Genomic DNA, 244426 nt, shown 5'->3' on the forward strand with positions numbered 1-244426 from the left:
GCCACAAAATTATTGATTTTCTGGCCCTACACGTTGCCTTTTTTTTTTTTTTTTTTTTTTTTTTTTTTACAAAATAGCCATGTGAAGATACACATATATACAAATGTGTTTTTTTTAACTACAGAGGAGCAATGAGAGGGAAAAAACGCAAAGTGGCCGAAAAAAAATGCCATATCCAGATTATGCAGCTACTGACCCAAAAATTACGAAAAAATATCACAAACAAAAAAACCTGCCATGCATCATATATCACCCACGGAATTGTTTTGTTTTTTTTCCCTTTGGGGGGGGGGGGGGTATAAAAGCATCCTAAGGGCCCTATTGACCAAATAGCTGATGTCACCCTGTGTAGTAGGCCCCGCCGGTTGCTGTAGATCACCACTCATCGGCTGCACGACTCCCCATGTAATAGTGTATGTGCCCGGCTATGGCAGCAAAGGGCCACATGTATGATAATACAATTACAAGGTAAGAGACCAAACCAATTCCTGCCATGCTTGGGTCTCACCATATGTGTGTGTGGCTTTAAGGGAAATGTTATATTTTTTCTCTATGAGTGAATAATTATAGTTGTACAGCCGGCGGTGTGCACGGTGACCATGACCGGGCTCCACAGCCCGCCTCAGCCAGGTGAGCGCTCTCCTCACAGGTGGCCCCGCCCCTCTCTCCCTCACACACTGTGCACTTCCGGGATGCTGGCAGGAGGTGAGGCACTTCCGGTTGTGAGCTCCGTGGCCGGATGACGTGGCTGAGCGGCCGCTGAGGAGGCGGCGGGTGTCTGTACAGGGGCAGTATCTGCAGCGGCGGAAGGAGGACGAGGAGTGGGAGGAGGGGACGGCCTTACCGAGGGAACCTCCGAGACATTGACCGCTGAGTGTCCCCAGCCGCCAGGACAGGATGAGAGCGCTCAGGCTGCTTGTGCTCTGCTTGTCGGCGCTGTGCGCCCGGGCGGATGAACACGAACACACGGTGAGAGGCCCCGGTGTCCGGGAGTAATGGAGGGAGGGGTGGGGCCTGCTGGCGGTGCCCGGCGCTGTGCAGTGCTGAGAGGGGGGCAGCGCCGGCTTCTTCCTTGTCGAGGCCTCAGCGCTTCCTGCTGTCAGCCGGGCCTGTGCGGCGTAATCACATAGTGCGGCCGAGCCTGCGTTCTCTGCTCACTAACCGCAGCCTAGTGTTACCTGGTTACCTCGTGTTATCAGCCTGTACGGGCCTGACGTGTGAGGAGACTGTCAGCAAGGCCATGGTCTGCCCCAGCCATCAGCATACACAGCAGCCATTGTACTCTGCTGGGAGCAGTAGTCCTCCAGGTCAGCTGTGTGATCTGCTCTGCTGGGAGCAGTAGTCCTCCAGGTCAGCTGTGTGATCTGCTCTGCTGGGAGCAGTAGTCCTCCAGGTCAGCTGTGTGATCTGCTCTGCTGGGAGCAGTAGTCCTCCAGGTCAGCTGTGTGATCTGCTCTGCTGGGAGCAGTAGTCCTCCAGGTCAGCTGTGTGATCTGCTCTGCTGGGAGCAGTAGTCCTCCAGGTCAGCTGTGTGATCTGCTCTGCTGGGAGGAGTAGTCCTCCAGGTCAGCTGTGTGATCTGCTCTGCTGGGAGGAGTAGTCCTCCAGGTCAGCTGTGTGATCTGCTCTGCTGGGAGGAGTAGTCCTCCAGGTCAACAGTGTGATCTGCTCTTCTGGGAGGAGTAGTCCTCCGGGTCAGCTGTGTGATCTGCTCTGCTGGGAGTAGTAGTCCTCCAGGTCAGCTGTGTGATCTGCTCTGCTGGGAGTAGTAGTCCTCCAGGTCAACAGTGTGATCTGCTCTTCTGGGAGCAGTAGTCCTCCGGGTCAGCTGTGTGATCTGCTCTGCTGGGAGCAGTAGTCCTCTGGGTCAGCTGTGTGATCTGCTCTGCTGGGAGTAGTAGTCCTCCAGGTCAACAGTGTGATCTGCTCTGCTGGGAGGAGTAGTCCTCCAGGTCAGCTGTGTGATCTGCTCTGCTGGGAGTAGTAGTCCTCCAGGTCAACAGTGTGATCTGCTCTGCTGGGAGGAGTAGTCCTCCAGGTATGCTGTGTGATCTGCTCTGCTGGGAGGAGTAGTCCTCTAAGTCAGCTGTGAGATCTGGTAACTAACAACAACACCCTGAGGAGGAGAGATCCATCCTGGCTACTAGTAAAAGCAGTGCTATCATATTGGTTCACTAACTTGTTGCTCTCTGGCTCCTTACATGATGGGGGTTGTAGTTCTCCAACATCCAGACAGCCACTGGTGAGGGAACGCTGATGTACATTTACCTCGAGAGAGAAGAGATGAATAATATTATGTATCTAGTGGTATCCGCATAGCATGGAGTGTATACGGAGCCAATGTGCTGCTGCAGGTGTAATACCCCCATTAGTACAGGACCCCCCTTTATTTCCCCCTGTAGGGTGTGCACTATTCTAAATCCTTGTTGAGGCCTGGTTTACATTTCAGGGCAGGATATAGAGCTTACATGATTTTTACAAGCAAAGTTGTTGTAAAAATCTGCAATTTAGGCCCAAAGTTTTACCGTGGACACGAGGCCTGTAATCTGAGGTTGGAAACACACAGGTATAATGCAGACGCTTTGCCTATATTAGGGCCTGTGTCCCAGCCTGACCATAAATCTGCTGCCCTGATTGTGACTGCTCACTATGATGGTATAAATGCCTTTTTTGAAGATGTGGTCAGTGCGTTGTGAAATCTTAAGGGCTATCTTGTCTGAAATGTGTTGACATTTTTTTGCTATCCTACTAAGCCATTTTTATACATGAATCTAATAAAGGGACCTGGTTTCACTGGATGTGGTGCTGAATCCAATTCTCGCTCAGCCTCGGCCATAACACTGGTGCAAACATACACCCATCTTATACATCTACGGCTTAATAGTCAGCTCCACCGTAGTAAGTGTTTGTCTTACACTTATTACCTATGTTACCGCTTATCTATGGGAAGTAGGATTGGATCTCTGGGCATTCTGGGAGTCATAGTTTTACAGCAGCTGTAGAGCTGCAAGTTAAGGCCCTATTCCACAGAACTTTTTCGAACGATTATCGTTCATAAAATCGTTCAAACGACCGCTCGTTAACGATATTTGTTCTGTGGAATAGCTGTAAACGAGCGAACGACAACAGCGAAATCGTCGTTGAGTTCACTATTTTTTTTCAACGTGTCGAAAAAAAAAATTGTTGGTCTTTCAACAATAATTCGCTAATCTTTTCGTTGAATAAAAAATCTTTCAGTCAATCTTTCAATGTCTACCTACATTTCCCCAGGTTTAAAATGACCATGTAACGACCGCAAAAAAATCGTTACACTACAGATATCGTTCACATTCCCACACATATTTTGTGTTATCGTTCGCTTAAAAAAATCGTTAAGTGCTCGTTAACGAGCGGTCGTTGGAGTGAGTCTATGAACGATAATCGTTCCGTGAAATAGGGCTATTAGTGAACATAGTCCTAAGGATACTCCATCAATAATAAAAACCTGGAAACCCCCTTTAATTTATATTACCGACTTGCATAGCTTGGCTGGCCATACATAAGGAGGCAGGTAGTCGGCACCGCTTTGTGTTTCCCTCTAGTGTCTGTTCTCTGCTCCTGTCTACAACTGGTCTTGTTGCTCCAGGATTCCTCTTGCTGGTCCTAAATCTTGTTTATGGATCTGTGTTTCATTCTTAAAGTGGAATAGATACTTTCAGAGAAAAGTAGGGAATCTGTAGAACACATTTTAACAAAGGTATAGTTATCAATTGTGTTTTATTTCATGCTTGGTTTCCATACAAAGGGTTTTGTTTGCTGTACATGTTATTGTTGGAAACTAAAAACAAACAGATCTCCAACCAGTCATTGTTATCTATTGTATAATCCTTAGTAGGATACAAAGACCATTTTATACATGTAGCCCACAACAATGGGTTGACCTGATGAATAATGTAAATTATGCTTAGTTAATGTATACAAGTCACATAACCTGGTTTATGATGTGTTGAGCGGTGACGCATCCTCATTAACCTGTGTCCGTGTCCCTGCCTCCCTGTACACACCTGAGCTGCTGGGTGGACACTTCCTGCTGTACAGCAAGGATCTGCCACATGCACAAGTCTCAGTCATTAGGATTTTGTTGGCAGGAGGGTAAAACACTTCTATAGATCTCCAGGAACCTGTCTCCCTGCTTAATAAATCTCTTAGCATTTCTTTTTTGTACACCAGTGGTTAGGCCGATAATTGGTGCTCTTTGATGTGTTTTTAGCTGTGTGTTTTTAACAAACAAAACCTGCAGAATCCCATAAAAAGTATAGGATCTGTCGGGGTATATTCACACTAGGCAAATCTGTTGCACATATTTTTGTGACCCTGCCTAGATTTCTGGTGAGGAATGTGCACTGGAACAGTTCTGCCACGTCTGACGACTGATGAATGTATAGTTGTGGTGCGGAAGTGACTTTGCATAAGTTTAATTCAGCCTCACATATTGAATGTCCACCTGAACTGGAAAAACAGGTAGATCTTGTTGACCTCAGTGAAAAAAGAAAGCGGGGGACCCCCCCCCCTCCCCCCCATACACACATGCAGCTTATGTGTTGATGGAGAAGTAAGGGGATAGCCGTCTAGTTAGTATAGCCAGCATTACTTTCCTTATGTTGAGGTGCCTGCTGTAAGGTAAGTCTCTGAAACACTTCTTAGGGTCCTATTCTACGGAGCGATGTTTGGCTAATCGTTTATTTAGCTTCAAACCTAAAAACATTGGGCACTGACCACGCATCGCTGCGTGTAATAGTGATGTGCGGCGATTTCACAAGCACCATGCTTTACCTAAGCATGTTGCAGGTCTTCGCTTCTTCTTCCTCCAGGTCCCGTGCGCAGCTGCGGTGCGGCCTGTCTTAGCTGACAGACCGCTCAGCCAATCACTGGCCAGGACCGCCGCGGCCAGTGATTGGCTGAGCGGTCTGTCAGCTCAGACAGGCCACACCAAAGCTGCTGCAGGGCCGGGAGGAAGAAGGAGCGAAGGAGAAGACCTGCAACATGTTTAGATAAAGTATAGTGTTTAAACAAGGGCTGCAAGGACATCAGTAACGATGTCCCTGCAGCCCTCGCTAAACTATTATTGGGCCGTGAAATAGCCCCAGTAAACAAGCGCAGATCTAGCAGATCGGTGGTCATTTACATTATCGATCGGGATCCCATCGGCCCGTGGAATAGTACCCTTAGGGGCCTATTCCACAGAGCGATAATCGGCCGATTAGGCCGATTATCGCTTGGTGGAATAGAGAAAACGATCAGCCGACGATCGTGTCATCGACTGATCGTTTATTTAGGCCCAAACCTAAAATCATTGGTCACCCACCGCGCATTGCTTCGTGGAATAGCGGTGCGCGGCGGGCGACCGACGATTTGAGAAGCAGCATACATTACCTCTAGCAGGGCTTCTCCTACGCTCCGTCTTTCTCCCCGGGTCCCGCGGCGCAGCATCAGCTTTGGTGTAGCCTGACTTAGCTGTCAGACCGCTCAGCCAATCACTGGCCGAGAGTGATGCTGCGCTGTGGGACCCGGGGAGGAAGACGGTGCAGAGGAGAAGACCTGCTAGGTAATGTACGCTGCAAGGACATCGGTAAGGATGCCCCTGCAGCCCTCGCTAACGATTGTCGTGCCATGGAATACGCCCAGTAAACAAGTGCCGACCTAACAGATTGGCGCTTCTTTACATAGTTGATCGGGCCCTGCTCGGCCCGTGGAATAGGACCCTTAGGCTTTTGTCACCTCAGGCTTTTTGTTCTACTGCGCCAGTATAGTTGCAAATCAACAAAAATTACATCATGCGAGCACCTAATGGACCCCGCTGACTGTAATGGGGACCATTGTGTTTCCAGTGTGCCGTGCACTTTTTCCTAGGATACTTGTTGGAATCTGTGACAGAGGCTCGTAGCAAAACCTCTGACACAGGTACAAACATGGTCTTAGCGCACAGCCTTGTGTATATATTTTTCTATACAATTAAAATAAAAAGCAGTGCTATAAAGTCACTTAATTTTGTCACCACAAGCACTGGACATTTGCATTTCAGGTTCTGTCTATCTAGGTGGCGTATCTGTCAGTAGCTTAGTCAGAAAATGTTGGAATCTGAAGGACCCTGTTGTAAGTTATTGTGGCACATTAGGCACGGTAGATGTCTGGCATTGCCATCAAGGTTTCTGTTGTAATGGAAGTCGTGGTGGTGCGGACAGTGCTATCTGTTATGATGTAAAAGATAGTGCTGCCTTTCAGTGGTTGCTGTTGTGGGGTAATAGCTCTGTACATGTGGTACCTGGTAGACCATGGTACACGAGCAGCACTGGACTTTGTGCTGCCATACAGCTTACTGCATGCGTCTCTGCCATTGCACACAGTTATGAAACCTTTTATATATATATATATATAATATATATATATATATATATATATATATATATATATATATATATATATATATATATATTATATATATATATATATATTATATATATATATATATATATATATATATATAATGTCTACCTCCATCCCATCAACCTTTACATTTATCCATTATTATAACACAGACCACGACACTGCTCCAGATCTTTCTCACAACGGATACCTCCGGCACCTGAAAGGGGCATTGGCCTATAATGGGGTCTGTTGTGGACTTTGTCATTCTGACAGATCTCATGTGATTGGAGATAGAGGTTTAGGCAGTAATGTGAACAGAGCCTAAGGCAGCAATTTTGGCTTGACAGGTCCAACTCTGACAGTGCCAGCAGCCTTACTTTTGAGGAATGAAGATAGCTGCTTATTATTGGAATATTTTTACACTAAGCAGTTTGTTCCAAACTGGAACTAGTAACGTGAGTTTTGTTTCTCTTTTTTTTTTTTTTTTTCTTTTTTCTTTCTTCAAACTGGACCTGTCACCTGTGTCAGTACACTAGCGCAAATTTTTAATCTGTTAAAGGGGAAGGAGCTCATGACAACATAATCAAGATGCTGTGAGCTCCCACGTACAGTCTGCAGAACACCGAACTGAATGCTACGGACGTGTGAATGACCCCTTGCAGTTTAGCCGGTCGTGGCCTGTATGCTATGACACCATAATGGGTTCAGCAGTGTAGAGATCTGGTGGTTGTACTGGAGCACATTCATCATTGCAGTGTATAGGTAGAATGTGTTTGCTTTGCCTGTGTTCTTAATCAGGACTTATTGTTAAGATGCTTGAAGAACAAACCTCATACTGCTTACAGTAATACTTGTCCTGCCCACCATTCCAATAATACAAAGATGAGAGGAAAATATTTGAACAAGGAGGGCATCTTTGATTACCCTATTTTTCAGACTAAAAGGCTGACCTCTCTAAAGAATGCACCCGGGTTTAAATGACAGAAGAGAAATAACATTTTTATTTGCCATTTTTTTTATTTTAATTGGCCGTATAGAATAGTGCAGCAGTGTAACATGTATACATTGAGCTTAAACATGAATGCAGCCCAAAGAAGGAGGTTGTTAATTCCAGAAACGAAAAGGACTGTGTTAATACTAGAAACAGGCAGCCGTACTAGCATAAATAGACATGAGTCACAGTGGCCCAGCTTTATCAAAGTATGTAAAATATAAACTTACCCACAGCAACCAATCACAGCTCAGCTTTTATTTTACAGACCCTAAAGCTGAGCTGTGATTGGTTGCAATAGGCAGTTTACACTAGTTTCTATTATATGCACTTTGTGAAATTTGGGGTGAAAGCTTGTTTGCAGGATTAATCTTCCTAAAAAGCACATCTTTGGCTCTATTCACACTACTATCACAGGTTCTGTCACGAGTTTGGTTTGGTCAGATTTGTCTAGACCTCGGATGTGGCCCTCCAACTGCTGCAAAACTATGATTCCCTTAAAGGAGAAGTCCGGTGAAAATTGTTATTAAAGTATTGTATTGCCCCCCAAAAGTTATACAAATTACCAATATACACTTATTACGGGAAATGCTTAAAAAGTGCTTTTTTCCCTGCACTTACTACTGCATCAAGGCTTCACTTCCAGGATAAAATGGTGATGTCACGACCCGACTCCCAGAGCTGTGCGGGCTGTGGCTGCTGGAGAGGATGATGGCAGAGGGATGCTCAGTGTCCCTCCAGTGCCCTGTGTCCCTCTGCCATCATCCTCTCCAGCAGCCACAGCCCGCACAGCTCTGGGAGTCGGGTCGTGACATCACTATTTTATCCAGGAAGTGAAGCCTTGATGCAGTAGTAAGTGCAGGGAAAAAGCACTTTATAAGCATTTCCCGTAATAAGTGTATATTGGTGATTTGTATGACTTTTGGGGGGCAATACAATACTTTAATAACAATTTTTGCTGGACTTCTCCTTTAATGCCTTACCACAAGTTTGACACCCCTGTTATAGAAAAAAAGTGGGACTCTATTCTGTCAATAATGACTCCACAACAGGAACCATTATACGTTAGGCCTTATAGTCTGTTTTACAGAATGAATGGTAAACATTGACAAAACATTGGTAAAAAGTGAAATCTAAGATTTGCTACAGCTGTATTTGTTCCCATCCTAGGCTGGGTTCACACTATGTTTTTGCAATCAGTTTTTATTTATAAAAAATGCAGTTGTGTTCATCCATTTTTCCACTTCCATTATAAAAGAATAAAGGATCAAAACGGATCTGTTCTTTTTTTTTTTAACTGACACAAAAATGACTACTTTTTTGCAAAAAACAGATGAATAAAAACGGTTGCAAAAACATAGTGTGAACCCAGCCTTAGATATTCCTTAGAGCTTATTAAATGGAGAGATAATCTGACGATTTGTGCAGATATCGTTCTGTGTAATAAAGACACTGGTCAGCTGTTTGTTGTGTTTCACCATGTTTAAAAATATAATCAGCCTTGCAAGTCTGTGTATTAGTGATTTGCGGCCGATGGATGATGCTAGGGTAAAGAAATAAAATTAAGATTATATGTGGCTATCCAGGCTCCCCGATGTCCTGCTGCCTTATTACTGTGTTCTGCGCTCACCATAGCACCACCAACACTACCGTACCAGTCTCTGAAGTGACAGGCCACTCAGACATTCGCTGGCCTCAGTGCTGTCCTGTTTTGGCCAGTAATTGGCTGAGCGCCCGTGGTGGCTGCAAGGAGCACAGGAACAAGGTTGGAGGACACCGGAGAAACGTAGACAGGTAAGCACGTCTCTTTATTATTTTGCACCAAAGCAAGAGCTGCATAGGCATCGCTAACAGAGCGGCAGCTGCTTACAGTGCGAGGTCGGGCTATTTGATACGGCCCTTAGATAAATCTCTTGTTTTATCCTTGTATTGTCTACACTGGCATATACGTGGAACAAAAAAAAAAAATATTTCAACCTGGCATGGACCTGCCAGCTCCTTGGACAGCATTATAGGTTTCTAACATGTTACACCTCATTTGGTTTTGGGATTAGTTTGTCTGGTTGTCTAGTTGTTAGGAATATTCAGGTATGACTCTGCAAATAAAGCTTTCATAGTTCTTGGCTATGGGACGGTCATGGCCTTGTAAGCTTAGTAATGAATTACTTCATGCTAGTTCAGATTCTCCTCTGCCTGCAGCATAAGTAAGACAGTAGTGGTTCTATCACCTTTATGCACTGTCCAGGTTAAAGAACATCTGAGAAGTAAAAATCTGAGCTGTAATTGGTTGTTGGGGGCAAAACAGACTTTTTTTGATCGATAAGTTTCAACCAATGTAGTTGGGAGTTTTCTGCAGCAAATACCACAAATTGCTGATTCTGGATTTTGACTTTCCATTGAAGTCTGTGGAGAAAATCCACACAGGGTCTTAGCAGCCTAAAGTCAACATGCTGTAGTTTTCAAATCTGAACTACTTATTAAAGGGGTACTCCGGCGGGGGGGGGGTTTATATGGCCGGGGAGGAGGCGGCTGAGGGCAGCGACGTCCACTCACCTCCCCGGTTCCAGCGGCGGGTCCCGTAGCCACCTCCTCCCTGGCCAGATGAAAAAAAAAGTACCGGAGTACCCCTTTAAATACTACCGATCGCCAAATACACAGACCCTTTGCACCCAGACTCAGTAGCTCAGTATGCTCCAGTCAACTATTGTCTACCACAGTGTATGTTGGCAAAGGATATCCATGATGGGCTGAAGAAATGCCGCGTGAAGCTATTCCTACAGATTTCACAGTTTGGGAGAGGTTTTTTGTTTGTCTATTGAGGATATTTTTACTGAATCATATCATTTTGCATGTCAAGATTGGGCGGAGTGCCAGTCCTCATTGATGAAGTAAAATTCTCAAAATAAAGCTGTCGCTTCCTCTTCATGGTATAGCGATAACGTGGGGGATTTGATACCTTTTAGTACAAGCAACAATAGCCAAAAGGTTTACTTACTCTTACTTTTCTAGGTCCTCTCTGTTGGCTTATTGAGTTACTTCTGCTCTGTTCGACACAACCTTATGAGATGTACCAATAAACTTGGGCCATGGCACGCAAATCAGACCAAAATAAAATCCTTTGGAGTACAACTTGTCAACAGTGCCCTATGCATAGGGCAATATTTGTGTACTGGGCTATTTAATGTCATTTCCACAGGATAGGTTATACATGTATGATCACCAAGACCTCCACCAGTTACAAGAACTGGGGTCCTGTTTTCCTCTCATTTTCCTTAATTCAGACTATAAAACTAACTGCAATAGCCTAGTACAATGGCTGTTCGCTTGCTTGTCTACTGTACTGTCCAACCATTTTCTCACTACAGTTCTTTGTTGAACGAGAGAGACAGGATTTTTATTTTCATGATTGTGGGATTTCCAGTCATCACACATTACATGTTCTGTGGATTGGAGATAAATGCCAGTATGATGTCTAGAAGAAGTCTTTGCTGGTGAGCTGCTGACTTGGTCATAATGTGTGGGTTGTGAATTGTAGATTTTTTTTTTTTTGCCTATGTAGTGCATGCTGACCACGGCCCAGCTTTGCAGCATCCATGCATTTCTTTACTGTAGCAGGGTGATGTGATTTTTGTGATCAGCCACATCTTGATTTTGAACTTCATTCTCTTTTTTTCTTTTTAATCTGCTGTTAATCCCTTCATGCATCTGCAAAGCATCACATAGGCAGCTGCAGTCAATACTTTCTCTGCTTATTGGGAGGACAGTGTAATAATCCTTATCTCTAAATAAGATAAGAGGCTATAAGTAAGCAGTTGGGCTGAACTATTACATCTGTTATAACTTTGTGAACGGAGCTGTTATTGTATAGGGCCTTTTAAACAGGCTAAAATGTTGTTAGAATCGCGTCTTTTGCAGATAATCGGCCTGTGTACAAGTGACAGCGATCAGCTGAACACCGGGAAAATGCCTGATTCTCGGGTGATCACGTTTAGACCATGCCTTTAAAATATATCGCTATCGGCTATCCTGTGTAAACAGGGTTATGTGTGGCCGATACCAATAAAGGGAAACTGACAGCACAAGATCACAAGCAGTGTGTATTTACTATCAGCGCTGTATGGGATTCGGCATCCCGTTTTCCCTTCCTTGGCCGCTGCTGAAACTTCAGGTGGGGCCATTGTAGATTTGATTAAAAACTGAAATTAAAAATAGAGATGTCAATTGCAGCATCCCCTTCCACAGTGTATGAAGTAGACCTTGCCTTGTCATTCTCTAAACTGTCTCTAGGCAATGATAGGATATAGATAAAAGTAAATGGTTTCCTGCATATAACTTATGGTATAGTTGTGGTCAGAATGTGTGTTGCATTAATATATTTTCTTTTTCTTTTTCACAGTATAATGATAAAGAAGAGGTGGTTTTATGGATGAACACAGTAGGACCGTACCACAATAGGCAAGAGACATACAAATATTTCTCCCTGCCATTCTGTGTTGGAAAAAAGAAGAGTATTAGTCACTATCATGAAACCTTAGGAGAAGCTCTTCAGGGAGTTGAATTAGAGTTTAGTGGCTTAGATATTAAATTTAAAGGTGCGTATCTCAGTTGGTGGGTGTGTGTGTTTTTTGTTTTTTTTTTATTTTTTTTAAACCTGTTAGCCATGTCACACTGTAGAAAATAAACTCCTTCAGTCTACACTATAAAGGTCCACATTCACTTTATACTTTTGTCAGCTATACCCTCTGCTTGTGATTGGTTTGGTCGTTGGTATAAGGTGTATGAGGCTCCCTTGACTGACCACCGACAGATAATGTTAGTGGATATTAAGCCTTAAGTGTGGTGGAAAATCACTGTCTGGGCCCCTTTGTTCTGGGAAAGATAAGCCGCAGCCAGACAGCTTAAGGGTGCGTTCACACCTACAGGATCTGCAGCAGATTTGATGCTGTGTTCAGTTATTTAAATGAAATCTGCTGCAGAAAATCAGCTGCAGATCCTGTAGGTGTGAACGCACCATAAGTCTCCCATCCCCTTAGAGAACACAGGATTCTTCAGTTGTGCAGACCATTCCTGTGTATGGGGAGAACCGAAGAGATAACTGGTGGCTGAACAATTGTTCAGCTGTCAGTTATTGAACGTGTATGACCACCTTACAGCGACTCTGTACCCACAATGTGACACCCCTCCCCCCCTTTTTGGCAGATGATGCAGTTATTGTCCTAAAAAACAAGTTTTAAACTCGCAGCCCGTGCCAAACGGGAGTATCTGTGCCCTAACTTTGCACCACCCCTCCGTCCCTCCTCCCCACCCTCTTCATCATTAGGAATGCCACTGGAACATTTTCTACATGCTGAACATTGCACTGGTGCTTAACGATCTAGGCCATGTGCCGGGCTGACACAGGTGGGGAATAGGAGGCAATCTGCCTGGAGCATTCCTAATGATGAAGAGGGTGGGGAGGAGGGACGGCGGGGTGGTGCAAAGTTGGGGCACAGATACTTCTGCATCACCTGCTGAATGGACCGCAGGACAGATCTTGGATTAAAAGCAGCTATCCGAAGGTACAAGTGGTTTGGGGGGGGGGGCAGATTGTGGGTACAGAGTCGCTTTAAGGGCCATAATACATGGCCCGATTAGTAATGTAAACAAGCGTCAGTCTGCTAGATCGGCACGTATTTACGCTCAGGCATGGTTAGCGATGTCTGTGAAGCACTTGCTTTAAAAGCATAAAATAACGTTTATACATACCTGTCCACAATCCCCGGTGTAGTCCTCGCTTCTGCCAGCTTTCCGCCGATTGAACTTCAGAGTTAGTCTCTAAACTGACAAGCCAAACACTGGCCGTGGTGGCCCTGTCTTGGCCAGTGAGTGGCTTGTCAGAGATCGGCTCTGAAGTTCCCCTGATGGCTGCAAGGAACGGGCAGAAGCGAGAAGGGCACCGAGGAGTGTGGATAGGTGCGTATAAACTTAATTTTTTCTCTTATCGCCCTATGATAGCACCCTTGGATAGGACCACCTCCTACTCCCATTGGAAAGGAAACAGGACCACTGGACCATAAAAGAAGCAAAATGCCCCACCAGCACCAGTTACTGTTTCCTGTCCCATGGGACTGTCTGCTGAACATCGCTATTACACATAGTGATGTGCGATCGGCGGCCAATGATTTTTAGGCTGTTTTTTAGATTGGTTCATCAGCTGATTGTTGCCTTTATTACAAAGAGCAATAATCTGCTGAATTGGCCTGCTTTTTATTATTACCACTGGTTTGACCTGCCTGCTGTGTTGCTTTATTTTATACAGACGATGTGATGCAGGCAACCTATTGTGAAATTGAATTGGACAAGGCAAAAAAGGATGCATTTGTTTATGCAATAAAGAACCATTACTGGTATCAGATGTACATAGATGATTTACCTATTTGGGGTAAGCATTTGGTCTGTCACTTTCATTTAACACTTTTAATGCATGTTATTTTGTGTACAAAAAATTGTATTTTACATGTCTTCTGTATATGTTATGTTATGGGTCTGGACCTCATCAAATTCCTGCCGTAGGAAAACTGATAGACAGCATATTGGCTACATTGTAGGGGCACTTAAAGGGACTTTCAGCTTAGGGAAATAAGACTTGCCATTTTTAGTAATCTGTTGCTTAGTCCAATATGTTTAGTAGGTAAGGAGCACTTACATGCCTACTTACACAACTCATGCCAAGCACTGCGCAAGAGTCACTGAACTGATATTTTCCAAATTATGCCTCTCCGCTGCAGACCCGTCCACAAAAATTTGTGCCCTTTTGCCTACCTACACCAGGCGCCGCATGTTATAATATTTTCTACAGTAGTGTTTTAAATTCAGGGGGATATTAGTCCAGTTTATTAAAGGGAACCAATCAGCCCGTTTGAGCTGATATGGTTCCCTTGAGCATTGTATAAAGCACCTGGAGCGGCCCTGGAACGTACCGTCTGCGGCCGCAGCAGGTGCTTTATAATGGAGAAAATGACTTTTATTCCCCGACTCGTGACTAGATACGAGCGGGGAAGTAGTCATGGTGGGCGGCTCCCCGCTCGTATCTAGTCACTGCGCTCTGCCTGTCAGCACGCTCGGCGGGATGATTGACAGGCAGAGAGGCAAGTAACTGACCTCTCTGCCTGTCAATCATCCCCTCTGAGCGCGCTGACAGGCAGAGTGCAGTGACTAGATACGAGCGGGGAGCCGCCCACCATGACTACTTTCCCGCTCGTATCTAGTCACGAGCCGGGGAATAAAAGTCATTTTCTCCGTTATAAAGCACCTGCTGCGGCCGCGTGCCGGGGCCGCTCCAGGTTCTTTATACAATGCTCAAGGGAACCATATCAGCCCAAACGGGCTGATTGGTTTCCTTTAAGCTCTTACTTTAGTAAAGAGAAGGCTCCTGCACTACTACTGCATCTAAGGAAAAAAATTTAAAGGGATTACCTTACACTATGAAATACTATGAAAAAGCTATGAAAAATAACAAAAATAAACAAATGTTTTCATGGCAGGCCCTAAAAAAAGAACAAGCTTCTCAACTTTGGTGTGCAAACCAGCTGCAACAACTGCAGCCCAGTGCTTTGTAAACAAGATATCACATTGTAATATTTTTTAAAATAATATCTTAAATATTTTTGTTGTGCCTTTAAATGCAGGGATTGTAGGTGAAGCTGATGAGAATGGAGAAGATTACTACCTTTGGACATATAAAAAGCTTGAAATTGGATATAATGGAAACCGAATTGTGGATGTCAACCTCACGAGTGAAGCAAAAGTCAAGCTTGTCCCAAACACCAAGGTTCCCATGTCCTACTCAGTAAGTTAAAAGAATTCTGTGTTATTTTCCTCCCATTTTTAACATCACTTATTTTGTTATCTTCAGGTAGCGTGTTTCATCAGCTGGAATGAGCGCTGCGTTGTTTCCTGAGTCTGATACTTATGCTGCTCATACACATTACAATAATGTCCACATCTGAAAGTGTATATGGGATCCTTATGATCTCTTGATAGTCACAAGAATTGAAGATCATACCTATTGAATTTTAAAGGCGTGTTCTGGCATAATAAAATAGTTTTTGAAATGGGCTCACATCCTTTTTTTTTTTTTTTTTTTCTTTTTTTTTTAGTGCACCCTTATTTCTTTTTTTAAAAAATTTTACTGCACCTTACTACTCCTTTTATTAGTCTAATCTTCATGTTCTGACAAGAGATTAGCTATTGCTCAAACTGTCCTCTGTGAAGTAAACATTTTTACTCCCAAGTGTCTATATGTAGGTTAGAGAATATGTCCGCTGAGCAGCTATGCATTGACAGCTTTTATCTGTATACTTTTATATTACATTTCTGTGTAAACAGCAGATGCTTTTTATCAGGACTAAATATAGTGTTTTTCTTATGTGACCGCAAATCAGATCTGATCCTACAGTTCTGTGACCTATGTTTGGGGACCTGGCCAAAAGACTTAAAGGAGTTGTTTGGGACTTTTTAATAAATCTAGCATTGCATTGATGTCTGTGAGTGGTGTATGTTCTACATTTTGTGTTCTCACATGACCACGCTACCTGTGATTTCTTTACTTCCTGTGATGTCACTGTAGTATCTGTTTCCTGTCCCTTCCACTGAGCATGATCACAGGTGGCCAACTAGTTAGCCTTGTTGTCTTATAGTTTGGGATTTCAACAAGGTAGCACAAGGTAGCTATCAGCCCCTGCTCTCCTCCACTTCATGCTGCCCATTCTGCTACAGCTTCTATAAGCTCCAATATTAGCTACAGGGGCAGGGCTAAACTCAATGTTGTGTTCCAGCCAGCCCATGGAAAGAGACACCTGCCCCAACCACCTGATGACTCAACCTGTTATGTTTAGTGAATGGAACAGGAAACAGATATTGAGCATGACGACATGGCAAGTAAGGAAATCACAGGCAGAGTGGTCTGAGAACACTGTTAGTTTATTGAAGTCCAAGACAACCCCCTTTAAGACATTTATGGGGGCCATACTACCGCTTGTCTTAAAGATTCGAACCACACCCAAACTGAGGGCAAGTGTATTGTTGTTTCTGGAATAAAGCTACCATGTCTTTGTAAACCTAGTCTAACTTGTGGACATCTGTGCTCAAAAAGAGATTAAAGGGGAACTATCAGCAGGTTCGTGCAAATAAACCTGCTGCTATCCCCCTGTAGCTCCATACCTGCTGAATGTGCTGTTAGGAGTACTAGGGGAATTTCTCAGCCCCATGAAGCACCCCCCATTCCCCCTGCTGCCCCCTTCCCTATGCATAATTAGGAGCTCCAGGGGGATGTCAAAATGTTCGTTTGCAAAAACCTGCTGATAGATTCCATTTAATGAGATTAAATTCTGCATATATAATTACTAATTTATACTCCATGTCTCTCTTAGGTTAAGTGGAAAAAGTCTGATGTCCGGTTTGAAGATCGATTTGACAAATACCTTGACCCCTCATTTTTCCAACACAGAGTAGGTATCTCTCAGATACATAAATCTGTTTTTCTAGCAAATTCATTTCTACTATAACATGTTCCCTTTACCTGGATAGGACTATGTTGTCTTTTTTTTAAGGGTTTGATAACAAATTTAGTTCGTTTTATCTAGAATATAAACATTTATTATGGCAGTCAAAATAAGCCCTATTTATTGAGTATTAGAGGAACCAGCAAATCAGTGGATCAGAAATATCTTTTTTTTTTTCTTCATATTAACTGCATGTCTTTCTTTCCTTAGATACACTGGTTTTCAATCTTCAATTCTTTTATGATGGTTATTTTCTTGGTGGGATTGGTGTCCATGATTCTTATGAGAACACTGAGGAAAGATTATGCCCGATACAGCAAGGAAGAAGAAATGGATGACATGGTATGAGTTGTCATATACCTTTGTAGTATTGGCGTGGTTTTACAAATTGTGACTTGTTTAAAGTGACTTTGTTCTGTTTAACCCCTTCAAGACCGAGCCTATTTGCACCTAAAAGACCAGGCTCATTTTTCAAAATCTGACCTGTCTCACTTTATGCGCTTATAGCTCAGTGATGCTTTAACGTATGCTAGCGATTCTGAGATTGTTTTTTCGTCACATATGGCACTTTATATTAGTGGCAAAATTTGGTCACTACTTTGTGTGTTTTATGTGAAAAAACATCAAAATATCATGAAAAATTGAAAAAAGTAGCATTTTATGAACTTTGAAATTCGCTGCTTCTAAAAAAACAAAGTTGTATTACATAAATTAGTTACTACGTCACATTACCGATATGTCCTCTTTATTCTGGCTTCATTTCATAAACATATTTTACTTTTTTAGGGTGTTACGGGGGTTAGAAATGTATCAGCAAATTACCACATTTTCGTGAAAGTTTCCAAAACTGATTTTTTTTGGGGCCAGTTCTTATTTTTAGTTGATTTAGGAGGTTTGTATACTGGAAACCCCCATAATTGACCCCATTTTGGAAACTAGACACCTTAAAGAATTAATCTAGGGGTATAATGAGCATTTTAACCCTACAGGGGCTGGAGGAAAGTATTCACCATTAGGCTGTAAAAAAATGAAAAATTTAAATTTTCCAATAATATATACATTTAGATTAAAGTTTCTCATTTTCAAAAGGAACATGAGAGAAAAAGCACCCCAAAATTTGTAACACATGTTCTCTTGAGTACTACGGTACCCCATATGTGGGCGTAAACCACTGCATAGGCACACAGCGGGGCTCAGAAGGGAAGGAGCGCCAATTAGCTTTTCCATTGCAGATTTTGCTGAAGAAGTTTCCGAGCGCCAGGTGCATTTGCAGTGCCCCTGTAGTGTCAGCAGAGAGAAAAAAAACCATAAGTCACCCCATTTTGGAAAGTACACCCCTCAAAGAATTCATCTTGGGGTAGGATGAGCAATTTGACCCCACAGGTGTTAGAGGAAAGTATTCAAAATTAGACAGTAAAAATGAAAAACTCAAATTTTTTCCAATAATATGTTCCTTTAGTTTGAAATTTTTCAATTTCACGAGGAACAAGAGAAAAAAAGTACCCCAAAATTTGTAACGCAGGTTCTCATGAGTACAACGGTACCTCATATGTGAGCATAAACCACTGCATGGGCACACAGCGGGGCTCAGAAGGGAAGGAGCGCCAATTAGCTTTTTCAATGCAGATTTTGCTGAAGAAGTTTCTGAGCGCCAGGTGGGTTTGCAGTGCCCCTGTAGTGCCAGCGGAGTAAAATCTCGCCATAAGTCACCCCATTTTGGAAAGTGCACCCCTCAAAGAATTCATCTTGGTGTGTGGTGAGCATTTTGACCCCACAGGTATTAGAGGAAAGTATTCAAAAGTAGACAGTAAAAATGAAAAACTCGAATTTTTCCAATAATATGTTCCTTTAGTTGGAAATTTCTCAATTTCACGAGGAACAGGAGAGAAAATTCACCCCAAAATCTGTAACGCAGGGTCTCCTGAGTAGAACGGTACCCCATATGTGGGCATAAACCACTGTATGGGCACACAGCCGGGCTTAGAGGGGAAGGAGCGCCAATTAGCATTTTCTCTGCAGATTTTTCTGAAGAAATTTCTGAGCACCAGGTGCATTTGCAGCGCCCCTGTAGTGTCTACAGAATAGAATCCCCCCAAAAGTCACCCCATTTCGGAAAGTACACCCCTCAAAGAATTCATATTGGGGTAGGATGAGCATTTTGGCCCCACAGGTATTAGAGGAAAGTATTCAAAATTGGCCAGTAAAAATGAAAAACTTGAATTTTTCCAATAATATGTTGGTTTAGTTTGAAATTTCTAAATTTCACAAGGAACAGGATGAAAAAATGTACCCCAAAATCTGTAACGCAGGTTCTCCTGAGTACAACGGTACCCCATATGTGGGCATAAACCACTGTATGGGCACACAGCAGGGCTCAGAAGGGAAGGAGCGCCAATTTGCTGGAGCAAAACCGCAGCTAGTAATGGTTATTAGAATAGCGCAGTTACTAAAATACAATAAAAAAAATTAGATTACAGGTAATGTGGGGTGGTAACGGATAAACTGGGGTGGTTCCGGGTAATCTAGAGGTGGTTACGGGCAGTCTGGGGTGGTTACGGGCAGTCTGGGGTGGATACGGTCAACATGGGGTGGTTACGGCAACCTGGTGTGGTTACAGGCAACCTGGTGTGGTTACAGGCAACCTGGTGTGGTTACAGGCAACCTGGTGTGGTTACAGGCAACCTGGTGTGGTTAGAGGCAACCTGGGGTGGTTAGAGGCAACCTGGGGTGGTTATGGGCAACGTGGGGTGAATACGGACAACCTGCTGTGGTTACAGACAATCTGGTATGGTTACAGGCAACCTGCTGTGGTTACGGACAATCTGGGGTGGTTGCGGACAATCTGGGGTGGTTACAGGCAACCTGCTGTGGTTACGGATAAACTGAAGTGCTAATAGGTAATCTGAGGTGGGTACCTGTAATCTGGCGTGGTTACGGGCAATCTGGAGGGGGTCACTGGCAATTTGGGGTGGTTAGAGGCAAGGTGCGGTGGTCAGAAGCAAGGTGCGGTGGTCATAGGCGACGTGCGGTGGTCAGAGGCGACGTGCGGTGGTCAGAGGCGACGTGCGGTGGTCAGAGGCGACGTGCGGTGGTCAGAGGCGACGTGCGGTGGTCAGAGGCGACGTGCGGTGGTCAGAGGCGACGTGCGGTGGTCAGAGGCGACGTGCGGTGGTCAGAGGCGACGTGCGGTGGTCAGAGGCGACGTGCGGTGGTCAGAGGCGACGTGCGGTGGTCAGAGGCGACGTGCGGTGGTCAGAGGCGACGTGCGGTGGTCAGAGGCGACGTGCGGTGGTTGCGTGCAATCTGGCATGATTACGGGCAATCTGGGGTGGTTATGCCCAACCTGCGGTGGTTATGCCCAACCTGCGGTGGTTATGCCCAACCTGCGGTGGTTATGCCCAACCTGCGGTGGTTATGCCCAACCTGCGGTGGTTATGCCCAACCTGCGGTGGTTATGCCCAACCTGCGGTGGTTATGCCCAACCTGCGGTGGTTATGCCCAACCTGCGGTGGTTATGCCCAACCTGCGGTGGTTATGCCCAACCTGCGGTGGTTTGGGGCAACCTGGAGGGGTTACAGACAATCTAGAATTGTTACGGATAGAGTGAAGTGCTTATAGCTAATCTGGGGTGGTTACATGTAATTTGGGGTGGTTACAGGCAATCTGGGGTGATTACGGACAATCTGGAGGGGGTCACTGGCAACGTGCGGTGGTTACGGGCAATCTGGGGGGTTACGTGCAATCTGACGTGATTACGGACAACCTGGGTTGGTTACAGGCAACGTGCGGTGGTTACGGGTAATCTGGGGGGGGTTAGGGGTAATTTGGGATTAACTGTAATTACTACTATAATAAAAAGTGTGTCTTTTATTTTTTTTTGTATGTTTGTCACTTTTTGTACTTTATACATTCATTTTCACTGTATTACTATGATTACTGTGATATTTTCTATCACAGTAATCATAGTTCAGTGACAGAGACCAAATTGGTCTCTGTCACTTTAAATTTTCAGAGCTTGGCTGGTTGTGGAGCGCATGCGCACTTCATAACCAGCCAGGACGTCGAGGAGGAAGGAGCTCCGTGGATCCGGTGAGTATATGGGGAAGGGAGGGTGACTCGGGGACGGGGGGGACGGGGGTGACAGGGGGGGGTGGGGGGCGACTTGGGGGGTGGGGGGACATCACTTCTTATCCCCTGTCACCAATCATTCATGGTGACAGGGGATAAAAAGTGCCGGCGGCACATGGTACAAGCGATCAGCGGTATATAGTATATACCGCTGATCGCTTGTACCGGGACCCCACAGGGGGGGTCCCGATGACTGCCCCATGCTCTCCGCTACCTCCGGTGGCGGAGAGCATGGGGCTTTCATTCATTTTTCTTGCTTGATCACTGTGAACAGACATTAGTCTGTTCACAGTGATCGCGGCGGCCATCTTGGATCCGATGGCCGCCGCGGGAGGGGGGGGTTAGTGACTGGGGCACTAGGGGGCTGATCTGGGGTCTGATTTTTACTTATTTTATCTCCCCCCACCGTGGATTCACGGTGGGGGGAGATGAAATACAGCGGCGGCACCGGCCCATTAGTGACCGCCGTTTCGGCGGTCACTAAGGGGTTAATGGGGGTCAGCTGCGGGATCGCAGCTGATCCTCATTATCTCCGGTGCTGTACACAGATGAGAGCGGGATCGCTGTCCCTGCAGCGATCCCGTTCTCATCACAAAGCCCCTGTCAGTCAGGAACGTATATGTACATTCCTACTGCACGGGGCATGTGCAATAGGAACGTATATATACAGATGGCTGATGTGAAGGGGTTAATAGAGGATTGGATGCACTTACTACAGCTGCAGTAGTAGTATCTGGTTTGTCAAATAAGGGAATATCTATTTGTCACCTATCTATACTACTGGTGAATGATGAGGGGTGTTCTTGGATTACAAAATCCATTTTATTTATTTTTCACAAACACCTTTGGACAACAGTCAACATCCATAGTTCATTTGATGGAGGATCCCACAGTTATTTTTTTAGTACAGCAAGACATAGTTTGAAATTGTGGTGTTGCTGTGCTAAGGAAACGTATATAGAATTACATTAGCTCCATATCACAAGTGTTTACTACATACAGCTGGTGTAATGTACAAAATACATTTTATACTTTTCACTGCTTTTGTACTTTTGGGGTTTAAAATTGAACTTCTGTTAATTTCTTTCAAATGCAGGATAGGGATCTAGGAGACGAGTATGGCTGGAAGCAGGTCCATGGAGATGTCTTCAGACCGTCAAGCCACCCGCTGATCTTTTCATCACTCATTGGATCAGGATGTCAGATTTTTGCAGTTTCTCTTATTGTAATAATTGTAGCCATGGTTGAGGACTTGTATACAGAGTAAGTATGAACATGCATGTGGAGTCTTTCTGTTTATTTTTAGTTACCTGTATTCAGTGTGTCCAGCACACATTTTAGAAGGAAACCCCTACCAAACCTTGTTTCTTATGGGGGAGAATAAGAGATGAAGAGAGATAAGTAAACGCCATCCCCCTTTACCCACCGCAGCCCAGTGAATTCTTTACCGGTCTGCGTTCTGGATTCCTACTGTGGCTCCCGACACCCTGACTTCCTGCTCAGCCAGTCAGCAAACTACTATGTAAACCTATTGAAACTGACAGTATTTGGAATTGCAACAGATTTCCCTGCGAGCTTGCAGCTTGAAATCTGGGATTCTGCTATGTGTGAACCCACCCTAAGGGTAGCTTCACACGTACCGCATCGTAGCGGATTTGATGGTGCGGCTCCGCAGCAGATTTCATCTAAACAACTGAACACAGCATCAAATCTGCACCATCAGATCTGCTGCCGATCCTTACGTGTAAACGCACCATAAGGGCGCCTTCACACACACCGGATCCGCAGCAGATTTGATGGTGCAGATTTGATGCTGTGTTCAGTTATTTAAATCAAATCAGCTTCTGATCTGCTGCAATACGGTGTGTGCGAAGCTACCCTACAACTTACTACAGTTTCTTAAAATTGCTTGTACTATTGTTTTCTGCAAAGTAACAGTTACACTTGAGGGTGCGTTCACCTACAGGATCCGCAGCAGAAAATACGCTGCAGATCCGGTAAATGTGAACGTACCCTTAAAGTATAACCCCCGATAGCCATAGGGTCCACACAGAGTCTACTTATGACATTTAGCTCGTTTTACGCTGTATACATTTTATTTATGGGATACAGGTGTGGTACACTAAGCTTTTGTGTCTTGCAAGTAAAATATATATTGATTTAAAGCAGACCACCTAATAATCCAGGAGGCTGTGTTTAGTCTATTGAAGCTTATGGCTACGCTACAGTATACGTTGGATGCTCTCACTGAAAACGGCTTAAACGTAATGTAATGTGAGCGGTCTCTTACTGCTAAGGACAGGACCGCTTCCTGTCAGATACTTATAATGAAGATAACATTTCAGCCTCCTCTGCTTTCTACTTAGTGTCTAATCTTAGACACTAATAAGGGAGGGTAATGACATTGTATTCCCAGCATGCAGATTTAATTCTGTTTTTATCTATTTGTAATGCTGAGTTTTCATGAGATTGGGGATAAATTCAAAAGTCAAAAACACACAGAATGCTGGATTGTTGAAAATAAAGTAAATTCACATTTCAACCATAATCTATAATGTATTGCTTGACATTCTAACATTATTTTACCCCTTAAGGGTTTAGGTTGCATATTATATTATTTAATTTAAAAGAAATTGTGTCTGCATGTAATATGTATTATTGAAATGTACCTCTTTTACAATAAAATTGACATAACCATTGCCTTTTCAACATACTTTACCTTTGTCTTTTCTAGGAGAGGCTCAATGTTGAGCACAGCAATATTTGTCTATGCTGCAACATCACCTGTCAACGGGTACTTCGGTGGCAGTCTCTATGCCAGACAAGGAGGTAATGCTAACATCATGGATTTCTGTGCAGCGTTCATCAATAACTACTTGCATTGGATGTAGTGTTTGAAATGGAAAATACTTAACCCCTTAATGCACTGCACCATACTTGCCCATCAGGGCTTTTGCTAGTGATAAGACATTTTTCTTTGTTTGAATACATATATGTGCTTGCACATCATTGGATAGAAACTGGGTGTTTTTATAACTGTTATCTATGCGAGTAAAGCCTAATCAGTACTTCCTAATGCTTTTAAACAAGCAAGGGAATGCAATGCTATACATCTTAATACCTTTATGCTATATATTACCTATATCACGAAAGGCCCGACCACTGTCAATCATACAGTCAAAAATATTTTATTAAATTGCTCACATAGACATCAATAAAGCGAACCACTATGAATTTGCTGCTAAAGCTACTAGAGGCACCAGATAGGTGTGCTCAAACGATGCCTTACCATGTCTTCTATGCAGTGTGTGGTAACATCTGCTGAAATTCAGTCTTTTATTCGTGACTAGTCACAGCGCTCTGCCTGTCAGCATGCTCTGCGGGCTGAATGACAGGAAAAGAGGCCTGTTAAAAGCCTCTTTTCCTGTCATTCACCCCTACAGAGCATGCTGACAGGCAGAGAGCCGTGAGCTAGTCACTGCCCGGGCCAGAATAAAAGATTGAATTTCCGCAGATTACGTTACCACAGACCACATAGACATGGTAAGGTAAGTTTTAGCACATCTGTAGAGTGCTGCTAGAAGCTTTAGCAGGAAATTCTCATTCATTGGTTCGCTTTAAAACCATAAAAAGGAGGAAGAGACAAAAATCAGCACTGATAAGGTGGCATCCAGGGGAAATACACTGATATGAGAAGGTATTCCATTCAAATGCAAAATACTTGTAAACGTGCATATAATTCATATCCAATAATAGAATTATTAAAGGGGTAGTGCGGCGCTAAACAATTATTCACTAAATAACACACATTACAAAGTTATACAACTTTGTAATGTATGTTATGTTAGTGAATGGCCCCCTTCCCCGTGTTTTCCCCCCACGCTAGACCCGGAAGCGTAGTGCTCTATACTCACCTGATCCGTGTTGACCCCCGTCCGCCAAGATTACATTATTGTCACAAGATGGCGGGGGGGGGGTCCACATTGATTAGGTGAGTATAGAGCACTACACTTCCGGGTCTAGCGTGGGTGGGGGGGAAACACTGGGAAGGGGGCCATTCACTAACATAACATACATTACAAAGTTGTATAACTTTGTAATGTGTGTTATTTGGTTGAATAATTGCTTACCACCGCACTACCCCTTTGAAAATAGATATAGTGGTATACTTATACATGATTTCTTACTTTGTAAGTGTTCTCTCCATACTTGGTATATTGTTAATTTCAGTGTAGATTGGGGCATACTCTTAAAACGTAATGTAAATGTGGCCAAACCTAGTCACCCTCTAAGCAGAAAAGTGGATACAGTTGTATTCACTTTAGGTCACAGGTGTCAAGCTGTAGCCATCCTGCATAATAACATTTCCCATCATGCCTGGACAGCTAAAGCCTTAATGATAGGAATTGTAGTTTTGCAACAGCCAAAGGGTCAAGTTTGCCATACCTGTTCTAGGCAATACTCTGAGCTAGACAGCCTAGGCTTCAGACTGAAACTACCAAAGTTATGTGCAGCGATTGTTGGCATACATGGCTCACAGAGCATCAGCTTGACAAATTTATATCAACATCTTAGCTGAGAGTAGGTCTAGGTATGAGTGGGTTCTTAGTCTCTACATGTAAAAAAGAATGTTCTCATTCACTGATAGCTGATGAATATCAAAGGTGAATATAATAGTGAGAAATTGATACAGTATATTAGAAACTGTAGAACTTTTAATAAATACTCTCCTAAAGCAATAGTTAGATAAAACTGGAAAGTCCCTGTAAAAGGTTGAATTGTATTTGGAAGAATATTTTAAAACATGGCTTTTGTTTTTCATTCCACTAAACGAGGGGCATCTTATAAGGAATATTTAAAGTGTCACTGTCGTTATTAAAAAAAAAACAAAAAACTTTTGATATATCATGGAGACGTGTCAAAAGTTTTGATCAGTCTGTGTGTGAGTGTTCAGACCCTGACCAATCATGAATAAGAGCGGGAAGAAAACTGTGCTGCTATGTGGCCCGTTTCCCGCTCTGTCAGTGAAAAGAGTCTGGCTTATAGACTTTCATTGTGAGTCTGACAGAGCCAGGAGAAGACTGGGCCGAGCACTGTTTTCTCCTGGCTCATTCTCACGATTGGTCAGTGTCGATCAAAACCTTTAACATGTCTAACATGTAAAAAGATTTTTAATATGACAGTGACTCTTTAATCATTGGTTCTATGATATATAATTTTTTTTTTTATGCTCATTTTGTTTTTCAATATCGTATAAAAGCTGAAAACCTTTCAAGTTGCCCACTTAAGGTGCATTCATATTGTTGGGTTGCAGGTCAGGATGATCTTCTAGTGTTTACAGCCCCCACCCCCACCAAAAATAACAAAACTTTTTTTTTTTCTTTTTTTTGCAAATAAAAAAGCCAGGAACATTTTTTTCCCCCCAAAATACCATACATGTAACCTTATTATGCAATATTCTAAGAAAAAAGTAGCTGCCTACATTTTTTGTTGAACTACAATTTGTATGGGAGATGGCACATGGAAACACTTTTCTGTTCATGTAGAATGGCCAATGTTTTGTTAAAGAATTGTGATTCAGCCGAAACTATCTGATTTCATCATTACCATCACCTGTAACGTTCATATTACCTAAATGAGTGAATTGCTGCTTTCTTTCATATAACAATAAGACCGATTGTTCATTCTTTGTTAGGACGAAGGTGGATAAAGCAAATGTTCATCGGAGCTTTCCTGATTCCAGCAATGGTTTGTGGGACTGCATTCTTCATCAACTTCATTGCCATCTATTATCATGCTTCCAGAGCGATCCCGTTTGGAACAATGGTAAGTCAGTAATGGCTTTGAATAATATGGGATCGGGTTTATGGAGACTATAAAAGGGGTTATCTAGGGAAAAAAAAAACTTAAACTTTTACTGAAGTGAGTAGCACCTGAGGCTACAGTTCTCTGGCACCATTGCTACACAGTATGGAGGAGCCAACTGCTTCCAGACCTGTTCTCTTGTGTAGTGTGGATGCTGGACAGCTGATTGGACGATCAACTATCAGATATTTAGTTTTTTTCGAATGGAAAACACTTTTTGAGTGCTTTGGTATAGGGACACCTCACCAAAACAAGTTGTAATCAGTTACAGCATTTCAGAGCCATTAATTTGTAGGGACAAAGGGGAGATTTATTACACCGGTGTAAAGTAGAATTCTTAGTTGCCCCTAGCAACCAATCAGATTCCACCTTTCATTTTTCAAAGAATCTGAGGAGGCAAGGGGCAAATAAGACAACTCTATTTTACACCAGCATGCTGCTTTCTTTCTTCTCTTGGTGCATAATAAGTATGACATACCTTCTTGTATTTTATATAGTAATCCTTGTAATTTCATATAGAAGCTGTGAAATGTAGAAATGTGTATATTACCAACTATGAAGCATCTTCATTCTTTTTTTCTTTTCCTTTTATGGTTTTGAAACTTACACCTTTAGTAATGGTTTTCCTTGCCCCTTGTCATTAGGTAATGTCTTACATCCCCTGCTTTATCTTTTTAGTCTGGCAGTGCATAGTACGATAAAAACTCATCTCTGTGTTTCTCTGCCTATTTCTTAAAGCATGGTAGTTCGTTGGTTAGTATTGTCACTCTGCATTGCTGGGGTCTTGGGTTCTAATCTGACCAAGGACAAACCACTACATGTGTGGCTGCGCCGGCTACACCAGTGTTCTTCCATCCTCAAAAGTGACTTAGTACTGAGTAATTGATAATGAAAAGCAGGGCTGTGGAGTCTGAGTCGAAGCTAGTTTTGGCTGGAGTCGGAAAAAATGTACCGACTCCGGCTCCAGCCTTAAAAAAATCTTTAATAAATTTTAGAATTGAGTTTTGATATGAATTTTATAAGTTTTGCTCATCAATATATTTTCTTAGCAACATTCTAATAGGACACTGGCCCTATTAGATAAGGGTGGTCGGGGAAAAGTTGTCGGTCACTATTTGGCAGTTTGTTTCTGAGCTGGAAGAGTTCATTGTGTGTGTGGGGGGAGATCTGTGCTGTTCTCTTCCTGGATGCTGGATGACTGTATATGAGCAGCAGTGTAATATGAAGATATCCTGTATAATATAGAGGAGGAGGAGTAGTGAAGCAGTAACCTTTGTCCGCAATGTGGTGTTTTCTCTCCGGGAGAAGAGTGTGTGTTTTTCTTCAGTGTTCTATGGCTGCCGCTGTGTGAGTGTTATGGCTGCAGAGCACTGTGTGTGCTATGGCTGCAGAGCACTGTGTGTGCTATGGCTGCAGAGCAGGCTGTGTGTGTGCTATGCCTGCAGCAGGCTGTGTTTGTGTGTGCGCTATGGCTACAGCAGGTGTGTGTATGTGCTATGGCTGCAGCAGGCTGTGTGCTGTGGCTGCAGCAGGCTGTGTGCTGTGGCTGCAGCAGGCTGTGTGCTGTGGCTGCAGCAGGCTGTGTGCTATGGCTGCAGCAGGCTGTGTGCTATGGCTGCAGCAGGCTGTGTGCTATGGCTGCAGCAGGCTGTGTGCTATGGCTGCAGCAGGCTGTGTGCTATGGCTGCAGCAGGCTGTGTGCTATGGCTGCAGCAGGCTGTGTGCTATGAAGGAGCAGGAGTCTTGAGTCGGAGCTGCGGCTTACCAACTCTACAGCCCTGATTAAAACTGAGATAGCTGATGTGAATGGTGAAAATCTTTGTACAGAGCTGCAGAATATTGGCACAGTGCAAGTTACAGAAAAAAAACATTTGACAAAAAATGCTATCATTAACAGTGCAGCAATGTTTTAGCCTCTAAAACAGTCAAATTGAAATGTTTTTGTATTGTTTAATAAGTTTTGCACTGCAAAGTGTATGCCACCTGTAATTAGTTTACCACTCACTAGATGGGCCTTCTGAGGCCAGCTGGTGTTTGTTTTAGCCATTAGGTGGCACTGTGTCCATTATGCACGCGTTGCCACCTCAAGTCTATGTGATCTGGAATTTAGAAGTACGGTATTCTTTCTAATCACCAAGTATACCTGTCATTCTAAAGGTAGGAAATTAAACTTTTTTTAAACTGTCAAGTAGGATGAGATTTGTTAGGATCGTGTTTAGAAGAAAGTCGTCAAGTTTCTTCCCTGATTCTATTGTCTCATTTTGATGATGGCTATTCATTGCAGTAAAGCTGACTTGTGATATGTGCTGAATATAAGCTTCACCAATGCCCCATTCATTGTTAGTACAGTAATCTGATTCACAGTTCAGGAATGCTCGTAGCACGGCATTCCCCTGCATTAAAGGTTGCTTTTTGGTTTTGTGACTCTGCTTAATCCTGCTCTTCTTTTAAGTATACCAACTTATGTTTGACCTGGAGCTCCATTCTTCGTTTTGCATGTTAATCAGGGTCACCCAAGGATTTTTCTTTCCTAAGAAAAGCATAATTTAAGCTTTGCATCTTCCGTGCCTGGATGCTGTCCAAAGCAATTGTAAGCAGGCACTTTGCTTCGGAGTAAGTTTTCTCTGACTTGTGAGCTGCAGTTAACTTTCCTTAAGTGTGGTGTATGAATTTATTTTTACAGCCGCTGTCACAACTCCATGTTTCTTTTTCCATTATAAATTTGAAGGATGTAGGCGCTTGCTTTAACAAGACTTTGTGCAGTCTAGCAAGTATACCAAGAGGGTGTTAATACTATAAACCCTATGCACACAGGCATCTTTAATAGCAGTAGACCATGTGGCAATTTGGATAAACTGTCAGAAAATATAGCAGATGATCCAGGTTTTAACGGAAACTGACAGCTAGAACCTGGCAGACGTTTATCACTGTACTGAAGCAGATTACTGGCGGAGCTGTGTACTTAAGCTGCTGCTGGACTGCTTCAGTGTCTCACTGATACACAGTGCCACCGCACGTAATGTGTACTAGAGACACTTAGGGCCCTATTACATGGAGCGATAATCTGCCGAATCAGGGCGTTTTAGCAGATTATCGCTCCGTGTCATAAAGACAATGATAAGCTGATGACAACTAACATCTGCTGATCAGGTCTTATCGTCCTGACCTAAAATCATTGGCTGCCAACTGCACATTGCTATGTGTAATTATGCATGGCTGCCGACTGTGTAAAGAAAACAATTACATATGTGCATTACCTCTCCACTCTTCCCGGTGTCTTCCTGGCTTCTTTCTGCCAGTGCAACTTCAGAGTCGGTCTCTAAAGTGACAGGCTGCTCAACCAATCTCTGGCTGGGACAGGACTGCTGTGGCCAGTCATTGGCTCAGTGGTCTCTCACTTCAGAGACTGTCTCTGAAGTTGCACCGGTGGCTCAGGGAGAAGCCAGGAAGACGCTGGGAGCTGTGGAGAGGTAATGTATATACTTAAAGTGAAACTAGGATTTTAAAAAAACTTCTGACATGTCATAGCAACATGTCAGAACATAAATGTATATTGATCTGGATCCGGCTGCTGAGAACCCTGCCAATAGTTAGAACAAGGTGGCTGCTGCATGGGAGGGCAAGCTCTGCCCCTTCATCTCTGCTACAGGGAGCTGAATTCCATAGACTGCTAATATGTACAGTGTAAGCAATTCAGCTCCCTGTAGCAGAGATGAAGGGGCAGAGCGCGTCCTACCACAGGCAGCAGCCCCTTCGTTCTAACTATCGGTGGGATTCTTAGCAGCCACACCCAACCAATATACACTTTCACATATAGCTATGACATGTCAGAAGTTTTTTTTAAATGGTAGTAAAATTTTAATTATTTTACACTTTTTTTTTTTTTTTTTTTTAAAGCAAGGGCTGCACGGACATAGTGAACCCCTCCTACTTTTTGTTTACAGTGCTGTACAGCGATGTCCAATCCCCCCCTTACTCCCAGTGCTGTACATCGACGTCCAATCCCCTCCTTACTCTCAGTGCTGTACAGCGATGTCCAATCCCCTCCTTACTCTCTCTCAGTGCTATACAACGATGTCCAATCCCCTCCTTACTTCCAGTGCTGTAGATCGACGTCCAATCCCCTCCTTACTCTCAGTGCTGTACAGCGACGTCCAATCCCCTCCTTACTCTCAGTGCTGTACAGCGACGTCCAATCCCCTCCTTACTCCCAGTGCTGTACAGCGACGTCCAATCCCCTCCTTACTCTCTCTGTGCTATACAACGATGTCCAATCCCCTCCTTACTTTCAGTGCTTTACAGCGACGTCCAATCCCCTCCTTACTCTCAGTGCTGTACAGCGACGTCCAATCCCCTCCTTACTCTCTCTCAGTGCTATACAACGATGTCCAATCTCCTCCTTACTTCTAGTGCTGTACAGCGATGTCCAATCCCCTCCTTACTCTCTCTGTGCTATACAACGATGTCCAATCTCCTCCTTCTAGTGCTGTACAGCGATGTCCAATCCCCTCCTTACTCTCTCAGTGCTGTACAACGATGTCCAATCTCCTCCTTACTTCTAGTGCTGTACAGCGACGTCCAATCCCCTCCTTACTTCCAGTGCTGTACAGCGATGTCCAATCCCCCCTTACTCCCAGTGCTGTACAGCGACGTCCAATCCCCTCCTTACTCTCAGTGCTGTACAGCGATGTCCAATCCCCCCTTACTCCCAGTGCTGTACAGCGACGTCCAATCCCCTCCCTACTCTCAGTGCTGTACAGCGATGTCCAATCCCCCCTTACTCCCAGTGCTGTACAGCGACGTCCAATCCCCTCCTTACTCTCTCTCAGTGCTATACAACGATGTCCAATCTCCTCCTTACTTCCAGTGCTGTACAGCGATGTCCAATCCCCTCCTTACTTCCAGTGCTGTACAGCGATGTCCAATCCGCTCCTTCCAGTGCTGTACAGCGATGTCCAATCCCCCCTTACTCCCAGTGCTGTACAGCGATGTCCAATCCCCTCCTTACTGTCAGTGCTGTACAGTGATGTCCAATCCCCTCCTTACTCTCTCTGTGCTATACAGTGATGTCCAATCCGCTCCTTACTTCCAGTGCTGTACAGCGATGTCCAATCCCCTCCTTACTTCTAGTGCTGTACAGCGATGTCCAATCTCCTCCTTACTTCCAGTGCTGTACAGCGATGTCCAATCCCCTCCTTTTTAATGATAAACGATCTTGAACGACTGGTATGGCGAACGATCTAAAACGTTCACCCAATTACACGGAACGATGATTGTTACTTATGATCATTTTTGTTGTCGTCTTATCTTCGCTATTGGGTTCCGACTGAACGGGAAACGATCAACGATAAAAATAGCTCCAAATTGGATTTCTCGTTAGTCGTTTAATCATTGTCTATTACACTAAATGATGATCGTTAAAATCTGAACGATGTAACAATTTTTTAAATAATTGTCCCTTTTAATAAGGCCCTTATTCACAATGCTGTACAGCAATGTCTAATCCCAATTCCCTCCTTACTCCCAGTGCTGTACAGCGATGTCCAATCCCCTCCCCTTCCTCCTCACTCTCTAATAAGCTTGCGGCTTCTCTACTCTTCCCCATTCTAAAGAAATATAAATCCCAGCATGGCAGTTCTTCTAGACCTGCTGGGACTTTTTTTTTTTTTCCTGCTCAGCCACGTTCAATAAAATTTTATGACCAGTCTCATCCTCAATAGCCCTTTTTCAAGTTCTATTTATCTGTTTCATAGCATTATAGACTTAACATACTATGGTCCTCCCAGAACCATTTATTATGTTGAGGGGCCATTGTATTGTATAGAGCAACTCCCTGATGTAGATTTGGTATTACAGTTTTCCTCTCCTTATGATAGCAGTGTAATCTAGTGATTAATCCACAGGAAATATACTAAAACCCAATGCCTGCAGTAAATGAGCGTTTACTAATCCACTTTATTCTGCTGTCTTAGGTTGCTGTGTGCTGCATTTGTTTCTTTGTGATTCTTCCATTGAACCTGGTGGGCACAATTCTTGGTAGGAATCTGGCCGGACAGCCAAACTTCCCCTGTCGTGTCAATGCAGTTCCCCGGCCTATTCCAGAGAAGAAATGGTAAGGTTTTCTTGGGCAGTTCACAGCACAGAAATTGTTCCTACATGTTATAAGGTTTTTCTTTTGTAGCTTATTTTACTTGCATTGTCTACATAGCCTTGCAGAAATTAATTTACTAAATGTTTTGCTTAATATAAATATTGTACCCTTCTGTGTTATGCAATTGCTCACCACAGCTGAAAGAGTATGCACAGGATTAGACTGGAGAATTTGGCTTGTTTAATTATATTTCTAATCAGGTGTAAAAGACCTTAACTGTTTTTGTCTTCACAGGTTTATGGAGCCAGCAGTCATTGTATGCTTGGGTGGAATACTACCATTTGGATCAATTTTTATTGAAATGTAAGTGTTAGCATATTTCAGTATCACTGTTTCATGCTCCATGTTTTCCTGCAATGCTACTATGAAAGGGAAGAATATCTTTCACATTCTGCAATGATGTGGATATTACAGGTTTCCTCATCCTCAAGAATAGGGCAGTCAAAGGTGACACCAGTATAAAGTGAAAAAAAGGATCAGACGATTCATAATAGATGATGGTCACAGCTCACCCCTCTTCTTTGTATAATGACCTCTACACAGGTCAAAGACCATAACTGGAAAGTCATTTTAGACTGTTGTAAAGCAAATCTCCATGTGCTGACAGAGCAGAAGCTGGGACCATATAGCTCCCCCCATGATGATGATGATGATCACGAAAAAAGTAAATTACAATTGCAATCAGAATATTCAAACAGATATTAGAAAAGATTTCATTACTTTGCTGTGATCTGTCAATCATTACAATGATTATCAGATGATGTAAGACTTACAGACATTTACACCAGTCCCTTTACATTAATACCAGACTTAAGCACTATACTTTAAAGAATTGCAAAACTTCTACACAAATATTGATGAAGTATGTATCAAGCTACTGTTTAGTTAACCCCTTCAACCAACAAAACACAGTAATCTCTGAACTCAAGCGTGCTCGCGGTGACTAGATACGGGCGGGGAGCCGCCCAGATGACTACTTCCCCGCCCGTGTCTGTTCCGCGCCTGGAGAATAAAACACTTTTTTTTCCCTCCGGTATAAAGCTCCTGCTGGTACGTGCCACGGCTGCTGCAGGAGCTTTATACAGCACTCCTGGGAACCATATTAGCCCAATTGGGCTCAGCGGGTTTGTGATTTTTAATGGGCTAATGATTGACTCAATCACTGCTTACCTTCTTTGTACCGGCTCCTGGCCCTTTAAAGGGAAACTGTCAGCAGGTTTATGCAAAGGTACCTGCTGACAGCTCCCTGCAGCCGTGTACCTCATCTTTCTGGCACCTGTCTTTAGTCAAACAGAAAATTATTGTGTTAGGAGCACTGGGGGTTTTCTTTGGTCCCTCAGAGTACTGTTCGGCCAGCCGCCTCCTTCTGCCACACCTACCTAAACACCGGCCTGCTTATGCATAATAGAATGTCTAGGTTTGGGAGGAAATGACAGGCGGGCCGAACAGTGCTCTGGGGCCAACGACTGCCAGCACTGATTTACATATTTGATTGATTAAAGTAATTGAAAACTGTGGGATCGACTTGGGTAAGAAGGCTGGTACCGTGGTGGACAGCATTTATCGTGTCTGTTCGTCCGTAACCCCTTAAACGCCATGATCTATGCCACTCACGGTATGTTTGGGTTTCTGTCACTGACTGATTGCAACCAATCGGATTGATTTCCCTGACTTTCCTCTGAAGTCCGATTGGTAACGTGCATTTAGAGTCTGACGGTAGTACAGGTCAATGATATGAAATAGCAATCTAATGTTTGCTTGTAATAGTCCCCTAGGGGGACTTAAAGTGTAAATAATGTTCTTAAAAATTACAAAGCCCCTCCCCCTCTCCCATTTTAGGGTTAAGGTTATATTTTTTTCAATGGCACGTATTAGTTTTTTTTGTGTGTGTGTGTGTATTTATTTTTTTACATTTTTTTTTTCCTTTCTTTTTTATTCCTTGCAGGTATTTCATCTTTACCTCCTTCTGGGCATATAAGATCTATTATGTGTATGGATTTATGATGTTGGTGCTAGTCATCCTCTGCATTGTGACTGTCTGTGTAACTATTGTATGTACATACTTCCTTCTAAACGCCGAGGACTATAGGTGGTAAGTTTTTAAATCAATAAAACACAAATCTATGGCCTAACAGGTTACACTGCTACTACTTTGTGGTATAGTTAAGTGGCTGCATGCATTAAATCAACTCTACCCCCTCCTCCCAAACCGCTTGTACTGTCAGATAGCTGCTTTTAATCCAAGATCTGTCCTGGGGTCCGTTCGGCAGGTGATGCAGTTATTAGAAGGCATGGAGGAGCTACGGAGAGGCAGTGCAGGCCTAGGGCAGGGGTACTGTAGGCCATGCCAATTTGAGTCAGTATATTCCAATTTAACCATACAATAGTACTATTTTCCTTTTTCCCCACAGTAGTCACTGCAGTGCCATGTGTCTTCCCCTTACCTACACACACACACACACACACACACGTTTATTGCCCTCTTATTCCCATATGCATACCTCCCAGTAGCTCTGGCCTTTCTATCTGCTCTCATGTAGTTTCCTGCTAGCAGTCCATTACAATTTGATGCATGTAGTGCCCTAAGTCTGCATCAATCTGTATGTACATAGTGCTGCCATTATGTGACAAGCTTTGTGTGCAATCCTGTTCAGAAGTAAAATCTCATACAGGTTATTATATATAGATATTTTTGTTCTTTATATCTGTGGGACGGTATTGTTTGTACATTGTTACTGCACAGGTCTGTGAATTAATTTTTTCCTCCTTTTATTTTCAGGCAATGGACAAGTTTTCTTTCTGCTGCCTCCACTGCAATTTATGTTTACATGTACTCCTTTTACTATTACTTTTTCAAAACAAAGTAAGTATTGCTGGTTTGTGCATTTTCTTCTTCCGTAAGACTTTGTCACTTTATCATGATTATTGGCCTATGAGAAAAGGGCCAGCGATCAGCCAATGAAGGAAAAATCTATCATTGGCTGATTGCATTTTTTAAAAAAATTTTTTTTTTTTTTTTTTTTTTGTGGAGCCATTAAAATCCATCTCTACTCTGCTGCACATCATCTCTTGTAAATGGAAATTTGTGGCCAGTTATGAGATGGATAATAGGCCGCACGAGCGATACAGTAATCTCGTGTGTGGCTCTGCAAACAAGAGCTGATCAGCGCACTTTTCGCACTAGTCGGGCAATAGAAAATGACCCTGCATCACCTACTAATGCTTTTTCTTTTATGCCCTCAAGATTGCAGTAGCAGTCTAGTTTAAGGAAAAAAAATTGAGGTTTCTTAACATTTTTCTTATTTCCACCCTCTAGAATGTATGGATTGTTTCAAACATCATTTTACTTTGGATATATGGCAGTATTTAGCACAGCCTTGGGAATCATGTGCGGTGAGTGTTTAGTAGTTTGTCATATCTTGTAGTTTATATTGATTTGAATATTAAGAATAAAAAATATATCTATTGACCCTTAATTATTAATCTGTTTGAAACCAGGACTGCCGGGCTTTGCCGACACCAAACAGTCAGAGCTCAGCTTTCTTTTTTTCTTCCAGAGTTCAGTACAGTATGAAAGCTGAGCTGTGGTGGTTTGATGTGGGCAAAAGCAGTTGTGGTTTCAGACCGATTGATAAATCTGCACCATTGTGGAATATAGGGCAGAGTATAAAAGTCATAAATAGGGCATTATGTATCAAAACGTTCCAACAATAAAAATGGTAAGTACATAGCAAGCAATTGGATCTTCGCTTCCTATGTGAAAGCTGCACTGGGGTGGCTATGGACCGATTCAGTTTATTTCTGTTCAGAGATTGTGATACTTTTATTTTTGCCCCAAACAGGGCCCTACCCCCCTTCTTTAATTTCAAAAGTTAGTTATACTACATACACTATGTACACAATAAAATGCAGTAAACAATTGCAGAATTAGTGCTTTTCTTCCTTCCCACTGTAATAACATTAACGTTTACGCCGGAAATGGTGCTAACAACTTCAACCCAATACAGCTTTTTTGACAGAGAAAAAAGTTTTAGCTCTTATTACTGAAGAACCAAAATTGGCAATAATTAATCTGTCAGCTGCAAATTAGGTTCCAAACTGTTGACACTGTTAGGACAAGGAGACACATTGTACCTTTCATATATCTGTCTGTGCTTCCATAATGTTAAAAACGCTTTTATTCTATGGTGCAAAGTGTCAGAGGTGTTCCCAAGCTCTAGAGCCATTAGCACTTCAGGAGTTTGTGAAAGCCTTTTTGGCTGTTTGCACTGGAGAATAAAAGCATGTTTCTACATTCTGTAAGCAAAGCTGGGTATATGAAACGTACCATGTGTCTTCATGTTATAACTGCTATGTAACTGTCAGCAGTTTGGAACCGGAATTCCAGCTGAAAGATTTAATTTGAATGTGTTATCCGGCCTTCTAAAATTCATTGCCTGTCTTCAGGATTGGCCATCAATATTAGATTAGCAGGAGTACGACTCCCAGCACTCTTGCTGATCTGAAGGGTCCAGACAAGCACTGCAGCCTCTTCAAACAGCTGATTGGTTATGGTGCTGGGTGCTAGACTGCTGTTGGTCTCCATTAATGTTATAAGGCTGGGTAACCCAGCTTATTGTTGTTCAAGGTCACACCATAGTCAGTCAGATGTGGGCAATTATTTAGTTATGCAGTTCTCACTAGGGTCAGTTGACTGGATGTGACATTTGACTGTATGTGTTTTATTTTTCTCTTCTAGGAGCAATTGGTTACATGGGAACAAGTGCCTTTGTTCGGAAAATTTACACTAATGTGAAAATTGACTGAGGGATCCAATGGAAATGGGAACTGTGGATCAGTTACTACTTTTTTTCTGGGGCTGGGGGTGAAACATGCACATTAGTGCCAGAAGAGATTGGGTTTTAACACTGGGTACTGTGTTGGTCTCCGTTCTGTGGATGGCTTAAAATGGCATCTATTTCATTGATCCTAGTTTTCTTACAGACTGCTCTTTCCAACAAGTCACAGCAAATGCTTGGATTATATGCAGTAAGCAATTACTACAGTACATGGCTAATCTTCCCAAAAAAAAAAAAAAAAAATCAACTAGCTCATAAAAGATGAATAGACTAGCTCTCTTCAGTGAAGAGGACACACGGTTTATTTAATGCATTTGTTCCATTCAATAAATAAGAGGGAATCTTGGCTGCTTTAACTAGTTGATTAGTAGTCTTCTTGGTACCTTCTAAACTCTAATATCGTTGTTCCGGGAAATTTCCTTTTCTCTTCTTTCTGTTGCCACTTTAGAAATGTATGTTGATATTTTGCCTGTGGGTGTCTTAATGGCTTTCTGTGTCCAATGACATCTGCACCACAGAAAATAAAGAAATCTGCATGTAATATGGGTTTCTCATGCACTTGGACCAATCTCCCACGTATTTATCTCTGCAAGAACACAATGAAACTGCATTTTAAGAATCCATACAAGGACTAAAAGCAAATGTTCTCCGCCCTGCAGTTTACTGTAAATTGTAAAATCATTTAAAGGAATAGAATTTGTTTTTATGGCCATTTTGTGGTCTGCATAAGATGTTTTAACTCCACTCTAGTAACCCTCTTCCTTCCATTGTTGATTTTGGTTTGTTCCATGTCTTGAAATGTTTTCTAATTATAATTTTTTTTATTTTATTTTTTTATTTTGTTGGGGACTCAATGAAGGCTTTACTCAAAATGAGAGGGGAAATACATGTATATAACATTAAATAATGTAACTTAGGATTAGATCCCAATTGTATTTGGATGTACAGGTTTATTACAGATTTTTCTTTCTTTTTTTTTTTTTTTTTCTGAAATTGATTTGATGTACAAAACTCTGTGGCGTCAGGTGGCTTTTCACATCTTGCCTGCCATTGCATGAGAATTTTTGTTTTTCCCATTAAGTGTGTGTCAGGTTTGTTTTTTTTTTCTGTTCTCTCTGAAAATCTTACACAGGAAAGGTTTGTAATTTAGAACATTTAATTTTTTGTTAATCCTGTCTGGACACCTGTGTAACATCTGAAGCATTGTGGCTTTAGAGTGTTCAGAAAACTGAAATAAAATTTTCAGACAAAATCATTCTGAATATGGAATCTTTGTTTCATTTTTTTTTTTTTGGACATCATCTCTGCCTTGGAAATAGCAGATTGTATTGCATTTGCCCTCCCCATACAACGGCTGTTTTACAGTACAGCGCTTAATGTTTCGGGGAACAAAAGGTGGCGTTCTGATAACAAGTTTTATATTGTTTGCACTGATAATTTCCAAACAATAGCTTTGCTAAAGCCTCTACTGTGTGTGTATATACATATATTCCTCACCTACTGTATCATAGGAGCAGGCTGGGAAATAAAGTAATATTAATCTGGTGATATACAATTGGAACTAATGTGGAAACATTTTGTAAAATTTCGATGTTTTAATTCAATTTTTTTATCATAAGGTAATGTTTATTTGTTCAAATGGACACTGAACCTAAATGCTTGCTCTGTGAAGCTTAAAGGGGTTGTATGTTAAGTTTACTAATGTATAATGAAGTGAAACAGCTGTTGTATGTTATGTTGTAATTTTTCAACATTTACATGATTTCTGCAGTTGCAGCTGGGATTTGGCTACAGTTGCATCCTACTCTGGACACAATTGTATCAAACCTTCTGCTACCAGGTCTTTGGGGTCTTAACCCCTAGACGACCCTGGACGTAGGATTACGTCATGGAAGTCTGTCCCCAGACGACCCATGACGTAACCTTACGTCCTGGGTGTTTCTCCCGCTATGAAGCGTGCTCCGGAGCGGAGCGCACTTCATAGCAGGTGGGGGCCGGCTGCAAGCAGCAGCCGGGACCTCACCGGTAATGACACGCTGCAGCGATCGCGCTGCCGCGTGTCATTAACCCCTTAAACGCCACGATCGCGGCACGGCCGCGGCGTTTAAGTGTAAGTGACAGCGGGAGTCCCCTATCACTTACCGATCGTTGAAACGGACCGCTGGAGGTCTCTTACCTGCCTCCGTGCGGTCCGATCGGCGATCTGCTGCACTAAGCCTGCACAGGCAGGCTCAATGAGCAGATCGCCGATAACACTGATCAATGCTATGCCTATGGCATAGCAATGATCAGTGTATAAATCAAAGTACTGTATGTAAAAGTCCCCCAAAGGGACTTCAAAAGTGTAAAAAAAAAAAAAAAAAAAAGTTCAAAACACTATTACACTACCCCAAAGCCCCTCCCCCAATAAAAGTCTAAATCACCCCCCTTTCCCATTATATAAATAAAACATAAAAATAAATAGATAAACATATAATATACCGTAGCGTGCGTAATTGTCCAATCTATTAAAATATAACAAGCGTCATTGTGATCGGTAAACGGCGTACATGAAAAGAGGGGAAAAAGTGCACAGATTACCGATTTTATGTTACATATATTTAAAAAAATCAATAAAAAGTGATCAGAACGTCCGATCTTCACAAATATGGTATTAATTAAAACTAGAGATCATGGCGGAAAAAATGACACCCCATACAGCCCCGTAGGTGAAAAAATAAAACCGTTATAAGCGTCACAATAGGCCCATTTTATTAATATTTAATTGCCAAAAAAAAGGATTTCATAAAAAAATACATATATAACATTAGAGAATCTGTGTAACCTGCATATGGTTATGTTCGGACTGACCTATAGAATAATAGTGTCATGTCGCTGTTACCATATAGTGTATTACGTAGACACAGAAACCCCTCAGACGTTACCATATTGCATTCTTTTTTACGATTTCACCAATTTATACTTCATAAATAATATATTTGGAATTCCATCATACATGTTATGGTAAAATGAATGACGCCATTACACAGTACAACTATTCCTGTAAAAAACAAGCACTTACATGGCTTGTAGATAGAAAACTGAGAGTGCTTGAGCTCTTAGAAGGGGAGGAGGTAAAAACAAAAACACTAAGATCAAAATTTGCGCGGTCCACTGGGTCATTTTGGGTCTGGTCCTCAAAGGGTTAAAGAGTCACTGTCGTGAATTTTTTTTTTGCAGAAATCAATAGTAATAGTAATAGTAATTGGGTTTATTGGCTGAAAAATGAATTTTTATCATAAAAAAGCAGTTTGAAGCTCTCCCCCTGTCTTCATTGTTCTATGGAGAGAGGGAAAAGAGACACCAAAGCAGGACAACAAAGAGTTAATTAAAAGCTACATTACCCTCTCTCCTCTGATGTCACCACTGACCTCTGAATAGAAGTCTGAATAGATCCCCGCTGAGTAATCCTTTGTTCTGTTTTCTGCTGCTGACATTTCTCCTCCGTCTCTTATCCCCCCCCCCCCCCCCCCCCCCCCCTTCATAGAACAGACAGGACGTGTCTGATTGAGATTTCCTGATTCTGAGCAGTGGATGACAGAAAGGAGAGGGGGGACCTGGGAAAAGGCTTTTTAAATGCAGGTAATGGCATATTTGCCTAATAAACCCAATTACAAAGCTTCCTAAAATTGCCTGGACTATTGATTTCTGCAAAAAAAAAAAAAAGAAGAACCGTGAAAAGGCCACACATGTTCTCAACAATTCTGTGTGTTGGTGTCATATTCTTGTCGAGGCAACTGTCCCATGGTCAGCAAGTTTCATGCAGGAGCACGATTTTGATGGAGAACTTGCGGGATGGTTGCCTTAACAACCCAATCCCCCAGCGTGAGCTCTGTCTTTATACATCAGACTGTGGAGAGCATGTTTATCCACATCATGGCATCATTCTTTGCTGGCAGTAGGAAATGCTGTTAAAATTCTGTGGCCGTGCTTCCAGTTTGGGGGTGCATTAGAGACGGAATTCTTCCACCGTTGGCTGTATTGTATACAACAGTGCTGCAGGAAGATTTCTGTCTCCAGCATGAGCCTGGTCATGAATTGCTGCTTCAGGATTTTTACAGCGTATTCTGCCCCCTATGAAGAATGATATTTACACTTTAAAGAGGGTATCTTGGAAGTGAAAATGTAACATTTTCACTCCCAAAACTCCACTTCCATCCAAGAGTGGTTGCTCACAAGTGATGATCAAGTTGACCCCCTCGCCATGTTGTAAGCTATAATTCACAGACTGAACTAAGGCAGAAGTGGAGTGCTTGAAACTTTTCCTGGAAAATTCCTTTAAAATGCTTTAGTTGTGAATTGAAGTACATTAGAAAGTTGACTAACTTTTTATCAAATAGTTGTCCAGAATTTTTAATAACAGAGCTGCGCTTGAACACAGGTTGACTTGGATATTCCAGTTCAGCTTCTTTCACTTAATTGGAGAACTTCAGTATGAGACATAACCTATGGACTTTATGGTGCTGTATTTAAAAAAATAAATAAATCCAGCTTTAGTAAGCAAATGCATAATCCAGAAGTGTACAAAATAGGGAGATAGATCTAAGTAAACACCATAGAAAGGCAAAGTCGGCTTCTACAAGGTATAATACACTATGCTTACGTGATAGAATGGAGGATCAACGGAGCTGAGAATTTGTAAAAAAGAGCCTAAAATTATTATTAGGTATGTGATAGCCATGCAGAAAATAATGGGAAGGGACAATAAAGTCAGTGTGTTCAGCCTTTTATAACTTTTTTTTTCTCTTAAGAAAACCAGAAAGGCCTTTTGTAAAGCCATAGAAATATCCGGCTTTAGTCATTTCTGTCCTGTTTTGATAATTTTTCTTCACTTCTCATTGTAATCCCATTACTCATCAATAGTACAAATAATAGGTTAATCTACAGTATGTACATTATAAGGCAGAGCTTTATGATCAGGAAGTCAGTTTGCTATATTGGATCTTAGAGACCACAGCTAAAGTCACTGATGTGACACAGATGTTTCTGTTAATTTACATACAGCAAATATATTAAATAGTAAGTACAGTATGCCTACCCTCTTCAAATCCCAAAGACCACATTGGCAGACTATGTCTGTGTCATATATATCCAGCACATAGCATCTTTATCATACACCTGTCAAACTTACCATGCAGTCTGATCTCCAAGTAACAAGTTATAGAGCCCATCATGAAGAGATTCAGTAGAACATGTTCTAAATCCCTTCTAATTCGGGCCATAAAAGTCCAATGAGTGGTACTACTTCTGTATGTACATGGTTTAGTGATTGACCTGATCAAGTGAATCAGCTGCAACTCACTTTACAAAGTGTTGATGTAGTTAGGGCAAGGAGATACATTACATTACCTTTCATACATTTTGCTGTGCTTCCAGACTGTTCCAGTGCAAAGTGTCAAAGGGTCATTACTCTGAAGTTTTGAGGGCTGGAGTGCTCTTTGCTCCCCCTCCCATCCTTATCCCTACAAGTTTGATTGAATCCATCCCCACAATACCTACATCAGCTCCTCCTGCCCCGTAACATGCTGCCTGCAAGTAGAACAGAATATGCAACATGACAGGTTCCCTTTAAGAGGACTATCTTAAATTAATAATCTGTAATCTTTGAGGCCTTGAATGTAGGAAAAAATAGCACAATTTACATAAGGTCCTCATATATTTAATTCTACACAGGAAAATCTGCTGCTTAGTCATTTGCAGTACTGAAGAAATGGTGCCACAGTACTACAGCACTCAATTTATTTATTTTTTTTAATGGTTTCTGTAACTCACCTCTGAGTGAACTTTCCTTGTGGTTGCAACTTATTTTCAGAGTTATGTAACAGTTTTGTACTGTTAGGTTTGAACTGCACTTAGAAGGGAATTGGTACATTAATATTTACTCAAGTTCAATGTTTTCAGTTTGTAAGAAACCAGCAATCCTGGTCTGTAAAGGCACTGAATCGTTCATAACTTTCTTTTCTGATAAATAAGTGATTGTCTGAGATACTTTGTTAAAAATCACATTTTAATAAAGGCAACAAACTATTGTACCACCCTTGTTAAAATTTTACCACAAGGTTAGTGTTTCTCACATACTGTTAATGGGTATTTTTTCTGCCTACGGTCTATGATATTAAGGGGAGGTTAATTTTAACAGTGAGAGAATATCAAGAATAAAATGCAGAAAATCACATTGTATAAATTTATTTGTATTTTGCATAGAGAAATACGTATTTGATTCCTCTGGCAAACAAGCCCTAATACTTGGTGGCAAAACCCTTGTAGATAAGCCCAGCAGGTTTTTTGTAGTTGATGAGGTTTGTTTACATAGTTACATAGTTAATACGGTTGAAAAAAGACACATGTCCATCAAGTTCAACCAAGGAGGGGATGGATACAGGAAAGGGGGAGGGGTGATAGGTTCTATACATATGCATTTATATTATTTTGCTCTAAGAACTTGTCTAGGCCGGTTTTGAAGCCCTCTACTGTTTTTGCTGTGACCAGATCCTGTGGTAGACTGTTCCACAGATTCACAGTTCTCATTGTAAAGAAGGCTTGTCTCCTCTGGAGGTTGAACCTTTTTTTCTCCAGGCGGAGGCAGTGCCCCCTTGTCCTTTAAGGGGGTTTTACCTGGAACATCTTTTCCCCATATTTCTTGTAGGGGCCATTTATATATTTAAATAAATTTAATCATATCTCCCCTTAAATGTCTCTTCTCCAGACTAAACAAATTTAATTCTTTTAATCTCTCCTCGTAACTAAGATGCTCCATTCCCCTTATTAGTTTAGTTGCCCGTCTTTGTACCCTCTCCAGCTCTAGAACATCCTTTTCATGAATCTGGTTCCAAAACTGGACAGCATACTCCAGATGAGGCCGCACCAAAGCTTTATAAAGTGGTAATATTATATCCCTGTCCCGTGAGTCCATGCCTGTTTTAATGCATGACAATATCCTGCTGGCTTTAGAAGCAGCTGACTGACATTGTGTGCTGTTCTGTAGTCTATTATCTACAAGTACACCCAGATCCTTCTCAATCAGCGACTCTCCCAGAGTAACTCCCCCTAGGACTTATGATGCATGCGGGTTATTAGTACCCAGGTGCATAACTTTACATTTATCCACATTGAACCTCATTTGCCAAGTGGACGCCCAAACACTCAGTGTGTCTAAGTCATCCTGTAACATCTGCACATCCTCCATAGACTGTACTGTACTACAAAGCTTGGTGTCATCTGCAAAGATAGAAACATTGCTGTTAATTCCATTCTCAATATCATTAATAAACAAATTAAACAGAAGAGGGCCTAGTACTGACCCTTGGGGTACACCACTTATTACCGGGGACCATTCTGAGTAGGAATCATTGACCACCACTCTGGGTACGATTATTAAGCCAGTTTTCAATCCAGTTACACATTAAACTTTCCAAACCGATAGACTTTAACTTACCCATCAGACGTCCATGAGGAACTGTGTCAAACGCTTTAGCAAAATCCAGGTACACGATATCCACAGCTGCGCCCCCATCCAGGCTTCTACTCACCTCTTTGTAGAAACATATCAGGTTGGTTTGACAGCTTCTGCCCTTAGTAAAACCATGCTGGTTATCACTTATAATACTATTAGCCACTACATATTCCTGGATGTAGTCCCTTATAAGCCCCTCAAATAGTTTCCCCACAATGGACGTTAAGCTTACGGGTCTATAGTTACCTGGGGAAGTTCGAGAGCCCTTTTTGAAGATCGGCATTACATTTGCCTTACGCCAGTCCCTCGGCACAATACCAGTAAGCAAAGAATCACTGAATATTTCATACAAGGGTAGAGAAATTACAGAACTGAGTTCCCTAAGAACTCTGGGGTGTAATCCATCAGGCCCTGGAGCTTTGGTTACATTGAGTTTGTTTAATTTATCTTGGACCATATCTATAGTAATCCAGTTCAGTACATTACATGTGTTAGCAGCACTGGCCCCACCCACCACAGCTCCATCCTCATTTGTATATACAGAACTGAAGAACCCATTAAGTAACTCAGCTTTATCCTGATCCCCAGTTATTAACTCCCCGTCACCATTATTTAGGGGTCCTACATGCTCTGACCTTGGGTTTTTTGCATTAATATATTTGAAGAATTTTTGGGGGTTTCTTTTGCTATCTATAGCTACCTGCCTTTCATTGTGAATTTTTGCTGCTTTTATTAAATTTTTACAGGTTTTGTTGACTTCTTTGTAATGTTTAAAGGCTACAGCTGACCCCTCTGAATTGTATTTTTTGAATGCCCCTTTTTTCTCATTTATAGCCCTTCTAACCTCGGTTGTAAGCCATGTGGGATTGGATTTTAACCGTTTATATTTGTTACCCATAGGAATATATTTGGCAGTACAGTTATTTAATGTGGATTTGAAGATTTCCCATTTATTATCAGTATCAGTATGTGACAGCAGCCGCTCCCAGTCTATGCCCCGAAGTTCAGCCCTTAACCCCGGAAAATTGGCCCTTTTAAAATTAAGAGTTTTTGCCCTCCCAACATGTTTTTCTTTTCTACACTTTAAGCTAAAAGTCACTATATTGTGGTCACTATTACCCAGGTGTTCATGGACAGTGACATCCCCAACCAGCTCAGCGTTGTTAGAAATAACCAGATCCAACAAGGCATCACTTCTAGTTGGCTCCTCCACAAACTGGCCCAGAAAATTATCCTGCAGGAGGTTAACAAATTCCCTCCCCTTTGTGGTTTTAGCTGAACCGTGACCCCAATCTATATCTGGGTAGTTGAGGTCCCCCATTACCACTACTGTCCCCTCCCGGTCAGCCCGCTCTATTTGTCTATTCAACTGGCCATCTACCTCCTCAGTAAAATTGGGGGGTCTATAGATTACACCAAGAATAATTTTATCACTCTTTACCTCCTTCTGTAGTTCTACCCACAATGCTTCTACATCATCAGTCATCTCCCACTATTGCATCTTTTACACTCACTTTAATATCACTTCTGACATACAGACATACTCCTCCTCCCCTTCTGCCCACCCGATCCCTTCTGAACAATGCAAATCCCTGAATATTAACAGCCCAGTCATGTGAGGAGTCCAGCCATGTCTCAGTCACACCAACCACATCAATGGACTCCACCAGAACCAAGGCCTCTAGTTCCCCATCTTGCTGGCTAGACTTCTGGCATTAGTAACCATACATTTTATATTACCATTGAGTTTAACCGCTACATTATAAGAAATAGGATTTATTACAGTGCTGTGGCTACAATCATCCTCACCGTTCATCCGCAACATATGGATCTCCCTATCCACTGGTCTTATCCTCCCCCACAGGACCCTTCTCCTCCCACCTCAATGTTCTGTCCCCTCTCTAACCTATCCGCCACTATATTACACACTACATTGTTCTCCCTCCACATCCCTAGTTTAAAAACCCCTCCACCCCTTCTAGGATTCTCTCCCCCAGCACAGCGGACCCCCTTCCATTAAGGTGCAAATTATCTGCGGAAAACAGTTTGTACCCCAATGAAAATTCAGCCCAGTGCTCTAAAAACCCAAACCCTTCTTCTCTACACCACGACTTGAGCCATGCATTTAACTCCCTAAGCTCCCACTGTCTTTCCTGCAATGCGCATGGCACAGGCAGTATTCCAGAGAATACCACCTTGGAGGTCCTTCCCTTCAACTTAGCACCTAGTTTTCTAAAATTATTTTGTCAGGAGGAATTTTGACCCACTCCTCTTTGCAGAACATTTCTATATTAAGATTTTAAGGCTGTCACTTGGGAACTCAATGCTTCCAGTCCCTCCATAAGTTGTCTATGGGATTAAGGTCTTTTCTCCATGACCTTAATGTGCTTCTTTTTGAGCCATTCCTTTATTGCCTTGGCTGGATGTTTTTGGGTCATTGCCGTGGTGGAAGACCCAGCCACGACCCATTTTTAATGCCCTGATGGAGTGAAGGAGTTTATCACTCAGAATTTTATGGTACATGGCTCCATTCATTGTCCTATTGATGCCCCCCCCCCCCCAATGTTTCCACCTCCATGCTTGACAAAATTGGGACGGTGTTATTTGGGTAATAGGCAGCATTTCTGGTTCTCCAAACACGGCGTGTATAGTTAATGCCAAAGAACTCAATTTTTGTTGCATCTGACCACAGTACCTTTTCCCAGTCACTCAGTCATCCAGGTGTTTAATGGCAAAGTTCAGATGGCCTGCACATGTGCCTTTATGAGCAGTGGGGCTTTGCGGGCACTGCAAGATTTTAATCCATTATTGCGTAATGTGTTACCAATGGTTTTCTTGGTGACAGTAATCCCAGCTGCCTTTAGATCATTAACAAGTTTCCCTTGTATAGTTTTAGGCTAATCTCTCACCTTCCCCATTTTCTTACTATTACACCAATAGTCTCCTCCTCATCCAATGTCTTACTTATGGTTTTGTAGCCTATTCCAGCCTTGTGCAGGGTTTATGATCTTGCACCCTGACATCCTTAGAAAGCGTTTTTGTCTTGCCTGTGTTGTAGAGGTTAGAGTCTGACTGAGTCTGTGGACAGGAGTCTTTTATACAGGGTACAGTTTAATGCAGGTAACAAGTTGATTAGGAGCGTCTAACTGGTCTGTAGGAGCTAGTACTCTTAAAGGGGTTATCCAGCGCTACAAAAACATGGCCATTTGCTTTCAGAGACAACACGACTCTTGTCTCCAGGTCAGGTGTGGTTTGCTATTAAGCTCCATTCACTTCAATGCAACTAAGTGGCAAACCCCACCCAAACTGGAGACAAGAGTGGTGCTGTCTTTGGAAGAAATTGGCCATGTTTTTGTAGCGCTGGATAACCCCTTTAATAGTTGGTAGGGGATTATGTACTTATTTCTCTGTGCAAAATGCAAATAAATTTATATAATTTATACAATGTGATTTTCAGAAAAAAAAAAATTTTTATATTCTCACTCTCTCACTGTTAAAATCTACCTACCCTAAAGTTATAAACTGCTTATGTCTGTCAGTGGCAAACTTACAAAATCAAATACACACTAAAGACACTATGGGCATAGCTAATATAAAATGTTTTTTTTTATTCACATGATTTGCTTAAAAACACGATACAGATAAAATATAGTATACTATTTAAAAATGTAAAAAAAATGCCCACATTACAAAACAATGATCTCTCAGTTTATGCAAACAAAAAATACCTAGGGGTGCTTTAAGAATAATATAAAAATCTTGTAGTGTGTCTACTACTCCATACTATACTTGCTCCTTCAGAAGAGTCAAATCATCTATACACTCATTATACCTATCCTCAATAGCGAATCCACATGCCCATATTGCTTCACAACCTAGAGCTGTCCCAACGCATCTTTTGCTAATAATTCTTTAGGAAGCCCTGTTAAAATGCTGGTCATGATTAGAGAACGAATCTATAATATCTGCAATAAGTATAAAAATGTTAAAATATTAAAAAAAGACATAACTGCACTCAATGACAAACTTTCTTTCAAGCCATCAGTTTGTTTATTTTTGGTTTCCTAATACAAGATTTTTATATTTTTTTTTAATACACAAGAAATCTGGTGCACAGATTTTTGCTTATTGTCTGTAAACCATTATGGACATTTCGGTTAATGGACCCTTCTTTACCAGGTCCCCCCCCCCCCCCCCGACCCCCCCCCCCTCCCATAGATGAAGGACAATAGACTCGTACCGATAAGCAGATAACCACCCTATTTGGCTAGTTTTGCTATAATTTTAGTAGATAGAATCCACTTGCATATGGCAGGCAATATACAAAGTACCATGGCTAGGCAATATGGCTGTGTAAAGGCTCCAGTCCTTTGATCCAAACCCACTCTTTACCATTCCTATTGTTCTTTCTGAAAGGAAGGATTTTTCTAAGATTGATGGAAATTCCAAAGGAATGTGGAATGTTAGGCTAAAGGGGCAGTCTCAAAGGAAAATGCATATACAATCAAAATCCTAAGGAGTCTCTGCAGATTTTCTCAGGAAAAATCCCCTTTTATTTTCAACACCATATCAATCTCTACTGGGGGCTTTCACCTCTTTCCATGTAATGGGAATAAGTCAGTGATGAAAGACAGAGCAAAATCTCCATAGACCTAAATATTCTAATGGCGACAAAAAGTTTAATTTTGGCTACCGTTTGGGTGGTTTATATAGCAGGATCAAAATTACAATGCAGTATTTTTAACAGGGAAATCTGCATTTGACAGATATGGCATGTGCTATAGAAGTATACATCATAATATAATATAGAAGTATACATCAGAGTGCCCTAATGAAGTGAGAAGAGTCTTCCACATGCACATTTGCAGTGGATTTTTCAGCTGTGTGTGAATTTGGCTTGAGCACTGTGAAATAAATGCTACCACTGCATATGTCAAACAGGTCCATGCATTCCTAAGTGACTGATTTAGCTGTTAAAGGATTGCCCCTGTGGCACCAGCCAAGGATGTACACAGTTGATATCCTTGTGTTTTTTTTTTTTTTTTTTGTTTAAATCACTGCATAGGAAAAGCATACAGTCAGGGCCGGCCTTTGGGGTGTGCGACCTGTGCGCTTGCACAGGGCGCATCACTCCCGGCCAGCTGGGGGGCGTTCAGGCAGAGCGCTCCCCTAGCTGTCCGCCCGGCGCCCTCCTCCAGTGCCTGTTCCTCCCGGGCTCCCCTCTGCCTTCTCATGGGCGCCGTGTACTGTCCTATCAATCTTGTGACCGTAAGCAGAGCAGTGCTTGCGGTCACAAGACTGATCAAACAGTACGCCTACAGCTGACGCGCTCCCTGGGGATTCCCCAGCAGAGCACGCTTCAGTGACCTCAGCGTCAGCCAGCGTCCTTGTACTTCCGGCACAGGCGCACGCTGAGGTCACTGGTGTGTGCGGTGCCGGGGACATGCCCAGAGAGCGCGCATCGGCTGGGGGCGATGCAGAAGACGAGAGCCGCGGCGTGGGAGCGAGATGTTAGGTGAGTTATGTGTTTTTGTTTTTTCAATCTGCACAAAGGAGGCAGACAACATAAAGGGGCAATCTATATGGGGCAGACAACATAAAGGGGCAATCTATATGGGGCAGACAACATAAAGGGGCAATCTATATGGAAGCAGACAACATAAAGGGGCAATGTATATGGGGCAGACAACATAAAGGGGCAATCTATAAGGGGGCAGACAACAAAGGGGCAATCTATAAGGGGGGGACAACATAAGGGGGAGACAACATAATGGGGCAATCTATAAGGGAGACAACATAAGGGGGCCATCTGTAAGGGGGATGGACAACACAGGGGGGCCATCTACAAGGGAATGGACAACACAGGTGCCATTTATAAGGGGGTCAACACGGGGGCTATCTGTAAGGGGGACTACAAAGAGGGGGCCATCTATAAGGGAGGGCTACAAAGAGGGGGCCATCTATAAGGGAGGGCTACAAAGAGGGGTACCATATACTATAGGGGGGACTACACAGAGGGGGGTTCTCAAGGAGATGCACATGGGGTCATATATAGGGAAGACTGAACAAGGGGCCATCTATAAGGAGGCTGAATAGAGGGGGGGCCATATACTAGAGGGGGATCACATAGTGTCAGCCTACTCGCTAAATGAGGGTGTAAAGGGGCCGATACAGATGTGCAGTGTGTAGAGAGATGAGGATGGTGCCAGAGTGAGGAGCCTAATATATTTGTCTAGCAGATTCTGTGGATTCGTGGCACGGAGAATGGCCCAGGGCAGAAGAAGAAGAAAATTAAAGGGGAACAACTCTGATCAGAGAAGACGTCCCCTGTGAGTCACTTGATATAACTGCACTCTAATGTATATGGTGTACAGAACCTGTGTAGAGCTGTGTCCACCTCTATATGACTGGATGAGGTGATAGTGATCTATGTACAGTGGATTATTCAGTAGTGGCGGTAGTGTTAGTCAGTATGCGGTGTTATTAGTCAGTATGTGGTGGTGTTAATCAGTATGTGGTGGTAATATGGATTTAGTATACCCGATTGGGTCAGCAACAATATAGTGGTGATGGTAGTGGTTGTGGTGTGGTGGTAATATTTCCCCCTTGTATACTAGTATTATTGGTAATATTGGTCTCAGTATACAGGATTTGGGCAGTAACAGTATAGCAGTAATATGTATGGTGATAATATTTCCTTCTTTATACTGGTATTATTGTTAATACTGGATATATATACCCCCCCCCCCCCCTAATAGCATCGCTTGTTCGAGAAAGGGGCCCAGTCATCAGCTGTTGCATTATCCACAACCAGCTGCCAGCTAGATGTATGTAAGTGCAAGTATATGTATATAGATAATGTATTTTCAATGTATAGGTGTGCATGTGTGTGTACTGGAGGTTTATATATGCATAATGTGTGTTTAAATATGTGTGACATTGTATATGTGTGTACAATATAATGTGTATGGGGGGTGTACTGTTATATAATGTGTTTGTAGTGTGTGTTCTGTTATATAATGTATTTTCAATGTGTAGGTGTGCTTGTGTGTGTACTGGATACTACTTCCCCCTCCAGCCATACACACAACTACTACATGGCTGGGAGAGGTAGTAGTTGTGTGTATGGATGGAGAGGGAAGTAGTAGTTGTGTGTATGGCTGGAGGGGGAAGTTGTGTGTGACTGGGTGAGTAGTATTTGTGTGTATGGCTGGGGGAGATATTAGTAGTTGTGTGTATGGCTGGGGGAGATAGTAGTAGTTGTGTGTATGGCTGGGGGGGGGGGGGTAGTATTTGTGTGTATGGTTGGTGGGGGTAGTAGTTGTGTGTATGGATAGATAAGTAGTAGTTGTGTGTATGGCTGGAGGGGGTAGTAGTTGTGTGTATGGCTCGGGTGATAGGTGTTGGATGTCGTCTGGAGGAGTGGGAAGCTGTAGGAGCTTTATGTCACCTTGAGGAGGTCTCAGCAGATCCCCTGGGGGGGGGGGGCGCGAAAAAAGTTTCGCACAGGGCGCCATCTACCTTAAGGCCGGCCCTGCATACAGTAAATTCGGAAAGTGTTCATACCCTTCCATGTTTGTCACATTGTGTTGCAGACTTGCACTAAAATTTTTTAAAAATCAAGTTTTCAAAGAGAAAACTAAGATAATTGTGTTGTCATAAGTACTCATAAGTCATAAGTATTTATACAGGTTTTTCTTTTAATTTTTTTTTCTTGCAAACTCCAGGAGGGCTTTTATGTGTCTTTTATTAAGGAGAGACTTCTTTCTGGACACTCTACCATAAAGCCCAAATTGGTGGAGTTCCGCAGTGGTGGTTGACCTAGATATTTCTTCAATCTACAGTACACATGAAATCTTTGGAGCTCATCTAGAGAGACCATTGGATATTTGGTCACCTCTTACCAAGGTCCTTATCCCCCAAACTTTAGCCAGCCCTAGAAAGAGTCCTGTTTCTTCCAAGCTAATTCAATTTAAGAATTAGGCAGGCTATTGTGCTCTTGGGGACAATCAAGTCTCTGAGCTCTGAGCTATATAACAATGGTTCTTTATAACAATGGAGTACAGTTGCATACATTGATATATTCATGGCCAATGTAAATCCAAAGTGATTAAGGATGTCCACAATATGTCTCTCCCAGCCGTACCATTGATGAGAAGTGTTTGCCTTCAGCTGTTTGTTTTCAAGAGATACGTAAAATGTAAGTTCAGACACAACAAATTTTTACTTTAAAAAAAAAAAAAAAAAACACGAAGAGGGCAATAAAAGTGCAGTAAGAATAATTACAAGTAGGTGACTTTGTACTGTTCATGGTAATGGAGTGGACCCAAGTAGTTTGAATATTTTACTGCTGTAGTAATAATGATTCAGTTAAGACCATTACAACAGGAAACTGCATTGAAAACAAGATAATAAATGTTTTATGGGACCATGGTTAGTCTTACCTTGTTAAATTCCAGGGCCAATTGAGTATTCACCTGAAGAATGTTAAACCTCTTCAATAAAACATGCCCCAAAATGTTTTATAGTAGATACAGAGGCTATAGCTTCCTTTTTTACAGATTTTTTGGGGGATATATTTCTTGTTGTTACTGGAAAAACATTTCACTGTCAAAGACAGGAACACTTTATCCTTCCTAAAAATGGAAACATATAGCATAAAACATTCATAGCTATCCAAATGTAATATATGTTCTTTTCAGAACTGCCGCTGTCTGATTTTATTGGTGGTAGGGGGGAACAGCCACAACTGCACTCTGGTATCTACTAAATGTCTGTTCTTTACCTTTAATTAAAAATAAAAAGTTGACTATAATCTGCATCCGAGTGACCAAATCAAGGGCCTGTCTTCTATTTTGCGATAATTTTTCCAACGGACAAAGCTCTAGTGACGTAACTATCCATCTATGGACAATTATCACAGAAGTTTTTCCAGGCAGATATAAACTTTAATAAATGGGTTGTTTGGTGCATCTTAGGTTTTCTTTAGAGGTACTGAACATCTGTGGGTAACCTTCAGTACCACCAACAATCCAGATCAAGTATGAAAAGGAGTCTGCACACCAAGAAGAAATTTGTGAGATTTTATTATTCTACTTCAATAACATCTGGGCTGTAGACTTATTTTTAATCCTTTCACTTGTTGTTCTGCTTACTTTTCATAGAATACAAATGTTCATTTTGAACTTCATAAGTCCAACATTATTAACATGATTATTCAATATTTTGGGAGAAGTGATATTTATTACAATGATACCAAATTTACGTAACATATATTTTTTTTACTACTACTTTTAACTCTTTAATGACCGAGCCAATTTTCGCTTTTGTTTTTTCCTTCTCGTGTTTAAAAGGCCATACCGCTTGCATTTTTTCACCTATATGGCTATACCATCGTTCATAATATTATTTTTTCTGTTTATTTCTTTAAAAAGTAGAAAAAGGGGGGAGATTTTATTTTTTACACTTTTTTGTTGTCCCTCTGTGGGACCATGATTGCTCATAGATATAAATTCAAAACCTATACTGTCTCTACTCTGCCGAAGGCAGCCTGTAGCAATCGCTGTGCCAGGACAGCATTGTAGCGTCGCAGAGGTACAGGGCTGTAAGTGTAATGGATCCACACTGGACCACCAATAAAAGCATTTTAAATGCTGCCCTCAGTTTTGACCCTTTTCTGGGTGCCGTGGGGGGCATACCAAGTATGTCATGGGTCTTTAACCATAAGCCAATTTTCGTTTTTGCGCTTTTGCTTTTTCCACTTTATGTTTAAAAGGCCATAGCACTTGCATTTTTCACCTAGAGACCCATATAAGCACTTATTTTTTGCGACACCAATTGTACTTTGCAATGACAGACTTTATTTTCCCATAAAATATGCTGAGAAACCGGAAAAAAAATTATTTTTTCGTATCAGATACGTCAGAGACGCTAAGGGGTTAATGTGTGTGGTGCTGCTCACACTGAAGCAAATGTGGCATTTACAGGTGTCTATAGCAAATGTGGCATTTACAGGTGTCAGTGACAGCTGCACAACCAGTCAGTGACTGATCAGAACCACTGCGGCGTGACTGTGAAGGGTCCCGATCAGTTTCCATGCTAGAAGAAGGAATAATACCTTGGTTCTATTGCATTGCCGATCTGCATCTAGAGTCTGCCCTAGGCAGACTCTACATGCAAAGAGTCAATCTCACTAATCAATGTAGAAACTTATGTAATGGTGGGAACAATAGTAATTACTTATGGAGGTGCACTATAATATGTCCAAACATAGACTATACAACAAAAAGCGACTATGTTGTAAAGGAAGATGCACACTTATGTGTCAAAGAAAAATGAAAAATAATCTTTATTATATATACAGCACACAAGTTAAAAACACTTAAAAACTGTGGCCAGTATTGGTCCACAATTGAGTTTGTTGGTCCCCGTAATGACTGGGACCACACTATACACCAGGAACATAGAAAAATAAGAGTAAATGCTCACATAATCAAATGATTAATGGATTAAAAAAATATATAATTCTTATTCAACCTATACTCAGAAAATGATGACAAAGAATAAAGCATACAGCACTGAACAAATAATCAGAGCAAACCGTCTGGTGTATGTGACAGTGCTAACCCAGGTGTTCCACTATGTATCCATAGTAGAGATGAGTGAATTGCTAATCTAAATGAAGCAAACTGCACCATTTGATCAGCATGAGGCTTACCAGCCACCTGCCGCTCCACCCAAGGTGCCAGAAAAAGCTGGATCAGTCCTGGAAAACTTCTCCCAGTTTTTCCCGACTGGTGGAGTAGCAGGGAGCTGAACACAGTTCCTGAGAAAGCTATGAATACATAGTGAAATGTGTGGGATTGGCACCCTCACATTCAGCACTCTAATCATTTGTTCATTATTGTTTGCTTTATTCTTCATCATCTGTCATCATTTTCTGAGTATAGGTTGAATAAGCATTATATATTTTTTTAATCCATTGGTCATTTGATTATGTGAGCATTTACTCTTACTTTTCTATGTTCCTGGTGTAACATGTGGTCCCAGTGATTTGGGGGACCCACAAGCTCAGTTGTGGACCAATATTGGCCACAGTTTTTACATGTTTTTAACTTGTGTGTTGTATATATTATAAAGAATTATTATTATTTTTTTTTTACCCAAGTTTGCATCTTCATTTATATATTGGTCGTTTTTTGTTGTATAAGCAATGGCATAGCATTGACCTTTATAAGCAATCTAATGATTGCTTATATAAGTCTTATATAAGTATGGGAAAACTTGAGATTTTTAAATAGAAATAAATTACAAAAGATTTTTGCTAGATAGCCCCTTTAATGGCTGTGTGGGTGGAATTGAAAGAAAAGTATCAGTTTTTGCTGATTATACAAAACTCAGCTCGATTGTAAAATATTACAGACTAAGATAAGCTGTCATCAATAGCCAAAAACGTGACAGGTGATAAATTTAAAGTAATGTACCTAGGCTGTATAGTATGGTATTACTGCACATTTTTTAAATTGAATAAACGGAATAATGGAACAAGAGAAGGGCCTGGATTTTCTGGTTACAAGTAAGCTAAGTAGCAGTAATCCATATCAAGCAGCAGCTGCAAAAGTGATTTGAGGTTAACGTACAAAAAGAGAGATAAGAACCCAAGATCCTGAAGTAAAATTACTATATTAAATCCCTTGTAACACTATATATCAAATGTGTGTTACATTTTAGATTCCACAATGTTAAATGATGGGCAACTACATTAACTATTAAATAGGAGGAGTAAACAGGAAAAACTGAGCCCTATTTACTTTGGTAAAAATATGTTTAGGTGGCATTCACATGTTCTGTAATTGCAGTCCATGCACGGACTATGTGCTATGGAATGGAGCTTGGAACTTGCAGCATCATAAGTTATAATGATGCAAGGATTTCCGAAAATGTTCTCTTTACTGTACGACATGAAGAGAGAGGAGCTATTGCACATCACACCTATATCTGACACTAATGCCACTCGGCTATATTTAAAAACCAACGCCAGGATGTTGGTATATAATTTGATCAAACCATATTGCCCCATGTGCCATGTGCCGGTCTCCTGGTTCACATGGGTCCCTACACTAACTCCACACTGTGTTGGTCAGCGACCGCTAACGGAAGGGAGGCCATGGAATGGCCCTGCAACCCCAATGTCACAGGACCAAACCTAAAGTGCCCCCCCCCAATACCCATTTGGCACCACCGGCTGAGAAAGCTGCCACCAAACAACACAAGTCTAAATATTATCTTGTACTCACCATTACTTCTGCAGATAGAATGGGAAAGATAGGAGGTACTGACATGTGAGCACAAGTGTATCCTGCTAATTTGGGTCATGTGGGTCTTACGAAGGGGAATGCCAACTGCTAAGAAAAGGGAGAAAAATTAAATACGACATGGAGAGAGAGGAGCTGTTGCACATCACCCTTGTGGTGTTCGGCGGCAGCTTTCTCCGCCGGTGGTGCCAACTGGTTTTTTTTTGAGGGGGGGCACTTTGGGTTTTGTCCTGTGACATTGGGGTTGCAGGGTCATTCAATGGCCTCCCTTCCCTGTTTGTGCACGCTTTGCAGGGTTGGCGGTCGCTGACCGACACAGTGTGGAGTTAGTGTAGGAACCCATGTGAACCAGGAGACTGGCACGTGGTACATGGGGCAATATGGTTTGATTAAATTATATACCAACATCCTGGCGTTGGTTTTTAAATATAGCCTAGTGGCATTAGTGTCAGCCATAGGTGTGATGTGCAACAGCTCCTTTCTCTCCATGTCGTATTTTATTGTTATCTTTACTGTACTGACACACTCTGTCAGTACATTAGCACAAAGATTTAAAGTGTCATTTGGGAAAACTTTTGTCATAGAGACATGTCCAAAGTCCGTGCAGCAGTGCATCCTCCCCCACTTCATGTAAAAAAAAGAGTCGGTCTCTATAGACTAACATTATAAAGCAGATTCTTTTTTTTTTTTTTTTTTTAACACAAAAGCAGGAATTTTCCCAAACGACAGTGACACTTTAGACAGTTTCAGAGCCTCCGGCATCATAATGAATGAGGATGCCAGGCGGTCTGCTACCGCCGCTCCTATTCCGCGAAGCAACGGCAGCAGATTGTTGATATATTAGTCGTTTGTCTTTGAACATGTTGAAAGACAAGCGACTGCAGCGATCAGCCAACATGGTTCATGTCGGCTGATCGTTGTTTTCTATTACACAAGATGATTATCGTCCGTAACGGCTGATATCGGCTGAATACGGCAGATAATCATTTTGTCTGCAGCTAATCTAGTGTCCACTGTACGGTTCAGGGAAGAAAAAGAGTGCTGCACCTCACACCTATGGCTGATACTAGTACCTCTCGGCTGCATAAAAAACATCAGAATTCTGTATGTGAATTGATCAAGCCACATTGCCCCATGTACCGCGTGCAGGTATCTGATACACATGGGTCCCTACACTAAGTCCACACTGTGCCAGTCAGCGACCACCACCCCCGCAGGCGTGCACAGTCAGGGAAGGAAGGCCATGGAACAGCCCTGCAACCCCCATGCCACGGGACCAGACCCAAAAATGCCACACCAAAACCCAGCCAGCACCACCGGTGGAGGAAGCTGCCCCCAAACAGCACAAGTCTGGATAAGGTATTGCACTTACCATAGCTATCAAAGATAGAATGGGACAGACAGGGGGGGTTAAAACCATGAGCACTCAGGTGTCTCCTGCTAATTGCGGTCATGTGGGTCTCACCAGGAGGAGTGCAAAACACAGAGAAAAAAAAGAGAAACAAAATACGGTTCAGGGAAGAAATAGATTGCTGCACCTCACACCTATTGCTGATACTAGTACCTCTCAGCTGCATAAAAAACATCAGAATTCTGTATGTGAATTGATCAAGCCACACTGCCCCATGTACCGCGTGCAGGTATCTGATACACATGGGTCACTACACTAAGTCCACACTGTGCCAGTCAGCGACCACCACCCCCGCAGGCGTGCACAGTCAGGGAAGGGAGGCCATGGAACAGCCCTGCAACCCACATGCCACAGGACCAGACCCAAAAATGCCACACCAAAACCCAGCCAGCACCACCGGCGGAGGAAGCTGCCCCCAAACAGCACAAGTCTAGATAAGGTATTGCACTCACCATAGCTATCAAAGATAGAATGGGACAGACAGGAGGGATTAAAACCATGAGCACTCAGGTGTCTCCTGCTAATTGTGGTCATGTGGGTCTCACCCGGAGGAGTGCAAAACACGGAGAAAAGAGAGAAACAAAATACGGTTCAGGGAAGAAAAAGAGTGCTGCACCTCACACCTATGGCTGATACTAGTACCTCTCGGCTGCATAAAAAACATCAGAATTCTGTATGTGAATTGATCAAGCCACACTGCCCCATGTACCGCGTGCAGGTATCTGATACACATGGGTCCCTACATTTTCCCAAACGACAGTGACACTTTAGACAGTTTCAGAGTCTCCGGCATCATAATGAATGAGGATGCCAGGCGGTCTGCTGCAGCCGCTCCTATTCCGCGAAGCGATGGCAGCAGATTGTTGCTATATTAGTCGTTTGTCTTTGAACATGTTGAAAGACAAGCGACTGCAACGATCAGCCAACATGGTTCATGTCGGCTGATCGTTGTCTTCTATTACACAAGATGATTATCGTCCATAACGGCTGATATCGGCTGGATACGGCAGATAATGATTTTGTCTGCAGCTAATCTAGTGTCCACTGTTGAGTGGCTGGTAGATAGTCACTACATCTAATATTATAGAGCTATTTAGTGTTTTTAATTTCACACTTTTTTAACCTATCATTTGATTAAAAGTTATGTTTTATTACAATAGGGCTAACCTAGGTTCTGTTGGGCTCAGTGGCCCTATGTGCCTATCAAGTGTTTGTTCTGGTAGCCCCATATTAGTGAGCACCTTTCTGTGTTAGTACTTAACATAAAGACCTGGCACATGATTTGTCCATCTCAAAAATTGCAAAAAGGACCAGAAGTTTTTCTTACCTGTGGAGGAAAGGCATTTTAGACTTCAATATCGGAAGATCTTCTTAACAGTTAAGGCAGATTAGAGGTCGCCAACGGGTAGTAATGGCAAATATATCAGAATTCTAAAAGTGCTAGATGCCTATCTGATGCTAAACCACACTGAGAGTTATAAATAATTTAGCAATGAATGATGTATAATTCAAAGTTTGGATATAGTGGTTATGTGTCGTTTTTTGACCTAAGTACTTATGTAACTTTTTATGTGCATAACTTAACAGGGAAAAGACCTCCAAACTTCAGCTCAGCTATAAGCTTCCGCAACACATAGCTGAATAAGACGAAAAGAATAGCTGTGCTCCTCTTGAAAACTCAAGTCAACTATTCATACCCATAAGCAGTTTCCATGGTAATCACTATGTAATAATGGCAGCCATAGTTAGAGTAAAGAATGCCTCCTTTGGTTGGAACAGCAAGTGTCCTTGACTCCAGGCTCTTTGTCTGTGGGCTTATGTTCACACCAACGTGCTAAGTGGTGTCCTTATAAACACTGCAGTGAAATGCATTGCAAAACTTATTGGTCATATCATGGGACATATGCTGCAGCTTCATAGGTATACAATCTTCCCTTATATATACTGTACTAGATACATGTATGATGTGGTATCTTGGTAAAGCCATAGTGGGGTTGATACTATATAATGTATATACTTCTTTATTCATGCATCTGTGTCTATATACCAATTTTACCAGCTATAAAACGGAGCAGAGTTTACAAATCTCATCCACATGCTGAGAAATATTTTGGCACAGAAACTACATAGTTCAGCTTTTTAAAAAAACAAACAAAAAAAACACTGTCATAAAAAAAAAAAAAAAAAAAACTTTTGACATGTCACAGGAACATATCAAAAGTTTTGATCAGTCGGGAGCTTTGCCGGTGAGGAGAAGAAGCTGGGAAAAGCACATGGTAGCATATTTCACTCTTTAGTCCGTAGTGATTTCTGTCCAGGTAGCTCCATTATATATCAATGAAGTCATTGGAAGGAGACATGAAGAGTGTGTCTCCCCGCTCTTTCTCCTGAGAACCTAACCATTCAAAACTTTTGACAAGTCAACTGTACTGTGGATTTTACTACCAATAACTTTTTTAAACATCTTTTAATTTAAAAAAATAACTTCCATTTACTATAGAAAAAAAATAATATAAATCCTAAAATTCTTATATTTTGTAAATGTCGAATAATGAAACATCATTTTACTTATCCCACACAGTGAATTCAATAAAAAAAAATGAAATAAAAGTGATCAAAAGTTCTCTAAATTTTCATGGTAGGAATAAAAGCTACAGCTCACCCTTCAAAAAACAAGCCCTCGCTTAGTTCCATTAAACTGAATAAAGTCATGTATTTTATACCACACAATGAACTCCATAAAGCTGAAACCCCAAAAACTAAAATTAAAATGTTCACAAATATTTCTTTGAAAAGTTTTTTAGTACATTAAATGGTACATTAAAAAAAAATTAGCCTGCAAAAACAAGCCATCATTAGAAAAAATGAAAAAGTTATTGCTTTCAAAGGCAGAAAAAAAAAAATATGGGGTCACTGAAATCAGTGTGGCAGGAAGGGGTATCAGTTGCACAAAAAGCCTCAGTGTAAACCAGGGATTATTCATAGATAGTGATGAGCGAACTTGCTAAAAGTTCGCATTCGTCTAAACTTGAACATTCAGTATTTGACTCCCAATGGCTGGAGAAGTTGGATGCAGCCCTAGGGAGTTCTGGAAAACATAGATGCAGCCATAGGCCATGACAACACAATGGAGGAGATTTATCAAACTGGTGTAAAGTAGAATTATCTTAGTTGCCCCTAGAAACCAATCAGATTCCACTTTTCTGTTTCCAAAGAGTCTGTGAGGAATGAAAAATAAAATCTGATTGGTTGCTAGGGGCATTTGACAGGCATTGTTTTGGACAGCTGTCATTTTGCAGGGAAATGACGTGTGCTATATGTAAAATACTGGCCGTTGGTTTTAAATAACGTTTGTTCAAGTGCATGGTGATAGGAAGGAAACTCTTAATTAGCAACAGTAGGATAGGGAAGCCTGCATTTCATGAATACATCAGGCTCTTGCCTCACAGCATTGATTTCATGTCGCCACAAATAACCTGTAAGGTCTACAAGACTTAAAGGGGTTGTCCGGCGAAAAAAATTATTCACAGAATAACACACATTACAAAGTTATACAACTTTGTAATGTATGTTATGTCTGTGAATGGCCCCCTTCCCCGTGTCCCACCACCCCCACCCGTGTACCCGGAAGTGTGGTGCGCTATACATTACCTGTCACGTGCCGACCACGGTCTCCGATCTTCAGTAGTGACGTCTTCTTCGGGAGGCCAGCGGATCTTCCCGAGTGCTGGCCGCCCTCTGCAGCGTCATCCGAAGCTCAGCCGCGATTGGCTGAGCATAACTGTGCTCAGCCAATCGCGGCTGAGCAGCTGATGACGTGGCCGCGTCATCAGCCGCTCAGCCGCGATTGGCTGAGCATCACTGTGCTCAGCCAATCGCGGCTGAGCGGCTGATGACGCGGCCACGTCATCAGCTGCTCAGCCGCGATTGGCTGAGCACAGTTATGCTCAGCCAATCGCGGCTGAGCTTCGGATGACGCTGCAGAGGGCGGCCGGCACTCGGGAAGATCCGCCGAACTTACGAAGAAGACGTCACTGCTGACGATCGGAGACCGTGGACGACACGACATGCGGTGAGTATAATGCACCACACTTCCGGGTCTAGCGTGGGTGGGGGGAAACACGGGGAAGGGGGCCATTCACAGACATAACATACATTACAAAGTTGTATAACTTTTTAATGTGTGTTATTCTGTGAATAATTTTTTTCGCCGGACAACCCCTTTAAACATCTTCACACATATGTGCTATACCTTAGAAGTCACGGTGTCTGACAGTAGTTTATGCTGTCCTCAGAGACGGCATTGTACACAGCCTGACTGGTTACCTGGAGGCTAATATGTGCAACCAATAGGCTCTTGTCACTTTTTATGTTATCTCTGTCTTTTATTGAATACAACTCAATAAAAATACATCTAAGGTCACTTAGGGCCCTATTACACCAACAGATGATCTGACAGATTTTAGAAATAATGTAAGTCAAAACTAGGAATGGATTTGAAAAGAGGAGAAATCTCAGTCTTTCCTTTATTACCTGTTTTCTGTTTATAGTCTGTCCCTGGCTTTGGCTAAAAAAAATCAGTCAGATTATAATCTGTTGGTGTAATAGGGCCCTTAGTTTCATAGAGGAAACAATAATACTATACTATATTAGGACAGCCCTTATTCATTGTCCTTATTCATGGCTAAACTAGTGGACTCTGTAGTGGGGCTAAATATCCCATTATCTAAGGCAAACCCTGAATCCTGTGACACATAAGAGGAAACACACATTACATAAAATAGTATTACATAAAGTATTATTAGTACTAAATTTAGGGTGCCATTACACAGAGAGATTTATCTGACAGATTTTTGAAGCCAAAGCAAGGAACAGACTATAAACAGAGAAACTGAGATTTCTCCTCTTTTTAACCCCTTAAGGAGGCATGAAGGGTATACCCTCTCTGCAGCCTGCGGTCCCCAATGTGCAGCTGGGGACAGCTGGTATAAGCCAGCGCGGCCGATCGCCACTGCCGGCTAATTAACTATTTTAATGCAGCTGTCAAAGCTAACAGCTGCATTTAAATAGTAGCTGTGCCCCTCTCCCTGGTGTCTAGTAGGGGGATCTCCTCCCGCAATGCGATCGCCAGGGGGAGATCCCTTGTACTGAGCCGGCCGGGGCTCAGCGTCGCAATGACGCTGATCCCGGCTCGGCAATCAGTGCATCTGGTCTGCTTTAGACCAGTATAATAGAGCAATGATCTGATGGATCATTGCTTGATTATATACAAAGCATATGGTTTCCAACTGCATCTCATAGACCTAGGACGCAGCTCACCTAGCACACGAGCAGCGTCCAGGGGTATCTTAATATCATGGAAAAAAGTGTTTAAACACAAGAGGAGAGGGGCGGCAACCAGTCATCTGGGCGGAGAGCTGCCTGTGACTAGTCAGCGCGCTCCACGGGATGATTGACAGGCAGAGAGCCACTAACGGGTCTCTCTGTGTGAACCTAGCCTAGACTGAGATTTCTCCTCTTTTCAAATCCATTCCTGGCTTTGGCTTCAATAATCTGCCAAATAAACCTGTCTGTGTAAACACACCATAAAGAAAGGGACATCTCTTATGGAGCGTTTACACAGATTTATCTGACAGATTTTTGAAGCCAAAGCCAGGAAAGGATTTAAAAAGAGGAGAAATCTCAGTCTTCCCTTTATGACCAGGTTTCTCTTTATAGTCTGTTCCTGGTTTTGGCTTCAAAGGTCTGTCAGATAAATCTCTCTGTGTAAACGCTCCATTATTAGGCAAAATCAGTAATATAAATGACCAGTAATGAACCAGGAAATATGTGCAGTAGCAATGAATAGGGGTCACTTTGATCTACTTGCTGTCGGTGTGGTGATTCATTAGTGAGTCATTACCTCCATGTCTTGTACATTGACAAGCCTGTAATTTATCCCGCTGTACCACTATGGCTGGAGAGTTAAAGGCATCAGTCTGGTCAGTACTCTGTTATTAGCAGGGCAGGTGGTATTGCCAAAGTGAAAAAAGGTGTTCAAATGTGAGGAGAGCATTGAAGATAAACTATAGCCTACAACTGTACAATTACTATGTATAGTAGAAACCACAGGAATCTAGTAGATAACTGAGAAAATGTGGAGTGTAAAAGCTATTATTGCTGAATATATACGGCAGCTTTACTGCTGAGCTGCCTCTGTACATTTGGTTTAGATAAGCCATGTCAGGCTCAGGGCTCTTGAACACAGTCATACCATGTGCACTGACTCTTTACGGCAGCATAGAGAAATACTTTATTATTAGTTTTTTATTAACACAATGAATTTAAAGGAGTCAGAATTGCCAAGATGTAGTACTACATTTTATCTGCAGGGGTCGGAGAAGGGAAGGATGATTGTCTTCAGAGAAGACAAACCTTTTAAAAGCTTAGTGAGTATGGACTGTAAAATGAATTATGAATAAAGCTCCCCCTAGTGGTGTCTAAAAGCAGCCAGGAAGTTACCATTTAACTGAATAGCTCTACAGATTTACATCTCTGTATCAGAAAGAGTTCTGATCCTAATAGGGGTATATTAAAATTATTAAGGGCATTCACTTTAAAGTGTCACTGTCGTTAAACTTTTTATTGCAGAAATCAATAGTACAGGCGATTTTAAGAAACTTTGTAATTGGGTTTATTAGCCGAAAAAGGAATTTTTATGATGAAAAAGCATTTTGAAGCTCTCCCCTGTCTTTATGGTTTTCCTATGGAGAGAGAAAGTAAAAGCAGCAAAACAGGACAACAAAGAGTTAATTTACATTCACATTGCGGGCTATCTCCTCTGACAGTCACCACTGACCTCTCTGACCTCTGAATAGGGCTCTGAATAGCTCCCCCACTGAGTAATCCTTTGTTCTTGGCTCTCAGCTGCCTGCTAATCTTGCTCCTTCCCCCTCCCCCCTCTCCTCTTCATAGCTCAGACAGGATTGACTGATGACAGTCGAGATTTCCTGATTCTGAGCAGTGGATGACAGAAAGGAGAGGAGGGGGGGACCTGGGAAAAGGCTTTTTACATGCAGATATTGGCATATTTGGCTAATAAACTCGATTACAAAGTTTCTTAAAATTGCCTGGATTATTGATTTCTGCAAAAAAAAATTTAACGACAGTGACTCTTTAAGGCTGGGTTCACACACAGTATATTTCAGGCAGTATTTGGTCCTCATGTCAGGTCCTCATAGCAACCAAAACCAGGAGTGGATTAAAAACCCAGAAAGGATCTGTTCACATAATGTTGTAATTGAGTGGATGGCCGACATTTAATGGCAAATATTTGCTGTTATTTTAAAACAATGGCTGTTATATTGAAATAATGGCAGTAATTTACTGTTATATGGCGGCCATCCACTCAATTTCAACATTGTGTGAACAGAGCCGTTTTGTGCTTTCAATCCACTCCTGGTTTTGGTTGCAATGAGGACCTAACATGAGGACCAAATACTGCCTGAAATATACTGTGTGTGAACCCAGCCTAAGGGTTTACATGTACAGGAACTGCAGCAGATTTGAAGCTGCAGATTTGCTTTGAATCTGCAACTTCAAATCAGCGACATCAAATCTGCTGCAGATCTTGTATGTGTGAACATACCCTAAAGTGCATTTGTTATTTTGTTACATTAAAGGGGTAGTGCGGCGCTAAAATATTTTTCACAGAATAACACACATTACAAAGTTATACAACTTTGTAATGTATGTTATGTCTGTGAATCACCCCCTTTCCCGTGTCCCACCACCCCCGCCCGTGTACCTGTAAGTGTGTGGTGCATTATACATTACCTGATCCGTGTCGAGCCCGTCCGCCATCTTGTGCCAAACGTCATCTTTGGACGGACGGCCGAATCGCTGCCGTCGTCCCCCCTCCGCCGCATCACAACTGTGCTCAGCCGCGATTGGCTGAGCACAGTGATGCTCAGCCAATCGCGGCTGAGCGGCTGATGACGCGGCGGAGGGGGGGCGACGGCAGCGATTCGGCCGTCCGTCCAAAGATGACGTTTGGCACAAGATGGCGGACGGCCTCGACACGGATCAGGTAATGTATAATGCACCACACACTTCCGGGTACACGGGCGGGGGTGGTGGGACACGGGGAAGGGGGCGATTCACAGACATAAAATACATTACAAAGTTGTATAACTTTGTAATGTGTGTTATTCTGTGAATAATTTTTTAGCGCCGCACTACCTCTTTAATCTTTTAGAGTCATTTTAGTGCTATCACTGCTGTGTTGAGCCTTTTAGAGTCCCCTACATGGTGCAAAGCTATTTCTCATTGTCTCAGATTCATGACACTGAACCAGAGCAGAGAAGTACCAGTGGTACACACAGGAAGTTCCTCCCCTACTTCTAGCTAAGCAAAGCACTACATATCACATACTACTCTGCTATGTCATAACATAGTGTGAATAAGTGTACTGAACTACACAGGCAAGCATTTTGCGGGGCTGATAATTTACACAGTACAGTAGTAGATAACATATGGAGTAATAAGGTGTTACTGCTGCATTAGTATTGCAAGGTGCATGTGATAGAAAGCAGGTGCAGCAGCACAGCAAGAAAATAGTCACTGAGCTGGTACTGTGATACTGCTGAATGGCTAAAGGGGGGGGGGGGGGTTCACTGCAGAACTATGGACATACAGCAGAAGGTACACTGGTTTTTAAACAAGGGACAGTTGCCCAGAGAGCGTTCAGAGATGAAAGTGAATCCTTGATTTACTTTTGAGGAACAGTGTAAATAACCTTCTGGAGGCAGAAAGGCTCTACTTTCAGGTACCTAGTCCAGCCTTTCTCAGGCTCTCTCCCCTCTAATGCAAAGAGCAGGTGTTAAGTCCCACTGCCATTCCTTTGTTTTGCCCTGAATCTTTCTGTTATTAGAGACAAATTTCTCCTGACAACAGGCAGTTAACATCGAATTGCAGAACAATGCAATGCCTAGTGACAGACACTTAAGAGTTTTTTCTTGGGGATAAGAAATCATTTTTGGTCAGAGAAGTGGTTTACAAATATTATAGAAATCACACAAAGGTAAGTTGTTTCAAATTACATTTATGTTGCGATCCTTACCGTCATATACCTGCCCCCAGATAGAGCTCCACAAGCTATGAGCAATGCACCTAGCATTTCACTGCATTGAGCGCTTTTACTAGCAGGGCAGTGTTATCTTTGACTGGTCTCCCTGAGAACAATGATCTGTTTCCCGTATGGCTCTACTAGGCATTGCTCCCACCCAGCCAGAATCCTGCTCCTCACTGATGAGGGGCAACACCCCAAAACAACTCTCTGTGGATGGATACCTGGCCTTGGTTTTTCCCTTGTCATTACATTGACTTATAGGGCCTCTTAATATGGTGGTTGTGTGGTTTCCCAACAGGAGCCACCCCCTGAACGGGCCCTTCCCGGAGGGAAGAGACTCTTAAATGTGTTTCGAGACTTAAATGAGGCTCCACTGGCTCTTTTTTTTTGCATATCCATGTTTCCCACGGAGCAATGCACATAGGATTTCACTGCATTGAGCGCTTTAACTAGCAGCCGGCAGTGTTATCTTTGGCTGGTCTCCCTGAGATCAGTGATCTGTTTCTCTTATAGATAGATCTTGGCTTGATACATTTTGGTATAATTACGTAATCATGTTTTTGTATCTTGCTTTACCCCATGTGTAGAGATAAATTAAAAGCCTTTCTTTTATACATAATAACATAGAAGCGATAACCTTTCTACATTCCTTAACCCCTTAACGACATCGGGCATACCTATACGCCTCCGCAGGGTGGGCTTTAACGCAAACGGGCGTATAGGTACGCCCGATGTTTCCCCGATCGCTGTGTGTTCACACACAGCGGTCGGGGAAGATGGCCTGCTATAATGTATAGCAGGCCATCTCTGCTCGTCGGCACGGGGGGTGATTAACCCCTCCCGTGCCGACGATCGCTGCTATATGCTGATCAATACAGATCAGCATATAGCAGCTGAAAACAGCTTTCCGGGTCATCGGTGACCCGGTGGCCTGGAAAGCAATGGCGATTGGTGCTGTCCGAGATAGCACAAATCGCCATAAGTGTCCCCAACAAAGATGGCCGCGGTGCCACCCCCACGATCGCCGTGATAGGCCGGCCAGTACCGGCCGGCCCATCACGGCGATCATACTGTAAAAAACAGTATTGCCGAGTTCTGCACCCCCCAGCTAGGTAGCTGAGAGGTGCAGAACAGGTGTGTGTGGTGCAGGTGTACCATACTCACCTGATCTGGCCGTCCGGAGCGAAGATCTGCGGTCCGCGCCGTCCTCGCGTCTTCTTCGCGTTGCTTCCAGGTTCGTTCGTCCAGCGTCGGAAATCTTCGGAAACACTCGGGTCTTCGTTTTCGGCGGGTCTCAGTAATCTCCAACAATCTTCTCTCTACTGCCCCCTAGCGGCTGATCAGTGAATATCATTCACTGATCAGTTGCTTTGGGTTAAAAAGATATATATTTTTTTTTTCCCCAATTTTTTTTTTTCCTTTTTTTGCGCCCTAACGCCGCTGAGTACTGATCAGCATCGCACGTAAGTGCGCCACTGATCAGCAACTCCTCCTTTTTGGCGTAGGAGCGTTTTTTTCCCCCCTATATCCTACCGCCACTGTCTGCTGATAAGTGCCGCACGTAAGTGCGGCATTTATCAGCAGCTCCTTTCTTGGCGTAGGGATATTATTTTCTTACTGTCAAAAAAACTTAAAAAACACTACATTACACTACACGAAATAAAGTTTTACACTAAAACATTTACATACCCCATATACTAGTCCCCGTATAAAGATGGCCCCCAGGGTGTTTTCGGCGTCGGACGCATATGCTATTATTGCCTCCAACACCGAAACAGCCAGTGAGAATGAATGGGGGGGTCCTTCTTTCCTCCATTCATCCTCATCATCATCATCATCATCAAGTGACGTGTCTGGGGGTAGCGTAGCGTACGCTGCCCCCCAGACACGTCTTTTCCGCCAGTACCGTCCCAATAAGAGATGACGGTATGGCGTGAAATTCTACAAACTCTGTGAGTGTACCTCAGGGTACACTTACAGATTTAGAGTACGTGCACACTGCGGAATGGCGAAGGATAACCCTTTGTGCATTCCGCAGCTGGCACCCGCCGGCGGACTGATGCAGGCGCGCGTCTCCGCCCGTGTCATAGACTCTATTCTATGCACGGGCGGATTCCGTTGTCCGTCCAAAGAATGAACACGTTCATTCTTTGGACAGAGGGCGGAATCCGCCCGTGCATAGAATGGAGTGTGACACGAGCGGAGACGCACGCCTGCATCAGTCCGCCGGCGGGTGCCAGCTGCGGAATGCACAAAGAGTTATCCTTCGCCCATTCCGCAGTGTACATGTACCATTACAGTGTATGAAGGAAGGGACACCCGAATCCTGCCCCCAGATGCCCCCGCCCCCCCCATCCTCGGAGTTAGTGGGGAGATCGTCCAGGAACTGATCTTCCCACTGCTGGATAAAGGTCACCACCTGTACGGGGATAACATTTATACCAGCGCCCCCCTCTTCTGGTCCCTCGCTGCCCGAGCTACTGTAGCTTGCGGCACAATCCAAAAATATCAGAAGCCGTAATAAAGCCCTAATATTTAGCAGCCATGGAGCGGCCCCAGCGCTTCTGGATATGAAGGACCCCGTATCGCACCAGGACAACATTTTCCAGGTGACGTCCCCCACACTGGAAAACTGGAGACCCCAGAAGAAGTGCAGAGTGTGGCGTAACAGGGGGATCAGGAAGGACACCATTTTCCAGTGTGACACCTGTCCTGATCACCCCGGCCTCTGCATACTGGATCGCTCCAAGGCGCACCACACGTCACTGGGGTTCTACATTATCTAAATTCTGTCCCCTATTCTTATTTCAGGGGTCACGTTGATCCAGGGATTATTCTGATCGCCATTATGGAGTCAGGAAGGAATTTTTCCCCAGTGATGAGGCTACTGTCGTCTGCCTCACGAGGGTTTTTTGCCTTCCTCTGGATCAACACAGGTTGAATTTGATGGACACCTGTCATTTCCAACCTTATAAACTAATAATTGGCCTAATACCCCCAAATAAATTAGAATTGTCCCTTTTCCCCAGCTAAGTAGGTATGGCTGCCATTCCCATTAGAGGATGCCATGATGCAATTACAAAGCCTCTGTGCGGCCAGGACAGTAGAAACCCCCCACAAGTGACCCCATTCTGGAAACTACACCCCATAAGGAATCTAACAAGGGGGGCAGCGGGGATATGGCCCCCTGGTGACGGCCACATTTGGGACGTGAAAATGAAAAAAATGGTATTTTTTATTTTCTCGGCACATGTTCTACGTAAGTGCCCATCACCAGTGGGGTCCATATGCTCACTGCACCCCTTGTTGGATTCCTTATGGGGTGTAGTTTCCATAATGGGGTCACTTGTGGGGGGTTTCTACTGTTCTGGCAGCACAGGAGCTTTGTAAATGCGACATGGCCTCCATCCTCCATTCCAGCCTCTAAATGGCGCTCTGTCCCTTTGGTGGCTTGCCCTGTGCCAATATGGCACATTATGTCCACATGTGGGGTATTTTCGTACTCAGGGGAAATTACCCTACACGTTTTGTGTTCACTTTCTTTTTTAACCCCTTGTGGAAAAGGAAAAAAATCAAGGCTAGACCAACATTTAGTGTAAAAAATGTTTAATTTTTACACTAAATCATTGATCTTGTCTTGATTTTTTCATTTTCACAAGGGGTTAAAAGATAAAAAAAAAACACTAAATGTGTAGCGCAATTTCCCCTGAGTATGGAAATACCCGACATGTGGACATAAAGCACCATGTGGGTGCAGGGTAAGCCTCCAAAGGGAAGGAGCGCCATTTGGTTTTTGAAGGCTGGATTTGGCTGGAATGGATTCCAAGGGCCTTGTTGCATTTAAAAGGCCCCTGTGTTGCCAAGACAGTTGAACCCCCCCACAATTGACTCCATTATGGAAACTACACCCCTCAGGGAATGTAACAAGGGGTGTAGTGAGCATATGGACCCCACTGGTGACGGGCACAAATGTGGAACAATATGGCGTGAAAATTAAATATTACATTTTTTACACTATAATGTTGGTTTAGCCTTAAATTTTTCATTTTCACAAGGGGTTAAAAGAGAAAAAAACACACAAAATGTGTAGAGCAATTCCCCCTGAGTCCGTAAATACCCCACATGTGGACATAAAGCGCCGTGTGGGTGCAGGGCAAGCCTCCGAAGGGAAGGAGCGCCATTTTGATTTTGGAGGCTGGATTTGGCCAGAATGGATGATGAACGCCATGTCGCATTTACAGAGCCCTCGTGCTGCCAAAACACTGGAAACCCCCCACATTCTAGAAACTACACCCCTCAAGGAATCTATCAAGGGGTGCAGTGAGGATATGGACCCCTTGATAACGGCCACATTTGTGCCGAGAAAGTAAAAAAATGAAAATTTTCCCTTTCACGTCACATTGTTCCACATTTGTGCCCGTCACCAGTGGGGTCCATATGCTCACTGCACCCCTTGTTAGATTCCTTGAGGGGTGTAGTTTCCAAAATGGGGTCACTTGTGGGGGGTTTCCAGTGTCTTGGCAGCACGAGGGGTCTATAAATGCGACATGACCCTTGAAATCCATTCCAGTAAAATCCAGCTTGCAAAGGACAATTGGCGCTCCTTCCCTTTGGAGGCTCATCCTGCGCCCGCTTGGCATTTTATGTCCACATGTGGGGTATTTCTGTACTCGGGAGAAACTGCGCTACACATTTGCTGTTTTTTTTTTTCTTTTATCCCCTTGTAAAAATGAAAAATGAAGGCTAGAACAACATTTTAGTGTAAAAAATAGAATTTTTCCTTTTTTACACCACATTGTTCTGAAAATCTGTGAAGCCCCTTTGGGGTCCAAATGCTCACCGCACCCCTTGTTACATTCCTTGAGGGGTGTAGTTTTCTAAATGGTGTCCCTTTAGGGGTGTTTTTAATGTTTTGGCACCCCAGAGCCTCTGCCAACCTGAAGTGGTACGGTCAAAAATAACCAAATATAACGGAGGCGTTGAAATTCACTGGGCGCTCCTTTATATCTGAGGCTTGTGGTTGCGTCAAATAGCGCAATACGGCCACATATGGGGTATTTCTATAAACTGCAGAAACGGGGCAATCAATATTGGGGTGCATTTCTCTGGTAATAGGTTTATCATTATGAAAGATATTGGATTACAATAAAATCTCTGCACAGAAAATAAAAATTTTCAAATTTCTTACACACTTGGCTTTTATTTCTGTGACTCCCCTAAAGGGTTAAAACACTTTCTGGATGTGCTTTTGCAGAGTTTGGGGGGTGCAGTTTCTGAAATGGGGTGCTTTGTGGGGCTTTCTAACATACAGGCCCCTCAAATACACTTTCAACCTGAACAGGTCCCTGAAAATATCTGATTTTGAAATTTTACAGAAAATTTGGAAAATTGCTGCTAATGATTTAAGCTTTCTATTGTCTAAAAAAAATGAAATATAGTTTAATAAATGCTGCCACCATAAAGTAGACATGTTGCTAATGCTATTTAATATATAATTTATGTGGCATAACCATTTTCTGTATAAGCAGGAAGGTTTAAAAGTTGGAAAAATGCATTTTTTCACAATTTTTCACGTTATTTTGGTGTTTTTCATAAAGATTCGTTATGAGTATCGACTCCATTTTACCAGAAATGTGAAGTACAATATGTCACGAGAAAACAATCTCAGAATCAGCTGGATAGGTAAAAGCATCCCGAAGTTATTAATGACTAAAGTGACACAGGTCATATTCATAAAATTTGTCTCTGTCCTTAAGGCCATTTCAGGCTCTGTCCTTAAGGGGTTAATTATTTTATCAAACTTTCATCAAGCTATGCATAAGACAATGAATAGTCAGCCAAAAGTTTGTTACAGTTAATACCTATTATTTTGTTAGGACACCTATAGGTATGGTGAGTCATGCATGCTTATATTTACCAGTAGGACACACCCCATCTGAAACAATGTACAGCTTATTTTTCAGGGGCAAACAAATAATATGTTCTGTAAGAATGTATATGTTCTGTATATCCCCCACTATAAATGCAGCCACATTTTGTAACTGTATATTCTTGTAATATGTCATCATGCTACAGGTGTATTTCTATTAGAACCATATTAAAGATGAAAAACTTCCATTTTTTATGATAACAGCAACAAAACTAACTTTCTACCATAGAAATAGTGAGTTCAGCAATAGATGGTTAATGAGAAAATCTCCATATTCTATGTGCCTGCATAGTGTAGACATTCCACATGTAGTATATACTTTATGTCCGGCTCTGAAAGGTAAATAACTCGCACTGGCCTGCAAAAAGGAGCCAATAAAAATTCTTGTGGACTACAATACACCTTTATATTTTCTACTGGAATCATCGGCATCCATTTTTATTTAGTTTTTTTCAAATAACTTCAATTTATTTTCTTATGAAAAGAAAATAGATGACCCTTGAAGCTGATGATAGCTAAATGCATGTAAAAGAGGAAGAAGACATAGTATGAATACATCCCAATACTGGTTTATATATGTTTTATATTACTAATTGTGAATTTAAAGCGAACCTATAAGCTGCCCCCATTACTTGTGGTAGTGCACAGCGCTGAAACAATAAGTTTCTGTGATGCTGTGATTTACTTTTAGTAGAATCAACTTTAATTGTCAGTCCAAGTGCCTGGTAAGTAGGCATGGATGTGAAGCCGCAGCGGGATCTAGTCCTGTACCCTCCTCCTGCCCATTCAGGCTTGATTTACCCCTTTAATTTAAGGTGCTGGGCTTTGCTTGAAGGTGCTGGCACTCATAGTGTCAATCAAGCTAAGTGGGATGGAGAAGAGCATGGGCTGCGACTACGCCTCCACACCTATTAACCAAGCACTGGGGCCAAAGCAGAAAACGTATAGCCACCATATTAGAACACTGTGTGCAACCATTGTCGGATAATAGTGGAAGCTTATAGGCCATCAGGGAGCTGACAGTTTTCCTTTGATAGACATCCTTTTTAAGACTGCTCACAGTTCCCTGTGGTGATTTAATTCTGGTTGAGTGGAACAATGATAAAGCAACCTAAATGGCCTTTTACACAGGTTGGTTATTAGCCAAGCAGGCTGATTATTGCCCAGAGTAAAAGATCCTGTAAGCAGCCAATGAACAAGCAATCACTTTTTCTTTGGCCGATCACTAGGATTGCTTGGCTCTACGAATTATAATTGGTCAGCTGCACATCTTCCTGTACAGGTTTTGTTCTCAGGGCTCTGCTGTGTGCAAAAATCTTTTATCTACAAAATTGACAATCATATAAACGCTATTAAACAATGTCCAATCACAGAAAATATATTACAGATAAAAGTTTATGTTAATCTCCTCATATAAAATATAAGTGTTCGTTGTCATAGTAATTTTTTGGTATTTGTTTTGGGAGCTATCCCCTTGATTACTCATAGACTAGACATTGTCTAAAGTAAATATTATATTTATTTGTATTTACATATTGTCCTCCATGATAGTATCGTCCGATGTAGTCATTCGTAAACTAATAGGTCCCTCTGTGCTTTAAAGAAAGTATGTCCACATTATTTTTCTTGTTGTTTTTATGATTTTTTTAAAGGACATATCTGGGAGACAAACTCAATCAAAATACAGAGAATTTAAGTGAAGTGGAGAGAAAAGGAGAGTAGGGCTATCACCTTATTTGAACCAAGTCTTGGCTGGGAGAATTGCAGCTTTTGAGGGTTTTCCACTGTTCAAACAAATAGCCCTTTGTACTTTTATGGTCCATTACTTGAGCCTAAATGGAGGAAATACAACATGAAATGCATGTCCTGGATGCTAGCCAGGATTAGGGTGGGGTATGCTGCTTTGCCTATGGAGAAGGGATTATCAACTTACCTTTTCAGTTTGAGCCTACCTAATATATAAAGGGCACTAAGTATAAAATAATCAACCGTAACATTAAAACCACCTGCCTAATATTGTGTGGGTCCCCAGTGTGCCGCCTAAGCAGCATTGATTTTTCAAGACTCCATAAGACCTTTCAAGGTCTCTTTCAGTATCTGACACCAGGACCAAGATTCTTCATGTCCTGTAAATTGTGATGTTGGGTCTCCATAGATATCATAGAAATGACTTGTTTTTCCACAGCAAACCATTAATGCTTGATCAGATTAAGATCTGAAGAAATTAGAGTAAACACTCTTTAGGTGCTATTACATGGAGTGATAATCTGGCCAATTTGGGTGATTCAGCAGATTATTGCTCCATGTAATAAAGACAATGATCAGCCAGAGAAATGATCATCGGCTGATCATTGTCTTTCAACATTGAAAAATCATTGGCCACTGACCATGCACCACTATGTGTAATAACGGTGTGTTGCCAACGGCTGCTAAATGTGTAAAAAAAATATATACTTACCTGTCCACAATCCCCGATATTCTTCCAACTTCTGCCTGCAGCCACCGCTGGAACTTCTGAGCTGGTCACTGAAGTGACAGGCCTTTCAGCCAATCACTGGCAGTGGTGCTGTCATGTCTGGCCTGTCAGCGCAGTGATTGGTTGACCGGCCTGTCACTGCAGAGACAGGTTTAGAAGCCTCCGCGACGGCTCCGTACAGCGGGGAAAAGCAAAAAGGTCACCAGGGAGTGTGGAGAGGTAAGTAAATCACAGATGTCTGCGACACCCTTTCTGCATGATAGTCGAGCGGTGTAATAGGCTCAGTAAACGAGCACCTAGCAGATTGGCACTCACCTATCCAGAAAATCAGGCCCTTTGTCATGTTCCTAAAACCATTCCTGAACAATACGTGCAGTGCAGCAGGGCACATTATGTTTCTAAAATTATTCTTCTATCAGAAAGCCACTGCCATTAGGATGTGGTGCTGCCACAAAGGGATGTGCTTGTTATGCAACAATGTTTAGAAAGGCGGAACTTTTCAAACTTACATCCATGGGAATGCCAGGACTCAAGGTTTCCCAGCAGAACATTGCCCACGGTATCACATTGCCCCTGCATGCTTGCCTTTATCCCATAGTACATCCTGGTTCCATTTCTTCCCCAAGTAGGAGCTATTTCTTTTTATCCACATGATATGACTGCAAACTTGATTCATCAGACTAAGCCAACTTCTTTTACTGGTCCATGGTCCATTAGACTATATAATACACAGTGATTTGTCCCAGTAGTCTGACTCCCTCTCTCAGATAGTTATCCACTATCCCAAAGATAGGGGATAACTGTACAACCTCTTTAGGAGTGCTACTGTATGTGAAAAATGTTAAATTAAGTAAAATTGTTCTGTTTGATTTACATTGGTCTTTGGTATGGAAACAAATCTTGCGGCCACAGCCTTTTTTTTATTTTTTTTATTAAAATGTGTTATTTATCATCTATGTACTAAGAAAGTGACAGAAACATATGTTGTACGTGTGCTGTTTACTGAATTTACTGTTACCTTTTTTAAAGAACAGCTACTGCAAACATTCTTAGAAAATAATGGAACAGCATATGCAAAAAGTCCTCCTCCGCAGAAGTCAACAGGGAAAAAACACCACGAAATGACTCATTTAGAGGAACGTGTGGTTTAAAAAAATGCAGCATGTTCTAAAACTGGCTTAAGAAATCTATTTCATTCTTGCCAAAAATATCCATATTTGTAAATAAGTTTTCCTAGAAAACATGTTTGTGGGACTCTATGATAGTAAAAAATAATTTTGTTATTCTTTCTCTGCAAAATATTTTTGGATGATGTAATTTTTGCGTGCATGTTTCCCAAGAACCACTGCAAGAAATGTATTGCATTATTAATGCTATGCATGTCTACATTACATAATAATCCCAGGAAAATTCAAAATTATTAGAGAACATTTGACTAAAAACACAGATTTGTATATGTAGCCACCTGACTAAAACTCCTTAGACAGTCAATTTTTATAGCAATAGGAATAAAAATGTCAGCTCACCCTTCCTTGGCCGTAATAATTGCAGGTGTGTGTGGACCTCTTTAGTGTGAAGCTCGTGATGGCAGTATTGCGGGCCGCAACCCGAAGATTCCAATCACATTAATAGGTTCCATCCACGGCTTGGTTAAAACGTAGAAAATGTATTTAAACATCACAAAAAACAAAACAAAACAAATAAAAAAATACTGTATATATATATATATATATATATATATATTATTTATTTGTTTTTTTTTAATTATTTTCTACGTTTTAACCAAGCCGTGGATGGAACCTATTCATGTGAGTCAATTTTTATGACTGTTCAAACAGGCTGCACTGGAACCAGACGTCATCCTGAGGTTATGTCTTCTGGCTATTACACCACATTTTGAGGACAGGAGGATTATAAATTAATTATTATTAACATTAATTTAGGTCATTAGACAAAAGTAAACTAGTGAACCTCTTGGACCCTCCAGTATATTCTACCTGTCATTTCCCTCAATCTAGAGTTCTATATGTCATCTAAAATTACAGTAATGTACATAATCAATTATGGCTAAAGGGGCTTCTATGCTAAGTTGACTTTAATTGAGTTTCTATTGGTGTCTTACAATGGCTCGTTTGCAATGAGTCATCACAATATATATATATATATATATATATATATATATATATATACCAGGTAAAAGATTCGCCCATTCTCCTTGGCATACGAGATGCAGATTTGATACACAGAGACTAAGCCAAGCTGGACAGGTTTACTAAGAGGCGTGCGTCTCTTAGTAAGTCTGGCTGGGAAAAGGGGATGGGGCTATATTTAAAGGGGTTGTCCGGCGAAAAAAAATTATTCACAGAATAACACACATTACAAAGTTATACAACTTTGTAATGTATGTTATGTCTGTGAATGGCCCCCTTCCCCGTGTCCCACCACCCCCACCCGTGTACCCGGAAGTGTGGTGCGCTATACATTACCTGTCGCGTGCCGACCACGGTCTCCGATCGTCAGCAGTGACGTCTTCTTCGGGAGCTTGGCGGATCTTCCCGAGTGCCGGCCGCCCTCTGCAGCGTCATCCGAAGCTCAGCCGCGATTGGCTGAGCATAACTGTGCTCAGCCAATCGCGGCTGAGCAGCTGATGACGTGGCCGCGTCATCAGCCGCTCAGCCGCGATTGGCTGAGCACAGTTATGCTCAGCCAATCGCGGCTGAGCTTCGGATGACGCTGCAGAGGGCGGCCGGCACTCGGGAAGATCCGCCAAGCTCCCGAAGAAGACGTCACTGCTGACGATCGGAGACCGTGGACGACACGACATGCGGTGAGTATAATGCACCACACTTCCGGGTCTAGCGTGGGTGGGGGGAAACACGGGGAAGGGGGCCATTCACAGACATAACATACATTACAAAGTTGTATAACTTTGTAATGTGTGTTATTCTGTGAATAATTTTTTTTTGCCGGACAACCTCTTTAATACTCGTACGTGGGTCTTCATGAATGTCCTCCATAGTGCCTAAATGCCACAATGCAGTTGTTATAGACTGTAGCACAATTTTTTAAATAGGGTTCTTCAGTTTAGAAACGTACTTAATAGAAAGGTTCCTGTGTTTAGGATCCTCAACACCTGCTAAGGGTGCCTTCACACGTACCGGATCCACAGCAGATATCATGCTGCGAGTTTGCAGGGAAATTCGCTGTGAATCCATGTACTGTGAAGTTGAATGGGTCACTTACCGAAGCGGAATTTTCATTCCGCTGCCAGTATGTGACCTGGCCCCTTTAACCCCGCACAGCCCGAGCCCGGAGCATACATTACCTGCTCGGCGCCGCGGCTGTATGTGAGGTTCCCGGCTCCCCTCGGTCTCCATCAGCCAATTGTTGCACAGCAGCACTGATTGGCTGATGGGGACCTACGGGAGCCTCACATGCAGCTGCGGCGTCCAGCAGGTAAGGTGTGCTCGGGGCTGCAGGCGGCAGGGGGTTTAAAGGGCCGGCTTACATATCCGCAGCAGAATGAAAAATCCACCTTGGGGCTGGGTTCACACTATGTATATTTGAGGCTGTATTTGGTCCTCATTTCAGGTCCTCATAGCAACCAAAACCAGGAGTGGATTGAAAACACAGAAAGGCTCTGTTCACATAATGGTGAAATTGCCATATAACGGTAAATAACTTCCATTATTTCAATACAACAGCCGTTGTTTTAAAATAACAGCACATATTTGCCATTAAATGACGGCCATCCACTCAATTACAACATTATGTGAACAGAGCCTTTCTGTGTTTTCAATTCACTCAAACATAGCCTCAAATATACGTAGTGTGAACCTAGCCTAAATATGTAACCCAATAGAACTTCATAGTAAGATGTGTATAACATACGAGAAATACCTTAATGTTGCAGCTCTTCAGTGCTCGCTCCAAGTAGTAGCAAGAACGTGTACTCACACAGATGCAGGCTTTACTTTCACTTATATTTCTTTAATCGGTATCTCGTACAGGACAAAATCAAATGCTCACTGGCTGGCGTGTTCTCCTCTCAGTCCAAACCATCCAACCTCGCGGCGGACGTTTCGGAGGACAGGCTCCTCCTTCCTCATGCGCGAGGACGTACAGGTAAGGAACGCCTTAAGACTCTGACAAAGATCACATGATCCAACATTACCAGGATCATACAAGGTGAAATACCCAATATCTATATACAATCATTATATTGCACATAGTACAGACGCATGATGCACAATGGAAGAGAATACTCCACTATGTTAAAGTGGAGTATTCTCTTCCATTGTGCATCATGTGTCTGTACTATGTGCAATATAATGTTTGTATATAGATATTGGGTATTTCACCTTGTATGATCCTGGTAATGTTGGATCATGTGATCTTTGTCAGAGTCTTAAGGCGTTCCTTACCTGTACGTCCTCGCGCATGAGGAAGGAGGAGCCTGTCCTCCGAAACGTCCGCCGCGAGGTTGGATGGTTTGGACTGAGAGGAGAACACGCCAGCCAGTGAGCATTTGATTTTGTCCTGTACGAGATACCGATTAAAGAAATATAAGTGAAAGTAAAGCCTGCATCTGTGTGAGTACACGTCCTTGCTACTACTTGGAGCGAGCACTGAAGAGCTGCAACATTAAGGTATTTCTCGTATGTTATACACATCTTACTATGAAGTATTGTTGGAATATTACGGATTGAGTGGGATCCGTTGTGATGTGCACGGACTGATATACTGCCTAGAGAGTGCGGTGTTGGTTATTTATTGTTAGACCCAATAGAACTTCACATTTCTAGAATTCCGCTGAATGAAGAATGAAATCCGCTGCAAATCCAGTACGTGTGATCCTGTAGAGTGTAGATTGGCAACAAAGGACCTGTTTTTTCTTTCATGACATTCACAGCCTATTATTTTCAATTGGGATAGTGTAACGCTCATATAAATCTATAATTCATGGTGAATGGAATATCCTTATCCCAGTGTTATCTTCAGCAATCTCAGAGTTGCATCTACTAGAATAAAGGTGGCCATACACCCGTAATAACTGACGGACAAATGATTGTCCGGTCATCATTTATCTCTCCTGTCCGACCCCTGTCCTCCCACTACAGAGCAATGTTTGATCCTTTGTTCTGTAGAGAGCTCTGGCTGCAGCTTATCTCTCCCAGAACAAAGGGGTAAGGCAGTGATTTTCCATCACACCCAATCTCTATCTCCACCAACATCATCTGTCAGTGATACGTCAGGGACTCCATACACCTCATACCGACGACTGAACCCGCCATAAGCAGCGGGTACAGAAAACAAAAGTATAAGGTATATGGGGACCTTAAGACACATGTGGAAGGATTCAAACAGAGGTATAGGTACAGTAATTTTTGTAAGGAATACAGTACAATGTGTTCCAAAATAAGGGCTGAAGCTGACCAAAGACATGAAATTTCTGTTCCTATGATTATAGTGGGATACAACAAGAAAAATTAGGCTGTGGTAGCCAACGTAACCAGCATAAAAGCTGACCTGTATTTGCTTTTTTCGCCTAAACACATGGGTGGATTGGGTTGTCCTTGCCTGCTTTCATATTACAGGGCAGCAATGATGGACCAAATCAGGAGGTGGTGGTTGCATAATGATGGATCCACCCAGTGGGTGGGGATGAAAGCACAGACGTTCAAAACATCCTCGATGTCACATTGGCTTTGGTCCTTTGATAATACTCCCCAAAAACAAGCAACAATCCCCTACAATCACTGTGAACTATGGTGAACCCTACTGATCTGTTGTTCCCCCTGAACCTTAAAAATCTTCCAATTGTAGCCGTACAGCTAGCTTTGGTGGATATACATTCTAGCTCATGGGTTAAGGCAGGTAGATCCATAATGGAAGACGTATGTCAAGTTGGGAAGCTACTACCATTTGCTGCCATTGTATCTAAATATGCCTTGTAGTGATGAGCGAGTACTAAAATGCTCGGGTGCTCGTTACTCGAAACGAATATCTCCCGATACTCGAGTGCTTGTTTACAGTAACAAACCCCATTGAAGTCATTTTTGCAGGGGACTCAGGTTCGGTAGAGGGAAGGTCGTGTGAAAACCTGTCAACCTCAGAAATTTATGGAAACACAACGGAAATGGACAGGAAAAAGCAGGGGCAGCATGTATGCATGCCTCTGAGGCTGCCTAATGGCACCATTATGCCTAATTCTGTGCAACAGCCTGGTTAAAACAGAGGTAGGCATATGGACCACCCAAAAACTCAGCCTGACACAGCATGGCAGTGAGAACACAGGGAACCATTAAAACAGAGGTAGCATATCATGAACCAGCCAAAAATTCTGCCTGACACAGCATGGTGGTGAGGACAAAGTAAACAAGGTAGAAGCGGTAGCCAGTGAGCCTTACCAAACTTATACCAGACCTAGCATGGCAGTGAACACACAGAGAACCATTAAAAGTGAGTGAGGAAGCAAGTGAGCCTTCCAAAAATTATACCAGACACAGCATGGCAGTGAGCACACAGAGAACAATTAAGAAAAATTAATAAAAAAATTAAGTTAAGAAAAAAGTACAATATATCTATACATGGTGTCTTAGTAAGGGGTGGTGTGGTACATCATAGTGCAAATGTTTGGGGGGGGAAGCACACATCCTTCTAAACTATCAAAGTGGTAAAAGTGAACTCAAACTGTGCAATCAAACAACAACAACCAATAAAAAGTGAGATAAGTGCAGAACTTTAAACTTTTACAATGTGCACTATGAACTGAAAACAGTCACCCAACAATAGTGACATCCCATTCCCTAGTTGACTAATTTTACAATTCTAAGTGCTAACTGGTTTAGGTGCTAACAAACACAGCTAGATAGATTTCTCTCTCATACTGTGCAAACTTACAATATGTATATATCTCAACAAGTTAAACTGAAGGGTAACCATCATTTCCAAATTTCTGACATGTCACCAAACTTGTTAGGGTCCAAGTGCTGACCCTAACCCTACTTGCTTAAAGGAAGGGGCAGAGGGCCCTCAGCAGAGTGCGGCATCTGTTCCTTCCTGATGATCACTTCCCGGATAGACAAACAGAAACAAAAAGGTGACAACCTGACCACCTCTGCCCTATTTTGGCAACTGTTGGGGATAAGGAGGCTGACATGTCAATATGAAAGTTATAGTCACGTCAATCGTTCTATGAAGTGATGGTAACCCTCCCCTTTAAGTCCCTGGGGGAGGGGCCTCCACCCTGCAGAAGCTTACAGTGATGAGAAGATGAGAGGAGGATTGCAACAGCGCGGATCCACTCAAGTTCCTCAGAGGTGAGGTGCTGACTGTAGGGACGCAGTGGTGTAAACAGGATCCTGCAGAGCTGAGGGGTATGGGGATCCGAGCAGGGGGAGGAGCCTCAGCCCTGCAGGATCCTGCTTATACCATGGAGGAGAGGAGTGCAGCATCACTGGAGTAAGTGGGGGATATGGAAAGATACCACTACATATATATGTATACACACACACACACACACAGAGGGGGCACATGGAGGGATACTGGTCTGCTATATACAGGGGGCACATGGAGGGATACTGGTCTGCTATATACAGGGGGACATGGAGAGATACTGGTCTGCTATATACAGGGCGACAAAGGGAGGAGTACTGGTCTGCTATATACAGGGGGACACAGGGAGGAGTACTGGTCTGCTATATACAGGGGCACAGGGAGGGATACTGGTCTGCTATACACAGGGGGGCATGGAGGGATACTGGCAGTGGCGGAACTACCGCCATAGCAACCGTAGCGGTTGCTATGGGGCCCGCCGCATCAAGGGGCCCGGGCCTGGCCAGCTAGTTTGTGTCCTCTCTCCTCTTAGAGTGCAGACAGTTTCTCCCTGGTTAGGCTACCCAGGGAGAAACTGTCTGCACTCTGTATCTGAACTCCGTGCCCGTGCGCTCCCCCTCCCTGTCACTGTGAGGAGAGGACTGCCTGGGTGATGTGCAGTGGCGTAGCTACAGCCACGTAGGGGGGCCCGCGGGGCCCCCCCGATCAATCACTCCTGTGACCGCAAGCTTTGTTTTGCTTGCGGTCACAAGAGTCCGGCTCCGTCTTCCCCTGGCTGCTGCGCGGCTGCCGGGGGTGTCGCGTCTTATCCCCGGCAGCCGCGCATCCCAGAGCTCCCTGCGCGCCTTGGGCCCTGACTTCCGGTTCCGGCGCGCAGGGAGCTCTGGGATGCGCACGCTGCCGGGGATAAGACGCGACACCCCCGGCAGCCGCGCAGCAGCCGGGGACAGACCGAACGAGTGAGGATCAACGTGGGAGCGCGTTGTCAGGTGAGTTAAGTTTTGTTTTTGTTTTTTATCAGCCTGCACGCAGGGTTCGGGGGGATGTGGGAGGGGTCATCTATGAGGGTGGGGGGGAAAGAGGGGAGCATCTATGAGGGTGGGGGGGGGGCATCTATGAGGGTGGGGGGGAAAGAGGGGGGGGGCATCTATGAGGGTGGGGGGGAGAGGGGGGGGATCTATGAGGGTGGGGGGGGAAGAGGGGGCCATCTATGAGGGTGGGGGGGAAGAGGGGAGCATCTATGAGGGTGGGGGGGAAGAGGGGGCATCTATGAGGGTGGGGGGGAAGAAGGGAGCATCTATGAGGGTGTGGGGGAAAGAGGGGGGCATCTATGAGGGTGGGGGGGAAAGAGGGGAGCATCTATGAGGGTGGGGGGGGGGGAAGAGGGGAGCATCTATGAGGGTGGGGGGAAAGAGGGGGCCATCTATGAGGGTGGGGGGAAAGAGGGGGCCATCTATAAGGGAGAGGGGGAGGGGACCATCTATAAGGGAGGGGGAGAAGGGGACCATCTATAAGGGAGGGAGGGGAGGGGACCATCTATGGGGGAGGGGACCATCTATAAGGGGGAGGGGGCCATCCATAAGGGAGGGTGAGGAGAGAGGAGGCCATCTATAAGGGAGGGGGTAGAGGGGTCCATCTATAAGGAGGGGGGAGAGGAGGCCATCTATAAGGGAGGGGGTAGAGGGGGCCATCTATATGGAGGGGGGGAGAGGAGGCCATCTATAAGGGAGGGTGGGGGGAGAGGAGGCCATCTATAAGGGAGGGTGGGGGGAGAGGGGGCCATCTATAAGGAGGGCAACATGGGGGGAGAGGGGCCATCTATTTGGGGGGGCAACATAGGGGGAGAGGGGATACACAGAGGGGGGCATATATTATTAGGGGGTCACATAGAGTCAGGGATACCCACTAAATGAGGGTGTAAAGGGGACAGTACAGATGTGCAGCGTGTATAAAGATGAGGATGGTGCCAGAGTGAGGAGACTAATATGTCTGTCTGGCAGATTCTGTGGATTCGTGGCTCGGAGAAGTTCTCATAACGGCCCAGGACGGATGGAGAAGAAGATGAAAAGGAAAGAACTCAGAGAAGACGTCTCCTGTGAGTTACCTGATATAACTGCACTGTAATGTATATGGTGTATAGAACCTGTGTAGAGCTGGGGCCACCTCTATATGACTGGATGAGGTGATTTAGTGTACTGGATTTGGTCAGTAACAATATGGTGGTGATGGTTGTGGTGTGGCAGTAATGTTTCCTTCCTATATACTGGTATTACTGGTAATATTGGTCTCAGTATACAGGATTTGGTCGGTAACAGTATGGCGGTAATATGTACGGTGATAATACTTTCTCTTCTAATATGCTGGTGTTATTGGTAATATCTGTCTTGGTGTGTGTGTATATATATATATATATATATATATATATATATATATATATATATCCATCCAGCCTGCTACTGCACGTACTGTGTGTGTGTATATATATATATAGTATGTGCAGTAGCAGGCTGGATAGATATATATCTATACCTAAGAAATTCAGAATGAATGCAGCACTCGTGTAGGGATGAATGTGGTGCCAGGCGGTATATACCAGCGACCATCCGGTATAGGTAATGTAAATCAGAAGAATACCGCAGCACTCATGGGATAGAATTCAACACAACGTGTTTGGTGAAATAAACATGTTGTGTTGAATTCTATCCCATGAGTGCTGCGGTATTCTTCTGATATATATATATATAGTATGTGCAGTAGCAGGCTACAGTCACAGTATGGCGGTATTGGTCAGGTATGCTATGTTGGTGTTATCCAGTCACAGTGTGTCGGTATTGGTCAGGTCTGGTATGGCAGTGTTATCCAGTCACAGTATGGTGGTATTGGTCAGGTCTGGTATGGCAGTGTTATCCAGTCACAGTATAGCGGTATTGGTCAAGTCTGGTATGGCAGTGTTATCCAGTCACAGTATGGCGGTATTGGTCAGGTCTGGTATGGCAGTGTTATCCAGTCACAGTATGGTGGTATTGGTCAGGTCTTGGATGGTGGTGTTATCCAGTCACAGTATGGCGGTATTAGTCAGGTCTGGTATGCAGACCTATGGTATGATATTTAATGTGCAACCTTGTTTATATTTTAAGCAGTTAAAAACCACATCGAAAAAAAGTCAGACAATGCATGTGCTGAAACCATGCGTCCATTTCCTCCCCAGCAGCCAGGAGGGGGGGGGCCCATTGGAAAGTTTGCTATGGGGCCCAGCCATTTCTAGTTACGCCCCTGGATACTGGTCTGCTATATACAGGGGGACACAGGGAGGAGTACTGGTCTGCTATATACAGGGGGACACAGGGAGGAGTACTGGTCTGCTATATACTGGGGGCACATGGAGAAGTACTGGTCTGCTATATACAGGGGCACAGGGAGGGATACTGGTCTGCTATATACAGGGGGACACAGGGAGGAGTACTGGTCTGCTATATACAGGGGCACAGGGAGGGATACTGGTCTGCTATACACAGGGGGACATGGAGGGATACTGGTCTGCTATATACAGGGGGACACAGGGAGGAGTACTGGTCTGCTATATACAGGGGACACAGGGAGGAGTACTGGTCTGCTATATACAGGGGGACATGATGGAGTACTGGTCTGCTATATACTGGGGGCACATGGAGGAGTACTGTTTTGCTATATACAGGGGGACATGGAGGGATACTGGTCTGCTATATATAGGGGGCACAGGGAGGGATACTGGTCTGCTATTTACAGGGGGACATGGAGGAGTACTGGTCTGCTATATACAGGGGGACATGGAGGGATACTGGTCTGCTATATACAGGGGGGCACATGGAGGAGTACTGGTCTGCTATATACAGGGGGACATGGAGGGATACTGGTCTGCTATATACAGGGGGCACAGGGAGGAGTACTGGTCTGCTAAATACAAGGGGACATGGAGGAGTACTGGTCTGCTATATACAGGGGGCACAAGAAGGGATACTGATCTGCTATATACAGGGGGACATGGAGGGATACTGGTCTGCTATATACAGGGGGACATGGAGGGATACTGGTCTGCTATATACAGGGGGCACAGGGAGGGATACTGGTCTGCTATATACAGGGGGACATGGAGGGATACTGATCTGCTATATACAGGGGGACATGGAGGGATACTGGTCTGCTATATACAGGGGGACATGGAGGAGTACTGGTCTGCTATATACAGGGGGACATGGAGGGATACTGGTCTGCTATATACAGGGGGACATAGAGGGATACTGGTCTGCTATATACAGGGGGGCACAGGGAGGAGTACTGGTCTGCTATATACAGGGGGACATGGAGGAGTACTGGTCTGCTATATACAGGGGGAACAGGAAGGGATACAGATCTGCTATATACAGGGGGACATGGAGGGATACTGGTCTGCTATATACAGGGGCACATGGAGGAGTACTGGTCTGCTATATACAGGGGGACATGGAGGGATACTGGTGTGCTATATACTGGGGGCACATGGAGGAGTACTGGTCTGCTATATACAGGGGACACATGGAGGGATACTGGTCTGCTATATACAGGGGGACATGGAGGGATACTGGTCTGCTATATACAGGGGGACATGGAGGGATACTGGTCTGCTATATACGGGGGCACATGGAGGGATACTGGTCTGCTATATACATGGGGCACAGGGAGGAGTACTGGTCTGCTATATATGGGGACACAGGGAGGGATACTGGTCTGCTATATATGGGGACACAGGGAGGGATACTGGTCTGCTATATACGGGGACACAGGGACGGATACTGGTCTGCTATATACAGGGGGACATGGAGGGATACTGGTCTGCTATATACAGGGGGACATGGATGGATACTGGTCTGCTATATACAGGGGACATGGAGGGATACTGGTCTGCTATATACGGGGACACATGGAGGGATACTGGTCTGCTATATACAGGGGGACATGGAGGGATACAGCTGTTGAGTCAAAGGTTAGAAAACAATTAGAGAATGACACAGTACAGTCCATTAATAATAAGGGGCAGTAGTACAGTACATGAGGGGACACAATGCCACATTAGGGGGCGTCACCTTAGAGTGACTATAAGGGGGGGGGGGGGCCCAAACTAAAATTTTGCACCAGGGCCCATCAGCCCTTAGCTACGCCTCTGGACTCAGGGAAGGGTCCAGAAAAGAGTTCCTGGGAGCATGGTGGTGGATCTGAATCCCTTCTTTCCCTGGAGGGGTCAGGCTGTGGGGAAGGAGGCTGAGCTAATGGAGCAAGGGTTCCACTCCCTTGGGTATCGTGGTTGGACCGCGTGGAAGACTGGGTGGTGGATAAGTTACTGGACACATTATCCACTATCCACGTGATCACCTGTTCACACTGCTGCAGTTTCAATATCGGTCTGCCGTGAGACCCCGTAAGTTGGGCAAAGAAGCTAGGGAGTGGACGTCTGCGGTGTACCACTGCTACCTCCTCAACAGGTGCTGCTGTGTCACCCTGCCCTCAACCACGGCCTCCAGCAACGACACAACTTGGAACCCCTTGTCCTCGACCCTTACCCCTGGGGTTCACCATTTTATGGACACTGCACAGTATGGAACTTAGATAGGCCTTGCGTATGAAATACAGAAATCAGGAAAAATACTTGTACTCCCACAAGTTTTGGGGGGGCTGTACGGTACAATCTGGTAGTGGCTGGACCTATACACACTTTGTGACACCCCATTACAATGAGCAGTGAAGTACTATGCCGGTGTACTACAAATCCCAGCAATAGAGTGTAGTACCCACGAGTTTTGCGGGGGCTGTACTGGACAATCTGGCTAGGCCAGCTGTAAGTCAACATCAAGGGTACACCTGATGCCTCTCGACCGGAGGTGGTGAGGCCACGGCTAGACAAAAAAAAAACAAAAAAAACAGCTGGCTGGTTGGCGGGGGCGCGATCGGTGGAAATCAGTCCCGCTCCTCCGCAGACGTAGTGTGATGTCAGAGCATGGCAGTGAGGACACAGAAGCATTAGATGTGAGTGAGGAAGCAATTGAGCCTCCCAATAATTAGGCCAGACACTGCATGGCGGAAAAAGACTTGGCTGTTGGCTGAGAATTGAAGGAAAAGGAGGAGGAGGAGGAGGAGAGGAGATAACAAGAATATTCATGTTGAGCTGCTTTTCCCGGGTGGACAGTTGAATTCAGGTGAAATCCAGGGTTTGTTCATTTTTATAAACGTCAGCCTGTCAGCGCTGTCAGTTGACAGGCGGGTGCGCTTATCAGGGATGATGGCACCAGCTGCACTGAAGACACGCTCTGACAACACGTTAGCGGCAGGGCAGCCCAGAACCTCAAAGGCGTAAAGCGCCAGTTCGGGCCACGTATCCAGCTTTGCAACCCAGTAGTTGTAGGTAGAGTGATTGGGAAGGACGTTGCTATGGTCACCAAGGTACTCCCTCACCATCTTTCCAAAGGCTTCCCCCCTACTCTGTCTAGACTGGGGACAGTTGACATAGTCTTGCTGAGGTGCCATGAAACTGTTAAAAGGCCTTGGAGAGTGTTCCCCTACCACCGCTCCTCTCCCCCGCGCTTTGGACCACAGAACTACGTACTCTTGCGCTAGTGGTGTCAGATGGGAAGTAGAGATGAGCGAACCGGGTTCGAGTCGATCCGAACGTTCAGTATTTGATTAGCTGGGGCTGCTGAACTTGGATAAAGCTCTAAGGTTGTCTGGAAAACATGGATACAGCCAATGACTATATTCATGTTTTCCACATAGCCTTAGGGCTTTATCCAAGTTCAGCAGCCACCGCTAATCAAATGCCGAAAGTTGGGGTTCAGATCGACTCGAGCATGCTCGAGGTTCGCTCATCGCTAATTGGAAGTACATTTTCAGCTTCTGCACCAGGGCCTGTTGATATTGATTCACTCTCATACTGCGTTCCTCGGCAGGAATGACAGTGGAAAAGTTCGGTTTGTACCGAGGGTCCAGGAGGGTGAACACCCAGTAATCTGTGTTGTCCAAAACCAGAAGTCAACATGGATGCCAGTTAGGCCCAGCAACAAGGAGTCAAGGGCAGGCACACCAGTAGTCAACATGGATGCCAGTTAAGGCCCAGCAGTAGCCAACAAGGAGGCAAGGGCAGGCACACCAGTAGTCAACATGGATGCCAGTTAAGGACCAGCAACAAGGAGGCAAGGGCAGGCACACCAGTAGTCAACATGGATGCCAGTTAAGGCCCAGCAACAAGGAGTCAAAGGCAGGCATACCAGTAGTCAACATGGATGCCACTTAACGCCCAGCAACAAAGAGGCAAGGGCAGGCACACCAGTAGTCAACATGGATGCCAGTTAAGGCCCAGCAACAAGGAGGCAAGGGCAGGCACACCAGTAGTCAACATGGATGCCAGTTAAGGCCCAGCAGTAGCCAACAAGTAGCCTTCTACCCCCAGCACCCTTTCGATTTTCAATTTGACTGTAGCAGTTGGGGTAACATTTCCTGCATAATGTAAATACTCACTTCTACCCCCACCACCCTTTTGATTTTCAATTTGACTGCAGCAGTTGGGGTAACATTCCCTTCATAATGTGACTCACCACCTCTCCCCCACTGCTGTTTTAATTTTGAATTTTACTTTGATCTTTGAGGATCTGGCAATTGTCTCATGCAAAGGGATTATCACTTGAGGGGTAGTGTACTACAAATCCCAGCAATACAGTGTAGTACCCACTAGTTTAGGGGGGGCTGTACGGTACAATGTGGTAGTGGCTGGACCTAGATACACACTCTGTGATACCCCCTTACAATGAGCAGTGAAGTTTTATGCAGGTGTACTACAAATCCCAGCAATACAGTGTAGTACCCACTAGTTTAGGGGGGGCTGTACGGTACAATGTGGCAGTGGCTGGACCTAGATACACACTCTGTGATACCCCCGTACAATGAGCAGTGAAGTTTTATGCAGGTGTACTACAAATCCCAGCAATAAAGTGTAGTACCCACTAGTTTAGGGGGGCTGTACGGTACAATGTGGTAGTGGCTGGACCTAGACACACTCTCTCCAATGAGCAGTGAGGTTCTATGCAGGTGTACTACAAATCCCAGCAATCCAATGTAGTACAGCAGCACCACCAGCCACAAAATCAAAAAGGAGTACACTGAGCACTTCTTAGGGGTCTGTATGCATCACCTAATGTCCCCTTTCTGCCAGCAGCCGATTACCACAGTGTGCTGCTGAAATCGTGGTAGCAGCACTGCAAGTCCCAGCCAGCAGTCTGTAGTAATACTATTAAAAAACGCTTTTAAGCCCTGAAAAGGGCTGTTTGTATTGCTAGTATTCCCTGCTTACTGGAACGCTAAATCCTACACTGACGCTCTCCCTGAAAAGCAGCAGCTCTGTCCCTAATCTCTCACAGCATGCGTCTAAAGCGAGCACTGCCGGCTGCGCGTTTTATATGGCTGGGTCATCTGATCTGGCCAACCAATCGATGCTTTCGACATGTATGGGTCCCACGTGATCGCAGGATGTACCAAAGAGTCTCCTGCATGTTTATTGGCTGAGAAATAGCGCCCAAACTTACAGGAAACGGATCATGAGATTTTCTCGAGTATTGCGAGATGCTCGTCCGAGTAACGAGTACCATCGAGTACCCTAATACTCGATCGAGTACCAAGCTCGGACGAGCATGCTCGCTCATCACTAATGCCTTGTCCAACAGGGAATTCTTTAAAGTGACACTGTCACCCCCTTTGTGCATTCTGACATCTTTACACAGGTGTAAAGGGTAAATTTAGCGTTTTTTAATACCTTATTTCATATCATACGTCATGGTGTTTGTTCAAGTAAAAAGTGTCCTTTTATCAACTGCAGATTGTATTAAGTGGGTGTGGCCTCGCGGCATTAGCGCCACTTAGCCCCGCCTACAACGGTACCATTGGCCGCCCCCTCGACGCCCATTGGTTGTCCGACATAAAGGGGGTGGGGTCTAGACCTTTCGGCCAGCCTGTTCCAATGGCCGGCGAGGGGGTGGGGCCAACTGTGGCATTGTGGGCGGGTCTTAGTGGCCCACTTAACACAATCTGCAGTTAAATTTACCCTTTATACCAGTGTAGAGATGTCAGAATGCACAAAGGGGGTGACAGTGTCACTTTAAGTACTTGCGGTTGTGCCACCTCCTGTCCAGCTTGGGGTGGGATCCGCCTCAGACAGTTTATGAACGTTACTTTTACAACTCTAAATTGGTTAACAAAGGTATCTCCCAAGCCTTTTCTAGCATAATATTACTGATGGCGCCCACTCAGTTGCCATTTCAGTTAAAGTAGGAATCAGATCTGGGAAAATCATTCTCGGCAGCGCAGTGGAACTTTGTGTTTTAGCTCCCATGTACGGTTTCTAAGTGCGCTAATCACCTGGAAGCGCCCCGTAAGATCTTATATAGGTGGTATTATACCCCGTACTGAGTTTCTAAATTATAGCCTCATGAGGAACCTCATTAGGATTTGCTCTGTTCAGTACTATATTTGATTTCCCAATGCAGGACATGTCTCGAATTCTGTGATTTGTTTGTTGACCTGTTTTGTTTTATAACCTACATCCTGTTACCCTTCTTCCCCTCCCTGTCCTCTCCCCAGTCAATCTCCTGTCCCCCTTTCCATACCAGATTCCCTTTCTATCCCCCTTTTCCGGAAGGGTGTCCGTTCCGGAAAATAGGACCGGATTTTTAAGAACCGGTCCTATTTTCGGCCTGGACGAAGGAGTAGGAGTCTATGCACATCAGGAAAGCGTCCGGAGTTCCACTCACCCGGACCACCTTCCGCCTCTGCCCCGGCCTCCTGCTGCCTCTTCATCCGCCGCCTTGTCTGCAGGTACCCCCCGTGGCCACTCGTGGCACCCCGGCAACCCCCCCCCCCCCCCGCGGCCTCTCGCGGCACCCCGGCAAGCCCCCCCCCGCGGCCACTCGCAGCACCCCCGCGGCCACTCGCGGCACCCCCGCACCCCCCCGCGGCACCACCGGTCCCCCCCCCCACCTGGCGGCCAGTAGACCAGGCCAGGTGAGATTAAAACTCCCATAATGCCCTGCTGACAGGTCATGATGGGAGTTGTACTTCTGCAGCCTGTGGCCATCCAGGTTGCAGAAGTACAACTCCCACCATGTCCTGCTGACAAGTCATGATGGGAGTTGTACTTCTGCAGCCTGTGGCCATCCAGGTTGCAGAAGTACAACTCCCACCATGCCTTGCTGACAGGCCATGATGGGAGTTGTACTTCTGCAGCCTGTGGCCATCCAGGTTGCAGAAGTACAACTCCCACCATGTCCTGCTGACAAGTCATGATGGTAGGTTGTACTTCTGCAGCCTGTGGCCATCAAGGTTGCAGAAGTACAACTCCCATCATGTCCTGTAACCTGGGTGACCACAGACTGCAGAAGTACAACTTCCATCATGACCTGTCAGCCAAGCATGATGGGAGTTGTAATTCTGCAAGCTGTGACCATCAGACCACCAGTTTGCAGAAATACATGTCCTATTTTTCTTCTCATCAGGAAATCCTGAAGGTCATTCCTGATGGTTTCCTGAAGGTAAAAACGGATTACTGTCAGGAAATCCTGATACTTTCCTGATGACATTTGAGGTCTCCTGATCAGGATTTCCTGACAGTAAAAACTGACACGGACGTGTGAATGGGGCCTTATATTGCACATGTGACCTGTATTATAGCATATAGTACCATTGCAAAACATGGTGTGTTTATGGGGGTGGGGGGTGGTGGCTAGCTGTAGATGGATGTCTAAATAACATTACACAAAAAATAATGAATATCTAGCTGGGCTGTTGAAGGGGAATTCTCCTTTCATAAAATGATGACATATGATAATTATAATATGACAATTAGGGTGCTGACGGAGACTCGGTGCGGGTGTACTGAATGAGGCCAGCTGTAGTTTCCCGCACAGCCAGGTGGCTGGGAATGCTGCTGTTTGGAGGAAACTTTAGAAGGGGACGTAACTTTCACAGCAGCCCAAATATGTTCACTCTTGGGGAAAATCCAGCATTCTGCACTAGGCGTGTATTGTGAGACTAATACATGCTCCAAGCATTTCCAGTCCAAGCTCCAAGATATATAACACAGTGGCCAGGACCCAGTTGTGGCTCTTGGGGTACATATTTAATATTTCTTTTGACTTATGTCTGACTACCGGAGATCTACATTTTGTTGTCTTCTTTGACATTGACTTTAATCTTTTTCCAATCACACCAACTGATAGTCATCCACACCTATTTCTTGTTCTGTCATCTCTCTTCAGATCACACAGAGAATGTGAAAAGGTTAAGGCGAGAGGCGATAATTGGATTTGTTCCTTAGATTCATCACTATGGCCCCTGTTTGCAGTAGCTTATTACATGACAGATGATGTGATACATCTATACAATAAAAATGAATGTCTGTCTGTCCGTCTGTCCGTCTATCTGTCTGTCCTCTATAGACTTCCAAAAGCCTGAACTGTGTGTCCCCAAATTGGTGACTTCCAAATGGCCAGCGGGCATAGCAATGACAGCAGCCGCGGCCTCTAGCAGGGCTCTATGGCCTGGCCCGCACCATCTACCGCCTGTCCTTTGTAGCGCCTGGCACTCATTGATTGGATGCAATCAATGAGTGAGGTTAGAGCAAAGGTCCCATCCATGCCAAATGTACAGGAGAGGAGGGGGATGGGGAAGACTACCGCATAGAAATGAATGGGAGACTGTCCTCACAGTGTCTGACCACACACCCCTCCACACACACACAACAATGGTAGTTGGGAAGGTATACTGAAGCATTAGCAACCAATAGGATTACTACCACCAATATGATTACTACCACTTCTTTCTTTTTCAAAGGGAGCTGGAATCTGATTGGTTGCTAGGGGCGACTGCATCATTTTTCTTTTACAATGGTTCAGTGAAAACATCTCCCATTCTATCTCCTGCTGTTTGGGCACCTAACAGAGAGGGGTGGCAACCTGCAGCTGATCTTACTGACTTCAGTGGCATGTTTTGGCACACGCATCCAATCAATGAGTGCCAGGCGCTACAAAGGACAGGCGGTAGATGGTGCGGGCCAGGCCATAGAGCCCTGCTAGAGGCCGCGGCTGTTGTCATTGCTATGCCCGCTGGCCACAGGAGGCAGGGGCAGAAAAACTTTAGAGGTAGGCTGAATTAATTTGGGGCTTGGGCAACACATGAGGGCCCTGTAAATGGCTGTCATGTGACTTCAAGCAAGTGAGCCTGGTGCAAATGCACCATCTGCCCTATAGTTAAAGCAACCCTGATTGTGCTGTGCAAGGTTATGCCATCATACTGTGGTATTTGCCGATGTTACACAGGGTGCTGTGCACGGTCATATGCTTATGCTTGGTTATGTGCTGGTGTTATACAGGAACTATACACGGTTACTCATACTGTGTGGTGTGCCGTAGTTATATAGGGTGCTGGGCACATTTTGGTGCTCATGCTCAGTTATGTGCCAGTCTTATACAGGGAACTGTGTACAGTTACTCGCTCATACTGTGTGGTGTGTCAGTGTTATACAAGACCCCGGGCACAGTTATGCGTTCATACTGTATAGTGTTCCGGTGGTATACAGGGTGTTGTGCACTGTTAGGTGCTCATACTGTGTGGTGTGCCAGTGTTATACAGGGCACTGTGCACGGTTTGGTGCTCATACCAGGTAGTGTGCCAGTGTTACACCCGGTTAGGCACTTATTCTGTGTGGTGTGCCGGTGTTATATAGGGCGATGTGCATGGTTAGGCGCTCATGCTTGGTTATTTGCTGGTATTGTACAGCGTGCTGTGCTCTGTCACCCCAACATATCAGCCCACCTGCAGCCCCAGCCTTTCCCCCATTACACAAAGCAGACGGCTGGTACCCAGCACTAACCCAGGGGCTGGATGAATTAATCCTAATAACACTCATGAAAACATAAATTAATAAAGACTGCCACCAAATAACCTTTTAAAGCATAGGGGTAGACCACAGCTTTATTTATTTAAACATATCTAAAGCAAAAGGAAGACTTTTGGAACATTTTCTGGAAAGCACCTGCACAAAACATCACCCTAAATGCCTAGTCACTGCTCCAACGGTGTTGATTTGTCAGGTTCCTTTAGCGAATTTTCTTGATTTTCACTCTTTCCTGCAAGGTCCTCCCCTGCGCCAGCTGTGACAAACAAAAACATATTACAAACCATATAATACAATGATAAAGTGCTATTTAAAGAAGAAGTCTGGTGAATTTTTTTTTTGAGTATTGTATTGCCCCCCAAAAGTTATACAAATCACCAATATACACTTATTACGGGAAATGCTTATAAAGTGCTTTTTCCCTGCACTTACTACTGCATCAAGGCTTCACTTCCTGGATAACATGGTGATGTCACGACCCGACTCCCAGAGCTGTGCGGCTGTGGCTGGAGAGGATGATGGCAGGGTCCCTCCAGTGCCCTGTGTCCCTCAGTGTCCCCCCCCCCCCCCTGCCATCATCCTCTCCAGCAGCCACAGCCCGCACAGCTCTGGAAGTCAAGTCGTGACATCACCATGTTATCCAGAAGTGAAGCCTTGATGCAGTAGTAAGTGCAGGGAAAAAGCACTTTATAAGCATTTCCCGTAATAAGTGTTTATTGGTGATTTGTATAACTTTTGGGGGGCAATACAAAACTTTAACAAAAACTTTTGCTTGACTTCTCCTTTAACAGGAAGGGAGGCAAACAAAACACAGCTCTGTAGCCTAAGTGGTGGGGTGGCTGAAGAGACTGACTTCCTGGTTACTTCTAACTATGTAGTGCAGCTTGAAGGGGTAGTGCGGCGTTTAACTTTTATTCACTAAATAACACACATTACAAAGTTATACCCCCTGACCCCCCACCCATAGTTTTAATTATCTTGGTTCCTTCCTCGGCTAGTTCATAGCATGTGACTGCTAAGGGGGCAGGTTAAAGGGGTAGTGCGGCGTTTAAGTTTTATTCACTAAATAACACACAATACAAAGTTATACAACTTTGTAATGTGTGTTATTTAGGTGAATGGCCCCCTTCCCCGTGTTTCCCCCACCCCGGAAGTGTTGGTGCATTATACTTACGTGTTCACTGTTGACTCCGGCCGCCATCTTGTGTGGACGACGTCATCTTCGGGAGTTCAGCCGAACCGCTCTGGCCGTCCCTCATGCCGGCCCCCCTCTGAGCACAGTTATGCTCAGCCAATCGCGGCAGAGCAGCTGATGACGCGGCAGAGGTGTGGCGGCATGAGGGACGGCGGGAGCGGTTCGGCCGGCCTCCCGAAGATGACGTTGTCGACACAAGATGGCGGCCGGGGTCGACAGTGAACGCGTAAGTATAATGCACCAACACTTCCGGGGTGGGGGAAACATGGGGAAGAGGGCCATTCACCTAAATAACACACATTACAAAGTTGTATAACTTTGTATTGTGTGTTATTTAGTGAATAAAAGTTAGGGCAAAGATATTCTAAGCCACTAACTGCATCACCTGCCAAACGGACCGCAGGACAGATCTTGGGTTAAAAGCAGCTATCTGAAGGTAAAAGTGGTTTGGGGGGGGTCAGATTGTGGGTACAAAGTCGCTTTAAGCGATCATGCCCTGATGCACACTCCAGCCATTCAGACCACGCCTTACCATGATTTGCTCAGGTCGTCGTTGTAAGAGAAGACTGGATTAAAGGCCAAAGTTGTTCACCACCAACTCCTACAGGACACGGGCATGGCTCTCCCTCCGCTTCCACTCCCGGTTGCAGGTCCCTGAAATAAGGCCAGTGGATACAGGAGTAACATACACAATTATAATCTTCAGGTAGATGTTTTGCCCTGAAAACAATGTTAAATTTCAAACACTTAAAAACCAATTGTCTCAATAACACTAGTACAGGTAATAATGAAGATGTCAAGTTGTTCACTGCATACACCACAATCATATTATCTGACCAAAAATGAACCCTATTGTTTGACATCTGCTTGTCCCACAAGTCTACTGCCACCACTGTTGGGTAGAGTTCAAGCTATTTCATGTACTTAGTAAGATCTGATTTGTGCCATGCTTGTGACCAGGCCTCTGTGGACCACTGAACCCTGAAGACAGACGCAAAACCATGACTGCCAGCTGCATCCGTGTTGAAATAGTTGAAAATCTCTATTATTCAACTCAGTTTCTCTAAAGCAGGATGTACCATTGTGCTCCTACAAAAAGGAATGCCATGTTATTAAACAAATATAATGAGATTTCTGTCTTATTCCTACCGTTGCCAAAGACAAACGACGTAAGAAGACCCGGCCCATAGGCATAATTCTGAGAGAATGTGAGAAGACCTAACAATGATTGACGCCAACTTAATTTTACTTTTTTGACCAAGAGAAACTTGTCAATGGTAGATAATAACAAGGCCAGTTTTTAAGGCAGCAAACTAACTACCATACGAGATGTATCTATCTGAATACCCAGAAATGATAAACATGTAGTCGGACCTTCTGTTTTGTCTTGTCCCACCGGGATCTCGAACTTGGCCATGAAAAAATTAAACACGTCCTTGACCCTGGCACGTTCATTTGATCCAGGCAGACCAACAAACAGAAAATTGTCAAGATAGTGGAAGAATGCCCTATTTGAAACGAATACCCATTCCAAGAAATCGATTATGGGTAAGCACATGGCAACGTATATATCTGACCGTCCAGCTGGCAACCCAACAAATGAAAACAAGCAGCATTAATCAGGAGGAGGTGGAAAGCAGATTCAATATCAGACTTGCCGAGCAGGGCCCCATGCCCCCGTCACTCAATAAGTCGCAGAGCCCTATCGAATGACACATATGTCATCACCGCCTCCTCTGGAGAAATATTGTCATTTACCCAATTCCCCTGTGGAAAGAACAAATGATGGATCATTCTAAACTTCTACTGCTCACCTCCTTCTTTGGGACTAAACCCAAAGAAGAGAGATGAAGATTCTACACTGGCGGGACTTCAAAAGGACCAGCCATGTTGTCCATATTGTCCTGTGCCACCTGAGGGTTTACCATGCAAAATCAAAAATGTAATAATTTAATAGTTTGGGCGATTACACATGCGTCAATAGCAAATATGTTTATTTATTTATTTATAAAATGGGAAAAGTGGGGTGATTTAAACTTTTATTAGGGGAGGGGACTTCTATATACACAGCACTGATCTCCCATTGAGATCAATGCTGTGTATATAATAGAGTACTGATCCATCAGATCAGTGCTCTATTATTCTGGTCTGCAGCAGACCAGATACACTGATTGCAGAGCCAAGATCAGCGCCATTTCGACGCTGAGCCCTAGCCGGCTCAGTAGAAGGATCTCCCCTCCGCGATCTCATCGCAGGGGGAGATCCCCCCATTAGGCACCATTATTTAAATATTTAATTAGCATGGAGCAGCAATTGGCCATATTAGCTAATACTAGAGATGAGCAAACTTACCAGATTTCTGGTTCGTATGAACCAGAAATCTTGGCGTCTGATTCCCGCTGTCTGCTCGCTCCGTGCAGTGGGTGGATACAGCGTAAGGAACGCCTAGAAAACTGGGATACAGCCAATGGCTGTATCTCAGTTTTCCAGGCGTTCCTTGCGCTGTGTCCACTTGCTGCACAGAGCGAGCAGACAGCGGGAACGAACCAGAAACGAACCAGAAATCCGGCAAGTTCGCTCATCACTAGCTAATACATGCAGTCCCCAGCTGCACATAGTAACCGGGGACTGCAGGCTGCAGAGAGGGCTCACATTGGGAGCCCTCTCTGTTTACCCTTAAAGGCTGCAGGGCAAGTATACTTGTCCTGCGTCGTTAAGAGGTTAAAGGAGAAGTCCGGTAAAAATTTTTTATTAAAGTATTGTCCCTCAAAAGTTAGACAAATTACCAATACACACTTATTATGGGAAATGCACATAAAGTGCTTTTTTCCCTGCACTTACTACTGCATCAAGGCTTCACTTACTGGATAACACCGTGATGTCACGACCCGACTCCCAGAGCTGTGCTGGCTGTGGCTGCTGGAGAGGATGATAGCAGGGGACACTGAGGGACACAGGGCACTGGAGGGATACTAAGCATCCCTCTGCCATCATCCTCTCCAGCAGCCACAGCCCGCACAGCTCTGGGAGTCGGGTCGTGACATCACCATGTTATCCAGGAAGTGAAGCCTTGATGCAGTAGTAAGTGCAGGGAAAAAAAAGCACTTTATAAACATTTCCCGTAATAAGCGTATATTGGTAATTTGTATAACTTTTGGGGGGCAATACAATACTTTATTAAAATTTTTCCCCCCAACTTCAATGAGGAGCTCTGCCTTCTGCCTTTTTATCATCTCTTCTCTCAAATTTCTTCTCTTTATCAACTGATACATAATCAGGGGATATCAATGACCATAAGTCTATTTATTCTTGTGCAATAGTCTTTTATCTAATTTCCATAGAAAGATGGGTGCCCAAAGGAGCCAAACCACAAAGATAAGCATCCTTAAACATGCCTAAATGGATACTGGTGCAGCCGTTGCATTTACCACCCCTGGGGGAACCTCTGACACTTGACCTGATACCTCCTGATCATAACTTTACTCAATACATTCCTTAAAATAGACATATCCCCATCTGTTTGTTAACTAGACCAGAAGAATTAGTCCATGCTCCCAGGCTTGACAACTCACCATCTGAGAGTCAAAGAGGAGTGGGGCCACTAACATCTTGTGAAGGCAACAGAACTGGTTGAACAATGCCGGCAAGTCCGGACCTTCCAGCAGAAGGGGACTCAAGTCTAACATCGCCACTGCTGCGCCTTGTACGTCCCTGGCTGTTGTCCCTCCTACTCGATCTGCGATGATGATCCCCTGAAGACAAACACGATGAGGACGATCGCCTAGATCTGTGCAATCTGTGGGAACGCTTGTCGCTGCGTCTGAGTTGGCATGAATGCCTACATGACCTAGAAATAGAGCGGTGGGTGGAGGGCATCAGAAGTAGAACTAGAAGAAGGAGAGTAGAAGTGCCTTCGGGATACTGAAGTAACTACTCTACAGGTACACCTGCTCCTTCTATAAGGGAGCATGTTATGAGATACAGGAGGCTGGGAACTAGGTATGTAATTTGCATCATAAAACTCTCCTGAACTTCCTTCAGCAGTGGAGTCTGCCACATTCTCACGGTTAGCAGGAGCTACATGCAGAGGGGGAGGTGGGGGTTGGACAGCAGCACTGGAAGAAACAGCCTGCCTTCCAAATCAGTGCGCAAAACGGAGACTGTTGGCTGACAGGGGGAGGAGAGGGGAGAGAAGCAGGAGACCGAGGGACAATCAGGGGGAAAACTACAGGCCACAGCAGTAGTGCTGGTGGAGGCTATATTTGAATTAGGCGCCACACTAGCAGGTGTGCTTCCCACAGTAGCAGGGGGGATCCCAGCACCACGTGTGTCTCTGGAAGCAGAGGCCCGCACAGCAGCAGACAGGATGAGAGCTGGCAGCCGGCATAGAAGACGGGGATTACCAGCCCCAGCAGGACGTTTACCACGTAACCTTCTCCGAGAGGCAGGTGGAGAGAGACTCAGCCAGGTCGAAGCTCGGAATGCCGGAGCATCAAGACCAGTGGGTCAGGCAGCAGGGGGACCGCTTCCACCAGCAGGGCCAACCACGCAGTGCCTCCAGACAAATCCTCTCCTGCAGGCGGGCTAGCAGAGTGTCGCTGTCCACCATGCTGCACATGAGGTAAGGAAAACACAACACAACTCTGTAGCCTAAGGGGAGTGGGCGGCTGAGGAGACTGACTTCCTGGTTACCTCTAACTATGTAGTGCAGCTCAACCTGCCCCCTCAGCAGTCACATGCTATAACCCAGCCCAGGGAGGAACCAAGATAACTAGAACCATGGGGGGGGGACCACCAGTCAATGGTTCAGCCGCCTGAACAGCCTCTATACCAGCACTCCCGTGTCCTCCCTCCAAACTTGTCCTGTGACTCCTCCAGCAATGAGTGGCTGTGGATCCCATGTGAGGAGGCTGTGCACACTGACATCTATAGCCCTGACCGTCCTGTGGGGCATCTGCCTGGCCATGGGGCAGGATTATCAATTTGGCTTTGACTACTTAATGGAAGATAGCGCAGAGGAGACGGAGTACAAGGATCCCTGTAAAGCTGGTAGGTGCATGCACTTCTCTTCACAACGTGACTCCGTTCTGTACAATCTTCCTACTAGATACTAATAGATGATGTATGTATAAAGTCAGCCGCAAACTTATCAATTTATTTTGAATCATATAGTTTTCAATCTGCTTCTAAGTAACTGTTGCAATGAGACCACTTCTGTCCCGAGAAGCTCTGACCGTTGCGTCTTCAAGGAGATGATCATGAACCACTTGTCCAAGTCACATACAGATTACCCAAAAATTACTTTCCACACTATTAGCTGATCATTTCCAGTCCCTTAGCAGCTTGTCATCGTCACTGTCAATATTGTATGAAAGATCATGTCACCAATGGGAATTAAGGGTAGGAATTGTTCTATACACAATTGCCATTGAAATGCAAATGGATGACAGCAGAGTTTTCATCTTTATTAATCTTTGTCCCCGGTTGTCTCGCTGCCTCCTGGCAGAACATTATTTAGCAGCCCTGTGATCTGCTATGAGTTGGGAATTCTTTCAACTCCATCAGATTTCAGGATGATGATGACACATTGACCAATCTGTTCACTTTTTGTAGTAATCTGGTGTGAGACACTGAGGATGTGACTGACTATCCTAGGGCTCAATATTTGGAGTGAAATGTTTGTGATATTTGTTTTATTTTTTTCCTGTTTTAGTAGCACTTCTTAGAATTGTTGCCTTTTAACATTTATAACCTGGAGTTTAAGCTTTTAATAGTTTGTGGAGCATTGTTTAGCTATGGTTAAGGGGAAGAAGGGTTACAACCAATATGGAGGTCACTACAGCTCCCACAGGTGTCTGAATGGCTGTCGTCATTCTATGTAGACCCTGTGCTCGCATAGGCAGATTTGTCTGGGAAAGATGGCACCATAACTAGGCTGTAATTCTTATCCAGGGGGGCAAAAAATGCAAATCAACTTACTGGAAATTGTTTGATTTATAAGAGATTTTAATGGTTTTAGTAAAACTCTCAATAAGCCCAATTTTTTTTTAAATTAACTTTTCTATGCATTTTCATTTTAGTTTCTGCTGCATTCCATCATCACTGTAATCTAGGTTCCCGCATTACTGCTGTGTAATGTTGCGTCTTCATCACATGGACAATTAATGCCGTCAGCCAATAAAATGGACAACAAAGCTGGGATTGGCTGTTACATAGAGTAAAAGCTAGGGATCTAGATAGTGGTGGTGGGAAAACTCCACATCTTGAGAACCTGTTCTGTTAACAAGAAATAAGCTGATTGCCACAGGTCGGGTAGGTGATATGTGTTATTATATGGGGTATTACATGGACCACCAGAGCTACTTTTTGCAGATTATTTCCGCTCTGAATAATAAAGAAGTCTCTTGTAGGACCCTGTTATATCAAGCCAACATGCCTTTATGTTGTTGGATGTTGCCAGGGGCTATGACACTCCCTTTTAATTATTTAACATATTGTATTAAGTTGGCTATGAATGGTGCAAATGGTCAGGATTCATCCCTCTAAGTATATCTTTGTTTTAAGGAGAGCCTATCTTTCTAGCTTGGTTCTAGGAGAAATCTTTGTGTGCTGGTTGCTTAATCCCATTTCCACCTTCTCCATAGATGTCTGTATATATTGGACTGTTGAAAAAGTGTTAAGGTGTGCAAGCAATGCCTGTGGGGACTTTTCCTGATTCTACTACACTCTGTGTAACCAACCGTAGTCTTAGGCTAAAAGGACTACCCCTGTCACACTACTAAAATTGCCTGGAATGTGCCTTGTATATGTCATTGGCCTTGCATGCTAAGGCTGGGTTCACACACTGTATACTTCAGGCAGTATTTGGTCCTCAAGTCAGGTCCTCATAGCAACCAAAACCAGGAGTGGATTGAAAACACAGAAAGGCTCTGTTCACACAATGTTGAAATTGAGTGGATGGCCGTCATATAACGGTAAATAACTGCCATCATTTCAATATAACAGCCGTTGTTTTAAAATAACAGCAAAAATTTGCCATTAAATGACGGCCATCCACTCAATTACAACATTATGTGAACATAGCCTTTCTGTGTTTTCAATCCACTCCTGGTTTTGGTTGCTATACAGCCTCACAAATACAGCCTCAAATATACATAGTGTGAACCCAGCCTCATATAGTACATACACTATGTATATTTGAGGCTGTATTTGTGAGGCTGTATAGCAACCAAAACCAGGAGTGGATTGAAAACACAGAAAGGCTCTGTTCACATAATGTTGTAATTGAGTGGATGGCCATCATTTAATGGCAAATATTTGCTGTTATTTTAAAACAACGGCTGTGGTATTGAAATAATGGCCGTTATTTACTGTTATATGGCGGCCATCCACTCAATTTCAACATTGTGTGAACAGATCCTTTCTGTGTTTTCAATCCACTCCTGGTTTTGGTTGCTATGAGGACCTGACATGAGGACCAAATACTGCCTGAAATATACATAGTGTGAACCCAGCTTAAGGATGTAAACTGATATTTACAAAGTCCCTTTTGTGCACACAAGTATATAATAGATGGTAAACATAGTTCAGCCACTAATTGGGGCTAACTGCTGACAAATAGCCGTAATCTGTCAATAATTAACCACCTTGCCCTTACTAGATGTGTCCGCCATGTAATTATCGAACAAAACGTAGCTCATAAGCAAGTGTTATATTGATGATTCCATTTTCTTGTGTTTATTTTTATTTATAATTTTTTTTCTCTATATAAATTGTCAAGTACAAAAATGTAGGTTTGTTGCAGAGATATGTGACTGTCCATTTCAGCTGTACTGGAATTTATTGCCAGATAGATGGAACAATTTTTTTTCTGCTATGTAAAGTCTGCTGCATATCTTTAGGGTAGCTTCACACGTACCGGATCCGCAGCGGATTTCATGCTGCGAGTTTGCAGCGAAATCCGCTGTGGATCCTGTAATGTGAAGCTGAATGGGTCCCATACACACAGCGGATCTGCTGCGTGTATGGGACCCGGCCCCTGTAACCCCCTGCCACCGGCCGGCCGCCCACCCACAGTCCCGACCCCGAGCATACATTACCTGCTCACCGCCGCGGCTGTGTGTGACTCTCCTGGTTCCCCTCACTCCTCATCCGCTGCCTAGATCCGCTGTGTGTATGGGACCCATTCAGTTTCACAGTACAGGATCCGCAGCGGATTTCGCTGCAAACTCGCAGCATGAAATTAGCTGCGGATCCGGTACGTGTGAAGCTACCCTAAAGTGTTAAGGCCCTTTTACACAGAGCCGTTATCTGTGAAGTCAGGCAGATATCTCCCTATGTAATTTTTGATTGATCAGGGCCTGAGACCCCACCGATCACTAGATATAGTCAGGAGAAGCACAGTTAAAGGTATCTTAAAGGGGTACTCCAGCGGGGGGGGGGGGCACTTTTTCGCTGGGACCAGGGACAAGGTGGCTGAGGGAAAAGACGTCCACTCACCTTCCTGGTTCCAGCGGCGGGTCCCGCATCACGGCGCTCCGATGCCCAGTTCCTGGCCGCTTCCTGGTGTCTGACGCGTGCCCGATACGTGACGTCTCACGTCCACTCAGCCACTAAGTGAAGGAGGCGGGATCCGTTTTAAGTCAGCTCAGATCTTGCCTCCTTCACTGACTGGCTGAGCGGACCTGAGACGTCACGTCTCGGGCACGCGTCAGACACCAGGAAGCGTCCGGGAACCGGGCACCGGAGCGCCGTGATGCGGGACCCACCGCTGGAACCGGGGAGGTGAGTGGACGTCTTTTCCCTCAGCCCCCTCGTCCCTGGTCCCAGCGAAAAAGTGCTCCCCTGCTGGAGTACCCCTTTAACTCTTGCTGTCAGATAGACTAAGCTAAAGAGTGAAATATGGTATATCTAACAATCGGAGAGAGTTTCTGGACTGAGATCTTTGCCCATGGGATAGGGGATAAATGTGAGATTTGTGGTGGTCTGATCACTAGAATCTCCCTCCTGGCGATCTCCCAAATAGGACCCCAGCTATTTTCTTTTGAATGGTGCGGTGGGTCAGCACGTGGACCATCGCGCTACTTGTTGTCTATGGAACTATTGGAGATGTCCTAAAGCGGCACTATCAGCCCAATGAACCTGCTGATATGCTGCAGAAGATCTTTACCTAAAGACAGCACAGCTGGTACTGAAGCTTTTCTTCTCCCTCGCATTCTTAACATAGCCCCTTACTGCCCCTATGCTAATGAGGGGCTTGGGAGCATTTGGGGCACTACCCTAAGCCCGGAGCACCAGTCCACCCCCTCCTATGCCACTCACTATGCATGTATGAATATGCATAGTGGGCGGCCTGGAGCAACCCCCTCGGCCCACCCAGCATGCCCTCTCCCGTGCTTCCCAGCCAATCCCCTCCCATGATGCCTGTGAGCGGCACAGGAGGGGGCGGGCTAGGCAGCATGGGAGGGGGTTGCTTCGGGCTGCCCACTACATATATTCATATATGCATAATGAGTGGCATGGAAGGGGGCAGTACGGTAGGAGGTGGACTGGGCAGGCCGAGCTGGTGCTCCGGGCTTTGGATTGTGCCCTAAATGCTCCTAAGCCCCTTATTAGCATAGGGGCAATTAGGGGCTATCGTAAGAATGCGCGGGAGAAGAGAAGATTCAGTACCAGCTGTGCTGTCTTTAGATAAAGATCTTCTACGGCATATCAGCAGGTTCATTGGGCTGAACCTGCTGATAGTGCCGCTTTAAGAGCTAGCTTTGGCAGCTCCTATGAATGAATGAATGGAATAATGGTGAGTGTGCTGGCTTGTCTCCTTATTAAACAGAAAGGAATTAGGGCCCCGTTCTGGAGATCACTTTGGAGGGGGGCAGGGGTCAGACTACCTGTGATTTTACACTTATCCCCTGTGCTTTAAATAGAAAATTAGCTAATGTATGTCAGAATACCCCATTTAAGGTCCTTGTACTGTGAGGGTTTATTGACCAAACAGGCTGGTAAGGAATGAACTGTCTGCCTTGTCGGCTACTCATAACTATACATTAGGAGACAGAGCAGGATGCTATAGCAAGGGCAAGACCTAATGGCTGAGAATGTTGCCAGTATTGGGTCATTATACGATTAATCAGTCCAGGACCTGCAGCCATAATATAAATGCAAAGATGCAACAAATTTCCCATAGCAAGTGCTGCACCTTCCCAAGGATTCTCTGCACATGTCCAATGAGCCAGCACTTCACACGTCATAGGAGGACACCTATAATATATCACTTTTCCTGGTTCATTTCCACTACTTATATAGGGGATGGGGAATTTACTATGTTGGGCTTTTATTGCAGCCTCAGGCACAGTTCTCTATGTGGAGATAATGTTGCTCTAAAACCTTCCATCAATGAGATCTGAGATGTAGAGGATAATTCGTAAAGGAAATCCTTCTGTTTAGAGGTATTTCTAATGGTTGACGGCCATTTATTAATTTCCTTCTTTGCTACACTGCTAGATCACAGTGACTTCCTAATGAAATTCTAACGATTCTAAGTGGGTTATTTGATGGGGTGCGCTGATAATTCTTTAGTTAGTGCATGATACATATACTGTATATGAGTGACTCATATATATGGGATATATGACTTTAAAGAGTCACTGTTGTATTTTTTTTTTTTTTTGCACAAATCAATAGTCCAGGCGATTTTAAGAAACTTTGTAATTGGGTTTATTAGCCAAATCTGCCATTATCTGCATGTAAAAAGCCTTTTCCCAGGTCCCCCCCTCCTTCCTCTTTTTCATCCACTCTGAAAAATCTGAAAATTGTGACTTGTTGCAGGAGACGTACCCTGTCTGCTCTAGGGAGAGGGGAGGGGGGAGGAGGAAGGAGGGAGTTAGCCGGCAGCAGAAAGCAGATAACAGAGGATTACAGGCAGGGAGCTGGGTGACAGCTGTAATCCGAGCTCAGACAGGTCACTGGTGACTGTCACAGGAGATATCCCGTGAGGGATTTGTAGATTAACTCTTTGTTGTCCTGTTTTGGTCTTTTCTTTAGCTCTCTCCATAGGAGAACAATGAAGACAGGGGGGAGAGCTTCAAACTGCTTTTTCATGATAAAAATGCATTTTTCGGATAATAAACCCAATTACAAAGTTTCTTAAAATGGCCTGGACTATTGATTTCTGCAAAAAAAAAATTCACGACAGTGACACTTTAAGTGGTGCAACCAAGGCTCATAAGTACAGTTAAAGTCATTAAAACCCTTGTTTCTCCTCTCCACAGATTCCATGTCAAGAAACGATAGTTTTAGCAAGTTGTTTTAGATATCTACCTTGTACATGACACAGGCATTTTTTTGCAAAAAAATGTTTACAGAGTGATCAATTCATCTATAAGTCACAATAGTTAACTGTGCCTTTAAATAGTTTGGAAAGTTCCAGAAATAAAGCAAAGTATGGAAAACTCCAGAAAATAATGTCACAGCCTTAAAAGCTTACAATAGGCTAATTGACATTGTAGGCGTACCTACACTACCGTTCAAAAGTTTGGGGTCACATTGAAATGTCCTTATTTTTTAAGGAAAAGCACTGTACTTTTCAATGAAGATAACTTTAAACTAGTCCTAACTTGAAACAATACACTCTATACATTGCTAATGTGGTAAATGACTATTCTAGCTGCAAATGTCTGGTTTTTGGTGCAACATCTACATAGGTGTATAGAGGACCATTTCCAGGAACTATCACTCCAGTGTTCTAATGGTACAATGTGTTTGCTCATTGGCTCAGAAGGCTAATTGATGATTAGAAAACCCTTGTGCAATCATGTTCACACATCTGAAAACAGTCTAACTCGTTACAGAAGCTACAAAACATTTGTGGGGTCAATTAAACGCTCAAAATGGCCAGAAAAAAGAGAACTTTCATCTGAAACTTGACAGTCTATTCTTGTTCTTAGAAATGAAGGCTATTCCATGCGAGAAATTGCTAAGAAATTAAAGATTTCCTACAACGGTGTGTACTACTCCCTTCAGAGGACAGCACAAACAGGCTCTAACCAGAGTAGAAAAAGAAGTGGGAGGCCACGTTGCGCAACTAAGCAAGAAAATAAGCACATTAGAGTCTCTAGTTTGAGAAACAGACACAGGTCCCCAACTGGCATCTTCATTAAATAGTACCCGCAAAACACCAGTGTCAACATCTACAGTGAAGAGGCGGCTGCGGGTTTTTGGGCTTCAGGGCAGAGTGGCAAAGAAAAAGCCATATCTGAGACTGGCCAATAAAAGAAAAAGATTAAGATGGGCAAAAGAACACAGACATTGGAAGACTGGAAAAAGTGTTGTGGACGGATGAATCCAAGTTTGAGGTGTTTGGATCACAAAGAAGAACGTTTGTGAGACGCAGAACAAATGAAAAGATGCTGGAAGAATGCCTGACGCCATCTGTTAAGCATGGTGGAGGTAATGTGATGGTCTGGGGTTGCTTTGGTGCTGGTAAGGTGGGAGATTTGTACAGGGTAAAAGGGATTCTGAATAAGGAAGGCTATCATTCAATTTTGCAACGCCATGCCATACCCAGTGGACAGCGCTTGATTGGAGCCAATTTCATCCTACAACAGGACAATGACCCTAAACACACCTCCAAATTGTGCAAGAACTATTTACAGCAGAAGCAGGCAGCTGGTATTCTATCGGTAATGGTAGCTACATTCCTTGGCTACTTTGCCAGAAAAAAAGATCTTGCTTAATGGATCCCAGGACAGGGCATGGATTGAGGAAGGTTACGCAATGGTACCTGTAATGCTCTCTAAATTGTACTGTGTCAAACCATACAAAATGGGTCGCTCGCTTGATTTGTGACCAAAGGGTTGCCATGGGGCATGGGGATAACAAATATATACAAAGGGTAACAACAGAGTGATGATAAAACCAAATATCAAATATACAACATTAAAACCACAAACCATAATATACAAAGCCAGTGCTCAAAACACTAAGCTAAAAAGACCCTCAGGGCTAGAAGAAGAGTTGTTTCTGCCCCCACTTTGTTCACACCTGCCCAGTCACTATACCCATTTCACTGCAGGGATTGTCGGAGGTGATGTCATGTACATGCTGGAGTCTGGAGGCAGTACTGCATGCTTCTGGTCCCAATAGTGATGGTGTCCGTGGTGATCTGCTCATGCTAGACATGAGCTGTGCATCGCAGGAAGCATATTGCAGTAACCTGGGGTTGGTAGATGTTGTAATTAGCAGTGGGCTAGGTGTTAGGTGTTAGGTGCACCAACTAGCCACTTGTTACGGCCAGGAGGTATACTGACACACAACTTTGAAGGATAGAACAGGTGTAGGTGTGAGGACGGAGTAATCACAGAGTTCCTAAACAAGCTGAATCTTGAAGCTTCGGTGTAATCCCCAGAAAGTACTTGGCAATAAGGTGCAATAGGTCAACAATAGTCCTAGTGGGCAACACAGAATCCTTAAAGTGACTGTACCACCAGGCCCAGGCTGAAGCACTGGAGGTGGGCCGACCCACCCTTAATGGGAGGAAACCCCCGCCCCTCTATGATAGGGTTCCATTGATTCTAATGGAGTCACATCATGGAGGGGCTGGGGTTTCCTCCCACTAAGGGTGGGTCGGCCCGTCTCCAGTGCTTCAGCCTGGGCCTGGTGGAACAGTCACTTTAAGCTGGATACTTGAGGTATATAGGCAGGTTAAGGTTTTGTTTGGTCTTAAGTTGGAGAAGGCTAGGAGGCTACCAAGGGGCCTTGCCTTATTAGTAGCAGAACTCTGTTAGGGTGACTTGTTTTTGTAGAAATCTTGATAGAAGGTTCTGTTATCTCTGATTTAGAACAAGTTACCACCTCCTGCCAGACAGATCACATAGTGCCAGTTCGTAGCTAACCAATCAAGGTCCCCCGAGATAGCTGAGGGAAGATCAATGGAGTACTTTGGCTTTATCTGCTGTTTGCTCTTATCGTTTGCTAAAAAAAAAATCGTTTTGTGATTGTTTTGCATCTTTATGAACGATAATCGTTCCGTGGAATAGGGCCTTTAGGAATAGTCACCCTAAATGTAGGTAAGGTGTACCTATATAGCAGTTACCCCACCTTTTGGCTTTAGCACTGCATAATACTTTGTTAGGAATACTTGAGATGAATCACTGTAGCATAGAGTTCCTGTCAGAAGGAACAACTCTTTATACACTTTCTCTGACATAAACTAACTCTGGACTTGAACTCAGAACTCCCACCTAAACACCTTCAGGGAGCTTTATAGTAAAGAAAGGGACATGTCTCCCATTGGTGGGGAAGCTTCTGGAACAAACTAACCCTGAGGGTGTGATAGGCTGTTGTGTTGTGTGATACCCAGCTCATGGAACAATAAACATAATACGTGTATGTTTATTACTTCACCTGTGCAATAAGTAAGAAAGTGAGACACCAAGTGGCAAACGAGTAGAAAGCAACCTTCAGTCCAGAGCATAGATACACACACAAGAATAAGTGATGACAGGTCATGCTAAGAAGTAGTGGCACACCTGCTCTGGGACACTACAATATGACCTGCCTCAAGATGTTATCTGCAGTGCAATACAGGTAATGCATTCCTATTGCACAATAGAAATCCAAAATACAATAGTCCTGGAAAACCCCAACAAAGGGAAATTAATGAACTGGCCTGGACAAAGCCCTGACCTCAATCCCATAAAAAATGTATGGGTGGAACTGAAGCAACTAGGCCTGCACACCTGACTTGGTTATACTTATTTATATTTTCTTTCAGGAGGAATGGGCCAAAATCCATCCAGCAACCTATTGTGGAAGGTGTGTGACCCAAGTCAAGTGACTCCAGAGGAAGAAAAATCATTTTTTTTTTTGCTGGTGTGAAAAAGTGATATAGATTTGTAGATTACGTCTATTTAAAGTGACTCTGTAACCACAATCTTCCCCCTCCCAAACCACTTGTACCATCAGATAGCTGTTTTTAATCCAAGATCTGTCCTGGGGTCTGTTCAGCAGGTGATGCAGTTATTGTCCTAAAAAATCAACTTTTAAACATGCAGAGTCAAACAGCCGTGGCCTAGAATATTTGTGCCTTAACTTTGCACCACCCCTCCGTCCCTCCTCCCCACCCTCTTCATCATTAGGAATGCCACTGGAACATTTTCTCCTGTCTGAACATTGCACAGGTGCCTTAACGATCCAGTCCATGTGCTGTGCTGACACAGGTGAGGAATAGTAGAAATTCTGCCTGGAGCATTCCTAATGATGAGGAGGGCAGGGAGGAGGGACAGAAAGGTTGTGTCAGCCTAATGCATACACAATCTAGGCCACGGCCAATAGGCACAGGGTTGTCAGTTTAAAAGTGTTTTTCTGAGAACGTCTCCAGAATTTCCTTTTTGAGGCATCATGAGTCCAGGCAGCACAACCCAGTGGATCCTGGTCGCACAACCAGACCAAGCCATATAGTGTGATGGGGAGTGGGTTGATCTTATTTCCAGTAAGTGGAAATGTCTTTTTGGACACTTTGGAGCAGTAAGGGGGCAGGTATGTTGGAATGTTGGAATATTGTATCTTTTGTCTTTTTGCTGTCACTAATGATGGTATTTTATCAGTTGTCCAGCTGTGAAAGGACTGAATAGCGAAGGAATAGCGCAGGCTGCTCTCAAAGTGTTTACAGCCTGCATCTCAAATGCTTTTTACCTTTTATGACCACAATGCAAGAATGATGAATTCTCCATGATCTCATGTAGTTAGATGAAAGAAACCTCAGAGACTGAGCATTGATGATAATGGACATTGTTAATCAGTTCCCTTTAATGGTACTTTTATTAAGTGGGTTTATCAAGCGTTACAAAAACATGGCCACTTTCTTCCAGAGACAGCCTCACTCTTGTCTCCAGCTTGGGTGGAGTTTTGCTGCTCAGTTCCATTGAAGTAAATGGAGCTTAATTGCAAACAGCACCTAAACTGGAGACAAGAGTCGTGTTGTCTCTGAAAGAAAGTGATCATGTTTTTGTAGCGCTGGATAACCCCTTTAAAGCGATTCTGTACCCACAACCTGACCCCCCCCCCCCCCCCCCCCCAAACCACTTGTACCGTCAGATAGCTGCTTTTAATCCAAGATCTGTCCTGCGGTCCGTTCGGCAGGTGATGCAGTTATTGTCCTAAAAAAAAAATACTTTTAAACTGCCAGCCCTGTGCCAAACGAGTATCTGTGCCCTAACTTTGCACCACCCCTCCGTCCCTCCTCCCCACTCTCTTCATCATTAGGAATGCCACTGTAACATTTTCTCCATGCTGAACATTGCACAGCTGCTTAATGATCCAGCCCATGTGCCGGGCTGCCACAGGTGGGGAATAGAAGGCAATCTTCCTGGAGCATTCCTAATGATGAGGAGGGTGGGGAGGAGGGACAGAGAGGGTGTTCAAAGTTTGGGCACAGATACTCCCGTTTGTCACGGGCTGCCAGTTTAAAAGTATTTTTTTAGGACAATAACTGCATCACCTGCCGAACAGACCGCAGGACAGATCTTGGATTAAAAGCAGCTATCCGGAGGTACAAGTGGTTTGGGGGGTCAGATTGTGGGTACAGAGTCGCTTTAACCTTAGTCTTTTCTTTGCTTCAAAATGTTAGGTGATTTTATTGATGGATATGATCTTTTTCTTTTTAATTTCCTATAGCATTAGGTTGTTTTTTAGGTATTGTTTTTATGTCTCCTTCACCTATCTAAGATGAATTGTTTTGGGGGAATACCCCTTTAAGGCAGTATGGTGCTTCATACTGCCCTAAGGGTATAAACCCACACACCGTATACACAGCGTATTTACTGCTGCGATACGCAGCGAATACGCAGCAAAAACGCAACAAATACGCAACAAAAACGCAGCAGATTAGATCTAAATAACTGAACTCAGCATTAAATCTTCACCATCAAACTGCTGCGTATTTGCTGCGTATTTGTTGCGTATACGGTGTGTGGGTTTGTACCCTAAAGGGGTATTCCCATATCAACTAACATAGTTAAACTTGTATGGCTCACCATGTCAAAGTGGTACTGTGGAGACAAAAATAATTTTTAATACAGTGCTTTAATTTAAAGTAAGTTATTATTCCTTTGTTATATAACTATATTTAAAAAATGTTTTTAATTTACCTACACATCTTTGTTCAGTGGCAGCAGTATTATATCATGAACATAGGGCATTTAAAGGGGGTTGTGCAGTGTTTAAAAAGTTTTTATATATTGCTGCACTCTTGTAAACATAATGAACATGTTATACTTACCCTGATACTTAATATACTTGTGGCTTCTCTGGTGTCCCCCACTAACTAAGGCTCTGCTACTTCTGAGATAAACTCATCTCGGGAGTGACAGCCTGCTCAGCCATTCACTGACAGCAGCGCTGTCCATCTCAGCCAGTGATTGGCTGAGCGGACTGTCACTCTTGAGACAAGTTTGTCTCGCAAGTAGCAGAGCTGCAGTCAGCAGGGGACACTGAAGAGGCCACATTGGGACACTAGGGGAGCACGGGGAGATAATCATAACATGTTTATCATGTTAACCAACAGGGCAGCGATAAATAAAGAAATTTTACACACTTAATAACCCCTTCAAGTAGAAGCATGGTGATTTCTCTCCTCACCTTCATGAAGGCACCACAGGAGTTAGCACATGCCCTATAAGAAAAGGTACACAGAAGGTTAAAAGCCCCTCCCCTTCCCACTGTCACCAGTGCTTTTTCCTGTCCCTTATGGGCAGACACGAAAGGTGGGGATCTATTGGAAGGTAAAGAGAGAACCCCAGAAGCAAGAAGATAATATACTCATCAGCTGGATAGATGGTCTGCAGGGCCCCCTTCTTTCCTGGAGGTGGTTGGTCGTGCCTTTGGGTACGACTGTGGTGTGAGTAATTTCTATGGTGGCTTGCTTGTGTATATGCACTTTTTGATCACTTTATATTACAATTTTACCGGATGTAATGTGACCAAAAATCATAAATTTTGTGCTTTGGTGGTTTTTTTTTTTTGTTCTTATGCTGTTTACCATGGGAAATCAGGAATGTGATAATAATCGTTTGGGTGATTCCACGCACATCGATAGCAAATATGTTTTTTTATTTCTAAAATGGGAAAAGGGGGTGATTTAAACTTCTAATAGAGGATGGGACCTTTTTTTTTTTTTTTTATCCAAAAACTTTTTTTTACAGTAATATGAAGTCCCCATAGGGAACTTCTATGAATAATGTACTGCGCTGCATATGTACTGCATTGATCTAAGCGATCAGTGATCCATTACTAAAGGTTGCTGGAGCCCATAGTAAAGGATTGACAAGCCAGGTTTAGAGTAAATACCACGCCCCGGCCCAGAAAGTAGGAAGGATTGCCCCTCTGTGAATGCATTGCGCCCTGTGAGGGGGGGGAACCATTCCGCCACTATGCACCAACGAGTGCTGTTTTAATTCCATTTAATTGCTGCTGTCAGTTTTGGCTAATAGTGGCTTTCCCGGGCTATGTAGAGAGGGCTTGTGTTGTGGGCCCTCTCTATATACCCCTTAACCCATATGACGTAACCCAATGTCAAAAGGGGTCGTTTAGGGGTTAATGACATTATAGATGAAGACGTATCAACCTTTCTAGTAGAAATTAGACAAATGGTGAAAGATGAGATTGCAGCTTTCTTACCGAGTACTGCCATAGTACCTACCCAAGGCGTGGCTTCTGCAAGGGTCTCCATTATCGTAAGGTCTAAGAAACGTAAATTTCTGTCAAATTTCTGGTCAAATCTCTGACTGCAATGTAAAGTTCTGATGAGTCAGACACCCCACATGAATCTAAAAAATACTTTTTCCCTCTGATCATACAACTCTCTCCTAAAAGTCGTTAGGCACACTTTGGGTATGAAGGAAGTTCAAAGGGAGCTCTCTATTAAAGACAAGCTTTTTCAGGGTTCAAGTCTATGAAGAAATTAGTCTTCCCCATTGACAAGACCCTTCAATTCTTAATAATTGACGAGTGTGAGAAGCCTGACAAGAGACGGGTAGTATCTGGTGATATAAACACTTGCCCTTCAAAGAAGAGTACAGTATGTAGATAAGTGAGATAAGGTATCAAAAACTGATGCCCAGGTGGCTAAATTGACCAAAAAGACTATCCTGCCCCTTGAAGACTTCTCTCAGCTCAAAGATCCAATAGATCGAAAGGCAGAGTCTGTTAAAGAAGTAATTGGAGACGAATTCTTCTCCTTTTTAAGAGAATGTGTCACCCAAAGTTTCTTAGTTTCTTTTACTAATTAGAGTCAGGTACTATAATTAGTTCTTTTATTCTAACCTGTTTCTACTGTTTTCTGACTGTAATATTTTTATATCACTTTTTGTTATATTGGCTGCCATATTGCCTGGGCTGTTTTTAACAGCGTTTAGTGACATGGTTTACAGCAAGCCTCATGGACTTAGACGACAATGGACAGGGTGTGTCCTCTTGAGATGAATGTGAAATATTACTGAGCACGCTCTGTGACCTGTGAAGAGGTCATTCTAGCTGCGATTGTCTCCTCTAACTACTGGTGTCACATGTCACTGTAATGCTGCACAGACCACTTTACAGCAGCGTTCTCTGCTGATAAAAAGTTGCTTTTTATTTTCAATTTCACAAAACAAAATTTCTTCCGGTTTTGCAGTCTATTTTTTGGAAAAATTAAGCCTGCCTTTGCAAAGTACAATTGGTTTCACAAAAATTAAAGACTCATGTTGGTCTGTAAGTAAAAAAAAAATGCAAGCGCTATGGCCTTGCATGAAGAGGAAACAGTCCAAAAACTAAATTGGATATGTCATTAGAGGGGTATTCCATCAAATCATTTTTACATTAATAAATAGCCCACCCATAGCTTTCTATCTTTGTAAAATGAAGTAATTATGAGTTATGTGGTGTTTTTATGCTTTTTACATAGACTCACCACTCTAGATGCAGAAAAGCTGCTAAATGGAGTCCTCCCTTTCTCACTCCCTGCTCCTGGTCACCACCTTCTGAGACGAGGAGCACATGTCCTCCTCCCTTCAATGGGCTGGGTTAGTGATTATAACCCTGTCCACTGAAGACTCCGAGACCCACTGAAATCACCTTCAGTGCCTAAGCCTCCCCCTAAAATATGTTATACAGACCATGTCTCCTCAGCCACCAGCCCCTGCAACCGCCCTACCTCAGACAACATCCTGCAACACCAAAAAATCCCCCTCCCCCAGCCACCGGTAGGTGGCAACCCCTCTTTCCCCGCAACTCACTGGCTGCCGCTGCACCCCCCTGCACCTTGGTCGGTGTCACACCCCCCTTGCACCTCAGCCAATGAGCACCCCCCCCCCTTGGACCTCAGCCACTGGCCACCCCCCAACCTCAGCCACTAGCTGCAATCGCGCTGCGCCACCCATGCACCTTAGCCTCTGCTACATCATCGGATCTGCTACATCATGAACTCTGCTGGATCATGTGGGTTTTAGCTCTGGTACATGATGGGCTCTGCTACATCATGGGTTCTGCTACATCATGTGGGTGTCAGCTCTGCTACTTTATCAGCTTTGCTAGGAAAGCTGATAGGAAATGTAGTTTCCTGGACGGCGTTATCTTGGATATAGACCAGCCTTTGGAATAACTTGTAACTCAGGAATGACAGCAGTTAGAAAGATGGGAGATGGCTCAAAATAATCAGGGGGGCTTGGTGAGTAAGATCAGCTAGGTTGGGCAGCATTTCATTTTTTTACCTCTTAGGTCAAATACCCCTTTAAGGGGTTAATGATCTTGGACTTGGCTTCTTAGTACATGTAGTTGACTTTCTGATCTTATTGACTTAGAACAGGCAATTTATGGAATAGAATGTGAGTGGAAGAAAGAGAAAGGAGAATGTTAGAGATACGTTATCTGACTGGAGATGGATCAAAAGGAATAGATGACGTCATAGCTTATACTTGATATTCTTTATCTGTGTAGTATTAGAACCAGACTTTACAAAGTATTTCCACATTTATCTGTATAAATTAGATGTGAAAGTTCTATTGTGTATGAGATATGGCCTTTTTTCCAGTTAAAGGGGTGTCTACCACAATAATGAGTTGTGAATAAGGCTCACTACTCGTTGGCATTTGATGCCACAGTTATTAGCGAATACAGTTATTGAAAAATACATTTTTTAGTTATATTAGACCACTTTTAAATAAACTTAGGGCTCTATTACACAGCCCAATGACTTTCTGTAAGTGATCGGCCCTTGCTTACTGAGCCCATACACTGCCCAATAATCCTTAGAGATGTTCGTGCAGCCCTTGTGAAAAAAAACAAAAAAAAAACTTCTACATACCTCCCACGCTCCCTGACATCCTGCTAGCTTTGCCCCGCTCTTGGCACATAATTGATTGAAGGATCTCTCCCTGTTGGGGTAAACAGAGACCCCAATCAGGGGCAGGAAGAAGCCACTAGGGACTACCAGTAGTTTAGGGACCTCGAAAGTTGTAATGGATTCCCTTTTACTGTAAGTCGCTTTTCAAAAGAACTTCTGCAGAAGTGGGCTGCTAGTGGTACCATACTAGAGTGTTGAATTATTATGCCATTAGGTTTCTAGTTACAGAATACCCCCTTTAAGTATGTAATGTTTAAAAATTTAGACTTTTGTTATGAGATTCGGAGTTGTCCCCTTTAATAGTGACCTGTCAATGGGGCCCATGCCTCCTGACATGTTTAGCTAGAAACCACTTTGATAAAGCTAGAGTATTCTGACAAAACATGTCAGAAGGCATTGACCACACTTTTTATATGTATCCACCTGGTTGGGGTTTAACTTCAGTGACCCTTAACCACAGTATCAGGAGGCTATCTGCCATGGCCCGAGGTGCTGAAACTGTTATGCAGCAGGTGGGCGTTTGGTGATTTGTGGCTGGTTCACATGTCATGGTGGCCAGGAGTGGTAAAACCCACCCCCAGACACATAGGCACTGGCACTTGTAAGGGTAGCACAGTTGTGAGGGTGCAGGTGCGACAAGCACATAAGAGTCTAGTACTTATCCAAACTGAGACTTTACTATAAAGTTTTAGTGCAATACAATCAAAGAATAGGGAAGCTCACTAGGTGCTGGTGTAAGTGACTGTAGCCGTTAAGCAAGGTTAAGCTTGAGAAAGGTGTAGCTTGACTGAGCTCTGGTGTAAGGAACCGTCTTGGGGGCCTTGTCTAGTGTAAAAAATATTCTGCAGGGATTGTGCTGAGAGAATAACTTTGTGTGCAGAAAATAATACTTGTACTCACGTATATAGAAGACCGCCTTTCCCCCAACCAGTTTAGGGCATCTTAACCCTCTGTCGCCGCTGCACAGTAAATTAACGTCGCTGCAGCCTATGCCTGTGACATTCATGGCATAGGATATGGCAAAAATGACTGATAAATACGCATACTACCTACCTCAAAAATTTATCTTGTTCATAAAGAGTATTCTGTTAACTTTATTTTACTTCCAAATCCTCTAAGTTAATTAGTTGGTTCCTTTAGGGCCTTGATGTCAGTCAATTGCAATTCTATACATTTTCTTTATGTGAGGTTTGTGAATTAATGGATGATTTTCTTGACTTCCATATTAATTACAATGTCACACCATGTTTTACTGGTATGTAAAATGGAGAATATTTGCTGTTAATCTCCACAGTAGGAGTAGTTGCTGACTCCTACTCTAGGCAATATGTGCTTGTGTTGGGTGCTTAAAATTCTATCCAGTGTAGGACTCGGATTACAATATATAGATTTAGTTTATACCCCTTTTGTACAGAACCAGCAGCTGTGAACAATCTAGTAGCAGCTGCTAACATTCTACTGGCTCACTTAAAAAGCCTGGAGACCAGGAAACCCTGATTTTCAACCGTGCTGAGTACATTCCAGGGGTTTCAGCATTTAACTCTAGAAATCACTGTGGAAATAACGTTATACCTTTTTTCTTATACCTACTTTTTTCTATGCTATTTACTAACTAAGCCGCAGTTTATTAGAAACCTCCAATAAAAATAAAACAATACAATATATTTTAAATATTTGCCAATAACGAGTAACTGGCTTAGTAAACATGAGCAGTCAAAACTCTCATAAACTATGTCATGCCATTTTAGAATGCTTAAAAGTACAGCTATTTTACCAGTCTTTCCTAAAATATGTTCTAGAGTCCTCGGTTGCACTTTGCACAGTACATAATTGTGAAGTATATGAAAGTATATGAAATCAAGAAGAGCTGTGCTTAGGTTCTAGGTAATAAATTGTTGCTGAAAACTAGTATGAAAAGAACACACGCATAATTTGTACTATTATAACAAATATTAAAGAATAAATACTTGTTAAAGGCAAGTTTTGCCCATTGAAGTGGCTCCCCTATAACACATTCAGTTTGATTCTGACTAAACTGGGGTTAAGAGTTCATTATTTATGTATTTTTTACTTTGGACCCCTCCAAGGATGTTTGAACTTTGGGCACTGTAATAGGAAAGCCCCCTGCAACAAAGTAGTCTGTAATTTTTAGCAGCTGTTTAAAACTGGATTAAGAGCAGGAACTGGTGCATACTGTAGTCGTAGTCTGGATGGAGCCAAATCAGAAAAGTACAGAAGAAAGAGAGAATGAAAATACAATTGTGTGTATCAGGAAGTCATGGACCAGAATTGTAAACTAGATACAAAAGCAAGGTGATCTCCAGACAGAGCTTTTTTTATTTTCTTTTTTTCCCCTTGATTGTCTTGATAATAACTGAACCAACAGGAGGTTGCCTTTACCTCTCTCTTTTAAAGCAAGTGTACCCCGGTTGCATGGTCCTTTTTTTCCAAAATACCACCCAGTTCCCCTGCTTGGAGCCATTTGTTTGTGCACTGACCTGGCTATATGCGGTGGAGGTGGGCTCGGTGCCCCCAGTGTGATGATATTCCCTCCCCTTGGTGACGCCTCTCCTTTAGTATCAAGCAGGGCCACTGCGACAAGGGGAAGGGATATGGTCACACTGGGGGTGTCGGGCCCGCTTCTGGTGCATATAGCCATGCCAGTGCACAAGAAGAAAATGTTGCCAAGTGCTGGTACCAGGTTCTGAATAAAACTGAACAAAACTCTTTTCAGTCTTGATAGTGCATTTGCTGTCTGAATGAACCTGAAACTACAAGTTTATAATTCACTTTAACATACCAAGATTTTTTCAGCTGAAATATTTGCTGAGGCCACAATTTCTGATTATTGAAAAAATACACAAATAATGTCTGTACACCTATTTTCTATCTAGGGTCATGTCTGAGCAGGTGTGGTATTTGTGATTTTTTTTTATCAGTCCTGCTGCTGTTACATTCTTAATATTTTTCAGGTTTATTTGATATGTCTTTTTTATCAAGGATAGAAGGAGGTTCCAGCAGCTCAGTTGGGTCCACAATATCTTTATTAAGCTTCACATAAAATAGTGAGCCCATAGTGAGTCAAACTTACACATTTTGATTGCGAATGATCTTAATCATAGCATCACACAAGGTTATATAGACTGGGTCCGCCCCAATGTGACATCATAGTCCAAATTGGATACGCTGCTATGGGCTTCTCCACCTCTAACAATCACCATTGACATAAAAAACATATATATAATGCTATGTAAAAAAGAAGTGGGAACATATATACTAGAGATATATCCACAGGCTATACAGAATATGTATTGAAACATTAAAGCGACTCTGTACCCACAATCTGACCCCCCCCCCCCCCAACCGCTTGTACCTTCGGATAGCTGCTTTTATTCCAAGATCTGTCCTGGGGTCCAATCGGCAGGTGATGCAGTTATTGTCCTAAAAACAACTTTTAAACTGGCAGCCTTGTGCCCAACGAGCGTGGCCTAGATTGTGTATGCATTAGGCTGGCACAACCCCCCCGTCCCTCCTCCCCGCCCTCTTCATTATTAGGAATGCTTCAGACAGATTGTCTCCTATTCCCCACCTGTGTCAGCCTGACACATGGGCTGGATCGTTAAGACACCCGTGCAATGTTCATACAGGAGAAAATGTTTCAGTTGCATTCCTAATGATGGAGAGGGTGGGGAGGAGGGACGGAGGGGTGGTGCAAAGTTAGGGCACAGATACTCCTGTTGGGCACGGGGCTGCAAGTTTAAAAGTTGTTTTTTAGGACAATAACTGCATCACCTGCCGAACGGACCCCAGGACAGATATTGGATTAAAAGCAGCTATCCAAAGGTACAAGTGGTTTGGTGAGGGGTCAGATTGTGGGTACAGAGGTGCTTTAAATGATATCTATGGTGTAAACCTATAGGGTACCTTGTACCTAATGTAAATGTCCAGAAAGCCTCATGGCTGAGCAACATGCTCTTCCTGCTACTGCCCCTGGTTGTATGGCCAATGTGTTATACACCTGTACAAGAGAAATAACATAAGAAGCAGTTTAGAAACGGCAGAAATATTCACATCATTTGTGTTGGTACCATTTGTGTTTGGTACCAACACAAATGCTGTGAATACTTCCGCCGTTTAAAAACAGTTTCTCACATGTCTTGCTGGTAACAGTGACGCCTCTGTTAAAGTACTTAGCTACAAAATTCAAAATGGAAGTGATTTAGAAAATGAAAAGTGAGCATAGTTTATTTTATAAAACTTTACAGGTGTGCTGTTCCACTGGGGGTGTTGCAGTTATATACACCCTTCGCAAAAGTCTGTACTTATTGTATTCTTATTGTGATGAAAGTAGTACTAGTTCACCACTAGATGTCGCTATATTATGTATACGTATATGGAAGATGCACAGCTGAAGAATTGCAAAGGGTTATTGTTTTTGTGTGTGACCAGAATCTGTAAACCAGTAGGAGTTCTGCTTTCTTCCTTTCTATCATCTCCCTCCTTTCTTCTTCTGTTGCACTCTTTCACCCACTCACAGCGCACCATACACAATGGGGAGGAAGTGAGTCACACAGGAGACAGGAAGAGAAGAGTCTTTCGTTATGAACATTGTGGAGGAAGGACACGAGCCAGATAGCTCCCCACAGTGGTCCTATCTGGGCCCTGGCCCTCTGCCAGGTCCCCGTACCCCAAAATGGTCAGTCTTAGCTAGAACCCAGCATGGGAAGGATGCAAGAAAGCACGCCTCTCACAACTTCTTCACTAGTTACACTTCAAAGCACTATGCATTGTTAAACTCCTCTAAAGAGAGGACAAGCCAGAAACAACCTCAACCCACGCCTAGGACAAGGAAAGTTACAGAGTAAGACAGTATCCGCAATAGAGCCACAGAGCCAGGAACTGATCTGGACAGAGCAAAGCTGCAGTAAGCCTAGGAACTCCTCACTACATTTACAAGTAGTAAACCAACTCAACTTTATTCTCAGCCTCTGTGATTATTCACCACCACCGATACAGCACACACCGCAACCTTGGGACATTCTCCCCTTTCTGTGGGTGGCGGGTCCTACTATCCGGGAGGGTCACTATACCACTCTGGCCATCCGTGACTACATAACCCCAAGGAATCCTGTAGCAACCCGGCAGGACACTGACCACAGGGAAAAAGGGTACAGCAGACCTGATAAAATAAAAGCAGGCGTGCCATCACACCTGGCGTCACGTGACAACATCCCAAGATCCCGCTGTATATCGGCCATCCACCATAAAAGTGGTGTCACACTACAACACCTAGAAAGTGGCCATCCGCTCCTCCGATATAACATCACACCAGAGGTAAACCACACAGGTACATGGTAAATATGACATTATCTATCCTGTACTGTGAACACCACGCTAGTGTTACCATAGTTACAGTGAGGTGGGGCAGGCTTGGTGAACAGCCTGGGGCCTAAGGTAAAGTTAATCCACCCCTGGTTGCATTCAGTGCATACGGGTGAATCCACACATGCCCACAATATTCAGTAGTTGCCTGATTTCCCCTCAACATTGGTAACATCAGTGTTTTTACTAGTTGGCTGTCTGGAGCCTGTTCTTGGTGTGTGCATGCCTCCACATAATGTTGTCCAAATAATAAACCTGTAGTCCAATGATGCCACTGCTCTCAAAGACTGGGTAAAATGTTTTTAAGTGTGTCATAGAAGCATGCCCAGCAGTTGAAGAGGTCTGACCATAAGAAATGCAACTTAAGGGTAGCTTCACACGTACCGGATCTGCAGCGGATTTCACACTGCGAGTTTGCAGCGAAATCCGCTGCGGATCCTGGTATGGGGAAGTTCTATGGGGTCACATACCGCCAACGGAATTTTCATTCCGCTGCAGATATGTGACCCGGCCCCTTTAACCCCCTGCCGCCCGCAGCCTTGGCCCGGAGCATACATTACCTGCTCCGCGCCGCGGCTGTGTGAAGCTCCCGTGTCCCCTCGCTCCCCATCAGCCAATCAGTGCTGCCATGCACTGATTGGCTGATGGGGAGTGAGGGGAAACGGGAGCCTCCCACACAGCCACGGCGCCAAGCAGATAATGTATGCCCGGGGGCTGCGGGTGGCGGGATGAGGGGGGTTAAAGGGGCTGGGTCACATACAGGAATGAAAATTCCACTGCGGGTATGTGACCCATTCACTTCACAATACCAGGATCCCAGTGGATTTTGCTGCAAACTCGCAGCGTGAAATCCGCTGCGGATCCAGTACATGTGACGCTACCCTAAAAGTAGCCCCTGGAAGCCTTTTTATAGGACAGCAGGGGAGACACATCTATGTTTTTATGTGGTAAGACCCAGCAGCATCTCATCGGACTACACCTGTAACCATTCATATGATAATAGACACAACTAAATGCCAAATTTTGCATATATGTATATATATATATATATATATATATATATATATACAATGCCAGTGGCTGCTAAAGGATTTTTCTGGTGATTAAAGCTAATTGGAGGGGGGGTGAGAAACTGTGGCTTTTTTTTTTGTGTGTGCTTTATGGGAAGTGTAACAACTTACACTTGGTACTGCTGAAGGATTTTTGGTGGCTGTAATCCAAGAATGTTTACCATCATTTCATCTATATAATCTTCTGTTTTAAATTGGTGCAAGGAATTATTTCATCATATGGTCTTGGATTTACTATTGCACAAACCTGGCCTCTTTTCATTCTTTTTCTATAATGCCCATGTGTGCGATTTTTCTCTTTTATTTGGTGCACAATTGACCTGCTTTGCAAAGCCCTGCCTGGCTAAAACCACTGAGCTTTCCTTGACAAACTGCGTGATATGAATTTGCATAGGACTTTGGAAAGGGCTGGCCCTGGGGGTGAATGAGCTTGGCAATGAACTCAATGGATTAGAGTAGAGACAGGAAAATAAAAGAATCCAGCAGGATGGTCACTAAAGTAATCAAAACAAAGTGGCGTAAAGAAGAAAATTAGTAAAACTAGAACATGTTCAACATAGCAAACGGTCCTATGTAGAGTTGATCTGTATTTGAAGTCTAAATAACCAGTGACTCTTCTAAACTGTTCTTGTTTGATTAGGTAATGTATTGGCTCTAGTCTCAAAGAAAACCATGTTGCCTACTTTTTTATTTTTAAAGCTTTGAACTTTTATATCCAAAAGATTGGATCTAATATGGAAAAGTTGAAGGGTTGCCCGTAGAAAATGAGAACATCACTTTAATTACTTTTCTGTAATATGACCAGTCACAGTGGACCTGGAAAATATGTCTAGTAGTTTTAAAACTGAAATTATCCATTTTTCAGCCAGTTTCACTCATAGCGGAATCAGGCTGAGGGTTCGCGGCGAAATCCACTGCAATTTCCGGCAATGTCCGTTTCGATTAGGGTTAAGGGGGACGGTGGAATGAAAATGATTTAATCCTATAGAAACTGGCAGTGTAGGGAATCACAGCGGATTTCACTGCAAACTTGTTGCTTAAAATCCGCTGCGATTGCGTGTTGTGCGAAACTGGCCTTTGTAAGGCTTAGTTTCTGTATGCATTAGTACATAGTCTCTGCCACAGTCATAGCCAAAAGTTTTGAGAATGATACAAATATTAATTTTTACAAAGTCTACTGCCTCAGTTTTTAAAATGGCAATTTGTATATACTCCAGAATGTTATAAAGAGTGATCAGCTTAACAGCAATAACTTGCAAAGTCAATATTTGCCTAGAAAATGAACTTTATCCCCCAAAACACATTCCAACATCATTGCAGCCCTGCCTTAAAAGGACCAGCTAACATTGTTTCAGTGATTGCTCAATTAACACAGGTGTGGGAGTTGATGAGGACAGGGCTGGAGATCAATCTGTCATGATTAAGTAAGAATGACACCACTGGACACTTTAAAAGGAGGCTGGTGCTTGGCATCATTGTTTCGCTTCTGTTAACCATGGTTATCTCTAAAGAAACACGTGCAGTCATCATTGCACTGAACAAAAATGGCCTAACAGGGAAGAGTATCGTAGCTAGAAAGATTGCACCTCAGTCAACAATCTATCGCGTCATCAAGAACTTCAAGGAGAGAGGTTCCATTGTTGCCAAAAAGGCTCCAGGGCGCCCAAGAAAGACCAGCAAGCGCCAGGACCATCTCTGAAAAGTGTTTCAGCTGTGGGATAGGGCAACCAGCAGTGCAGAGCTTGCTCAGGAATGGCAGCAGGCAGGTGTGAGTGCATCTGCACGCACTGTGAGGCGGAGACTCAAGGAGGGCAGCAAAGAAGCCACTTCTCTCCAGAAAAAACATCAGGGACAGACTGATATTCTGCAAAAGGTACAGGGAGTGGACTGCTGAGGACTGGGGTAAAGTCATTTTCTCTGATGAATCCCCTTTCCGATTGTTTGGGACATCTGGAAAACAACTTATTCGGAGAAGACGAGGTGAGCGCTACCACCAGTCTTGTCTCATGCCAACTGTAAAGCATCCTGAAAGCATTCATGTGTGGGGTTGCTTCTCAGCCAAGGAAATCAGCTCTCTCACAGTCTTGCCTAAAAACAAAGCCATGAATAAAGAATGGTACCAGAATGTCCTCTAAGTTGAACTTCTCCCAAACGTCCAAGAGCACTTTGGCGATCAACAATGCCTTTTCCAGCATGATGGAGCACCTTGTCATAAAGCAAAGGTGATAACTAAATGTCTCAAGGTGATAACTAAATGTCTCAGGGAACAAGACAGAGAGATTCTGGGTCCATGGCCTGAAAACTCCCCAGATCTTAATCCCATTGAGAACTTGTGGTCAATCATCAAGAGACGGGTGGACAAAATGCAAGCATTGATTGTGCAAAAATCGACTGCTATTAGTCAGGATTTGGTCCAGAAGTTGATTGAGAGCATGCCAGGGAGAATTGCAGAGGTCCTGAAGAAGAAGGATCAACACTGCAAATGTTGACTTGCTGCATTAACTCATTCTAACTGTCAATATAAGCTTTTGTTACTCATAATATGATTGCAATTATATTCCTGTATGTGATAAAAAACATCTGACAAACACACATAAAAACCAGAGGGCAGCAGATCATGTGAAAATATAATATTTGTGTCATTCTTAAAACTTTTGGCCATGACTGTAGATGGCTAGCCTTGCCAGTGTTGAGTGAAAATTGAGGATATCTTCACAAGTAAGAGTGACTTCAATGAAAAAGCTTTTTGAAGACAGGTCACTGTGGTTTTTGTTGGGGTATTGTTTTTTTCGAGCCAAAAAAAAAGTGGATTTAAGGGCTTCCGGTTCCGGCGCGCTCATGGCTAGACGCGAGTGAGAGCTGCTCCGGACCTGACAGGCAAGAAACTGCGTCCCCCTCCACTAACCTTTGCCAGAATCGGGCTGGGGACCACCCAAGTACTAGCCCATACACCTACTACATGGACAGGTTTGTCCAGAAGACGGGGGACCGAGTATCCACACCAGCGCAGAGCCTAAAATCCGGCGGGAAGGGAAGCCAGCAGACCAAGATGGCGGCGGCAGCTTCCATACCCCCTGACACACAGGAGACGGCCATCTCTATGTCGCAGCAAGCCAGCCAAGACATGTTTGCAGTAGAGTCGGGAACGGAGCCGGTCATCCCGGGACTACAGGTATCGTCCAAGTCTATAGATTTGGAAATAGCCCGGATACTTGCCCCTGATCTCATAGCATCCCTGTGTTCCACGGTCACTGCGGCCCTAACTCAGATACAGCAGGAGGTGAAACAGCACGCGGCTCAAATCTCCCTGTTAGAGCAAAGAGTGGTCACCCTTGAGGAGGAACTTTTTGAGACACAAGCCCAGCTAGGGGACTTGGCTAAATTATCCAAGGACCTGAGAGAAAAAACGGAAGATCTCGAGAACCGCTCCCGTAGGAGCAATTTAAGAATTGTCGGGCTCCCCGAGTCTATACCACAAGCCCAGCTTGTTCAAATATGCGCCACTGAACTTCCACAAGCACTGGGCTTATAGCAACCCTGCCCAGTAGAAAGGGCGCATCGCCTAGGTCCGCCATTATCTCGCCCTGTGGGAACAGACCCGCAAAACCCGCGGAATAAAAGTGATCGCCCGAGACAGGTCATAGCCAAGTTCCTAAATTACGCAGACAAGGCGACTATCTTGTTCCATTTCAAGAGAACCACTACGGAGGTCCAGATCAGAAACCATAAGGTCCTCCTGTTCAGTGATTATTCAGCAGATGTCTCCAAGCGCCGTAGAGCCTTTTCTTCACTATGCTCCGAGCTGTTTAAGCAAAAAAGGAGATTTTACCTACAGTTCCCAGCGACCTTGGTCATATATAAGGAGGATGGTTCCTCCGCCTCATTCAAGTCCCCGGAGGAGGCCAGGCATTTTCTGGAACTCATGTCCAAAAATCCAACACAACTCCCGGACTCCGCCAAAAGAAGGCGTACAGTTAGTCCCAAGACGTCCGCAGACTCCATGGACTGATTTGTGATACACGGCTGTGCCTGGAGGAAAAACTTTTATTATTGCACCTTGAGAGGGTACCCTCTATTACTGTTTGCCCAGGATGGGCTAGTTAATGTTTACTTCATCTCACTAATTGAAGGATAACAAGGATATGCTAAATGCTAGTACATATGATGTAACGGATCAGTAGAATCAGCTGCATGTTTGTGTGTTATTCCTCCCTATTAGTTTGGCTCCTACAGCTAAAAGGAGTCGCCGAATTCTCATAGTACCTAGCACTTTTCCTTCCCCTTCTCCTTCCGCCCTCCTTCCCTCGTGTTCCCCCCCCCCCCCCCTCTTTGTTTGTTTGTCCTTTCCTCTTCCCTCCCCGGCCTTGTCTTCCCTAGCACTCCTCCTCCTCCCCTTCTCCTCCCCCTTCCCCCTCCATTTGTATAGGTCTTAGTGGTTATGGTGGATTTAACCGGGCCACATATGTTGGAACGCTGTGCGGTCATACAACAGCGTCGGCCTGATCGTCTCTCTCACGGGTTGGTTAGTTGGGGCTATGCGAAGGCCCCTTAGTGAGCAAAAATAGAGAGGCTCATTCACTGATTTGCTTGCAGGTTTCCTCTGTTTTTTTTTCTTTTCTTATGCTTGTAAGGTGCAGGTTATTTCATACTTGTAACACTGTTTGTTATATGTGTGTGGCCAATGGATCTATGTGTGTCTTTGTCCATTTCTTTTCTGTTACCGGGAGGGTCAGCCGAGCTTCTACTTTTTGGTACCCTGATGATCATGCAATGCACCCTACTTCTTTGCTGGTGTATCTATGAAAGTTACCACATGGAACGTAAAAGGGCTTAAAGCTCCCACTAAACGCCTTATGGTGCTTAGACACCTCAAGAAACTTAGAACGGATATTGCACTTATACAGGAATCTCATCTTGAGGAGAAAGATTTCTTTAGGATGAGACGCCTTTGGGTGGGAGCCGTGGTAGGTTCACCAGCAAAGGAAGGTAAGGGAGGAGTACTGATATTAATTCATAAACGCCTATCACATATGTTTCTTGATTCTTGGCATGATGAAGAAGGGAGGGTTTGCAGGGTTACACTGGACACTCCAGGACTGAGCACTTACTCTGTGTATGGCCCAAACTCTACTAATGCCCCTTTTTTTTCCTCCCTCGAGCAGAAACTACTAACTGATGGGGAACGTTTCAAGGTGGTTGATGGGGATTTAAACGTAGTCCTTTCAGAGGAGGAGGATAGGAAACGCACGGTGCCACGTACTAAGCAACCCAGACCTTTTCGCCCTCTTCTTTCTCAGTTCCTGGAACATACTGCCCTCACAGATTCCTGGAGGTACTACCACCCAGCAGACCGTGAGTACAGCCATTTCTCGCACCCTCAGCAATCATGGTCGAGATTGGACTATATCCTCACATCTAGCCCCCTCTTAGCTAGGGTAGAGGCCTCCGTTATCCATGACATGTTGACCTCAGACCATGCCCCGGTTAGTATCTCCCTTGTAGATGCATACCCTAAGGGCTCTGACATTTTATGGCGGTTCCCGGCTTGCCTGATGAAGGATGAAGTATTTTGCTCCCAATTATCTATATGGTGGAAGGATTTTTTGAACAACAACGCATGTCATGCGGGGGAACCAATACTCTTATGGGAGACGGCTAAAGCAGTGATGCGAGGCAAGATTATATCTTACTGGCTGGGAAAGAGGAGGGCGAACCAGAAGACGTTTCAGGAGACCACGTCCCGACTGCGTACCGCATACACTACTTTCCTAAACAACCCAACAGACCAACACAGGCAATTATGGGTGACAGCTAAAAGGGACATGGACAGGGTGGTGGAGGCGACAGAAACTTTCTTTTGGGATCAGAAAAAAACTGACTTATTCAAATATGGGAATAAATCTGGCAAACTATTGGCCAACTTAGCCAAGGGATATAGGGACCCCAATAATATCTTGGAGCTGAGGGACAAGAGGGAGAAGGGGACACTTACTAGGGACCCTAGGCAGATTAACCGTATTCTGCAAGAATACTATGTACAGTTATACAAACAGGGGGAACAGAACTTAGAGGAGGGGAGGAGGTTCCTGGAAGGAATAAACCTTCCAACGGTAGATCAAGATGACCTAGAAGTGCTGAATGCTCCCATCACCCCCAAGGAGATAGTCAAGACTATTAGGGCTCTGAAGCCTCACAAGGCCCCTGGCCCTGACGGCTACACGTCGGAATTTTATAAACACCTCCAGGAGGATATAACACCAACTCTCTGCTCTGTTTATACTACCATCTTACGGGGAGAGGGGACCATTTCCTCTAGTGACACAGCTTATATCAAAGTCCTTAATAAACCGGGGAAGGACCCTACTCAACCCTCATCCTATCGCCCTATCTCTTTAATTAATCTAGATTTAAAAATCCTTTCCAAGCTCTTCTCTAATGGACTGATGGGTATCATGCCAAAACTTCTAGGACCACACCAGGTGGGGTTTACCCAGGGGAGGTCTGCGGTTACAAATATTAGATCCATTCTTGCCATCCAGGATGCGGTTCAGTCCAGGCGCCATGTTGGCCACCCTCCAGCTCTTCTGTCAGTAGATGCCGAAAAGGCTTTTGATAATGTCAGCTGGGGGTGGCTCGACATGGTCCTGGACAGATTCGGATTCATTGGTCTGTTTAGACAGTACCTGGAGGCCATATACGCGAACCCTAAGGCCAAAGTCTCCACACCAGGTTTCCTGTCAGATGCTATATGCCTAGAAAAGGGCACACGACAGGGGTGCCCGTTATCGCCCCTGCTATTCAATTTATCTTTGGAGCCCTTGGCGAGACACCTGATGTCGAGCTCCCTGTATAAAGGGATTCTAGTGGGGAAGGAGGAGACAAAGCTACTGAGCTTTGCCGACGACCTATTGCTCTGCCTAGGGTCCCCAGAGGACCAACTCGCCCCCGTACTCCAAACATTAGAGTATCTGGGATCTTTCTCAGGCTATAAAATAAATCCTACAAAAAGCCAACTCCTGCTCTTAGGTCCCTCTCGGCAGGATGCATCACGGTTAACAAAGGTAGAAGTAATACGTACCTCCATCACATACTTAGGTATCAGAATAGGCCCTACTTCTCACTCCCTATATAGGCTCAACTACCCTCCCCTCTTCCTAAAGTTCATAAAGGAGTTAGAAAAGTGGAAGGATCTCCCACTTTCACTCACAGGTCGTGCGCACTTTGTCAAAATGATAAGTTTCGCAAGGCTACTATACCCTTTGCAGACCCTCCCACTGTTGATTAAGCATGTTGATGTTTGCCGCCTTCAATCAGCCTTTATACGTTTCCTATGGAGGGGCAAACGCCCAAGGATCGCATATGATAAATTGTGTTCCCCTAAACCCCAGGGAGGTCTGAATTTGCCCAACATCAGGCTCTATAACCTGGCATCCCTGCTCCGCCACATAAGGGACTGGATCCATGGGACCAGTCATTTTTCGAACCATCAGCTGGAAACTGACTTGGCCTACCCATGGGCACTGCCCACGCTGCTGCATGTGAAAATAAAAGACCTGCCTAATTATCTTAAGTCCCATGTAGTACTCAGGGACACCATGGCGGCCTGGAAGGCAGCAAGGAAAATGTTTAAGCTCCCATTTTGCCTTTCCAGATATCTCCCGTTATGGGGTAATCCAACCTTTAAAGGGGATATTCCAGTCCAGATTGAATCTATGTGGCGGAGCAGGGGATAAGGGTGGTGGACCAGCTTTTGAAACCGGGAGGAGGAGCCTTGCTCCCATGGGACCAATTTAAGACGACATTCCAATTGCCAGTAGGCCACTTCATTTATTATAATCAGCTTATATCTTTTTTGGGGGGCCTGGTATCTAATTTTGCTAAAACTGAGGTAGCCGGTAATTTTGATGAGATTATAGGTTCCCCCTCGAACCCCGAGTCTTTGGCGGGTATATATCTAGCCTTGAAGACCCAATACCTAGCATCACTGCTCCAGACTATGTTTAGCCATTGGGAGTCCTCCCTGCGGGTGGAGGATCCCTCGCTCCAACTGTCAAAAGGAATACAGTATGTTAGGGCAGCAATGGTCAATGAAGTGTGGAGGGAAATGCACATGAAAATGCTCCATAAAGCCATTTATGCATTCCAGTTTTCGTATAAAGAAGCCCCTGTACATTACTTGAGAGCTTGCCCCAAGTGCTCTCTGGCTAAAGCAGACCTGTTCCATTGTATGTGGTCGTGCCCTTCAGTACAACAACTGTGGAGGGAGTCTTTGCAACTGATCGACAAAGTCTGGTCGATTCAAATATCATTCCAACCTATTGGCTGCTTATTTCATTATGTAACTAGAATGTCTGGAGAGGATTCTCAAGACCCAGTGGCAGTCAAGGGAATCCATATGGCGCTGTTGGCGGTTAAAAAATGTTTACTTAAACGCTGGCTGGATCCCTCAATACCATCTATCTCAGACGTGACGGATCAGTTGAGATCGCTCCTTCACATACATAGACTAGACACGTTACGATCTATGGGGAGGATCACTAAACAATTCTTCCATAAATGGAGACCGTTTTTAGAAAAGGTTTCTTCTCCAGACGAAAGGAAGGAGATTATGTTGCAGTTTAGGTGCTCAGAAAGGTACTGTACTGAAGATCTTAAAGGCACGTTGGGGGTGCTAAAAATCTCTTAAGCGTTTTATGTTTGCCTGGCTGATTTTCCTTTCCTTTGTCTTTGTCTTCTGTGTGCGTTGTATTGTCTGTGTGCTGTGTGTCTGGTGTGGATCCATTGGTCACAAGTTGGGGTATTGTACAAGGTCCCAGGTTTACTGGGGACATAGTTCTAGTTCTGAGTTATGTTTCCCTTTTTTGTAATGTTCCCATACGGAAGACAGACCGGTTTGGAGAGCCATGTTCATGTATACATCTGAGTTTGGTGAGGCCTTCATGAACCACCATCGAGAAAAGGCGGTCATGATAACCGCGGTGGAAATGCCTTTCCTCTTATTGCCCTGTATATGAAGGCGTCTCTGTTTGTATCTATGTCATTCGCATGTACAATACTTTGTCGTTTTCTCTTCTGTATGGCATGGTCTGTCTCATTTTCAAAAAATCCAATAAAAACTATTGTTTAAAAAAAAAAAGAAAAAGTGGATTTATTTAATAGGAGATATAGAAGTTATTTTCTTATTTGGCTTCAAAGCACATTATTCCGTTTAAGTATTTTTTTGTATTTTAGTGTAGACTCTTTCCTTTACAGCATCCAGAATTATTTGGGCATGTACTTGTTTCCCCTATGGCATCACACACTATGGTGGTTTATTGCTTGCATTCATCTATTTAACTGAGGTCTGGGGATTGTGTGGGCATTGGACTAATTTTTTTTCCAGTGTAAGCCTGGGCATAAAGATTTTGTATGTTCTTGGTGGAACCAATGATGTCTTCTGCTGCATTTACTTCAAGGTTCAAAAAGCTTTTGTATTAATGTGTTTCTTCTTCTATGGTTACCTTTTTATTAGGTTAAATAATAAGTGTAACCTTTAATCATACATCCTCAATATATTATACTGGCACTTTACAGTTCAGGGAGTAGTAAGCAAAAAGCTTCATGAAGCAGTCACCCAGCCACAGGTGTAAAGTGCATGGGCTAGCTTACTATATACCTCACAAAACCACATACAGTATGCTATTGCAAAAACTGTGACTACTGGTTGTATAAATAAAATTTGACTCATTTCATTTCTATATTGTCCAGATCCCAAAAAGAGTTTTTGCAATCTTTTGTTAGGTTGTGTAGATTTGTGTATGTATAACCTATTGTATACTGTAGTTGACCGGTTGGTCTGGCTGCACAGTGCTGGCCATGCTAAAGTCTAATCTTTCACAGAAAGGCTTTTATTTCCTCTTACATGTCTTTGTGCTTTGGCTCCTTTTTTTCTATAATCAATATGTAATAAAGTAGAAATCTTTGTATAGTCTGTATTGAAACATAGCTGTGTAGTTTTGCAAGTTACAATGGGAGACCGTATGTGTTCTTTTTTCCCCCTCTTCCTTTAAAACTTGATTCAGATGCTTACATTGTGCCCCCATACAATGTCCTTTCTGGTACACTGGTGTTCCCATGGCTACTGGCTATTAGCTTGCATGCCTCTATGCAGAACTGAACCAAATTTTACCATTTGTTGGATTACTGGCAAGAAGAATATGCAGCAATGGTCTGTATCTCTCCATACCTCTTTATGACGAACTCTCCTTAATGAGAGTTAGTACCCCTTTGACCCTTGGATTACTGGCATAATGCGTTATGTGGACATGTACAGTACATCTGCACAGGCCAAGGTGTGAAGGGCCACGGGGATAATATATCACATGGCGGGTGGCCGTTCTAGTGATTTCTCAAAATGTAAAGGATTGCTTTCTCTACTCTTAATGGGGCAGAAAAAGTTTAAAAACAGGGCAATGGTTTGTTGGGCTACAAAGTCTTTGGCGTGTAACCTCCTGAAAAGTACAGTCCTTTACAAAGGAGAGAGGTAGAGGAGCGACATAACTCCAGTGGGTGCAGACCTAGTGCCTGGGGCTGTGAACAGCCTTCTGCATAAGTATCGAGATTAGCGTTGGCTGCTGAACTTGGATAAAGCTCTAAGGTTGTCTGGAAAACATGGATACAGCCAATGACTATATCCATGTTTTCCACATAGCCTTAGGGCTTTATCCAACTTCAGCAGCCACTGCTAATCAAATGTTTGTTGGGCTATTACACATACAAGACCCACGTTCTCAAAGTTATGCTTCGGGCCCTACCCATACAGGTTTTTAAAGTAAACAGTTATGTCCAGGAACAGGGCCATGCATAAACAAGTTCAAGGCAGCACACCACCCCAACATTGTAAATATGGATTATTGACTCATTTATGGGTTTTGACTATTTTTTTTTAGGTGGATGTGTCCTGAAGACAAACATTGGCTACATCCTTAAGTGGTTAAAGAGGATCTGTAGCCAATACTAAAAGGCTGAGCTGTTACTATCGTAGGGTGTCCTGATTACACATCTTTTTACAGATTCTTTGTATGCTCTTCTATAGCCCTAGATATGTAGGTTTATAGTTCAGGGAATAGTCAGATGGGTGTGAACTTAATTTAATAATGAGAACGGATATATGGTGATGGCTCTGATCATACAGCCAGGGGGAAGGGAAAGATTTACATTATACACCCCTGACTGCATTAATGTTGGATGCAACAGGCACCTTTGTCACCCTAATTTAAAGGGGAAAGAAATGCGTATTTGTAAAACTGTAAGAATACTTATTCGTTAATGGACAAAATGATTGATAATAGGTTACAATTCATTATACATACAGTAGATGCAGATTAGCATTTATTTTATTGTAACATATACATGATTATCTACTATCTTCTGCTTATGGACTATATATGTTTGGGGGAACCTGCAAAAAAAAAAAAAGAAAGAAAATCTGGACGTAATGTCCTCAGGTGTCCTGATCGGTGGAGGTCCCAGTGGTCAGAATGTTATCAAGTTGTTCTAAAACTACAGTAGTATAGAAATCTACACCCAGTGACTGGTTGTTCCCGCTTTTAAAGTCTTTAAATTGAATAAAAGTTTACAACTTTTTAGATCTGCCAGGTTTTTTTTCCACTCACTTCCTTGCCACTAATACATTTTGGCTTCTATTGCCACCTAAGTGTATATGCTTTAATTTACTCTGGCAGAATATCAGGACTTACAGTTCTTTTTTGTTATGAACAGAAATGGCTCCAACATGGATGTGTGTGAAAAATCACACTTAATAAATGAAAGAAGTGCATTTTATGCTGCCATGATACTGAATGGGCACTGGTTCTGTAACATGGCTATAAATAGGATGATGAACTGACTGGGAAATTTTAAGGACACATCAAGTAATTTGTCATATGTACCCAGTGCAGTGGAAAAGTGCTGGAAAATGGCAACAGCATTGCAGATGGAAGAGAATGTCAGAATATTCTACTAGTGAGATATTTGTCGGGCCCTTAGTTTGCATAAAGGGTCAGCAGATTTTATAACGTGTTTTTTTTGTTTAATGGGGTAGTCCGACATTTTTAAAAGCTAGTGACACAAAAGTTAAATAACTTACTAATGTGCTGAAGTTATCGCTATAGCACCCTCCCCCCCCCCTTTTTTTCAAAATTTACTCCCACCGGACGTCACGCTTCTTGCTTCTTCAAACTTGATTGCAGACCCCTGTTCTCCTGGACTGCCGCCATTTGGCATCAACTCCTCATTGACACTGAGGCTCGTCAGAAGAGCTGGACACGGAAGATGGGCATACTTAGCATGAAGATGGATGGGTGTGCTGGGCCGTGATTACAGATAAGGGATGGGACAAGGAGGACAGTAGACGCACAGGGAAATGTGGGAGAAGACATCTGTTAACCCGGAAATGGAACAATTTGGAGAGCGGGCTGCTGAACAATATGGGGTGACAGTATGAGGGAGACGGAGGCCAAAAAGCACTGTACTATAGCACTCTGTAACCACAGAAGCATTCTGTAAAAGTTTTGTATTTCTTGACAATGCTAGATAACCCCTTCAAAGGGATATTCTGGAGAAGAAAAATATTTTAAAATCCACTGGTGCTAGAAAGTCTACAGATTTGTAAATTACCTGGAAGGTCTGACATAAGGTTTAATACTAAATTGTGTAGTTATTTGCAATCCAACACAGTGCCCCCTGCTGCCAACACTGTCCAGAGGCGGAGACGTTTGGTATGGGGGTTCGCTTTTACTCTGGACAGTTCCTGATGCAGACACAGGTGGCAGCAGGGTTCGGTGGGTTCGGCTGACTGCCTAAAGTGTGTGCTGGCCTTCCAACTCTAACCCACTGGATGATGTGTGTAGGAATTTGACTGCCCCACCATATTGTTCTTTTAAAGATAAACCTATGCTTGGGGAGGGTGGGGAGGAAGGGGGATGTTTATTGACATATGTTGGCAGCAGCAGAGGAGGGATACCTCTTATGTGTTTATGTCTCGCACAATGAGATTCTTAGCGGTGTATCACCCTTTGATGTGATGCTCTGCTCTGCCGATGGATGTTTAGTACCGTTTATTTGTGTGGAATGTACTGAATTGTTTGTCACACAGTTGTCCTTGTTGTTGAGGACCACTGCCTTTCCAACTTTTTTCTTTGTTAATGGAATAACTAAAATAATAAAGAGTTAAAAAAAAAAAAGATAAACCTATGCTAAAGCAGCCTGGCTGTGGCTTACCCTATGATCCTCTCTATTCAAAACCTGATGGCTCAGCCATACTAACATGTGTGTATATGGGACAGATAACTGTTAGTCAAATGGACATTCAGCTGGCAGTTATTGAAAATGTATGGCTACCCTTAGACCCTATGGGAAATTCCAACCGTATATGTTATTCCTAGTTCAGGGTCCGAGGAAGACATTGCATAACACAGGGATTAAATAACACCAATAATGTACCAAAACTAAAATGATTCCCTATCCACAGGAGGAAAGCTAAGTGATCATTGGAGATCTGGCTGCTGAACCTGCGATTAATCCAGGGAACAGTGGTGCAATGTCCCATAAGTGAGTGGCTGTGTGCATATTTAGCCACTGACCCATTTACTCCCTATTGGACATTCATACATAGCAGAACGCTGCCAAGCACATAAGGGTATATGCACACGGAACAATTCTCGCACATTATCGAGTGGATTCTGCATCAAAATTCACGCAGAATCCGGTCAAAATTCTGCCCCATAAAAAATTAGCAACCGTGTCTCCCATAGGTATTGGTGCACATGTCAATTCTTTAGGCGGATTCTGCTAGATGAATCCTATTGAAGTCAATGGGGCGTATATGCTGCTGAGAATTCTGATTGAATTCCACTTGCATTCCGCATGCATTCTGCTTGAATTCTGATTCTTGATTTTCTGCCAGAGCAGAATCCGCACGAATGGCTCAGTGTGCATATGTCAGCTAGTGATCACCTTTCCTGTAAATTTTGGGATCTTGAGATTTAAATTGCTTATGACATAACTTATAAATCATTGGAGTGTCTTACACTAGTGTGGAGCCCACACATGCCCCTCCTCTTCATGACTATAATCGCAACTCAGTGTGCACCCATAGCTGTGCTGGCAACAATGTGGCATTTACCCACACCCATAACTTATGATCACAGTGTTTCTCCTCCATAGCGGTGTCAGCCGTATTTTTCCTTATTAGTATTTACTAGTGTTAAGCGGACCTTTCAAATTGTTGTGGTTCAGCAGCGTTCTCACAACCCGAATGCTCAACATTTGATTCCCTGCAGCTGCAGAAGTTAAATGCTGCCCTAGGGAGTCCTGGAAAACATGGATACAGTTTGACAGGTCCACTGAACACTAGTACTTACCTATCTGTACCCCTGTGTGACATGTCCCTCTTGCCACTTCATACCACTAGATGGCAATAACATGCAGCTTCCAAGTGCCACATTGATCAGTGCAGGAAAGAGAAGAGATAGCATGTATTACATGTATCCTTGTATTCTTCTGAGGAACTAAACAATCTTTGTATTGCATGTGTTTCTGAGTTATTCGGGGACAGAGAAGCATATTTAGGGCTGCCAGAATGATGTTGCAGGATTTGCACTGTTGATACTGACAGACAATAAAAGAAAACATGCTGCATCCAGATAAGTCTGTTGGTCACGCTAATGATTATATGTTTGATGCTGTTTTCATTTATAATTTTCTAACCTTAGGCGAAGTCCTTAGTTGTACGTGATCGTGGACAAGATTATAGCCCATTGCTTTCTATTGAGCTATTCACATGTTCCGTTTTTTTTTTTTCACGGATCCGTAATCCGTTCCTTGAAAGATTAGGACATGTCATGACTTGAACAAGGGGACGGCACGGATCCCCCAGAAAAGTCTTTAAGACCCGTGTTTTTCACAGATAGCATGGATCTGGCATCCGCCCAATCCGTAAAAAACACAGATGGGATGTAATCAGTGTAATTTAAGAAGCTTTAAACGCATCCGTTAAAAACACGGACACAGCTGCAAAACCAATGCAATCACTGTTTTTTTTTTTTACTGATCACGGAGGTAGATAGTGGACTACATCCACAGACTGAAAACCACTCAATGTGTGAATAAGGCCTAAGTTTCCACAAAGTTTTCGTTTTGACCCTTTAAGGCTGAAAATTTAAAAATGTTGAAATTTTTTTTTTTTTTGCATTTGGGCTATTTTTTAAGCTCTGGTTTTGGCTTTTTGCAAAAGATGTATTTTGAATTGTCTGTCCTAAAAATTTGTGCCAAAATACAGATTTATGTTATATAACCTAGCCAAAAGAAGTGCTTGGCACATTTTATATTCGTGACAAATATGGGCAGAACAATTAAACCGAGTGGGAAATTTTTGGGCTTTTTTTTACTTCTTAAAAAAGTATTCACACAGCTTGGGGCTGCGTTCACACTACGTATATTTCAGTCAGTATTGTGGTCCTAATATTGCAACCAAAACCAGGAGTGAATTGAAAACACAGAAAGGCTCAGTTCACACAATGTTGAAATTGAGTGGATGGCCGCCATTTAATGGCAAATATTTGCTGTTATTTTAAAACAATGGCTGTTGTATTGAAATAATGGCAGTTATTTACAGTTATATGGCGGCCATCCACTCAATTTCATCATTGTGTGGACAGAGCCTTTCTGTGTTTTTAATCCACTCCTGGTTTTGGTTGCAATATGAGGACCACAATACTGACTGAAATATACGTAGTGTGAACCCAGCCTTAGAGTTATTTCTGTTTTAACTGCACCTTTTAGAAACAAGTTTTTTTTTAAATGGCATTTGACTGACTATAAGGTTAGTCAATAGAGGTTATCATTTGTAGGCATACCTTCAGAAATTCATTTAGACTCAGTGGCCTTGTTCATAATTGTGTACTGAAATCTTCATCAAATTTTCTGAAGTAAGTATTTACACAAGGGATAACTGCCCAGTACTTTACTAGTGAAATAGGAAAAGGTTGTGTAATTTTCAGGCACAGTGTGGACCCTGTGGAGGATGCAGACTGGCTCAAGTATAGAGTTTGTGTGTCACTCCCCTCTCTCTTTTTTCTCCTCTCTCTTCTTTCTCTTTTTTCTCTCTCCCTCTGTCTTTAAAGAGGACCAATCACCTAAAAATCACTATCCCTATAATAAAAGATTCTCTGTCCCTAAGTCTATTCCTGAAGATACAGACTGCCTGTGCAGTCTGTATCTTATGCTTTTACCTAATCCAGTATAGCGGAGAAGTAAGGCCGGGGGCGGCCATCTTGATGACGTCACAGTGGTGCGTTCCAAGGCTGGAACGCAAGGGACGTAATTAAGATGGCGCCCGGCTTTACTGCACCGCTACAGAGGAGTAGGTAAAGTATAAGATACAGACTGCAAAGGCAGTCTGTATCTTCATGAAGTTTATTTCTGAAGATACAGACTGCACAGGCAGTCTGTATCTTATACTTTACCCACTCCTCTGTAGCGGTGCAGTAAAGCCGGGCGCCATCTTGATTACGTCCCTTGCGTTCCAGCGCTGGAACGCACCACTGACGTCATCAAGATGGCCGCCCCCGGCCTTACTGCTCCACTCCGCTCCGCTCCGCAGCTATAGGTAAAAGAATAAGATACAGACTGCACAGGCAGTCTGTATCTTCAGGAATACACTTATAGGCCCAGTTAGGATATTCATACACAGCGATCTCGCGCTGTATAGCACGGGATCACTGTGTACTTACAGAGCGGTGGCAAAGGCTCATGGGAGCCCTTCCTGCCGCTCGGCATGCCGGGAGCTTCCTGTCGCGCGCCGGCTCTTTTCAAAAGAGCCGGCGCGAGACAGGAAAAGAAAATCGGTATATTGTGAAAACGCGGCCCTAAAAGTAATTATTTCATATTACAAATATTATTAAAATAACAATTTTAATCTAATTATCGAAAAAAAAAATTTTTATTTCCGCCCATGATTGGTTCTCTTTAAGTCTTTTCTTGGGGTAAGGATTTACATCGTCTGAACTATAAATCTCAGACTACACCATGTATAGGGTAGTCTGAGAAACTACCAACCATTTCACATATTTAGGGTAGGGCCTAGGAATTAAAAAACCTGTCCTCAGGACATTTGTCTATCTGGCCCCCACCAACCCTGAATCCCAGGCGTCCGCTACCATTGTCATGTTGTCGGTCCTCCCACTACCCTGCTCTTGTTTGTATCTGTGTTGCATGAAGATCAGGCAATCAGTGGCTGCAGTGGTGTCCTGCCTCAGCCACTGGTTGGTTGAGCAGGAAGATCCTTATATGATACTGACACAATGAAGTACAGGACAGTGGTGGACCAACACAGAGATAGCAGTGGTGGGGCAGTGAGGCAGGTAGGGTTTTCTTCTCTATTTAATTGCATCCTTGAATTCCCCTTTTATTTATGCAATCCACAAATATAGTAAAATTCTCACTGTATAGTGGGGGTGTATTTTTATTGTTTTTATTACATTACATATTACATTAGTTGTTATCTACATAGACCACAGTAACAATGACTTTTTCATCATACAGAATAGGCTCTACATTGTGCCATCTATATTTTTATATTTACCTTTTTACTATTTAAATTTTGCTAAATCCATTAGCTAGGAAAGAGTTATTGGATTCATTGCTGTTTAAAATACAAATGCCAGCCGCAGTTAATTTGGATCCAGACGATTTGAAATAACTCACTGTGATCTAATGTATATGGAAATACGGACACAGCATGGGTATAAAGGGACACATTCTAGTATCATTTGCCAATTGAAAATATGGAAACAACACATTACTAGGTTTCTCTGCCGGGGACAATCCATTAATGCGTAGGTTTTCAACGTTGCCAGAAGTGAAGGCCATAATGAAGATAAAGATTAGATAAATGTGACAGCTGTAATAGAGAGGAGCATATTTTATCAACTATCACTATCTTCAATTTCCTGTTTCTTATTCTAGGTTGCTTAAATTGTTGGATAGAAAGTTTTGTAATGTTTTCTTCTAAATCATTGTATCGTAGAGTAACAAGGATGCAAGGAATGTGTTATAAAAGATAAAATTAGATGATATTGCACATCTGTCACTGTAATGGCAAAAACAAGAACCCGATCTTGCCAAAGGATATTTGTTTCACGACCTAGTTTGGCCTGTAGTAACCACAGATGTAATCTTGGAAATATGGAATGGTGAATTTGTAACAAAGTTCTGTCAAGGCTAGCGGCCCCAACAAGAGCTGAAATTATCCTCTAATCTGTGAGCGCTAATGGCCATAAGATTGGCCATGATAAATTCCCATTGAAACCTGGAATGTGTGCCAATAAGAAATCATTCCAGATTTAAAGCAGCTGTGTCTTATATAAGCAGCAATGGAGCACAAAAAAAAACAGGAAGCCACCATGCTGGGCAATAGAAATCATTCCGGAAATGTCTAATTATTAGTACGGATATAACTATTATAGTTATATTTATAACATTATAAATATAGAAAAAAAAACAGGTGTCTTACTCGAGGGCAGGATGAATTATTGCCCTGGAAGGTGGTCTCATAGGTCTGTTGGGTGTTGCCTTTTAATGCAGACCTGTCGGCAGCTTTTAGCTGACTAAAGTAAAGGCAGTGTACAATAGGACTTGATGTCCTGAATCTGGTACTCCAGCAGTGAAATTTAATCTTTTGAAATTTTATTCAAATTGGGATATAAAGCCCACAGGGTGTTCCCTTAGTAGTATATAGTCCTCTGTTTGCTTCCCCAGTAGTATATAGCTCTCTGTGCACTCCCCAGTAGTATATAGCCCGCCTGTGCGCTCCCCCAGTAGTATATAGCCCCCTGTGCACTCCCCCAGTAGTATATAGCCCCCTTGTGCAATCCTCAGTAGTATGTAACCCCCCCCTGTGTGCTCCCCCAGTATTATATAGCTTTATGCTCCCCAGTTGTATATAGCCCCCCCGTGCTCCCCCTCCCATATAGCATATAACATAAAAAAACAAACACTTATACTCACCTGGGTAGGGGCGTCTCCTCTTCTCTTCCCCTCTTGTGGCTGCACTGCAGTGGTCAGAAGAGGCCGCTCTCCCCTTGTCCTGGCACCGGCGCTCCAGTGACGTCACTCGAGCGCTGGCACCAGAGACACAGAGCGGCCTCTTGTGACTGCTGCGGCCACAAGAGTGACTGACAGGGAGGGAGCCAATGGCTCCCTCTTTGTCAGTGCTGCTGCAGGTAACTATGAGCGCTCGTTGCGAGCGCTCATAATTACTGTGCAGAGCGCAGCAGGGGTCCGAACAGCTGGCCTCTGGCAATCCGCCAGTTGAGGACCCCTGGTCTAATGCTTATTTTAAGTCTGTCGCTCCAGCATTAAGATCTTCTTTAAAGCATATCTCTAAGGGTCCTATTAGATGGAGCGATTTTTCGTTTCCACCAACTAACGATAAACGATTGCAAACGAGTGTTTTAGGAATTAAATGTTTAAAATGGCCATTGGTTCCATTGTCAAACAACGACCGCTGTATTATGTGTTCCTCTGGCAGATACTGCATTATGGGCTGTAGGAACATTATTTTCCACCCATAGAAGTCTGCTGGCCATATGGGTGTGTATGTAAATCAATTAACAATTGATTTTCATTCACACTACGGTCACAGTGTGTGGACTGTATATTTTCTACGGCTGTTGTTTGCGAACTGCAGCCATAGAAAATAGAAGTGATCATTGTTTTGTATGGCTGCAATAAACAACGTCCATAGTTAATGCACTGAGCGCACAACAATGGCTGTTGTTCTATTAAATTCAATAGAACTCAATGAATTCAGAAACCTATGGCCATTGTTTTCAATGATCCCTACAGTCGTAGTTTCCTGAATTCATTCGAGTGTGTGAAAATAGCCTTAGGCTATGTTCACACTACGTAAAAGTACGTCCGTTGTTGCCACCGGCAACAACGGCTGTACTTTGTGCGGTGTGGAAATAGCCTTATCTTGCGGCCTTAGGAAACCCTGTCAGTTCACACAATGAAGCGAGCGGCTCCGGCCGCTTGCTTCATTGTGTACTGTGGGAGGTTCTGATTCGGGTTCGCACTGATGCGCCTGCATCAGAACACTACGAACAGAAGATCATCCGGCCGATACTGCAGTACGGAACGGAATGACCGGTCTCTCACGTTGTGTGAACATAGCCTTAATGTGAATCTGTCACCCTCTGACTGCTTACATAGCAGGGATCAGTGTGTGCAGTCTAATGTGACTATGTAATAATCCCCAAGGGGAACTATAAAGTGTAAAATCAATCAATCAATATTTAAAAAAATGTGCCAAAGCCCCTCCCTTAATAAAAGTGTAAATCACCCCCTTCCCATTTTATAAATAAAACACATAAAAATAATAAAATAAACTTATTACCGTAAATTTATAAACGTGTACCGTAATGTGCACAATTGTCCAATCTATTAAAATAAAATGATATTATTCTCGCACGGTGAACGGCGTGAACATAAAGCGGTAAAAACATCAGGATTGCTGATTTTCAATTACATTTTATACATAAAAAATTAACAAAAAGTGATCAGTACTTCTGATCTACACAGATGTGATACTAATAAATATGAGAGATCATGGCCCCATACAGCCCCGTAGGTGATAAAAAAAAAGTTATAAAAGTCACAATTGGTCCATTTTAATTATAACTATTTGCAAAAAAAAGTTTTACTGTTAATAAAAATAGTAAAACATATATAACATATAAGCTTTATAATCATGCATATCACTGTATTCAGACTGACCTATAGAATACAGATAGCATGTCAGTTTTACTGTAAAGTACATTACGTAAACACGGAACCCACCCCACCCAAAGAGCAGAATTGCATTTTTTTTTTATCCAAAAATCATCCCATAATTGATATTTTGAGGGTTATAGCACTCATTTTATGGTAGATTGAAAGACTGCATTATAAAGTACACCTGTTCGTGAAAAAAACAAGCCCCTACATGGCCCTGTAGATGGAAAAATGGCCCTGTAGAAGGCAAGGAGGAAAAAATGAAAATGCAAAATTGAATATGCAAAAATGAAAATTGGTGCGACCTTAACCCCTTAATGACAAAGGGCGTATATTTACACCCTGTTGTTGGTAAGGGCGTTCAGAACGGGGCCGCGCGGCGACCCCGCTCTGAACCGCTGTGATCACGGGTGCCGCGTGTAGTTCGGATTTTAAGGAACATATATTTGTTAACAATGGTTTGAATTTTTTACAGGCCATCAGATACAATGAAAGTTATACATGTTACATATCGTTTTAATTGCAACGACTTGAGGAACATATATAACAAGTCAATTTTACCCCAGGGTGAATGGTGTAAAACAAATACCCCCCAAATAAACAAAATGAGTTTTTTTTTTTTCAATTTCACCATACGTTTATTTTTTTTCTGGTTTTCCGGTGTACTTTATGAAAAAATTCAGCCTGTCATTGCAAAGTACAATTAGTGGCACAAAAAATAAGGGCTCATGTGGGTTTCTAGGTGGAAAAATGTAACTGCTATGGCCTTTTAAGCACAAGGAGGGAAAAACGAAAACCCAAAAATCTAAATTGGCTCTGTCCTTAAGGGGTTAAGGTCATTTTAGGCTCTGTCCTTAAGGGGTTAAAATGTCAACTATTTAGTATTTATCAGCTTCTGTATGTCCTACAGTAAGTGGTGTATTCTTTTCAGTCTGAGACAGTATTCTCTGCTACCACCTCTGTTCGTCACAGGAACTGTCTTAAGCAGTAGTATATCCCCTTAGAAAATATAGTCATACATGGACTAGATACATGGATATCTATGTCTGTTAGGAGTTATAGTGCAGTTGAAATGTCTTGCTGGTGGACTAATATCCCCAAAGAAAACCTCTACTGCTTTGGACAGTCCCTGTCATGGACAGAGGTGGCAGCAGAGAACAATGTGTCAAACTGCAAAGGGTACACAACTTCCTGCAGGACATAAAGCTGCTGATAAGTACTGGAAGACTTGAAATTTTTTATTTACTAATTTGTACATCTTTTTTACACCAGTTGATTTGGAGAATTTTTTTTTTCCTTTCATATATATAACTTATTCTACACCACTGCTTAACTGGGCATGCTGATAAATGTAGACTGCATGAATCAGTGTGCCCGGCATTACATTTTATAAACAATTTCAGACAGGTGACTATTGGATACTATAAACTTTGCATCTATTATCTTTCAGCAGATTTATCTAAAACCTAAAGTAATTAAGTAATGTTTCAGTAAACCTCATTGTGTTTACAAGTCTGTTACAATTCCCTGCCATTTGTTACATGTTGGATAACTGCTGCCTATGTAATTCAGCATGAAGGATTCCTCAATCACTGTTATCCATATGCAGCAAGCCGGATATAATGTCGTAGTGTTGAAAATTGAACATTTTGCATGGAGATTACAGTGGATGGCAGTGTGACAGCTTTGTGTTTTCCATGAAATCGGTGTGAATGTGAAAAATACCACTCTAATTTTAAACGTACGGCATTTCTGGACTTGTTTGCGCTTTCCTTTTTCCCCTCACTCTCATTCAAAGTAGCAAGCAACCCTAAACACTTAGGGGGAAAGTTATCAAGCAAAAAAGTTTTATTTGTTGGCAATAGGCTTTCTTCCCTTGGAGGGATATCTGGCTATTCCTGTGTTTTGAGACTCGTAACTGAGGCTCCACGGACCCCTCTTTTGCATATTTAATTTTATAGGGGGCAATGCATCAGTGGAGACTCGTAACTGAGTAATCCATTTGATTTTTTTGTGGCTGGTCTCCCTGAGCTCAGCGATTGTTGTGTTTTGTTGGTCTATTTTTATTGCCCCTGTTAGCCAGAATCCTACTCCACACTGACGAGGGGCAACTACCCCGAAATGGCTGTCTGTGGATGGATGCCTGCCTTGGTAAACCCTTGTCATGTCGCAAAACTCGCCACAGAGTTAGACTTTGATGTAAAAGGGGCCACCCTGGTATTTCCCTATTTATGTTCCAATACTTGCAACCGAGTGGGACTTAAAGGGCCACGTATCAGGGTGGTTTGGTGATCTCTCCACTGGGAGTCACCCCCTTGGCAATAGGCTTTCCTCCCCTGGAGGGATATCTGGCTATTCCTGTGTTTTGAGACTCATAACTGAGGCTCCACGGACCCCTCTTTTGCTTATTTAAATTTATAGGGGGCAATGTATCAATGGAGACTCTTCAGTGAGTACTCCATTAGATTTTTTTGTCGCTGGTCTTCCTGAGCTCAGTGATTGTTGTCTTTTGTTGGTCTATTTTTATTGTCCCTGTTAGCCAGAATCCTACTCTACAAGGGGCAATACCCCAAAATGGCTGTCTGTGGATGGACTCTGGGTCCGCTGCATTTATCATTTCTCGTGCCGAAAAATGATACTGAAACCTGTGCCAGCTCTGAGCTGGCATAGGTTTCAAAATTTTCGCATGGAGAGGCTCCATGAAATTAGGATTTATGTAGAGGCAATGTGCCTCTACATAAATCCCCTGAGCTCCGGAGCTGTGGGGACATTTTTACGCCCGGCGTAAAAAAACGCCAGACTTAATAAATGTCCCCCTTAAAGTGTACGTGTCATTATAAAAAAAAAAACTTTTGACATGTCAAAAGTTTTGATCGGTCCCACTCTGAGTGCTCAGACATTTACCGAACGCAAGATAGAGCCGGGAGAGAATCACAGCTGTAATGCGTCCTCTCCCTGCTGAGTTTAAAAAAAAAAAAAAAAAAAAAAAAGAGTCAGGCTCCACAGGAGCATATTTTAACCACCGATTTTTTTTTTCTAATTTACAGTGGAGAGTGGACTCGCTGTAGCGCATCTTCTCCCGGCTCTATCTCTCGATCGGTACAGGTCTGAGCACTCAGACCCGGACTGATCAAAACTTTTGACATGTCTCTATGACATGTTAAAAGTTTTTTTTTATGACAGGTACACTTTAAGTCAGTGCTTCTCAAACTTTTTCTTCTGGAGCCTCACCCAATAGACCAAGGCAATGCCTGGGCCTCACCAAACTGACCAAGAGGGCGCCTAGGCCTCACTATCTGTGGTGAAAGTCCATTTAAAAGCTTAAAATAATGCTAGGACTGCCTGTCATCTGTCTCCTAAGCTCTAGATTCTAATAAAGCAAGTGCAAAATAAATGAATAATGTTGCTAAAATGGAGATTTTTGCAAACAGCGAAAGGACTGTGCAGATCATAGTTACTTTTGTGAAAACTGGCTCCCCAGCTGGGCCTCACCCTCAACTAGGGGGTGCCTAACTGGTAAGGCCCGCCTCACAGTTTGAGAAGCACTGCTTTAAATAACTCATTTACGTCAGTTACGTCCCATTGCATTTCTGTATGTAAAATGCCATATGCATGCTGCCTACAGTATATAGCTGGCTCCCTATATGGAATGATTATTGGCTGAAAAGGCTGATGTCACCCTGTGCAATGGGGCCAGCAATAAGCCGACCAACGACTAAACGCTCATTTATCTGCGGATCGCTTTGACCACCCTGCTTAAAAATTCTCTTTTGTTGACTGCAAATCTTCCCACTACAATAGTCAAACCTTCTTATAGGCTGTGTAAGCAAGCGCTGATCTACGCTTTACAGAGTATCGTGTGTAATAGGGCCCTTAGAGACCTGCAAAAATGCTTGCCGTACTTCTAAGCCACTCACCGGAGTCCAGAGAATTCAAACAACATCTCTTCTTAAAAAGCATTGATAGCCATATAGGGCAAGAGTTGCTGTTTGGCATTGTGTTGCCTTTTTGTACAGTATGTCATTTGGTTATTTGTAGACATTAGTTCATTTTCAGTGACAACATGAGCCAATGTAAGTTAAACCAGAGACTGTGGTTGACCTTGGGAGAAAAGTTGCCTGCTGATCATGGTTGTGAGTGGGTTATAATTGATACAGTGTAGGTTGTTACTATAGTCTGTACCCAATACAAATGTATGCATTTATGTATAAATGTATGTAAGTACGTATGGCAATAGAGTTGACGATAGGGGGAAGGGGGAATAAGAAGCATTTGTGAACGGGGGATCATTCCACCAGGCACCGAAATATTAAGGTAGAGGGGTAGGTTCTTCTTGTATTTTTGTACTTTTTGGGTTAGATAAAAAAGGGAGGGGACTCCGTGATGATCTGGTTCTGCAATGGACGGCACCGACACTGGTTTATAAAATACATGAGGTTGAATATTAGAGAGTAAAGTTATTTTGGTTTTGTTTTTCTATGTTTATTTTTGGTTATTTTTGGTTATTTATCTTACTTAATTTGTTTTTATTTTTGCCTCTCATTTTTTTGAGCCAGAGATATGTGTGGTACGACCTGATTGCCTTGTGCGGCCGGCCTGACCTTTATATGTGGTTGGGAGGATCGGTCAAGGTAGTCGGGGTGATGTGAGTGGCCCCGCAAGCGCTGGGTCATGGGCATCATGGGAAATTGGAATATGGTAGAGTTGATGGTGCTGAGGTTCCTTGTTAGGGAGCTATAAGCACAAAACTCTGCTAGTATGGTTGTGATTGCTAGTGCTGGCTCCTAAGTAGATGGTTTAATAAATATGGTGTAAAGAGAGAAAATAATTGAATAAGACTGGAAATGGATATAACATCTAGGAAAGATGGTGTGGTGCTGTTCGGAGCGGGACTGGGTGGTTGTGGAGTCGTAACAAGTTTAAATTGAGGTTGGGTGTGGAGAAGTGGTGGATATAGTTGTATAGAGGAATAGATAGGGTTGAAGGTGCCTGGTGGGATAGGTCTTCTGGCATGAAGGATTATGTGTATGATTTTGTTTTTGACCTTTGACCCAAGGGTTGTGACCTGTTTATTGAAATATAAAAATAGCCTAGTGTTCTTATGATATTGCTAAGGGGGATGATATATGAGCGGTTCTTGTTATGTTAATGATTATGTGTTTGTTCTGTAAGTTTATATTGAAAATAAAGAAAAAGATTTTAAAATAAAAAAAAAAGTACGTATGGCATATAGATTTATTTGTTTTTGAGGGTCTATCCAGGTTGAGGGACTAAAGTGATCTCCAAAATGTTACTCGCAAACCCATTCTTTGGGCCCTATTACACACACACACGCACACACACACAGATATCTGATAGATTATCTGACAGAATTTTGAAACCAAAGCCAGGAACTGACTATAAAAAGAGAACAGGTCATAAAAGACTGAGATTTCTCCTCTTTTCAAATTTATTCCTGGCTATGGCTTAGGGCCCTATTACACTGAGCATTAATCGGCAACATCGGGCCGATTCGGATGATTATGGCTCTGTTTAATAGAAACAACGATCAGCAGATGAAACGATGATCGGCTGATCATTGGTTTAGGTTTGGACCTAAAATCGTTGGACACTGACCGCGCATTGTTACATACATGTAATAGTGATGTGCATCCAGCGACTGACGATTGCCTAAACACCTAATACCTTACCTCTCCCCGTTCCCGGTCTTCTGCCCCGTGCTCCGCAGCTTCCAGGTCCCCGCGGCTTCAGCGTCTGAGCTGCCTGCCAGCTGACAGGCCGCTTAGCCAATCACTGGCTGTGGCGGTCCCAGATGCCGCGGAGCACAGGAGAAAAGACCAGGAGTGGGGAGAGGTAAAGTATCAGGTGTTTGGGCAAGGGTTGCATGGACATTGGAACTAACAGATTTTTTTTTTTGCTTAAATTGTCTCTAGTGCCTGCAGTAAAGAGGCATTCTGCAGGCCATTTAGATCAGATGGGAATTATTTCTAGCTGTGGAGCAGAAATGGTCATGTTAAGGCAAACTAAACATGATTGCCAAGGTTAAGAAGCTTGTAAGGCCCCGTTCCCACTGAGCAAAACTAACGGAATTCCGCGGCGAAATTGTCCGCCGCGGAATGCCGTTAGCCTCCCGCTCATAATGGGAGGCGCGCACTCCTGCCCTGTCCGCGCTGAAGAATGAACATGTTCATTCTTCAGCGCGGACAGAGCAGGAGCGCGCACCTTCCATAGACTCCCATTATGAGTGGGAGGCTAACGGCTCCGCTAGTTTTGCTCAGTGGGAATGGGGCCTAAGGAGAATAATCCCTGTTGACCTTTATCACTTCTTTGGTAGAGTTGTGCATATTGATACCATAGCTCCATCAGACTAACGCATGTCCTAGTCTATGCTGATGTATTCCGGATGTGTTAGCAATATCAAAGGAGGGAGAGCCTTTTTATAGATTGCAGGTCACAACAGACTCTCCTAGAGATAAAATTTCATGAATAGGTGATTTTCATTGTAAGCGTCATGACGTGTTATGTTTTACTTTATATAGAATGGCTCACAGAGTTGACTTTGGCAGTAGAGACGTAAAATGAATGGCTAGGGTTCAGTTATTCCATTCAATTTGTATGGTTTTGAATGAGTGAGCTGAATCAAAGTTTTATGTGACAGTTTTTTCCAGATACTACAGTTGGAGTTAGCCCAGATAGTATCAGCTGAAAAAATACTGCTCCGATACATTCCATTCCAAGTAAAATTTCATTTTGACGTTTTCCCAAAATTTGTGTTTGTACCAATGTAAATACAGGCTGAATTAAAGGGTGACAGTGTTAGCTTAACTGGTCAGTTTTTAAATCTCCATGAAAAAAAATCTAATTTGTTTCCTGTTTTTAAACCATATCCAAAGAATTGTAGTGGGAAATGTTCCATGGAAGAAACATGACCTAGAATGACTTCTTTACTTTTTTTTATGTGAAGGAACATTTGTATCATCATCTTTAGAGAATGTAAAATTAAATTTGAATCAAACTATGAATTTCTTATTTGGCACATTGGAGGTGGGCCTAGAGCCCCCAAATGCACTGAATTCTCCTCCTATTAATGAATACAATGAGGCGTATCATCAATAGGAGGAGAACTCTGAGGCGAATCATCAATAGTAGGGGAATTTTGTCTGCATACAATGAAAAAGTATGCACTGTATAGGACATATTAAAGAGGTACTCTGGGCAGGAGTCCTTTTTTAAGTATCGCTGGGGAAGGGGGTGGATTAAGACAGTGACGTCCATTTACCTCCCTGGCTCCAGTGCTTACATTGCTCAAGTCCCCCGGTCTCTGGCCATTGTCAGTTCCGCTCAGCCATTCGGCAGCAGCAGTGGGACGCAACTACATGGCTGAGTGTGCCTCTGACAACATCCCATCTGCGATGTGAGTAGACCAGAGACCGGAGCTGGATGATGCCGACAGCAGCATTGGAGGCTTGAAGGTAAGTGGACATCATTGTGTTCATTCACCTCCTCCCCGGAGATATTTAAAAAAGGCCTCGCCTTTAAAGTCCAGGGGCCAATGCACACAACAATGAATGCCAGTCGTAGCATTTACCCGGCTTTTAGATTGCTAAAACTGGACCTGCACTTATAGTGTCCTATTCGTGACGGCAGGAAAAATTATAATGTCCCTTTGGTGGTATTATTGTAATATGCTGAGGGTATTGTGTTCCTGGGTGGTGTAGTGCAACCTTAGGGCTCACCTTCTGAAACCTTCCTGTCACGGTGGGAACTGAGGGTGCTGGGGCCCTTGTCTTCTTCAGCATACACGCAGGGACATATAATTTTTAATAAAAGTCTTCACTAGAGATGAGCTAACCTAGAGCATGCTCGAGTCGATCCGAACTCGAACTTTCGGCATTTGATCAGCGGTGGCTGCTGAAGTTGGATAAAGCCCTAAGGCTATGTGGAAAACATGGATATAGTCATTGGCTGTATCCATATTTTCCAGACAACCTTAGAGCTTTATCCAAGTTCAGCAGCCCCCGCTAATCAAATACCGAACGTTCAGGTTCAGATCGACTCGAACCCGGTTCGCTCATCTCTAGTCTTCACACAATAGCGGTGAAAGTATAACAAGACTTTACTTGAAGGATAACTATATACAATCCAATACAGGGGTATCTGATGATAGCAAACTGTTGGCTTGATCAGAGTCCTTTGCTTCAGGGGGAGGGTTACCTTGGTTACTATAGCTTAGACTTGGTGGATAAATAGGATTTACTTCTGTACTTGCACATCCACAGTTGTTGGTCGCAAATTACGGATGTGATGATGAGGCCTTAGCAAAACGTAATCGATATTCAGGTGAAAAATCAATGTCATATTTTTGAAGAAATGTTGCATGCATGTGATGAATACAATATTAGATTATGCTCCCACGTAGTATTTTTGCTCAGTATTTTGATCAATAGTTGCTGTTGTTTTGAAATAACAGCAATTATTTACTAATTATTTATTATTTATTAAATGGCGGCCATCCACTAAATTTCAACAATGTGTGAACATCAACTCCTGGTTTTGGTTGCAAATTACTGACCAAAATACTGGGCAAAAATAACGTCGGGTAACCTAGCCTAAATGAATGAGGGCTTATAGTCAAAATCCTGATGTGGGCACCACTCTTCAAATAGGAGGTGTTTTTCCACAAAAAAAAAACACTTAAGATCCTGATTGGTAAAGCAACTTTATTAATCCCAAATGTTGCCGCACTGCCACTGTTTTTTATTTTTTTGTCTGTATAAATGTCTATTGCCAGAGCTTAATACAGCTATATAATTCAACAACATTGTGGGTGCTTTTAATTTAATTTTTTTTCTGCCTACTTTATTGGTTATTTCTTGTTTTATACTTGAAGTAACAATGCTTGAATGTCTTCAATTTACATACACTTTGTCTAAGCTATGCAGAGAGGAATGCAGCATGTGTTTTAGTGTGATATTTTAGCTTTATTGCATTAGTGGAATGTTCCCCAACATGTAAGTAAGATAATTATCATTATTTTGTCACGGTCTCCGCAGCTGCTTTCTGGGGTGATATTGCTCTGGATGAAGAAGATTTGATTTGGTTTCAAGTAAACAAATCTACTGATTCAGGAGGACCAAGAAATAACCAGACGGGGCTTACTGCAGGTTAGTGGTCATAAAAATCTGTTTATTTTCAGTTCATTGATTTGAATGACTTTGCATAATAATGATCATCTGTCTAGTGCAGCACAAAGAATTATATCCAAATAACCTTGCAACAATGGTGGATTCCTTGGCGCTCAAACCTCCAGGCACAGTCACTCCACTTCAATCAAGATGCAGAGATTACCAGTATTCTTGCCAATCAGATGTGTTCTTTATTGCTACACGTTTCAAGGGTTAACCACCCTCTTCATCAGTGTGCACCCTCTTCCGCCTCTTTTCAACAGTGTGCACATACCCTTACAATGTAACTGGAAGTTGTGTTCTTTGGGTGCCTTCCCTCTAGCCTCTTTTCACTTAGCTCCGCTTAATTGACAGGTCTCTTCATAAGGGGGGGACCTCTTAATCAAATTGGACATGGAGAATCCAGGGGGAAACCACCTAGTGGCCACTTTTACCTGTGCCTGACTCTTTTAACATTGTAGTGAGCACTGTCATTAAAAAAAAAGTTTATTCATGTCTCCTGGGACCTGTCAACAGTTATTGATCAGTTGGGATTTCACTGCTGAGACCCCTACCAATCAGGAGAAGGATAGAAGTGTGCGCTTGCGCATTTCACTACCTGGTTCGCAGCAATCTCAATCCAGGCAGCTCTATTATAAGTCTTTAAAGCTGCCTGGACAGAGATGATTCACAGCAGGAAAGTGCAGTGCACCTCTCCCTGTTTGTCCCCCTTTGCCCCCCTCCACCAATCAAAACTTTTTTAATGACTTTCCTCTCTTAGAGTGGCTTCACACGTACTGTATTGCAGTGAATTTTCTACTGCGGATCCGCAGCAGATCAGCAGGAGATTTGACTGAATGAATGAACACAGCATTAAATCCGCACTGTAAAATCTGCAGATTTGATGCTGTGTTCATTCATTTTGTCAAATCTGCTGCGGATCTGCAGCAGAAAATTCACTGCGATACAGTACGTGTGAAGCTACCCTTAAAGTGATATTGTCACCCCCTTATTCTATATGTGGTCCTCCACACCATCCACAAGCTTAGATGCTACACAATCCATATATACCTGTATAAACCTTATCTGTGTCTTCTTTCTGCTCTAAAATTACCTAATTTTATCAGTGGACAATGTCACCTAGGCGGGGCTTCATGGGAGGCCTAGCCAGGAGATGAGGCAAAACTGCCATGAAGCCTTGCCTAGGTGACACTGTTCACCGATGAAATGAAGAGGAAGTAAGGTTGTGGGGGTGACAGTATCACTTAAATGTGGAAGTTCGGGTCTGCATGGCTATGAACACACAATTAAACTATAATGACTTCAACCCACATTAGATCAGAACGGGGATCACACACATTATAGTCTCATTGTAGGGCCATGCACACCCGAATATCGGAATAAGAAAAGGAAATCGCCAGTGATCAGGCAGAAGGCTGTCATGATAATCTAAAAATTAGTGATAAGCAAATAGTGAAATATTGGATCCCATTAAAGTCTATGAGAACAAGTATTCGATTATTGAAAAATATCTATTCGACCACTTGGAGGTAAAAAACGAAAGCTGGGGGATTTGAACACTTATCGAATATTTATCGAATATTCGGCGAACTATTCGATAATATTCGATAAATTAAATACCTTACTATTCAATCAAATATCTATTCGATCGAACAGTATTCGCTCATCACTACTAAAAATTTTAATTTAAAGTGTGCCAAATTTAGTCACTTCGAGTAATAAGAAACACAATCGGGAAAGAACTATACAATAAATATTCCCATTCTTTGTAATAAAGTCAATGGACTTTTTAATTAATGACACACCCAAAAGGGCCATCAGTCAACCTGAACTAGAATAATGTTTCAGTGGCTGTCACTAAACCACAGCCGTTATTTGATACTCAAAACAACAGGCGTTATTTTGAGAATCAAATTAATTGTGTGAACATGGCCTAGGAGTATTACCCTAATCTGAGGGTCATGCTTCACACCATACTCTGCACTGGCTAGGTGAAAAGGGCCCTAACCTAGAACCTAATTTGGATCTCTTTGATTAGAAAAAGTGCAGCTGCATTTTTTTTTCTTTGCAAAAATGGCAATGCACCTGTCCCTAGGTTTTGTGCGGTATTACAATTCGTCTTTATTCACCTCAACGAAACAGAGCTGCAAAATCACACCCAAAGCATAGACAACATTGCAATTTTTGGAAAAAAGCAGCCTGGATAACCCCTTTAAGCATGAACTTACATGGCATTTTACAAAGCCAGGTCTTACCCATTCAGATCCTCTCTACTATCGAACAGCTGCAATCCACAAATCTAAACTTTACCAGATGAAATAGCTACTTTTTATCAAGGTCCAAAAGAAAAGGAAAGGATGCCTACGTAATGAATAAGTGCAATTTAAATTTGTTGTTCTGTGGGTGTTTAAAAAGTGTGTTTTGTTGGACTGAATCCAGCAATAGTAGGCATTCTGTCAGCCAGGAATGTGAACAGCTGTTAGTATTAGCAAACATGCACTTACACAATGCAAAGATTCCAGGATGTTTTTATTCTAAATAACAATTTGTTAGCAAGTTTCTCTAAATGAGTGGAAGCATCACATCGCCTACACAATCTGGGTGCTGAGGCTCTCAACTTTTCATATATTTTATTGAGATGTAGGTGGGGGTTGATGTTATTATCTTAAAGGCAATGTAATAAAGTTTCATTTATTAGATGTAGGTCTATAGAAGAGAAATGTCCCTCTAATGGGTATAAATATTACTATTTGGTGTGTGGGTCGGCCATATAGGAGCTCATCCCTATATGGTTTGTATAGACATTGTGGGAGATAAATAAAACTGTGTGTGCCAAAAATGTGGGAGCTCAACACCTTTAGACAAGGATGATCTGTGGTGTTACCAATGGATTTGGTCCTCTGACAGTGGGGTTGGAGGGCCATTCTCTGCCCCATTCTGCCCTGTTGGCATTTGCTTTGCAGGGTTGACAGTCGCTGACCGGCACAGTGTTGTTTTAGTGTAGGGACTCATGTTTGCCAGGGCACCTGCACGCGGTACATGATGGAATATGGTTTGATCAAATTATGTACCAGCATTACCAGCACAGTGTTGTTTTAGTGTAGGGACTCATGTTTGCCAGGGCACCTGAACGCGGTACATGAGGGAATATGGTTTGATCAAATTATATACCAACATTCTGGCGGTGGTTTTTAAATATAGCCGAGAAGCACTAATGTAAACCATGGGTGTGAGGTGCAGCCACTCCTCTCTCTCTGTCTGGTACCAATAGGTTAACCTCTATTAGGCGAGATATTTGTTTTTTGTGTAATCGTGCATCATGTTTTTTGTGTAATCATGGGGCCTGGCAGCAGTCTGCAGGGCATTTGTGATATTGTAAGCCGTAATGCCATTTGTTATGGCCATTTAATACAATATGTCAGACTTCACCTCTGAATAATAGAATTTATGTCAGCCAGCAGTAGTTTGTGGCTATCTGCTTGGGGTAAGGTTGTAAAAAGAACAGTTGGCAGTTGAACCTCTCGCAATTGGTCTTAGAGAATGTGATGGAATAATCAAAGTATCAAGTATGGAGAGAGGGAAGAAAGAATATCTATGTTTGCAGATGATGTTATGTTGTTTGTCTCAAATATTTAGTCATCCCTTCCTAGAATCGTAAGTTTTATAGTTGAGTTCAGTAGTTACTCAGGCTTCCTAATCAACTGGCAAAAATCATCGATTATGTTCTTGTCAGAGGAGGATAGAGGTGAATGTGGGCGATTGAGAGTAATATCACCTGGAAAATCGGTCAGGTATTTAGGAATTGATATATCAATTGAATTAGATCAATTCCTGAAACTCAATTTACTTCCAGTTATAGGAGAATTGCATAAGAAAATCAGAGTGTGGCACAGGCTACCTATACGGATGGCTGCTAGGGTTAGTATAGTAAAAATGGTGATCTTACCCTAGATTCTGTATAAAATTTCTAATAGTCCAGTATGGATATCGGCAAAATACTTTGATAAAATTATTAATTTGGAAGGAAAAGACAGTGAGAAATAAATATAAAACATTGACACAAGATAGAGATAAAAGGGGCTAAAGTTACCAGAGTTTTTTAAGTATTTTTCGGCTGCTAAGATGGTATTTATAGTACGGTGGCAGAATTTTGACTTTATAGGAAAATGGAACGATTGCACTGATAATTTCCTACTGGATCTTCCTTCTATATTGGACACACGGATCAAGTTTAGGACTGAGCCGATTTGGTATATGATGGGTAGAGTGTGGCAAAAGGTTACTCAGTTATGGACGAATCCCGCACTAATACAATTTTATAAAATGCAGGATTACGTATTTTGGGGTAATTATGGGATAACCAAGACTAATTTAATAGTCAGAGATAATTGAAAACCCTTGAAATGTTGGTATCTGAATCTGGAATTTTGAGCACTGCACATTTTCGATATTGTCAGTTAAAGAGGATGTACCACTAGGTACCGCTGGATAGAACAGCGCCGTACACTATAACCGGGAGCCGTTTCGAAAAACGGACCGCTGCACCGGCTTCCCCATGACCGCGCCGTTCTATCGGTGTGTTAAATTCAAGAGGATGTACCTAGTGGTACATCCTCTTTAAGTCATGCAGTTAGTTGAACTGAAGATAAATCTATTTTTGTGAGTCAAACACATAAAATATTTGTAGAAGAGATTATTCAAGCCAAAAAGGTGGTCACAGGGAGAATTTATAAGATTTTAAGGAAAAAAGTGGTCTCACAAGGCACAATAGATTTAAGGAGAAGTGGGAAAAAGATTTAGGGAACGAACTAATTGATTGGGATAATGTCTTTTCCGCTGTTAATAAATGCACAGGGAAATTTAGTAAAAATTTTTTACAACTTTTTATTATTTAAGAGTACACTATACATCACAGAAATTGTATCAAATAAAAATACGCTAGTCTAGTGTATGGAACCGATGCGTGAATGAGGGGGGAGATTTGATTCATCTACTTCAATTACATAGATATTGGAATAGTATTACAAAATTTTTGAAAGGAATCAAATTAGAGGAGAATCCAAAGGTATATTTGTTGGCTGATCTGTCAAGTATGAAATGCCCTTTAACCCCTTAAAGGACAACTCTGGCGAAATTTTTTTCTGGCTTATTTAACACACATTACAAAGTTATATAACTTTGTAATGTGGTTAAATACCCGGGCTGGCCCCCTTCCCCCACTTTCCGACTCCCGACCCCCCACCCCGGAAGTTAAAGAATGTATACATTACCTATTACGGTCGTCACGGTCCTCTTCTCCCGGACGGCATCTGGTGACGGGTGACGTCAGAGCTGGGGGGCGGTTCGGGTCTTCTTCCTCTTCGGTGTCTTCATTGAGAGTGAATGGGAGAGAAAAGGCTGCTGGTGCACATGCGCACCAGCAGCCTTTTCATTGGCTGGAGCGCATCACATGGCTTCCAGATTGCTCAGCCCTGATTGGCTGAGCTTGCTGGAAGCCATGTGATGCGCTCCAGCCAATGAAAAGGCTGCCGGTGCGCAAGCGCACTGGCAGCCTTTTCTCTCTCATGGACTCGGAAGCAAGAGACATCGCTGGACGGCGGACGCAGGTGACGGTGAGGCGGACGGCGGGCGAATGGAGTAGCGATCGTCACCGGAGGGATGGTGAGTATGGTGTCTGTGTGTGTCTGTGTTTTTTTTTGGGGGGGGGGGGGGTCCCGCCGGAGTTGTCCTTTAAGGTCAAAGCCAATTTTCGTTTTTTGCGCTTTTGCTTTTTCCATTTTATGTTTAGAAGCCCATAGCGCTTGCATTTTTTCACCTAGAGACTTATATGAGCACTTATTTTATGCAAAACCAATTGTACTTTGCAATGACAGGCATTATTTTTCCATAAAATATGCTGCGAAACCGGAAAAAAATCATTTGCGCTGTCAAATTGAAAAAAAAAAAAGAATTTGTTTTGATTTCAGGGAGTTTTGCATTCACGCCGTTTGCCCTATGGTAAAACTGACTTGTTTTGCATGCTCCTCAAGTTGTTACGATTACAATGATATGTAGCATGTATAACTTTTATATTATCTGATGGCTTGTAAAAAATTCAAACCATTGTTAACAAATATATGTTCCTTAAAATCGCTCCATTCCCAGACTTATAACACTTTTATCCTTTGGTCTATGGGGCTGTGTGAGGTGTCATATTTTGCGCCATGATGTGTTCTTTCTATCGGTACCTTGATTGCACATATGCGACTTTTTGATCACTTTTTATTACATTTTTTCTGGATTTGATGCGACCAAAAATGCGCAATTTTGCACTTTGGAATTTTTTTGCGCTGACGCCGTTTACCGTGCGACATCAGGAATGTGATTAATAGATTGGGCGATTACGCGCGTGGCGATACTAAATATGTTTATTTATTTGTTTATTTATATTTATAAAATGGGAAAAGGGAGGTGATTTGGACTTTTAATGGGGGAGGGGATTTTTTTTATTAATAAAAAAACATTTTTACTTTTATTTTTACTTTAACTAGAAGTCTCCCTGGGGGACTTGTATATAGACAGCACTGATCTCTCATAGAGATTAATGCTGTGTATATACACAGCAAAGATCCATTAGATCGGTCATAGATTGCTATGGCCTGCTGCAGGCCATAGCAATCTATTGCCGAGCTGGGATCAGCGTCATTGCGACGCTGAGGCCCGGCACGGGCAGAAGAACGGATTACTGAGATCCATGCCACTAGACACCAGGGATGTTGTGCATAAAGCACTTGAGTGACAGCTGCATTGAAGTGCTTAATTAGCCGGCGCGGCAACGGCACTGCCCGGCTGCACATTGCAGCTGGGAGCGGTGCCGTTCAGAGCGGGGTCCCAGCGGGACCCCGCTCTGAACACCCCCCACGGCACCATGACGTACCAGGTACGTCATGGGACGCTAAGGGGTTAAAAAAAAAAAAAAAAAGAGAAGGTAATATATAAAGCCCTTTTTGCAGCCAGAAACTGTATCCTACAGAAATGGACAGCATCACTTGCTGCACTCTTTAAAGTCTGGAAGAAGGAAATGTTTAGAGTTATTATCAGGGATCAAATAGAGGCAAAGAAAAGGGGGGCTATATGTCTCTTTAAGGCAATGTGGGCAAATTGGATGAAATTGGAGTTTTAAATATACGGGGAGTAGTGTTGGAGTTGAAGGAGCAGGGGAGAGACGTTAGAGTTTAAATTGTCTGATTGGAGGGGGAGGAGAGGAGGGTTTTTTTTTGGGGGGGGGAAGGATGTGGTCATCATTTTTGTCACTAAGGAGAGTTTTGTAGGACACGTTTTGTGATCTGGGAACTGAACCTCCAGTATTGTTGAATAATTGTGGGATATAATGGTGGGATGAGGTAAGTGACTCTAAAGCAAGGATGGGATGTGTGGGGGAGATTGAGGACCAGTGTAGGGGCACTGGCGGAGGTGTTAGATGAGGGACCTAAAAATAAAATAAGGTTGTTGTGATGCCGTCAAAACCAGGAAAGTATCATCCTACTCCTGATCTGTCAGATGGTTTGTCGCTAGTTTGATGTAACTAAAAGCTGTAAATAGTGGAAGGCATTTTCCCGCTATAGGGATGAAAAATTGTGGTAAAAACACATAAATGCAACAAAAATGTCATGTGTGAACACAGTCTTAGGGAGAGTGAGATGTGATTACAACATGCTGCCTGAGTTGTGCTGAATAAAGCAGCAGGTGCTGCAACCTTGATGTGCACGAAGGTCAAATATCAGCCTCCTCTGCCAATCAGTGCGCTGCGGCGGGGCAGCGCATTGATTGGCTGACCGCCGGGGGATGCTGGGAGGCCCCAAAGTTAGCAGGAGCCTGGAGCAGGTGATGTATGCACCAGGCCGGAGCTGCGGGCAGCGGGGGTTAAAGGGGCCGGGTTACATATCCACAGCAGAATGAAAATTCTGTTGCAGATATGTAACCCCATGGACCTTCAAAGTCTACAAACCCGCAGCGTGAAATCCGCTGCGGATCCGGTACGTGTGAAGGCACCCTTAAGCAGATTTTTAGGTGAATCTATTATCCAGCTTCTATAATGGTGATATTTTAGAGCTGTGCACTGCTCAGTTTATGTACACAAATATAATGACTTATTCTGTAACCAGTATTACAAGCTGTATTCTGTATATTTACTGCATGTGTGCTGAGAGCCAAACTTTTGAATGTTTTATATCCTTTCTTCGAATTATTCCTGAAACAGCATTAACTACATCACTATATAATGAATGCCTTTTTGTCCCAGAGTAGTTATTCAGTGTTCTTAAGTAGCGGATAGTTATGAGCAGGCTGGGCTCCGATTGTGGAAGGAATGTTGCCCTAATTAGAGTTTTCCTCATTTCTTTTCAGGACTGTATAGTTCTTATTTGAGCTGTTTCTGACCTTGAGATTAAACACATCTTCGGTATTTTTGTGGCTATTATAAGCCTTCATTGTGCTTTTTTTCTAGGCATCTTATTTGTTAAGTGCTAAAGTGTGACATGCCCTTCGAACTGTCAAGTTTCTGCACTTTGGCCTTTGTGGAAAGTATAAAAAAATCTTCCTGTTTGGAGTTTTGCGTTCTGAAGAGTTTTTCTTCCTTTCCTTTCTATTCTCCTCCAGATCTTAATGTTGTCATCCTAAGGGCTTTGTTTGTTTCCCCACTGGGGGTCTCTGCACCTTTGTATCCTTTAATGTTGGGACCAATGGAAAATTCTTGTGATTTAGCCAGGAGAGGAGATAGAGGTTTCCATTCTGGGCACATCTCGCTATTTTCATCAAACCCTATTTTTTTCAAAACCCTTCATCAAATCTGTACGAGAAAATTCTATAGAGAATAACTAATGGAAAATGTTGACCTTTTTTATACCCAAGTGTCACATTTTTTTTCTAAATCCATTTCTATACCATTAAATGACCTGATTCAATAAACCGCAAATACAAGTAGTCAGTAATATATCAAAGTAAATTTGACTTATAAGTAGGGTGCGTAACAAGAGTCTTCAAAAGTACTGTACAATAGGATGGCAACAATGTAGCATGAACCCTAAATGTCATATCAAGGAAATCTACCTTAAAGGATTTTTAGGGACTTTCCTAAAAACTAGCACTGCATTTCCTTTTGTGGGTGTTGTACGTTCTTTTTACATTAAGGGGGACATCTATGAAAGTCCCACCCGAGGCATATGGTAGGGACAAGACACAGATTTGCCCTTTCTCCCTCGTGTAAGCCTGCCGTATCCCCCACACACCCGATGGGCGGGCTCAAGGGGTGTGTATGGCAAGGTGGGAGGAGGCGTGGCCTCCTCCCATGCCTCATTTATCATGATTTACGCCAGGTATAAATCATGATCCAAATCTACACCAGCTAGAAGTGTGCGCCTTAGTGAAATCAGACGTGGAAAAGGGGGCAGGGTCTAATTTAAGACCGATGTACGAGTACGCTGGTCTTCATAAATCCCCTTTTAATTTTTTAATTTTTTAAATGTTTTTAGTCTTTCTTGTGTTTTAAGGCTAGGTCACATGTATTCTCTGTCTGTGATTTCTTTATTTCCTGTGATATTTACCTTTTCCTGTTCCTACCTGTAAACGTGATGTCAGAGGAGTCATCAGGTGGGTGGGGGCCACATGGATTTTAGCCACGTCTCTAGAGGCATATGTAACATCTGAGCCCAGTGGAAGCTGCAGCAATAAGGGCAGGATGATATGTAGAAGACCAGGAGCATATGTAACTCAATGGCTAGTACTGTTGTCTGGGAATCAAATCCCATCTCCAAAACATAGTTATAGATCAATTTGGGTTTGGATTGTAAGCTAGGACCAATGTAGGACCAGGATCAATGTAACTGCAAGCCTGTGCTTCAGAATTACAGATCCCTTGACCTAGAACCCTGATGCTGCAAGGCAACAGTGCATCTGACATGCATTTTTCGTACCACAGATCTATAGACATATTAATGATGTATAAAAAATGGAAGCCAAATATAAAAACCTCTTAGAGAAGTACATGCACTTACACACCTTGACATGCTGTCAGTGAGGTTATTGATTGTCTGACATCTTTCTGCCATACTGAGTAAACTTAACCATGAAAATCATCTGCTGCTCATAGCTCCCCTTGCTATTACTGACCAATGACATCCCAAATGTGCTTAAAGGGAGACAAGTCTAGACATGTTGCAGGCCATAGTAGTACAAGCAAGTTCCAAAGACACCAGCACCCCGGTCACATCTGTGGTGTGGTGCATGTAGTAATAGTGTAGCAATGATGAAGAAATCTCGGCACTCGCTACTGTAATCTTAAGGTGAATTTTTATTGCATGAAGCTGCATGCGTTCTGACCGCAATGGTCTTTATCAACAGCATTGATTTGGAAGTTGCCGAAGCCTCTCCGGCGCAGGTAACTTAATTTTAAAAGGGCCAATTTTCCTGGGTTAAGGGCAGAACTTCAGGGCATAGACTGGGAGCGGCTGCTGTCGCATACTGATACAGCTAATAAATGGGAAATCTTCAAATCCACATTAAATAACTGTACTGGCAAATATATTCCTATGGGTAACAAATATAAACGGTTAAAATCCAATCCCACATGGCTTACAACCGAGGTTAGAAGGGCTATAAATGAGAAAAAAGGGGCATTCAAAAAATATAAATCAGAGGGGTCAGCTGTAGCATTTAAACATTACAAAGAAGTCAACAAAACCTGTAAAAATGTAATAAAAGCAGCAAAAATTCACAATGAAAGGCAGGTAGCTATAGAAAGCAAAAGAAACCCCAAAAAATTCTTCAAATATATTAATGCAAAAAAAACCAAGGTCAGAGCATGTAGGACCCCTAAATAATGGTGACTGGGAATTAATAACTGGGGATCAGGAGAAAGCTGAGTTACTTAATGGGTTCTTCAGTTCTGTATATACAAAAGAGGATGGAGCTGTGGTGGGTGGGGCCAGTACTGAGGTGGGTGGGGCCAGTGCAGCTAACACATGTAATGTACTGAACTGGTTTACTATAGATATGGTCCAAGATAAATTAAACAAACTCAATATAACCAAAGCTCCAGGGCCTGATGGATTGCACCCCAGAGTTCTTAGGGAACTCAGTTCTGTAATTTTTCTACCCTTGTATGAAATATTCTGTGATTCTTTGTTTACTGGTATTGTGCCGAGGGACTGGCGTAAGGCAAATGTAATACCGATCTTCAAAAAGGGCTCTCGAACTTCCCCAGGTAACTATAGACCCGTAAGCTTAACGTCCATTGTGGGGAAACTATTTGAGGGGCTTATAAGGGACTACATCCAGGAATATGTAGTGGCTAATAGTATTATAAGTGATAACCAGCATGGTTTTACTAAGGACCGAAGCTGTCAAACCAACCTAATATGTTTCTATGAAGAGGTAAGTAGAAGCCTGGATGGCGGCGCGGCTGTGGATATAGTGTACCTGGATTTTGCAAAAGCGTTTGACACAGTTCCTCATGGACGTCTGATGGGTAAGTTAAATTCTATCGGTTTGGAAAATTTAATGTGTAACTGGATTGAAAACTGGCTTAATAATCGTACCCAGAGAGTGGTGGTCAATGATTCCTACTCCGAATGGTCCCGGTAATAAGTGGTGTACCCCAAGGGTCAGTACTGGGCCCTCTTCTGTTTAACTTGTTTATTAATAATATTGAGAATGGAATTAACAGCAATGTTTCTATCTTTGCAGATGACACCAAGCTTTGTAGTACAGTACAGTCTATGGAGGATGTGCAGATGTTACAGGATGACTTAGACACACTGAGTGTTTGGGCGTCCACTTGGCAAATGAGGTTCAATGTGGATAAATGTAAAGTTATGCACCTTGGTACTAATAACCCACATGCATCATATGTCCTGGGGGGAGTTACTCTGGGAGAGTCGCTGATGGAGAAGGATCTGGGTGTACTTGTAGATAATAGACTACAGAACAGCACACAATGTCAGTCAGCTGCTTCTAAGGCCAGCAGGATATTGTCATGCATTAAAACAGGCATGGACTCACGGGACAGGGATATAATATTACCGCTTTATAAAGCTTTGGTGCGGCCCCATCTGGAGTATGCCGTCCAGTTTTGGAACCCGATTCATAAAAAGGATGTTCTAGAGCTGGAGAGGGTACAAAGACGGGCAACTAAACTAATAAGGGGAATGGAGCATCTTAGTTATGAGGAGAGATTAAAAGAATTACATTTGTTTAGTCTGGAGAAGAGACGTTTAAGGGGAGATATGATTAACTTATTTAAATATATAAATGGCCCCTACAAGAGATATGGGGAAAAGATGTTCCAGGTAAAACCCCCTCAAAGGACAAGAGGGCACTGCCTCCGCCTGGAGAAAAAAAGGTTCAATCTCCGGAGGCGACAAGCCTTCTTTACCATGAGAACTGTGAATCTGTGGAACAGTCTACCACAGGATCTGGTCACAGCAAAAACAGTAGAGGGCTTCAAAACCGGCCTAGACAAGTTCTTAGAGCAAAATAATATAAATGCATATGTATAGAACCTATCGCCCCTCCCCCTTCCCTCTATCCATCCCCTCCTTGGTTGAACTTGATGGACATGTGTCTTTTTTCAACCGTATTAACTATGTAACTATGTCACACTCCCTGCATCGGGAACGGTACCGGAGGCGCGCAGAGGCCTGGAACAGCCCTAGGTGAGTTAAATGTTTGGATTTTTTTTATAGTGGTCGCCCCATACAGTAGGGATGCGGCGGGGGGTGGTGATCGGAGCGGTGGTGGAGGCCATCGGAGCGGCAGCAGGGGTGGCGATCGGGACCGGGCTGTGAGCAGAGGGCCTGGCTGCGGGCGGCCCGGGCTGCGGGCGCGCGATCACAAAACAATTTTTCCGTACGATATATCGTACCGTCTAAACGCTGATCGTTATGAAAAAAAATTGTCACTCCGACATCGTTAATCGTACGATCGGGCCAATTATTGTTCCGTGTAAACGTAGCATTAACATGCCTCATATAGTCTTTAATTGGGCAGGTTTACTAGAGTGCAAAGTAAAAGCTTCATAAATCCATGTCACCCCGAGCTTTAGGCTAAATTCACACATTGAGGATTTGCCTATGGTAGGCCTGACGTGTGTTTTAATCTAGGATCGGTGGCCGTAAGCAGAGTCTAAAATGAATTTCTGTAGCTGATATGGGCTATGTTCACAATTAGTTTAAAAAAGGGAAAATGCATCCGCTTTTTGTAAAAAAAAAAAAATCTGACTGTTTGCATTATTTTATTTAACTCCAATGAATTGCATTGAAATCAATGAAATAAAAGGCGTCATTTGCACACACTGAAAAAAGTCTGTCTTTTAATACACTGTCTCCCGCGGGACCCCCAACCGCAATGATTTCCCCTCCCCCCCTCTCTCCTTCCTTACGGCCGTAGTTCTCGCCGCAGAACTACGGCCGTAGTTTTGCGGTGCGTAACAAAGTCTTATGTGCAATGGGATCCCGGCCGGAGCGTACACACATCGTATACGCTCTGGCCGGGATCCTGCACAGCGCCGGAAAAAACTGACAGGTCAGTTTTCTGCGGCCGGAATTTAAAGACCTGTCAGTTCACTGTGTGCTATGATAAGTCCTGATGCGGGCGCACGCCGGTCTCATACGTTGTGTGAACATAGCCTAAGGGTGCACTGAGACTTTTGACCCGTATACATTGGCTCAAACCTTTACTAGAGCTGTCAGTGGTCTCAGTTTGTGTAACTTTTGATTTATTCAGAGTTTACGTCTGGTGACTAGTTAAATAAATGCTCTGACTGTAGCTTGCCTGTCAGCCTGTTTGCTCTCTGCTCTCTTCGTGTTGGAACGTAATATGACGACATTGGTTTCTGTAACTTTATCCAGCAAAATAAGTGCACTGCCAACTATAAGTGGAAGCAGAAGCTCGTCCCCATGTTAATCAAGGGCTTCGTCATCAGTGTTTTTTGAGAGGGAGAATATTTTGTAGGTAAAAATAAAATATTCTGAAAAAAGTGATCTTTAACTCTGTCTACCATAAATACATATCGTAAAGTTACAAAGTTAATTAAAAAACAAAAAAAAACATAAAACCAAAACATTTAATCATTGCAAAGTATCTGTTCCTAGCTGTTTGCCAGCCAAAGAGTTTAATCTGGTCCCTGGGAAAGAATGTAACTGCGAGCCTGAAAAGATCTTTTCTGCTAGTTAAGACAATAGCACAAAGGTCAGGCTTGCAATGTGCACTACGGGGTAATTTGCAATTCAATCTCTCAGTTCATTTTATGTCACAGTTTGATACATGCAAAACATTTTTAATTGACTGTGTTATTCATTTTACAAGTTCGATCTGCTTGATTTCTAACGAGTAAAATAAAAATTGGATTATCTGTACATCAAATGATTTCATGTACTTTGCTGTGTAATGCACATTATGAATGCTAATGAGAACAGGTCAGTATGTGTGTCATAGTCACATATCTTCAAATGGAGGATTGAAAAAATTTATATAATATATGTAAAGTATTTATAAAGTATGTATTGATTCCAATATGCACTTATTATGTCATTCTTATTTTGGAGTACAAGAAGATAGTAGGCCATACACTTTAATGGGTATTCCCAGCTGAGCATGTTATTCACTATCCACAGGATAGGGGGTAACATGCTGTTCAACACCCTCATAGAAGGATGAAGAGTTGGCTGTGCGCATACAGCATGCACCATTTTGGCCCTGTTCTTGCAGTCAGTGGAGGTCGTAATGCCCAGACCCCCACCTTCATTATGTTTTCTCCTATCCTGTGCTCCATTTTCCTGTGGATGGGGATATCATGCTCAGATGGGAGTATACCTTTTTAAAACTGATGCAAAGCAGCTGATTCACAGCTATATGTACATCTTTGCTGCCCTGCTGTGATGAGTCTGTCCATAAGATGGCTGACATGGAGGAGCATGTGAACATGCCCTGCCCCCCAGTGTGCTCCATAGGCATATAGAGTCTCAGTGGTGGACACTTGGGGGGGGGCAGGGTCACATGCTTCTCTATGTCGGCCATCTTATGGACAGACTCACTACAGAGCAGGAAAGCACAGGCTGGAGGAGTGATTTTAGCTCTATGAGGTACACAGGGAGCTGCAGTCAGTAAGTTATGTGAGTACACTTACTAATACTGTATACTGAACTACTTTACTATAAAGTGGCCTAGTCCTTTAAGAATGTCTTTTTCTCAATTAAAAAAAAAAAAGAGGTATACCATAAATCCTGGATACAGGACCTTTCTGCACATGGGTTTACTTTAGTAGGCAAACTCATGCTTTAAGATCTTTTAAATATTACAATTGTATTATTGTATCTTTGTATGTTAAGGTAAGTTAAGGTCCAATAAGAGATGTTAAGGTCCAATAAGAGATGTATCAGATTTGTCTTTTGACCACAATTTTAGATGATCCAGTCAACTTTATTTAACACTTGGGACCCCTAGGGATTTTGGTAACAGGACTCCTAAAGCTCCTGTCTAAGTAGAGTGGCAGAGTGCTGGAGCACTGGAAATCCTTTCAAATTGGTGAATGGGTACCAAAGGTCAGACCCAAATGTGCCTTCTACCTTCCATCGAAGTCAATGGGAGCGTGCTTAATTCTTGTAGATCTGTAATTTTTACGGATGAAATAGATCGACCCTCGCTAACCCCACGGGTCAGGTCATCTGATATGGCCTTATGTTCCAGTTGTTTAGGAACAAGTGGGTGGAGACTTGCTGCTCTAATTTTTACCCTACATTGTACAGAAATAGAAGAGGGGATCCTGCTCTTATAACACCCTCCAGAAGAAACCGCATAATGGAGGATATTATAGAGCTAATTACAGGTAGATGGGTAAGTGGAGACAGGCTTTTCTTTTCTCTAGAATATTTTACAGCCCATAGAGTGTTTAACTCTCCAGCTGATCTGTACATTAAGAGACTTGGAAAGGCAACATGTGCAGAACATCTGCAGTAGGAAAATTATATCCTATGGGTCAGAGAAGGCAAATTAAATGAAATGGTGATGCTTCAGCTGCTGTAGAAATGTTTGTCATACATTGGAACTAATGAAAAGTTCTTCTCCGGTGTTTATACATTTATAGAATACTTGTACTGTTACTAATAAAGCTTATTTTTTCTTCTAGATGACCAGCTTGACAATTTAACTTCAAGTTTGAATACCACACCATCAAATCTACCATCCCAAACAGTTATAAAGGGTAATGTGGTACCCTGCCCAGACCTTTGGGTATCTTCTTACTTATTTTTTTTTTATAAACTGTTTAATTTTATGCTTCTTCTTGTATAATATATAACTTCGCTTTTACTGTGTTAATAACGATATCTTATTCACAGTCTTTATGCAAAACATAGTAAAGGCAATGATGTTATGAGCATCATAAAATGACATAAACTCCTAAATTAATAGCTGCTGCCAGATAAAAATTCATGTCAAAGGACTGCATTACACTATATACAGGTAAAAAGGTAATACTAGTGATGAAAACAATTCCCTCCAGCACATCTAGAAATCTAACTAAACATACAAAGAACTAATCTCCACAGAGCGGAATATCTCTACTTGATTTTTCCAGTTTAGAAAAGAAAACTTACTATATAAAATGTCATGTCTATCATAACCCTACTCTACAATAATAACATCAATTACAAGGTATTTTAAGGCTCAATAAGCATAAATGGATGACTCCTTTAGTTAGTACTGTGCCCCTTGACCGCATTTCAATATTTATGATATTTATATAATTCAGTAACAAAGAAAAAAAAACACAACGCTGGGCACACATAGTAAAATACCACAGGAAACAGTCTAAGGCTAAACTAGAACTCTGTACACTAACCTTAGACGGCCTTGTTCCGAGCATGGGACCACCAGAAGTAGGTGCAATGGATCCCTTTTGAAAGGGAAGGAACTGGGGACAATTATTGCACTGGTGGAGGTCCACTCATGTCAAATCTTGGGAGTCACAGATGCTGGATGGCTTTTTCCTTTGAGGGTTTGTGACATTTGTGTTCTTCAATGTGCTCTGTGAAAACAGAGCCATAGACCCTATGGCTGGGATCAATAGTTTGTTTTTTTCTGGTTAATCTCCTTATAGAAATCCCAGGTAAAATATAATTCCAATGTCGCTAGCTTGTACTTATAGTAGGTAAAGCCATCTCACATAACTATACATACAGTACAAAAGGAGGTTGCTGGACGGCACTGTGAAATTTATGTCCAACCGTTGAGTTTAACCTGTCAATGCTTTAGCTATTTCTCATTGCAGGATAATTTTAGGTGCCTTGCTCTTCCTGAAAAGCTTTAAATCAGCTACATTCAGATAAAAGGGCATTCCAGTGTTCTAAAAAATAAGTGTAATTTTGCTGGGTCTAGTGGGAAAAAAAAGCTACTTCCCTACCCGGTCCCCCGTAGATCCTGCTGAAGTCCCTGTTTGTCTTGTCTTGTCCATTTGCCTCCAAGGTTAGAGCAGAACCTGCCCACTTGGCCACAGTGATGTCCTGTCTTGGCCACCATTGTAATTTTTTTTTCACCAGCCCAGAAATATAATTATTTTAAAACACCGGAATACCCTAGTAAGGCTGGCTTCACACTACCATTATTCCTTTACATAGTTGTACTCAAAGGAGCAGAACAAAAATAATGGTAGTGTCTGATGGACACCAACAGTGTCTGAGCATCTCCCTTGATTTTAATGGAGTCTTTCTTGTATCGGTCATGGTGTCTGGCATCTCATCGGACAAAATAACTCTGCACGCTGAGTTCTTTTGTCAAGGTTATATGATGTAATCTCCAAAGGCGTCTTCTGATCTAGCATTTGGAAATTCCTCCATCCCTCTTCCTTGATTTATGTAATTGCTTAGGTTGAGCTCACATGTATCAGTGTGTGTTTTTTTTTAATCACTTTCTAGTGCAAAATAATCAGTCCGTATCAGGCTTTATCAGTTGTCTTTAGTTATTATTATCATAAATAGAAAACACTATATTGCATACAGGACAGTGCAGTTTTTAATCAGATGTAGGGTTGGGGGAGGGGAGCCAGACTGTGGTTCATTGAGTTCTATGGACTCACTTTTTAAGTCACTGCAGCCCACTTTTATCCCCCAGAATTCCAGTCTCATCAATGTTCTATTCTCCTAGCAACATTATTGGGTTTTCTCCTGTGTGTTAAATTTATTGAAGCTTGGAGCATAGCACAATATGGCTAATAGATACCACATGGAAATGGTGGAGACCCTAAGCTTGATTTAGTGTATCTGGTATCCTCTATACTTGGGTGGAGCACAGATCTATAAAGGAAACAAAAAAAACACTCAAGTAAATATTTTCTGATCTGGCTCCTGGAACAATCTAGTGTCACAACTGATAGGGCACACGGCAGAAACTAGGTCATTAAAAACAGATCACATATACAGTAGGTAAGTGAAAAACCAATAGGGGAGGGTACTTACCAACTTGAATCTCAGGCTGTGTTTACACATAACATTTACTTAGCACTACTTTGACAGGAATTGCACAATTCACAGTAAAATAGTGCTATTTTTGCCACAGTTTTGACAGAATTGCGGAAGACATAGTGCTAATTAAACGCTATGTGTGAACATAACCTCAGCTGAAGCCTAATTCAGTTGCTGAATGACCTATAATAAGGGCCCACTGGACCATTGTTTGCTAAAAGTTACTTTCTTGATTGTTACTTTTTTAATTTTGTTAGCATTTACCTAAATACTTAAACTTTGTTCCAACTTTCTCCACAAGGTAGCTTGGATGCTGTGAATCTAAGTTGGTCCGCTAATGAAAGTTCACAAGCACATGGTGAACGAGTCAGAAGAGCTGCAACCTCTAGGACTGAAAGAATATGGCCTGGTGGAATTATTCCTTACATAATACAAGGCAACTTTACTGGTTGGTGACACCTTGAAAATAAAAAATTCTTGTTCTCCTAATATCTGTCTTATGTGCTAATTTGTTATGTATGTAATTTGGCATAATTGTGATATGACAGATCTCGTGATCTGTGGCCCTGATTTTATTTTTTAGGCCACCAAAGAGCCATATTTAAACAAGCTATGAGACACTGGGAAAAATACACTTGTGTTACATTTATAGAAAGAACAGAAGAAGAAAGTTATATTGTCTTTACTTACAGAACATGTGGGTAAGTATTAGGGCTGAAAATCATAGAATGTGTAAAACCTAGCTTCTACCACTTTTCTTCCCTGATGGATCAAGGGCTGAAGGAAATGTTTACTGTCTGCCAGCTGGTTTCCAATACAAATATTGTAAAAGAGGGCTAAAACTTTTTTGGGCAATCAAAATTTTTCACTTACATATAGTTGACGTTTAAACACATTTTTATTTTTTATTTATTGTCTATGGATCCTGTCAAATTTTTCTTATATGAATTTTGCAGAAATCTAAAGCGTCAAAGCGAAAGTTTGCATCATAAATCTTTACTGGGTATATTGTAATATATCTTACCTGCTGTTATGTTCCTATATGGCAAAATATGCTGAGGAAGAAGGTAGTTTTCTTATTTTCATTCTGTTTTAATAATATGTTAATTAGGTGGTTTGGTGCACCCTTCATTAATATTCATCTGGCACTGGCACTGCTGGGGAGTGACTAAGTGGTGGAAATTAACCAAGGGATGGTGCTTAATATTTGTTGCCTCCTTCAGACCGGGAGGTCGCAGGAGGTCCAGTAAATGGTCTTAAGGTGCCCATACATCTTTAATAGCTGTTGACTGAACATCTATCTCTCCCAATAATCCCATACACATGAATGTTCAGCTTGGCTCAGTGTTCATGTGTTCTAAATGGTGAGAGGGGCTATGCAGTTGGCATTGGCTTATCTTCCCAAGAACAAAAGGATAGGGCAGTTGACATCCTTCTTTTGCCAAAATCAGTGGGGAAAACATTGGTGAGCATCTGGGACATATAGAGAAAATTAGCTTATTCATTTCTCAGTGTCCTGTAAAATATGAGGCAAAATAGGATCTAAAGGAAAGAATTTTAAATGAGGACTTGCTGGTATGTTCTTTTAAAAAGTTTTTTGTTTAGCATTTATCTAGGTAAAATATTCTTCAGCAGAGTACTGTGTAAATCTGGTATAATTTATATGTTTTTTAGTATTCCTAAAATTAGTTGGAAAAAATCCAATGAACAGTTGTTATTTTATCTGGGAATAAAAATGTTTTGCCATGTAGAACGTTTTAATTTCATAATTCTAAGAGATCAAGGCTGTATGTCTTATATAGGCGTACAGGTCAATGCATTATACATCTTTTATACAAAATAATTTTGTTACTGCTTCAGATACCATAACTAAACACATACCTGGTGCTGCGATCATGCTGACAATGTATAGTAGGGAAGGGACAATGGTAGAAAGCTGCTACCGCATGGCCACAGAGGACAGCTACTGTAGTCACTGTACAATCTTCTTGTTTAAGCAACAAAGCAGAAGAAAAAAATGCTAAATTATTAACAAGAAAAAAACAATGGTCTATTTTATCTATTTGTTTTCTTTTATGTAGTTAATATATAATAGAAAACTAGTGTCAGTCATAGGACAAGGCATACAATGATACTGAGGCACAAAATGTAGAAAATTATTTATAATTGTTTTTAAAATTTTTTAAGCTGCTGTTCATATGTAGGTCGACGAGGAGGAGGTCCTCAGGCTATATCCATAGGAAAGAACTGTGATAAATTTGGCATAGTGGTCCACGAATTGGGACATGTGATTGGATTTTGGCATGAACATACTCGTCCTGACCGAGATGAACATGTGACAATTGTAAGAGAAAACATACAGCAAGGTGAGAGAATCTTTTGATCATTGTGAGTTATGTTCTTACCTGTGCTGCAGGAAATGAGGGTTTGCCTTGACGTTGAACTTATTCCTATGTTCCGTGAAACACAGACAGCACGGACAGGGAATCCCAGTAAAGTCTTTCTTCTGCTTAGCATGATGTATCAGGGACTGTCATGACATAGCCATGCACCTGCGTCACTACAGTCCCGTAAAAATTCAAACACTTTCCTTGCTCCCAGCATGATATTGATACATCATACCGGGGCATGAAAAGACTCCACTACAGGCTTCCCTGCTCGTGTTTTTTACAAAACATGGGAATAAGCCCTAACAGTGGCTCAGCTGTCAAACAGTATACAATCTTGCATAATTGTATCAAATATGGAGAGTCTTTTGTAAATAACTAAGGTCAGATCTTAACCCATTTGATTTATATATTATACAAGTCTGTTGCATGCTAATATCAAAAATCCATATTAGATACCTATGTGTTCCATAAAAGAGTTTTATAGAATTTTATTTTGTAGGTCAGGAATACAACTTCCTTAAAATGGAGCCAGGAGAAGTGAATTCTTTGGGAGAGACATATGACTTTGACAGTATCATGCACTATGCCCGGAACACATTCTCAAGGTTGGAATCTAAGGTTATGTCTCTTAAGTTCTTCATAGAATTTGTTATTTTACTGTTTACCCTGTTGTTTCTCAAATGTCTGTTATTTAATGTGTGTTATATTGAAGTGTTCAGATATCCTTGGGTTGCACATTTAGATTTGTTTTCAGGGCTTGTGTGTAATACCTGAGAGTATTTATCACTTCTCCTTTCCTTTCCAATTCATAATCCAATAAGTCAGGCTTCATTGCTATTGGTATTGTACTTCCAAATTCATACCTCGATCCTCAGCAGTCTTACTATTCTTTAAAGAGTCACTGTCGTAGTTTTTTTAATTTTTTTTGCAGAAATCAATAGTCCAGGCGATTTTAAGAAACTTTGTAATTAGGTTTATTAGCCAAATATGCCATTATCTGCATTTAAAAAGCCTTTTCCCAGGTCCCCCCTCCCTCCTCTTTTCCATCCACTGCAAAAAATCAGGAAATTGTGACTTGTTGCATAAGACGTACCCAGTCTGTTCTAGGGAGAGGGGAGGGGGGAGGAGGGAGGAGGGAGTTAGCCGACAGCAGATAACAGAGGATTACAGGCACGGAGCTGGGTGACAGCTGTAATCAGAGGTCAGAGAGGTCAGTGCTGACTGTCAGAGGAGATAAAGGGTGAGGTATTTGTAGATTAACTCTTTGTTGTCCTGTTTTGGTCTTTTATTTAGCTCTCTCCATAGGAGAACAATGAAGACAGGGGGAGAGCTTCAAACTGCTTTTTCATGATAAAAATGCATTTTTCAGCTAATAAATCCAATTACAAAGTTTCTTAAAATCGCCTATACTATTGATTTCTGCAATAAAAAATTTCACGACAGTGACACTTTAAAGCGAATGTACCAGCAGGTACATCGCTTTAAGATCTTTACATCAAAAACTGGTGCCGGTGCGGGGATGCTGTTGCTGCCAACCTTTTTTTGAACCGCGGCACAGTTCCCATGCACGCCATCAGTCTATTCCTGGTCACCGGCCCGGCCTGAAGCACTGGAGATGTTCTGCCCTCCCCTCTGTGATGTGTCTCCATTAGAATCAATGTGGAACAATGTTTGATCACCTAGAAGGGACTAAGAGGAGGAGATATCCTCTGGATTTTTCCCAGCAGTCAAAAATTATCCCTGTTTGTGATTGGCAAGATTTTACACCTGAAAAATGAAGAAGCAATGACTTTCTACAAGCCATCAGAAATAATCCCATTTTCGGAGTAGCAACACAATTGACATCCTAGCAAGTGAAGAATTGGCACACTGATCTTTCACAGAAAAAAATGGTGTATCAAAAAGGCTTAGAAGCGCCACTATTTTTGGAGGTCCTGCTGAAGGTTTGAGCTTCCACCCAACTGCATATTTATCAAAGTTTTGATCAAACCTGAATTTTACAGGCTTAGTTTACTAACCTCTATTGGTTAGTATTTGTAGACACAAGCAGGAGTATGTCTTAAACATAAAAAAAAATGCTAATCTCTCCATGATAGTCTTTCTTGGTGTCTGTTCTACTCCTGGTTTTGGGTACAAATATTGACCAAAGTACTATCTGTAAATGTAACCCAAAGGGGACCTATAGAGGGCTGATCATGATGCATTAGGATGAGTTGGAAGATTGGGAATAATTTGAGTACAGTACAATGCATCTATGGTTGTGATGGACTTTGTTAAATAGACCCATAGAGCGCCATTTGCTTGACAGAGGCCAGAGGTTAATGCCTTGCTATTTCATTTAAAGAGTCACTGTCGTATTTTTTTTTTTTTTTTTTGCAGAAATCAATAGTCCAGGCGATTTTAAGAAACTTTGTAATTGGGTTTATTAGCCAAATCTGCCATTATCTGCATGTAAAAAGCCTTTTCCCAGGTCCCCCCCTCCTTCCTCTTTTTCATCCACTCTGAAAATTGTGACTTGTTGCAGGAGTCGTACCCTGTCTGCTCTAGGGAGAGGGGAGGGGGGAGGGGGGAGGAGGAAGGCGGGAGTTAGCCGGCAGCAGAAAGCAGATAACAGAGGATTACAGGCACGGAGCTGGGTGATAGCTGTAATTTGAGCTCAGACAGGTCACTGGTGACTGTCACAGGAGATATCCCGTGAGGGATTTGTAGATTAACTCTTTGTTGTCCTTAACTCTTTGTTGTCCTGTTTTGGTCTTTTCTTTAGCTCTCTCCATAGGAGAACAATGAAGACAGGGGGGAGAGCTTCAAACTGCTTTTTCATGATAAAAATGCATTTTTCGGATAATAAACCCAATTACAAAGTTTCTTAAAATCGCCTGGACTATTGATTTCTGCAAAAAAAAAATTCACGACAGTGACACTTTAACTGAATCCTGAAAAAAAGTAAAAACATATACTGTGCGGCATGAGTGCACTCTCTCTCTTTAATTATTATTATTATTGTTTATATGGGTATCTATATATACTGGATGTATAATGGATGCCACTTAGTAGTATCTATCATATACATATGTTAGAAGTATATGACAGAGATTCCCCCATGTATACACCTGACGGACACTGCTGATACAGTATAAACAAGGACTAAGCATTCTTGGATTATTTTGGACCATTGCAAAAGTGCTTTTATTCAACGCAGGGAATATTTTCCCCTAGAATATACATAGAGGGTCTTTCTGTATGGCAGAACCAAGGTGAAGTTTTAACCCAACAAATATATAGAAAACTAGTCTGGAGCTCTTATTTTTGCCTTACTAAATTAGAGAGCTTCTGCTTACTAGGTTTTTTGGTAACTGCCTCATACTGGGGTCAATTGTTAAATAGCCACAAATATAGAAGCGGAAATTGTGAATGGATTCCTAGAGGCAGCTGTATGCAGGCTGAACGTAATTCAGAAAATGAATGAAAAGCACAAATCTGCCTGGTTAAATGCCATATTAATTGCAACAAACCATATCAATTGCAGTAAACCAACTAAAGTTGACATAAGGCTGCTATCTGGTTTTTATGAGGAATTCCACCCACAGCAGCATATTAAATTCGTAATCTCAGATGTTCATATGACCTTTAAAAGGAGCTGGTTCATTACTGTTATTGGCATTGAGTTATTTTGTTTCACACAAATACACATTGTAAACAAAACCGTCTTGGTACCAGCGTTAAACGTGATATGTGACCACCTGGTCGTGTACTTAAGAAATATTTATAAGCTGTATGGTGTAAGGCAAGAAAAAAAAACACAACTTCATCCTATTCATTTTCTTGGAGTCATGGTCTGTAAACTACAGACATACAAAGGACACTTGTTAGATATTTAAACTAACAGCACAGTTGCTTCCTCACAATCTGGTTTATTTTATTGTGACTGGCTCACAGTCTTTTCTGTACATTTAGCATTTTGCCAGTAGTTTCCATTAAACAGCATTTCCACCAAAAATTAATTATACATGAAGTAAAAAAAAAAAAGGATCTATTAATGCAGACGTAATTGCTGTACTAAACTCCTAACCTGGGCGTGTCCTTTTACTTCCCTGCCCAAAGCAAAGGGACCACCCCCAAGGACTCTGAGTATGATATCTACTAGCAGGACTCTAGGAAGGTATTGAGCGTTAGAGAGACAAATGTTAACTACTGGGATGGTCCTATATTGGGACCAGGGTTACCAGGGTACACATTAAACATTTAGAACTTCCACCCCCATCCAACAACCATGAGGGAGGAGAAGAGGATTTCCCCAATCTGGGAATAACCTGTCTTTCTGCCAATATGAGCTACTGGAGGAGACCTTTGTTTAATTTTGGTGATAAAACCAGGAAAAATATAATATAAAGCCAACTAGGAAGATGTACATTCAGATGACACACACTATTCATTATCCAGTCAAGGTATTGCCTATTGAAGCCCATTACCAACAGACCAGGGTTATTCTACCAGATCCTGACGTGCATCTTTAAATAGGAATTGAGTACATATACAAGCACTGTCAGTAGTCATTGTGAAGCCACATTTCCAATAAAGACTCTTTGAGAAGATCATTATTGAAAGAGCTTTTTCAGATCATACACTTTATATTGATGCAGATACACAACAATAAAATCTCTCCAGCTTTCCTGGTCTTTCCCTTCATCTTTCATCATTTGATTTTAGATGATGCTTTTATGGAGAAGACATATAATTAAAACTCTCCACCACTGAAACCAAGACCATCCAATATTGTGAAATTACAATTGCAACCAGTCTTAGAAACTAACTCTTAAAACCCATGTCGGTGCCTTTGTAGGGCTTAATAAGTAGTATGATTGAGGATAAGGTCAAAGTTGTGTAAACAACTTCAAACTTTTGCGTGAAGCTTCCATGATAATCCCATTTTAACTTAGAAGTGATGTGTTGGGCATACTGAAAGCAAAGGCACTTTCAAGATAATGGAAATAATTTCCATATCTAACTGGTTTTGAGCTAGCTGGAAATGAAGCATTAGGGAAAGCTGGTAAATTAAAAGTGTCATTGAATGCTTTGGGGTGGGGAGAAAACATCCAGTTTCAGAATCCCAAAGTAGAATAACAGCAGCATCTCAGCTGGATACCTTATAAAAATGGAGTTATGTAGAGAAGTCTTTTCTGGTGTCGGCCTTTTAATGAGGCTTTGCACTTTGATTTTTGTTTTTAATAAGAAAGAACAAAACGCCTATAAATCTAATCTTTGTTCAAACTGAGTTACTTAACAGGAATTGCTGCATTCAGAAACCCCATCTTTTTGTAGGTTTCAAAGAGTTTACCTAGTGATGCAAGTCTAGTTTTGTCTACTTCTTTAGGGATTACCGATTCATCACCCATCAACAGAAGAGCTTCTAACAATTGAAGATATTAATCTTCCTATAACTTGAAAAGAGCCATTGGAGATAAAAGAATCATCTCCATTAATGACACGTATGTCAGAGTTGACTATGAATGAGCCATTGTAAAAGGGTAGATACCATGTGGAGGAAATGAGACAAAAATGCAGTAGCTTTTGTAGGTACCTAATGTGGTAAAATAAGAGATTACCACAGGTTACCTGTGCTGGGTGCAAATTAACATTTAAGGGCGAATACTTAATAATAATCACAATTTTTTTGTGCAGAGCAGCCTCTCTGCGCAAAAATCTGTGACTGTATTTGCCAGACGCAGCCGTGCTTGTCTAAAGGGGCGTGGCAAAGTGGGGAGGAGGCATGTCCTCCTCCTGCACCTAATTTATTATGACTTGTGCGTAAATCATGGTGACATTTTTAATGTTGTATCCTAATGTTGCAACCAAAAAAAATTATGTGTATAGTTTCTTGTCTAGTTGTAAGGCGATGTCATGTCTACATAGTATCTTTAGTCACCAGTTTCATGATGCCTGGACCATGAGTCATGCAGCTGTCCACAGTGGCTTCTGCCTGCCTTGCCAGCTTTGGTTGATGGATCTCTTCCTGTTTAGATATGTGAATCAAGGCTAATGGGATATAGATAGGTGGGAGTAGCTAAAAAACACCAGTATATAAAGGATATAGAATCTATAGGTTGGGACAATACCCCTTCCTATTAGTCATTCGGTCAACAGTCAGTCATCAAGTAAACACGTAAGCTGTAAAGTAATATTCCTACACTTAAAGAGGTTGTCCCGGCAAAACGAACTTGTCACCATCCACATGATAGGGGACAAGTAAGAGAACACAGGGGGTCCGACCCCCGTACCATTAGCCGATCCCCGTATAAGCCCCCAGCTTCTTTGTCATGAATACAGCTGCGGGTACAGCACGTGATCCACGGCTCTATCCATTCCTATGGAGCCGCCAGTAAGAGCCAAAAAAAGGCACTCAATTTAGACCACATAATAATTCCCTAAAAATAAAACAAGTTTAGACAATTAAAAAAACAAGTTTCAGTGTCTGGATCTAATCTGTAAAAAATATAGGTGGTACATTCTCTTTTTTTTTCTTCTCATTTTATTGCCCAACTTCAGACTAGAACTGCACCCCAGATACTGCAACTCCTTGCTGTGTGACATATTACATATATCTTTAGTGGCTGAAGGTCTGGGGTCCTGGAAAGAAGTTTGGAAGAATACTTCAACAATATTAACTGTGTTAATATTCTGCAACACATATTTTTTTTTCTGTCAATAGGGGTCTATACTATGACACAATACGCCCCCGACAACCTCTGAGCCATATTCAGACTATTGGACAACGCATGCGGCTCAGCCGTGGAGATATAGCACAGGCCAAGAAACTGTATAAATGTCCAGGTAATAACTTTTTCCCTGATGGACTTTAAAGCTGTGTGCATGGAACATACAGGTGCGACTTACTTTGTTGTTTTTTTATTATTTGATGATTGTATATACAGTATATGGCAATATAATTGTTACTTTATATCACAGCTTATTAGGATTTCTTACTATTTACCATTATATATGACATAATGTATATTATCTGCTTGCTGAGAGATGCAAATTATTTTCTGCTTCATATAATCTTGGGGAACACCTAGGTCAAAATATACTTCCCCAAAACTGTGTTTTTCTGAAACTTGCAGATTGCATTTCACAATTCACAGTTTTTTTTCTTCTTCTCATAAGCATGTGGGGAAACTTTAATGGAGTCAAGCGGCAATTTTTCTGCTCCTGGTTATCCAAGTGGTTACCCATCTTATACACATTGCATATGGAGAATATCTGTAACACCCGGCGAAAAGGTACTGCAAAGTAGAATTGTGTAGTATATGTCCCCCCCCCTACAAATATATAAATAGTATGCTCTGTACAACCACTTGCTGACAATGGTTGCTAACCATAGTTTTAATTTGTTACTGACAATTACTAGTGCCTAACATGCTTTGTATTTATTTCTATGGAATAGTTTTTAACATAAGCTTTATTTGTCATTATCTGCTTTTAGATAGTCCTAAATTTCACAGAAATGGACCTCTTTAAAAGCCGACTGTGCTGGTATGACTATATTGAAATACGTGATGGATATTGGAGAAAGGCCCCCTTATTAGGTAAGTTACTTCTCTAGACATTGGGACGGAGTTGCAAAAAAAAAAAAGACCCAAAGCTTACTGTAGATTCATTTTAACATGTACTGTCTGCATGAAATGTTTGCATATTTGAGCATTCTAGTGTGGTGACCGGAGGATGCTAGGTGGTGTGTAGCTGGGATAGATGGTGATGTTCCTGAGGCACTTGCCACGGTGGCCAGGAGTGGTATGGGCCCACCCCTGGATACACCGACAAAACACTTTTTAATATGGGTGTAGGTGTGAAGTAAATCACAGAGTCAGTTTGAATTTGAACAGGAAAACAATTTTACTGAAATTCCTTGAACGCAGTAGAGAGTAGTAAGTCTTTTCTTTGAATAGAAGTGCAATATATAAAATCCAGTCCCTTGAACGGGTTATCTGTAGGTATGTGAACACAGCTTCTCGCTGGAGGACTAATACTTGAATACTTTCATTTAATTGGAAAGTCTTCAGATACTGTAAATCGGCTGGCTTTGGGAGAGGGCAGTACCTACACCCATGGGTATGAATCCTCTGCCTGTTTGCTGTCTATGGGCACATAGTAACATAGGGCAGGAACGTAGGTTCCAGGTTGTGGGTGAAGCTAGCCTTACGGGGGAACCCTGGGGAAACCTAGCGAATTGCAGAGGAGTCTTTGCTTTATCTGCTTACCTAGCCACTGGCTAGTAATCCTGCATTGGTTGTCAGGAGAGAGAAAATAGCAGCCGCCCAGCATAAGTAGAGATGGTCCCTTCAGTCCTTTTTCACCTCTGTCTTCTCAGTATGCCTCTAGCCAAACATGACTACGATGAGGTTGCTTTGAAAGAAATAATACACTCCTTTGTTTGGGGTCTTTAGCTGGGGAGCCCTGACAGCAGCTCCCTCACAGAAATCCTCTCAGCATAGCTTCCAAATGTCCCGGATCCAGTGGGATTTTCCAGATTTTGGGGTGATGTCCCGCTGTCCCGGAACGGCCCCCATGTGTCCCGCTTCATATTAACATGCCCCTGCTCAGCGCTGCACAGTGTTGTGATGTGCTACTGTTTTCAGTGGAGGGATTAGCACTGCACTGGTATAGCAGCACAAGCTGTGCTAAGGAGCTCTGCCAATAACACAAACAACTGGGGTCATGTGATCATCATGGGCGAATAAGAAAGCAGCAGTGTCTTCCTGCCTCTTCCCCAGTACCACAATGTCAGATGTCTGTGGCCTCCTTATACAGGTACATAAGAGAATGGAGGAGATGCAGTATTCCATGGGATGCTCCACATTCCTCCCCTCCAGTATTTCTTCCTTCAGCTATCAGGTCAGACAAGTCCCCTCTCCATGGGGAGAAGTCTCCGCTGTCCCCTCTCCATGGGGAGAAGTCTCCGGCTGTTATCTGTTCTTAGCAGAGCGGCCCCTGTACACGGGTCACTGCTCATTGTTCTCTATGGAGTAAATCACCATTGACTGATAACTCCAGCTGTAGCTTGTGACCCTCCAGCTGGTATAGCCCTGCATCATCAATGTGTTCCTCAAACTTTTAGCTACAACTCCCAGCATGGTAGCAGTTGTAGCTAACAGTAGCACATGATGATGCAGGACTATAATGCTTATAATCAGTGCATTCTGTTTCTTGATGTGATTTGCAGTTTGTCTATGTTCTATGCTGTGTATGGATAATGTAATGTGTTTGCTGTGTGTGTCAGACTTGCTGTAAGTCAGAATGAAGTCAGAATGAAGATTCGGCCTCAGGTGGTAGATTCTGAGGTCCCTGAGGGGGCGGCACAATCCTGCACTGTCATTTCTGACGTAACTAAATGACAACAGCCACCCAGCAGCAGTTACAGGACCCCTTTCCTGCTGCATTATCTGGGTCCCGGCTGCCTTATCTGCAAATCAAACAGTGGAGGATGCATAATAAAGCTAAAAGTCTCCTTGTGATCACTGCTGTGCTTCCTCCACTGTGTGCTGCCTGAGCATTGGGACTGGGAGGAGGAGTAGACTCAGCATGGTCAGAGGTCAGAGGTCAACAGAGTGAAGACCATGAAACTGACCCTGCAGAGCTGTGTGCTGCCTGTCCTGTGCCCCCCCTTCTCTGTGTATGCTGTTCCCTCTCCACTGCATCATGAGCTCTGTCTTCTGAGGTCCGAAGTACTAGAAACAAAATATAAAATAAAATACAAAAAAGATTAGACACTTGATAAAGAGACCGGAACGGTCTCGAAACGCGTTGTGTCGCTGGCATAATTCTTTTAATAAATTTTATGATATTTTATATCACTATTACCTCTTGGACCTGCGCCTGTTTTACCCGCCTTGGAGTGGAGGAGGATACTGACCGTTCTGAGGTCCTGACTCTCCACAGCCTTCCTGGACCTGTGTAGCCAGGAGACAGATCAAAGGCAGAACGTGTGTGTGTGTGTGTGTGTGTGTAAATATGTGTATGTGAATGTGCATGCAGTGTTTCTAGGTGCTTTGTGTGTGTGTGTGTGGGGGGGGGGGGGGGGTTGGGGCTGACTGGTATTAGTGGGTCTTTGCTGAGGGAAGGGTATGAATATTTTCTATTAGGAGGTCAGTATGCTGATTTGGGGGTATTAGGTGATCTCCACCATTACAGGGGGCACTCTGGAGTGCATTTGATCAAGCGAGGTCACCTATAAAGCATGATGAGGGATACGGTGAATATGCAGATCCCATGCTTTATAGTTCATCATCATCTCACCATTTCATCCTTTATAAGTTATCACATTACTACCCCTTGCCATTAGGCATGAGATGATAAACTATAAGGCCCAGAGACAGGGGGAATTACAGTCACACAGCTGGTTCATGTATGTATGCAGTATATACACTGCCGGCATATATGTTTATGTGTCATACTATTTGGAGGCACAGAGGAGGGACTGGCAACTATATGGAGGCACAGAGGAGGGACTGGCAACTATATGGAGGCACAGAGGAGGGCCTAGATACTATAAGGAGACACAGAGGAGGGCCTAGATACTGTATGGAGGCACAGAGGAGGGACTGGCGACTATATGGAGGCACAGAGGAGGGACTGGCGACTATATGGAGGCACAGAGGAGGGCCTGGATACTGTATGGAGGCACAGAGGAGGGACTGACAACTATTTGGAGGCACAGAGGAAGGACAGGCAACTATATGGAGGCACAGAGGAGGGACTGGCAACTATATGGAGGCACAGAGGAGGGACTGGCAACTATATGGATTCACAGAGGAGGGACTGACAACTATATGGAGGCAAATTGGAAGGCCTAGATACTGTATGGAAGCACAGAGAAGGGACTGGCAACTATATGGAGGCACAGAGGAGGGCCTGGATACTGTATGGATGCACAAAGTGTGCCTAAATACTACATGGGTGCACAAGATAGGCACTGTTGCATTGTTGAGAAATATGTGGTTATGGGACGTAGTTATGGGGGTGGGGAGAGATGGGGGTATGGTTATGGGGAAGGGAAGAGATGGGGGCATGGTTTATGGGGGCGGATAAGATGGGGGTGGGATGAGAAATAGAGGCGTGGTTATGAGGTGGAGGTGTGGCACACATGTCCCTCTTTGCTCTCAGCAAAAGTTGGGAGGTATGTGTCAGTCCTCCATCTCCCTCAGGGAATGAACTCTTCCCTGATTGGGCAGAGCACAACAGCAAGGCTTTGATACTGGACAGTGATTGGCCAGATTACTTGAGGTACCCAGCTCATTGATTAGTTAGGGAGATAGCTCCCCACACATAAATGACAGTTTCTTTTAGCTGTGCACAAAATACATGCAATATAGTGACATCTAGTGGCATAAAATAAGTACTGCAGGCAGAAATAGAAAACATTGGTACCAATAGAAAATAAAGGCAGAGTGCAGATGCCATTCACCGAGAGTGTTCTATACAAAGATACCTGACTATAGGTGGGCAGGGAAACATAGCAGGAGCCACACCTACTCTGGGACACTGCACTAGTGTTATATGATGTCTATATGTTGCCTTTTAAGTCAGAGGTAAAGGTTTTGTGCCTTGTCCACTCATGCTGTGAAGATGATTTTATTTGATGGTTACGTTGTGGGTTATAGTTGGGTTACTCATCACCTGTTTTCTTGCTGCATAGTTTAGTCAACCAGCTAAAGTGATAAAAGGCTTCTCATAGTATAGTGTACTTTCAGATGACACAGCTCTTGCTGCCCTCTCTATAATGTGAACAGGGGCTATATTGTCAAACATGGGTTCACAACTTTTTTGGTGCCAGGGTGACAATGTCATATTTTTTCACTTTAAAGCGTAACTGTCATTTCAGGGTCATTTTTCTGAAAACATTAAATATCAACAGTACAAGCGATTTTAAGAAACTCTGTAACAGGTTTTATGTACTAAAAGAGTTTCCTTCTGTAGTGAAAAAGCAATCTCCCAGCCTCCCCCCTCACATCAAATGAAGCAGGATTTCTGTCTCCATTATGTGGCTATGGAGAGGGGAGGGGCTGTTAGCAGTGACTGAGCACGGAGCAGTCCTGCACAGCACAACACCCTGCAATCTTCTCTCAGTAAGTTCATAGATAAGCACTGACCTTTCTGACACCTGAATCCTGTGGTTTAGGAGCCCAGAGAGTCTACAAACAGCTGACCTTCATGTCACCTCTTCCTGCTCCCTCATCTCCCTCGGCCCCTCCCTCTTCATTGGCTTACAATGGAGAGAGCAGAACCCGTCTTCACTGGCTTCTCTGTAATGAAGACATGTTTGCCTGATAATGTACAAATAAGAAGTCAGAGGGGGAGGCTGGGAGATTGCTTCTTGAGTACAGAAGGAGGCTTTTTTGGCTGATGAAACCTATTACAGAGTTTCTTAAAATCGCTTATACTACTGATTTCTGCAATAAAAAAAACATGACAGTTACGCTTTAAGGGCTAAACCATTAGTTGAGTTCACACTGCCTTTTTGCAGTTTATTTAATGTATCTGTTTAACAGTTGACCGCGTTTTTCTTTATGGTACAAGTAATTATTTAAAAACGAACTGCAAAAAAAACCCTGCCTAATATAGTCATTATTTTGTTTAATAGTACCATCTTTGGGTACATACTGTATACCTTAATATGAATTTTGGGGGGGCAGACATGCAATCAATATGCAATTCCTTTGCTTTCTGGTTAGCAGTCATACTGTTGTGTCTGTGTCCTAGCCATGCCATACTTTTACATCACTGGTCATCAACAGCAGGCTTCAAGCACCATAAATGTACTTTAGGGTGCTAAGGGGTTAATGGGGAACACTGTTGTCATTCATAATGGAGAGGCACACTTCTGTTGCTGTTTATAAATGGGGATTAGGGGGTAACAGTATTGATAAAATGTTATGTATGTACACTACCGTTCAAAAGTTTGGGGTCACATTGAAATGTCCTTATTTTTGAAGGAAAAGCACTGTACTTTTCAATGAAGATAACTTTAAACTAGTCCTAACTTTAAACAAATACACTCTATACATTGCTAATGTGGTAAATGACTATTCTAGCTGCAAATGTCTGGTTTTTGGTGCAATATCTACATAGGTGTATAGAGGCCCATTTCCAGCAACTATCACTCCAGTGTTCTAATGGTACAATGTGTTTGCTCATTGGCTCAGAAGGCTAATTGATGATTAGAAAACCCTTGTGCAATCATGTTCACACATCTGAAAACAGTCTAGCTCATTACAGAAGCTACAAAACTGACCTTCCTTTGAGCAGATTGTGTTTCTGGAGCATCACGTTTGTGGGGTCAATTAACCCCTTAAGGACAGAGCCAATTTCGATTTTTGCGTTTTAGTTTTTTCCTCCTTGTGCTTAAAAGGCCATAGCACTTGCATTTTTCCACCTAGAAACCCACATGAGCCCTTATTTTTTGCGTCACTAATTGTACTTTGCAATGACAGGCTGAATTTTTGCATTAAGTACACTCCGAAACCAGAAAAAAATTCAAAGTGTGGTGAAATTGAAAAAAAAAAAGCATTTTGTTTATTTGGGGGAAATGTGTTTTTACGCCATTCACCCTGGGGTAAAACTGACTTGTTATATATGTTCCTCAAGTCGTTACGATTAAAACGATATGTAACATGTATAACTTATATTGTATCTGATGGCCTGTAAAAAATTTAAACCATTGTCAACAAATATAAGTCACTTAAAATTGCTCCATTCCCAGGCTTATAGCGCTTTTATCCTTTGGTCTATGGGGCTGTGTGAGGTGTCATTTTTTGGGCCATGATGTGTTCTTTCTATCGGTACCTTGATTGCGCATATATGACTTTTTGATCGCTTTTTATTACAATTTTTCTGGATTTGATGCAACCAAAAATGCGCAATTTTGCACTTTAGGATTTTTTTTGCGCTGACGCCGTTTACCGTGCGAGATCAGGAATGTGATTAATTAATAGTTTGGGCGATTACGCACGCAGCGATAGCAAACATGTTTGTTTATTTATTTATTTATTTACTTTTATTTACAACCTGGGAAAAGGGGGGTGATTCTGACTTTTATTAGGGGAGGGGGCTTTTTACTATTAACAACACTTTTTTTTTTTTTTTTACTTTAACACTTATACTAGAAGCCCCCCTAGGGGACTTCTAGTATAAGTGCTTTGATCTCTCATAGAGATCTCTGCAGCATAGACAGGGGTGATTCTAGCCTCTCTGCTGCCCGAGGCGAACTATAGAATGACGCCCCCCCCCCCCCCCCCCCGTCAATCCGCCCACATTATAATCCACTACTGCCCCCCCCCCCCCCACTGCTGTCCCCACTAAACATAATGTTTGGTCCCTTTCTGCACAGAGGATGTCAGGAGAGGAGGGGGCTGACTTTATAGGAGAGGTCCCAGCAGCACAGAGGATGTCATGAGAGGAGGGGGCTAATCCTATAGGAGAGGTCCCAGCAGCACAGAGGATGTCAGGAGAGGAGGGGGCTAATCCTATAGGAGAGGTCCCAGCAGCACAGAGGATGTCAGGAGATGAGGGTGCTAATCCTATAGGAGAGGTCCCAGCAGCACAGAGGATGTCAGGAGAGGAGGGTGCTAATCCTATAGGAGAAGTCCCAGCAGCACAGAGGATGTCAGGAGAGGAGGGTGCTGATCTTTTAGGAGAGGTCACAGCAGCACAGAGGATGTCAGGAGAGGAGGGTGCTGATCTTTTAGGAGATGGTCCCCCTCTTCCCCCCCTTATAGATGGTCCTCCTCTTCCCCCCCCTTATAGATGGTCCCCCCCCCCCTTATAGATGGTCCCCCTCTCCCCCCTCCCTTATAGATGGTCCCCCTCTCCCCCCTCCCTTATAGATGGTCCCCCTCTTTCCCCTCCCTTATAGATGGTCCCCCTCTTTCCCCTCCCTTATAGATGGTCCCCCCTTCCCCCCCCCCTTATAGATGGTCCCCCTCTTCCCTCTCTCCCCCCCCTTATAGATGGTCCCCCTCTTCCCTCTCTCCCCCCCCTTATAGATGGTCCCCCTCTCCCCCCCCCTTATAGATGGTCCCCCTCTTCCCTCTCTCCCCCCCTTATAGATGGTCCCCCCTCTCCCCCCCCCTTATAGATGGTCCCCCTCTTCCCCCCCCTTATAGATGCCCCCTTATAGATGGTCCCCCTCTTCCCCCCCCTTATAGATGGTCCCCCTCTTCCCCCCCCCCTTATAGACAGTCCCCCCTCCCGCCCCTCCCTTATAGATGGTCCCCCCCTTATAGATGGTCGCCCTCTTTCCCCCCTCCCTTATAGATGGCCCTCCCTTATAGATGGTCCCCCTCTTTCCCCCCCTCCATTATAGATGGTCCCCTTCCCCCCCCCTATAGATGGTCCCCCTCTTCCCTCTCCCCCTCCCTTATAGATGGTCCCCCCTTATAGATCGTCCCCCTCTTCCCCCCCTACCTTATAGATGGTCCCCCTCTCCCCCCTCCCTTATAGATGGTCCCCCTCTTCCCCCCCCCTTATAGATGGTCCCCCTCTTCCCTCTCTCCCCCCCCCCTTATAGATGGTCCCCCTCTCCCCCCCTTATAGATGGTCCCCCTCTTCCCTCTCTCCCCCCCTTATAGATGGTCCCCCTCTCCCCCCCCCTTATAGATGGTCCCCCTCTCCCCCCCCCCCCTTATAGATGGTCCCCCTCTCCCCCTTCCTTATAGATGGTCCCCTCTCCCTTATAGATGGTCCCCCTCCCCCCCTTATACATGGTCCCCCTCTCCCCCCTCACTTATAGATGCCCCCTTATAGATGGTCCCCCTCTTTCCCCCTCCCTTATAGATGGTCCCCCTCTTCCCCCCCCTTATAGATGGTCCCCCTCTCCCCCCCCCCTTATAGACAGTCCCCCTCCCGCCCCTCCCTTATAGATGGTCCCCCTCTTTCCCCCCTCCCTTATAGATGGTCCCCCCCTTATAGATGGTCCCCCTCTTTCCCCCCCCTATAGATGGTCCCCCTCTTCCCTCTCCCCCTACCTTATAGATGGTCCTCCCCCCCTACCTTATAGATGGTCCCCCTCTTTCCCCCCTCCCTTATAGATGGTCCCCCTCTTCCCCCCCCCCCTGCACAGCAGATAAAACAAAAACAAAAAACAGCACACAACTCATCTGCCCTCCGTTCCTCCGTCGAGCCTCTCTGGTCTGGTCCCGGCTGATGTGCGGCTGCCCGGGGTGTCCCGTCCTGTCCCCGGCAGCGCGCGCAACAGAGAGCTCCCCGTGCGCCTGTGGCTGTGACTTCCGGCGCACGGGGATCTCTCTGATGCGCGCGCTGCCGGAGACAGGATGGGACACCTCCGGCAGCCGCACATCAGCCGGGGGACTAAGGCTGCATTCCCACGTTCCGTGATCCTGACGGATCACGGACGTGGAATGCATTTACCGGAGTCCCCCCGCGCCCGGACAGCATCTGTAATGAGATGCTGTGAGCGGGGGAGACTGTATTCATAAGCGCCGCGCGGCTGATTTATTACAGCGCGGCGCTTATGAATACAGTCCCCCCTGCTCACAGCATCTCATTACAGATGCTGTCCGGGCGCGGGGGGACTCCGGTACATGGTACGATCAGTGGCGGATTATAATGTGGGCGGCCGCCCGAACCGCTCATATTATAATCTGCCACTGAATGCCGCCCCCATGAAGACAGCTGGTGGCGCCGCCTGAGGCAGACGACTCAGGTCGCCTCATGATTGCGGCGCCCCTGAGCATAGATATGCTGCAGAGATCCATGAGATAGGCTCTCGTTTACTTCCGGCTGCTGCAGCCGGAAGTAAATGAGTGCCGAGCCGGGGACGGCGCCATCTTGGAGCGGTCCCCGGCCGGCTTCAGAAACGGAGATCGCTCCTCCGGGATAACATCCCGGGGGAGCGATCTCCGCCACTAGACACCAGGGAACGGCTGAATCCGGTAATCGGATGCAGCTGTCATGTTTGACAGCTGCATCTGATTACTGTATTAGCGGGCACGGCGATCGGACCGTGCCCGCTAATACCTACGGTCCTGGGCTACAAGCGGCACCCGGGACCGCCGCGGTTCAGAGCGGGGTCGCCGCGCGGCCCCGCTCTGAACGTCCTTACCGGCATCAGGGCGTAAATTTACGCCCGATGTCATTAAGGGGTTAAACTCTCAAAATGGCCAGAAAAAGAGAACTTTCATCTGAAACTCGACAGTCTATTCTTGTTCTTAGAAATTAAGGCTATTTCATGCGAGAAATTGCTAAGAAATTAAAGATTTCCTAAAACGGTGTGTACTACTCCTTTCAGAGGACAGCACAAACAGGCTCTAACCAGAGTAAAAAAAGAAGTGGGAGGCCGCGCAACTAAACAAGAAGATAAGCACATTAGAGTCTCTAGTTTGAGAAACAGACGCCTCACAGGTCCCCAACTGGCATCTTCATTAAATAGTACCCGCAAAACACCAGTGTCAACATCTACAGTGAAGAGGCGGCTGCGGGATTTTGGGCTTCAGGGCAGAGTGGCAAAGAAACAGTGCTCTCTCTCTCTCTCTCTCTCTCTCTCTCTCTCTCTCTATATATATATATAGATATATATATATATATATATATATATATATATATATATATATATATATATAAAATATAATTTTTGTTATTAGGTAGATTATGTGGGGATCGTATTCCAGAGCCGATAGAATCATCCGACAGCAGACTATGGATTGAATTTCGAAGTAGCAGTAATATCCTGGGTAAAGGATTCCATGCAGTTTATGAAGGTTTGTGATGGTTTTATGTATGTGGTCTAATACAGAAACAGATCTTGCAATTACATTTGTACTTGTAAATATTCACAGCACCTAACTTCATATGAAAAAGTATTTCATCTTTATTGTACCCTTATCACTCAAATAACCGATAAAGAACATAAACACATTAGACCATTTCCAAACATTTCATAACTATGTCGATTACAAGGCATGATTCCTGGCGTCACACCACATCATTATCACTAAACACATGTTTAATGCAAATCTCAAATTATAAATCAGACTGAAGAGTACAATATAAAAAGCTAGCAGTCTAATAAAGTGCCTGTGCATAACACCATACTTGTTCCTTTGCTGCTGTCCCGGCTTATTTTTACCATATGTTGCGCTTTTCCCATTCAGGCACTTGCACTTTACAGCTTTCTAGCTGGCACCTGCATTTTGCTGGTATATTATTCTCTCATGGTATTATACATAGCCCCTTTATTAGGCTAGGTTCACACAACGTCAAAAATATTGAAAAGGCGGACGATTTTCATATTTAAAATAACGTCTGTTTTTGCCGCGATTTAATGGATTGCAATGGCAAAGCATCGAAGTCAATGGGAAGACGGACGTCAAATGCACACAATGTATTGAATAACTGACTTTTTTGCCACGGATGTCAAAATAATGAACATGATCATTATTTTCGGACGTCTTTTGCAAAAAGCGGACACTTTTATTAGTAGTTTACACACAGTTTTCCATTTGTCACCGTTCTTTCACCATTTTTACTATTAAATTCAATGGACTTTTCAATTAAGCCACACCCAAAGGCCAATTAGTAACCCCAAACTAAAATAATGTGCAAACAGCTGTCATTGCACTTAGGGAAGGCCAGACAGCTAAATAACGCCCGTTATTTTAGCCTCAAAATAACGGCCGTCATTTTATACGAAGCTGAAAAAACGTTGTGTGAACATAGCCTTTGACTGCTTTAGTACCAGCACTTTATATTGTATTCTTAAGCTTGGTTTATATGTTGAGGTTTGCATCATATACTGTATACAGATCACTATATAAATTTAGTGATAATGTTGCAACTCCACGAATCATGATTTGACATAGTTATGAATTGTGATGCACCCTACACCTTGTTTTTAAATTGTCTAGTGTGCTTTTTTTTTGGGGGGGGGGGGCATTATTTGAGTGATTACAATACTTAGATTCAATAAAGATAAAATTCTGTTAAGATGAAGGTGTTGTAATTCGTTCATTGTACACAATAATGTATTGCTATTTTTGAAAGGGCTCTTTAATATAAGTTTTTTGTAAGTATTTAATTGTGGACTGACAGTCCATCAACTGTGACTAGAGATAATTGAACTTACAGTAGGTTTAGCCAAACCAGATCATGCAGCCATTAATTACTTTAGTCTGCAGCTTGGAAAAGTCCAGGATGCAAGTCATAAGTCTCCTAGGCATGCATTCATCTTTTCCAGGCATTGGGATTCAACTGCAGAGCAATTAAATTCAGGTTCGGCCAAACTTAATGTTAATTTGCTTATGTCTGAGAGTGACTTGTGGCTTAAGGTGCCTATTAGAGATGAGCGAAGAGCAAAGCACTTCTGATCTGCTCTCCGCTCATCAAGCCGCCGGCCTTTAAGCGCTGCTCCACCCCGGGTGCCAAGGAAAAGCTGGATACAAGTTTCCCAGGATTGGATACAGCTTTTCCTGACATCCTGAGAGGAGTGGCAGGGTGGTGGTGGCTTGATGTGCGGAGAGCAGATCAAACTAAGAGCAATTCACTCATCTCTAGTGCCTATAATAATTGTTGGGTGAACAATTGTTTGACCAACAGTTCTCCCCATTCACTTGAACGTTCAGCTCAGCAGGTAGCGGAGGGAGAGGAAAAGTTGTCACCAGACTGTTCTGGCGGCAGTGGCTTATCACTCCCAGAATAAGGGTCTATCGATGGAGAGTTAGGTGGCCCATGTATACCTTATACTGTCGGCTTTGGGTGCTAGAGAAGAGAAATACTAATAATCTGACTGTCTTTGTCAATGTATTTAAACAAATGAACCATATACTGGTTGCAACTACAATAAAACCATTTACAAATATTGTTAAGATTATCAAACAGACAAGGGTGGAGATCTTATAGCTTGTCTCCAGAGAGAACATTACATTGCTTTATTACATATACCATTGTAACCTACTCCATTTATACCTTCCAGCTAAATGCGGAGGCCATATAAAAAAGGACATTGGTCAGATTCAGTCTCCTAATTACCCAGATGATTATCGGCCTGACAGACAATGTGAATGGACGATTACAGTCTCAGAAGGATTTGTGGTTGGCCTTTCTTTCCAAACCTTTGAAGTAAGACTTCCCAGAAGCACTTTGGATTTTCAAAAATAAATCTAAAAATTCTACTTAAATGAGATCTCATAAGAAAACACATCAAAACACAAAGTGGAGGTTTTGCCCTCACTAAGCAGTCAGATTACAGCTTTCATCTTTCTTGTTATGCTGGTTATTAAAAATTAAATCTTTGATTTGATTGGTTGACTTTGAGCAACTCCTTCAGTTTTTCACTGCACTAGTTTTCGCAAAAGGTTTTGTTGTGGAAGCCGTGTCAAACCTAATAGGACGTATAGACAGTGGTTGTCATCATGAGACATCACTATATATTCTCTTATCTATATATAAATTCTGCAGAAAAATCTTGAATATATAATTTCCATGTTTGCTGAAGATTATTATTGATCATTGTTATTGCTTTCCCATAGTTTGAAGCACATGACAATTGCTTATACGACCACCTGCAAATCCGTGATGGTCCATCAGAAGATAGTCCACTTATTGGACAATTCTGTGGCTATGAGAAGCCTGATGACATTAAATCTACCTCAAATACTCTTTGGATAAAATTTTTCTCTGATTCATCAGTCAATAAAGCTGGGTTTTCTGCTAATTTCTTTAAAGGTAATTAAGTCTTGTTGCCTAAGAGCCATGGTAACCCTCTTCATTAAAACAACTCTGTACCCACAATCTGTCCCTCCCAAACCGCTTGTACCTTCGGATGGATGATTTTAATCCAAGATCTGTCCTGGGGTCCGTTTGACAGGTGATGCAGTTATTGTCCTGAAAATGTACTGTACTTTTTGTGGTCTTATTATGGTAAAAGTAGTACGTAGAGTAGTAAAGTAGTATGTTATGTATTAGTTTATGGAAGCTGCACAGGTGAAGTATCGCAAAGGGTTATTGTGTTTATGTGTACCAGAATCTGTGATACTGTGATATTTCCGCTTTCTTCTTTCCTATCATCTCTCCTCCCTGTTCTTCTATTGCACTCTTCTCACCCAATCAAAGCGCACCATACACGCTGTAGAGGTTAGTTAAGTTAGTCCCATTAGTGGGGGAGGAGCAAGGGCTTTCCGTTCGGGACGGTGTGGAGGAAGGACGCAGGCTAGATAGCTCTCCACAACGGTCTTGTCTGGGCTGTGGCCCCCTGCCAGGTCCCCAAAAGTTCAGTCTTAGCCAGTACCCCGCATGGGTAGGACGTAAGACAGCACACTGTTACCAACCTTCGTACAAGTACCCACGCAAAGCACTATGCAGTGTTAAAACCTCTCAGGAGAGAACTAGCCAAAAGATAACCTCAACCCACACCGTGGACACGGAGAAGTCACAGTGCAGGACAGTATCCACTATAGAGCCAAGAAGCTAGGAACTGATCTGGGTGGAGCAAAGTTGCAGTAAGCATATAAACTCCATCTCGCAGTGCGGGTGTCATCAGGGAACCCTCAGCATTCTGCTCAACCCAGGTAACAAGGTCTGGGGCCTGTATCACCCATTAGTACGGTTCAGCCATCGCTAGTGGGCATAAGGTGGTGTGAAGACTAGAGCAAAGGTCAATACATAGGCACGGGTGTTCTTCTTCTTCTACAAGTATTCTTCTTTATCCTCCAACATCCCGGCAGAGCACATTACTACTTGGGTTGAGACTTTCACGGCATTCTCCTCTCTGCTACTCTACCTCAGTACAACTTTATCGACACAACTATCTCCTACTCTGCATTTATCCTACAGATCTGGTTGTCTTATGTTCAAGTCTTTATTGCAACTTTAACAAGTGTATATCAGAGATCTTCTGTATTACCTGCTGCACATTTACAAGTAGTAAAACAACTCAACGTTATCTGAAGTGTCTGTGATCATTCATCACCACCTACACAGCATATACACCGCAATTATGGGAAATTTCCCCTTTCTGTGGGTGGCAGGTCCTACTATCTGTGAGGGTCGTTACACCGTTCTGGCCATCCGTGACTAAATCATCTGTGACACTATCCCAAGGGACCCAGTAGCAACCAGCAGGACACTGACCACAGGGGAAAAGGGTACAATTGGCCTTACATACTAAAAGCAGGCATGCCATCACACTTGTGTGCCCACCAGGCACTAGCGTCACGTGACAACATAATAAGGTCCGGCTGTACCTAGCAAGTGACCGGCCATCCCTCCGATATAACCCCTCCGGGGGGCACACAACAGTACAACCTTTACACTTGCAGCCCTGTGCCAAACTGCCATGGCCTAGGCCTCCATCCCTCCTCCTCACCCTCTTCATCGTTAGGAATGCCACTGGCAGGATTTTTCCCATTCCTCTGCAGTGAACACTGCACAGGTGCCTTAACGATCCAGCCCATGTGCCATGCTTACACAGGTGAGGAATAGGAGAAAATCTGCCTGAAGCATTCCTAATGATGAAGAGGGCGGGGAGGAGGGACAGAGAGGTTGTGCAAGCCTAATTTACAGACACTCTAGGCAACGCCAGTTTGACACAGGGCTGCAAGTTTAAAAGTTGTTTTTTAGGACATAAATTGCATCACTTGCTGAATGGACCACAGGACAGATTAAAAGCAGCTATCCAAAGGAACAAGCAGTTTGGGGTGGGCAGATTGTGGGTACAGAGTCACTTTAAGCAGTTTGTACAACCTTGCTGCAATACACAGTTTGGGTGTGGGTTTCGCAGCTCACTTCCATTGAAGTGAATGGAGCTGAATCATAATACCACACACAACCTGAGGTTGGTGCTGTTTAACCCCTTTAACTTCCCCACCTGATCTCATGTTCTTTTATTGCGGGAAGCAGCGGGTCTTCTAGCAGACATGGCCAGCATGCTGCACGTCCAATACAAGCAGTCATGATTGGCAAAAAGACTGAAAAATCTTGGTCACGTTGGGGACCACTTTGGTCGCTATCTGGCTGTTCCCTTTAGTTGTGCTTGTCATTAAACCAACTCCATTCAGGTGTTTGGAATGGCTTTTCAGTCACAGACATTAGTGCAACAAATCTGTAGTGTGTAAATTCTGCTCTTAGTGTTGACATATGTTACTTATTTTTAATAGTATTAACCTGTCTTGTACTTCTGTTTTTGAAAAGAGATTGATGAGTGTGCTAGACCAGATAATGGTGGATGTGCCCAGCGCTGTGTTAATACGTTGGGAAGTTATAAATGTGTCTGTGATCCAGGATTTGAACTGACTCCAGATAAGAAAAGCTGTGAAGGTGGGTACAGAGATATTTAACAGGATTTTCCTATCATGTGAGTGTATACATACCCATGTTCCATATAAATCCTTTTATAAATTGTTAAAGGGATTGTGCCATCTTATAAAGTTATCCCATTAATAAGGGATAACTAGTTGATCGCAGGATTCCAGCCGTTGAGGGGACCTGAACCTCTGGTTAGAAATGGAGCACATGTGAGTCACTACTCCATCTACTCTGTGTAGAAGCAGCTGAAAACACTCGAACACTGCACTCTGCTGTTTCGGAGGCTCCCACTAAAAAATGAATGAAGTGGCAGCATCCATATCTGACCTACTGCTTCATTCTGACAGGAGATGGGGGTCTTGGGTTCCTAGGGGATCAGATCTCTGCAGTAAGCTAGTTATCCACAGAATAGGGGATAGAGTCTGAGTTGTTTGTTTTTTATTTTTATTACTTATTTTTATTGTTATAAATTCTCTAATTATTCTCTATTAAGTGGACAATCATACTGTTGCAATTCTACAGAGTTGTATGATTTTCTCTATTCCCCATAGTTGCATGTGGAGGTGTTATCACAAAGCTGGATGGAACCATAACTAGCCCTGGCTGGCCCAACGAATACCCCACTAATAAAAACTGTGTGTGGCAGGTCGTGGCTCCGGCACAATACAGAATATCTCTACAGTTTGAATTATTTGAACTTGAAGGCAATGATGTAAGTATAAAAATTCTGGATATAACAGAGCTCTTACCAATACAGCACTCATCTTTGCATTATGTGTGTGTTAGATTACAGCTACAAGAACAGCGATACTAACATCTATACTTCTTTACTTGGGCTTCTTCAGGTCTGTAAATACGATTATGTTGAAGTTCGCAGTATACTCAAGACAGATACAAAACTACATGGAAGATTTTGTGGATCAGAGAAGCCAGAAGTGATAACTTCACAGGGAAATACTATCCGGCTGGAATTTAAATCTGACAACACAGTGTCAAAAAAAGGATTTAAAGTCAACTTTTTCTCTGGTAATAAGACTGTCGTCTATATTATATACAGGGCTCCAGATGGCGACCAAAATGGTCGCCAATGCGACTGACATTTTGCAAATGGCGCCATTTTGCAAATAGCCCCGGCGGCGGCGCGCTGTCTCTTTAAGTATCCCCGGCTGATGCGCGGCTGCCGGGGGTGTCCCGTCCTATCCCCGGCAGCGCGGCGCATCAGTGAGCTGCCTGGGGCCCTGACTTCCGGCACAGGAAGCGCACGTCAGAGACGCTTCCTGTGTCAGAAGTCACAGCCCCGGCGTACAGGGAGCTCACTGACGCGCCGCGCTGCCGGGGATAGGACGGGACACCCCCGGCAGCCGCACATCAGCCGGGGACAGCGCCTGAAGAAGAAGAGGATCGCCGGGGGAGCGGGTTGTCAGGTGAGTTTGTGTGTTTTTTTCTTTTTAAATACTGCTTAGCATAGAGGAAAGGGGGGGGGCATCTATAATGGGGGGAAGAGAAGGGGGGCATCTATAATGGGGGGAGAGGGGGCCATCTATAAGGGGAGGGGGTATCTATAAGGGGGGGAGGAGGGGGCATCTATAATGGGGGGGAGGAGGGGGCATCTATAATGGGGGGGGGAGGGGGCATCTATAATGGGGGGAGGAGGGGGCATCTATAATGGGGGTAGAGGGGGTCATCTATAAGGGGAGGGGGCCATCTATAATGGGGGGGAGGAGGGGGCATCTATAATGGGGGTAGAGGGGGTCATCTATAAGGGGAGGGGGGCATCTATAAGTGTAGGGCAAACTGGCTGCAGACACTGGGAGATAGATATATGCACAATTATTATTATCAGGGCCCCTCAGGTGTCTGTATTGTAGGGGGTCACTTGCATTAGTCACTAGGTGAGAGATATATCTATCTATATACACATCTTGTGGGGGGTCACTATGGCTGCAGTCATAAGTCTAGCTTAGTATGTATAGACTGTTGCAAGCTTTTAAAGGGAACCTGTCACCCCCGGTGACGGGGTGACAGGCTCCCAACCCCCCATTAGAACCCCCTATACTCACCTCATCGCGCCGGGTCCCGCTTCTGAAGATGGTCGGGTCACGGAGATCTCAGCCGCTGCAGCCCGGCGCGCACACTGAGAGATGAGTCCAACGCTCATAGAGAATGACGGAGCGCTGGACTCTCCCGTCATTCTCTATGAGCGTTGGACTCATCTCTCAGCGCACGCCGGGCTACAGCGGCTGAGATCTCCGTGACCCGACCATCTTTAAAAGCGGGACCCGGCGCAATGAGGTTAGTATAGGGGGCTCTAACGGGGGGTTGGGAGCCTGTCACCCCGGCACGGGGGTCGACAGGTTCCCTTTAAGTTCAAGTTCAGAAGATTAAGCCTCATTAAAAGGCTAGCCAAGTGAAGCTGAAGTACTGAGTCAGACTGTATATGGTTGTCAAGTTGCAAGTTTCCATGTTGAACGTTTTCAAACGAAGAAAAGAGAGAATCTAAAGGAGGAGGATGCTGCCGCGGCCTCTGCACACAGTAAGTCCCATTTAACATAACATTAATTTTACATGTTTTAAAATGTTGGCGACCAAATATTCTATTTGGCGTCTAAATTTTTCAGGTTAGGAGCCAATGGCTCCCAGGTAAATTTTTTAGTCTGGAGCCCTGATATAGTTCAGCTCAGGCCGGCATTTAGAAATCGATTGTCTTTGTGACAATGTTGAGAAGCTAGTGATGTAACTCTTACTGCTTTTCTTTTATAGATAAGGACGAGTGCTCTAAGGAGAACGGCGGCTGTCAGCATGAGTGCGTCAATACGTTAGGCAGCTATGTGTGCCAGTGCAAAAATGGCTACACGCTCCATGAAAATGGGCACGACTGTAAAGAGGGTGAGACTGACCAGTGAATTTATGGCAACTTTCTCACTTTTATTATCAGGTTGTATTTGTATTTGAGAGTTGTTATAATAATTGGGATAGACTAAAACAGTGCTGCCTGGACTGACTACAGGAGCCAAAGAGAACCAGAAGGCATTATATTCAGATTTTAGCCATTTCTTCACAGCATGGACCCTGCCAGGGCTGGTTGCAACATATTTTGAAAGAAAGCAGAATCCTCATCCTGTTTAAAGTTTAATCAAACCTTTTACCTGTTGTCTGCAGTAAGGACTTGTTCACGCTGCTGTTTTCTTGTCCCCCCCCCCCCCCCCCCTCAAAAAGCCATTTTTACTTAGCAAGGGACCTCCCTCTATGAATTCTGTATGTCCTAATAGAATATATGAGAAGGTGTTGTCTTCTTGGAAAAATACCTTTTAATACACTTATCATATGTGTTTATCATAGTGGTATTACATGATTACATTAGCATTGTTTTAATTTGTTACTTCTCTCTTTACATCTAGCTGGCTGTGAACACCGATTTCTGAGTGCAGAGGGAACGGTTTCAAGCCCCAACTATCCTGATAAGTATCCTAGTAGAAAAGAGTGTACTTGGGAGATCCTTACCACAGCAGGGCACAGAGTCAAGCTTGTAAGTACAACTCCTCATAATGAGAAACATTCATTAATACAATTATGACCTATCGATGTAACAGCAGTAGGCACTGTGTATAGGTAACATTTTACATTTGTCTTTTTGAAGAGCGACACTCTAGATATTAAATTTGATTTATAATTTGCCATAGAAGTCAAAGCTATAAGCACTGTTTCAAAAGTCAATTTTTTCCCCATAGTTCTTTATAAAACTCTTTGCTTAGTTTCTCTTCTACAGCCATCTACGGGCTGCTGTGTGAACCCTGTGTTCTCTATATGTGTATACAGCTTTAGTATTCTCTGCTGCAAACTACATTTTGTATGCATGCTGCTTTAGATCTCCTTGTGACCCCTGTCCTCTTCATATCCATATGTGAACCAGTAGACAGTGTGGCTGTGTATTAGAATGTGCTTGTGTATAAACTGGCATTTTGAAGAACGATCTGCTGAAAAGGATGTTTGTCAGCCTTTTACATGGGGCAGATTGTTCTTACCAGCATTGCAGAGTCTTATGCCATAGCTCTGACTCCTGAATTTTATCAGGGACTGACTCTGACTCCCAAGTACAACTCTAGCTCCTTTATACATGGCCAATCAGACACCAGGGGACTTATTTATCACACTGGTGTAAAGTAGAACTGGCTCAGCAGTTTTAGTGTAATGTCCTACATAATCCTGGGGTGACTTCTGAGGGAATAAGGAAAGATATAAAGCAGATAACTAAATATTCACCATACACAAAGAAAAATTGCTAACATTGCCGGATACCTGTGATATAGAGGTCAGACTGAGTGCTATAGAAGGGTCAGCCATAGTGATATAGAGGTAAGTCATAGTTATGTAGGGGTAAGACATAGTGATATAGAGGTCAGGCATAGACCCAGATTTATTAGCTCTCTGTCAACATCCGTGCTCCTTAATCACCGCAACCCCACAGGAACTACTTGCTCAGCCAGTTAGTGACTGCAGCTATGTCCTGCATCAATCACTGATTGGCTGAGGATCGGGTGCCCAGTGGGGGACATTGAGTCATGACGCTGCACTGTGGGGGCAGGGGAAGGGGTAAATATATCTTATATATCATACTTAAATATACATATATATCATGCAGCCACAGTGTATACCTGAAATAAATCTTGGAAGTGAAGGGGTCAATGTGTCTCTTTGGGGAGACCACCAGGCTGGTGTAGGGAGTCTTCTAGGTCATACAAATGCCTCAGTGAGGAAACTGAAATTACACCGTCCTTCTGTACAATACTAATGCATGTGTAGTAGAGGATCACTGGTACATTCCTGATTACAATTTTTTTTTCTTTTTACTGTAACCATATCTATTACTTACTTCGGCACATCTATGTAAAGTTCCATTTTAGTATAAATGAAACCAGTCACAGAACAAGTCTAATGCTCGAGGCCATTTAGGATAGAAAATCCAACAGCTGTGATGTATTATGTGTTTTCAGCTGCCGAGATTTCCGTCTTTATGTCCTGGATTTTCCTTATGTATTTCTTTATATAATCACAACTGACATGGCTTTTATTTCTTTTTATCCTTTTAGGTGTTCAATGACTTTGAAATTGAATTGCACCAGGAGTGTGCCTACGACCACCTTGAGCTGTATGATGGACCAAGCAGCAAGGCCTCCATTCTAGGTCGATTTTGTGGCAGCAGTAAACCCGAACCTATTATTGCATCCACAAATCATATGTATATGCGCTTTTATTCTGATGCTTCAGTGCAGCGGAAAGGCTTTCAAGCCAAGTACAGCACAGGTATGTGGTTACATATTAATGATGTGTGACATTAACTGGAAATTGCTGGGCCCCATAGCAAACCTTTGATTGGGCTCCCCCCCCCCCCCCCGACTGACCAAAAACCCATCAAGTTTAGTCATTACCTTGTCTTGTCAGGAGCACTTGCAGTTTAAGGGACATGTGTAGCACCAAAGAGGGCCTGCTCGACTACTGGGTGCTGCAAATTATGATAGCTCAGGGGGCTCAATGTATTTCAGGAGTGGGCTCCTTAATGTGCGCTCCTAATCCCATCAGCACCGGTCCAGTTCCATGCTGTCCCTACAGCGCCAATCTGCCCAGCTCTGCTCCCTGGTACGCATGGTTGCACAAAGAGAGGTTTAAAAAAAAAAAAATTATATCTCATCTCCCGACCAGAGAGAAGAGCAGTTCGTGTTCTCATATAGACAGCCCATTGATTGTGTATGTATTTTCCTGTGTGTTGGTGCTGGTTTCTGTGTGGGGCTAGGTTTTCCCAGTTGATTGGAGGAGGTTCCTTCCAGGATACTAACTAAGTTCTTCATTGTGTTCTATTTTAAATGCACTGGAGCAAATGCCTCTGTAGCTGGCAATCTATGGTTGTAAAAGCCTTATTATCAGAATCATTCATTGTCCAGGACATTAAATGTGTCAATATAGTCTGTAATTTAGGGCCCTAAAGGGGTTATAATGTAAGTATCCATAATAATCTAGTGTAATACCTGGGATTCAGTGGGTTACTCACCTTTCCAGGCTTGTAACAGAAGGCTGAACAGTTATAGTTCAGCTTTCTTTCTTCCCTGTCATGACTATAGAGACTAGAGGACTGTGCAGTTATACCGTACTGTTCTTTGTATGATTGGCAAAATTGATTCTGGAGTGTGAGTGCTCTGCCCAAAGCTGCATATGTTGAACAAAACATTATTGTGATAATGCAGCACAGTTCAACAGAATCCAATGCCAATATAAAGGTAGTAATAATATTGAATAATTTACTTTTTTTTCTCCTGCATCTACAGAATGTGGAGGACGATTGAAAGCCGAGATTCAAACAAAAGATCTCTATTCACATGCCCAATATGGTGATAATAATTATCCAGTACAAGCCAACTGTGATTGGGTCATTGTAGCAGAAGATGGCTATGGAGTAGAATTAATTTTTGAAACATTTGAAATGGAAGAAGAATCAGACTGTGGTTATGACTACATGGAAATATATGATGGTTATGACAGCACTGCTCCGCGGCTGGCTAGATACTGTGGCTCTGGGGTAAGTTTTCCATTTTGGGGGGATTTTTTTTATTTCAAGCATTCTGATGTATTGGATAATTGTCATCAACAATTGTCATTCACTGTGTGTCAGTGATTTAATGTTAAGGCTGATCCCTGTATTTGCAGGGTACTGCTACTAGTGTCACTGTGGTCATGGATATTTATCAAATGATAGTTTAAGCTGTCGTGGTATCCACCTACTTTATAGATGGTAATATAAACATCATTTCCTTTCATTTTTCAGTATGCATTGTATTTACATCTTGCAAGTTAAAATTTTTCAAATTGATATTGGGGAGCTTGAAAATTGTGTTACCCTGAAAGTATGTTATTTCTGATGTCTGCTTTTAAATAAAGATATTTCTCTTACCTTTAGCCTCCTGAAGAAATATATTCAGCTGGTGACTCGATTATGATTCGTTTCCACACGGACGACACCATCAACAAGAAAGGATTCCATGCTCGATACACCAGTACTAAATTTCAGGATGCACTTCATATGAGAAAATGACTGTAGACCACATAGGCGCTTAGCATTTGAAACATCAATGTTATGGAACTCTGGGAGATTGAGCTAAATGACGTGCATGTCTTCGTAATTTAAAGGGATTGTCCAGCTTATAAAAATATTATATTATGACCTTCAAAGTTAATAGAGAGGGCTCTGATTTTAAATCCACATCAGTTAGCCAGATGAGGGGGTGGCTACAAAGATTTTCTTCCCTACTGGAGCACGTCCATATATAACAAAGACAGGTTATTGATTTCAATGGGCACAGTGTAATGCTTCTTTTCCCCTGTGGTGGCACTGCAGGAAAATTGAACACTAGCTGAAAATTCCCCTGCAAATAACATCTGCTGAATACCCACGTGGACAACCCCTTTAATGGCTTAATGCCGTCTATAAAATACTTGTATGAATAAGAATCACAATTTTAATAGCAAGCCATTGATCTGTGCTGATGTTCCAAGGACCAAATATCTGCATTTAATAGGCCAGCTTGGTTTAAATTCCCTTAAAGTGAAAGGCGTACCCCCCTTCATGCCTATTCTGTGCCTATTAACTAAAAGTCCAGCTGGCTGAATGGAAGGTTCATGTGGCTCCACATATTGGCTGTGGAACCTCATGTTTTTGTTCACTATGTCCAAGTGGCTGACTATATTCTATGGAATATCCAGTTGCCAAAGCTTGTAGTGTTAAAAATATAACCACACCCACCTAAAGGGCTTCTCTGGTTTCTCTAAGCTTTGTGCATTGGAGTTTTAATAAAGTGTTATTAAGTGTTAGGAGTGTTATTAAAACATATATACAGTAGTTTATTATAGGGTACATTGACATCCATAACCTGTTCTTATCTACCCCTTGTAATGTTTTTATTTCCTCTGAAGGAGCTGCCATGGTGGTATCAATAGACTAACACAGGATAGTTAGTTTATTGATCCTTCTATAGCAATCAAAGATCAAACCTTATTATAAACAATGTTTACATTCCTATTCTGAAAAACAATACAAGGAATATATTAGAAACTTATTTTCAAATTAAAAGGGTCCTTAATACTGATGGCAGTGCTATAAATAGAACAGGAGGGCACTGAAAACTTACCTGGAGGTGATAGTCATACAGTTGTTTTAATGCCACCAGTGCTGCTATTGGAAATGTCCAGGATTTTTGCCCTTTAAGTGCAGTGGTCAGAACTCTTTGCACTTAACGGTTCCCTAGCCTCTCCCTCCGGCTCTAGTATCCAATCAGGAGACTGCAAGGGACATATTCAGACTTGGGAGAAGCATCCAGGAAGGCAAAATGTGTACAGAGCTCGGGGCACTGCTGATAGCAACAGTCAGGGGCAATAAGGGAGTATTACCACAGGTATGATAACACTACTCACCCTATTCTCTGTAAAACAATACAGCCAGGTTTAATTCTAGTAAATTATAGGATTTCAGAGACATCTCTTACCGAAACTGGTGAATCGTAAATTTCCCAGGTGGAGGGTGACACTGGTGACACGTATTTGCATTAAGGCCTTTCTCACTGAACACCAAATTTATTTCATATCAGGGATGTAATAAAACTCTTCACTATCAAATGAATCAATGAGGGAAAAACCAGGTGACTGATCCCCACTCTATATGTAAATACCTTTCCTTATGCCATATCACAATATCACTGGATGAATCTAAAAACCATCTCTCTACCACAAAGTCTATTGCTGTTTTTCAGGCCTTCGCAGTATTGTGGTTATCCTTTTAACAGCACCAGACATCTCGTTTTGTGGGCAGCTACTTGACCATAAATTACCACTCATGCTGAAATGTGATGTTTTTTTCATACTTAAGTTTGCAGCCTGTGAATTAGAATAACTCAATTTGTAGCACCACAAGTACATAACTGGCAATTGTGTATATATAGATGTGTGTATGCTGCCCTCTACTGGTGAGACATCAGTAGTGTTTCTTTTTTTGGGGAATTTCCTGACTGAAAAGTACTGTATAGCTTACCATTTTTTGTGTTTTTTTGTGTTGTAATTTACATGCTTTTATAGTATTATTTTGTACTTAAATTATGTAGTTATTGTCTCCTGCAAATGTAAATATGATATTGTAAATGAACTGATAATAGCCCGTGCAATACCTAAGACTAATAAGCTTCCTGTCCCCTTTCTTACATTTGTATTTGGCCATTTTGTGTTTTTGGTTTTACTACTCAATGTAAGATGGGGAAACATTGAATCTTTTACTTAACAAAATATATTTTAGACTGCAAATTATCACTGGGAAATAAGAATGTGTATTTTTATGGTATTAAATCTATTCTATGTTGCTAGACCTGGTTTCCATTTTATTTGTCCCGAGGGGAATTGTAATGCCATTTTATTACTATGTAACTGTCTTTTCTTGCCATGTCATTAACAGAATGATAATAAAAGGATCTCAGTGCCAGACTGGTCAATGATCATTAAAGAGAATATTTCTAGTTTGGAGAACTGTATGTAGAAACATGTCCTCTTTTTTGAACTGCGGCCCAGTTCCTGCAGACAGCGCCGGTCTATTCCCGGTCACCAGCCTGGCCTGAAGCACTGGAGGCGTGCCTGCCCACCCAAGTGTGATGAAACCCCTCCCCTCTGTGACGTGGCTCCATTGATTCTAATGGAGCCACTTTACAGAGGGGAGGCCAAAACGTCACACTGAAGGCAGACAGGCCCACCTCCAGTGTTTCAGGCCGGGTTGTTGACTGGGAATAGACTGCTGCCATGCACTAAAACCGTGCCACAGTTCAATAAAAGGACCGCCGCATTGGTATCCCCATGCCGGCGCTGGCCTATTGATGTAAAAATCTTAAAGCTATGCACCTTCTTGTTAGCGCAACATTGGCCGTTATTAATTGACATGACAATTATTCTCACGGCCCTACCAAACAATGCGCGTTGTTCGGTACGGTGTGAGAATGGAACGGGCGGCATTGCACTGATTTTAATGCAATGCTGCCCAGGCTTAAAAGGACAGTCGCTTTTTTGATTGAAAACAGCAGCCATTTTTTGCAAAAAAAAGTACGTACCCTAAAAGTGATAGCATCCAGCTGATGTGTGGGAAAATATGCACTCATTGGCTGATAACATCTTTTGCGCAGCACTAAAAATGTATCACTATGGTCCATACATCTACGGGTGTAAAGAGGGGATGTGCAGATGAATGCAATATATTTAAATGTCCCCCCTCATACGATCATTGTTCATTCGTGCCTTCTAGTCATGTGATTGTGCCTTAGAAAGGAACTGCAAATGGGAGCCAATCTCACTGACAACCGAAGATTTCTTAAAGGGGTAGTGCGGCGCTAAACATTTATTCACAAAATAACACACATTACAAAGTTATACAACTTTGTAATGTGTGTTATGTAAGTGAATGGCCCCCTTCCTCGTGTTCCCCCCCACCCCGGAAATGTGGTGCATTATACTCACTGCATTACTGTCGACTCCCGGCCGCCATCTTGGGACAATGACGACAAAGGCCGTTACAGAACACACATTACAAAGTTGTATAACTTGCCGCACTACTCCTTTAATGTGGTGAGCAGATGAGGATGTATAAGAGAAATCGAAAAGGAAGCATATACTGCAGATTTTCTTATATTCGCTTGTACTATTGTTACATAGTTACATAGTTAATACGGTTGAAAAAAGACACATGTCCATCAAGTTCAACCAAGGAGGGGATGGATACAGGGAAGGGGGAGGGGTGATAGGTTCTATACATATGCATTTATATTATTTTGGTCTAAGAACTTGTCTAGGCCGGTTTTGAAGCCCTCTACTGTTTTTGCTGTGACCAGATCCTGTGGTAGACTGTTCCACAGATTCACAGTTCTCATGGTAAAGAAGACTTGTCGCCTCCGGAGATTGAACCTTTTTTTCTCCAGGCGGAGGCAGTGCCCTCTTGTCCTTTGAGGGGGTTTTACCTGGAACATCTTTTCCCCATATCTCTTGTAGGGGCCATTTATATATTTAAATAAGTTAATCATATCTCCCCTTAAGCGTCTCTTCTCCAGACTAAACAAATGTAATTCTTTTAATCTCTCCTCATAACTAAGATGCTCTATTCCCCTTATTAGTTTAGTTGCCCGTCTTTGTACCCTCTCCAGCTCTAGAACATCCTTTTTATGAATCGGGTTCCAAAACTGGACAGCATACTCCAGATGAGGCCGCACCAAAGCTTTATAAAGCGGTAATATTATATCCCTGTCCCGAGAGTCCATGCCTTTTTTAATGCATGACAATATCCTGCTGGCCTTAGAAGCAGCTGCCTGACATTGTGTGCTGTTCTGTAGTCTATTATCTACAAGTACACCCAGATCCTTCTCCATCAGCGACTCTCTCAGAGTAACTCCCCCTAGGACATATGATGCATGCGGGTTATTAGTACCCAGGTGCATAACTTTTTATTTATCCACATTGAACCTCATTTGCCAAGTGGACGCCCAAACACTCAGTGTGTCTAAGTCATCCTGTAATATCTGCACATCCTCCATAGACTGTACTGTACTACAAAGCTTGGTGTCATCTGCAAAGATAGAAACATTGCTGTTAATTCCATTCTCAATATCATTAATAAACAAGTTAAACAGAAGAGGGCCCAGTACTGACCCTTGGGGTACACCACTTATTACCGGGGACCATTCGGAGTAGGAATCATTGACCACCACTCTCTGGGTACGATTATTAAGCCAGTTTTCAATCCAGTTACACATTAAACTTTCCAAACCGATAGACTTTAACTTACCCATCAGACGTCCATGAGGAACTGTGTCAAACGCTTTAGCAAAATCCAGGTACACGATATCCACAGCTGCGCCCCCATCCAGGCTTCTACTCACCTCTTCGTAGAAACATATCAGGTTGGTTTGACAGCTTCTGTCCTTAGTAAAACCATGCTGGTTATCACTTATAATACTATTAGCCACTACATATTCCTGGATGTAGTCCCTTATAAGCCCCTCAAATAGTTTCCCCACAATGGACGTTAAGCTTACAGGTCTGTAGTTACCTGGGGAAGTTCGAGAGCCCTTTTTGAAAATCGGCACTACATTTGCCTTACGCCAGTCCCTCGGCACAATACCAGTAAGCAAAGAATCAATGAATATTTCATACAAGGGTAGAGAAATTACAGAACTGAGTTCCCTAAGAACTCTGGGGTGTAATCCATCAGGCCCTGGAGCTTTGGCTACATTGAGTTTATTTAATTTATCTTGGACCATATCTATAGTAAACCAGTTCAGTACATTACATGTGTTAGCAGCACTGGCCCCACCCACCTCAGTACTGGCCCCACCCACCACAGTGTCATCCTCTTTTGTTTATACAGAACTGAAGAAGCCATTAAGTAACTCAGCTTTCTCCTGATCCCCAGTTATTAACTCCCCGTCACCATTATTTAGGGGTCCTACATGCTCTGACCTTGGTTTTTTTGCATTAATATATTTGAAGAATTTTTTGGGGTTTCTTTTGCTATCTATAGCTACCTGCCTTTCATTGTGAATTTTTGCTGCTTTTATTACATTTTTACAGGTTTTGTTGACTTCTTTGTAATGTTTAAAGGCTACAGCTGACCCCTCTGATTTGTATTTTTTGAATGCCCCTTTTTTCTCATTAATAGCCCTTCTAACCTCGGTTGTAAGCCATGTGGGATTGGATTTTAACCGTTTATATTTGTTACCCATAGGAATATATTTGGCAGTACAGTTATTTAATGTGGATTTGAATATTTCCCATTTATTATCAGTATCAGTATGTGACAGCAGCCGCTCCCAGTCTATGCCCTGAAGTTCAGCCCTTAACCCAGGAAAATTGGCACTTTTAAAATTAAGAGTTTTTGCCCTCCCAACAAGTTTTTCTTTTCTACACTTTAAGCTAAAAGTCACTATATTGTGGTCACTATTACCCAGGTGTTCATGGACAGTGACATCCCCAACCAGCTCAGCGTTGTTAGAAATAACCAGATCCAACAAGGCATCACTTCTAGTTGGCTCCTCCACAAACTGGCCCAGAAAATTATCCTGCAGGAGGTTAAGAAATTCCCTCCCCTTTGTGGTTTTAGCTGAACCGTGACCCCAATCTATATCTGGGTAGTTGAGGTCCCCCATTACCACTACTGTCCCCTCCCGGGCAGCCCGCTCTATTTGTCTATTCAACTGGCCATCTACCTCCTCAGTAATGTTGGGGGGTCTATAGATTACACCAAGAATAATTTTTTCACTCTTTACCTCCTTCTGTAGTTCTACCCACAATGCTTCCACATCATCACAGTCATCACCCACTATTGCATCTTTTACACTCACTTTAATATCATTTCTGACATACAGACATACTCCTCCTCCCCTTCTTCCCACCCGATCCCTTCTGAACATCGCAAATCCCTGAATATTGACAGCCCAGTCATGTGAGGAGTCCAGCCATGTCTCAGTCACACCAACCACATCAATGGACTCCTCCAGAACCAAGGCCTCTAGCTCCCCCATCTTGCTGGCTAGACTTCTGGCATTAGTAACCATACACTTTATATTACCATTGAGTTTAACCGCTACATTATAAGAACTAGGATTTATTACTGTGCTGTGGCTACAATCATCCCCACTGCTCATCTGCAACATATGGATCTCCCTATGCACTGCTCTTATCCTCCCCCCACAGGACCCTTCACCTCCCACCTTAATGTTCTGTCCCCTCTCTAACCTATCCGCCACTATATTACACACTACATTGTTCTCCCTCCACATCCCTAGTTTAAAAACCTCTCCACCCCTTCTAGGATTCTCTCCCCCAGCACAGCGGACCCCCTTCCATTAAGGTGCAAATTATCCGCGGAAAACAGATTGTACCCCAATGAAAATTCAGCCCAGTGCTCTAAAAACCCAAACCCTTCTTCTCTACACCACTTTTTGATCCATGTATTTAGCTCCCTAAGCTCCCGCTGTCTTTCCTGCGATGCGCATGGTACAGGCAGTATTCCAGAGAATACAACCTTGGAGGTCCTTCCCTTCAACTTAGCACCTAGCTCTCTAAAATTATTTTTAATAGACCTCCACCTACCTTGTATCCTGTCATTGGTTCCCACATGGACCACGACAGCTGGGTCATCCCCAGCCCCCCCAAGTAATTTATCCACCCTTTCCACCACATGCCGAACCCTGGCACCAGGGAGACAGCAAACCATTCGGTTGAGGCGGTCTTGGCGACAAATTATTCTATCCGTCTTCCTGATTATAGAATCCCCTACAACCACTAACTGTCTAGGCCTACCTACAATACCATCCCGCCCACTACTAGTTGGACTGTTCCCCCGGCTGTTAGGGAGAACAGGTTTCACTAGAGCTGCCATTTCTGACACGGATGCCCTTGCATCATCACCTAACTTGGCAATTTTGCTTGGGCATATAGTAGGAGAAGTGGCCTTCCTTTTCTTGGATCCCTTACTGGTCCCTCTAACTACATTAACCCAGCTACTTACTTGGGCCTCCTGATCTATATCACCACCCTCCATCTCTAACCCACTAACTTCCTGCTCAGTGAGCCGAAGTTCCCTCTCAAGGTGGCCAAGTTCCCCCAGTGTTGCAATATGCTTCTCCAGATCTCTAACTCGAGCTTCTAGATGGGCAACATGCTCGCATCTGTCACAGCGGTACTCACCCTGGAACTTCTGCTCCAGTTGTGCGTACATGCCGCAGACTGCGCACTGAATGAAACCCTCCATCTCACTAGCCATCATCCTCAGTGCAAAAAAACAGTGAAAAAGAAAGAGATTTAGCACTTACCAGAGCTTGAAACTCCTCTTTAAACTCCACTTATTTTTAACCATTTGTCAGCAACCACAGTGAGTGCTGAGCCTTGATTTAAGCACCTGAGATCAATTAACCCCACCCCCAGGTGCAGAGCAGACCAGAGAAAAAAAACTGTTGAACCTGTTTAACTAAGCAGCTATGGTACTATCTATCTATGCGCTGCAGCAATACACACCACACAATTGCACAAAAACACAATATAATCAGTCACTCCAAACCCACAGAATCAGCAGCAATTCCTCGTTAAGGGTATATTCACACGGGCGGGCTCGCAGCGAGATTCTCGCTGCGAGCCCGGCAGGTCCTGTCAGTTCCCATAAACTACATACTTGCTGCGGTCTAAACGACCGCAGCGAGTATGTAATTATACCGCGCTTAACCCCTTCTGCTCCCGCCGGCTCCCCCGCTGTAAGCAGCATACATTACCTGTCCTTGCTGCACGGGTCCGGCGTCCTGCTCTCCCGTCCGGCCAATTAGTGTGTTGCCCAGCCGCAGCCACTGATTGGCCGGGCGGGAGAGCAGGACGCCGGACCCGTGCAGCAAGGACAGGTAATGTATGCTGCTTACAGCGGGGGAGCCGGCGGGAGTAGAAGGGGTTAAGCGCGGTATAATTACATACTCGCTGCGGTCATTTAGACCGCAGCAAGTATGTAGTTTATGGGAACTGACAGGACCTGCCGGGCTCGCAGCGAGAATCTCGCTGCGAGCCCGCCCGTGTGAATATACCCTAAACTCCACTTATTTTCAACCACTTGTCAGCAACCACAGTGAGCAAGCACACACAGTGAGTGCTGAGCCTTGATTTAAGCACCTGAGATCAATTAACCCCACCCCCAGGTGCAGAGCAGACCAGAGAAAAAAAAAACTGTTGAACCTGTTTAACTAAGCAGCTATGGTACTATCTATCTATGCGCTGCAGCAATACACACCACACAATTGCACAAAAACACAATATAGTCAGTCACTCCAAACCCACAGAATCAGCAGCAATTCCTCTTTAAACTCCACTTATTTTCAACCACTTGTCAGCAACCACAGTGAGCAAGCATATTGATTTATGCAATGTTGTTATAAAATGACAGCTACACGTCAATCTAGGCTCTTATCACCAGTTTAAACTCAATATAAACTCAGTCATTTTTTGGCTGCAGACTATATTTTTGCCCCATTATCTTTACAGCTGCAAAGCCTGTCTCTTTTTCAGATTCCCAGATATATTTAGGCATCACTTGCTTTTTGCAGATTAATGTTTCATAGACATGCAACAACATTTTTTTATTTTACAGAATGAGTATGAGATGTTTGGGAAAAAAACAAAAAACAAACAAGTCTCCTGAAAAAACAATCCTGCAGATGTGCATGGTAAATTTAGTGTTGTGATAGGTATGTACTTATACCAGGCATGTTAAACTAAAGAGCTATACCTCCTTCACGCCTTGTGTTCCGCCCCTGCCCTCCCATCAGGTGAGCTTGGGTTACGCCAGGCATATGCCAGGAGAAGGTCACAATTTGCACCTTCTACATGGTGTATATCAGGGCAGCATCTTTAGTAAATATGCCCCAAGATGTAAGTTAAAAACTAAGGGGGAGATGAATCAACGCAAAAAGGTGTATTTTCTATTGGAAATAGGCCCGATACGAATAAATTTATTCGCAAATTATCGTTTCGCAAATAAATTATTCGCATCGGGCCCATTTCGACCGGTACACCAGGGGGGGCGGGGAGGGAGGCGCGGATTCAAGCTCCGCTTAATTCATCATTTTTTTCCTGCAAATATAAGCAGGAAACCTTCTCCAGTTCTCAGCTGGCGTAGGTTTCCTGGCGCGCATGGGATTTATGCAGTCCGTCTCTACATAAATCTCTGTACCGTCGGAGCTGCGGGGACATTTTTAAGTCCAGCGCAGAAAACGCCGGACTTAATAAATGTCCCACTCAGACTAGAAAATCTGGGTAAACCTGCATATGGTTGTGTTCGGACTGACCTATAGAATAGTGGTATCACGTCCCTTTTACCATATAGTGCATTACATAGACCCAGGAACCCCACAAAAGTTACCATATTGCAATCTTTTTTTTACGATTACACCAATTTTTATTTTCATAAATAATATTTTTGGGGTTCCATCATACATGTTATAGTAGAATGAAAGGCGCCATTACAAAGTACAATTTCATGTAGAGAAAGAAGAAGCCAAGGGCACTCACCCGTCGGTAGTGAAGATTCCTTTATTTCATAGTGCAGTAAAATAGCAAGATTGCACACTGATCGGGGCAGACGCCATCCTGTTTAAAGCGTGGTCATGATGGCCATTTCGCGCGCATGCGCGCTTCGTCAGATCTGACGAAGCGCGCATGCACGCGAAATGGCCATCATGACCACGCTTTAAACAGGATGGCGTCTGCCCCGATCAGTGTGCAATCTTGCTATTTTACTGCACTATGAAATAAAGTAATCTTCACTACCGATGGGTGAGTGCCCTTGGCTTCTTCTTTCTCTACATGAAATTGCATTTTGATGTTCTACACTATATAAGGAGCACCCCCGGCCTAGAACTATACTAGTCCATCTTACGTCCAGCTGTATTTACTGACTAAGTGCCAGGAGTAGTGCCGGTGAAAGCCTCTCCATACACCATTACAAAGTACACCTATTCCTGAAAAAACAAGTCCTCACATGGCCCTGTAGATAGAAAATTGAAAGTGCTAGAGCTCTTAGAAGGGGAAGTGGAAAAAACGAAAAAGCAAAAATTAAAATTGGCGCAGTCCACTGGGTCATTTCGGGCTTGGTCCTCAAAGGGTAATGAATTATTTAAAATAGCAAAATAGAAAAACTCAAAGCCTTAAGGCTATGTTCACACATATTATTTTTGTTAAGTATTTTGGTCAGTATTTTTCAACCAAAACCAGGAGTGGATTAAACCCCAGAAAGGCTATGTTCACACACTGTGGAAATTTAGTGGATGGCCATGATTTAATGGCAAATAATTGCTGTTATTTTATAACAACAGCTGTTGCTATAAACGGGTGTTTCCTGCCGAGGAGGCAGAGAGAGAGGCGGGAGCGTGCAGCTGTTTGAACTTGCTGCGCTGCCCTTGCTTCTCTCCGCTGCGAAGAACAGCTCCTCCTGCCTGCTTTAGCGGCCAGCACCCATCTCCAGACTGCCAGTGCTGCAGCATAGGCATTGGCGGCATAATAATGGAAATCCCTGCTCTAAATGCGTGTTCCATGCACCCATTTAGAGTGGGGATTCCAGTCATTATGATAGGAGTTCCCGCTCCCTTACAGTAAGTAGTGGTGTAAGATACATTGCTACTTACTGATAGTCTTTATACTCGGTGGGCCGGGTGCTCTGCACTTGACCCATGGAGAGTAGAAACCCCTTAAAGACATTTACATTGTTTGTGACCCATGGAAACACACAGCTCGGTCCTTGAACTGCGCTTTTATTTTCACCTCATTGTGTTTAAAAGGCCATAGCCCTTGAATTTTTTCCCCCACAGAACCACATGAGCGCTTTTTTTTTGTTGCAACACCAATTGTACTTTGCAAAGACAAACTTAATTTTTCCATAAAATATACTGTGAGACCGGGAAAAAATTATTTGTACAGTGAAATTGGAAAAAATATTTCAATTCTTGGGGGGGGGGGAGGGGTGATTATGCCATTCTCCCTATGGTAAAACTGACATGTTATTTATGTTCCTCAAGTCTGCATGACTACAACGATAGGTAACCTTTATTTTATTTGATGGCTTTTAAAAAATTAAAACTTTTTTTTTTTTAAAAACAGAAAACTAAAAGTTCTTCAAATTCCTCTATTCTGATCCTTATAACGCTTTTATCCTTTGGTGATGCATGCAAAAGATAAATACCTCGGCACTACAGATCCCAGTACGGATTTGGCGTGTCCCGCTGATAGTCGACCCTTAGACTCTCACGGTGCTCAATCAACCAAAATAGATAAAGAACTTACTTCAAACTGTACACAGCAAGGAAGTGAAGGATGAGGCACTCGTAAGTCCATAAAAATTTGTAACTTTATTTCACCACTCGTTACATCAGGTGCTCATGGATGCGCTCAGATGAGTGAACGGGCGACAGCCTGTTTCGCGAGATGACGTTCACGCTTCCTCTCGGCCCTAACGTCACTCTGTAACCTTGCCCCTTTTAACTACGTGCTGATTAAAAAAAAAGCTAGTTTACAGATACATTAAAATCAATACAAAAAAGGTACAAAGTACATATCGTTTTCTTGGCTATTGCAACACTGTACATATACATATCTATCTCTCTATTGTTTATTTCTAACCACGTACATCAGAGCGATCATTTAACCCTAGGGGTCCCAGAGCATCCATCTTTAAGATTAATTCAGTTTCTCTTTTCATTAAATTTTCATGTCTATTTCCACCCATAACGGGATTTCTAACTTGTAACAACCCCATAAAGCACAATTGTGTTGTGTCACCATCATGGAATTTACGTATGTGTTCTATAACCTTGGGGCATCCTTTACCTGTGCGCACGGAGAGTACGTGCTCAGAAAACCGATGGTAAAGAGGTCTGATGGTCTTACCGATATAACAGTGCCCGCAGCTACACAGGAGTACATAGACCACATATGAAGAGCGGCAGGTCAGGAAAATCCCTGATCTGCCACTGTGTACCTCCCAGCTAAACATGGCCGACATCATTTAACTGATTACAATATTTACATCTACCACATTTGTGATTACCTTTTACGTCACTTTTGTTCAGCCACATTGCACTCATGTCCCTATGTGGTCTGAAACGTCCTCTCACCAATTCATCACGGATTGTTTTACATTTCCTAAACGCCAGTATAGGTTTTTTATCTACTATGTCCTTTAACGCTTCATCACTCTCCAACATTCTCCAACTTCTATGGATCGCTGATCGTATAACATTATTCATGGGGCCATGTCTGAAAACAAACGCAAACCTATCGGATTTCTTCTGTCTGAATTTGTCTCTATGAATTAAGGTGTCTCTATTGAGTGTTCTAGCCTTATTTCTCGCTTTATCTATAATTTCTTTGGGGTACCCCCGATCCAACAATCTCCTACTTAGGTCGTCAGCCTGTTGTTCAAACATGTCCCCAGAATTATTAATGCGCCGTAAACGGACAAACTGCCCGTATGGCACCGCTTTTTTAACAGATAGTGGATGGTAGCTGTTGTATTCCAACAATGTGTTCGTGGCTGTCTCCTTACGATACCCACTAACCAATAATTCTCCAGCCAGCTGTAAATGAACATCCAAAAAGTCCAATTAATTTTTACCATAGTTTGCAGTAAATGACATACCGAATTGATTCTCATTCATATATGCCACAAACTGACTGAACTCTAAACTTGAACCAGTCCACACAATTAGTACGTCATCTATATATCTCATATAGAGAGCAATTTTAGATATATATGAATTTTGCACATTGAAAATAATCTCATCCTCTAATTCTGCCAGGTACAAATTTGCGAATGTTGGTGCTACCGGCGTGCCCATCGCCGTTCCAGCCCGCTGACAATACCATTGGTCAGCGAACTGGAAGGCATTGTGATGGAGCACGAACTCCAGCAGCTCACAAATAAAGGTAGAAAACTTCTCATCACAATTTCCACTTTTATTGAGTTGACGCTGTACAGCCTGTACACCCGCATACTGTGGGATGCGGGTGTATAGGCTCTCGACGTCAATACTCGCCAATGTCATGCCCTCTACCCATACAAAATCATCCAACACTTTGAGTTGATCTTTTGTATCACGGAAATACGAGGGTACATTTTGCAACAGTGGGCGCAGGACCCAGTCCAAATATTTTGAAATTGCCTCAGTAACTGATCCCCTACCCGCCACTATCGGGCGCCCCGGAGGACGCTCGATAGATTTATGAATCTTGGGGATCCATTACCAGTAGGGTTTACACGGAAACTCAACTACTAATTTTTCTGCAAATCTTTTAGACATTAGTCCCTGTTCTACGCCCCTGCGTAATAAGGACCTCAATTTATTCAGATAGTCATGTGTGGGATCCTTACTTAATTTCTCATATGTATTGACATCTTGTAATTGACACATCGCCTCTTCTACATAGTACTCTTCCGTTAATAACACTACATTGCCCCCCTTGTCTGCTGGTTGTCAGTTTAATGATGTCGGCCATATTCAGTTGGGAGGTACACAGTGGCAGATCAGGGATTTCCTGACCTGCCGCTCTTCATATGTGGTCTATGCACTCCTGTGTAGCTGCGGGCACTATTATATCGGTAAGACCATCAGACCTCTTTACCATCGGTTTTCTGAGCACGTACGCTCCGTACGCACAGGTAAAGGATGCCCCAAGGTTATAGAACACATACGTAAATTCCATGATGGTGACACAACACAATTGTGCTTTATGGGGTTGTTACAAGTTAGAAATAGACATGAAAATTTAATGAAAAGAGAAACTGAATTAATCTTAAAGATGGATGCTCTGGGACCCCTAGGGTTAAATGATCGCTCTGATGTACATAGTTACAAATAAACAATAGAGAGATAGATATGTATATGTACAGTGTTGCAATAGCCAAGAAAATGATATGTACTTTGTACCTTTTTTGTATTGATTTTAATGTATCTGTAAACTAGCGTTTTTATTAATCAGCACGTAGTTAAAAGGGGCAAGGTTACGGAGTGACGTTAGGGCCGAGAGGAAGCGTGAACGTCATCTCGCGAAACAGGCTGTCGCCCGTTCACTCATCTGACCGCGTCCATGAGCACCTGATGTAACGAGTGGTAAAATAAAGTTACGAATTTTTATGGACTTACGAGTGCCTCATCCTTCACTTCCTTGCTGTGTACACTTTTATCCTTTGGTCTTTGGGGCTGTGTTAGAAGTCAGTTTTTGCTTCCGTATATGCAACTTTTTGATCACTTTTTATTATAATGTTTCTGAATTTGATGTGACAAAAAAATGACGTTAACCGTGCAAGATCAGAAATGTGAAAATTGAATAGTTCAAGTGACTTTGCACGCGGCCATACCAAATATGTTTATTTATTTACTTTTATTTATAAAATGGGAAAAGGGGGGGTGATTCAAACTTTAATTAAAGGAGAGGTATATTTATCAATAATATTTTTTTTCTTTTACACTGTACTATACACCTTGGGGGGGACTTTTATTATTACTGCACTGATCTCTCATTGAGATCAGTCAAGTATACTTATATAGCATTGATCGATTAGATCAGTGCCTGATTGCAAAGCTGCTGGAGCCCAGAGCAATCCATCACTGAGCCGGGATCAGCGTCATTGTGATGCTGAGGTCCAGCCAGGTAGGATGAAGTGATTTCCCCCGCTAGACACCAGGGATGGGGGACACAGGGCATTTAAATGCAGCTGCCAGCTTTGACAGCTGCATCTAGATGGCCAACTAGCAATCAGTTGGGTGCGATCGGCCGCGCTGTCTAATTTCCACAGTCCCCAGCTACTGATAAACAGGACAAGCAAACTCAGCCCAGCTCATCCTTATTTTGAACTGTGGCCCGGTTCCCGCGTACGGTGCCATTCTTTTCCCAGGCACCATCCGGAGGTGAGCACTGGAGGCGGGCCGGTCTGCCCCCAGTGGGAGGAAACCCCTGCCCCTCTATGATGCGGCTCCATTGATCTAATGGAGTCGTGTCATAGAGAGGTGAGGGTTTCCTCCCACTGGGGGCAAGCTGACCCGCCTTCAGTGCTTCACCCTCGGCCGGGGACCAGGAATAGAACGGCGCCAAATTCGGAAATTGGGCTATGGTTGAAAAAAAGGACCGCTTCGCCGGCTTCCCTGCGCCTTCACCGTTCTATCCAAGTGAGAATCTTAAAGCGAATATACTGCTGGTACATTCACTTTGACTTAGACAACAAGCTGTCAACAATGGGAGGGAAAGAGCACAATTTTAGAAGGGGGACCCAAGTTTGTTACATTAATGTTTTTGCAGAAATATTTATTAATTAAAATCAAGTATTTGATTTTAGCACCACCCCCTATACTCATAGACAAAATTTTCTTTTGAGCAGTATGGTGGTTAGTGTTTGCCAATTACTTATGTTATCAAATAAACTAGTTCTTTTAATCTTTTATCTTTTGTAGCACTACAAACCTCAGCACACATGTGCATGTTAGGAGTTGTAGTTCTGGATTACATATACACTAAGTAGCCATCCTACAGGTGGGTGAGTTTCAGTGAGCCAATGAGAGAATGGTGAGTGACATGAGGTGAAGTAGCCTCTCTCCTCTCCATATTACACACAGCAGCAGCCCTAACACTTTACATCCTTACCGCACAATAATAACAATATAGTTCCTTTCTTGATATAGCTCCAGCATATTCTGCAGTGCTGCACAGAGATTGTAGTCTCTCATATTGGTCACTGTCCCCAATGGAGCTCACAATATTTTGAAATGTGTAATAAAATCCATGCAAACATTGGGGGACATACATACAGCTGTTATCCTTGGTGGCCTTTGGTCACAGGACTCCAGCAGTAGAGGTCTTCGGCACCAAGCATCCCACGCAATTGCGTGGGGTCACCGACATCCAGGGGGCCCCGCTCTGGTGCCCAAGACCGCTGCAGCGATCTTAACTGTAACTATGTGCGCTCGTAATGAGCACACATAGTTACAGGCAGCAGCGGCACTGACAGGGTGGGAGCCAATGGCTCCCTCCCTGTCAGTCACTCTTGTGGCCGCAGGAAGTGTTTTCCCTGCGGTCACAAGAGGCTGCTCTGTGTCTCTGGTGCCAGCACTCTAGAGGAGTCACTGGAGCGCCGGTTCCATGACAATGGGAGAGCGGCCTCTTGTGACCGCAGGGAAAACACTTCCCGTGGCCAAAAGAGGGAAGAGAAGAGACTAGAAGAGAAGAGGACCCAGGTGAGTAAAAGTATTTTTTTTTTTTGTTATATACTATATGGGAGGAAGAGCACACAGTGGGGGTCTATATAAACAAGGGGGAGCGCACAGGGGTCTATATAAACAGGGGGAGCACACAGGGGGGCTATATTAAATGGGGGAGCACACAGGGGGCTATATACAAGTGGGGGAGCTCACAGGGAGGCTATATAAGGAAGGGAGCACACAGGGCTATATACAAGTGGGGGAGCTCACAGGGAGGCTATATACAAGTGGGGGAGAACACAGGGGGTATATACAACTGGGGGCAGCACACAGGGGGTATATACAACTGGGGGCAGTACACAGGGGGGCTATATACTAGTGCGGGAGCACACAGTGGGTATATACAACTGGGGGAGCACACAGGGGGTATATACAACTGGGGTAGCACACAGGGGGTATATACAATTGGGGCAGCGCACAGGGGGTATATACGACTGGGGGCAGCACACAAGGGGTTTATATAGTATACTGGGGAGCACACAGGGAGGCTATATATAACTGGGGGAGCACACAGGGGTCTATTTATAACTGGGGAGCACACAAGGGTCTATATATAACTGGGGGAGCACACAGGGGGATCTATATACTATTGGGGGCAGCACATAAGGGGTATATACTACTGGGGGCAGCACACAAGGGGTATATACTACTGGGGGCAGCACACAAGCGGTATATACTACTGGCGGCAGCACACAAGGGGTCTATATAACTGGGGGCATCACACAGCGGTCTTTATTACATTGGGACTGCACAGAAGTGCCTATATGCCTTACTAATATACTGGGGCACAGAACATACCTAATTATTAAGTGGGGGCACAGGGACACCTTAAATCTGTGGGGGCACTGAGAGGTGTAACTACTATATAGGGATAAGGGGACCTAACTACTGTATGTGTTGGAGCCTAAAATATTTCTCTGACAGATTCTGGAGGAAAGATTTCCAGCCAGGAGAAGACTTCAAGGTGGCCCATGCTGGATGGAGAGAGAAAGAAAAAGAAGTAAAAGACGCTGATCAGAGAAGATGCCACCTGTTATAGGCTTGTAGTGATAGGGGTCATAGTGTGGCAGTATTATGTTATGGCATCATTGGTGATATCTTCCTGTTTTGTTCAGAGCAGTTTTGAGGCAACATGAAATCTCTGTATGGTGGTAGGAGGGTTATTAGAGGACTACTGGGGGGGGGGGGGAGGAAGGAAAATGAAGAAAAAAAATGAAAATGATCAATTTTACAATAAGTTCATGTTGGGGAAAAATGTGGAAAAGTGAAGAGATCTGAATAGTTTCTGAATGCACAATGTAACAAGAACAATAGTGAATATAGGAAGTAAAAGAAATTAAGATGTGTAGATGATAGTGATGAGCAAGTACTGAAATGCTCGGGTGCTCCTTACGCGAGACAAATATTTCCCGATAATCGGGTGCTCGTTTTGAGTACTGAACCCCATTGAAGATAATGGGAAACTCGAGCATTTTGTCAGGGGACCCAAGCTCGGCACAGGGAAGGTTGTGTGAAAACCTGTCAACCTCAGAAAATGATGGAAACACCACGGAAATGGACAGGAAACAGCAGGGGCAGCATGTATGGATGCCTCTGGGCTGCCTAATCGCATCAGTACGCCAAATTCTGGGCAACAGCATAACAGTGATCACACAGTAAACCATTAAAACAGAGGCAGCATATGAACCACCCCAAAATTTAGCCTGACACAGCATGGCAGTGAGAACACAGGGAATCATTAAAATAGAGGTAGCATATGAACCACCCCAAAATTTAGCCTGACACAGTATGGCAATGGCAGAGAGAACACAGTGAACTATTAAAACAGAGGTAGCATATGAACCCCCCAAAATTTTGCCTGACACAGCATGACAGTGAGAACACAGGGAACCATTAAAGCAGAGCTTGGATATGGCTGCACTAAGAAATAATAAAGCAACCTTGATGACTGGCTGCAGATGAGAAGATATAGTGGTCACACTAGTTTTTGGAGGTTGTTGAATAGAGTATGTGTGTAAGTGCTCCTATATGGTGCTTGCCACCCTCTTACACAGGACAATCAGCAGTGAGCTTGGATATGGCTGCACTAAGAAATAATAAAGCAACCCTGATGGCTGGCTGCAGATGAGAAAACATACTGGCCACACTAATTTTTGGAGGCTGTCGTATAGTCTGTGTGTGTATGTGGTGGTGGTATATGGTCTATGCCACCTGTTACACAGGACAATGAGCAGTGAGGTTCTATGCAGCTGTACTACAAATCACAGCAGTATAATGTACTACAGCAGAAGCAGCCACAAAAAAATATGCAACACCTGCTGTCCCCTTTCTGCCAGCAGTCGATCAACACAGTGTGCTACTAAAATTGTGGTAGCTGCACTGCAAGTCCCAGACAACATTTTTAGCCCTTACAAGGGCTGTTGGGTTCTTTCTCTAGTATCCCTGCCTACAGGAACACTAATTCCCTCCCTAAAGCTCTCTCTGACAATTAGCAGCTCTCTCCCTATTCTCTTTAAGCCTGCATGTGAGGCAAGCACCGCTGGCCCAGATTTTTATATGCCTGGGTCATCTGATCTGGCCAACCAATCACTGCTATCGACATGTATGGGTCCCACGTCATCGCAGGATGTACCAAAGAGTCTCCTGCATGTTGATTGGCTGAGAAATTGCACCCAAACTTACAGGAAAAGGATGATGAGATTTTCTGGAGTATCGCGAGATGCTCGTCCGAGTACCATCGCGTACCCTAGTACTCTAACGAGTACCTAGCTCGGACGAGCATGCTCGCTCATCACTAGTAAATAACTCTTTGGTAATTATAAGGTTTTATCTGACTCAAACTTGCCAGCAGTACAGGGAACTGACCTCTGTTCAATGAGCATAGGACTATATTCAGCTATGATACAGAAATGCAAATCAAGGTAAACGGACTAACAAGGAAGTAACTTTGTAGCTTCATGCCGGAGCAAACTGATTTAATCACAGCTCCATTATTTCCCCGATAAGAGCTTTAAGAAACCTTGGAGCGCCCAGAATGTAAATTTATGTAGAATATATCATCCTCCGAAGCAAACCTACATCAGAGATGGTAAGTAATCATTGTATGTTATTATGTGTGTAATGCTGTAGGTAGCATCCGCTGCTCTGTGTATGTATGTGAAGCCAGCAAGCTGTTTTACCTGTTGGATCCTCTACTTTATTACATTTATAGTTTGCTCTCTTTGGTATTGAGATTATAACAAAAAAGAAACCCTATTTAAAAGCAGCGCTGAGTACATTATTGATTGACGTCTGAGTTTTTATAGAGTTGTTGTGCTTAGCATGTTGTAATTGAGATTATTGTCTTATGTAATTATAGGATTATTTTATGGAGTATTATTGTTGTAATGTGTAGTCTACTTCACATTTAGCCTCAGGTTAAAAGAATATCCTTTTCTCTGCATATTAATAACGTGTAATGATCTTTTTTTGTCATTACATTCCATAATACATAACTTATGGTAAATAACATTGCAAACGGTGACTTAAGGTGAATAAGCAAAAAGAGCACATGTAACTAGTGTAAAATTGTATGTTCTATCCACTGTTTTCCGAGGGAAAACTAGTTGTTTATATGTCTGATTTCTAAATCTGTCCCATGACCATTGTGTTCTATGCTATGTTCCATCTTGATCTCGCTGTTACTAGAGGTACTAAGTCCAACAGGTTGTGTATAGCAGATTGCAGGTAAGACAGCTAGTGCTAAAGAAGGAGGAGTGATTTCTTTCTTGTTAGTTATGTGATTCCTAACATAGTTGTAAATCTCTTTATCATCAAATAGAGGGAAACTGAAATGACAGTGCCCATTTACTATCATGCCTGGAAAGTATATATGTATCATATCATAAGCATACCCCTAAATACAGCAAAAGGGGAAAGGGCAGCATAGTATTTCATGTTGGTCTGCAGCAATTCCCAGGAACAATGTATCATGTTACATGCTGATTTCTTATGTGCATGTTCAGATGGCTCTAGCTGTTTTTAATATGATTAGAAACTTCAACTATAGACAGAGACTGCATTGTTCTATTTAGAGATGAGCGAATTTACAGTAATAATTAAGCCAAGTGCTTTGTTATCTCTGCAATCAGCTCATCTGCTGCTGCCTTATAACCCACTGCCACTCAGTGCTGCTCATCCCTGAGTGCTGGGAAAAGCTGGGTCCAGTCCTGGGAAACTGGGAGAAGTTTCCCAGGACAGGTCCTGGGACTAGGTCTGGTGGTCACATGACCTATCTACAGTCCTGAAGTGTATGGATCCAGCAGAGTGCATGAAACAGATGGCATTTCAAGAATACTGGTGGTGCGTATGCATTATATGGGAAAAAAAAAATTAGTGCTTCTTTAAAAACTAAACATGACTGCCTCAGAACACTGCCTGCAGAACACTATAGTAGCCCTTAATCTAGCAACTCTAGTGCTTATGCCCTTATTATACACATTTTGAGACTGTCAAGAGTCTTTGAAACACAAATTAGTGCAATCAAATATAGACAATTGTTGTTAATAACATTTTCTCAATCAACAATAAATCAATTTTCTTGTGTCCTATTGAGGTGATAAATTATAATTCCTCTACTATTACCTTCTCGGCTCCTGGTACAGCATGCAGCAATCTGTATTTGTCATTGTGTGTTTATTGATTCCCGCTGTGTTATCAGCAATTAGAATTCTAACAGATTAGATTATTCTCTCGGTTCCTGTCCAGAAATGTTTAGGCTTTAGATTTCACAGTCATTGTTGGATGCACCCTTACATTTATCCTAGATGTATTTTTCTTGTAATTTATCAAGTGATGTTTTTGATGCCATCTAATATATTGTCAGGAGAGTGTGTTTATGTCATTCTTTGTCAGCTCCTTCTTCTACATGAACTATAGTGTACCAAATAGAAGGGGTCAGATATAAACAGCAGAAGGCCATGTGCCCTCAAATAGTACAGTATAAAGCCCCCTTTATTTCTCTATTACAATTCACCACTGATTCTGAGCCAGAAAATTGTCTATTAGTTCAGTCTATATACAGTCTTTGACTAAGTTGACACAATGCAAATTTTCAATAAATAACGGCCGCCCAGGGCTTAGATTGTCCCTAGAGACGTGTATATTCATCAGCACTGCTGCATCCCGGCCATTTAATGCTATGTTCACAACAGTAAAATAATCAGTTATGGCTCTTATTCTATACAATGTTTGCACTGACGGACAATTTCCCATTGACTTCAATGCAGCACATTAAGATCTTAAAAATATGGCCATATTTTAAGCTCAAAATTAAGGTCATATTTTTCTTTTATTTTATCGTATGTAAACATAGACCTTTCACAGGTTTTAGGTGGTTAAACTAAGTCTATGTTTTGAATCTGTCTCCATGCACACCTTACTTTTATAGATTGAGCCCTTCAGCACTGACATAGCCTTCTTTTTATAATTATAGAAATTAGCTTCAAAAGCCCAGGGGGTGTTCCCTCAGATGCAAATGCTCAGCTATGTTAATCCTAGTGCTTGCCTGACATGCCTTACTTAGGCCTCATCCACATGTGAGAGTGATGTCCACCAGTGAGGTGTCAATGATGCATGTCAGTGATTGCAGATCCGCAAGAACAGATAGGTGGACAATAAATGGTCATAGAGTGGAGCCTACCTAGGGTTTCCTAGACAATGCTTCAGTAAAAAACAGATGGCACATGGATGGTGCATCTGTATGTCGTCTGTTTAAGGCGGACCCATTATCGCCAATTACGGACAAATTTAGGGACCATTTACTTCTTTCCACAAGTTTACAGATCCGAAATCCGTTCTGCAAAAAAATAGGACATGTTCTAGTGCAGACTGTAATTGTGGTACAGATTAGCCATTAGAAGTCTATGGGAACTGCATTTTTGGGGACGTTACGGATGTAATGTCTTCTTAAAATACGGATCACCTTAACTGACCTTCCCATACGGATGCAATGCAAACAGCATTTTTGAAAAAACATACAGTCCTGAAAAATTACTGAACGTGTGAATGAGGCCTAAGGCTATGTTCAGACGCTGTAAGAGACCAGCCGTTCCGTGACATGGCCGTTGCAACAATGGCCGTGATTACTGCGGAACTTAAGTTGTGTGAACATGGCCTAAAGAAGCAAAGCATTGAATCTGAAATGAAGTGAACCGGTAATATTATGTAAGTTTCTCTTTCTTTACAAATAACAATACTTGAACAGATGATTCATTGTGTACAGAGCTGATGCCGTGCGCTCTCTGTGACAGAACAGTAAGTGTATTCCTAGTGTTTTTATTAGGCAGGTATATAAGGGTGTGTACTCTTCCTCCTGCCAAGCACACTGTTATCCTACTGAAAACTAAACTTTGTAACTTCCTTGTGAAATAGGTTTAGTAGTTTACAGATACAAAGTCATATTTATTTTGAAGAATTGTGCCTACAATTACTAAATATAGGCTTCACAATTATAAGTAATATGTCAGAAGCAAGTACGTGACCAACATTGGAGAGCAATTATTTTCAGCCTTTTTTTGCAAAAGTTATTGTTAAGTTGTTTACAGACAGTTTTTCTTTTTTCACCGTCCTTTCACCGTTTTTACTTTTAAATTCAATGGGCTTTTCAGTTAAAGACACACCCAAAGGCTAATCAGTCCACTTAAGCTAGAACAATGTACCAACAGTCAGCATTGCACTGACAGACGACCAAACTACAAAACGACGGACGTCATTTTGACCTCAAAATGATGGGTGCCATTTTTTTTCAAAAATGGAGAGAAAACAAAGTACCACAATGTAACCATGGTGTGCCAAGTGGTTATCATGTCAGCTCAAGGATTCTACAAGGCCTCAGTGCCTGCCATGACTGCAGTGCTGGTATATTTTGCCTGTGACAGACTGCACCAGTAGAGTGCCAATCTAATAGATCAGTGTAATTGGAATTACATGGCAGCCATCAGAGCCAGAGCAGGGATACCACTTATATATCCTGAGTATGCATGAGTAGGAGGGGACTTAGGAGGCAGCGGGCATAAGTGGAATACCGTGCACCAAACAACCTCATTTACATATATCCTTTAGAGTAAAATTCTCAAAAACAATGCCGGAAGATAAGAATAATGGAGCTAGAATCAGAGGCTCTAATACTGCAGGTACATAACAGCAGGTTCATTTGGATGAACTAACCTGCTCCTTTCCAAAATCTTGGAAAACCCCCAATAAAAATGGCCAGATGTTAGTTGGAGATTAAAGGTAGCTTTTAATCGGCCTTACACACATTGCATTTTTCTCTCCTCCCTGGTGATTTTGAGTCTCTTTGGCAGATTTTCCAAAACAGAGCATGCTGAGGGTGTTGTGTATTTTATTTTTTTTTTTGCAAACTGTGGTGTTTTTTTCTACCATAGACTTTAAAGGGGAACTCCGGATAAGAAAAACTTGTTTTCTATTAAAACTACATTAAAAGTTATATAGATGTGTCTATACAATGTATTACTCTATCTGTGCAGTTCTGCCACACTGGTAGCTGATAGAAATCCAGGAAGTAAAAAAAATGGCCCCTCGGCCTATTCACATTGTCTCCTGCTCCTGCTGCTATCCCCCCTAGGAGACAAATCTTCCATGCCTCTGTCTCACATTGTGTGTGTTTGCTGATGATGCAGACAGGAGGCAGGGCGTGATGTCACAGGAGGCTTGGCTGGATAACCCAATCCTCTGACTGATTCACCATCTCTCTCCGGCCAGAAGCAGGTGCAGCATAATTTTACTGATTGTGATAGGTGGGGGACTGTGATGGTCAGCTGAGGGAAAGCATTGCATTCTGGGAAATGCTCAACCAGGAGACACAGAAACACAAAACAGAACCCCCCCCAAACAAATGGATTTTTGGTACTTTCAAAACTGGGATAGGCAAGTAAGGCAGGTAAGTAATGCGTTATGCTTCTGCAGAAGTTTCATTTTTTTCAACCTCTACCCGGAGTACCCCTTTAATGGGCTTGTTTTGGTTGTGTCAAAAACATCATTGCTGTGTGTATGGCATTTTCTGGTGTATTTGTCACCTTTTGTACTCCAGCAGTTAGGTCATGTGATGGCAGAGGGAAAAAAAAGTTCACCACACAAAAACGCCTACTGCCTGGGTGTCAACAAAGATGTTACTTATGATAAATTATAATTCAGGTGCCCTCTGCAATATGGATGCAGCTAAAGCCTGTTTCAGCTCTTCTAATATGATCGTCTACTATTTCTCTTTCCTCACGTGGCAGCAAAGATTGTCCCAGTGTTCCTCAAGCTGTGAACAAATTATTTGTTAATATTAACCCAAAGATTCCCCAGTGATATCTAATATGGTTTATTTTTGTTAGTTCCTAACAATATTGGCTAGGGTCCTTCCTGGAATCCCTAGCTCTGAGCCTTTTATAATTCATAGATTGCTGTGAAGGCTGCGCCCTCAGGAACAATGCGTTTTCATTTTCATTTGTAATTTGCCCGATGCATAAACTAGAATCACCCATAACATTCTGTTGCCTATTGGCAATTTGCTGTCATGTGTTCTCATTTTGTATTTTTACCTGTTATTATGTGATAACTAGTGTTGATCGAACTGTTCGTGAAAAGTTAGGGTCGAGTCGAACATCCTGATTTTCTCGAACCGAACCGAACATTTTACTGTTTGTTTGAGTTAGTGTTTGAGGTAAAGTTCAAGCGCCTTTCTGCCAGCCAATCAGTGCAGAGTAGGGATGAGCGAACCGAACCGTAACGAGCCAGATTCGTTACGAACTTTGCAAAAAGTTCAGTTCGTCGCCGAACCGAACTTTGAGAAAGTTCATAACGAATCTGGTTAAAATAACAATAACAAATAAAATCAAAGACCTCTTTAAAAAGTGATGCAAACACCTCTGGAATGCATCTGGGAAAGCAGGGAAACATTACTAGAGGAATCGGCATTACGGGGTTAGCGATCCTCTGCAATAATGCCGACTCCTCTAATGGGTAATATATTTAATTAATAGAACATATTTTCGTTGTAATAAAGTCCCTTTCGTTGTTCAATAATTTAATTAAAACGATTCCATCATTGTGCAATTAAATATACTGTTAAAATAAATATATATATATATATATAAATAAATGTATATTTATATATATATTTATTTTGTTTACAGTATATTTAATTGCACAAGTATGGATTAGTTTAAATTAAATTATTGAACAACGAAATTAATTTTATTACAACGAAAATGTGTTTTATTAATTAAATATTAATTATTACAGGAAGCTCTCTTAAGCCGTTAATTCATATACCCGGTAATAGAGCTCACTGTAATAATTAATACTTTACTTTAATGAAAACATCAAATGTTTCTTCTAATTATGCTATCACAATAGCATTATTAGAAGAAACATTTTGAATCATATGTGCGATCAGCTGATCAGCTGAGCGCACATATAATGAGCCGGTCCGCAGTACAGTGACTTCATTGGGCTGCGGACCAGCGAAGAGGACACATGGGGGTGAGTATACAGCTCTCCCCACCCCCTCCCCAGCACTGCACCCATCCCAGCAAGGAAGGGGGGGTCACTTAACCCCTTCCGTGCTGGGATGGGTGCAGTCTGACATCAGTCTGGCCCCCAAGGGGTTAAGGGGGATGCAATACATCCTCCCTTAACCCCTTTGGGGCCAGACTGTAAGCAGCGATCTGTAAAGATGCTGCATACTGTAAGGAGCACTACACCGCTCCCAATGATGGGTGTTGTGCTCCTGTTTGTGTGTTTTTTGTGTGTTTCTCCCTTTTTGTTTTTTAGATATCGGTATCTAGTGGATTACATCGGATTTGGTGGACTACGACAATGACCAGCGGTTGTTCGGATTTTTTTAAATAAAATGGTCAATGAGGGGTGTGTGGGTGTTTTTATTTGAATAAAAAAAAATTTCACTTGTCTTGTCTTTATTTCTTTACCTTATAGACTTAGTAGTAAAAGCCGTCTAATAAACGGAATCCATTACTAAGTCGGGGCCTAGTGTTAGTCGGTATAAAACGGCTAACACTAACCCCCCCATTATTACCCCAGTACCCAATGTCACCAGGGGTACTGGGAGGAGCCTGGGTGCCAGTGGTCCCGGAGCGTCAAAATTGGCACTCCTGGACTGGGGCGGCAGCAGGCTGGTAAGATTTAGGCTGGGGAGGGCCTAAACCAATGGCTCTTCCCACCCTGATGTTACCAGGCTGCTGTCGCTTGATTTTTAACCCGGCTGGTTATGAAAATAGGGGAAACCCTATGCGTTTTTTTAAAATTATTTATTTATTTAAAATAAAACACGAGTAGGGTTCCCCCTATTTTCATACTTTATTTATATATATATATAAATAAAGTATATTATTTATATATATATATATATATATATATATATATATATATATTTATTTATTTTAACAGTATATTTAATTGCACAATGATGGAATCGTTTTAATTAAATTATTGAGCAAGGAAAGTGACTTTATTACAACGAAAATATGTTCTATTAATTAAATATATTAACCATTATGGGAGTCGGCTCGGCATTATTGCCGATTTGCCGGCTATTTATTTTTTTCACTATTTTTGCACTTTGATTTTTTTCCACTTTTTTCATTGTAATAGCAACTGCAACTACACGAAAATATACCCTATCACACTCCCACTATTGTAGCTGCAATTATTCAGCCATTATTGCAAGGTTCGTTTTCGGTTCGGTTCGTCAGAACCCGAACTTCAGGAATGTTCGGGGGATCGAAATGAACCGAACTTTTCAAAAGTTCGCTCATCCCTAGTGCAGAGCACATAGAATTGTCTATGTAGGGATCTCATTGGCTGCTAAAATCCCATGACCATCTCATATATATCTCACTGCTCTCTTTCTGTCTGCTTGCATACACTATTTAGTTTAGTTAGGTAGGTAGGTAGTTAGTGGGGTGTTTAGCAAGCTTAGGGACTTAGGGACAAGCTTAGGGGCTTAGGGACAAGCTTAGACTTAGTTAGATAGCATTTCCCTCTCTATAGACAGCAATACTTAGGCTTGGTAAGGCTGGGTGATCTCCATTAGTTGCTAATTCATACTCAGTGCCCAAATGTCCTTTTTTGTCAGTTTTCATTGCTGAATAATAGCATAAAAAAGTCTCCCCATCTGTCATACGCATCAATCAATCATACATAGGAGTTGCTTAGTTACATTTAGCCTGAGTGGGTAAAAGTTCATTTCTGTCAGTTTTGGGGGTGAAATACTGTTCAAATATACAGTGTGTTATTGTCATACAGATATATATACACACACACACCGTGTGTTATAGTCATAGACAGGGCCGGCGTCAGCACCCGGCATACTAGGGCAAGTGCCGGGGCCCACAGCGCCCCTAGGGGCCCAGCAGGGGAAGCACTCATCTGCTGAGTAATATATAGAATGAATGGAGGAAGATTTCACAGGTCTGCAGGGGGCCCTTGTAGTTATCCACACGCTCCTGTGGTGACTGCAGGTGTTAATACACCCTTGCCCTGCACGGCCACAGCCTGTTACTGATTCTGCTCACCAGCTGGAGGCTCACACAGAGGCCAGTATGGGACCGCTGCATTACAGGACCATGGGGGAGGAAGGACCAGGGGAGCTGAATCCTTTACATCCACGGGCTGCTGCAGGTCAGTGTGTCCATGGTACCGAAGACACCTCAATTAGGGGAAAAAACACCAGCAGTGTTTTATACACTGAAGTCTTAGCGCAATTTTATGTAAATTGCAGCAAAAATGGCACAGTTTTGCAGCAATTTTAATAGAAACACAGCAAAACCACTGTCTCTTTGCAGTAGATGCTGCTACATTGTACAAGGAGGGTTCAGGACTTTTTGTGACATCACAGTCACATGATCAAGGTCCTGCACCTTCCAGCTCTGGAAAGTAGGAGGGCTGAAACAAGTAGTGGTGTGAATAATAATGTGTAGTGTATATAATATGTTCTGTACTGTATGCTGTATGTTCTATGTAGTGCATATAGTATATGCTGTGCTGTATGTAGTGTATAGGGCAGGGGTAGGGAACCTTCTGCCCTCCAGCTATTGCAAAACTACAACTCCCATCATGCCTGGATAGACAAAGCTTTGGTTGTCCAGGCATGATGGGAGTTGTAGTTTTGCAACAGCTGGAGAGGCAAGGTACCCTACCCATGGTATAGTATATGCTATATGTAGTGTATGTATTATGTGCTGTTCTGTGTGTCGTATGTAGTGTATACAGTGTATGGTGTATTTGGTGTACTGTATGTCCTTATGTATAAAGTGCATGCAATGTATACTGTATGTATTATAGGGTGTATAGTGTGTGTATTGGGGGGTATACATATAGTGCTTGTAGCGTGTGCTGTATGTATTGTTGGATGTACATATAGTGCCATGCCAGTCAGTCTTGTGTTTGGAGACAGAAGCATTCTGCCTTTTGCCACAGGAGGCCACTGTCTCCTCACAGGGCTTCGGTGGGAGAGTCGATCAGATGCCGGATGATTTCAGTGCTCTCGCCGCATGATTTGCTCCACAAAGGGCCCGCTGAGGCTGTGTCGCCCAAGGGCCCACAAAAACCTGGAGCCGGCCCTGGTCATAGAGATATATATATATACTGTGTGTTATTGTCATACAGATATATATACACTGTGGGGGAGATTTATCAAAGGGTGTAAAATTGAGACTGGTGCAAACTGCCCACAGCAACCAATCACAGCTCCTCTTTCCTTTCACGAGAGCTGGAAGCTGAGCTGTGATTGGTTGCTGTGGGCAGTTTGCACCAGTCAAAATTTTACACCCTTTGATAAATCTCCCCCAGTGTGTTATTGTCATACAGATATACCATGTGTTATTGTCATACAGCTATATATACAGGAAATAGAGTTTTCTCTGTTTTCACAGGGGTATTTCCCCCCAAAATCATTTTTGTATTAATAAATAGACCACCCATAGCTTTTCTTGAGTGACCTCTATTATACTGACTACTATAGAAGATGCTAGGAAAGCTGGGTGACCTCCATTATACTGACTACTATACAAGATGCCAGGAAAGCTGGGTGACCCCATTATAATGACTACTATGCAAGATTCCAGGAAAGCTGGGTGACCCCATTATACTGACTACTATAACAGATGCTAGGAAAGCTGGGTGACCTCCATTATACTGACTACTATACAAGATGCCAGGAAAGCTGGGGGACTTACTATATACTGACTACTATACAAGATGCCAGGAAAGCTGGGTGACTTACTATATACTGACTACTATACAAGATGCTAGGAGAGCTGAGTGACCTCCATTAAACTGACTACTATACAAGATGCTAGGAAAGCTTAGTGACCTTCATTATACTACTATTCAAGATGATGGGAAAGCTGGGTGACCTCCATTATACTGACTACTGTACAAGATGCTGGGAAAGCTGGGTGACCCCATCATACTGACTACTATACAAGATGCTAGGAAAGCTGGGTGACCTCCATTATACTGACTACTATACAAGATGCCAGGAAAGCTGGGTGACTTACTATATACTGACTACTAAACAAGATGCTAGGAGAGCTGAGTGACCTCCATTAAACTGACTACTATACAAGATGCTAGGAAAGATTAGTGACCTTCATTATACTACTATACAAGATGCTGGGAAAGCTGGGTGACCTCCATTATACTGACTACTGTACAAGATGCTGGGAAGACTGGGTGACCTCCATTATACTGACTACTATACAAGATGCTGGGAAGCTGGGTGACCTCCATTATACTGACTACTATACAAGATACTAGGAAAGCTGGGTGACCTCCATTATACTGACTACTATGCAAGATGCTAGGAAAGCTTGGTGACCTCCATTATACTGACTACTATACAAGATGCTAGGAAAGCTGAGTGACCTCCATTATACTGAGTATATAAGTGCCGGTGTGCCTAGCACTTTCCTGAGTAAGCCGGGTGCTGACGCCGTCCATGACTATATGGCACTGTCTCCCTTTTTTCACAGCAGACCCCCGACTGCCCACCCTCCCCGGAGCTCACCTGCTCCTTTGATTGCAGCACATTCGCTCCCCAGCTCACCCGTGGCTGCCCACAGTCCCACCTGACTGACACCCCCCCCCCCCCGCGTGAGCTCACCCATGACTCCGCAGCACTACCTCTGTAACTCTGCTACATCAATACCACTGCAACTCAGCTACGTCACTGCCGCCTTAACTCTGCTACGTCACTATGTCAACTCTACTACCTCAGTTATCCCTTGAAAGGAATGAAGTATTTTACCCTCTTAATTTTTTTTCTGTCATTCTTGGAGCCAAATTTTCTTCACTAAGTTGTTTCATGTATCCAATTTGTTCTTCTGGATTGTAATTTCAGCTCTCCTCACCTGTATAGGTATAAAAAGTAACCTGAACATCTCCCATTGACTTCAATGGGGTCGAGCATTTTACTGGTGGTTTTGATTAAAAAAAAAAAAAAAATACATTGTCTCATAATAGGGAATTAAGACACCGTAGATTTGAATTGGATTTGTGGTGTGGATTTTATCCTTTCAAAGTATAGAGGTAAATGCATGGTCAACCCATAGCATACTCCATGGCAAATTATCCATATAATATCTGGAGAAATGCTGCTATGTACTGATCAGACCTAAGGGTTACACCAATCTGTTTAAGGCCATGTTCCCACTATCGACCAACAAAACACAGTTATCACTGAACTCAAGGAGAACAGTGAAAAAAATTCCAATGAAGTACTCAATCAAGAGTCTCCACTGTTGCCCCCAAAAATGTAAATATGCAAAACAGGAGTCCGTGGAGCCTCGGTTGCGAGTCTCAAAACATGGGATAGCCAGATATCTCTAGCCTGTTGCCACGGGGTGCCTCCATGATAGGGAGAACACCACACCGCCCTGATAAATAGCCCCTTAAGTACCACTCGGTTGCGAGTATTGGAACATAAATAGGGAAACACCAGGGTGGCCCCTTTTTGTCAATGTCTAACTCAAGGTGCGAGTATTGCGATCATGACAAGGGCTTGCCAAGGCAGGCTTCCATCCACAGACAGCCATTTCGGGGGTTTTGCCCCTCGTCAGTGTGGAGTAGGACTCCTGTTTTGCATATTTAAATTTTGGGGGGCAACAGTGGAGACTCTTGATTGAGTACTTCATTGGAATTTTTTTCACTGTTCTCCTTGAGTTCAGTGATAACTGTGTTTTGTTGGTCGATTTGCTATTGCCCCAACTAGCCAGAATCCTACTCCACACTGACGAGGGGCAAATACCCCGAAACGGCTGTCTGTGGATGGAAGCCTGCCTTGGCAAGCCCTTGTCATGATCGCAATACTCGCACCTTGAGTTAGACATTGACAAAAAGGGGCCACCCTGGTGTTTCCCTATTTATGTTCCAATACTCGCAACCGAGTGGGACTACAGGCTAGAGATATCTGGCTATCCCGTGTTGTGAGACTCGCAACCGAGGCTCCACGGACTCCTGTTTTGCATGTTCCCACTATGTAAGACACTGGGTCATGGAATAGCTGGTGTCAGAGAAGATCATCCCGGCCGGTACTGCAGTACTGGCCGGATAATCTTTACTGCCGCTGAATTCGGATGTGGGCGCATCAGTGTGCAGGCGCATCAGTGTGCGTCCGCATCTGAATTCCCCGCTTTTCCATTGTGAGCATTGACAGGTTTGACATGTCAGTCTTTTGCAGCGCCGCTAGGGATCCCAGCCGGAGTGTATACACTCCGGCCGTGATTCTATGCTTTCACATACAACGTGTGTGCTGTACCACATATGTTTTGTGAACATAGCCTAAGGGTAGCTGAAGTTCACGTACCCGATTCGCAGCGGATTTCACGCTGCGAGTTTGCAGCGAAATCCCCTGCAAATCCTGATACAGTGAACTTCAATAGGGTTTCATACCTGCAGCGGAATTTTCATTTAACCCCCCACCGACCGCAGCCCGTGCCCAGAGCATACATTACCTGCTGGGCGCAGCGGCTACATGTACGACTTCCGACTCCCGTCGGTCCTGTTCAGCCAAACATAGACTGCGGCGTCCTTTTTAATAGTACATCTTTCCTTTTTCTTTTACTGCTTAGCTGACATTATATGTTCTTATAAAGTTTAATACCAAGTTTTTATTCAAATGGATTACAATAACTTTTAATGTATGAAATCACATTCATATGTGTTTATGCTGTTTTACTTTCAGACAACTGCACATGCCTCACCAACAATTTCAGAAGCTGTGAGTATACCACTATATTCTTACAGTAGGTTAACAACCTTTCACTAAACCTTTTCACTAAAGGTCCTATTACACGGAGCGATAATCTGCAGAATCAGGCTAATTAAGCAGATTATCACTTTGTGTTAAAAAAAAAAATAAAAAATTAACGGCCGGCGGCTTATGAATGTGTAAAAAAATAAAAAATAAAGTTATACACACCACTCTGTGCTCCCTGATGTCCTGCTAGATTTGGTCCGCTCCCCGCAGTGTCTGAAGTGACAGGCATATAACACACACCCCTCTCACGGGTAGGTCAGGGGTTACAATTCTTTATAAATAAACAATAAACCCTCAGGCCGAACCCCCGGGTACAAAAGCCCTTTAACCCTTTGAGGACCAGGCCCAAAATGACCCAGTGGACCGCGCAAATTTTTATCTTAGTGTTTTCGTTTTTCCCTCCTCCCCTTCTAAGAGCTTTAGCACTCTCAGTTTTCTATCTACAGGCCATGTAAGTGCTTGTTTGTTACAGGAATAGTTGTACTTTGTAATGGCGTCTTTCATTTTACCATAACATATATGAGAGAATCCCAAATATACTATTTATGAAGATATAAATTGGTGAAATCGTAAAAAAGAATGCAATATGGTAACGTTTGGGGGGGTTCCTGTGTCTACGTAATGCACTATATGGTAACAGCGACATGATACTATTATTCTATAGGTCAGTCCGAACATAACCATATGCAGGTTACACAGATTCTCTAATGTTATATAATTTTTTTTTAATGAAATCCTTTTTTTTGGCAATTAATTATAAATAAAATGGGCCTATTGTGACGCTTATAACTGTTTTATTTTCTCACCTACGTGGCTGTATGGGGTGTCATTTTTTCCGCCATGATCTCTAGTTTTTATTAATACCATATTTGTGAAGATCGGACGTTTTGATCACTTTTTATTAAATTTTTTTTATATATAATGTAACATAAAATCGGTAATCCGCACACTTTTTTCCCTCTTTTCGTGTACGCCGTTTACCGTTTGCAATGACGCTTGTTATATTTTAATAGATCGGACAATTATGCATGCTACGGTATATTATATGTTTATCTGTTTATTTATTTTTATATGTTTTATTTATATAATGGGAAAGGGGGGAGATTTCAACTTTTATTGGGGGAGGGGTTTTGGGGTAGTGTAATAGTGTTTTTAACTTTTTTTTTTTTACACATTTGAAGTTCCTTTGGGGGACTTTTACATACATTAGTTTGATTTCTACACTGATGAATGATATGCCAGAGGCACAGCATTGATCAGTGTTATCGGCGATCTGCTCATTGAGCCTGCCTGTGCAGGCTCAGTGTAGCAGATCGCCGATCGGACCGCACGGAGGCAGGTGAGAGACCTCCGGCGGTCCGTTTTACCGATCGGGACCCCCGCAGTCACACTGCGGGGGCCCGATCGGTAAGTGACAGGGGACTCCCCCTGTCACTTACACTTAAACGCCGCGGTCGCGCTGCGGCGTTTAAGGAGTTAATGACACGCGGCAGCGCGATCGCTGCAGCGTGTCATTACCGGTGAGGTCCCGGCTGCTGATTGCAGCCGGCCCCCACCTGCTATGAAGCGCGCTCCGCTCCGGAGCACGCTTCATAGCGGGAGAAACACCCAGGGCGTACAGTTACGCCCTAGGTCGTCTGGGGACAGACTTCCATGGCGTAACTATACGCCCTGGGTCGCCTAAGGGTTAAATTACAAAAAAAAATAAAAATTAAGATATAACTTTTAATGAATATTAAAATAATAAGTGAACTGATCTAAAATCACATAACACCCAGTACTTTTATCACTAGTCTCAGTTGGAAAGTAAATAGGGGTATAGCTATTCTCCTACATATATATATATATATATATATATATAAATATATACATACATTATATATATATATATGTATATATATAAGCAGCACAGCCTGCAGTAACTGTGTCATCAGGAAAAAAACAGGCAACACGGGTTACCCACACTGGCTGCTATTTATATGTGTGTGTCCATTACCACCCCTCCGGGATCGCAGAGAGGTATGTAAAGCTTATTATTTTACACCTATTATTATCGTGCTGTATATGGGCTCAGGGAGCGCACATCATATCATCAGGCCATCTAATATGGCACTAAGTTGCAGTAGTAGACAAACTCATGAATAAAAGTGTCACTGTTTCTTTTACTTATCTCTTGATTGCTATTCAGCTATCAGCCACTCTCTCCCTGCCAACGGCCACTCTCTCCTGATCACAGTGGGTCTCAGCAGACCTGCTACAATCAGTAACTTTTGACATGGCTGATGACATGTCAGAAGTAATTTTAAATGAAAGTGACTCTTTAACTTAGTTAAGGTATGAATTTTTATATCATGTACCCTTTTATTATTAGAGATCTTTACTATCTTTTCTTTCCAGGTGGCAGACACCTTAACTAGTGCAGTCATTGTAAGTATATATTCGCATGTAGTTTATTCGTATTTTATTCCAATTTGAGATAAAAAATAAAAATGATAAAGTAATTTATAAATCTGTATAACTTTCTGACACCAGTTTATTTGAAACCTTTTTTCTCTCCGGGTACCCCTTTAGGCTATGTTCACACTACGTAAAATAACGGCCGTTGTTTTCACCCGGCCGGACATGTGCGCTTGGAACTACAGCCGTAGAAATACAGTCATACGGTCAAACTACGGCCGTTGAATAATTTTGCTTCCTAGCTTGTTTCTGAGTGGGATGAAACAAGTAATTTATTTGGAATACTGCGCACAGCCTAATAAACCACACAGAATTTTTTTTATTATAAAATCAAGTTTAATTTTGCAGAAATAAATATTCAGTGCGCGGCCGCATTGAAATCCACGGCCGTAGTTGGTACATTACCGACCGGAAATAAATGACATGTTCATTTTTCACGGAGCCGTGAAAACAACGGCAGTTGTCTGATACGTAGTGTGCATTGTACAACCGTAGTTTGTATATATTGCAGCCAAGGCATAAACCTCAAAACCACAGCCGTAGTTTTGCGGTTCGGACTACGGCCGTAGTTTTATGTAGTGTGAACACAGCCTAAAGAATATCAGTGTTTCCCCTAGTTCTGAGTTATCAGTAAATTGAATTACAATAACTTTTTATCTTTGCATTCACACTTGTATGTGTATTTTTATTATACCTGTTTTACTTTAAGACAACTGCAAATGCCTTACCAACAATTTCAAAAGCTGTGAGTATTGCAATTCAGATTTCACGTTTGCTAACAACCATTCACTTGTCTGCAGTTGCAGACAAACATTACTATAACAATTATTTTTTAAAATTTTACAGGTTACAGACACTTTAAGTACTACCGTTATTGTAAGTACATAGTTGTATATTTGAAGATGTGAAGAAAAATAAATTATAAATTAGTTTTAGATTAATACATTTTTAGAGGCCCCTGGCATATACTAGGAAAAGGCGCAGATCAGAGCCTTTTCCTTGGTGTAGTGCCTCCCGGAATCCCCATAGGAAACCTCTCCTGCTCTGGACAGTTCCTGTCAGCAGAGAGCACTGTGTCAGACTGAAAATAAAACAACATTTTCTGTAAGACATGCAGCAGCTGATAAGTACGGGAAGACTTGAGATTTTTAAATAGAAGTAAATTACAAATCTATATAACTTCATGACACCAGTTGATTAGAAAGAAAAAGATTTTTGCATTGTTCTAGTGCCCTTAAGGCCAGATCTCTTTCCATGTTGGTGTTTCCACCTTGTACACTCTGTATTAGAGTCATAAAATGAATGCCCCACTACTACACACCACAATAGTTATCGCTGCCAACCCACAAGTCCTGGCTGAAGCTGTTGTGGTGATGGGATGAAAGGAGAGGAACGGTCCATAGGAAAGTTAGGAGGATGTGGAAGGTTTTCAACAAAACGATTAATTGGATAAACCCTTTTCTTCCTGCCAGTGATGGCATATAGCTAGGATATAGTGTCACTCTGATCAGTAGGGCTCTGACTGCTGGGACGCCTACAAGCCTCAGGGTGCGTTCACACTACGTTATCTGAGCGGATAACCAGCCGCGGATTCCGCTGGTCCCCGTATTCCGCCCACCCCTGCCCGTGGCATAGACTCTATTCTAAGGTCGGGTGAATT

At 43.0% G+C, this 244426-nt stretch overlaps 2 protein-coding genes and 1 long non-coding RNA gene across 7 annotated transcripts; 2 read left to right on the forward strand and 1 right to left on the reverse strand.

Moving 5' to 3' along the window:
- The first annotated feature begins 699 nt into the window (after nt 1-699).
- TM9SF3 (transmembrane 9 superfamily member 3) lies at nt 700-39175 on the forward strand. The gene is made up of 15 exons (XM_069980484.1): nt 700-969; nt 11793-11988; nt 13695-13817; nt 15064-15224; nt 16807-16884; nt 17149-17280; nt 22163-22329; nt 23801-23895; nt 26762-26892; nt 32904-33043; nt 33317-33385; nt 35028-35174; nt 35862-35945; nt 36399-36475; nt 37821-39175. The coding sequence occupies exons 1-15, from the start codon at nt 898-900 to the stop codon at nt 37886-37888; spliced, it is 1740 nt and encodes a 579-aa protein (XP_069836585.1). The 5' UTR covers nt 700-897; the 3' UTR covers nt 37889-39175.
- A 57801-nt stretch (nt 39176-96976) lies between these two features.
- On the reverse strand, nt 96977-102852 carry LOC138799387 (uncharacterized). Of its 4 annotated transcripts, none has more exons than XR_011364254.1 (4): nt 102820-102852; nt 101700-101974; nt 98660-98781; nt 96977-97188 (listed from the first exon to the last, which is right to left on the reverse strand). It is a non-coding gene; the product is annotated as an uncharacterized lncRNA (long non-coding RNA). The 4 variants fall into 4 exon arrangements; XR_011364252.1 differs by lacking the exon at nt 102820-102852 and adding an exon at nt 102552-102813; XR_011364251.1 differs by lacking the exon at nt 102820-102852 and having other exon boundaries at nt 101700-102813.
- Nucleotides 102538-209645, forward strand: TLL2 (tolloid like 2). 2 transcript variants are annotated; one of them, XM_069980485.1, is made up of 21 exons: nt 102538-103176; nt 155823-155933; nt 172114-172188; nt 174747-174893; nt 175029-175146; nt 176633-176811; nt 177335-177440; nt 183542-183663; nt 183997-184112; nt 184316-184418; nt 194487-194603; nt 196814-196959; nt 197370-197565; nt 200029-200154; nt 200694-200854; nt 200988-201168; nt 202903-203028; nt 203541-203668; nt 205230-205443; nt 206460-206710; nt 207089-209645. In XM_069980485.1, the coding sequence occupies exons 1-21, from the start codon at nt 103008-103010 to the stop codon at nt 207221-207223; spliced, it is 3027 nt and encodes a 1008-aa protein (XP_069836586.1). In that variant the 5' UTR covers nt 102538-103007; the 3' UTR covers nt 207224-209645. The 2 variants fall into 2 exon arrangements, with proteins under 2 accessions (XP_069836586.1, XP_069836587.1); XM_069980486.1 differs by lacking the exon at nt 155823-155933.
- The last annotated feature ends 34781 nt before the right edge of the window (nt 209646-244426 follow it).

This window comes from Dendropsophus ebraccatus, chromosome 8, assembly GCF_027789765.1.
Source record: "Dendropsophus ebraccatus isolate aDenEbr1 chromosome 8, aDenEbr1.pat, whole genome shotgun sequence".
NCBI lineage: Eukaryota > Metazoa > Chordata > Amphibia > Anura > Hylidae > Dendropsophus > Dendropsophus ebraccatus.

Excerpts from the sequence above, each read along its gene's own strand:
- TM9SF3 (XM_069980484.1), top strand. The coding sequence starts at position 898 with ATGAGAGCGCTCAGGCTGCTTGTGCTCTGCTTGTCGGCGCTGTGCGCC. Across the intron at positions 22,330-23,800 it reads GTTGAGGACTTGTATACAGA|GAGAGGCTCAATGTTGAGCA; the intron begins GTAAGTATGAAC and ends TGTCTTTTCTAG. Across the intron at positions 35,946-36,398 it reads TATTACTTTTTCAAAACAAA|AATGTATGGATTGTTTCAAA; the intron begins GTAAGTATTGCT and ends TCCACCCTCTAG.
- TLL2 (XM_069980485.1), top strand. The coding sequence starts at position 103,008 with ATGAGTGGCTGTGGATCCCATGTGAGGAGGCTGTGCACACTGACATCT. Across the intron at positions 183,664-183,996 it reads GAAACTGTATAAATGTCCAG|CATGTGGGGAAACTTTAATG; the intron begins GTAATAACTTTT and ends TCTTCTCATAAG. Across the intron at positions 203,029-203,540 it reads TGGGCACGACTGTAAAGAGG|CTGGCTGTGAACACCGATTT; the intron begins GTGAGACTGACC and ends CTTTACATCTAG.